General features: G+C 40.4%; 15 protein-coding genes and 1 pseudogene across 22 annotated transcripts; 10 read left to right on the top strand and 6 right to left on the bottom strand.

The window, feature by feature from the left end:
* The first annotated feature begins 13,851 nt into the window (after positions 1 to 13,851).
* stac (SH3 and cysteine rich domain) lies at positions 13,852 to 43,133 on the top strand. 2 transcript variants are annotated; one of them, XM_070842467.1, is made up of 12 exons: positions 13,852 to 14,286; positions 15,627 to 15,659; positions 17,383 to 17,716; positions 24,768 to 24,901; positions 29,579 to 29,660; positions 29,876 to 29,982; positions 30,682 to 30,763; positions 31,714 to 31,781; positions 35,499 to 35,596; positions 39,288 to 39,339; positions 40,008 to 40,145; positions 41,672 to 43,133. In XM_070842467.1, the coding sequence occupies exons 1-12, from the start codon at positions 14,173 to 14,175 to the stop codon at positions 41,768 to 41,770; spliced, it is 1,341 nt and encodes a 446-aa protein (XP_070698568.1). In that variant the 5' UTR covers positions 13,852 to 14,172; the 3' UTR covers positions 41,771 to 43,133. The 2 variants fall into 2 exon arrangements, with proteins under 2 accessions (XP_070698568.1, XP_070698570.1); XM_070842469.1 differs by lacking the exon at positions 15,627 to 15,659.
* Positions 43,134 to 47,429: 4,296 nt separating this feature from the next.
* Positions 47,430 to 48,606, top strand: LOC139211983 (antimicrobial peptide NK-lysin). Its single transcript, XM_070842419.1, has 4 exons — positions 47,430 to 47,472; positions 47,822 to 47,919; positions 48,082 to 48,174; positions 48,451 to 48,606. Exons 1-4 carry the CDS (start codon positions 47,430 to 47,432, stop codon positions 48,604 to 48,606), a joined length of 390 nt encoding a protein of 129 aa, XP_070698520.1.
* Positions 48,607 to 49,323: 717 nt separating this feature from the next.
* Positions 49,324 to 51,344, top strand: nkl.4 (NK-lysin tandem duplicate 4). The gene is given in 6 exon segments (XM_070842835.1): positions 49,324 to 49,389; positions 49,494 to 49,588; positions 50,375 to 50,452; positions 50,551 to 50,705; positions 51,122 to 51,130; positions 51,132 to 51,344. Coding segments are annotated over 6 exon segments (447 nt in total). The 5' UTR covers positions 49,324 to 49,340; the 3' UTR covers positions 51,193 to 51,344.
* A 2,399-nt stretch (positions 51,345 to 53,743) lies between these two features.
* Positions 53,744 to 65,888, bottom strand: tonsl (tonsoku-like, DNA repair protein). Its single transcript, XM_070842416.1, has 28 exons — positions 65,864 to 65,888; positions 65,638 to 65,733; positions 64,790 to 64,932; positions 64,451 to 64,634; positions 64,194 to 64,323; positions 63,894 to 64,065; positions 63,690 to 63,804; positions 63,426 to 63,577; positions 63,151 to 63,303; positions 62,758 to 62,883; positions 62,350 to 62,548; positions 62,196 to 62,254; positions 61,996 to 62,085; positions 61,694 to 61,766; positions 61,441 to 61,604; positions 60,536 to 60,659; positions 60,198 to 60,439; positions 58,871 to 59,354; positions 58,586 to 58,788; positions 57,895 to 57,995; positions 57,510 to 57,666; positions 57,345 to 57,423; positions 56,959 to 57,266; positions 56,000 to 56,174; positions 55,554 to 55,729; positions 55,394 to 55,467; positions 55,128 to 55,261; positions 53,744 to 54,421 (listed from the first exon to the last, which is right to left on the bottom strand). The coding sequence occupies exons 1-28, from the start codon at positions 65,886 to 65,888 to the stop codon at positions 54,222 to 54,224; spliced, it is 4,338 nt and encodes a 1,445-aa protein (XP_070698517.1). The 3' UTR covers positions 53,744 to 54,221.
* A 2,518-nt stretch (positions 65,889 to 68,406) lies between these two features.
* On the top strand, positions 68,407 to 81,074 carry LOC139211832 (gamma-aminobutyric acid receptor subunit rho-1). Its single transcript, XM_070842244.1, is given in 10 exon segments — positions 68,407 to 68,522; positions 73,830 to 73,880; positions 74,038 to 74,144; positions 75,064 to 75,131; positions 75,669 to 75,892; positions 76,583 to 76,665; positions 77,610 to 77,750; positions 78,235 to 78,387; positions 78,927 to 79,123; positions 80,772 to 81,074. Coding segments are annotated over 10 exon segments (1,443 nt in total).
* A 3,244-nt stretch (positions 81,075 to 84,318) lies between these two features.
* On the bottom strand, positions 84,319 to 88,469 carry LOC139212266 (peptidase M20 domain-containing protein 2-like). The gene is made up of 7 exons (XM_070842776.1): positions 88,041 to 88,469; positions 87,081 to 87,229; positions 86,853 to 86,995; positions 85,514 to 85,668; positions 85,066 to 85,192; positions 84,766 to 84,873; positions 84,319 to 84,603 (listed from the first exon to the last, which is right to left on the bottom strand). The coding sequence occupies exons 1-7, from the start codon at positions 88,431 to 88,433 to the stop codon at positions 84,464 to 84,466; spliced, it is 1,215 nt and encodes a 404-aa protein (XP_070698877.1). The 5' UTR covers positions 88,434 to 88,469; the 3' UTR covers positions 84,319 to 84,463.
* Positions 88,470 to 107,481: 19,012 nt separating this feature from the next.
* On the top strand, positions 107,482 to 109,218 carry LOC139212393 (cannabinoid receptor type 1B-like). Its single transcript, XM_070842934.1, has 2 exons — positions 107,482 to 107,589; positions 107,731 to 109,218. The coding sequence occupies exon 2, from the start codon at positions 107,800 to 107,802 to the stop codon at positions 109,216 to 109,218; it is 1,419 nt and encodes a 472-aa protein (XP_070699035.1). The 5' UTR covers positions 107,482 to 107,589; positions 107,731 to 107,799.
* A 2,059-nt stretch (positions 109,219 to 111,277) lies between these two features.
* On the top strand, positions 111,278 to 113,914 carry LOC139211692 (akirin-2-like). The gene is made up of 6 exons (XM_070842020.1): positions 111,278 to 111,562; positions 111,894 to 112,073; positions 112,281 to 112,424; positions 112,546 to 112,695; positions 113,059 to 113,130; positions 113,274 to 113,914. The coding sequence occupies exons 2-6, from the start codon at positions 111,896 to 111,898 to the stop codon at positions 113,282 to 113,284; spliced, it is 555 nt and encodes a 184-aa protein (XP_070698121.1). The 5' UTR covers positions 111,278 to 111,562; positions 111,894 to 111,895; the 3' UTR covers positions 113,285 to 113,914.
* Positions 113,915 to 114,167: 253 nt separating this feature from the next.
* orc3 (origin recognition complex, subunit 3) lies at positions 114,168 to 120,681 on the bottom strand. Of its 2 annotated transcripts, XM_070842488.1 has the most exons (20): positions 120,627 to 120,681; positions 120,439 to 120,490; positions 120,254 to 120,351; positions 119,441 to 119,579; positions 119,181 to 119,285; positions 118,497 to 118,660; positions 118,260 to 118,399; positions 117,827 to 117,986; positions 117,189 to 117,302; positions 116,965 to 117,098; positions 116,746 to 116,809; positions 116,523 to 116,639; positions 116,346 to 116,425; positions 115,917 to 116,050; positions 115,649 to 115,740; positions 115,429 to 115,526; positions 115,181 to 115,322; positions 114,872 to 114,988; positions 114,564 to 114,643; positions 114,168 to 114,364 (listed from the first exon to the last, which is right to left on the bottom strand). In XM_070842488.1, the coding sequence occupies exons 1-20, from the start codon at positions 120,669 to 120,671 to the stop codon at positions 114,259 to 114,261; spliced, it is 2,181 nt and encodes a 726-aa protein (XP_070698589.1). In that variant the 5' UTR covers positions 120,672 to 120,681; the 3' UTR covers positions 114,168 to 114,258. The 2 variants fall into 2 exon arrangements, with proteins under 2 accessions (XP_070698589.1, XP_070698588.1); XM_070842487.1 differs by having other exon boundaries at positions 116,965 to 117,302.
* Positions 120,682 to 121,710: 1,029 nt separating this feature from the next.
* znf292a (zinc finger protein 292a) lies at positions 121,711 to 134,399 on the bottom strand. Its single transcript, XM_070842590.1, has 8 exons — positions 134,250 to 134,399; positions 132,060 to 132,214; positions 130,755 to 130,833; positions 130,343 to 130,478; positions 130,003 to 130,205; positions 129,288 to 129,424; positions 128,422 to 128,563; positions 121,711 to 128,284 (listed from the first exon to the last, which is right to left on the bottom strand). The coding sequence occupies exons 1-8, from the start codon at positions 134,397 to 134,399 to the stop codon at positions 122,120 to 122,122; spliced, it is 7,167 nt and encodes a 2,388-aa protein (XP_070698691.1). The 3' UTR covers positions 121,711 to 122,119.
* A 1,362-nt stretch (positions 134,400 to 135,761) lies between these two features.
* cga (glycoprotein hormones, alpha polypeptide) lies at positions 135,762 to 137,281 on the bottom strand. 2 transcript variants are annotated; one of them, XM_070842123.1, is made up of 4 exons: positions 137,249 to 137,281; positions 137,049 to 137,160; positions 136,568 to 136,758; positions 135,762 to 135,836 (listed from the first exon to the last, which is right to left on the bottom strand). In XM_070842123.1, the coding sequence occupies exons 1-4, from the start codon at positions 137,273 to 137,275 to the stop codon at positions 135,762 to 135,764; spliced, it is 405 nt and encodes a 134-aa protein (XP_070698224.1). In that variant the 5' UTR covers positions 137,276 to 137,281. The 2 variants fall into 2 exon arrangements, with proteins under 2 accessions (XP_070698224.1, XP_070698225.1); XM_070842124.1 differs by having other exon boundaries at positions 136,574 to 136,758.
* A 4,648-nt stretch (positions 137,282 to 141,929) lies between these two features.
* Positions 141,930 to 150,340, top strand: LOC139211757 (heterogeneous nuclear ribonucleoprotein Q-like; annotated as a pseudogene).
* Positions 150,341 to 151,627: 1,287 nt separating this feature from the next.
* Positions 151,628 to 166,982, top strand: LOC139211756 (sorting nexin-14-like). 5 transcript variants are annotated; one of them, XM_070842120.1, is made up of 31 exons: positions 151,628 to 151,952; positions 152,113 to 152,295; positions 152,424 to 152,544; positions 152,826 to 152,899; positions 153,370 to 153,448; positions 153,533 to 153,576; positions 153,671 to 153,758; positions 153,842 to 153,926; positions 154,023 to 154,179; positions 154,387 to 154,462; positions 154,707 to 154,751; positions 154,882 to 154,962; positions 155,500 to 155,614; positions 155,726 to 155,881; positions 155,992 to 156,116; positions 156,841 to 156,899; positions 157,284 to 157,310; positions 158,189 to 158,335; positions 158,970 to 159,102; positions 160,194 to 160,380; positions 160,665 to 160,748; positions 161,003 to 161,103; positions 163,563 to 163,674; positions 163,840 to 163,880; positions 164,108 to 164,227; positions 165,056 to 165,179; positions 165,497 to 165,661; positions 165,845 to 165,940; positions 166,096 to 166,187; positions 166,286 to 166,342; positions 166,750 to 166,982. In XM_070842120.1, exons 2-31 carry the CDS (start codon positions 152,159 to 152,161, stop codon positions 166,786 to 166,788), a joined length of 2,967 nt encoding a protein of 988 aa, XP_070698221.1. In that variant the 5' UTR covers positions 151,628 to 151,952; positions 152,113 to 152,158; the 3' UTR covers positions 166,789 to 166,982. The 5 variants fall into 5 exon arrangements, with proteins under 5 accessions (XP_070698221.1, XP_070698219.1, XP_070698222.1 ...); XM_070842118.1 differs by having other exon boundaries at positions 166,747 to 166,982; XM_070842121.1 differs by lacking the exon at positions 158,189 to 158,335 and having other exon boundaries at positions 166,747 to 166,982.
* A 2,326-nt stretch (positions 166,983 to 169,308) lies between these two features.
* LOC139211981 (snake venom 5'-nucleotidase-like) lies at positions 169,309 to 174,043 on the bottom strand. The gene is made up of 9 exons (XM_070842415.1): positions 173,699 to 174,043; positions 173,308 to 173,530; positions 172,751 to 172,939; positions 172,291 to 172,488; positions 171,751 to 171,905; positions 171,322 to 171,430; positions 171,057 to 171,206; positions 170,380 to 170,580; positions 169,309 to 169,466 (listed from the first exon to the last, which is right to left on the bottom strand). Exons 1-9 carry the CDS (start codon positions 174,041 to 174,043, stop codon positions 169,309 to 169,311), a joined length of 1,728 nt encoding a protein of 575 aa, XP_070698516.1.
* A 12,236-nt stretch (positions 174,044 to 186,279) lies between these two features.
* On the top strand, positions 186,280 to 187,521 carry htr1b (5-hydroxytryptamine (serotonin) receptor 1B). The gene has a single exon (XM_070842500.1). The coding sequence runs from the start codon at positions 186,388 to 186,390 to the stop codon at positions 187,519 to 187,521; it is 1,134 nt and encodes a 377-aa protein (XP_070698601.1). The 5' UTR covers positions 186,280 to 186,387.
* Positions 187,522 to 203,766: 16,245 nt separating this feature from the next.
* On the top strand, positions 203,767 to 225,428 carry impg1b (interphotoreceptor matrix proteoglycan 1b). The gene is made up of 18 exons (XM_070842993.1): positions 203,767 to 203,833; positions 208,758 to 208,973; positions 210,121 to 210,287; positions 210,414 to 210,442; positions 211,585 to 211,619; positions 211,731 to 211,777; positions 211,868 to 212,017; positions 213,424 to 213,482; positions 213,732 to 213,931; positions 214,044 to 214,469; positions 216,049 to 216,677; positions 217,091 to 217,180; positions 221,944 to 222,163; positions 222,599 to 222,809; positions 223,785 to 223,970; positions 224,097 to 224,280; positions 224,756 to 224,839; positions 225,345 to 225,428. The coding sequence occupies exons 1-18, from the start codon at positions 203,767 to 203,769 to the stop codon at positions 225,426 to 225,428; spliced, it is 3,084 nt and encodes a 1,027-aa protein (XP_070699094.1).
* The last annotated feature ends 1,545 nt before the right edge of the window (positions 225,429 to 226,973 follow it).

Raw genomic sequence — 226,973 nt, 5'->3', positions numbered from 1 at the left:
GTTTCATTACAGTTCAAGATACTTAATATTGTGGTAAAGTAAATGTGCTTGGTTACATTTCACACTGATGCAAACATTCAACATATGGCCATGTAAGTATAGTCGATGTTACATATTAGATAAAGTTTATGTCGCCCCTTTTTCAGCCGTATTAAAACCTGACAGTCATAATGGGGGGCCTGTGCTCGTGCACCTAAAACGATTATTGTTAACCCACATTCTCTCCCATTTCCTGTTCTCTCCCAAGATGATGCGGCCCCTCAGTGAGTCACAGTCTATTTTCTGTGAGAGTCCTTGGCCTACTTTGTCCCTCTTCACCTCCAGCATGGACTTCCTACCTATTTTAGATACAGGGAGATGTCTGTGGAGAGCTCAATTAATAGGGCTCAGTGTCAAAATGAGGCTCCGTTAAACCTATAAATACAGGCCTTTAGTTCAAAGTGACATTGACACATTTTCATCACTACAGGAGCTGTGAGAAGGATTTCAAAGCAGGTTAATACACAATTGAATAAGTATTTTTTGGAGGTTCCCTGAAGCTGTTAAAAGGCATCTCAAAACATGGTGACTATATTGTTGTTCTGTGGAATCTCAGTAAAATGAAATGAAAACTCTTTATAGTGTTGAGGCAGCGTGATGTGCATGGGTGTGAATCTGAGTCAGACTGGATTCTTGAATCTGATGAGTTTAGACTCCACAAAATCAATCAAACTTAAATTATTAAATTAAGACTACAAGTTGTCAAGCCTTAGTATTAGAAATTATCTTACAAAAAAAACTTACATCAAATATACTTTGAATCAATCTAACAGACAAAAGATGATAATTTGATGATAATTATCACTGTTTTCAGTAAAAACATGAGACAATGAATGTTAAATGTTATAAAGCTAATTTGAAAGTAAGAAAATGTAACTTTTTTTTCATTAGAATTTAATTCAATATGCTTCATTGACATGAAAGTTTTAGTATCACAAAGTCAAAAAAATAAAAAGGCAAAATACAATTTGTCCAATAATTTTTTACAGTACACAATAATATGAGCACTGATGTGACATTAAAATTGATTAGTTGATTATATGTCCACCATATACGGCCTAGCATATATCTATATTCTCTAATTACTGTTGCTATGTTGAACATCTGTTGCCATGGTAGCATAAAGAGTAGCAGCAGCGCTAAAATGCTAAATTTAGTGAATGAAGCGTCAAGTTTCTTGTTTAGGACTCAAAACACTATTTTCAGGACTTGGACTTGACTTTGTTAGCTGTAGGTTTTGACTTTTGAGACTTGACTCATCAATATTTGAGGCTTACTTTGTGACTTTGTCCTGTCTGGAGACGTGTCTCTCCAGCAGGGCCTCTGTACTGTAGTTTGGCCAACTCCAGCCGCACCACATGGGGCAGTAGCTCCAGCCAAGTTCCCACTCTGTGATAAGTGGCAGTGGTGCAGTGAACACGCCAACAGGTGGAGTATCTGTCATATTGACTGGTCGGCGTGGCTCCTCCATCTCCCTGAGCCCCAGAGCTTTTTATCAATGTCTCCTTATGTCGCAGACAGGAGGACTGTCACTGACAACAGAAACTTCCCTCCAATGTCCGACATGGTTTCTAATGCTGCCCGGAGGCTGTACGCTTTCAAGCCCATTTGTTACTTTCATGAGCAATATGATCAAAGGGACTACGTCATGGAGGGAGAATTCTCTCGTGCCGTCTAATTTGATATTATTTGGACAGAAGCATTGTCATGGTTTTTGGTTTTGATTAATCTGTCCGACAAATGTGTTGAGCGAGGTGAATCTGAGCTGCAGCTGAGCTGAAGTGAAACCAGGGGAGCACAGGTCACTCTAGCAGCTGTCACTCTCATCACGCTGCCGTTACAGAACACATGTCACAGTGGGTTTTATTCTTTGACATATTTTCACCCCTCTAAAAAAAAAAAAACAGACAAGAAATGCTGTCATTCATGGTTCACGTATTACAACGCCGCGTTAGCTTTCCCATTTTTAAGGACGAGTTGGTGGGAAATGTTGTGAAGCAACTGTATGAAGAGTTATCTTGGAAATGCAAGTGCTTTTCCAAGACCACACTTTAGTGTCGAATAAACATCAGGTGTGGATGTATTGTATCAATGTTACACCAATTGATTACAAGAAAACAGACATTTTTCATGGCATTTCTTCATTTGTACCACATACTTCCCTCCAAATAATTAAGTTGTTTTTCTAATTGTAAAATATAAAATTCAAGTTCTGTGCATCACAGTGAGGAGGTGCTTTATTTAAAATAAATGCCAACACACCCCTAAAAGGGTCATATTTTGGTGGCAACGATGACAGTATTGAGACAATATTGATTAAAGTATTTCAGTGCTGCAAACATGTTTGCCCTTATACACCAGATTGTATTTCAACATTTAAACTACTGTTTTCTACCGCTGATTCAAAGTAGGCCACATAGTAATCTGTCTGATTATAACTCACCGGTGAATTAACACATTTTGCTCAGTTCAAGTGCATTTAATACAAGTAGTTTTAGGAAACACTTTCCTCACTGTGGTTATTAAGCTGTGCCTTTTTTGTCTAGTTTTCTCAATTGAATGGCCCTCAACTTTGGAAATACCAGAGGAAATACCAGGGACAGAGAGCACTGAGCTTCATGATGATCAAAACAGCTCCTAAACGTTGTCCTCATTATCCACATGAGAGGAAGTATACTTGAGAGCTAAAGGTCCCCTGATCACCCAAATAATCCCCGCGTCTCATCATCCGCTTCATTTGACAGAAAAAGCCACTCTATTAAACATGCCAAAAGTAGTTCATGTGTGATTTATAAGTTCAGTGTTGACTCCACACCAACGCGCAGTGCGAAAGACATTTCAGTTGTTTCAGAAATAGAAAAGATTTCCCATAATGTGTAAGAGCGTAACAGCTTTTGTGTGTGAGTGTCTCGTTCGAGTGTCATCTTCCTCGTTGTATCGTAGCAACGACCAGCTGAATGAAGCCAGGACTGAGTGGATGACAAGGGTCTGGGGGACACACAAGCGATGCATCTGCTGCTCACACCCAACCACCCACTCACCCTCCCCCAGCGTCACCCACACATCCGTCCGCGTCATTAAGACACAAAACCAACACTTATGACTCACAACAGGAACAGCTCCACAGATCCCCTGCAGCTCCAATGAAATCTCTGTGTTGTTTCTATTTTGGGGTTTTGGAGTGTTTCTGTCTCATTAGTGGGTTCGCCCTCCAAAACATGATTGTTTTGTGATGCAAAGTAAATTGCGTCCGTAAGTGGAGCTGTTGATAGCTGTTGATTTACAGTAAGTGCGGTGTTGCGCTGCCTCCCACTGTAACTCTGTGGTGAACCTGTTGCTTCTTTTTTAGTGTTGTGTTCAAGCCCAACATGTTCCCTGTTAAGCAGATTATTATTATCAGCCATGGCATGAACTCTTAAATCTTGCTTAATCTGCCTTTGATTTTGTGCTAAATTCCTCTAGAACCACTATCCCAACACTCCGCCATAAGGACATACACGGGTTTGATATTTTGAGAAACATATTTTAGGAAATACCCTTATTTGCCTTCTTGCCAAAAGACACTTTAGGCTAATCTAAGATAATGTGAGACACGCGAGTAGAAACAAAGCAGGTAAGCATATTCCCCAAAATGTCAAACTATTCCTTTACCTGTGGCCTCCAAAATGTGCAGGTAGGTAGGCAGATAAATGAGTGAATGGCGTAATGAGGAGGGATTACAGATGAGGCTTGATGGGATCTGTATAGGAACAGCACGGCACCCAGATATCTGTGGTGTGTCGGTATTCATCATTTTACACCGTTAATTGAAGCAAGTAATCATCATGGCCTTGTTCTAGCTTCTCATCGGTGACAACTGGCATCCATCAGCCACGTTTAGTAGGGAAATATCTTGAAAACATCCTCAAGAAGTGGTCAGCTTTTATTTTAGCTGGGCAGTTCAAAATAAGGTCCTTAATAGCCCCTTTAAAAGACAAAATTGTAAATCAAGGACAGGCATAGGATCCCAAGTTTATGAAGACACAGAAAAGACACCAATTTTTCTTTCCTCCGAACTCCCTTGTCCCTCAGCTCAGCTAAGAAATTGATAAGAGCCAGTTTGTGAGTCCCAGATGGTACCCCAGTATCATGGCCTCTGTGGCAGCCATTCATAAATGATGCAGCTACTGTAGAAAAAAGAATAAAAGGACAGAAGCCAAAATGCACTCCAAGTACTGTACATACATTTGTGATACATACATTATATAATAGCTGAATTAAATTATGGATATCAAAACTTCTGATTACCTGTTACATTGCAATAAAGGCAATGTGGAGCCCTCAGGGCCCCTGAGAGCCTCGGGCCTCTGGAAACACCACAGATGTCTCATTACTTGCATATTTCACTTTAAAGACTGTGGTTATGGGTATTGCATCGCTCTTGCATCTGACTGGCAGCACTGGAGCGCTCATAAATACAGTATGGAGTGTCCTCAAGTGAACGATAACCAGGCTTCAGCGTAAGCACATATAGTATGAGTCAAAGACAGAGGAGACACAGACGGCTAACTTTGTTACCACAGGAATTGGCATAGCAACCAATGAAGCCTAGCTAGCCATGTTTTATAGGGATTAACAGCACGCTTGGAACCTGTCTTTAATAAACCAGATTGCTTGGCTGAACCAGTCCATGGTATAAATAAAACATCTCACTTCAGGCCAACTGTGTGGATACAAGGCTGGTGATTCTACATTTATTGCATGTTTGATGAAGTGTGCAGCCAGAGATCAAATTCTAGTTAAACTACAACAGGCAGAATATGGCTTTTGACCCAATAATGTTCATCTACGGTAATTCCTATGTTCCTCTTGCCATGAGACCAGAAAACAAAACATGTTCTGCTCTCCTTGTCCTGTTTAAAGTGAAGCTGTGAGGCACATCATTAACATTCGAGTTGGGTTTGAGTCTCAGAGACTTTCTCTGGACACTGATGATGTTCTATATTTATTTCTGTCAACGAATACTGTGATGTGAAGGAGGACAGGAGTCCTCTGAAAATCTACTATTTGCTCCCATTTGAGAAACGTGCTGCGAACTAGAATGTCCACATGTTTTAGCAAATCATTTAGTCTTTTTTAAGAAATGAATCGAGCTGTTTTTAAAGATTTAGGTCTTCAGTAGGAACCTGTAGGCACAGACAGGGAACTAAAGTGAGAAAGTGTTGAGAGACGGACAAACACAGTGTCTGCTTAGGTCCTTTTATGGGATTTGTCAGCAGTAAAGAAAATGTCAAGTGACACAGCCTTTGAAACTGTGGTGATGTATTTTGACTGCAACGACTGGTCATGTTTCTCTGGCATCAGTTATTTGACTGATTGATTGGGTGATTGATTGAGTGATTGGTGCTTTTTAAAACTAGTTATCCAGGTAATTCAGTAAACTTGACACCTAAGGGATTTTAATTTATTTCTCAAAATATGTTATCTCAAACAATTACCAGTCATGCAACTTGTTCAAAAATAAACCTAACGAAGCTCTGTAAGTGACAGTAGGTCAACCTGCCTCGCTCTCCCTCTCAGAGAGATGTCATGCTCACAGTGAGGCAGATCAGCTGTGCTCTGTGCTGTTTTTAGACTCCGCTGCCTCATTTGCTCTGACCGGCACACACCAAGACTTAGAAATGACCAGCTGGAGACCAGTTACATGGTCATGGGGGTTCAGCAGTGCATCTCTGGGTCAAATAGAGTGATGAAATAATGATGCTCCAATCTGAACAGCAGCAGCACTCTCACTACAGTCAGTGTCCAGTGAGGAAAAGGGACAGACTGATCAACAGCTCACTCAGAGTTTCACACCTTTAACGTGTGAAATCCTGTTAAATGCTGAAGATTCATGAATCAGGAGAAACACACCGACACAGAGTTCATATTTTAATACCTTTAGAGTCATAATATCAACTTGCAATGCTCACAAAAACACGTGTGCATGCTTAGTAGAGCAGCACATATACACACTTCAGTGATGGAGATTAAAGGAATAGTGTGACATTTCCAGAAATACACGTATCCGCATTCTTTCCAGGAGTTTGATGAGGAGATCGATATCGCTCTCATAAGTCGAGGCTTGTCATCACTGTTGGGTTGCCAGGCAACCAGCAGAGTCTCCAGGAAGTGTTTTAAGCTCTGCTAACATGTTACTGTAATTAGTGAGCTTTAGAGGTGATGTGTTTTTTTTACCTTCAGACAGAGCCAGGCTAGCTGTTTCCCTGTTTCCAGTCTTTATGCTAAGCTAAGCTGCTATAAGCTAGTATAAACTATATTTAATGGACAGACATGAGAGAGATATTGATCCTCGGATCTAACTCTTACTAAGAAAGCAAATAAGTATACTTTCTAAAAGCCCTTTAAAATATGAAATCAAAGTGAAAAGCTTTTACAGTTCAGTACAAAAACACTGAAATGTCAGTGTAAATAATTGAGTGTTTCCCAGACTTGAGGCCCTCTGCGCTGCGTGTTTTAGCTGCTCCAGCACCCCTGATTCAAATGAGTGAGCCATTATCAGGCTTCTGCAGACCAGGTGACAAGGTGACCATTTGAATCAGGTGTGTTGGAGCAGGGAAACACCTAAAGCATGCAAGGCAGTGGGTCCTGGGTTTATCATATAGAAGAGGTCTCTGGCTGCAGTCAAAATTGTTGAGCCGGTAATTTGACTTGTTAACCATGATTTGTCAATGTCAATTCTTTAAACAATTTGTTCATTCAGAAAGTTACGTCTCAGAAGTGAGTCTCTCTCTCTCTCTCTCTCTCTCTCACACACACACACAGAGGCATATCATGTACTCCTACCTCTCATTACTTTGTCGTGTATCCTGCAGAGACTATTCCTAGGATGGTTCATAATAAGATGGGCTAATTAGCTGTGGTTCTAAGGGAATCCATTTGCCCATTACTGTAATGCATGCTGGGACATATATGTATCTGTGTGTGTGTAGGTGTGTGTGTTATGCCTGGGTCATTGCTAATTGCTAACATTTTCAGTTTTGCTTTGAGCTGAGGACACAGAGAATAAATTCATGTGGAACACTTTTAGATGACAGACGTTAAAGGACCATTTCAGTCGTTTAATGCATTTTTAACCTCTATGTGCCTCCATTCATTTGCAGTGAATATGATCGAATCAGTTTTTATTATCCTTCATATATTTGCCGTTTGCTCTGAAATTATTCCATTAAAGACCCCCACAGAACAATAATTATAATAATAATAATAATAATAATGATTCTATTCTCCCAAACTAGAAAGTCACCTTCCATTCAATTTTTCAAAGTGCTGTTACAAAGTCACAGTTGTAATAAATCTAGAGCAGAGCAATAATGATAAAAATGGATGGACCATTATTTATAACTACAACCATACGCCAGCCGTTTACATCTACCCTGAATGTGATAACGCTGATGACAGGGCTCAGCACTGATCAGGTCTTCTTGGCACCAGAAACTGATGCGAACATCATGTACATGAGTGGGAAACTACACTCAAGAATAGCTGGCTGACACGTTTAGTCTCCCAATCCACCAGAAAGAGGCACAATGTGACATTTGGCAAATGCATGTGTGAAAAAGCTTGAGGGGGGATTTCATAACCTCATGGTACTCGAGACACAATGAGCGGAAATGGCATCCATGGATCAGACTATGCAGCGCTTCCAAGAAACCCTTTCTAACCCACACGTCATTTTTTTTCTTTACAAACAGTTCAGCGCACAGAAATGAACCACAAAGCATAGTTTAACTTTGACAATGTCAATGACAGAAAAACAGCTTCATAGTCAGTGCATGATGATATAAAGGTTTTTGTAACCTGTTATGAGTTTCAGTTTTGGTGAATATCATGAAAGATTTTGCCAGGATAATCGTAATGAATGATTGAAGAAAATGGTGACAGATTTCATATTTAATTAAAGATCTAATAATGTTTAGGGGGCTACTGTCTTACCTTGAAAAATTGTCCAGACATTCAAGAATCATAAATCCTATTGGCTCCGGTGACTTTTCCTCTAGTGCCATAATTAGGTCAGAATGCTAATTTTTCCTATACTTTGTTTTATGATCAGATACATTCTAAAGAACATCAGCCTTAATTTGTGTTTAGGGGTAATACAGTTGCAAAACATCAGCAGGTTAGCTTTGGCATTGTGAGCATGTTAGCACACTAGCGTTAGCTTTTCGCCCAAAGGACAACTGTGTTCCAGTATAGCCTGACAAAGCTGCTGGCATGGCTGTAGGCTCTTGTTAGGAAATAGATGTAATGTTAGTAATGTTGGATTAAATATGCTGAATCTAGTTTCATTAAGTTTAAGTCAGAAACAGTTCAGACAGCCTGAGATCTTTCTAGTCTTCCAAAGGCAGAAATTATCTGCAGTGACATGTTTTTTTTTAACCCATACAACACATTTACGTGTGAAATCATTACATATGCAGTGAGGTGCTCAAACAGCATAACATCCATATACAAAAACAGCAAGTGAAGCACAGTTACTTCAGAAAATTATTCGTACAAAGACACACACGTTTAAGTGCCACATAATAAAATACACACCCTCATCAGCGACACACGTGCAAATCCAAGTGTGATCCTGACAAAGTAGTGGTTATTGCACAAAATAGACACTGTGGTTTATTTTCTATTTCCTCAGTGTGACATTTTGACACTATCACAGTACACTGAACTTCATTATTTGCTTAAACATGAAAACAAAAACACATTTCACATGAATAAATCTACAGTTACAAGAAATCTACAGACACAAGACAGCTTCTGTACGCTCTTCCACTGATGAAGACATCCAGTCACATTAAAGTCTATTTGGTGTGACGTTTCTGTGGCAATCAGACCACATATTTGAAGCAACATGTGTTACTTTAAAACAGATGTTTGATTTTATATATTTACATGCTGAATCATCATATTCCCGGAGAGAGAGAGAGAGAGGGATTGGATTTCTGAGGGGATGAGTGAAAATGACCAGAGCAGGTTATAAAAACAAAACTAAAAATTGTTTCTGGAAAGATTGACCACAAACGGAAATGTCTGCTTGGCTGGAATGTACTTTCTGATAGAATCTGCTAAACAATTCAAATGTATTTTTGTAGACTATCTCAGCTGGTAACAGGTAAACAAAAAGAAATGCCTCAAGGACAAATAGAGGAGACCATGCTGATGTCCTTATTAGTCTTATAACAGATTTTATTTAGCAGAGCTTTTACATTACTTATAAACAGGAATAATTATTGTAAGAAAGAAAGAACCAGCGACTGTGAGCCACGAAATTGCCCAACTTAGCTCTTCAAATTACCTCGAAGAAACCCTCCATTTGGAACAATTAACCCCTATTGCTCCGATCTTCTGTCCTATCCTCCTCCATCCCTCTGTCTTCCTCTCATCTTTTCACGCCCTCCTTCAACTGTGATGGTCCAGCAGCTGAGAGAGGAAATTATAATGTTCTCTCTCTGTCTCTCATTCCCTCTTTCACACTCAGCTCTCTCTTTTGGCTTCCTGGCACAACTGGTCATGCATTGGGCTTTTTCTGCTGACATGATTCACAGTAACTACACACACACACACACACACACACACACACACACACACACACACACACGGACATGCATGCACAAATGTAACATTGACTCATGCTTGGGTTGTCTGGCCCTCTGACTAACTCAGGATTGTCTTGTGTACCCTCCAGGTGGTGGCCTATAGTGTGAAAACGTACAACCGCTTTAATCTTAACACCGTATGCAGTACACTAAGAAAACTCAAAGAGGACCATGTGACAGATAAAAAAAATCCAGAGCACACCCTAGAAACTGGTTAGAACAATTTAGACCTCAGTTTAACAGGTAAGCACGACATCTCACTCTCGACCTTAGAATTAGTTGTATAGCCCCAACTAAAGGTCCGCTTATTTGCTTTTTTCAGAGCTTTCAATAAACAGCCAGTTACCTTAACAAAGACTAGGAGTGGGGTTAACCATTAGTTTGACTCTATTTGAAGGTAACAGATCCGCTCAGTGGCACTAAAGCTCACTGATACTCTTGTTTCATCTTCTTGTTGTTTAACTTGTACCTAAATTTACTTTTAAAAATGACATTTTATGGTTTTGGGTTAATCAAACAAGATGTAGAGTGTTTATCTGTGAGATTTAGAGGTGCTGGTAGGTGGATTTTGTTACCTTTGGGCAGAGCCAGGCTAGAAGTTTCCCCCTGTTTCCATTCTTTGTGCTAAGTAGTTTTCAGTATCCAAACTCCAGTTGCTTATAAAAAAGTGTAATATAGTTAGAGTAAGAGCGGTGTGAAGATGTGAGTTTTTGTATCCCAGGATCCTCCCGATGTAGCACATCCAGAGCCTGTTGACTAGGCCTAGTTCAGACGTTAAATGGGCACAAGGACAGGAGGTAGCAATAACTGTCATGAGTGATTGATCGCTCTTCGATTTTTTTTTTGTGGCTTTCTCCGTGTCTTTGGCAATGATGCAAGTGTGGATTAATAACACCTCATTCACACCCTCCTGACTAACTAAGCACAGGGTACACAACCTGTATCTTAAACTCCATCACAGATTTACTGTGGATATATATATATATATATATATATATATATATATATATATATATATATATATATATATATATACGTGTGTATTTGTGTGTATGTGTGTGTACACAATTACCCAGACCGTTATTCATTCAGCAGCACTTTCTCTGATGTATGGCTCTACACTGTCTAACACTGATGCATCCTTAGCCCCTCAACACTCGTCATTCAGATGATGCTTTTTGATGAATTGTGGAGAGCTTGTTTATCACAAGTGGCTGAGGGATGTCAAAATAACACATCTACAGTTAACTATAATCTGACGAAATGATAGGAAGCCTTATAAAACAAATGAGCTCAAATGATTACTCTTCTTATACCAGCTATTTCTGGGCTCTTTTTTTGACGGCTCTTTTTTTGACGTAGCTGAGTTTTTGGGGTGGGAATCCCTCCTGCAGAAACTGAGCTGGATATGTGGACTCACTCACTCCTTGGGACTGTGTTGGTGTTTGCATTCCAGTCAGAGTGAGGAGGCTGCAGTCTGGCGCCTGCCTCCTTCGTCCTGCGATATAACTTCAAGGACATCACATCACAGGGGAGCCTGGAGGGAGGCAGCGTGATGTATCACTACAGCGGGCATCACGCCTATCCCATCTGAGGCCGGTGAGACGCCTCATATTTCACTGCAAAGGCTATACTGTCAGAATGTTGTTTATTTCCTAAATAATGGCTTATTGATGTGTAAATATGGGATAATCTCATTGTTTTCTTGGTTGACTCTAAGTGTATCAGAGAAGTGAATTCAAAGAGACATATCTTCCTGTATATTTACTAATGAACATTTTATTGTTTGACATTTTGGGAAATAGGGCATGCCGAGTTCTTGCTAACTAGATGAAAAGACTGTTACCAGTCTGTTGCCCACGCGAGCTACCAACCAGTAACATGTTAGCCTAGTTTACATGGTGTAGTCGAAGGAAAAGGAACATGAAAGATCAAAGATTCAAAGTGTTTATTATCATGTGTACAGTGCAGAAACGGGGTTCCCTGTACAATGAAAATCTAACTTTGCCATCCACACTGAATGCCAAAGAGTAACAAAAGAAGAGGATAAAAAATAAAATATAAATATAAACTACTATTGCTATATAAACTGCTATTGCTAACATATAAATATATTTACAAAATGTGCAACTTAACATGAAGTAAAGTGAATGTGCAGATTAGAGGTAGTTGTTGACTCCTATTGGCTGTTAAGGCGCCTGATGGCGGAGGGAAAGAAGGAGTTTCTGAGTCTGGATGTCCTGCACTTCAGACTCCTGTACCTCCGGCCTGAGGGGAGAAGACAGAACAGTTTGTATTGGGGGTGGGTGGGGTCCTTGATGATGGAGGCAGCCCTCCGGTGGACTCTGCGTCTGTAGATGCTCTGCAGAGAGGGCAGGGGAGTCCTGGCGATTTTGGACGCGGTCTCCACCACTCTCTGCAGGCGTTTGCACAGTCACACGGTGATGCAGCCGGTCAAGATAGACTCAACAACGCAGCTGTAGAAGCTGGTGAGGATTTTTGACGACATGCCAAACCTCCTCAGCCTCCTCAGGAAATACAGCTGCTGCTGGGCCTTCTTCGCCAGCTGTGTGGTGTTCAGTGTCCAGGTGAGGTCCTCGTTGATGTGGACCCCCAGATATTTGAAGGTACTCACCCTCTCCACTTCCTGACCTCGGACGAGCAGTGGCTGATGAGGGCTCCTCTCCTTCCTCATGTCCACTATCATCTCCTTAGTTTTGTCCGTGTTGAGGGTGAGGTTGTTGTCCTCACACCATGTCACCAGAGTGTCCACCTCCCTCCTGTAGGTTGCTTCGTCCCACCGGTGATGCGTCCTATCACAGCGGTGTCGTCCGCAAACTTCAGGATGGTGTTGTCCTTGTGGGAGGCTACACAGTCGTGGGTGAACAGGGTGTAGAGGATGGGGCTGAGGACACACCCCTGAGGTGTGCCGATGTTGGTGATGATGCTGGCTGAAGTCCTGTTTCCTATCCTGACAGACTGAGGCCTGCCAGTCAGAAAGTCCAGGAGCCAGTCACAGAGGAGGGGGTGTAGTCCGAGTGAGAACAGTTTGTGGGTGAGCTTGTGGGGGATGACCGTGTTGAAGGCAGAGCTGTAGTCGATAAAGAGCATCCTGATGTAGGAGTCTTTATTCTCCAGGTGTGAGAGGGAGGTGTGCAGGACTGCAGCAATGACTGAAAACTGAGGAAAAGTAATAAGTTAAATCTTTCTTAAGTCACTTTTATAGATGGTTCAGCATGTAGGGAAGCACTTCTTCGCTTTTTTGTCAAAAATGATGTGCGAAGATTGGTACCACACTCATGGCCTTATGGTAAATACTGTATGAAACTACAACCAGCGGCCAGTTAGCTTAGCTTAGCACAAAGACTGGAAACCAAGGGAAACAGCTAGCCTGGCTCTGCCTGGCAAAGGCAACAAAATCTGCCAACCAGCACCTCCAAAGGTCATTAATTAACATGGTAAGATTTACCATTTGTTTAATTCGCACAAAAAAACTGAAGTGTGAGGGGCGGGGTTATGTAGAAATACTCTTGGTTGTAGCTTCCGGTAACTTCCTGGTGCCCAGGCTGGTTGCTAGGCAATTGGTCACGTAACCCTATATTAAAGGTTAAATTCTCGTTTTTACACTTTTGTGTTTGTATGGATTAAACAAAACAGCTATATATGTGTTAAATTGTGAGCTTCAGAGGTGCAGGTAGGAGATTTTGTTACTTTTGAACAGGCTAGCTGTACCTCCAGGTAAAAGAAAACAAACAAATCTAAGCTAGCTTAACTGCTGCTGCTTTAGCTTTTAGGCTACTAGTCCAAACTAGCTAAGTCATTACTAGGTTATTCTCTCTGTTAATGTCAATTAGCTCAAAGAAGTATAACTAAGTATCTTAGAAGACTTGTTCCCAGAAAATTCTATAAAATAAGCGTATTTGCCCAGCGAATGAAAAACATGTGCCCACCTTGTCCAACATCCATTTACTTAGCAGTGATTAAATTTGACCGTATGGGTGATTTTCTCTGAGTTTGACGTCTCAGATTTTTTGGCAGGACAGGCTCGTTGTGTCATATTTCTCCTATCTCCTCCTTCCCCATCCCTCCCTCCCTCCCTCCCTGGGTCTCGTACAGCTCTCCGCCCATCGGAGTATTGGCAGTGTGGGGCGCACGGCGCACAGCGTGGACTTGGAGATGTCTTGGCAGCATTACGCACGACGACACGATAAAGCTTTCTGTAGAAGGACAGGACACGGCGCAGCCGAGCTGGACTGACTTTCAACTTTTGATTTTTACAAGCACTTCTCTCGCAGCCCCCTCAAGACATTTTTCTTGTCGGTGGATGAGACTCAGATCTCTCTTTCGCAGAGGCAGCAGCAGTGAGTCTGGATGACTTTTCCTCTTCTTGTCCTCGGGTCACAGCGACTGTAGAGGAATGGAAGCGATGTAAACAGCTTGGAGAGAAAACAAACTCTGCAGAGCAACAGTTTTTTTTTAGAGATCCCAAAAAGAGAGGATGATCCCGCCGGCCAACATGATTCAGGACGAAAGTGGGGGCAAAGAGGACGAACGGGACCAGAGTGAGACACCAAAATCCCCGACGGTGAACGCCAGCCAGCAGGAAACCAAGGTAGGACTGTCCTGTTGTTATCTATTATTGTTTACCATCACCCCGGATTGACGGATTTACTGTGGGATCGCACTGAGCATCCGTCCAACTCTTATAAATAGAGCAGGGTAAACAAACTTCTCTCAACATGACAATAAAATCGACTCAGGAGGGATCAGTTTCTAAAAACCACAACATGCATTTAAACTGTCACTTTTTTCACTGACTCACACACTGATCAACCTTTTAAAACAAGCTTCAACAGCCTGATCCTCATTAGATTTAACTGGTAACACTGGATCAACTAAGAAAATATCATCAACTGTACAAATCGTACAGAAAACAGTTTAATATAACATGTTTAAAGTGCCATCAAGACTCAGTACAACAAAGCCACCCCAGTGTGTTACATTTTGATATTGTAGCATGTAAGAAACCAACCTTTGTACTACAATATATTAGATTAAACTCACTATTTAGCAGAACACACACTCTTTAAAAGGTATGACTTTAATAGAAATATAGTGTTTTCTGTCTTTCATAAGAGATTACAGTCTGTCACTATTCAATAAATACAGATTATAGTACAGTATTTGAATTAATTATTGCTAGATCAATGAGGATGGAAAGGCTATTTATAGCTCTTTATAAGACTAAAACAGCTTCATAGTGTGCTGTAGTGGTAAAAGAAGTAATATGGGGTTAATAGTGTATTAAATAACTGGCACATGGGTTTGTTCTTTCTACTTATGGCTGATGTAGGTAGGAAAGTAGGCTGTGTGATAGAGCCACAGCTGCCTCAGGCTTTTAGCCATCTATGTGGGCCACATGTTGCCCAGACTACTACAATTAGCTGTAAAATATTGGACAAGTCATCATGCCGGTGGATGGCTGCAGCAGCTCTCATGTCCTGTCCCCAAAGATCCCATACAGGATGGATGAGACTCATTCTTCCTCTATATTATTTTTTCAAATGACTATTTGTTGAGTTGAGAGAAAAAGTTCAAGCTTTTGCTTTTGGATAAATAGTTGCTGATCAGTCTTCTCTGTTGCCGCTGGGATCATGGAGATGTCTTCCTCTTCGTATAGTGTCTTTTAAGGCTTGTGCATGTGAGCTCTTACTTTGGCACATTTGGTCTCTGGGTATTTCAGGAGACTCCTGGCTGACTTCTCACATAATTTTAAAGCTTCTGCCAAACAACCACACTCACTTCCAATATCTCAGGGGATTAGCCGTAGAGCACCTCAAAAAAACAAAAAAAATGATTTAAGAAGGTGTTTAATCATTCATACCGGGATAAGTAGACTAAGTCTTCTACCATTAAGTAAAGCTGTGTTTGTGTTTTTATTCCTCCTTTAAGAATACTGTGAGGCCTGAACATCACAAGCGCAAGGTGAGCCTTTGCTATTGTGCAAACTGTAGCGTACTGCTGATTTTAGTCCATCATAACATAACAGCATACCTGCATGTAAATAAAAGTTGTCTCATGTTACAACTTTTACTGCTTTTTAAGCTAGATCACTTAGTGAGGTCAGTTCCACATAAGGTTTAATCCATCATCACCACGTTTTAGAGGGCACTCTTTGTTCCAAGGCTGCATCAGTAATTGTATTTATTTACAATGATTCTATATATAATCTTATGCAATAACTGGCTTTGTTAGTCTTGTTTTGCATTATCTGGTTCAGCCCTCATTAACCCTTCTTGCTTTATGATAGAGCACAGCTCTTATAGATTTAGTGCCATCAAACACAGCATGAGCTCCTGGATGCATGCACACATTCCTTCACCATGCTGATTTAGAGAGAGATTTTTATTTATGATGATTGTTTTTTTTAATTTTAAATATATACCAACCACCATACAAGACAGAAGTGTAGTATCCTTTACCATCACCTTGAAAATAAGTAAAACACATGCAGAATTTACAGAAAACATTGCTATCTAACTAATGTCGTTATCTAGAACCAACTGCATTAACATTATTGTTATGTTTTACCACCGTTTTCCTTTCAGGGCGTGTAAAACCCATTCAAATGAAGAGCTGGAAGAGGTTTCAGTAGAATATATGTGTGGCGTATGTTCATTTCTGTCTGTGTGTGAACGTGTGTGGGTGGTAATGGTAGAGAAAGGATCCAAATTGATTGTTTCCAGAGTGACCCCGTAGAGCTGATTGATCTTCACCATACCAAAGCTGTACTGATGAGCTCTCTAAAACAATTAGCTCAGGCATGTTAGCCAAAAATATCTACAGCTAAAATGTACATTTATTTAGCTTATTATTGTTTTAGTCTTAGATTTGATAAGAACACCTGGGCTCAGAATCAATAGACTAATAAACTGTGTCTGTGTGTGCATAGATAATATTTTTTAACAAACTTAGAAGAGGAAAGATCAACCTTGAGCACCCAGCAGAAAAACAGAAAATCCTAACAGGTGTTTACTTGTTTACAGTTGCAAACATTCAGGCCTAAAGTGTGTGCTGGGATATAATAGATCATTATGGGTCCCTTCCTACCAATCAATTACTCAAAACATAACCTATTTCTTCAATGAGAGATCTGCAGCCACACAGGAGCCAGAGACCAGAACCATAAAATCACTTTACAGTAGCTTAGAGATTCTTTATGGTGTGCTTGATCCCAGTTTTAAGTGGGTTTCACAGAGGAAGAAGTACACACTGAGAGGTTAAATGAGGAGTTGTCAGTGTGGAGTGTTATGAATAGCATTACTGTAAAAGAGGAGCCTAATGAGATTGATAGGAGCTGCAGCCAGAAACAGCAGCCCAGCGTGTGAGAAATAGTACTGATGTGATGCATCACTCTAACCAGGAAATCACATTACTTTCCAGGTAGGGAACCTCGAAGGTTTTCTACTGAGCTGTGATAAATTGCCCCTAGCAGTGGGGCAATTTTTATTGGCCAATGGGTCAGTGAGACATTTGCCTAAAGGTTTTAGAGACTTAAACTTGTAATTTATTAACCTTGTAATTCACTTGAATTATTTCATTCAGTTTCTCTCCTCTGTCAGTATCTCTTGGTTTATTCTCCCATTCAGTTTCTATCTTTTTCTTTCTCTTGTTCCATTTCTCCTCACCTCTTTTTCTCTCTGTTCAGCTGCAGAGACTCAAGCGGTCTTTGTCCTTCAAGACCAAGAGCATCCGCAGCAAGAGTGCTGACAACTTCTTCCGGACAAGCAGCGACAACAAGACGGAGCTACTTTCGGATGTGAGCAGCAGCACGGGCCACCTGTGCAACATCGGGATGGCCCCGCCGCACAATACCAACCTCCCCATCCCTCCGGTCCCTCCAGCAATCCCCTGCGCTCCTCCCCCCACATCACGTTCTCAAGCACGCAACCCGCTGCAGGTAGACTCGGCAGGACACTGCTTCATGGAGCACATCTTCAAGAAACCCACATTCTGTGACGTCTGCAACCACATGATCGTAGGTATGGTCACAGCCCCTCCTGCCTTCAGTAGTGTGATCAGACTATCAAACAAAGCACAGTGACAAGATCATAGGAGACAGCAAGGTGAAAAATCTTGCACATCATCGAAAGCAATCACAACATTTGGAATAACCTTTTCATAATGAGACCTTCATCAGCTTATCTTCAAGATAACCTGATGAAAAAGTTTCTGTCATCAGAAATGAAATTATGGAGAGTAATAAATATGCAATATACCCTTATGGTATGAAAACAGCAGGATGTAAAAGGTGACAGTCTCCTAAAGCCCCTACCTTTGTTTTCTTATGCTACATACCATGTTTTAATCTGGTGAGAATGAACACACAGCCATGTGCACCAAAAAAACAGTCGAAAACACCTGACACTGAGCGTCCAACTTGACTTGCTGACATGTAACCAAAGTTTCACCATCCTCCTTTTTTTGCACACTGACCCGGGTCCCTCCATCTGTCTGCCAGGGTGTCAGATAGCCGACAACAGCCGTGCCAGCTCCTCTACCTGTTCTTTCCTCACCAGATGTTGTGGTTTCTCTGGCCGCTCCCCTCCTGGTTAACCATCAGTACTGAAGGGCCACTAAGTCTTTCTCTCAGGGACTCTGCAGCATGATAATGACAAGGGCTGCCCGCACCATCTGTTCAACAAGCCCCTGATATCAGGTCTGATGGCAGATAAAAGACGTGGGAATACAGGCGCGCTCAAAGTCGTGTGTGTAAATGTGCACATATATACTGGAGTGAAACCAATACTATATTAGCTTGCCAACAATCTTTGCTTTTCTTAACAAGTTTACAGTAAGTGCTCTTGAGGAAATAATGTTGTTTACACTGGTGTGTTTTATGTGGTGTGGCCAGTGAGGCGCGCCCAGTGGCCGAAGCGTTGAATGGGCCTCTGGTGGTCTGTTAATAATCAAAGTGTGATGTGAGGCTTGCCTGGTCCTGTGGTAGGTGCTGAGCCCTCTGGTCCACTCATGAAAAAAGATGCTGCCCTCTTCTTCATTTGTCCTGCTTTAATGAGAACACAGTGTGGTCAGCAGAGAGACAGAGCGAGTGGGAGAGTGGACGGCGGTTTACTGTGTGTGCGTGCGTGCATGTGTGCATATGTGTGTGTATGTATCTAATAAGCTGCTAATGTGCTGTCAAAGTCTGACTCAGTGTCCCAGAGTCAAAGAGCAGCACACAGGAGAGAGAGAGAGAGAGAGAGAGAGAGAGAGAGAGAGAGCGTTTGTGAGTAGTACAAGCATACTGTGATATGACCATTCATTAGAAACTGCTACAAGTTTGTGGACATAAAATAGTGATGTAATAATTTACAGTTTTTTCAATCTCATGAAGTGTTTAATGTTTAGGTTTTCTAACTTTGTGAATCCATGAGTTGTCAAGAAACAACATTTTCCATATAACAAGACACGATACAAGTATACCACTTAAAACTAATGTAATATGGAGTCATTTGGATAAAGAAACTATATAGTGATCTTTAAATGGATTCAATGAAATATATACTTATTTAACCTCAAGGATCAATCTCATAAACAGTTAACCACTGTTTTGGTAAAAAAAAAGGTGTTTAAATCCACATGTATTTATAATCCACCTACACTTATATATAGATTAATGCAAATATGCTAATATCGCAAAAAGCAGCCTGAAAATATTAAACACCCACCTTCTTCCTAAGCGAGGATAGTTTATTATATTAAAGCCTGTAAAATTAAATGTGTCATCCATAATGAAAAAGGCTGAATTATATTATAATGTTCACTGACTCATTCATCAGGTTCATTAGATGAAGGTAGAGGAAACTATATTAGTAAATATTTAATAGAGCAATAAACACATCAACATTTTTGGTAGCATTCATTTATGTACCCCTGTATGCAAGAGAATAGGTGACACGATATGTTCAGTTGACCACCTTTAGTTCAATGTGACTGTGACTAAAAACTGTCAATATATTTTTAACTACAACATAGCTTTCAGTATTTTGTGTCATATGAAACTCAACACATATTCACCTTTTCTGTCTGCATCAAATGTCTTCACAAAAAAAGATTTTCTGTTTCAGTCATCATCATAAAAGTTAACACATCAGTTTGACTCTTATCTGACACAAGAAACAAATGATAAAAAATGTCAACCAGTCAAGAGTAACACTGAAACTTTACCTAAGAAGTGTATTCAGTTTGCATGTTTAATAACATTTTCCTGTAGTCATTCCAAGATTGCTCCTATCATGTTCCACCCATGTTTTGTTCTAATTCCTTACATGGGCTATATGTGTGCAGCCTTTGTCCGTAAGAGCAAGTGTCCTTGTTGTGTGGCTCACAGTGAATTAGTGTCACTTAGTTTAGCAGTTTCACTGCTACATAAAAATGTTCTGTTAGAGTACAGGCTGATGCTGAGATATTGATTGCAGGTCCTTGCTGCAAATGGCTTATTAAATAAATGTCTGCATGAGTGAATGGGAGGGTTATTTGTGGCTGACAGAGGGTGAAATATGATTTACAGTGCAGGCTTGAAAAATAAATATTTTAGCTTTTGGATAGTGAACTTATGTAACACAAAGAGCTTGATGGATTAAACTTTGTAGAGTAAACTTTTTCTAAAAGGACATATTGTATGAAGGATATATGCAGATGGAAAATGCAGAAACATAAGGTACTATTACAAAATATCACTGTCAGTCAGTAATCACTGATTACTGTGACTGAACCTTTAGGGGTTAGACATTAATTTACTTTCAAGATCTCTTAAGCGCCTCAAATCAAAGCATCCAAATTCCTGGATTAATTCATAAGACAAATTGATATCCATCCCAAGTGAGACAGTAATCTCACTTTATTAACATGCACTAATCTATGCTATGAAATCCCTGAGGTACACATGACAGGTTTGTTTGACCCCACAGAAAATTAAACTCAAAGTCAGAGGTCAAAGGTTCGGTAGTAGCTAAAAGGTGCTTTACAGCGTGAACACACACACACACAACCACACACACACACACACATGCTGCACAAACGTTTCTGACCCACACTCTCTTACTGTGTATGAGGTGCTTGCTGTCATACAAGATCCAACTGTCGCATATTGTGACAAACTTGCACTTCCACTCTTACTGCATTTATCCATTTTATTCGTACAAGTGACAGCTGACATTGTCTGCCATGTCTTATAAATAACTCACAAACCATGAAGTAATCCATGAAAAAGAAAGCATTATAAAATGTCAAACTGCATGGGTGCCAGCAGGGAAAATGTCAGCTGAAGAAAGTCAGTTCATCAAAAGTTTAAAGAAACTGACATTTTTGGAGATGTACTGAAGTTTTAACCTTGACTCAAAGAACAGATAGTAATTTTCAGCCAACGCCATCCACCACTTTGGTTAAGAGTGAAATATCTCAACAAATACTTGATGCATTACCATGAACTTTTGTACATAAATTCATATCCACCCTCAGGTTCAGGATCAGGAATCTTTGGTGATCCTTGTGACGTTTTATATAGTGCCATGATTATCTCAAAATTTTATTTTGCCTAAATATATGAAAATCGAATGATATTCCCGTCAGCTGGAGCTGTACCAGCTAGCGGTGTTTAGTGATAATTAGCACGTGTTAGCATTCTGAAATGCTAGCCTAAGATGGTAAATATGGTGAATGATGTACCTGCTAAACATTAGCATGTTGTTATGGTGAAATCTTAGTATGCTTATGTTAACATTTAGCCCTGTCAAGTACAGCTTCACAGAGATGGAAGCATGGCTGTAGACTTTCACTGTTTTATTTCAAAACCGCACTGCCACAGTACAGTTTAACAGATAACATAGAGATAGATGGACCTCTAAACTCCCACTTGTTTGGGGCAGAGATCTTCAGAACAGATGTCTCTGCTGGCTGCATGACAGTCCTCATTACTCCAAGCGAGTTAAATTTCTAACCAGTTGACGGTGCATCTGCACCCTATACAGTTAATTTCAGAAAACCTGTGATCACAGACAGATACGTAAAATGCAGTTAGTGTCAAGTGCAGTGTCAAGCATTGTAAGCTTTATTTCCTTAATTCTCCAGATGGAGAAATACATCAGAAGGCTGCAGGAGAACCTAATTAAAGTCTGCTAATACATACAATGCTGCTCAGGTCAGTGTTAGCTTAAGGACAAGAGGAGGCGGAGGAGTTATTGTCAGGATGAAGGTTATTTGCACAGGAAATCAAGGAGGCATGAAGCAAGAACAGTGGCTTAAAGGATCAATATGGGGCTATTGTACGGAGAGTGTGCAGCGTGAGAGAGATACTGTAGGGAGGAAGAGTGGGAAGTTGAGGGAGAAAGATTGTGTGGGAAAAAATAAGAGGCAAGTACGGAAAACTTCACAGGAGTCTTGTCCTTTACTGTAGTGTAAATGAAAAATGGGATTTAAAAGCAGTGTAGCCAAGAAAGAGCAAATGCCAGAGAGAGCAGCACTGTCACTCACTTTCCCCACAGCTGTAATGCTTTTAGGCCCTGGACTCCTCTCTGAGCTTGGAGGAAAAAGCACCTAAACACACACACACACACTAACGTCATTACCCAGGCATTACTGAAGGAAGACGACAATGTCAGATTCTTGTATCAGCCTGCTGAAACACAGTTTGTTCCTTTCTTATGGAGGGATTTCATTATTCCCCCATGTTGGAATGAGTCAGCTCAACAAGGCAATCTACAACAGCTTGACGAGGACCTCACTTGTTTCCGGCCCCTGTGCATTCAGATAGACAGACAAGAACTCGAGTCAGGTTGTCTTAAAGATGTCGTACAGAAAATATTTGCTGACCTGAACAAGAATAATGCTCCAAGTGCTCGTTAAACAACATCGTTAGTTGACCTGATTTAGAGTGACCTGAAAATTTAAGCAGGTTGTGCTCATTGCGTCTGCTGCTGCTGCTGTTGCGATGATCTGTAGCTGACCAATGAGGGCTCGGGCCAGGATCACATTTCTCTTGGTTTCCATCTCAGGTTAACTAACTCCGCCAGCTCTGAGTCAGTGAGGCTCGGCCAAGCAACACTAGAGCTTTAAATGGGGAATACAGATCCAGTTTTCCACCCATTACTGAGATTCTAATGCCTGTCACTGCTTCCCAGCACCAGATAGCCATGACACCAGTTCACATTACAGCACGTGAAAAGCAAGCAGACATTTCTTCCCTCTGTTGTTGGCTATGTAAACTACACATGAGGGGATTTGTACTGTCACACAGAATCTTGTGTATGCCGTCTTGCTCTGGGATCAGGTGTTCTGCTTCACTTCACATTCACAGTACAGGGTTACCTTTGCTCACTGAACCTCTTCACCCTGCTCATCAAACTGAATGTGCTGCATTTTTGGGGATAATCTGGACTGAAATGCCGACATGATTTCCCTGCCATCATGCCTGTTCAGAATGCATAAAAAACTACGCACAACTTGACAAGCATGAACAAACTTGACAGTGTTTCAGTGACGAAACTTGCTTGGTCAGATCATCTTATGTTCTCCCTCCTCTTCCAACACCCACTGAAGTATATCAATGAATTTTCTGTGTCCATATTTCCACATGCACACACGCAAAGTGTGGGCAAGAGCAGGGCACGTGCTCATTGATTAATCAATAAAGAGCCAGAAGAGCACTGAGACTTGGTAAGACTGTCCTCTGTTGTTAACATGGCTGTCAAAATACACACCACCACTGGCTGCAAGTGGTGCTTTTTTTCTCCACGGTACATATAACCCACAGAGATGATTTGAGGTCATTTGTCATCGCAGGAACTCCTCTCTCCTTTCAGGCTTTGTGAAGATTATGCCTACATCTCACATGCGACAGAATCCCCACTTAAAACCAAAAGAATATAAACTTATACCAGTCAGACTTAGTTAGGGCTGAACAGTTTATCGGACCATTATTGAAATCACAACATGGCAAAGTGCATTATCCAAATCGCAGGAGCTACAGTTGTTTGATAAAGGTGAAATATGTCACAACATACCATTATTAATGAAGCATTGTGGTGCTATTGAGATGCCTGGATTTACAAATCATATTCTCCAGATGTAACATTTGTTTGAACAGTTTGTTTGGTACAGTCCCCAGCAACAATCACAATGTTTATACTTTTTTAGTGAAAATGAAATGCAAAAATTGCAATATGTTTTTTTTTTTTGCAAATCATTCTGCCCAGATTTGAATGCAGAATATTTTCAGAGTTAATGTTGGTATTTGAGCTCTGACCACGTAGCTCCCTCCAAGCTTATACAGCCCCAGCAGAGGAGAGACGGGAGTGATGATAGCTCCCTTCCCGGGGAAACTTATGAAATGCTATATGAAAATTTTTTTAGCCAACCAGAATTTTTTCTGCCCTGAGCAGTAATACAGTCTGAGATGCTCCAAGGTGTAGACTGTAATATTGGGATCTTTTAAATCTTTAAAAGCTCGACTTATGATGAATAGATGAGCTTGAGCCATTTAGCTGTTTAATCAAATACAAATTTACAGAATTACATCTTACTTACCCCATAAACATACCAGTATAATCCACTAACTTACTGTACATTCATGCATAAGTACCTGTTAATGCTCTCCGCCAAAACTTTTCTCTTTACAATCTCACATCTCCACCCTAAACAAGACTATCTAACTTGTTCTTTTTTTCCTCATCTATCTCTCTGTCCATATTCATCTGTTAATCATTATGTGTATGTCGCACACACATATTAATACGTTTGAAATGATATCGCGTGGTGGAGATGACACTCACTCAATTGTAGTCAGCCTGGTTAAAGTTCCACATTTCACAACACAGGTTTCCCTCACTGCATGCTGGGAAAGATACCAGAAACTCTGGTTAGGAGTAAGTGTGTAAAGACATTGAATAAATGAATGAGATGGTGTTCAGAACAGCATTTTCCATTTCCTCTGCCTTTTTTTGTGTGTAATTTGCTGTTCACTTAGGGATGCCATTCAAGTCCAGCTTCTGACATGACAGATCTGAGAATGCTGCCTCTTTTCTGTGTGAATATCAGGTACAACAGCCAAGCATGTGGTGTTTCTGGCGGGAAACACAGCAAAGCACGGCCTCCGCTGCAAAGCCTGCAAGATGAGCCTCCACCACAAATGTGAGAATGGAGTGGGACAGCAGCGCTGCATGGGCAAACTGGTAAGATGCATGACACGGAATAATGCATGACTTTTTGCCATGATATAAACTGTACATTTGTCACTTCACTGTCAACAGTTTGGGGAATTCTGAGCTTCACAGATAAAATTACTGAAGTCATTATGATAGCAACCAAAACAGACTTATTAGAATTGGCTGTCTGACTGTTTCCCACCAGAATGTGCTTATTCAGAAATCACACTCTATGTGTGAGTGTGCTGGTACATCTGTGACCACAGTCCATCTTCGTCATCGTCCTCATCATCGTTATATCATCACTCTGTCTGTCTGTGTGTTAGATAATAGTAATGCAAACATGCTGACCCCTCCTCACTTCGGTCAAATTCTGCCTCGCTGCTGTCAGCAAGAACCATTAATTCAGGATCAATACAATCACCCTAAAGCAGCTGCATAGCCACTAATTGAAGATGTCACATGCAACAGTTTTATGACGTGTTTGGCATGACACAGTCTGACCTCTGATGTCGCTTTTTTTCAATATGTAAAGTCAAGTCATGGTAATTTCTGAAACTAGGGTGAATAAAATAATATTTGGAATAATTATCACATCATTAATTGTTCAGTTTCAGCTTTTATGTCGCTAGCAGATGCAGGAGATTTTTTCTGTATCACAAAAATTTGGCAACACTGGTTAGGGACAGTTATAGTGAATAAATAATACTCTGGCCCCAATGCGCTACATTTACCACCAGCCTGTTGCTGTTTTCATTGAACCCCAGTTTCTGTGGTTCAATGAATGCTTCAATGGTGTGGCTGAGTGATACATCGTACAAACTTAAAAGGAAGACATTCTTATTAACCCTTTCCAAACCTCACTGGAAATCCTTGGTCAGCCTTAAAATAAGCAATTACTGAAAAGCTGGAGACACATGTGACAACGCTCACTTTATTTATCTGAAATCTATGAATTGCATCTGTGACTTTTTGTTAAGCAACAAATCGAAAAGATGTGTTAATTTCAGCAATTTATTTTCCTGTGTTGTTTCATTAAAGCTGTTGTTCTGCTAATGAGCGCTAAGTGGGAGCCATATCAGAGAGAAAGCTAGAGCTGATTGGTCGATTTCTAATGTGCTTCTGTGTCGACATAAAAAACTAGGGCAAAACTGCTTAACTGGGTAGAGAAATTGATTGAATAGTTGGTGCAGTCAATAAGTCCGTGTTATTACCTCACAAGTCAGAGGTAATGACCCCGTATTGTAGTAGGCTTCATAGACTGAGTGATCATGCCTTGTTATTGTCATTGTGTTTTTCTCCCAGCTACAGACTTGAGGTCTGTCTGGCCTGTCCTCATTACTGGGTGATGATAATTGAGATCTGGGGCTGTAATGTGGTTCACAATCATCTGTGGACCTGCACTAAAATGAGACCATTTGGTTATGGAGTATGGGTGGGCTGAGTTTTTACAGGGGAGGGTCACACTAGTTAAAGCCAGTGCCAGGAAATGTTCATTGCTTTCACTTTCAAAACAGTCCAGTTAACTGGCAGTGAGGACTGAACTGGGACTTTTTAGTCATTCACACACATCCCACACTGGAGAGAGAGAGAGAGAGAGAGAGAGAGACTGTAGCACTGTTAGGTCATTATATGTGCGATTTCCTACCTTTCCAACCTCCACAATATTTGACTACACCTCCCTTGAGAAAATTTGGTTGGAAAAGTTTGGAATAAGTTGAGCTGGTGTTAATCAGCAAGAATAAAGTGAATAGACGTCATATGGAAATTATATGGTAGTAATACTACCAGTACATGCAGCATTTTTCCTTTCCTGTTGTGACATCTTTCCACCAGAGGCCTGAGGGATGAGGCATAGAAGATATGATCGGCTCTCAGGAGTGGAAAATGAGGTTGAGAGGTCAAGAATAAAAAGGGAAGTTTCCCCAGTGGAGTACAGCTCTAAATTAGACTTACTCTAAACTTGGACACTTCTGCAGCCATGCTTATTTCTCTTGGCTTGAGAACCATTCACCAAAGAAATCAAGTTACCTCATGGTCTGAATCTTTATAAACCATGAAACTAGAGTATCACCATTTCTTCATTGTGTTTCTGAGCGCACTGAAACACCGTCAATGAATTCCGAACTAATGCAACTGTGGGACACAGGCCTTTGTGGTTCAAGCCATTCAGTTACATAACATCACTTCACTGCCGATAGGGAAACTGCACTTCAAGAAGAAACTTAAATCTATGATTAACAGCAACAAACAGCTGATATTTGTGTTTTATATTTTTCACAGCCTGTAAAGGAATAGTTGGGGTTTTAGTTACTTAGCCAGAGTCAAACATGTTTTCCCTTTTTATGGTTGTGACCACATGCTACCAAAGTGTTTTGTCTTTTCCTGACACATGGATGTTTTTGGGAGAACAGTCAAATGTGATTAATAATCAGTATATGTCAGTTAACGTGTGAGGCATAGTTTAAAACTCAGCAAACGCACTCAGTCAGTAACCAGTGAGAGCTGCTGCAATGACAGGTAAAAGTAGTCTTATTGATCAGAACAGAACAGATGTTAACAGATGTTTTCTGATAAATTAAATTATTCACTTTTCATGAATGATGCTCGAACATACAACTATGGCAGCTGACAAACTACAGCTCCAGGTCACCAGGCTCATGTTCACAGCCACAGTGCCATCCAGCTTTTTCTCTCTATCTTTTTGCATTTTCTTTGTTGTTCAAAACACTTTCCACAATGCAGCCATGAGCATTATAGCTTGTGAAATCAGATGGGACTCTCACTAGAGTGTGTGATGCCGTACATAGTCACAATGTGTAGCATACACATTTACAAAGTTAACTCAGCGGTTGACAGACAAGAGCACTGAAAGCATTCACCATGTGCACACTCTCCCCCAAGACTTAAAAGCTTTGGAGGAATGTCTGTGAGATCAAACAGCCATATGACTCACTATAAGGAATTGGGAAATACAACTTTTTACCATAGAACAAAAAAGCACGACTCAGGAGGCAAGTGTAATACGGTAAACAGTCTTTACTCAGAAACGTTCAAGGATGCAAGAATCCAGGCAGGCAAACAAAGAGCAAAGGGGTTAGGCTGAGGAAGAACACAGGCTGGGTCAAAAAAACTAGATCAGTATAAAAAAAAAATAAACTCACTAATAGGCAGAAAACAGAAAGCTGGAACACTAAAGCAACCTGACAGAGGGCGTCTGTTGTTTGTGACAAGGCTCCCTTGATGAGTCTGACCCCTGAATGAAAATGTAAAAAAAAAAAAAAAAACTGAAAATACATACATATATCATTACCCAGTGGGGAGGATTTCAATTTCTGTCTTTCTTCTTGTCTTAAGAAGGATTCAAAAGTGAATGGGAAGTATTGATTGGATGGGACGCAAGTAGGTAATGGGCATATAAATGATAAATGTTTTAGGGCCCTGGGAGGTGGGAGGAGGACATGACAGGCAGATAAATTATGAACGTGACTTCAAGGCCAGTTTTTTGCAGCCAGGTGCACAACAGTAAACCACCTCAACCACAGTTTTTGCTACTCACTATGTAACAAATCAGCTATTCATTGCTTCATGTCATGCACGATTTAAAACGGTCATTCATATATTTTCATTCAATTAAAAGTGTGCTTAAAGTAAATTGAGTGGAGGTAATGTTGCGCTTCAGCCGCGGGGTAGTGCAGCATGAGTGAGGACGTATGACGTCATTTTGTAAACAGCAACCTCAGTTTGTATCTCATGAACCATCTCAGTTACTGGTCTATATACGTAGTGCTCACATAATGTATTTAATTACATTCCACCACTAATTAAACAGTGAAATACAATTTTGTTTTTCTGTTTTTGTGAATTTAAGCTTTTTTCAGTGTTTTTAGGTTTATTATGGGTCAACAGATAAAAATGTTAAAAAGCCAAATTTACAGTATTTTGCAATATTAAAGTGTAAATTCATTAGATTACAGGCTACTGAGTTTCTTTACTGTTACTGTTTATACTAGAAATCTGTAAAATCACAGATAATACTGTAATCCTATAGCAACGGATTGTGGTTTGGATTTTTACTGTACAATTTTGATACAGTGTTTGTACAGTAACATACAGCTATATCACAGTAATCTAAGTGTTATTTTACGGTGAAATCACAGTTCAATACAGTACAAACAGATTTGTGATATAATAATTATTTCATTTTAAAGTTATATATAGGAATAATCAGAATAATGCTTTAAATATTCTTTTTCATTATTCATTTTGTTTGTTTCCTTATTATTTGTTTGACAACATTCACGGTTGCATGCGTTTAAATCTTGATTTTCTTGATTCATCCTGGTTATTCGACCATGAAGATGAGAGCTGTGCACATTCACGCAGAGCACAATATTGCACATTAGACTGTTTGACTACCAGTGCATTTCCTTTATATCTCAGGTGTGTATCTGACACTGTTCAGTCTCTTCAGTCCGCAGTGTGAAATATAGTTGTTGTGATTCATCCAAACAGTGATGTCTGACATCCAGTGTGACAGAGCTTCATCTCAGCAAAGTCAGTTTGTGCTCAAAAATGTCCGACTAAACAGAGTTATGTGCCATTTTATCAGTGTCAGGGTGCCGCCTGTGGTGCAGCACATTGATTTGTCTTTAACGTCAGTCGACTCTCTCTTTTTTTCCCTGTCTGTCTTTCACTTCTCAGCCAAAAGGCTTTCGGCGGTATTACAGCTCTCCATTACTGATCCAGGAACAGTATGGCTGCATCAAAGAAGTCATGCCCATCGGTGAGCAGCTGAATTCTCCATAGTAATTTCATTTCTGTGGGATGGCATGCTCTAAATTTGACTCAGCTGTTCCACTTAAGCTGTTTCATGACATTTATTGTATGGTTATTGCACTGGTTTTATTGTCTTGTAAATCGCCACCTGGCTGTTGTGGAAGCCCAGCATTTGTTTATGATCAGCTTTATTATTATTATTATTTTTATTATTTTTCAAAGCCTGTGGCAACAAAGTGGACCCCGTGTATGAGGCCTTGAGGTTTGGCACGTCACTGGCTCAGAAGGCCAAGAGGGCCAGTGGCTCTGAGTCGCCACACAGAAACTCGGTAAGAAAATAATAATTCATTATGTTGGGAAGTGTTTGTTTTTACCCTGTTAAAAACAAAATACCTGTCACCATCTTTGTTTATATCCACAGATCAATTTTATACATAGAAAGTTGTTATACTTGTTATGTTTTGTCCCACTGCAACAGACATACTGTGGCTGATGGTCTAAATAGATACTGCCACCGCAGGGCTGTAAACACTACCAATAAAGGCATTGTGGGGCCAGGCAGTGATGAAGGGAGATGTCGGTGCAAACACTCATGTTACAGCTCTGAAGATGGACTGGGCCGATTGTACAACTATGCTTTCTGGCCTACTTTCCATCTCTGAGTGTAATACACAAGGAGAAATCTGTCTTTCATAGCTTATCACTTCTAATGTAAGCTAAACTGTATGTGCAGTCTGGATACGTGCCTCCGTATGATGACATCTGAAAGCTGTTGGGTTTGGGCCATCCTGTCCTGCCCTGTGCAGATGTTAGTGAATGGGTGTGTGTGTCAGTGGAGGCTTACAGAGACAATGTGATCTCAACAGGGGTTGTGATAATAGTTTCCAAATGCAGACTTAGAGACAGCATGTTTGCTACACCACAGTTTATCCAAAATAGCGGGATAGTCTTAGAAAGTGGATCTATCTATCTATCTGTCTATCTATCTATCTAATGTGTGCTTTATCTGCTCTATCTAATCCCCGCAGACTAGTGACTTGGATAAGGTTCCAGAGGAAGCGGTGGCTCACAGCAGTAGGCAGGAGCTGTCGAGAAATCACAGCGATGATGGTGAGTATCCGTTGCGGTACACTGTGTGCATCTGGATCAAAGCCATATAATGACACAGGGGAAAAAAACACACTGCTGAGAAGGTTGCAACATTGAATTCTCCTCCTATAAATCATCTTGTAAGGTTATTTACTGTTTTTAATTTAAATGAATGCAGTGTTTTTGCTTTGTTGCTGTGCTCAGTCTGACCAAGCTGTAGAAAAGAGGCCCGAAGAAACATTCGGACCTCTCTATTGTCATCCGCTTTGTAATTCTTGATTTAGTAGTGGGTGGGTTTTTTCAGCAGTACAATAGTCTCTGTAGTGAGGGGCAAGGCCTGACCCTTTCGATTCTGTACTATGAAGAGAGTGGTGGAGCACACTAAAGTCATCTTTAGTATTGGAAAATGGTCTTTGAAACGTGGCTACAATGCTGAACAATTTCCTTCAGAGAGCAGCACCCAACCCAACAAAAGAAAAAATTAATGCGTTAGCTTGTGCCATGTGTCAGCCATGAAACCGCTTGTTTCTTGAAAGTTCTTGGATTAAGAAAAGACAACTGTGGTCAGTGAATTACCTTCACATTTGGTACAATATGGATCATCAATACAGTATCGTCGTATTTTAAGTGACACTTTTGATTCAGTGCCACTATCAGGTCTTGGTTTCCAATTGCAGTCAAGGTAGCTATAAATGATAATGATAATCAAACTAGTTGATTGCTATGAAATTAGCTGAGCACATCCACCCCTTTTGATTTCACAGAAATTAGTCCATGAGCTCACTCATGGAACAATGTTTTGAATTTTTGTGCTTACTGGGCAAGGTTGTAAAAAAAGCAAAGATACCACTATGTTTTTTATGTGTCCAGTGTGGAATCTGATAAACATTTCTGCAATCAGGGCTTTAAACTCTATTCTTGGTCATTTAAACAATTGTTTTGTTTAATAATTTTTTATTTTGTATTTTCAGTTTTCACAGTTATTGAGAACGGGATGGAGCTTTACCACCAACCAGCAATGAAACCTGACAATATGCCGGTAAGAGACAAATACAGCTAATTGTACATAGTTTAACATAATACATATCTAATGCTGACAGGTGTGTGCGCGTGTGCACACTACAGATGCCTGTTCTTCTAACAGGCATCTTAGTAATGCCAACAGATCAGACCGCATTGAACTGAGAAGAAATATGAATGAATGAATGATCACAGTCCTCTTTGGTTCCTTTAAGAGTGCCTTCACTAGAATTAATATTTACAATGATTTTTATTGATCTTGTATTTGAAGGAAATTATGTACATTTGTTTGCCATCAAGTTAGGTTTACTGGTGACTCTAAATTGCTTGTGAGCGTGAATGGTTTTTCTGTCGCTACGTGCCAGTCCTGTGATTGACTGGCGACCAGTCCAAGGTGGAACCCATTGAACCCATTGAAACCTCACCATTCTGGGGGACAGCTGACATTGGGTGAGAGGGGGGGTACACCTTGGACTGGTCACTGGTCAATCACAGGGCCAACACATAGAGACAGACAATGAGTCATGCGCACACGCATACCTTCAGGCAATTTAGAGTCACTAATTAACCAAACCTGCATGTCTTTGGACTGTGGGAAGAATCCGGCAGATTCGAATATACCATCTTCTTGCTGTGAGGCAACAGTGCTAACCAACGCACCACCGAGCTGCTCCTTAATAATATTATTAGATGAAAACCTTGTAAGTCTAGTGATATTGATAAAGTGATAAAAGTGATATTTTTTAAGGTGCATAAAAGCAGTATTGCTTTAGATTTTTTTGTTTGTTATTCAAACAATTGTTAAACAGTTTATTTGTCCCACAAATAAAACTTTAACTTTAACAATTTATGTTAAACACAAATATCAGCAAATTTTAACATAGATATTTTTTTTCCAAAGACAATTCGCTACCACTTTTACATATAAAAAACCTTTTAGCAAAATAATAAACTGGAATAGGAAAAGGCTAAACTAAATGTACTTTTGTAGAGCAATGGCAAGCTTATACTGTCTCTTCAGCAATTTCACAACTCAGCAACTCTGGTAGTAAACATAGCAGTTTAACTTTTCTCCTCATTTGTTGTTTTTTTTTTTACTGTGATTGTTATTTCACAGCTCAGAGTCTTACAGGAACATGTACTATTGGTGCAGTCTGAGAACTGACTTTTCTCACTGACCAATGTCTGAACTCTGCGTGGTTAGTCTGAGAACTGATACCCTGCCAGTCCTTTCCGTGGCTATTAAGCATGCTGCACTTGGCCTCCCGCCTCCATCGTCACTGCTGAATTTCCCAGGACTTGATGGAAAACTTCTCTTCCTGCTGTAACAAATCATACCCGAGCTGACATGGCCAGTGGCCTGCACTGATAGAGAGAAGCCTTGACCTCACAGTAATGTTTGGATCTGCAGCTCTGAGTCTATATCTATTCCTTACAGTGTAGATGTGCTGATGGTGCAGAATTCATGCAAGCGAAAGAAAAGGACGAAACCTCGGTGAATATCTTGCCGCCCCCTGTCGAGAACTGATGAATATTTCATAGGCACATTTCAAAACTGCTCTTTTTCTTTATCTTGCCAACTTCCATGGTGGGATTGTGGGAGAGGTGCTTTCTGTATCAATGTTCTTTGAACATATTTTCTAAGTGCAGCCATCTACCCTGTTTACTTTTACAGTTTAACATGTTTATCTCCGTTGTCAACAGTGGAAAAAAACCACAGATACAGAAATGAACAAATACCCATACAAGGCAAAAAAAACACACACCTATTCTGTGGAATACTATCTAGCCTTCCAGTCATCCGTTCATTTCGGGGAAGAGACTTGAAGTACATTGTGCTGTGTTATCAGGCTGGACCGAGCACAGCGAGCTGTGGGCTGTTTGTCTGTCAGCCGACAGGTCCATTAGCTAAGGCTGGCTGATAGACAGATGGAGGCTCTGCAGGGTAATGAGCAGAGAAAATGCTAGAAACTGCTTCTTCACCAGAGACAATGCCTGCAATTTGAGATGAGAGGCTTACAGGCACAAATGGGAACACACACGATCACACACAGGATCCCCATCTGTTCGCACTTTTCAGGTTTAGTGTTAAACTACCTCAGATCAATTGACATTAAAACACTCTGGCTCGTGCTGTGATTTCATTTTGGTTTGATTTCCTGTTTGGGAAGCTTAATGTTGTTGTAGGTGGTGCTCTTTTTGTTCGTCTATTCATTTAAGGAAGCCTCAGCTGTTACAGTAATAAAAATACACAAAATTAGCTCTTAAACCTGCCCTAATCAATATTCTTATAAAACAACTGAATATGTTTATCCATAAATAGGTTTATGTTTAATATCAAAAACTCTGCTACTAAGTGGGTTTTTTTTGTTAAAGAGATGCAACTTTACTCTTTTGTTTCGCTCTTACAGTTTTTGTGTTTCCAGACACAGCAGGCAGCTGGAATTTCTGGAAGAAAGAAAACACACACAATACGTTACCTACCTAGCACTAAGCAGACAAAAAAAGCAACTAGTTAGTGAACACAGTGGAACATTATGCTGAGTTGGTGGGGAATATTAGACCTGTAGTTTCCAGGTGGCCAGAAACATGATTACGAACAGCTCCATAGCTATGTAAATAAGCAACTATTGGCTAACATGTTCATGACATGATGACATGTTGCGTTGTGTTTGACTACCAGTGAGAGGCAAAAAACATCAGTTGCAGATGCAGATTTAAAGGAACATCTTTCTTCCATTTTCTTCTTTCCATTTTCCCTTCACCTCATTGTCTCTCTCTTCAAATGCTGACTTCTTTTCCGATTACCAGTTACAAAGGAGGCTGTTATCTTCGCCCGTCCAATCTCAAATTCAGTGTTCCAGGCTCCCACAGCATCATGAGCCTCTCAAGGCCAGTGAGGAGCTCTTAGTTAGCTGTAATGGATTGCCAGGGCTTGATGTTGTTGTTTTCACCCTGGTCCACAGAGGCATTTTGCCTTGTGGCCTCGGTTAACTCAACTCATCCATCAGTCACATTGCCCGTCCACATGGGTGACGCTTGGGGACCCGCAAAAGATCAGAAACACTTTTCTTCATTACTATACAGTGCCACAAAGATGGCAAATTCTCCTGCTGTCTTGCAAAAACAGCCTTTAGTTTGTCCTAAAAAAGTCATTCTCATATCTTTTAGCGAAATTCTCCTCCAGGCATTATGCAGGAACAGGACAAGTTATCATTTGGAGGGATTTCAGGACATTACAGCAGGCAGGATTCAGTCTCAAGGTACTGGTGCTGAAATGAGCAAACGCCCACCATTTTTCTAAACAGGTGTGAGGAGCGCCAGAACGGTGGCGCATCTCCCTGCTAATTGTGCTAACACGTCTCCAACAACTTCCTCTCCACCCACAACCCTGTCTTGTTTTTCACTTCCTGAGCGTTCATGAAAGCCTGATCCTGCTTCTCCCACTCATGTTGACGGTGGATTAAAAGGAACAGATTGCAGAACAACTTAAGCAGCTCCACGGTCTATCAGTGTGCTGTAAACAAGGGCTTCTCCTGCCTATGTGAATGCCAAAAGACTATTTTAAGATATGGCTGTGAGAAAAGTGAAAACAGACAATATGGTGTTGTATTGTGTTTGTGGGTTTGTGAGCTTCATTTACTTTCACTCTTTCCTGAGACTTAAAGAAAAGCAAATTTGCGTGTTCATGTATTCATTCATTGTATTCATGTATACGTGTGTGCTTGTTATCTAGCTGGAGCCGAACGAGCTACAGAAAGACGTCCTCAAGCTCAACACTTACGTGGCTTTGCACAACTTCACTGCCCAAGAGAGCCATGACCTGGAGATGAGGTTAGTTTCCACACCAATCAAGAAATCCTACTTTACTCAGTACAGCAGCTGACTCTGCTTACAGTCATTTCTTTTGATACATTTTTGTTGTTCAAAAAGAAAAGATAAAACAAAGTAAAAAAAAAAGCAGAGACTTGCCGTACTGCAGTTCAGAGTTTTTTGTAAGCACATTTAGCACATTCTGTGTGACTTGTTAATGAGATTCATTCATTGACTCCTGTTGCTTGTCCTGTTGCCTTTTGTAGTGTTGCTGCAGTACCTGCTGATCGCAATTGCTCTAAATTTGCCTTGTGTGCTCTGCAGTACACACACTGACACCTGAGACACAAGGTACACATGTACACAAGGTGTTTAACTCACATTTGGAAGTGGAATGCGTGTCAGTGTCTGCTGGTGAAGAGCTGTCTGATCCTTGTTAATATTCATCTGCTTTTTCATGCCAGGAAATTCAGTTGTGTGTTATTTAATCACTGTATTCAGGGAACAAGCCGTACACAAGAATGGATCTTAAAAAGGAACTAATTAGCACACTCTTTTTAGGTAATGCACCTCATAGATTTATTTCTCTGGAGTGGCCTCATTATTAGTACCTGTGTGTGTCATGGTGGTCTATTAATATCAGTCTTACATCTTTTGGATTTAACACACATTTTTTGGAAAGTCTATTAAAAGTCCATTTACAGCTTCCATGAGGTGTTGAGAGTTTGCCATTGGCTAAGATCGGTTATATTATTTTTGAAGGCTAGTAAAAAATAATTATATTTTGGTTGACATGATGAGATGTATGCACTTAATTAAGAATGTGGACAGAAAACAACAGTGGGCACTTCTAGCTTTTCAGACAAACCAGTGAAAGAAAACATCCATGTCAGCCTCCTCCTGCATAGCTAGTGGGACAAATCAGGAATTTCTTACAACCATGATATTTCCAACTTGGTGAAAACAGCTACAGAAATGTCAATAAACTGTGGGCAAAATGGCTGCAAATCCACTGTCACAAGCTGTTGTTACTTCTAAACAAAATGAACATTGACACAATCGGTTCAGTTAATTTAAAAGGAACTATAAATTGTTTGTGTGTATATGGTTTTGCTTGACAAACTTCAAGTACTTGACGTTGCAAAAGAATTAACTGAGGCTGTTTATTGTGTGTGCTGTGATTAGAAGGCTAGCAGTGAAGGTAACCAGCGTTCGCACAGAGAACATATTACACTCAGTATGTAGTGTGGACTTGGGAAACAATTCATTTGGCACTTAATTGAAAACACCTGTTGTATCATCACTGGTTGGGTTGTTTCTCCATAAGCTCTTGCAAGCAGTGCAGCTGCAGTTTTCTGTCCTCTGTGGTTTTGATTTACTTTGATTTAGTCCTCAAGACAGAACCTTTACAGACCACCTATGAGTTTTAAAATTACAAAGTATCATTTATTAAAGGACACAGGTTTTGTATGTGTGTCATTAGATATTTGACAACCTACATAAATGTAATCAACAATGGAACAATAGTTTAAAGTCATCATCAATATTTTTATGATAACGTATCAATGTTATTGAGGGGTCATTCATAGTGATGAATTATCACCTGAATCTTTCAGCTCTGCAGCTGCAGCTTTCAGACGTTCAGAGTGCGTTTCAGCTCTATGTTTATCAGTCCGGTCCCCCAACTTTACTGTTTTGGTTCACTCTCACAGCTCTCATAGCATTGTTTTCAGTCACAGGAGGCAGCTGTTATAAGTGAAAAATCTCTAATAACCCACAACACACTAACTGCTCACCACCAAATGGCAGACAGACGCAGTTAGTGACGAGCTGGTGAACAATGTAGAGCATTTAGCAGCTAATGACCCAGATATTTCCCTCAGGCGTTGGTAGAGGCCAAAAACAGAGCTAAAAGCGTGAATATTGGACTTACATTTATCAGGTGGCCAGATACACTCCAAATGAATGAGAATGTTACTTTGCAGTTGCTTGATGTGTACATAAGCAACCAGATTCAAGAACCTGTTTCCACTGCATCCAAGAGGCCAAACAAAAAGTCAGTTTTTGTAGGATTAAAGCGGACACAGCTGTATATGACTAGCCTGTCTTGTTGTCCCCAATACAATCAGGCTACAGATTTTATCCCATGCCTTAACCATGATTGATTGGGCAACATCTGCAACATACTGTGAAATAAGCCCTCAGGAAAGAGATCATTCATCATGAGTAGTCCTTCAGCCTAAGTACCCATTTGCTCCTGGTTCTCAAAGAAATCCTCAGAGGATATGAAAGTGCACTTGTTCTCTCCCCTGTTCACACACACACACACACACACACACACACACACACTCACTGGTCCTTCCTCTCTCTTTGGTCGAGAAAACTTCAATCGTCAGGGCTGATTTAATATTCATTGACTTCTCCTGTATGACTCCCTGTCCACTGATACCATTATACAGCACAAACATCACCAAGCTTTGTTTCAAATTTCTTCTCTTGTGAAAGCCTACATCAATGTTTTTCTCCCAAGGGATTTGCTGCAGACAGTAATCGATACATCAAATGCTAACACGTAAAGCACAAATGGGGAGAAAATGGAATCTTTAATCAAAAGGTTCAATTTCCATTTTCATTTTAAGAGAGAAAATCAGGTTTGTGATGAGTTTCAGTTGCTGCCACATGCTCTGATTACATGATTACCTTTGACCATGTGGTGATTGTAATGATGATGAGTTATGCATTTTTACACATTCAGAAAAAACACTGTTTTGTTGTTTAATGGACAATGTTTTGTGCATCTACTTTGTTTTTGTCACCTTAGAAGACTTTGCAACAATGGGTGCTGTGCTGTTTCTCACCTACAATAAAGCGTGTTTTCTGAGACATGCTGTGAGAGTTAGAGAGAAAAGATCAGTCAGTGTTAAAACTAAACCACAAAAGGAAGAAAAACGGAAATTGCGTAAACATTGGCTCATGTGGGCTGGTCCTTTTGATTTTTATTGGTCAAATTTAGCCGACGGCTTTGAACAGATGCGAGTAATTATGGCACCTGTGGTGAAATGATTCACACTTTTCCTGGATTAAGGAGAATGATTCATAGCAAACAGGATTAAGGTGTATCCAATCTAATTTTCAACAGGAAAAAAATGCACAAACACCTTCTGCTTGTCTATACACCATATGTATATAAGAAGGCTTCTTAAAGAGATGAAGTGGAGAGGTAGAGCTCTTCTCAATGTTGACTGTGCTTACAGTAACTTAATGGTATAACTTAATGTGCTGCTTTGATAAGCCCGGCTCCTCCTGGTTACTGTTGCTATGAACAGAATGAATGCAGTTGACAGGGACAACAGTGGTAGATGTACCTCTCATAATACGCATCAACAATGGGCCAACAATTTCAAACAGGAAACAAATAAACAAAATAAAAGCAGGTTTCCAATCATCTAGCCAATGAACAATTTTAGCTTAGTTTAAGAGACATGACTGAAAAATATGTGGGAATATGTTTGTGGATGTGTGCTTTGTGGTGCTGCACAGGCTATTCCACAATGATGTATTTATTCAAATCACCACAAGCAGAGGGTGATCTGAGGCCTAAAGCCCATATATTCCACAGGGCCCCCAACTGAATTTAGCCAACCATGCAGACAAGAAGAGAAAAACCTGAACTTTTTGAATAATTTCTCTTTTGTTTTGCTTCATATTGCAGAGCAGGAGACAGACTCTTATTGGCTGACGACTCCAATGATGACTGGTGGAAGGTAGGTCCATAACCAACACATTGCACTTAAGTAGTGACATGGCTCATGTAAAACTACTTCTTTGTTCAGGCCCTTCCAAGGTGCTAAATTCAAAGAAAGCATTTGCAGTTTTGTTGTCTTCTCATCATGTAAAGTGTGTTTTCCACAAAGCGTGAAAATGCCCATATAAAACATCACTTGATAAATTACTGGAAGTCGAACTGTAAATTATAGGCGCAAGGCAACAGGCTGCCTTAGGACACAAATGCATGACAGATAAATTAGGGAGACAAAAGGGCCAAAACGTGACTGTGCGGAGGCAGCCAGCTGCTACCAGACCATGAAGAAACTCATCACGCATTTTAACACCGTTGTTCTCTACAGGCTGTAGATAAACAGAGACATCTGGCCTGTTTGGTTCTTGAACAATGGATATAAGTCAGGAGACAAACATTAGCACCTCATGTTACACTTCCATACAATGTATAGGTACTATATGGGCAGACATATACAGTGTATCTTCTGCGCCCTATACATGTAAGTTAATATGATCTAAAATAAAAGCTTATACAGGTATTATGTGTTGTAATCGTCAGAACCCCTGTTGTTTTATCGATTTTATCTAGTCATTTATGAAAACACTTGTCCCTTTCACATGTCAGCTGTTTTCTTGGTTGATTTTTCTTCAGGGGGTAATTGAAGACAGGATCGGCTTCTTCCCAGCAGCCTTTGCTCATCAGTTGCGGGCTGGGGACCAAGTGTTCAGGTGTAACAGGACGTTCATCGGCTGTAAGGAACAAGGCCAGATCACCCTGAAGGAGGGGCAGGTACTCCACTAACCTTATGATGATGAGGCCCTCCGTCAGGGGCCACGTCCAAATTGCATTCAAGCTAAATGGGTCAAGCATCAAAGACAAAATTGTTGTAATTATTCACATAGTGGCTTTAAAGGAGCTCATGCAGGAAAACTGCAACCCCTTGGTGAATAAAAGCCTTAGAAATTAGCCTATGGCCAGATAAAGCTGAAAATGACTAGCCATCAAGCTAATGACATAACGAGTTTTCTTATTTTATGATTAACTTTTTGGGGAAAAAAATGTGATTGCTGTTAAGGTTAATTGCCTGCCCTTGAAGCAGAGACAAAACAAAGACAAAACACGAAAGTATAATTTGGACCAAACATTAGCCCACACATCGTCGTCCTCATGAGTTGGGGAAGCAATGACCTTTATCGTGGACATTAAAATTGCCACATTACACCTGTGTTTAATTCATGATCACACCCGAGCCATTAGAGCACATCAGATGCACATTATCCAGCAGCTCTTTAGCCACCTTATTACCCTCCTGCAGCTCCCACATCGCCTCTTACCTCCAGCGACTCTTCCCTCGCATACTCTTGTTCACTGAAAAGCTCGACTGGACTTGGCTCTTAAGAGTTACCATTAAATTAGCATTTTGACTTAAGGGCTGTATTTAAATCAGCCCCCCGTTTTCCCACAATGCTTTCAAGGGCATGTTGGAACTCAGAGGAGACTTAAAGCAAGCAACCCCCAGCGGAGATGAAACCACCAAAAACATGATGAGCTTGTGACCTGCTGCCTTTCTTTTCCAGTCACAAAACCCAGGGGAAGATGTTGTAGAGTACTTAGAATAAGCATGCAAATATGATGTGTTCTGGTTCATAATGAGGGTCAGTGATTAGGAGTTGGAAAGAAAGACACTTTTGACTGCTTTTCTTTTCGATAAAATGCAGTATTTATTCCTCAGACAGCCCCATTACTTCTCCTTGAAGGCAAATTGAATTGTGATATTTTTCAAAATAAATCAAACTTTGACTCTATATCTCCTTTAATTCAAGTGTCCTGTGGGTCGACTGTCACTACCTGGCTTTTAGGGCCGTGACAAAGATGGAGACATGCCACTTGATTTCGGAACTATGGGCATAAATCTGCTGCAATGTCCTTTTCCTAAATTCTTCTGGAGAGGTTTTCCACAAGAATTTGGACCCTGGCTGCCGGATTTTCCCCATGAGATCATTAGTGATGTTGGGCTTTTCTCACAGTTGTTCAAGTTCATCCCAAACCATAACCAAGCTCAGCTATGTTGAAACAGAAATCTGTTGTCTAAGACATCAGTGGATACTGTAGGTTTCTGTAGAGGCTGTTCTCTTCAGTCTCTTCAAAGCCACCAGACTCCATTGACAAAAACAGTAATTTTACTACCGTTTGCTTCTACAAACAAGAGGCATGTTGACCGCCATGTATTGTAGCTAATACACTGATTATGAATAATTACCTCATACATCTCTGCTTCAAAATCTCATTTTAGTAACATTTCTCTTTTCCCTCAGATTTGTGTGAGCAGTGAGGGCGAACGCAGTGGCTTCATCAGGGTGACGAGTGGGAAGAAGAGAGGCTTTGTCCCGTGTGACGTTCTGGAAATCATCTGAGACAAACACTCGGGGGAAATGAAGAGACAGAGAGAGGGACGGTAGGATCAGGATCCTAGCATCTGGATGTCAGAGGAGAGGGAACCTACAAAATGGTGACGAGAAACCAGTGAGAGGGTTCGCCATCAGAAATAGGAGTTTGGACTCAAAGGTGATGTTGGTTTTGTCTTGTTGCAGGTCAGAGTGTTTGTCACTCACACAGAGAGCTGCTGAGACGACAGATAGTTTGATGTTTGCAGGGAGAGACAGGAGATCTCTGTTTCAGCGGATTTGATTTACTTTATAGAGCCACCATGTATTTTTCCCCTTTAGTTTTATTCTGCTACGAGCTGTTTATTTTTTCGAAAATGGAACCACCGACCAGCTGTTTAAGCCAAAGAAAAGGAAACAAACACTTACTACAATGACTGTTTTTCAAGGGTTCAGTACATACAGTGTCATTCCTCTTACGCTTTTACATTTTGTTCCAAGCTAAAGGAGCTTTTGATGCAAAGAAGTCAGCGATCAGTTTGACAACATGCCTGATGTCAGAGGGTGAGGGAAAAACAACATATAGAATAAAATGATACATTTGCTATCTTTGAAGCCTCAAAATATTTCTAATAAACATCCTATAGTAGTATCCTCTAGTATACAGTTACAGTCCTATGACAGAACTAAAAACAGTAGAGAAACAGCAAAGCACATCAGAGGAGAAGCGGGGGAGGATTTTCAGAGGAGTCTGACAGAATTAAAGATGAAGGAATTCTCAGTGGTCCCAATCCTTCTCATACTCTCCAGATTTAACGTGTCTCACTCATGGTAATCTGGGATTTTTCTTAATGATGATGTCAATACACATTTTTATCATCTATAGAACCTGAAACATTTAAAATCTGTGGTTCAATGGACACAAAACGTTAACATTTTGCATTGTTCCATGCTGCAGGAAATTACGGCTTGAACAGGCATTTTTTTCATTGATGATGAATCAATTTAATTTTCTCTCCTTTTGGTTGTATTTCACGGCTTCATTGCCATAAAGCTGAAGTGAACAAGAACAGCTACGATAAAATCGGACCATGGATGGTTGAACAGTCCGAGCTCATGTGATCTGCCCGTAAACACATGATGAGACAAAGAAACATGTAAGAAAAAGATACATTTCTAGTTAGCATGTTAACTTTAAATGTTATCGCTCTCGTGTGGTTTTCCTCTTTCTCAGCACCGACTGCCTCGTTCGGATTCTAGTTAAGTGCATTTATAGAAAGGTGTTACTTCCTAGTAGATATAGTATATCTCTTAAAGGCTGTTCTGCACTGAAACTTGGCTTTATTGAATGTCCAAGACTTCTATACTGTACATATTGTACATACAAGAATAAAGTTTCTTCTTTATCACTACAGCCCAAAGTGATTTATGCTGATTTTCTGGTATTTCACGTCTTTTTTTCTTTCTTTAGCACAGAGTTAAAAACATGTATCTAATTTTTCATCCAGCTCGTCCTGAATGTAACTCATTCTTTCATTCTTGTAATTAGTTCTCTTTCCTCTCGTGCTCATTAATTAGCGGTCGATGATAAGCTCATCATTCGCTCAAGTGGGCCCCCAAAAAATGATGCATCATGGAATTATGCATATTATGATCTGAATTAGTTGCCAGTGAAAAGAACTGGACTGTGACTCAGTTACTCAGTGCATAAAGAAACCAAAATCCATTTTCAGAGCGAGAAAGTGGTAACGACGTCGAGGGGAATAATTGTACAACAGTTCATGCCTTTAAACATTTTTATATTCATCTTCACAATAGTGAAGATTTCTTAATATTTGCAGGTCTTCAACTCCACTGCTGAAGAGGCGTTCCCTTTGATATTAAAATCCTGTATGCTGGTGCTGCCACTCTTCAAGGCATCATGAATGCGTTCAAGCTCATTCTGATGCAAGAAAGACTCACAGAGGAACACTGCATGCATCCAAAGCATAAAACATTGAGTAAAATTAGATTATCTCAAAATGGAATAGACACTTAAATGTACAAGTTGTAAAAAAAAAAACACATTTGAAATTGCAAAATAGTTGACTCCAAACAATACCAAAATGATTTAAAAAAAAGAAATAAACAGTAATATCATCCAAAATATAGCTCTATTTGAGACCCTGACCACAAGCTGAACTTTGATGGCCAAAAAGACATAAAAATGGTCAAAATAATGGAAAGTTGTTACTGGGTGTCTGTCATGTCTGAACTTCTTTGATTGTTTCTAGTGTGTATTTTAATTGTGTAAAGAAGTGATAGTTAAATAATCATGTTTGAGCGTGTACAGTTCCCTGACAGCTAAGGAAACTTCATCTGCTGATGACGACTGGGCGATGTGGTCGAGAGTTAAAAAACAAAGCAGTAAGTGGCCCTTGAGTGGAGATTGTTTTGTCACTCTGGACTGTAGCTGTATTGTGACAGTTTGACAGAGATCAAATTTAGGTTTTGACTTCACCTAAAAGTTTGTAAACTGTTGTTTCCTGGACATGTTCTCATCCACCCGCCTCACAGTTCAGTAAACCTTTGCTCATTTCCCCTCCTGTGATCTTCGTGACCATCTGACCAGACAGTCTGCACCGCCTGCAGTCCACCAGGAGGGCGACTGTGTCACTGCAGACTCAGTGGTTTCAGCAGCTCCATTAAGCAACAGCTTACATGTTTAAATGCTTGCTGGAGGCTTTCTATAGAAGTTGAGACAATCACAATGTATATTTCAGAGTCTGCCTATTTTCCTGTTTTGTGTCTGTGTAATGACACACCATCACTGCAGGACCACCCGACCTCCGATAAGTGACTTCAGCATCACCTGTTGGTTTATTAGAGTAACAGCAACATGAGGTTACTGATGAAGCAAATTACTGATTCTTTAAGTCTGAATGAAACACGAGTGACCAGCGACACCTGTGAAACTGGAAATCTATGAATAAGAACAGAATGAATTAAGTTCGTTTTCTTGTTTCAACAGCAGAATTGAAGTAGGATTTAATTCTGTGTCAGTATTTTATATGAACCATTACCATCACTTAGTTCTGCAGTTCCTCTCAGCTCTACAGAGCTTTATAGTCTTTTGGTTGTCTTGTTTGCAACTTTACTGTTTTGGTTCAGGCCTCCACTCCACACCAGCACCACACATCTATCTACACACAAATATCTACTTTTAAATTGTGATTAATCAACTGCTAACTATCAATTTAAATTAAAATGTATCACTTAATTAAGCTGTCAGTAGCCATGTTTTACCCTCTGCTGTTTCTTATTACCAATTCTACACATTAGGCACATTTCTGAAGACCTAAAATTACTTCCAAGTGATGCATCACGTAGAAAATTTGAGTGTGAAAGATTGTATGTGTGTGAGGGTTTCAGTTGGTGTGAAGCAGGAAGCGAACGGCCAACCTGTGAAAACCAATAAAAAGAAACTGAACAAACAAATTTCTAAAAAATGCCTTTGCAAAGCTGATGATGCCACAAACTGCACATGTAGTCAAAACATAGAAGGTGCAGGTCACATAAACATTTGACATTTTCACTAGGCCTGACCGGTAGTCATACAAGGGTGTGTGTGTGTGTGTGTGTGTGTGTGTGTGTGTGTGTGTGTGTAAGAGAATGAGCAGATGAAACCTTGTAAAGTGCTTTGTTAATAGTTGTTTTAGCTTTGGTGTCCCCTCCAGGCGTTACTCTTGAGATTCTTTTCTGTTCATTATCCCACCAATCAGTTAAAAGATATCTCTACCTTTGCATTCACAGACTTTACCTTCTACATAAGTCTTGAGAGAGGATTTGGAGGGACACCAGGAAATTAAAACGAAAGTAGTCGTAAGTAGTACTAGTTAAAGTACATAGTGTGGGGTAACACCCACACACATGCTCCACAATAGCTGTCCTGGTTTTGCATGATAAGTACTTCTTTAGGTAGAGGGAAGCTGACTTCATGCTTCGTCTGGGTGTTTGTAGTTAGCGTTAACACCTAAACTGTTCACTTGAATTAGCTACAATATATTGGGACTATACACTCACAGACCACTTCATTAGGGACACCTTGCTAGTACCGGGTTGGACCCCCTTTTGCCTTCAGAACTGCCTTAATTCTTCATGGCATAGATTCAACAAGGTGCTGGAAACATTCCTCACAGATTTTGGTCCATATTGACATGATGGCATCACTCAATTGCTGCAGATTTGTCGGCTGCACATCCATGATGCGAATCTCCTGTTCCACCACTTCCCAAAGGTGCTCTATTGGATTGAGATCTGGTGACTGTGGAGGCCGTTTAAGTACAGTGAACTCATTGTCATGTTCAACAAACCAGTTTGAGATGATTTGAGCTTTGTGACATGGCGCGTTATCCTGCTGGAAGTAGCCATCAGAAGATAGGTACACTGTGGTCATAAAGGGATGGACATGGTCAGCAACAATACTCAGATAGGCTGTGGCATTTAAACAACGCTCAATTGGTACTAAGGGGCCCAAAGTGTGCCAAGAAAATATCCCCCACACCATTACACCACCACCACCAGCAGTGTGAACTGTTGATACAAGGCAGGATGGATCCATGCTTTCATGTTGTTTACGCCAAATTCTGACCCTACCATCCGAATGTCGCAGCAGAAATCGAGACTCATCAGACCAGGCAACGTTTTTCCAGTCTTCTATTGTCCGATTTTGCGAATTGTAGCCGCAGTTTCCTGTTCTTAGCTGACAGGAGTGGCACCCGGTGTGGTCTTCTGCTGCTTTAGCCCATCTGCTTCAAGGTTCGATGTGTTGTGTGTTCAGAGATGCTCTTCTGCATACCTTGGTTGTAACGAGTGGTTATTTGAGTTACTGTACTTTCCTATCAGCTCAAACCAGTCTGGCCATTCTCCTCTGACCTCTGGCATCAACAAGGCATTTTCTGTTTTTTGGACCATCCTCTGTAAACCCTAGAGATGGTTGTGTGGGAAAATCCCAGTAGACCAGCAGTTTCGGAAATACTCACACCAGCCTGTCTGGCACCAACAACCATGCCACGTTCAAAGTCACTTAAATCACCTTTCTTACACATTCTGATGCTCAGGTTGAACTTCAGCAGGTCGTTTTGACCATGTCTACATGCCTAAATGCATTGAGTTGCTGCCATGTGATTGGCTGATTAGATATTTGCATTAATGAGCAGTTGAACAAGTGTAACAATAATAAAAAAACAATAAAGTTTACTAGATGTTATTACGACTTTCACACACATCCTTGTATCCTTGTTTTCTGTTTCCTTTTTATAAGAAAATTTGATTTCAGGAAAAATGTTTTTGTTGATGATGATTTGTTCTCATTTTGGGCACAGTTTTGTCCACAAGAGTGATAATATGTTTGTGTATATGAAATCAAGTGAGATCAAATCAGAGACTTAATACAAAAAAAAGAGTTTTGCTTTGAAAATGCAGGTTTACTTATTTGCATTTGTCTCTTTTAGGCGACGTATTTTAGAAATTGCAACATACTCTGCAAAACATATTAAAAGATACAGTGTTTGACGTTAACAAGCACCACTACACTTGTGGCAAGTAAGGTGCAGATGCATGCGTTTGAGAAGCAAACAGCAGAAGTTACACAGCAGCATGAAAAGCCACAGGAGGAGCAGCTGAGGACAGATCCTAACCGAGAACCACCATGAGTCCTGCCATCACCATCGCTCTTCTCCTGCTCTCCACGAGTTAGAAAACAACATTATTTATCACTTTTTTCTTATAATTCAAGCCTTTTCGCACATCATATATTTACTTGAAATCTGGTATTTGCACAAGATATTTATTTAAAATTTTTATATCGTACACTAGTTTTATGTTATATTATTCTATTATTATTCTATTTTAGATTGTACATATTTTATATTTTAATATATTGTTTCCTTTTTTACTAATGTTTTTATGCCTTAAGTGTTGGTTGTCTTGTGGTGTCTATCTGTTTTGCTGCCGTAAAAAAGCTATTTCCTGTAAAGGATTAATAAAGGAACTATTCTATTCTATTTCTAGTCTCTTTTCTGAGACATATTTTTCTTTCAGCTGTTGTTAAGTCTCTGGAGGACCAAAATAAAGAGGAGGATTTTCCACCGCAGTTAAAACATGACGTGAGGGAGAGAGCGGACCGTCATATAGAGGGGGTGAGGAACTGATGAATTTCAAGTTAAAACTTCAGCCCTCTTCTTTATTTAGTCATCCTGAGTCAACATGCTGCTATATGACTGACTCGTCGACATGTTAACATATCTTTGTTCTTACTTTGTATGAAACAAAACCTTTCTGCCTAAATGGTTTTATATCAGGTGCTGCAGGGTGGATCCCTCCCAGGTGCTTGTTGTGTCTGTAAGAATATTGTGTCCAAAATAAAGCAGAAGATGGGCAGTGATCATTCAAAGGTAAAGAATACAAAATATACTTAAACATATGTGTGATATTATTATCATTTAGTGATGCTCCCAGATCAAACTAACATCATGAACTCTCACTGAGCTTTTGTGTTCACTTTTTGCCACAATTTAATTATTTAATGACCCCCAAGTGTCCAGATTTAGCAAACATTGGACAGTATACATTGTTTTATTAACATTTATTACTATATTTTGGATGCTGAATCAGACCTACATCATCATTAAGTGCCACTTGTCAAGCCTTTCATTTGTTTTTCCTTAAAGAAAAAAATCCGCCAGCTGCTGACCAACTTCTGCAATCGACTGAAAGTCTTCAAATTGATCTGCAAGAGGACCAACTTCATAAACAAAATGATTGATGCCATAGCAAACAGTGGGTCTCCACACAGTATATGTGTTAAACTGAAACTCTGCAAGTGATGTTTCAACTGTTCCTGTGTGCACATTGTCTTGATTCTGTTTTTGCAATAAAGCTTTTGAATGTGGAAACACAGGCGAACATTCATGTCATGCCACATTAGTGTGGCTGTAGACTCGACTCTTGTTTGTCAGATGATTATTTTCAAGGTCAGGAATTGATTCTTCAAGCTCAAAATTTGTTTGAATGAAATTTGCTAGAATAAAAAAGAAGAACACAAGCTGCATGTAATTAAATATTGTATCTCAAAGACTGAAGCATCAAAAATACCTGAAGCACGTCACAATCAAATCATTTCAGGCTTTTACTCCTTTCAAATGCAAATGAGCTTTTTGAGGGCAACAAACACACACACACACACACACACACACACACAAAAGCTGCTCAGTGATATTTGGTTCAATTTGAAAATAAAGACTTTGATGTACGTGTCAAGGATAGAAAGATTAGAGTTTATTGTGCTTGCAGAGTTGTTTGTGATGAACTTGTCATGAACATGCAGTTCCTGTGCCCTGATGGGAAAGTATGACACGACAGATTAGTCGTTGGTCTGAAGAAAGCTTTTCGCGAATGTGGTCCCCACAAAACCACGTGAAAGTTTTGGTACTGCTGGTTGTGTTTTGAATTTCCATCCATGGGGGTTTGTAGGAGTGTTGCTGCGTCACCCCTGCTGTATATAAAAGGCGTGTTGTCACCAGACACACACTAACTCAGAGACCCCCGCTCGCTGTCAACAATGGAGACCTCTTCAGTCCTCCTCGTGTGCATTCTGGTGACATGCTCAGGTGTGCTGCTGGGCTCTGATGTTTCCTGTTATCTAATATTGTCTTTATCATGTCTACACGTGCACTTAAAGTGTGCTTGTGCTTTTTGTTTTGTCTCTTCACAGTCTGGACAGTCCGTGGGGGAAGCTTAGAGGTCAAGATTGACGATCAGGATCAGCTGGATCAGCTGGACGTGGAAGTCTCTGCGGAAGCCGGCAAGGTAACATGGCTGCTTTGAACACTCTGGTAGTCCAACATTCAAAATGTTCCCAGAGCAGTGGTTCTCAGCATTGGAATCAGGGTCCCCCAAGGGGTGTACATCACATTTATTTCATCCCTACACACACAGGGAACAGTGATCTTGCTCAAAGACGCTTCAGCATTTAGACACGAGAACTCAGGTGTTGATCTACTAACGTCAAGGCCGCCCGCTCTAATACCTCAGTTACTCGCCCCCCACTCCCCAAAAACCTTTCCTAAGACATCAAATCCGTCAGGCTAAATTTGGGTTTAATGCATTTCTTGGAAGTGTATATAATATATAAATAATATAAATGACACTGACAGACTGACTGGAAAAACTGAGAAAACTGGATGTTCAGGGTTTAATGTTTATCAAAATAATGCTTACACTTTACTTGAACTCCTGTTTTTCATTTCTAATTTAGAGATGCCTCACCAACTATTAAAATGTAACAACAAGTAAAAGGAAATTTTTAAGTGTAACAATTTCATGAAGGCCCATTTTATATAATTACAACTATACCGTATTGATATATTGTATTTTATTGTCAATCACCAGCTGCACAGAAGTTTAACATGAGGAGTTTTAGTGACAAATGCATTAATAAAAACTTAACATTTCCAAGGATGTGATTACAACTTCATTGTAATGTGTTATAAACTATTTATTAGATTTTTTGCTGCTTATTTAACATTTTTCTAATCACATAAAGTGTTATTTTTAGGACTTTAATATTAAAAATGTGCCATTTTTTATCTGCAGCTTCCAGGTGTTTGCTGGGCGTGCAAGTGGGCTTTAAACAAGGTGAAGAAAATCATTGGACGTAACGCCTCCGCAGAGGTAAAATGACCTGTCTACAAGACTAAGATCTCAGTGAGCAGGAAGATCAAGTTGGTGCACTGTGGAGGGAGCAGTAATGTCTATTTTTTATCTTACAGAAGGTGACAGCAAAGTTGATGTCCGTCTGCAATGAAATTGGCCTCTTAAAATCTCTGTGCCGCAAATTTGTGAAGACACACCTTGGACAATTAATCGAGGAGCTCACCACCACTGACAACGTGAGGACAATCTGTGTCAACACTAAAGCCTGCAAGTGAGTTACCAGCGTGCTGTTGTATTATTTACTTAACAACATGAACTAAAACAGTGTACGTAAGTAAATTTACTTGTTCTTTACCAAATCATTTCTATTTTGATAGATTTTAGATAGAAAACACATGATCAGTTTATTACATATGATGCACTGCTATAGATTCAACTGCCCAACATGATAATGAAGAATTCATACAGTGCACATATTAATACATCAACAATCATAATCCAATGGTGATGGAGAATTTAAATTTTGTTACCGATACTTTAGTAAAATGTTGAATGCAGGACTTTTATTATTTAATGTAGTATCTTATAATAGTATTTTTATTTAGGTATATTGTTTTTGTACTTCCTCCACCACTTACATTTTAATGATTTTATTTTTTCCCTGTTTTTCTGATGTGCTCTCTTCAGGCCAAAGGAGTTTGGACCTGCTCTTTTATCCAAGCAACGATGGGATTCATAAATTGGAAACTGATGAATAGCGCTGATGTTGTAAGCATAATATGTAGAACATAAGTCATAAGTGTTTGTGACTGACTGACTTTATACATGAAAAGCATTTGATCTCTTTCAGCTTCCTTTTTGTTGCTCTATTAACTTTGTGTTGGACTTTGTCTTGTACCTTTATTTACTCAGACAGATGACGTCAATAAATGTTTGCATTTCAAATTTTGTTGTTTTGTTGTTGTTTCTTGTCAGACTAGAAACAGTGTCCGTTTAAAATTACATCTGCAGAATCTTTCAAACTTTTTCAAAAAAAACAAATAACCTCAAAAATGCTTTGGAGAACACAATGTTTTAAAAGTCAAATAGTGACAGTATGCAAGCTACACTTCAAGTAACCAAGTGATCCCAATGACCAAAACAATATTAACAGTGTAGATAGCTAGAGAGATGCTTTATTGGTTGGCATCCAGTAGCTTAAATGACACAAACAAAAACAGTGGCACACACAAGTATATGATATTTTTTTAAAAACCCAATAAAACCCATAACATATACATAGGAGTCTGAGCAATGAAGCAGGCAGAGCAGCTGCGCCCCCACTTTGAGACTTCCATATGACAATGTATGTTAATGTATGGTAGTGTATGGTAACACACCTCCAGGCTATGTAAAGGGTATTTGACCAGGAAGGAGAGTGATGGAGTGCTGCGCCACATGACCTGGCCTCCACAGTCACCTGACCTAAACCCAACTGAGGTGGTTTGGGATGAGCTGGGCCGCAGAGTGAAGGAAAAGCAGCCAACAAGTGCTCAGCACCTCTGGGACCTACTTCAAGACTGTTGGAAAATGGTAAATGATCTGTATTTGTATAGCATATAACATCACATCCTCTTTCACCCATTCACACCATCATTCATTCAGGAGGAATCTAAGTTGGAGGAGACTTTTCTTTCAAACACATTCACACACAGAAGCTGCTTCAGGAGCAAATTCAGTGTCTTGCTCAAGGACACTTGGACATGCCGACTCGTAGGAGCTGGAGATCGAACCAGCAACCTACCGATTGATGGACGACCCACTCTACCTCTGAGCTACAGCTGTTCCAGGTGACGACCTCATGAAGTTGACTGAGAGAACGACAAGAGTGTTCAAAGCTGTCAGCAAAGCAAAAGATGGTCACTCTGAAGAATCTAAAATATAAAACATATTCTGGTTTGTTTAACACTTTTTTGTTAAAACATAATTCGATGTGTGTTTCATCATAGTTTTGATGTCTTCAGTATTAATCTATAATGTAGTAAATAATGAAAATAAAGAAAAATCATTGAATGAGAGGGTGTGTCCAAACTTTTGACTGGCACTGTATGTCCAGATGAGTTAAGTAGCTTTGCAATTTGTTGGCAAACTATGAAACTTGTGCATTACGTACACTTTGGGAGCAGCTTTATTTGTCAGTGTTGAAGGCTATGTTTTGTAGGCATTTCCTGGAATATTCAACCACAGAGTTGACAGTATGTTAGACGCCCCCTGTGTCAACAACATCACACATTAAATTCTGCTGGTTTTTGTGGTGAAGCTTCTCAGAAAAGAATAACAGTATAACAGTCAGAGCCCTGACAGGGGCTGGGAAGTGCCCACGAATACTAAACATATATCGACAAGGAATATTTCCTTTGTGAAATTATTTTCCTTTGATGTAGTTGAAACTATGACAGCATTTTCTCGTAACGTGCCTCTCAGCCTGTGCGCGTCGGTTCACCCTCACCTGTCCTCTTTGATCTTTACAATGATGTCTTGTACAAACCACAGTGTTTACATAACTGTTAGCACTGTGATGCTGAACGTGTCCATGGTCACGTTATGTGTTGTCAGAGCATGAGAAGCAGCACTGTGTCTGTGGCCTCACAGAGCTGCCGGCATGGCTCTAGTAGTATTGTTCAGATGTCACTTTAGAAGAAAATCTTTGTTCTAAACTATTTTGTCATAGATGAAAACATGGTCTTGTATATTTTTAGTACTAAGGAGTGTTATCTGAATAGCCAAAGCTTTATGTAGCTTATTCCTCTGTGCCATAGATCTCCAAAACTACTTTGCATTTATTGCCACAAACACACACACTTTGTTTGTGACATGTTTTAAAGATGTACATCTTCTAATGGTCTCTTCCAATGGCTGTGTGCCACAGACAGGCAGGGGAAAGTCTTCTGTATTGAGAGACAAACTAAGATACAGTTGCTTTTGGAGTTTTTGTGGGATATGTTGACAACATCAAAAATAAATATGCCCAGCTTTATTCTTTAATAGTTTCTTTAGACCATAAGGTTCACTGCATATTGAATGACAGGAATCCTACAGGGGTCCAGAGCTGCCAATATGAAAATGGAATTTTAATAATTTTTTTCATGATATGACAAGTTTAAATAGAAAAACTCCCTAATATTCACACAAGCATACATTTTCAATCACATTAAAGAATTTAATTCTAATGTAAGCAGCTGTATGTTAATACAAGAATTTAACCTGAGACAACAGGTAAAGTTGCATATTTGAATTTTTTGGAAGATGGAGGTGAGCACAAGTCCGCACTTTGTTATCAACGCTCATTGGCCTAATCAGATGGCAGATCACCTACACCTATCGCCATGTTCAATCTTGAAAAACAGGCGAGTTAAAACTTCTTCTGAGATGAAAAATGGGCCACTGAAACACAAAATCATCATAAGTCACTTTAATTGTAATAATAATGAATAATTCAGAGGGTTGAGGACAAAGTTGCAACATGACAAACACACAACCATAACAAATTGTCTTTATGTACTTAAGTCTTTCATAGATACACATAATTAGGGCGCAGAAAATACATGAAACATATCAGCTATTTAAACTAAGTCTGGACTTTTAGTGCAGTGTTCTCCTGTTGAGGATTTAAGTGTGCAGCCTCAGCTGTCACTGCTAACTGAACATAAAAGAACAGCACCCTCGTTATAAAAGTTGTGTGTTTGTGATTTAATAAAACACAAGTGAGCTACTTATTTCACACATCACATCTCTTATTTTTCCCTCCTCATGAGGAGGCAGCGGCCGACAGCAGGCACTTGCTGTTTCGGTCAATAAAGTGTCCATCTGACCGGCTGTCGCCCCAGATCTGCTTTAAGGCCTGCCGGTCCACTTTGTTGAGTCCCTGAGAGCAAAGACGGAGATCCTTGACCAGCTCCGACAATCCATCCAGTCCTTCACTGTCCCAGGGGCCGGACACCTGACAACCTGTGGGCCACGCAACCGGCAGGAAGACAAAGTTTGCACTGATACTCCTGCTGTTTTTTTCTTTCACAAAAAAGATTTAGTATCCAAATAGCGCCTGAGTTGATTTCAGCTCTTACATCCAATATTGTATTCGTAGGCCCCCATTAGAGGGACCCCAATCACTACTTTTTAGGGCACAGTACACTGACCGCAGCCAATATGTAATGTTAATATCCAATAATAAAAACCTAAATAAATATTACACACAGCCTCCCAAGAACAAACAGATTTAAACAAACTTAACCCAAAGAAAACTAAATGCATTAATCAGTTCAGGTCAGTTAAAATTGTACATCTGATTCAGTTGAAAAATAATTAGTCTGTAATTCTAAAATATGAAATATGAGGATTTTCTCCATTATAAGTTACTCTCCTCTTATTTCATGAAATAGAAATAAAAAAGTCATAAATCACGATATGAAAAGAATAGTAGAAAATAATAATTTTGTGTTCCACTTCAATGAACTCACAGTATTCAGATTCTTTAATATTTAACTACTCCTCTGTATCTTACGGTTGTAGTGGCAATTTATTATTTGTACATCATATTTGTGCAAAGAGGGCTCTATTACTTATGCATATTTTTCACACGTATAAATGTGCTGCCAAAGGGACGGACACACACACACACAAACACACACACACACACACACACACACACACCTACCTTGGAGGTTTAGAAGGGTCAAAGGTCGACAAGCCTCTCTGAGAGAGATCAGGATGTTGTTAAGTCCTGCTGAGGTAATGGATGGGTTTCCTGATAGGTTCAGACTCACCAGAGTTGGACATGAAGGCAGACACCTGCGAAGGGGGACCAAATAGTTTAATAGAGAAACCGATAAGTGCAGATGAAAGTAAAGGATGAAAGGTCACACCACAGAAATCTCAAATCAAAGACCTTTCACAGTGAAAGAGTGCTCTGTTAACACACACCTGGCCAATGTGGCTACACTGCTGTCCGTCAGCTCGTTGGCTGCCAGACTCAGGTGGGTCAGTGAACACTCGTCCTATGAGGAGAGATAACATTGTTTGACCAATAACTTTATATTAAACTGTTGGTGTGCAGTACAGAACATGATTTGTGTGCGTGTACCTGTGACAGCAGTTTGGTGAGGTGTTCCAGCAGCGGGTACTCAGCAGGACCCATGCGCACAGCAGACAGGTCCAGGTGTGTGAGGCATCGGAGAGGCAGAGTCCTCAACACCAGCTCAAAGCCAGTGGAGCCCAGTGCATTGTGGGATAGACACACTGATTTCAGGTGGCCTGAGGCTGAAAGATCAAAGGAGAATCACTTATTTCCTTAGTATATTTTTTCCAATTTGAAATAGATCTTGTTTTGGATTCTAATACAAAGTGCTCCACCTCCAATGTCTCCATTCCCAGCCAATTAATAAAAAACATGATACTTCTTCTTCACTTATATTTCTCTTATTTAAAACCTATCAAAGCGAACACAACCATCATATCAACTCATCAGCTCTAAACATCCGGTGGCATTTCAGCTAAGCTCAACACTGACTGTGCCTGTTAGAGAGTTACCCGTCAGAGCGCTGGCCAGCAGCAGCAGTCGATGCTGCTGAAGGAAGCGAGCAGTGAGGTCGCAGGCCTGCAGAGACAGCTTGGCTAATAGAGGGCAGCTGGACAGAAGACAGGACAAAGACTCGGACACGCTATCGCCAAGAGGGTTCATACTGAGGTCGAGCTCCTCCAGGCACTGCGAGAGGAAACAGCAAAGTGTATCAGAGAGAATTCTCTATGAAATGTGATTCATGTAAAATGGGTCATAGATGTGATGGAAAATGTGCAACTGGTGGTTGAGATGACTGTTTCAACACAAGTGTGTAACACAGGAGGTTTAGTGAATACTCAATAATCAGGGTGCAAATAAACACTTTCACTGCATGACGCTTCAACTTCGAAGTGTGACGACAATAAAAAAGCCCTTTTTTCAGCAATCAATACTAACAACTGTATGAATCACTGAAAATAAACTGTTGTCTTTGGAGCCTTAACATAATAATACAACAAATACGTCTGTCTTTTCATGTAGTGTACCATCTTCTGAATTCTATGTGCCATCACGGCAAGTAGACTGATACCAAAAGTAGACACTTAAAGTGAATTCACTGAAATAGCAACAACAAAAAAAGCCACCGTGTCTTAGCTGCGTAGGTTAAGGTTATATTGGTTATAGTTTGAGATTCTGAGATATCTTTTTCTAAGAATCCTGCATTGTATTTTTGGTGCAAGACGTTTTGGAGGCCAAATCTCTATTTGCACAGCTAAGAGTAAAAAGAGGGAGAAAATATACTTTAGGGTGAATTCACCCTTTAAAGTTACTGTGATATAAATGTATATAATCTACACTAACCATAACGTGGATGTTCAACACACTTGACAGTGATTGGATCAAATTATCTTTAAAAGCTGCAGGAAATAACAGATCACTGACGACAGCAGGTGAAATAACAACAGACTCATCCAGCTGGGCTCTTTACCGGAAACACTGGGTGGCTCTGGGCCTTTAGCGCGTTCACTGCCTTCTCCAGCCCTTCCCCTGTGATGTGACAGGCTGAAATGTCCAGCAGCCGGAGCCGAGGCATGGTGACTGTTGTGGCGACCAGCTCGGGGAGAAGGTTGTCTTGGAGACGGTTGCCAGAAATGCGTAGCTCTGTGAGGCTGGCCTGCAGTTTTAGGGCACGAAAGAGGGGGTTGAGGGAAGAGGGGGCCAAGCTGAGGCCACACAGCGACACAGAGGAGCTACCGTCCTGCACCTCACACAGCCGGGTCACGCGCTTGTTCTCGTCTGCAGGAAAACAAAGACACATCGCATCAGAACAGATTCTAAAAATGTGTTTGTGTGCATTTTCTCTCTGTTACTCACCAACTGCCAAGCTCTGACAGGCTTTCTTGTAGCGTACAGGAAGAGGAGGAAGGTCCCAAGAGCAAACTTCGGCCAGAACCTACAACACAAGACAACACACCACTACAATAATTCTGTCTTTCAGCAGTCTTAACGTGAGGCACTTTTCTTAACATCTGTCCTCACCTCTTCATTGGTGTGCAGGACAGCCAGCAGCAGGTCCTGCGGGGAGAGCAGAGCACCTTCCTTCTGCAGTGAGAGGCGAGGCAGGAGGCCACATTTCTGGTAGTAACGCTGAGCGGCCTGCTCACACAGCCACGACACGGTGCAGGAGTCTGCCTCACTGGATCACAGTGCGATGACGATGAGAGCATATGGATTGGAAAACAAAAAAAACACCAATATGGTCATTAGAGTCAAAACTGTTTTGGCAATATTAAATCCCCAAGTTGTAAGAAATGAAAAAGGGCACATCACTGGTGCTGCTGTTGTCTGCCACTGTAGACAAAAATAACATTTCCCTCATATGAAAAGGACTACTGTATACCATGAATGAATACTATATACCAACCTTTGTGGAACTGGGATGAGGAAAACGTCATCTTGAACTCTGACCCTCATTCTGATTGGTGGAGGCAGTGTTGTAGAAGCAGCCAGAATTTGACTTGGAGGCTGAAATAAAATGATAAATTAAAAAAAAAAAAAAAGGGAAATAAGTTGTGTGTGTGTTGTATGTGGGTTTGCATTTTCATGAAAAACAAGAATGTGTGGAATAAAAAAAAGACGATATCTCTGGTTGTGCTTGCAGCGAATGAAAAAAAAAAAAAAAAAAAAATACAGGTCAAAATGAAGATGAAGATCTGTAAATGCTTAAACCAAAACTGTGCAGCGTGACTCATGCAAAGCAACGACGTACAATATACAAAGTCAGTTTAAATCCAAGAGAACGCCGACGGTGTTCAAGCTGCAGCAGTGTCTTAAAATAGCACTACTTTCTTGATCATGTCCCTCTCATTTACCACCACATTCATCACTGTCTAAAGTTAATCGAGAAAGAAGACAGACTCCTGACAAATGACCTTCCACTTAAGGCCTCTAGTGATGCTGAAAGATTAATAATAGTCGAGCTGCAATCAACGTCCTGAAAAAGTCAAAAGAGATCTTTTGATCTGAATTTTGATTCTTTTGAACTTGAAATGAGTCATTTCCTAGGTACATTTTCTCTATCCAAGGCAAATAATACTATACCCAGTTTTCCTCACCTGCATGTGTATTTGTGGTGGCGGAGGCGTCTCAGGCCAGATGTCGTCATCATCTGTAACTGTGGGGCTGTGTGACCTGCTGACCTCTCGTCTGCCCAACCTGACCATCCCTGGCATCTGAGTCATTTTGACCTGGTGAGGCTTCAGAGAGCCGTTCTTTTTCTGAGGGAGACTCCTACTGGAAGAGGAAGGGACTGCCGAGCCTGACAGAGAAGAAAGCATAATTAACAGGGTAAAATAAGCAAAGACATGTGGAGTAAAACAGAATATAAGTCAAGCCATTACCTCTGCCGGACGTGTCAAAGTTTGAGTGCCTGTTTTGACCTCTTGCTGCAGAAGAGCCGGTGTCCTCGCCTCTAAACCCATTCTGTTCCACTTGAAGCCTCCTCTTCTTCTTCGGCTGAGTCTCCCCCATATCATCCTCCAACCAGTCATCAGCCAGATACTCCTCCTCAGGAACCAGAGCGGATTTGTTGTTGGACGAAACAGCAGGTGTGCCGGAGAACTGAGGCTGCGACAGACCCTGCAGGCGGCTTTTGGCGCTGCCTAAGCCTCGAATGGCACTGTGGTACTCCTCTCGTGCAAAGACAGACGGCGCAGGAGCCTCCCTGGCACTTTCTCGACCTGAGTTGGGGATGGAGTTGGCTTCCTTGTTTGGGGGAACTTCCTTTTGACCCGGGGCTGCTGGGAAACTGTTCCTAGGGCGGACGGGACGGAGTGGACTGACCGAGTAGTCTGAGTCACTGTCGTCTGAGGAGCTGCTGTTATTCTATGGAAGAAACAATATACACTACTCACAAAAAGTTAGGGATATTCGACTTTCAGGTGAAATATATGGAAAATGTAAAAAGTGAATGCTACAGTGATATTATATCATGAAAGTAGGGCATTTAAGTAGAAGCATGCAATGGTAGTTTTATTCATCTTAAACAATTTATTGAAAGAAAATCTAACAACAGTGGTAGGTATACCACAACAAAAAATTTTCAGTGTCTCAATAAATTGGGATGTGGCCAAAGGACGTCCACTCCTCTCCTTTCTGTGACTCTTCCAGTCACTCTGTATCACTGTTCCAACCTCCTGATGACACTCTGTGACCCTCTAAGCTCAGTGAACACCTCCGTCTGAGGACTCCCTGTTTGAAGCCTCCAGTGTTGAGGTGCTGCTGATCATTTGTTAGGTGTCGTCTTGGTCTCATGATGTCAGAATGTGAACAGCACGATGAGGAGGACTGTTTAAATACCAATTCTAACTGAAGCAGGAAATGTATTGGTGGATTCATGGATCAAACCTGTTGTGAATGTTGCTGTTAAGCTTCTTGTTAGAGAACAGCAACTTGTGCAAAAAGCACTGAAACACTGAACAGTTGGACATGTGCATTCAAAAGTTTAGAGAAGGTCACATTAAGTTCACCTGGAAAGTTTAGAATGCATTTTAGGTTCATCCTGAAATTTCACCTGAAAGCCGAATATCCCTAACTTTTTGCGAGTAGTGTATATGCTTGTACTTGTGAATCTAAAGAATTCCAAAGAATAATGAGTTTATATAATCTCAAATATTATGTAGTATAAAGTTTTTTAATCTAGATAAGTAAGTGTCTGCCAGACTTTACCCCATACAAGACAGCAGCCTCTGTTCCTCTGGCTCTGCGCCGCTGTGTTGAGCCGTTGCTCTGCCTCCGTTTGGGGCTGGCAGGTGCAGCCTTCACCTCTGAGTTCCTGTTGGTCCAGGGCCAGTCTTGGCTGGAGGAACAGCCCCCTCCAGAGGACAACAGCGGCTCTGAGTTCTCAGCATCAAACAGCTGGCTGTCCTGCAGGGCATCGAAAGGCTTGGCCGGGGTCGCAGCAGCAGGCACTGTGTGAGACAGAGATAAGTGGTAAAAACAGTGTTCGAAAGGATATTTAAAAGGCAAACCAAGGCTAAGCTGGTGGGACGATGAAGAGGCCCCACCTCCCCCTGCGAGCGCCTTCCTCAGCAGTCTCTCTGTGGTGACGCACTCCTGCTTGGTGTCATGGTCCAACTCTCTGCTGTACGTCCTCTGCCACTGACGCAGGGTGTCCATGGCAGTCAAACCCTGACAGACGATGGTAAAAGCATGAGATGGATGCATATTTAACCCGACCCCGAGTGATCCCGTCTGGGTGATTTCACCCTCATTATCTCAGTAATGATAATAGCCACAATTACCTGCTGTGTTGAAAAACTTGACAGCAAGTATTAGAGGGCCTCTTTATTTTGATGTATTATTTATGTTACTTGAGCACCAACAGGCATTTATATTATATATTTACTAATTATCAATTTCTGTTCTGAAAGTTTTTACTAAATTATAGTTACAGAAACCAAGAAAATAATAGGGAACATTCAAATCCATTCATATATTTATGAAAAATAAACATATAAGATAAGACAGACTTTACGTAAATGTACATGTTATGGCAACTAAGCTGAACTTAAGACAAAATAATTCTATTATATAAGAAATGTATGTCTATTTGGCTTTTGGCCACATTTTAAACTAAACTATGTCTGTTTGCTTTTCTTTTTACATGGTACATGCATATCTTTTGTCTTGCCCAGTCTCTTCTCTTTTCTTTCTTTTCTTAAATTGTTAAAGACATTTTCTTTTCAGTTTATTGCTGTTTTTCCCAAGAGGACAATGAAAAGGTCAAACATTGAAAAGACATTGCTTTTGTAATGTTGTGGTACTGGTGCTTCTGTATTTGCTGGTCTTTTTTTTTTTGCCACATATATTTGACACCGTAGCAGATACCAGTCCCTCTGTTACTGTAAATGCAGCGCGATAAATCAGCATATTGTTTGTAATTTACCAGAGGCTAAACTGCTGCACACACCTTGGAGTTGCGTAGAGTGACAGAAGCCCCTCGTTCCACTAAGAGTTTTGCGACTTTAAAATTGCCACAGGAGAGGGCATCATGCAGAGGTGTCACTCCCTCACATAAGGGACCTCCAGAGTCGTTGATGTTAGCGCCGTGGTCCAGCAGCACGGCGACAATGTCTGCAAGGGAGAAAGATACAAGACTTTTTTCATCTTCATAAAAACAGCTTTAAAACAAGGCTAAATACAGCTCACGTTAAGTCAGTTACCAGAGTGACCGTGGTTGCAGGCCTCATGAAGGGGAGTCCAGCCACAATAATCTCTGGGGTTCACTGGGTGACCCTGAAATACCAGACAAACAGAAGAGTCGTGTTTTTTGTAGTAAGTATTTAACAAGCTTAGGGAGGAAGGTTTTTGCTGAGTAAGATTATGATATTTTAGAGTTTACTGAAAAGTTTCCTCCCATCTTACTGACTTTAATTGTGCTTTGTATCATGATTTTACCTTATTTGGCCACATTTCCAATAAAAACTTTTGTTAAAAAGATAATGATTAATCTTGTTTTCCTCACCTGTTCTACCAGATACTGGACCTGCTTCAGGTTTCCATCTATACACGCTCTGTGCAGAGACGTCTCGCCCTTCTCGTTCCTCTTGTTCCACTAAAGCAGGGAAAAGATACACAGAGAGCAGCAGAGGGTAACACACTGAGGATGTGGAATACAAAGATGAGGTGACTGCTTGTGCAAACTGTGCATTTGATATGACTCACCCTTCCTGCCTTCCTCCTTCCCGACACCGTCTTGTCATAACCATCCAAATCATCATCATCTAAAAGTCATAAGACAAACATAGAATAACTGTGGTAAATATCACAATCCGTTTTGTCTGGAGATGTCAGGAAACGTCAGCAGCGCACAGCTTACCTGAGTCTGAGAGAACAACGTCACTGTCATCGACAGGTTCACTGTTGTCCATCTCCTCCTCTTCATCCTCCTCACCATCGCTCCCATCTAGGGTCCAGCCCTCTGCGTCACACAGCTCCTGCAGCCTCGCCTCAGTGTCATCAGCCTTCGATGAGCCGCATCGTCTCTGGAACGCCAGCCAGAGCCTCAACGCACGTTTCTGTGAGAGGGAAAGAGAGGCTTCATCCACGGCATCTGATTTTAGACCCTTCCCTGACATCTTAGGTCTTTGCTCAGAGTTCAAAGAGTTATTCTTTAATATATAGTATATGTGGGTTTACAGCCAAGTAAAAATGCTGATTATGTATGAAAACCTTTTTAATAAGTTTATCAGCCTTCAGTCTTCTTATCATATTCATTCATGCTCACCTTGAGTCTGGCCTGCCCAGACTTCTGAGCGCAGTGTGATGCAGTATTGTAGCTGCTGTCTATTTCCTCAAGGGCACAGCTGCTCTCCTCCTGAGCAGCTGCGATGTTCAGCCAGGTGTTACACTCCTGACACAGACACATACCAGTGACTCAATTACATGCATAAGTATGGCTGACCTATCAAGACTTAAAAGAAGAAAATAAAAGATGTTTAAAGGTATTTTTCAATATTGTAAATTAACACTACCAGAGGTCATTAGTGATTTTCCATAGACTGGATATTATATATATGATTTACCTTTATCCATAAAACCCAGGCATTACTAGGATTGTACAATGGCCTTTTATGAACAGAGTAATTTTGGGTAAAGATACGAGTAATGCATGTAATACCTCAGCAGGGCTGCCCTGTCGCAAAGCCAGCTCCTGTCTATAGTGCTCCACTGCCTTGCTGTGCTGTCTCAGGTCTGCGTAGGTCGCAGCCAGGGACACGTGGATGACAGCCAGCTCCCTGGCAGGCTTTCCCATCGCCTCAGCGCCCTTTAGCTACACAACAATGAAGATTAACATAATTCATTGTGGTGACATTCTCTTGTGTGAATAAAGGAGTTCAAATGCAGCAAGTATTGGGTGCTACAGTAAACATTCAAATATTCCTGTTTTTTTACCTGAGCTTGATATGCGTCCGGAGCTTTGCTGTAGCAGCCAACTTTACAGTAAAGGTCACCCAGCTGCTCTTGCAGCCCCACGGCCTGATGGGAGCTAAGTCTTTTGCCTTGATCCTCCCCCAACTCTTCCTCCAACTTAAAGCCTCGGTCCGCTATAAAAATCGAACAAATCACGCCATCAACTCAGCTATCTAAGAGAAAATAAATGAACTGAATGCAAATAATCAACAAGACTGAGTGGATAAAAAGAAATTGCTTTTTCACCATATTTGAAAGCTTTCTTCACTGCCTGCCTGTCCAGTGCCTGCTGGGAACCCAGTAAGAGAGCTTTCTTCAGAGATCGTCTGGCTGCTACGAAATCACCCAGAGACAGCTGCACCTGTGGATAAATGTCAAGGACACGCACAATAACAAAATTCACAGGCAGAATAACAGAAAATGCTAAAGTCAGCTGGAATGAGTTCATACCTTGCCAATGCAGTGAAAGCACTCGCTCTCACTGAACTTGTCTTTGATCTTCCTCGCACACTCCTTGGCTTGTTCAAGGCAGCGCACAGCATTAGACTTATGACCGTTACGGAAGTAAATGTTGCCCAGGTTAAAGTTTGCACGGTAGAGATCCTCCAGCAGCTGACTCTTCCTTTACAAGATAAGAATGGAGAAAGCAAAATTAACGATATGATAAAAAAGGAAAAAACTCCTGACAACTCCCCATCCTCCTAGCAGAGTTTGTACATTTAGACAAAGTACAGTTCAGCATAGTCTCACTCTGCAATAAAGACGCTTCGTCGGATATAATCGCTGCACTGTTTGGGGTCCCCCAGGTGATCACAGACCAGACCAAGATTGAGGAAGAGACGTGCCTTCATCTCACTAATCTCTCTTCCTGCCACCGTCCCTGGAGGTGAGAAAAATGAGAAATGTTACAGCAAAGGGGTAAAACAAACATTATAGGAACTACATAATTGAATACACTTAACAAATCCCTGAGGATACAAACAAGCACACAGACAAACAGTGCACACCCTCTAGACGATCATCCACAATGGCCAGGCTCTTCCTGAAGGCTTCCTCGGCTTGCTCCAAACTGTTCTTTGATTGGTCCGACTCATAACGGAAGAGATAGGTTCGACCAATGGTGGCCAACGCCCTTTGCTCCTCTGCATGATCTCTGACAGAGCGAGCCAGGTCAAGGTGATGCCGCTGGTGCTGAAGAAAGGAAAAAAGCAAAACATACAATCCCTTAAATGTTTGTTTTTTTTTTAAGATCTTTGTGGAATTTTAATGTATCGTCGCAGTAGTGATGTTAAGAGCTAGTTTGATGGCCACACGTCATTTTGAATAAAGGAGACCAATCGACTTACTTTCAAAGCAGCCTCAATGTTCCCCAACTCTGCGTAGCACTCTCCTATCTTACGATTGGCCACAGCTCGTCCGATCACATCGTTAAGCGCCTCAGAGATAGCCAACTCCTGCTGATGCTCCTTAATGGCAGCTTCATAGTTACCTGAGTTACACAAGAAGCACACAGACAAACGTGCTAAAAAAAACCCACTCAAAGTACATGTATCAGCAAATATTGACCTTTCATAATAACAGGAGAAAAAAAAAATCAAAGCTAGCAACAGTGCTGGGATTATGCAATAAAAAGAGGGAATTTATATTGAATCTAAAATTGCATTTGTATTGCAGAGTGGGAAGAATTGGGAAAGAGGATGAATGAGTAGATTAAATAAAGTGTACATTACACTTTTTACATTGCTTGAAACCATTAGATGGGTGACTGTGATTACAGATGACAGCAGACTTGCAGGGATTAGGACTGCAGGTCTGAGTAGTATTACTGAGGACATCTGGGTTGATTAAAAAGGTGGAGTACCTCCACACTGAGAGGGTTTCTGCCTCCATAAAGAGGCAGAGAAGCAGCATCAAATACACTAAAGCACCTAAACTAATGTATAGTTTGTAAAAGCACACAAGCCAAGTCTGCAAGGTGGGAGTCCTGTCAGTTTAAAACACAGCATGATGAGTAGTTCAGTGTAGTCTGGACATAATACTGTTATCTGTCCTGTTTGAAAACACATGATCTGAGACGTTATGTATATCTATGTCTTGTCCTTATCCATTCTGCATAGATTCCTGTTATTCACACATTTCTTCATTCAACAGTGACAGCCACAAGATGTAATCAGTCATCATATAAAACACTTACCACTTCTGGACAGCAGTTCTCCCAGCTGATTGCAGATGTTTCCTTCTTCGGTTAAATTGTTGCTGTTCTGCGCTTTACTCTTTGCTTTCTGCAGCTCTACAGAAAGAGATAAAATGGTCCATTAATAATCCCATAGTGGAGAAATGTGCAGTAACAGCGAATATTACATACAAATGGGGCTTGACTAACGCACTTTCAGTAGAAAAGAAAGTAAATCAATACTTACGTTTGATCTCCCGTGAAGAGCTCATTTTGACTCTGAGCGGTGCTAACAGCTAAAGCTAGCTGGCGCTAACTCAACGACAAGGAAGCGCGCTTCGCTTTAGCCTAGCCAACTGCCAACGGTCATCACTGAGCGAAAACAAACCATCTCTTTTCAGTTCCTCTCCTCTGATACACGCCGCCGATGCTCTCACTGCCGTTCGTGGATCCGATCGCTCATCAAATAGCGCTATGCGGCAAACACTCCGGTGTAAACATCCTGCTGTAAACTTCACAAAGTCGCGCCAGGACTGCGTCAACCAATGACCTCACTGCTTGAGATTGAGGCTAAATCCACTCTCAGTTTAACCTCTCAGGCACAAACCCCTCCTCGGGCTCTTGGATTAAAAGATGGTCTGTCCATCCCTGAACATCTGCTGTAACCCTACACCTAAAACACGGCACATTTGATGTGTAGACGTTTGTACAGCGGCGTACAGCCTGTGTACACAGTGTGTGCGCTTCCTGACAGACATCTTCCAGGGCGTAAAATCACTGTTCTGGAATGGCTGCCGTCCATTGGCTGACGCCGGAGCGTGACGTAGATCCATATAGGAAATAAGTGGAGGGATAAATAATCAGGAGCAGCAATTTGAACATTTGGTTTGTTTATTCGCTTAAATCTCAAACATAAAGATGCAGTGCAACACTTTGAGGGCATGCTAATGCCTTGTGACTGGAACAACACATACAGAGGTAACCATTAGGGCACTCAAAGGCAATAGTCCTGCAGTTTTTTAGGATGTGCAAATCTGTAAATGCAGACACAACGATGTCTGGATACATTTACGAAGCTTTAAGGTTTACGTCAAACAGAAAGTCTTGTTGTAGTTGAGTTTAGTCGCACCACACTTTGTCACAGACAACAGTGTTAACAGTCTGGTTAATATTACTGCCTGTTCTCGATTGAACCCAGATGTACTGGGTTTTAAACAGTTCTTCCTCAGAACCATCAAACACTCCTCCACCAAGTTTCTTAGCGTTGTTTATCTGTGATCCTGCAGACAAATAAACGGCACCAAAAACATCCGGAGGTCGATATCAACTAGTCTCATAATCTGGTTTTCCCTGCCAACTAGTGGTGACAGCATGCGGTTTTCACACCCTGTAAAGTAGTTTAATTCCTCCACTACTTTTTTTTTTTTTTTTAATAGGCCTCCACATCCAATGAAATCTATTTAGTAGTTTGTGCTGTTGTCCCCTGAAAGTAATACTAGGTGGACAGATTTAGGGATTTTAAAACCTTTTGTTTTTTTAAAGAGTTTTGTGTCAAACTTTTCTGACTGACATTTGAACATCATTGAGCTGGTTGTAGTTTGCAGGACTGTGCTGTAAAGAAGGATCCACAAATCTGAAACAATAACAATGCCTGAAACATTACTTACACCAATTTTCAGATTGACGTCCATGGAGCTAACCCAAATTCATGATTTTATAATCCAACTGTTCAGTCTGCTAAAAAAAAAAAAAGAAAAAAACGGGGCACATGCGGCCTGGATGAAGACGACGTCAGTGATGAGACGCTTTTTGATTGGCTTATTCAGATGGACGGCGCGCCTCTAGTGCGTTGCTAAATAAATAAATTAATAACCACATTATTTATCCTAGTTGTTTGAAGCAGGTTGATCAGACTGGTGTTGTGTGATGACTTTTGGGACCAAAATGCATGTACAGTTTTCAACCATCATCTGACAAAAAACCAAAACTTATTGAAGAATACTGTAAATATTAAGAAGTCAGTTGCTTTATTGGCTCAACATTCCCTATTATATATCCTCTGAATTATGTAGATTTGCAGGTCTCTTGTTGGCCTTATTTCTGCTGGATTTGCAGACACATTAACATTTTGGAGCATCCAAAAAATATATTTCTAAAAGTCCCAGAAAAAAAACACCAGCAAGTAAAGCAACTCTGCAATCATTTAAAAAAAAAAAAAAAAGCTGCATTCACTACTCAAAATTCCTGAAATCCTGCAAACACCAACAAGCAGGAAGGCAGATGTGAGTGTGAAAACATTTTTTTTTTTTGACGTGCCAGATGTGAGGCTGCAGCATCGGAGGGAGCGCGGCAGCCTTTGGCATACAGACACAGAGCTGTGGGTCTGTGTCTCTAAAGCGGTGACCTTACAAATGAGCACGCTGCATCATTGTGAGAATTGGTGTTTCTGGGCGGTGCAAAGTGGAGTAGAGCGCATCAGAGTGCAGGATATCTGAGCACAGCACAGCACAGACAGGCAGGCACATCCGCCGCTGGAGGGATCAAATCTGTACCATCTGACGCTCAAGGATTTATGGGTTTAGTCAAAATTGCTTTTCCCACTGTGGAGATTAAGCACCGTAGGATGTTTTCTACTCAGGCCGTAGAATAGCTGAGTGTAGCTGCTGCTGCTGTTTTTCTCCCTCTTATCGGTTCCGGCGCTGGAGAAGGGGATGTCTGAGGAAGGCAGAGTGCTCCAGAGCCTGAAGGGGAGTAGTTTCTGACTGACAGGAGAGGTTCGTCCTCTGGGGAATGTGAACCATGCAGGTGGACGCTGTCCTCGTGCTCTTGTGTGTTTGGCTCGCGGGTGCAGCCGGGAGGATGGCCCAGTCGAGGGGTCACAAGCTGGAGACCTACAAACAGAGCAGGTAATGTCCAAGGAGAGTGCGCACAGTGTGCACGGCTTTATTGTCTCAGTGGGATCTTTTTTGAGTGGAGTTTTTTTTTTCCCCCCACTATTAAAGCTCATTTCCCCATACGAGCGTCATTATGTTCTTATGGATGTTTTAGTGGAGGTTTACACGATGTTGTCCAGTGTTTCCTGTGTCACCTGTGTTGCTCCCTCCCCCTCTGAAAACAGACTTATTCAGACAGCAGATTGGAGAGCAGAGAGAGAGGGAGACCTAAATCCCCACATCTATTTATGTACTACTGCTGAATGCTGTGTTCTCTTGCCCCACAACTGCCGCAGGCCAGTGAATGACTTTTCCCCGCTGGCAGCGGTTGTAGTCAATGACATTTTCAGGTGATTATTTAGGCTAATTGCTGCCTGTTAATGCGTCCAATGAATTAAATGTTTTAGTCGGAAATGAACTAGATCTGGGAATCGTTAAAGTGTCCTCACTTCTAAGTGTTAATGACTGAAGTGACTTTGACATTTAGATGGTTTAGATAGAAATGACTGGGCTTGTTTAGTAGAATATTAGGTGTTTAAGGAAATGTGGCATTTACACTGTAAAACCTTTTTTTTTTTTTTTGGCTTTTTGTCTCATGTTAGAAATGGCAATAGTTCAGTTAACTTGGAGCACATTATGTTCCTCGTTATGTGCTTCAATCTGATTGTTATTATCAGAAGGAGGTATAGGATCACTTAAATGAATCTGTCAAAACGCTGACAGGTGTTCGAGAAGCCAAATGTTTACATGCACAGCAATTTTGTCAGGAGGAATAACATTTTGACAACATTATAGTCAATAGCTGTCAGCTCCATGCAGAGCTGCAAATAACATTCACACCATTTTGACAATACTCATAATCTGCAGATTATTTTCTCGATTAATTGTTTGATTTATGAGATTGTGATTTATTGAGATTATAAGATTTTCCCTTTCACTCTCACATAAGACAAAGAAGACCAGCAAATATTCACATTTAAGAAAGCTGGACTCAATTTTATCTTAAGAATGAATGAAAACATAGTCAGTTTTCAGGTCTCTGTCTAGGTTTTCAGCTGTTGCATGTTTCATCACTGCCTTTAAGTGCCCTTATGTGGATAGACTTGTAGTGGAAGAAATATGTACAAGAACAAGCAATAAGCATCGTAGTCTTTGAAATGCAAATGTGATCGTTATTTCCGTGACATTTACAGCACGCACTGAAGCATAAAAACCCTGCTGTAATGATTTTGAAAAGACGAATGTTTATGCACTTGGTAATAATTGAGAGCATTATAATTCTAATTTGTCCAAAATTAATTACGCACCTTTGGAAGGATTTTAACACGTCAAGAGCAACATCAGCTATAAGAGCAGCGAAATAACTAACTAGAGCTGCAACTAATGACTATTTTCATTGTTATCATGAATCTAATGATTATTTTCTTAATCAGATCATCATTTGGTTGAGAAAACATCCCAAAATTTAGTTGAAGTCTTCAACTAAACTCTTCCTGATTCTCTATCTATCTATCTATCTATCTAAATGTCTAAATGTCAAAAACCCAAAAGTGTTCAACTCACCATCACAAAAGACAAAGAAAAGCAACAATTCCTGACATGTGAGATGATGTAACCAGGAAATGTTTGGCATTTTACCTTGAGAAAAATACGTTAAATTATTAACCTGTTGCCAAAACAGTTGCTGATTGCTTCTCTTGATCGACTAATTAATTATTCGACTAATCTTTTCAGCTTTAGTTCAAAATCATCACCTCCAGATCTCACTGAACACATCAGCCCTGTGAGCAGAGAAACACACCAATCAAGATGTCACTCAAAAAAAAAAAAAAAATTTAAGGCAGAGCATTTGCTTTTATCTGGCAAAAAATCTTGTCTGAAAATACACACTTTGCCATAATTGACCAGCGTAGATCGAACTCTATTCCAGCATTTATATCTATAAACACGACTATCCTGTTGTACAAATATCAGCACAGAGTTAAACTATAGCTTGAGGCCATTAATTGAGAAACTGTCTGTGCATTAATCTCTGGTAAGGATGATAAGATTTTCCCGAGCAGGCAAAGTACAGCACTGTATGCCTCATAACGCTATCAGCATTGAATGATTTGCATCCACTTAATATATTCAACAAACCCTGTCAAATCATAATCCCTCTGCCTTTAGATACAGTATCAATTTTCATGCTATAACTGTTGTTATTTATAGATCAGAGGAGACGTCAAACAGCAATCCATTTTAGTGAAATAAATCCATTTGACAATACTGGTTTTCCTGTATTACATACTGTCAGAGTGCATGACAAGGTTGCAGGGGTCTTATTGAACTGGCATTTGTGTTTAACAGTGAGAGGTTAAAGCTGTCTTTTTGAATCTAAACAATCCCCCATGAAATTACAGTCATTTAAAGTGATCATCCTAACCCTAAGGTGATTAAGATGATCATTAAGTATAAGAGGAGCACAATCGTATCGTATCATCCGTGGAAAATCTTCAAAACACAGAAAGCAGTTAAAAATCCTGTCACGTCAGTTGTCTCTCTGCTGACACTCACAGTCAGGGAACACAAATAAAATGTAAATCTCCTGCTCCTCTTTTAGCAGGGGGAAAATCTCAATATACTCATGCAGAAGTCAAACTCTTCTTCTCCCTGCCTCTCATCACTCCACTCCTCCTCTCTCACGAGTGTGAAATTGCAAAAGCGGCTGGATGCTGCTGGTGTGGGTTGTGGGAGTTTTTCACTTTATTACTTAGATGGGAGCTTTTTTTTTCCCCATTTGCCGCCTTGAGGAGGAAGAGTGGAGAGGGGGATTTGTGTAGGTCCCGCACAGGAAAACATCTGAGGAGAAAACCCTGTGAGGTTCCAAGGATGATTTTGAGTGGTCGCTGGATGATTCCTGTTGTTAGAAAAAAACACCCTTCCACGCAAACACCCAAAGCATACAAACTAAGAGAAGCTAATCTAAATTTAAAGCATTCTTCAATATCATCACACATATTGCTCGTGAATCAAATGACCTGGATACAGAGTCCCCTTGCTTCCAATTTTCCCCAGTGGCCACTTGTGGAACTGCAACATTTGCAGCCCAAAAGCTGATTCTCCATGGACCACTACTGTAAAAGAAACATCTGGTAGAACTGTTGAGAGGACACCCCCAGCTATAAACATGCTTAATTATTACGCTTAGTATTATAAAGTGTCTTTTCAAAGCCTGGAAAAATCTAAATGTATCTGTATGACGTCACTGCCCTCGTATGAGCCACTCACTGGCACGACTGTGCTAGTGGCATGATGGAATGAACATTATTGTGCGAATAGGCGCCATTTTTAGTCCGGTATCCAGTTATAACACATCCACTGTACTGCTGCTGTAACTAGCTAGCTACATATTTAGTCAAAAAAGACCAGATTATGATTCGCTGACCTTTATTTTGTCATTTGATTTATTCATTATACTATAGAAATGTTAAATATCAATGAAAGCAGAACGTTAAATGTGCGGTTACCACAAAGTGTAGCTAAAAACCAAACTGAACCGTCAACTACAGCTAAAGCAAGAGAGAGAAAGCTACATTTGCTACTTTACCCCGAAATTGTTTCCTGTAGGTAAAATATATACATTTGATCAACCGAGTAAATTAATTCAGTTTGTTTTCCTGCAGCAGCTGTTCAATCCAGTCATGGAGAATAAAAACAGCTAAATGGTCCTGCTAAAAATGTCGCATAGCAGAGTAACAGTAACTGAGATCTCAGCTTATCAATTTACTTTTAAGTCACATATATAGCTGAATTAAATTGTAAATCGATTTTATATTAAATTAAAATGTGATTAATAACAAATGGTCAATGGAATGCAGAGAGAATGCCTTTTATTTGTTGATGTTGTGTTTTTTTCTCTTCTTCCATTTCCCAAAGGTCTATATATTAATGATTTCTGTTTCAAAATGGGTCTAAAATACACAAAATTAAGACATTACATCATATCCATCTGTCACAGTGTACCCAGTTAGCCTGTAAACCTTTTTTTTTTAGTTTTTTTCTGTAGTTACGTCTCTTTGCCTTTGTAAAGCAGCACACAATAATGTATATATGTCAGCAGGAATGTAGCCCATTAACCCTGAATCAGCCCCTGCTGCGATGCATGCATGCTGGTCCACGGCTGCAGAGCAGAAACGACATCAGAGCAGAGCATTGTGCAGACAGGCGGTCTGCTGTGTGCTGTAGGCAGGCAGAGGGGGGATTGGAGAGGCATTTCTGCCAAGAGGATTAGGAACCAGATGCTGGATGGATGCAGACGAGTAGCACCCATTGCCCATCAGAGCAGTGCAGCTAGCACCCAGAGAAACCCTCTTCCCACTGTCTCATTTCGCTCCTGTTGTGTTTTTTTTTTCCATTTTTGAGCAGTCACTTCATCTCTCTCCCCCTTTCTCTCTCTTCCTCTGTGGTATTTCCTTAATGCATGTCTGTGGTTGCCACAGGGATTTGGTGCTGTCTGTCACAGCATGTGACAGACTCTGATAATCCATTTTAGGGTTTTTGAAATTTCTTTTTTTTTTCTCCCTCTCTCTATCTGCTTGTGGCCTGAAAAGGCTGCCTGAAAGACAAGTATTCAGAGGCAGCTCTGTTGAAAAGTGACACCAGAGAAGAGCTGGCTTCCTCTAAATTGGATGTGATGCTGAAAATGCTCTTTTGCCCTTTGTGTTATTTGTGGATAAAACATGGGTGATGTAATCAGATGTACAATATCTCCTTAGAAAGTGAGAGGCATGAAATAACAAAGAATGGAAAAAATATTGTTCCTACTCAAAACCCAGACTGAGGAAACCATTGGGAAACCACAATGTCTTTCAAAATGAAAGCCTATTTTAATTATTCATTAATTATTTTCTCTCACTTTTTAAAATTTTTTTGCTTCTAAAATTACTAAAAGGTGAGAAAATGTAATGTTCTCAAATGTCTGTTTCCAAACCAACAGAACAGACTGTTCAGTTATTCAGTTTGCTGTAACGTAAGACAAAGAAAAGCATCACATCCTTTCATTTCGTATGCTTGAACCAGCAAATGTTTGGCTTTAATGAGTCAAAATACACATAAAACAACTGAAAATGAAAAACCTTGTAAGAGAAGCTTGATCTTGAATGTTATTTTCAATGTTGCATGTTAGAGGTAAAACAGAACAAATAAAAAAAATGCTGAGCAACTCCTCCAATTTGTGCTGCAGCCTAATGTGACAGATGTCCTCATGTATTTATTATTTATTACTGTGTTAATTATCAGGTTGCGAAGAGAGACCAGAATGGATAATGGTGGAGGTCACAAATCCGGAGGGTGAGATTAATAAACTTTTGATTAGAACATTATTAAAGTAATGAATAAAGTATAATGAAGAATATTCATTCTTTTGAAAATGAGTTTTAGATATTAGAAACAACTCACTGCACATCCCTGAAGCCTCATTCTGACCACAGCTTTCTTTGTTTTGCAGCCCAATTTACAAACGAAGTCCAGACATGACGAAATCTCCGATGACAAAATCCGAGCAACTCCTGAGAATAGACGACCATGATTTCACCATGAGGCCAGCATTTGGAGGTCAGGAAGTGTTTTATTGATACAGCTCAGACACGCTGGGTGCATGATTGCATCTTAGTGAGGAGGCTGTAGAGGCTCATCATGTCAGCGAGAGCAGCCGGATAAGATCTGTGCAGTGGTCATTGGTTTGGGCCAAACACTCCAATAAGCATTAAGCTCTTGGAGATCTTAATGACTCCATACAAGCAAGCTGTGCTGGAGTTCTAATTGCAGCTCAGTTCTTCTCATCACAAGAGCGTTATACACATCTTTTGCATGAATGCATATCATAAGGGATTTGATATCCGCTCTTAAGACTGTACGAATATGCCAAGATAAAGGCACACAGGCTTTTGTTGTTACTGGAAGCTAATAATGTTATATATATTTAGAATCTTTTAGCTGTCTTATAGCCACATTTTAAGGCAAATAAGCTCAAACACAAAAGCTGTATTAACAATAACTAAAAGAAAAAGGACTTTTATCAGAGCATGAATATCTTTAATCACACGACAATCTGCTGCTGGAAACAATCCAAGTGACCCTCACAGGGTCCTTTTCCTGCATCTCAACTGGAAAAGTGGAAAACAGAGCTGGATTTTATCCACTGCTGGATCAACTTTGATCCATTATTGTGACCTAATTGTACTTGTGTACTATTGGAGGATGATGATGCAGAGTAGAAAGGCTGAAATAGGTCAAAAGTAGAATCACAGCCAGACTGACACAGTGGCGCAAGCAATTGCTTCATATTTGTGTGATTCATTGTTCTTTTTGGGAAGGTGATTTCCAAAACAAAAAGGTTCAAACAATGGTCATGCTGACTGTTCTGCCCATAGTTGCAACCAAAATCAGACAGAGAAACACGCTCAACAAGCTGTTATGTTGATTTATGTTGAATTATGTTGTTCATTTCTGACATGAGTCTATTTTCTTTCAGGTCCCCCGATTCCTGTTGGAGTCGATGTTCAGGTTGAAAGTCTGGACACCATCTCTGAGGTGGATATGGTAAGTATGAAAAGGCTTTATGGTGTACTTTAAAAAATGATGTATCACAGGTTACAGGATAAAACACAAGTTGAGGAAATTATGTTGATTCACTCAAATACTAATATATGTAAGATTTTACGTTAAAAACGTGCGATTATAGTACGATACACATTTCAGATGTCTATGACCAAATATGGTCTAAACTTCTCAGATTGTTTCAATTTTTCACCAAAACCAAATGATTAGAGAGAGCCTGAAAAACAAATACAATTTTGTGTATCAGAACTGTTTTTTATTCTTCTTTCCTCTCTCATTAATCATCTCATGACCCCTCAGATTTATCTTTTGACCCTTTGGAGGAGACCAAACCACTGGGCCAAACAATCTATTTGTATATAAAGTAGATAAACAGGATCCATTGCAACCTGCTAGAACAGTAAAATGCTGCGTACACACTGATGCATCAGCGTTAACAACCTAATAATGTTGTGTACAATAATTTATTCAAATATATCTCAGCACACCACAACACTCTAGTTTCCTTTCTTACTATAGGACTTTACCATGACACTATACCTGCGCCACTACTGGAAGGACGAGCGGCTGTCGTTCCCCAGCACCAACAACCAGAGCATGACCTTCGACAGCCGCCTGGTGAAGAAAATTTGGGTTCCTGACATGTTCTTCGTCCACTCCAAGCGCTCTTTTATCCACGACACCACAACTGATAACGTCATGCTGAGGGTTTACCCCGACGGCAACGTCCTCTACAGTCTCAGGTAAACACGTCGGCAGGAGCCTGTTTTGTCTAGAGGGACTGACTCACACCAGGTGACCCCACGCCTGAACAAAATGCCTCTGCAGGTGGTTTATATATTTCGGACAAAGTTGTTGCTCATTCATCACTTAAAAAAAATCACAGTGACCAAAGGAAGAGTTTATTTTCCTGTAGTGTAAAAATAATGGAACAACGACATTAAAAAATTAGCAATGCCACATGAAAAGGTCACACAGCCATCATTAGAAATGCTAAAAGTCACTACTGATTGGCTTTGATGGTTTTCACAGCAGGTGATATATTTTGTAGAATAACATTTCTATATCATTTGATAATTGTAATCAGCAACGCAGACTAGAGTGGCAGTCTTTAGTTAATCAAAGGAGAGGGCCAAATTCACTGCAGGGATTTTATCTAACCTTTATTTAATCAGGCAAATCATCATATCATATTTACAAAGATGGGAAATCAGGCGAAAAAGGGGACAAGTGAGACAACACTGCAAGAAGGAAATACAACAGGAAAACACACAGCTTGACTCTAGTCCTTCTATTCTTCTATTTTCTGTTCAGTTAACAGAGCAACCCCGAAACAAACATTTGTGAATTCACCCTTCATCCTTTGCTGTTACTTGAGGAAGTTGGATTATAGTGTCCTGTTTTTCTTTGTGTCGCTGCTGTTTCCCCTGCAGAGTCACTGTCACCGCCATGTGCAACATGGACCTCAGCCGCTTCCCTCTGGACACCCAAACCTGCTCGCTGGAGATTGAGAGCTGTGAGTAGATGTGTCAAAATCTGATCTATCCTTCCAACACACAAAGCAAAATACTTGCTATCTAGTGCACAGAATTTTTAAAACAACATTTTTATTATGATTTTACACACATTTATAAATACAAATGGACAATAATAATAAATAATAATCAAACAATAAGATATATAATCATGAATTCTGCTATCAAAAGTAAAAACAACATTTCACACAGTTCATGTATTTAACAAAGAAATAAACTGGAAACACTTCAGGAAAAACCTCTCAGGAGCACACAGCAATTTCAAAATGACACCCAAGAAACTCGAATGAAGGTTTCCAATCTCTTCCAAATTCTCCTGCCCTTCCTCTTGTTGTATAAGTCAGTCTCTCCAATACATAACAATATGCCACCTCCTTCTTTCGTGTAACAAAAGTACATACATTTTTCTTATCTAGTGCCCAGATTTTGATGCTGTTCTGTCTTTAAGTTTAACGCCTCCATCTGGTCAAAGTTGCCTTTTGACTACCATTTTGGCCGATGACAAAGCATCAGAAAAAACTAAAGCTGCTTTCATATTCCTGGTTTCCATGGATTCCAACCTCTCTGACCTTTCTTCTAGCTTCATCAGTCTGTCAAACGTTTCACTTCTATACAAAATATAACATTCACTGTGCAGATTAATACCTCTTTTTCATTTCAAATGTCACATTTTCTCACCAGATATCTCATGACACCTCAGTTAAATCATGCCATGTTAAGACTCTACTCTACCGATGGGCTCTAAGTACAATCAGAGGGTGTAACAGACAGGGTTAGGGCTGTCTGTAGAATCAAGGGACTTTTGAAGTGTACCCTTGTACTGTTAAATCTTCTTTGTTGCACATTTTGTTCACATCGACTTCCAGCAATCTGTCCTGGTTTGGCTCATTACAGATGCACTCACTTGTACTTCTTCCCCCTCCAGATGCGTACACAGATGATGACCTGATGTTGTACTGGAAGAAAGGCAACGAATCCCTGAACACAGACGACAGAATATCTCTGTCCCAGTTCCTCATCCAGAAATTTCACACCACCACCAAGCTGGCTTTCTATAGCAGCACAGGTACTGAAATCCACAATCCAACCACTTCTAATACATACAGTAAACTGAACTGATTATGCAAATGGCCCAAAGGTTTGCTTCATGCGTATAATAACTACATCACAACTGAATTATAACCTGAATGAATATCGTTTTACTTTATAAGCCTTCTCCAACTAAGGGACGGAGTCTTCCTTACATTAAATCAATGCTGCTTTGAATGTCACACCCAGAAGAAAGTACAAATATTTAATCCCTACTGCAAAACGAAATGAATCAAACTACTGCCAACCACTTGTACACTGCTAGGAAGCCACTGTGAAAGCTCTGCAGCCTTCTTATAACCACATGTCACTTTTTAAGGGAACCTGAAGCGTAAAAAGGATTTTGTGTCCTATCTCTTCCTGCCACAATAGCTGGGAACCTCTGCTTCGAGTGTTTGCACAGTGCATCAGCACTTAACATGCGACGGTGTGTGTGTAATGGTGTTATTTCTTCTTGCCAGGCTGGTACAATCGTTTGTACATTCACTTCACCTTGCGGCGCCACATCTTCTTCTTCCTGCTTCAGACCTACTTTCCCGCCACGCTGATGGTCATGCTGTCCTGGGTGTCCTTCTGGATCGACCGCAGGGCCGTCCCTGCCAGGGTGCCACTTGGTAAGATAGAGGCTCTTCTTTAGGGCACAGTTTTAACATAAAAAACCTTACACTACAAAAAGAATATTTCATTTCAGAAAAGTTATTTAATGAGCTCTAGACATGTTGGAAGGTGAATTTTGTTTACCTTTGGATGAAGCTAGGCTAGCTGTTTCCCTCTGATTCCAGTTAGTATGCTAAGCTAAGCTACTAAACTAAGCTTTTTTTTTATCCTTTTCTATTTGTAAAACATTTCATGACCCCTCACATTTTCCCTGTGACCCTTTGAGATGCTCCCGACCCCACAGGTTGCTAACTGGTGGCAGAAATAGTGAATTGAGTCTGCTCTTGAAAAGATCTGGATTATTGCCCTCATATAAGGAAGCATTTGCCCTGCTGAAGTGTATAGAAAAAGTAATTTCAGTAAGTCTTGTTCTGCAGCTGACACTGACCTCTGACAACCCTCTCTGTGATTTAGCATTTGGTTTTAGCTTCCCAACCCGGTGATACAGGAAATAAAAGCTCTGGTGTGACTAAACTGCTTGTGTTTTTTACCGCAGGCATCACCACGGTGCTGACCATGTCCACCATCATCACTGGGGTCAACGCCTCCATGCCGCGGGTCTCCTACATCAAGGCAGTGGACATTTACCTCTGGGTCAGTTTTGTTTTTGTCTTCCTGTCGGTGATAGAGTACGCAGCGGTCAACTACCTCTCCACCGTACAGGAGAGAAAAGAAAGGAAACTGAGGGAGAGAGTAAGTGTTATTTCATGTGATTTTTTTCTCTGGTAGTTTGCCTGCAGTCAAAAACACAGTTAACCTATGACATGTTGATCTTTTAATCACACGGACAATTTAACTTTAACCAGTGTAATAATCTCTGCTTTTTAGCACTTAAAGCAACAACATTTTCAGAAATTAAACACATAATTAAGAACTGATGAGTGTAAATGAGAGGAACATTGCAGAGCCTAATTTTTGACCAAAAGCTCCAAAGATGAAACTGCAGTTACATGGCAATTAGTTTGATCCTGTTTTTTTTCCAACAGCAAATACAGCTTTATTCTTCTTGAGAGATGAAGTTATATTTCTGTTCTCACACAGGGTAAATAATAAATGTTTTCTCATTTTTGCAAGGAAAAATAAGGAAGCAAATGTTGCTCTGATGTTTTGCATAAATGATTAATTAAAACAGTTTGACTGCACGACAAACATCTGTTTCTTTGATGCTGTTTTCAAACCTTGCCACATAGATCTGGAGCTGTGCAGAGGACATGATATCTTGTGTAATTCTAACAGTTGTTGTTTAACCCTTTAGCACCCACCCCATGTCATGGTTTTAGTTGTATCTTCTACCATATATTGTATTTTATTTCTGACATTTTTAAAGCAAAAAAGGTGGATACTGTGCACATCCAGGGTACAGGCGCAGTAAATAAAAATAGCAACAAATAAAATCGAGAGGCTCCCAGGTTTTTGTGAATTCTATTCTCATAATAAAGACATTTTTGCTAATCCTATTAAGGCATTAATAAAGGATTGGGAGCTTACAGATTTCAGTGTATGCCTTTTCTTATCCATCAGAACAATTTTTCAGCATCATCACCAAAAGTACAAGTCTAAATAATCAATATTCACATGTTTATAGTCATGTAAATATTCATGGCACTAGCAGTCAGGTAAAGTTTTTAATAGTAATGTTATTTCACAAGTAGAACGGTCGGTGGTAAAAGGTTAAAAATAGAAAAAAAATACTTTTTATGGAGCATTTAAAAGAAGCTAAAATAGAACTACCATGAAGCTTATAAAACTTTAAAGCATTCCACTGTCTCCATTATTTTCTGCTATTGTGGATAAGGCTGTAGTTGTTGCATCCTGTAATAGCTGCAAATGAGAAAGACGTTACCATTAAAAGCAAGAAAGCAGAGAGACGCATTAATAACTCTCTCTAAGTCAACACAGGACAAGGTTGACCTGATTTTAGAAGATATTTTACACATTAAAGTCTTTCTAAACTGGTATGAACATGCATTAATAATCAATGCGCATTTTCAAAAAACAGATAAATATTTTCTAAATTAGCTCCCTGTATGCTCTCGGGGCAATGGCGAATTATTTCTGGGACTACAGCTTGTGTACTATATTGCTATTCTTCATCTGCCAAATGCTGCAGCATATGGAGCCAAATTACCCACGTACCCTGGGGAACATTTCCAGCACAAACATCCTTCTATAAATGTTTCATGCCAAAGTTATTTAAAGGCCCTGAGTGTGCGGAAAAGTGATAAACATTTAACAAACAAATATATTTATGTTCTTTAGTGTTTGATGACTGAACAGAGAGCTTCTACAATAAACAGATTTCAAAGTGTCAAAATTACTTTGTTTTCTTTCACCTCTCTAGCTGCCATGTACATGTGGCATTGGCAATCCCGACGAGATGATGATCGACCCCCAGATCACTGGCTACGGGTCTATGGATATCAACACCACAGGGAATTATGGGATGCCAGAGAACGGCGGCCGCCAGGAGCGAATGTTGGCCCAGGTAGCGCTGAATGATCCGCAGATCACAGGCCAGGTGAAGCCATCCAGAGGCTACGTGAACATTTGGATAGACACCCACGCCATAGACAAGTACTCGAGGGTTGTGTTTCCTGGAGCGTACATCCTGTTTAACATCATCTACTGGTCCATCTACTCGTAACCCGGGATGCAGAAGTAGATCGTCTGTGAGAGTCGTCCATGATGAGACTCCAGGAGCTTGGCTCATTTGTGAAAGAGCAGGAAAATAACATTGTATTTGATGCTTTTCAGACAGAGAAACTGCTCATAAGATGCATGGGGACCACTGACAGATTGGTGACCATTGCCTTCTTGACCCAGCCACTTAAAACTGGAGACTTTGAAAATGACAAACAGGACAGTCATCGTCACTGGTTTTGTCACTCCGTCGAATCCGTGTGGTTTCATGTTGTAACTGTCGTGCTGTTGATGGAAAGATGGTTGGATATGGTTGTGGCCTGAGGACTTACTGCACAGAGAGATGCACAAACATGGACCTGTGGTGTTGTGCAGTTGAATTAAGCTATATTTCAGTTCTTGATGCAGTGACTCTTTCACCACATTTTCAAAACTGCAAACGGTTGTTTCTGGCATTGCCAGCGTACTGACAGATTCCTTCTACTTTGCGTATGAGCCAGACTTGACAATCAGTGACAAACTAAAAAGCTTTTAAGGAATAGTTCGGCTTATTTGCTCTCTGGTGGAACCTTAGATGAGAGGATTTATACCACTCTCATATCTGTCTATTAAATGTAAGGCTACAGTTAGCTTACTGTAGCACAAACACTGTAAACATGGGGAAACAGCTAGCCTGGCTCTGTCCTGAGGTGAAAATCCACCTAGCAGCACCTCTAACACTCACTAATTAACATGATATATGTATATCGTAGTGTGAAAATAAACATTTGTCATTTTACAGGGGGTTCAAGTGCCAAATCATATTTTTGATGGGACCAGTAACTTCCTGCAGTCTCTGCTGGTTATAATATAATAACCATATTATATTATAGTCCGAGCTCAAAGGTCCTGATAAGCAGATCTTCGAACAAAGCCAGGCTAGCTGTTTCCCCCTGTTTCCAGTCTTTGTGCTAAGCTAACTGTCTCCTTGCTGTAACCTCATATTTATTGCACATGAGAGTGGAATCAATGTTCTCATTTAACTCGTGGTGAGAAAAGCGAAAAACCTAATTATCAGATTATTTTTATTCTTAAATTTTTTTTTTTTCTTTTCTCTGCGATGCAGTAAGCATTGCATTTGTGTGATTTGAAAAAGTTTAGTAAAAATAAGGCTAAATAATGCAGTCTATTAAAATCACAAATGTAAAAATATATGTTTAGTAAACCCCAAACTAAACCCCAAACACTGATGATGGTATTGACTTTTTTTTAAATGTCCTTATTTCTTCTTTTTTAATACAACTGAAGCTCATCTCCTCTGTTTGGTGTTGTGAGGCTTTGAGGTTCACTGTGACCTGTTAGTTGCTAGTTTTCTCGTATTTTTCATCTTAAAAGAACTTTACACTCTGTTGGGCAAAAGATATATTAAAAATATCTTTTGGTGGTTTATGGCAATTTAATGACCAAACATGCAGGTATTAAGTTAAACTCTGGAAAATGTTATATATGGGAAAATGTTTAATGTTTTGTTTTCTGAAAATGTGAAAATTATTTGAGCAGAGCTTAGGTGCTGAACAAGACAATACTGTATGTTTTAAATCTTCTCCATGTAATACATTTAGTTTGTACACATGACATGGATTGAAATGCATGGCTGAATATTGCTTTTTTCTGAATAGTGCTTCTGCAAACATCAATTAAAATCAACTAAAAACACAACAGACTGACTTCATGTTAGTTGAAGCATTTGGCAACATTTTTCTGGTGTGATCTCTAAAGTCTTGGTCCTAAATTTTTATCCTATTTTCCTGCTTTCTTATACAGTATATTTAAACAGTGCTGGAAGATTAGTTTTCATAGCTATTAGACATTAGATCATTAATAGCTGCAGGGTCCCTCTCTGGCAAAGGTCTGATTACTGATGAACATTCATACTAAATCATATAAACTGCGTATTTTGTAATACCATTAACATGTAGCGTAAAGGAATATATATGTGTCTGTGTGTGTGTATATATATATGTATATGTGTGTGTGTGCGTGCGTGTGTATATGTATATACTGTATATACACACACGCACACACATTTGGCATTCCTTCTCTCATCTTCTCCAGCTACTCTTTCACCACTTGGTATTTTTATAGCTTCTCATGCTCCTTCTACCTGACGTTGCTGTTGCTAGAGATTATTACAGCTATCACCACTGCCTTCTTCTGTTGTCAGCATGATGCCAGGTTGGTTAACCATCACCAGTTTGTCAGTCTGGATCTTAGCCTCCACCTGGGGTCCTGTCTGATGTGATAGACCCCTGCCTCTATTGATTGAGTCCTAAGTGCCTGCTCTTGTGCTGCCATGATGAGTGCTTCTGTGCCATCTTTTAACCCAGCCTTTTGCAGCTACTGGTAGGAACTCCTGATATCAGCCACTTCTTCTTCAGTGGCCTCTATCTCCTCCTTGGCCAGCTTATTATAACAGCTGACTCCCCTACGGCCTCCAAATAGATCCCATTTGCCTACGGGATCAGAACGTATTGGTAGCTGTCCTGAACATCTACAGTGCTGCTGTCTGATAGTTCGACACGTTCAGTTCTGATAACCTTACATATATGTATATATGCACTGACAGCTGCCTGACAACAAGGTAAAGCAGTGAAAAAAAATATAGCATACACTTAAACTGGTATTAATTATTGATCTTTGGTTAAAATAGGTTTCTCTGCTGACCCCGTCCATACAATACCTCCAGTACAATTGTACTCATACAATCCCACTTTAAAAAAGTAGAGTTTTCAGCTTATTATAATCGTGGCTCTGATAGCAAAGATGTTAGAGTCCAGTTGGGCGACATCATCCTACCAACAAATCAACACAATAAATACCTTTATCATGTATAATATTATTTCAAATCAAATATCTACTTCACAAAGTGAGTCTACAGCCATGGTAGGTGCACTGAGACCTAGTGATAATTTGAGCAAAATGCTAACACACCTTAGTTTAGCATGTGAGCTCGCTAGCGTTTGTTAATTGGCACCAAACTACAGATGAGGAGGATGTAAATTAGATTTTTAGAAGGTATATGGTTAGAAACCAAAGGGATCACCAATTCAACAAGGCTGGAAACAAATTCTTGAAAGTTTGCAATATGCATGATTTTAACCATCAAGTTTTCAAGGTTTGGAAAAGGCTTGAAATCAAATATACTCCTTGAAAAGTGCTTGATTTTCAACATATCAAGCACTTAATAATCATGATCAAAACATACAATCAAAGTCAACAAATGCATTCGCTATTGTGGGTATAAAAGAAGCATGTTCTTTATTTTTCACAGTTTCTATAGTAACTATTTAGATGTGATGATAATGGCTTCCAGAGTGGAAATTAAGAATTATGTATGTAAGTTATGTCTTCTAGTCATTTCTCCTGTTTCAGTTTGGCGAGGCTGAAGTCCTCTCTCACTTGCCTGAGCAGAGCAGGGCAGCACGCTACATCCACAGCTGTCATAGCCAGGGCTTTGGCTGTCCTCAGGGTGAACAACTGGGCCTTTTCGGCTCCTGGCACAGGAAAAAGAGTGGAGGAAAATAAAGCATCGGGTAAATAGAAACTTGACAGGCAAACCGAGTGACCTAGAAAGAGATGGCTGGCTGAAATCGTAACACAAATCAATTTCATTACAAGAAACACCGTTTACTCCCAACAGACACGAGCTGTCGTACCTGCTGCCTCTGTGTATTCCTCAGTGTGGTTGAATGCGTCGGTGCAGATGTAGAAGAAAGGATGGATACCAGGGACAATGAATGATACGTTGCCAAAGTCTGTAGAACCTGCCAGATAATTATAAATTCACTGTGAAAACAATTCACTGAAAAACAAAAAAGTCAATCTGTGGAAACTAGAATAAAACACAGTTCTTTGCTCCACTGTTTTTGATTTTTCTTTTAACATTTCTTCCGAACAAACCAGGGAAAGACTGACGTAACAACACCTGTTTCTTTGAAATGTTTATTTTCACCTACCAGAGAAGTTGCCAGGCTGCTCTGCAAACTGAATCCCCAAAGCTTTTCCATTAGTTTCATACAGGTTTGCCAGTGTTGCGTTAGGCAAAATGTTATAGTAGGCATGGGCTGGGTAGGTTATCTCCACCTACAAAAACACAGGAATAACCTTGTTCATTCATGCCCTGTGATGTGAGTTAAACATGCCTGAGGCAAGTGCAGAGGTAGGACAAAAGCAGCCTGAAGATGAACGGTGAATTATGTAACAGTAACAGAGCACTCAGAGTATAATTACAGAAATGTTAAAAAGGACAACGTTATATAACAGTAGAACTCCAACAATGAATTTCTTGGCTATGTCAACATACGCTGTTTGTGCCTACATCTTGGTAATCTAGAAGTCAGAGATAGAACGCGTGTCTGAGCTGGAGGGACAAATATGGAAAACAACATTTTCAGGTAAGCTTACTTGACAGCCGGTGGCAACAGCAGCCGCCCTGAAGCAAGCCTCAGCTTTGGCCTTCAGGTCACAAAGATCCTTGACCAGCGGTGTGCGCATATAAAACTCTAACTCAGTGTAGGCAGGGATGATGTTGGGCTTCACCCCCCCATGTTTGATGATGCCTGTGGTGGAGAACATGGACACAGTGGAGGATAAGCAGGGATGCATCACAACACTGAATAATCACACGATTTGTAAGGGTTTAGATGGCAAAATTGTGTTATTTCTGTTATTTCAATTTGAGACATAAAACGTCCTTTGAAATACATGAAAGTATGTTACAGATACTTGAAGAAATTGTCTGAGCCTCTGGTTGCTATCCTTGTTGAATGAGTGTGTAACTGTGTTATTTTACGATACAAAGACACCACACAGAGGCAGAAGTTCACAAAAGCTATTACATGGTTGTTTTTGAGCACGAATTTCCAACTTTGAGAGCACAAACACAGCAAGTTTGAGTGTTTTATTCACCAAACATTTCAGCTATCTTGACGTCTTTATGCTGGTCCTTTCCTCAAGAAACACTTTTTATAAAATACCACAACTTTTAGTGGATACAGAAAAAATGACAAGAGAAATATAAATGGTCATGAATCAGAGACACAATATTCCAACCGCCTTTTAAAAACATAGTAATCTAAAATCACTTCATGTTTCTGGGAGATTTTCCACCTTTATTAGAGTTAACAGAAAATGAGGATGGAGAACATTCAACAGAGGACCCCAGCCGGGCCCAAACTCTACATAAGCCTAAAAAAAATCTCAGTAAATCTATAGTTGACTTTAAGACATCCATCCCTTAATTCAGTGTCTAATTTCCAAAAAGTTCCTGAAGTCGGACGACATGATTTAAGTTTGATGGACATTTCTGAGCACTACTCATGACCGTGGACTGTACAGGAAGATGGACGATGCGTCTCCACTTCCTCCCACTGTACAAAAATGAAGCCAAAGAATACTGGAAGTGGTTGCCGCCATATTGTGCTAGTGATGTCATTTGGAGCCAGAGTTTGTGCAGTCATGATCAGAAGTCCCGCCCATATCCCAGATTTATGACCAATACTGTAGCCAGCCACCAGGGGGCCATATAGACGTTTTGGCTTCACCTTCAGGAAGCTGTCATGTAGTGTCATTCACTCAGTTGACATGAGCGTCAACTGCTCATGTCTACTATCTCATTTTATCTGAGCACATTAAGGATTTCTCATCCACGTCGGTTTAAAAGTAAATGTACTTTGAGGCGAGATTGTTTTGTATGACATGAATTTTGAATCTCAGCTAATCAGAGTTTCTGCCTGTTCCTCACCATGAAGCCTCCACTCTGGTTTGAGTTGCTGTCTGAGTGCAGAGAGGTTGTTGTAGGCCAGCACAGCAGCATCCAGGGCGTTCACCCCCTCCCAAGGGTACGCAGAAGCATGCGAGGCCTTCCCGTGGTACTTCACCGACACCCTGTGTGACATCAGCGTAGTGGCTTAGGGGTTAAGGTGTCATTAAGAGGGAGAAAGCAGATCCATATATGTGAAAAGGAACTTGCTCATCGAGTGCAATGCAGGGCAGGAATGAAGCATCTTGCTGAGCTGGATGAGCCATGAAGACGAGGTCGATATCAGCGAAGGCCCCCGCCTTGATCAGGTCAATCTTTCCTCCCAAACTCTCCTCAGCAGGAGTTCCCAGAACAGTTATCTGAAATGAAAACAGTTTCATTAAGTCATTTCACATAAGTATGAGCTCACATTGTTGTGGAAAATCAAAGGAATCAGCCGGACACCAACTTCAACAGCCTCTGGGAATTTTATTACATACAACACAGCTTCACAAAGCACTTGAGTTTCAATATCAATTCCAAAGTTCTGATCCACTTCAGGGGCTTTTATACTTTATACGCTTTATATGCTTTTTCAGAGCTTCTAACAACATTACAATCAGGTGAGATGTTGTAGATAAAACAGATTTTGTTTTTGTCTATGAACAACTATAAGCAACAACTTATAGAAAAACTATAAGCAAAACTATATCATAGTCAATTATAGTTCGTTTGAAACATATTTCAGGCTGATGTACTTGTTTTTGTACAAATTCAAAGTACCATGATGCTAAATATGTACACAGGCTATAGGCCTATCAACACAATTTCATTATTTTATTTTGATAGCTTTTCAGCAATAATTATTGGAAGTGCAAGTCTGTGCTTGTGGACTCAGAGAACTTATAATGTAGGCATCTTTTTGGGGATGCCGACAAAAGTAATATCTTCATATTGGAAAAATCTGAACCTCTTGTAGCAAAACACAACTTGTTCTCATCAGGACTTCTATGTCTAATAAAAACATTCATGCATAATAATGAAATTATTTTCTATTATTCTAAGGGCTATAAAATACCACCTGTCAGGATGTGACCTGTTGAGCTGAAGGACTCATGGAGTTACTGAAACTGGGTGTTGGGATGCTCATGTGGCACTTTACTGTGAGAGACCCTACAGGTGCCCAGTTACCTGCACTGGCACAGGTGGGTCAGTCTGGGTCTCTAGAGCAGCCTTCATCCCCACAGCGGCGGCAGCTCCCACCTCTGATATCAGGTTGTGCCCGCACGCGTGCCCGATACCCGGCAGCGCGTCGTACTCGCACAGGAAGCCCACGTTCAACTCGGCCTCCCCGCCGCCGACCGGACCCCAGCTGGCCCGGAAGGCGGTGGGTAGCTTGTAGTGACTTTGGACCGTCCACGTCTGGTCCCGAGAGAAGAAGCGAACCAGCCGGTCGTGCGCATGCGCCTCGTTTCCGGCGAGCTCGGGTCTGCTCCAAATGTCGTGACTCAAACTGTGCAGCTCCTCTTTGTGAGCGTCTATGCACCTCTGCAGGGCGTCCTTCATCTGCTGTCTGCTCGCCATGAGTCCGTCTGACTCTGTGGTCCAGTTTGAAATGAGTTTCTGTCCCCAGAAGAGCCGGACAGGAGGAGGAGCCGCCGGTCCGACGCCGGAAGTAGTTTCACTCAACATGCACTCAGCTGCCACTTCATTAGAAGCTAAAGCTAATGCAGGTTCATACAACAATTCTGATTAAAATCCCCTTTAAAAAGTTGAACAGTTCAACAGTGCTGTTATACAGTAGAAGTAGAAGTAGCCTGTTCATACCACACCACAGGAACAAGGTCAAAACTTTACTTTATAATGTAAGTATGCTCAATTTACTGAAAGTATCAGAAGTACAACTAGTTTAAATGATGCATGTGGGTTAATATTACTGATACACTAACGTGGATGTTGCCTTGATTTTGCATTTTACTGCTGTAGATGTTTAAAGTGGTGCAAATGTTAATGACTTTATCTACGGTGGGGTAGTACAATCTACAGCAATGCATCATGGTCTATAAGATCATCATGTGTTTGTATTTCACTGTGAGAACCACATACCTCTAAAATCTCAGACAAGCAGCCTGTTTTCAGTTTTCTGAGGATACCTTTTCCAAGGATACATGATTTTTGCTTCAAAGAATGGAAATGTAAAATCTTAATCTGAAAACTGACTAAACCTGTCAGACAAATATAGTGAAGTAAAAAGTGAAATATTTGCCTCTGAGATGTTGTAGAGCAGAAGTATAAAGTAGCTTAAAATGGAGCTACTCATCTTTATTTATGAATGAGTAAGTGTACTTAGTTACTATCACTCAGTGTATTTACCCCTAATTTTATTAATTTAGTGTATTTCTGGGTAATGTACAGCACCACTGTTTGTCTTTGAATCTGGAGTCTGTTGCTCTAAACTAAGGCTAAAGCTGTGTGTCAGTCACACTGTAAGAGTTTAATCACTAACTAGTGTCCCTCCCCATCAAAGAATGATCAGGGAACGCACTTACCCAGACAGCCCTGGTATAATGTTTAGTGGGTTTGACCAGTCGAACGCTGGTCATGTTGGACTGCAGCTCCTTTTACTTTTTTCAAATCTTGTGAAATGTTAAAATGTAAGAAAACAACTCCAAGGTTTCCATATTGTTCTGCTGTGTGGCTGAATTTGTGAAAACGGTTTTCACATTAAAAAAAAAAAAAAAACATGAAGTTTTTGTAACAGCACCTAATATGTGGTCTTGCTTTTGATTCCATCATGAAAGGAAACTACAGGCTATATCTTTTAATTTATCAAATATTTATCTTTTATCCTTTTAGCTTTTATCTGAGTAGAGGACACCTTCATCTGAGTCCTCCGTTAGGTGATGAATAGACTGAACATTACAAAAACATTTTTTTTATATAAAAAACCCTCCTGATGGCCCCAGTTAATATGTTTTAAGATAGAAAGTATATGAGATCAGTGCTGATATACTTTTCTTTACATCTTGTGACTCATACAGAAAATATGTCCACCTGAGCGTTTGTAGTTCTGCACTTGAAGCAGCCCTCCCTTCCTCCTCTGTAATGCAGTATTATGAAAATAAAGCTACAAATTTACTCAAAAATGAGTCTCTTTGAACCTGGATCGCCATCTGCTGGCCAGAATTACACTCAGTCTATTTTTTTTTCTCTCTTTCATCAAACTGCATCTAAATATTAAATGCTGTTTCATTTAAATCTGGAACTTTAAATAGAGATGAATCACAAACATAACGATAGACAAACCAAAACATATTTTCACATGTTATAGCCATATAGCAAAAGGACGCCTCCCCACTGTGACGAACTGTTATCAAGATAGATCACAAGCCTTCTGTCAGGCTTGTGTGATGATTGTGCTTTGAATGAGGGTAAATGGAGGCTGTCTGTTCCACACTAGAGGGACCCAGAGGGACACACTTTGTTTGGTTCTGCATTGATTCAATGTGCAGTGAAAATAAATCAGTATTCTGCTGTGTTTCATGTTTTTCCTTGAATAGTTTAGTGAGCTCGGAATGAATAGCAAAAATATGACAATTATCGAGAGGTTACTTGTGTTATTTATTTATTTATTTAGTGCCTTTAGCTACTCAGATGACTGTACACGTGCAGAAAGCAAACAATGCTTCCCCTTCAGTCTGGCCCTGCAAATCAAGGTCAATTAGCTCTGAATGAATAAAGACAAAGTTCCACAGCTGTCACACACCCAGCGACTGTGGACTGTGTGTGTGTGTGAGAGAGAGAGAGAGAGAGAGAGCAGGTGTACATCTATGTGTTTTCTGTCTGTATTTGAGTTGTAGGTTAATTGGGGGCGGTTGTCAGTCACAGGAGGAGACGAGTTGAACAGCGCTCAGCAAGCTGACACCGAGACTGCCTCCTGACATGGCCTGTCTGTCAGCTTTCTTTACGCCCCGCCGGTGATGCTGACACTCTCCATTGTGCATCAATTAAGGGACATCGGAGGGAAGCAGCCATGTGTCCCTCCTTTGTCTTATTCTGGGATTTGCCCTGTGAGCATGTGTTTATTTTCACATGGTTACACGTTTTTGGCTTCGTATATTGCTTCCAGAAATGAAGAACTTGGGGAGATGTTTTTGTGTGAATGTTGGTTCAACTGTGTTATAATTTACTGTAAAAACAGCTGCACTTCAAACAAACGTAAAAGCAATTGCATCCACTGAGTGTTGCAGCAAATAGCCTAAAACCTCTGATCTTGTCCATGAGCACACGACACGTCCATCAGTATGTAATATTTAAAGAGTAGATTTTCTAGGTGGATCCACTAGTCATCATGCATGAGTTATGATATATGCACGCAGGCGTCACAACAGCAGGACGCCCCAGAGGAAGGCTGTCATGACAGCTACAATGAATTGATGTGCTCCTGATGACAGCGTGTCTTCGAAATGAGAGATGAAACAAACAACAGATTTTGCTTGGGTGTGTGTTTGTGGCCACAGCAACAGTCATCCATCAGCATGAAAAAACAAAAAAAAATGTCAGAATTTTGAGATAAGCTTTCAGTAAAGTCAGCATGTAGAGTGGTGTCACTGTGGCTTTCCAGGTTCCTCCACCACCTCACAGGCTTGAAACTGTACCATGCTATATCACAGTTTTGACTTTCTAAGTCAACATTTTCACATATGGTCACTTTTTCCATCCTTTTTTTTTTTCCATTTTCCTGACATAAATGGGCTTCCATTAACATCAACTCTCACAGTTAATTTTCTTTCCAACAGATAAAACATGAACCCTAAGAGGTTGTTGATGAGCCTGATTTTAAACATGAGGTTCCAGCTGACTGAAGGAAACTGACAAAGTGTCAGCCGTGCATGCTCTGTCCTGTCAGCATCACTATCAAACAAAATGCTCCCTTAGAGGTGTCCCCCCCGGAAATCAAGCCAGCATTACTCGATAATGCACAGCGAGCTTCGTGGTAGGTGGAAGACATCAACCGCGGGCCTCAGAAATGTGAGTGTGCATGTGTGTGTGGGTGCATGTGCAACTTGACAGTCCTGTTTCTGTCATTAATGTCACATCAGTGCACACAGTGTGCCTCTGCGTTCTCCAAGCTGGAATACATTAACACCTCGGTTTATCAAGTCATCCTGCGTCTTCAGGGGGTGGAGTGGGGGTGGGATTACACTGTACAACATTTGTTCTTGTTTTTATGACAGAGCGTAGCTTCATCCTGCTCTCTAAATAATGTAAACCTTCCAAAAAACTACTATTTCTAACACTGTCACGACATAAACAAGTGAATTCTATTTAACTGTGGCTTTTTTGGACCCATAATCCACATTTATATAAACTACTGTCTATTCTGATGTTCTTGATCACAGATTGAAATTACTCAATTTAATTATCCCTCAACTTATTTCCAGTAAATATAAGCTTGTACATTTGTTCCCGACACCCTTGTTAGAAAAAAAAAATCCTCTGGCAGGCAGATTGTGGGGCTTTTTCTCATCTCGGATTGCAACAGACATCAAGTGATTTGGTTGTAATGGGTAAGAGAGGAACTTGATAGTCTGTACATGCAGGGAAAGCCATTATTGCAGTGCAGAAAAAAATAATATACCAGAATATAAGATTTTGGAAAAGAGATGCTGTAATGTTATCCACACAGTGAGAGAACATCACAGGAAAATGTGTCACCAAAATACAAAACCTAGATTGCTGTTTGAACAGAACAAATTTTTCCTGTCTTCAGGTTAAGTTATATATTTTCTTGTCCATCCACATAGCTGCCCTTGCTGCTTCAGAGGCAGCCCTGCCGTATCGGTGCCCTTTCATTATTTGACAGTGCTGAAAAGGCTGCTGTCTGGCCCAATAACATCAGCCTTTGTGGGCAGTGTGCTGAACAGTGGGAGTTCGAGTAGTCCCTCACAATCAGCAGGGTGTGTGCAAAGTGGAGCTGAAGTGCAGATTTGAGAATGTGATCTTACTGAGTTGTTGTGCTTGAGTTTTTTTTTTATATATAGTTACAACAAATAAACGTGAAAAAGGAGGAGACTTGTTGGAAACCCACTGTCACACAAAACAGATTTTGATTTTCCCAATGACCCACATGTGTTGCATTTTAGAGGTTGATACTCTCCTTGGTGCACTGTAAGGTTAATTTGTAGGCTTCAAAATTTACTTGTTGAGTTCCTGAGGGGGTAGAATTAATTTCAGTTTTCTGCTCCAGAGGAGGGAAGAAACACCTCCCTCTCTTCTCGTCCAAGAGTCCCCCAGCTCTGATAATTGCCACAAGCAGAAACAATAAAACATAGCCTGTGGTGATGCCTGGTGACTGAGGGGCCAAAAGTCTGCAGGGAGGAATGGAGAGAGCAAGTAGGAATCAGTGTTTCTCTTTAAAAGGCCAGAGACAACAAAAGAGCAATGTCAGTTTTTTCAACCCCCTCAGTGGGGCAGGGTGGGTGGGGTGTGGTGGGGTGTGGGAGTGGGAGCGCTGCATCAGAGGAGACCTGCCTAGTTAGATCTGGCAGTCTTTATGAAGCAAAACACAAGGGGAGTTGCTGTTGAGTAGATACATGCTGATAAAGAGGAGCCTGCACACTAGGCATTGTCTCATGAGAGAAAACAAGACTAAAAGAACAATTTGCTGTTTTTTCTCTAAAATATATGCTAATATATGCTGATGATGTCCACCATTTTAGTTTCAAGTGTTAACACACTAACATTTGCTAATTAGCACCAAAGATAAACTATAGCTGATGGCCATGGCATTATTTTTGGAGGTATTTAGATAAATAAAGGGTCCACCATAGTAATTTGGATTCGTCCTCAGGGAACCATGACAGCATGTCTGCAAAAAGATTTCATGGCAATCTATCAAATAATTGTTGAGATATTTCAGTCTTGACCAAAGAGGAAGACGGACAGACACACAGCAAGATTCAAGAGTTCATCAGAACATGTAAATAGTTCTTGTTTATTTCAAATATGAAAATTAGTGTCTTCTGTGCATTAATTCTGCACCTAAGTTTCACCTTTATATCATAGTTCACTCCCTCTCTGTATGGAGCGCTCTCACTCTTTCTGCCTGTCTTTCCATCTCTTCACATTCTCAAGCCAGCCAACATGTCAGGGAGAAAGCTTGAGTGTTAATTGGAAGCTCTCCCACGGGAACTCGTAGGCGTCTTCCTTGTCCTCTGTGTTTATCTGCTAATGTGATTGCCATGGCTCTCTCAGATTCATGGCTACTCCTGAATAATGAACATACTTAATATTCCTTTCAGACTCTTGTGACCTGTTGTGCATGAATAATAGTTAAGCATTTAAAAATCAAATCCCAGATGACACAACTGGATTTATTGTACTACAACAGAAGAAGTGGTGTTATTTTTTTTGTGATGGCAGGGTTAAGTGAAACAAGCTTTGATGCATGCTCTCTTCTGACGCTCAAAGTGTATCAATGGTTTGATTTAAAAAAAATAGCATTTAAGTAGTTCAGATTTAATGGGCTGAAGGAATGCTTCCATATTTTGGGATAGATATGAGCCATGTCACTACCCACTGGATGTTGCCTGTTCATAGATATGAGCCTGCATGTCCCTGTGGAAGTTGTGGCTATTCAGAAGGTTAATGTCTTTGCACACAGCTGATTAGATTCAGCCCCAGTAACTTAATAACAAGTAGCCAATATCATGTTTAATTTCTCACATTTATGACAAATCAATTTTCATAAAAATCGGTTCACAATTAAGCAAGTTACAGTTGATTTTGTGGTGACGTCTGCATCTCTGAATAAACATCATATTTGTTCTAAATTGTTTTAAAGACTGAATTAGGAAGGTGGTGAGTTTCCACACATTTGAAGACATTTAAAAAAGAGTAAAGAATAAAGATTTTGCTATGCTGCCTACAGGCCGTATCTCTGAAGCTGTAAAGTAAAATCTTTAAATGTATGAATTACACCGAATAGTTTAAGTGTGATTATGTGTGCTCGTGAACTTTCTCCTAATTAGATTTTGAAGAAGACACTGTCACAACAAGCTAATACTCCTCATCAAGTTAGAGATGAATGTAATTATCATTCTACAGCCTGTTGTTTATTCAAACTACATGATTCGATTTATCAGACAGAGCAATTTTAGCATGCACTCCACAACACGGGTGTTCATGTTTCAATTAACAAGAGTGTACAATATATATAACTATAAGTATTGATGAAGTGAATATAACAATCTAGACTCCTGCCTGAAGTAAAGGCACAATGCACCTAATCGTAGGTGGTCACAGAGTTTGTCAGTATTATAATGGCTTTAAATAGTTAATAATGCTGTTTTAATTGCAATAGATTACCTGTTTATAAGTGTAATAAAGCAGAATGAAATAATGATTTAAATACAAGTTACTGCAGCTGTAATTTACACAAAGAATCACTCAGCAGCCTTTTGATTACTATTCCAGCCTTAAACAGTCACACAATCATCATACAGGATGTGAAGACAGGGTTACTCACCGCTGGACACCGTTCAGCCTGATTAAAATGGGAAGCAGCAGCGTCAGATATGGAGACTATTGTGAAAAATGTTTCCTGTTTTTGGGTAATCACTAATTATCCCTCAAAAAATAACAGCTTGATAAAAAAAAAAACACACACACACACACACAGAACATGTGTCCAGCTATGACCCTCAGCTTTGTATCTATTTTTTTACCCACAGATGTTTGGTTATTTATCATCCAGATAGTTCACGATAGTGGGATAGTTTATAATTGATAATATACAAAATAATTTGAGGTTCCCAGAGGTTGACACTTGATGATTTAGACCTTTTAACTTTTCCTTTATATTGCTACAAACTAGCCAAAGTTTCCACCAAAAATATTAATACACAGAGGGCAGATTGCCATGAAATTTACTTAACACTGCATTAGCTTTCCTCTGGTGCCGCCCTTAGTGAAAACATCTACTTTGCATCTGATGCTAAGTCGCATGTGGTTATTCATAGAGCACATTCATGGTCCCAAGGAGATGAACCTTCTGATTTTTGATCCCACAGTCTCATCCTGAGCCCTACCACTTCTTTTTTCCTGTTTTTGCCTGTCAATTACCTTCATTTTTGCATGTTCAGTAGACTGTCTCACTCTTCTTGTTTGCTTTCAGCTTCAAGGTAAAACAGCTCACAAAACAAGACTGACAAACAGTACAAAACGGCGATGCTTTCAATTTCTACTTTTCATTCAGTCACTGCTTTCCACCTCCTGCCACTTACACTGTTTCCAACTCCCCTGCATTTATCTCTTTTCAGCACCACCATGGCTGTTTTTCAGGACTGATAGATAGGTGTGCTCCTTTTGGAGGTCATGCTGCTGGCATTCCTGTAGGTTTTCATTTTTCGAACACAAAGCATCACTCTCAGGGAATGAATAAAACGCCATTTTGATACAAATAGCAGCATTGTTGATGTTAGCAGAGGCAAAGTCACTCACACACACACACACCAGGGAACTTTTGAAGCTTTTTTTTGAAGATAAAATGATTCTGCCTCTGATATACTATGAAAATGAAAGACATACTTCATTCAGCCTTGACTCTGTGAACAGTGATAATGTTAGCTTTCTAAAACAGAACCAGATGGCTGTGTGGACAGTAACAACACCTCAAAGATGAGATGAAAAACAAATAATTTCTAATATGTTAGAACACACATTAAGACTTCATATGAATTCCTTTTTCTAATGATTACGGCCAGAACCTGTCGGCTTTAATAATGTAATATTAGTCTGCCTGTCCCAAGCTCCCAGAGCTCATACATCAAAGGAATAATTTAGACACTTTCTCTGATGCCACAGACCTCCTAACACTAATTCTCTCGCACATTAACACACACGTACACAGACGCACACACTTCGCAAAGCAAGATGCGAAAAAACCGAGAAAGCCTCACACTCAGTCAGTCCAAATCTGGAAATAATCAGAAAGTAAAATAGATGAAATGCTGATTTCATTGTAGGAACAGGTGTTGTTGCTTGACAGGTCATTAATCAGTCAAAACTTAACAATGATCTCCTGACTCTGGCGGTCATGACCTTAGACCTCATCCATGAACATGTATCTGAGAGAGACTGATGGGGGTTGAACCTGTGTCAACCCACAACCAGATTAAACCATTGAGCCAAAACTGAAATAACAAGTCTCCTAATATTACTCATATTCTGAAAAGGCACTAACACAAACCAGAGGAGAGAGAATCTGCACATCCACCAGGACTAGTGTGTTTTTACGTTCCTCAGTTTGAGTTTTGTGGTGAGACAATGTTGAAATCTGGTGATATTTTTTTTATTTTCTTATTGTCAACAAATACCATAAAAAGACCAACTAAACCAACAATGAATTGATCCTAGCAAGTGTTCTCTGTGTGGCCAAAGCCTGATTATCTCATTCCTCTGTGCCATAGAGCTCCATTGTTGTCCAAAAACTATTTAAAACACAAAAATGAGCCAAACATTTGCACTGGGTGACATATTCCCTCATTACGATGAACATGGGTGTAGTTTATTTTGATGGAATTCCACAAACACACTGCCCTGATGCCAAAATTACTCACTAGAGCACCAGATCTCTTAATAAATTCACAATCTATTCCCCTTTTCATAATGTTTGATAAGATTGATCTTTTTTTTTTCATGCTTTTGTCCTCCTGGTTTAATTCAAACCCAGTTTTCACCCTCCGTTCAGCTTTTGGTCTCCATGAGAAATATATCTGACTCTTTAGCTACTAAATTCTCCACTATATTCACCAGCTATTTGCTTACTTTTCTGTCTGTCCCTTGGTGCAGAGCAGTACAGTGGGTTTTTAGGACACCATCATAGTGGTAAGAGTGAACCAAAGGAGCAAAGTCGCAGGTCGGAAGTCAAAACAATGAGCTGAAAGATGCTAAAACGCTCCATAAAGCTGAGGTGAAATGCGGAGTTGTCTGATAACTCTCTGCGGGTTTGTCACTATGGTACACATAATCATTTGATCAATTGTTGGTTTAAAATATAGATCATAGCACTTATAACGTATATAAGCTACGTCCATAACCTTGTTTTTAGTTATTTTCATCTTCAGTAGGAACAAACAAGGCTTGGGGGTGAGAGCCACAGATAAGCAGGAAAGCATTGTTTGTTGTGTTTTTTTCCATGGGATGAACAAAATGCAGAATATCATCATCATTACATTTTAAATGTATAATATAAATGCTAACCACTGCACTAGATTTGTAGCTGTATTTAAAAGAAGTTCAAGCTGACATATTGGGATGAATAAATCTTATGCAAGTGAATCTTTAAATTAGTGAGACACCATGACCTTGAGCAGAGACCCTGAGTATGAAACCGCACAGTCTGATAAAATGGCAAGCAAAATAAATTGCTCTGCCACTCTCATGTACTCCTAATAAATAACAAATTCAAGCTCTGGAGAACCAAAAATGGATCCATTGATAAAAATACAATAACATATTACATAAAAATAATTTACAGATGAATTGTCTTGTGAAAATTCTCAACAAACCTATAACAACCAGTCCTTACTGATGGTTACCATGGTGGCATAAAGATGAGAAATGATCTAATAAGTAGCGCTGTACATCTTGTGCTCTGCACAACATTGAGTGAAGGTAGGAGAGGGCGTATGGACGACAGACCAACTGGCACGCGGCATCAATAAGCAAAGAAAATCTATCTTGAAGGATGGCAACAATCCTGACATGGTGATTGGCTGAAATAATAACAGAATCTGAACACGACACATTCATCCACTGCTTTTCAAATATGCTATCATCAAACTGACTGCGAATTACTTCTTTTGTGCTGTCTCACAGTCTCTGCAGAGTTAAACACACACACACACACACACACAGTGTATGACAAGTGACCTTGTGCAGTTATGGTGCAGCTGTCTCTATGGTGATGCACCTGAAACGCTAACAAAGACACAGTGCAGCTTCTGTAAATCAGAAAAGATTGATAACTGTTTGTGTCTAAACACAAAATAATAGTTTGGTGCAGGGCTTCAGTGTTATCACCTGAGGGCTGAATAAATACAAAAAGTAATGCAGGCAGAGCAGTGGAAAACGAACCAAGATCAAAATGAGATTTTGAAGCAGCCTGGAAAATTTTAATTACATACTAATGTTTGGTAAAAGTCACTGCAGACAAATTCTTAGAACTTGAGGTGAATAGTGAAAAGTTGAGTGGCTTACAGTTAAAAATGGTTTCTAAAACTCATAAGGAAGTTGCTTCTTTGCTTTGTATCATATACTCATACTGGCTCTTCTAATGTGGTGCTGTCTCGGTGAGTAATACCCACAGATGATTCAAAGTTTAGTCCACATACGTGTAAATCTCAAGCCAATCAGGCCACAAGCTGTGAAGTGATAAAAAGTGGTGGGTTTATATAGGTATAAAGTGAAGGACTCATCTCTGTTAGCCAAGTTCAGCATGATGGCTGATGGCTGGCTGCCAACAAGGCTGTTTCTGCTCTGTAGCTATCAATCTATTTTCCAGCCCAGATGGCTGTGAGTGCTGTAGGAGGGGGAGATATGAGCTCTACCTGACAAGGATTATAATCAAATCTGTCTTTATGTGCTATTATTTTTCAAAGTCAGCTTCTTTGCTGACACTTTACTGATGTACACAGATATCATATTTTAGCCATTATCAGCTCGTGTCTAAGTGTTGACCCTGCAGTAAACCAGGATGTGTGACAACAAAAAAATTGCCGTTCGATGTCACAATAACTAATCCTGCAGCCAGCAAGTACAGTGATGCATGTGTCAGCTGCAATAAACTAAGACACAACAAATCAAAGCACCCTGGTTACTCTTGAAAGATTAGGTCCCTCTACAACAACAAAATTGCAGCATGATTTATTTTAATGTTGTGTAAATCCCTGATCTTTTCCTGAAGCCTCGGCAACGGAGGTTATCTAAGCTTGCAAACATTTGTCAACAACACAAAATCTGGCATATATGGAGATGTTTTCAGTAATAAATAAATGGGACTGATGAATGCAATTTTTCTTGGGTTTGAATAGAGCAGCCCTCTCTTCTGGAAATCAACAACTTTTAAAATCAACACAAGTAAAAACAAAAAAAAAAGGAAAGAAATAACATGTTTTTCCCTCTATAGTTACCACTTAATCAGCTCCACATTACATTATTCCCATTCATTTATTACAAAAATTATTGTTTAGGAGACAAAGGATCTGTAAAATAATCAGTTTATCCAGAATTATAATCTACCCTTTACACTGTACTCAAATGGTGCGCATACAGAAGTTTATTCTGGTTGATAGATCACAAAGCTCACATAATCTTCACACTGCCTACAAAATAAAAAATCAGTGACACTGGCTTGATTTTGGAGCATCAAAAAGTTAAAATATCAACTAACAAACCAGTCTGTGAAATGTCATCTGCCATTAATGTTTATGTTTGATCTCGACCTTCAGTAAGAGGGTCTTGGCATGCAGTGACATACACTATATGTTATATTGTCATCATGACCCTCAGACGTTTTTCAGCCTCCTCTGCTCTAGTGTATTGCCCAGACGATTGTGTTTAAATGAAATATTCATGGATTATTGGATTAAAGGGTTTTCTCATAATTGAGTGTAAATAAATCTAAATTTGCCCGACACACTTCTGTGCATGAAAGTGGGGACACATTAACAGAGGGTTCAAAGGAAAATAACAAACATTGAAGGGGGAGATGAAAAACTATTATTAGCATCAGATGGGGCCTTTTTTTTCCTTTCATTAGTCAACTATGTTTTCTTCTCATAATGCTGATGAGTTCACAAACAACCTTCAACAATCAATACTAATGTCTCATGTGCAACTGATGGCAAAACACTTCCATCCATCCGACCAATTATGTCAAGCTGTATCAAATTGCTCTTTTCTGCTTACCACAAATGCATTTAGACGGATGGACAATGTGTGCAAAACTTAAATACTTTGTTTTTCCTGCAGTATGCAACCAAATGCATGTTTTTACCAGTCCATAGACATATTTTGCACCCATTGTGTGACAGACCTTTAAAGTTGCATTGAAATTCCTCTCACTGCACTGAAAGCAGTGAGAGGAATTTAAATAAATGCAATATAAGGACTTGTTAGTGCTGTTATAACTCTCTGCACAAGAAAACAAATCACAACCTAATTTTAAACAGTTTGTTCTTTAATGTCAACTCATTTGTGGTGGAGTCTCTTCATCCCGTGATAAAGCTAAAAGCTGATAAACAAAACAGCCCTGTGATGAAAGAACTCTTCCGGGATTTGAGAGCACTCTGAAATTGTTTGCTGGATGCATTTGCCGGTAATGGGCGAATAAATATGAAGACGAAGTGAGCAGAATGAGAATGAATAAATGCTTTGCTGGGTATGAAATGTTCTCAGGGAAGGTTTTTCTTCTCCAACAATCAAGAAGAACCATTTTAATGCGTTTACAGCTATCGCTAAAAACGCATCTTCATTTGTTTTTCACTACATGACAGATATATTATACTCTGAGTATGGATATCATCCAAAATATGAGTGTTAACTAGCCATTGTGCTGTACACTGCTCTGTCACATAGCTCACCTAAAAAGGAGTTTCCACTTCCTGTATTTGTAGCGATTGTGTCATTATTGCTGGATTAGTAATGTTCAGTCCTCTCTCAGAAATTAAGTGAATAAAGGAAACCTCGTGTCCATATTACCTTTCACAGTATATTTCAATAGGTGCAACACCAGCAATATACAGATTAGGCAAACAAGCAGCACCCAAACACTTAATGAAGTAAAGATTTAAAGCAGCTGTAATCAACATTTTATATTAACATTGGATTACATAACCACAGAGAATACCAACCTGACTCTGCACTTCCCTTCAGCCCCACTCATTGTTATGTTTTACTGTCTTGGTTCACTCACACCATTCTGTTTTCAGTGAAAAGAAGTTCTAAAAACCTGCTCCGCAACAAATTGCAGACATTCAAGGTTAATAACCAGCTAGAGGGGCATTTGGTAGCAAAAGAGTCGGTGGAGACCAGAGACTGTATAAAGAAGTGGACGTAGCCACTGTGACCTCACCCACTGGTTTGAGGACCTCTGTTTTGAGGAGTTTGGCTTTGTGGGAGTCGTCATTTTGGGTTCATGGTTGTCGCCATCTTTGTTTTTTGGAACCAAAAGTGACGTTCGTTCCACTGAGACAACCTCTGATTGGTTGGTCACAGCATACCCTGCTTTATTGTCTATTTTACTCTAAATGAGACCATAATCTACTAAATGATCATCATGCTGCATTGAAGAAGACTTAAAACTAGTGATTCAGACCATAAACTCATTAGGTAAGTATTTCCTGAGGTAATAAATCTAGTGCGAAGTAGATTCATTTTCTCATAGACTTCCATTCTTCTAAGTTCTTTTTGCAACCAGTAGAGTTGCCCCCTGTTGGCCATTAGAAAGAATGCAGGTTTAAAGCTCCTTCACATTGGCTTCACTTTTCAGATCCGGAGGCTACATCCACTTCTTTCATACAGTCTATGGTGGAGACTGAAGCGGGGCTTAAAGGAGAGTAAATATTGGACTTAGATTCATCAAGAATGGCCAGAAACATGACAAATGATGAAAGCTAATGTTGCTCTGTATCTGCTGGATGGGCACTAGTTTGTTAACAAGTTTGCCTTATCAACTTAAAACATAATAATATGTAGTTTTTATGGCATGTTTCTAAAGTCCCAAGTGGCCAAAAGATCGGGACAGGTTTGAATAGTGAATGAAGTAAAACGTATAAAAGGAAGGGCTAAAAATAATTTCAATTTCACAACTCCTCTTCTTCCGGACAGGAAAAGGCCATGTGATTACAGGTGACTGTTGGTGTCATGGCAGTCAGGTCCATTTGGGGCTCTAGTCAGTCTCTGCAGCTGGGCGTAGGGCAAGTGAATTATTCTCTGGCTCTGAATCAGCCGATGGCACTGCGGGGCAATCTCACATCATGCCCTCGCCGTTCTGGTTTGCAGATTGAATCTGAAGCTGCAGGGCTACAGCTGTAGGTAACATATCACCTGGGAACCATGAGGGATAACACTGAGAGAAACAGTTCAACTGAACTGTGATTTGGAGCTCTGAAATACCGCCTGAGTAATTCATCTGTGCCCGTAGCAATGATTTGCATAGTGTTTGCACAAGTGAGCATTCACTGAACCACCTGCTAAGTCTTTGTGATTACCACTGTGTTCTGCTGAGATAAAAAGGTCTTTATATGACTAAATGGTGCATGAAGGGGATTCTACCCACTGACCATTACGCTGTTAATCTGTCTGGTCTGCAGCAAGAAAATCCACCATTTCTGCAACACACATTCATGCATTAAAACTGATCAACCAGAAAGAAATATAAATAAATAAAAGATGAATAAATAAAAGAAGTGAATTAAATCATAACTAACTAGATGATAGCTAAACATTTTATTTATTTAGGCTGTTGAAAAAAATGAACCATTTGTCATTTTATACTGGTATTCTTTGGTGTTTCGATAGAGACAGTTCATCTCTTTTTCTATGCAGAAAGAAATCTAGTCACAGAAGGCATTAAGTCACAACTTTTTCCCTCCTTTCTGCTGTGCTGTTGCTCCCTGCAAGGAAGATCTGTCATGAAAATCTGATGCAGGAGAGAAACATGATGGGGAACTTCCGCACTTCTCTGTTTATTTCTCTGATGTTGCTTCCTGGTACGGAGTTGTTTGTTCAATTAAACGCCGTTGGGGAAATGGATCACCTTTGATTTGCCTGATGAAGCCACGTTGATGCATATAATTTATTGTTTGATGAAGTGAATGATAAGGGTGCAGGCGGCTGATGACAGGTGATGATGTACATGACTCTTCTGTGCATGCAATGTGTGTTGATTAAATTTAGTAAACATTATATCTGGGCTTTTTCTCATTGCTGAGCTGATTTGAACTGAGCCCCGTTTCATTCTGCCGTGGCACCTTGGCTGCAGTATGAAGTGTCTCCAGCTGGGGAGGAACAGAATATAGAAGTGGCAGATTAGGAAACTGTTAAGAGCTGTCAGTGTTAAGCCACAACCTCCTCCCCCTCTCTATTTATGCATCTTTTCCTCCTCACCCGCTCGCCCTCCCTCTCTCCCATCTTCCAACCCCTCGACACAAACACATCAGAGACAGACAGCCTGCTTTAGAGTCTCGTCTTGCAACATGCTGTGCGTGTAGCCACAATTTTCCCAGCTCCAAAATGCTTTTTTGCAAAATAAATAACTTGTCCTTCAGAATGGGCTTGTGCGTGTCCAACATCTTGAAGAAATCTGATAAAAAAATACACCTAAATTCACAGATTTTGCATGTCAGTGCTTTACTTGAAATGTGTGTATTTTGGAGGTTTTGAAGCCTGTGTGGACTGAAAGTAATGATTTCAAAATGTAGGCAGCCACTCAAACAACAATTGACTGTAAACGGAGAAGGATCAATATTAAATAAGATGCGTTATAATGCTTTTCATGAGGAATCCAGCTGGAAATCAATCACTGTACTATACTTGCAGTATTTGCCACCAAAGACAGATGGGTGTGAAACAATAGCAGCAGCCTCCCATAACTGCACGGCCCACATGGTGGAAGAGGATTTAGAAGAATGTAACTTCTATAAGTCGCTGTTATGGTCAAATTGAGGCTTTTTGTCATTGCAGACGGCTTTGTCTCTCTCGCTAATGCTTTGGTGAGAATGACACTGAAATATTGATGATGAATGATTATGATGGATGTGAATTGTGGATTACGCTGCCTCCCCCCGGCTTTGAGAAATGATGGCTGTTGTCTTCTAGCCAAAACCACAGTAAAAACCTTATTCTGATCAAAAGGAAAACACCAAAGAGCAATGAAACCAAAGCCTCTTCACATACATCTGAATTCATCAAAGACACTAATCTTTCCTAAGAAACTATCTTCATAAGATGTACATATTGGATATAATGTTCTTCCACAAATGATCAACGGCTGTTTGAATCTGCTTCAAGCGCAGCATAACAAGTGTTCAGTAATTAGTTGGATGACTCCTCAGCTTCTTCTGTTCTGCCAAAACTGGAGGCACTGGCATCGTGTGCATTGCTTTTCATTGTTTTCCCATGATGTTGCATCGCCAAATGTCATGTATTTTCCACAACAAGATACATGTAATTTGGGAGATAGCTCGGCTGGGAGTGCATAGTGGAAATAGTGGAAATAATTGCGCAGCTGTGCAGGACAGGAAAAGGACTCTAAATAGTGTGTGCATGTGGTCCCCGACTGCAGTAAATAAATAGATAAATAGTGGAGGATATTCAGAATGGACTTTTAGGAGTGCTGTGACTTTAAAAATCCACTAAAATCACACTGTACACTCAACATGAGATTACTGTAACATTCATATTCCAAAAGCAGTGATGAAAGGAGGAGGATTTACTTCACTAAATGCTACAAAATAAGGATGTAAATAAATACATTTTAATTACATATAGAAATGTCAGCAACAAAATGTACTTTCAGTATCAAAATTACTGCAAAGCGAGTGATATTATTATATAGTTCATATAACTGGATTATTATTACTGATGCATTTAACATGTATGCAGTACATTAATGTTGTCATTTGTCATGTTAGAGTTAATTTAAAAGACTTGATCTACTCTTTGTTAGTTTAATGTGTAACAATGCGTCCTGACTGAAGGACATCTTCAATCCTGATGAAGTCATCATGTCATTTATATTTAAGTGCACATGTGTGAATTGTATGTTACGTGTGAAGTAACTAATAACTGTATCTGTCACATAAATGTAATGGAGAGTAAACAAGCACAATATCCTCCTCTGAAATGTGGTGGAGTAAAAGTAATTTTATAACTTTATAAGAACTTCTGATGAACATCATTTCATGATTAATGTTTGGGGTCTCAGAGACTGAGGGAGGTGTAAAACATGGTTGAATACTATTAATGTTCAAATGCTCCAGTATCTGTGATTGATGTTGACATTGACACTTTTTACGCTACTCCTCCCAAATCCCAAATAAATGTATTTGTATTTTTTAAACTAATGTCAATTAAGAAATGAAACTAGCGTTTAATTGGCTTAAAACATGAATATGTTTTTAAACATTAACATTAATAAAACATTAAAATATGACTGTGTAGGATAACATACTGTGCATGTCTTTGACTGTGAATGACAAAATGAATATATATTTGTTCATGCATAGCCCATACAACATTTAAAACATGAAATATAAGACATATTGTGTGTATTTATTGTCTTGTGTGTATATATGAAGCATTTACATAGCTGTATATCTTCCTAATATCTTCATAATTTAGTTTTAGTGCTACATTTATTTACTTTGTTTTACTCTACTTCCTGTGTTTTTTTCTATTCTAAATGAAATATTTCACTATCTGTTTGTACATTGTGTGTAGAGTGGAGGGGGTTGCAACTAAAATTCATTGTACAATCCTGTATCGTATAATGACAATAAGGCTGAACCATGAAATATTTCCTTCTTTGGTGTAAAATCATGCTTTTTGATATTTGCCCAGTTTGTGGGAAATGAAAAGGTGACCACTTCACTACTTTCCTAGAAAATAAATAACAGTTGATTTTGTAATTTGAATGATCATTATTGTTACACTGAACAAAAAGGAGAGCCAGTGCCAATGAACACATGGATTACGGCTGGTCTTCGTACCTGCAGCAGCTGTTCAGCTCCTGCACTTGTAGGTGTGGATGATGCTCCGGGCTGCACTTCCTGCTGCGCTCAAACACCTCAGACCACGTGACCAGCAGGCGCACAAAAAGGATGCTTGTAGCCGCCCGCTCCCTCAAACACTGTCCGTGCGCCTGTCTCCACTGTCTCTGACACTGACAGTGTCTGGGGAGTCAGCAGACGATCATCCAAAACGACCGTAACTCTATTTTCTCACCGGCTTCCTGTTGTTGTTGGAGTTGCTGAAACTGTTTGTGCGGAGAGAGAAGCCATCAGCAGAGTGGTTTAATCACAGTTGAACTGTTCTTAGCGCCGTGGATCGGAGCAAGGTGTTTGTGCAGAGAAAATCAAGGTACGTTTTTCTTTTTGTTTTTATTTTTCATGATAATTTGTCCTTTAATTTCTATGTTTTTTAATTACTTCATCGTGGTTCATTTATTCTTATGGGTATTACTGATCAATATATTAGCTTTGATCCAAAATGGTATTTAAACACTACGTTATGGATTTTTCAGCTAAAATGTGTTTCATTCGCTAACAGTGTTTTTTTTTTTTTTTTAATTACAAACCAAAACTGTCTCTCCTCTTCTAAAATGTCTTATTCCAAAACCTTCATGCAAACTTAACTGTTCATAATTAATATCATCATTACAGGGTCAAAATGTAAATGGATCATGGGACAGATATGTGTAAGCTTTGTCTTGTTTCTCCCTTGATGCCTAATTAATCCTATGATTATTGAGGAAAAAAAACAGCTTAATGCTTAATGACCTCCTTTAATTAATAAGAAAGCCTAGCTGTCCTACATACTTAATGCAATGATTTCCCCCGAGGCTGCACAGGTTTGTCATCAACTGTTCAGTTTCCCACTATTGTCTGGGATGCATCTGCTCTAGAGTCAGCTGGCTAATACACAGATTCCCCCAATATCTCCCAGCAACAAATTAATATTCCACCATATTAATAATTAATAAACATTGGTGTTACTGAATGCAATCAGATTGTTTAAGAATTGAATGTAACAATATGTATTTAGTTATTGTCTTTATGGAAAAAAAATCTCCTTTTTTCCTCATAGATGTCCTTTTGCATGGGTCTAATGCTGTTACACCACACACCTCTCCACTGAGCATCTCTACAGCCACAAAGCAGCCATGAAGTTGGCTTTGAACAGGATAGCAGGCACCACAATGAGCACTTTAACGACAGGTGTCCAGTATCTTGGCTCCAACGACGCCAGCTATGACGACCACTCCATGGACTCAACTCTAATCAAGAACAGATTCCACTTTGAGAAAGCTCACTCTGCCTCCATTAGTAACTCCTTCCCCGGAAATAAGGAGGTCATTTACAGCGGCCTCCCTCCCATTTTCCCCACCAACGTATCAGACTTCCTTTTCAGTAATGGCAGCTCTGTGGATGGGGGAGCGCCGGCACAGTGTGGGGAGGACTTTGTGGATAACATGGAGTGTTTTATGATCCTCACTCCCAGTCAGCAGCTCGCTGTTGCCATCTTGGCACTAACACTGGGTACATTTACGGTGCTGGAGAACCTCATGGTGCTGTGTGTGATCCTACACTCGCAGACGCTTCGATCTCGGCCTTCCTACCACTTCATAGGCAGCCTGGCTGTAGCTGATCTGATAGGCAGTATCATTTTTGTCTACAGCTTCCTGGATTTTCATGTCCTCCACAGGAAGGACAGCCCCAATATTTTCCTCTTCAAGCTGGCCGGGGTCATCGCCTCCTTCACTGCCTCTGTGGGCAGTCTGTTTCTCACCGCCATTGACCGCTACATCTCCATCTACAGGCCCATGGCATACAAACGCATCATCACAAAGACTAAAGCGATCATTGCCTTCAGTGTAATGTGGACCATCTCCATCGTCTTCTCACTGCTGCCGCTGCTGGGGTGGAACTGCAAGCGTCTCAACTCTGTCTGCTCGGACATTTTCCCTCTAATCGACCAGAAGTACCTGATGTTCTGGATCGGGATGACAACTATCCTGGTCCTGTTCATCATCTACGCCTACATGTTCATCCTCTGGAAGTCCCACCACCATGCTGTCCGCATGCTGAGCCGCAGCTCCCAGAGGAGTGTGATTGTCTACACTGCAGAGGGAACTAAAGTGCAGACTGTGAGGCCCGAGCAGGCCCGAATGGACCTCCGTCTGGCTAAAACCCTGGTTCTGATCCTGGTGGCCCTCATCATCTGCTGGGGCCCACTTCTAGCCATCATGGTTTACGACCTGTTTGGCAAGGTGAACGACTTCATCAAGACCGTGTTTGCCTTTTGCAGCATGCTCTGCCTGCTCAACTCCACCGTGAACCCTGTGATCTACGCCATGAGGAGCAAGGACCTGCGCAGGGCCTTCCTCAACATCTGCCATATTTGCCGGGGAGCGACGCAGCCTCTGGATAACAGCGCTGAGAGTGACTGGAACAGCAGGAGTGTGAGAGGCACAGTGGGCGGGGCGGGAAAAGATGGAGCCGGCTGTGGAAAGACACGAGTCAAAGTAGCCCAGGTTACCGTCTCTGGAGTGACTGAGAGCTCTACTGCAGAGCCGGTCTAAGAGACACGCTGGTCTGCTGTGGTGCAACTGTGGAGTAAAGATATTGTAGAATAGCCCCGACCCACCCCCCCCTAGTGCACTGCTCTGTTACTGTGAAACGTGCCAAAAATTGACTTAGATACAGAACTGAAAAACGTGTTTTGTTGCTTTAAAACTGAAATCAGTAGTATTTCTATATCATTGTATCATTAGCTGTGTGGTGGAGTGTGATGAGACTCTAAAAGCTGTGCATTCTTTGACTGAAAATGCCAATTTCATCTAAGTCGTATTCAAAAGCCACATGGCTCAAGGGCATTTTCTCTGCAACTGTTACAAACGCGACACTCTGCTCTGTCTGCTCTGTGGTTTGACTGTGCAGAAAGTTACAGATTTCAGCTTTAAGGTACAAGACTGTAATGTTCCCTTTTGTTCTTTCTTTTTCTTTTTTTCGTATTACATCATAGCAATATTGTGGCAGTAAAGCAAGGTGCAACTATGTCTACCTTCATGCAAAATGTCAGAAGCACACTGCTTGTAAGTAAAATTAGCAACCCATTAGTGATTTGAAATCAGCTATAAAACATTTTGTAAGACCATGATATTGTGAAATTTTGCTTTTTAATGCTATTGTAGTTATTTATTGTATATTTTTTAAAACATGTACTTTGCAAAGCAAAATGGTGAGTCATACTTGGAAATATGAATGGCTTTTTGATCAAATCAAAACTTTAGTCTGTTGTGATTGGGGAATGTTGTATAGCTGCTTATTACACATGTGCTTATGAAACAGTTACAGCATTTTGTGAGGAGCTACACTTCTGTATTTCTGTAAAGCGTCCGTTGTGCCATTGTGTCCCATAACAGTGTGTATAAGCAAGGACAATGATTTCAATAAACATATGAAATTTGTCTATTTTTATCACAATTTTGTCAATGTACCTACATGGTATCGTTTTTTTTTTTCAATAAAACAATGAAATCTCGGCAAACCATCACATCAGCACCTGCAGCTAATTTACTAGACACGAGATGTATTTGTTTCTTTTTAAGGTTTAAAAATGTGTGTGTGTGTGTGTGTGTGTGTGTGTGTGTGTGTGTGTGTGTGTGGGAGAGAGAGAGAGAGAGAGAGAGACAAACTTTTTTGGCTTGTGACCCCCTTCACAATTTCTATTAGTTACAGACTTGGTCTTGATGTTTGTGTGAACAATCAGCGGATCAACTAGAAAGACATTTTCAAATCAGAATCAACTTTCCTCACCAAGTATGTGTAAACATACAAGGAATTCAACTCTGATGTACTTACACAGGAAGAGAGAGAACAGCTAAGAGCGAGGACTACAAGGCTGAATAAATAACGGTAACAAACAGACAAGAGTATTATGTACACAAGTATGTGGAAAAAATGTCTACATACAAGCAAATTGTTTAACTTGAGGAATCTAAGGCCTTAAGAGATGAAAATATTTCTCACAACAAAAAGCAAATGTGAGAAAAGCTGCTAAGAAATAAATTGTTTTAATCATCTCATGAAGCCTGGACTTTGTTTGAGCCACTGCTCAGAGAAGAAGACTTAATGAGTTTTTTGTGCAACACTGCCCTCCTGTGGATATTAATGAGACACCATCCATCCATTGTCCACTGATCCATTGACTGATCATGACCGTAGTTCATCGAGGTGTATAATGATGCTCTAATGTAACCAACATAAATCCGAAGCGTGAATCTCGGATGATGTAGTTCAGAATCAGGACCACATCAAACCTTTAGTTTCTCGCTTTTTTCACTACATTACCCACAGTGCACTGCGGCGCATTTCGCACGTGACGCCACGAGTCGGAGAAGACTCTTTTCTTTCTTTTTTTTTATTAATTAATTTATGTTATTGATCACTGAGTGAGTCACCGACGGACCTTAATACACCTGCCTGATGCTGGAGAATGAAGGGACGTGACTGAAAGTGGATCAAATTCATCTTTTCCGTGTACTTTCCGCTTTCTGGGTCAAACAGAGTGGATGTATATTTACCTGTCATAGTGTCTTCAAGTCATTTATGAAGTAATTTCATTCAGGTGGCTTTCTATAGTGTTAGTTATAGTTATAGTTTTGCACCGTTATTTTACGTCTGAGAAGAGTGTCGTTAGTTTTCCCCAGAAAGAGGCGGAGATGAGTCGTAAGCTGGAGTTCCCGGATGTGCCGACCTGATGTATCAAAAACAAGCAGCTAACTTGGGTTAGCCAGCTCCCCTGCCCAACAGCAGACAGTTGGCCCGCAGCCGGCGGATCGTCACTTCAACTTTTTGGGAAGCAACTTTTAGAGGAACACGAGTTGTTGGACGCAGTCACACGGACCAAATATCTCCCAAAAGGTAGGAAACAGCTTTATTCAAATGTACACCAGAGCGCACTGTTCTACCAGTGGTAGCCAGAGCTAACGTTAGCTTTGTTTTCTTTTTGATTATTGGCTAGCAAGCACCGCTAACGTTAGCTTGCTAGCAAATATTTAAAGCCTCAGCTGCGCAGTACGCTTAGCATGTAATGCTACTCCTCAGCGAAGGAAGCCGATGCTAGCAGATCAATTCACACTGCAATGAGCAACTCGCCATGGTTAGCAGTTATCTGAAATAACTGATATCATCGTTTCTTTATTGTCTTGTTTCGGTATTTTGCACCTCCTCTCCTCCTTTTATCAAACTGAAGTCATGGCGTGTGGAGCCACCCTGAAGAGGACCATGGATTTCGATCCACTGATGAGTCCCACTTCCCCTAAAAGACGAAGATGCATCCCCGTGTCTCCATCGTCCTCGTCCTCATCCCCTAGGAAGTATCTTAGCATGGAGCCCTCGCCATTTGGGGAGTCGTCGTCAACACTTAGTGCAGGTAATGTTACTAATGTTGGCCTGCTTGGTGCCCAGCCAGGGAGCTGGAGAAGCATTAGCAACATGTTGAATCACACTATAACAACCCAGGAAACAAATGTGCTTATCAGTGACAAAGTTAAGTTGTGGACACGAACGTGACAGCTCTTTTGTCTCCACTAACAGATCTTTCTTTCTTTCTTTTTTTTGCTTTCTTTTGTCACACTAGAACAAATCCTCAACAGCATTAAGCAGGAGTACAAACGCATTCAAAAGAGGAAGCATCTAGATGGAGGCTACCAACAGTCAGAGTGCTGCTATTCTCCAGAGTCCCCATCCCAGTCGTCTACTATGAATGTTTCCAGCATGCCAGGTTGGTTGAGTAACACACTGCCTACAGGGCAGACCGCTCCAGAGTCATCGTGCTGATGTACTCGAGCAATCAGAGGCACCACATGCGGCACGATCATAAGGTTTTTGTTTGATTTGTGCAGGAACGTCCTCTGGAGGTGTTTCTCCTACTAGAAAAGAACAGCCATTATTCACCCTCAGACAAGTTGGAATGATTTGTGAACGCCTGCTGAAAGAAAGGGAAGAGAAGGTGCGGGAGGAATATGAGGAGACCATGACTTCAAAACTGGCAGGTCGGTTCACGTTGAGCAAGAACACTTTGTTGCACCTCAGAACAACAAAAAACCCAAAGATATGGAGGCTATATAGATATAATACAGAGCAAGCATTCATGTTTAGAAAGCAGCTAATTTTCTCTGAGTAGCAAAATGGTTGTTGGTCAATTGATTGTCTTAGCATTTTAATAGATACATTTTATTTTATAGATGAATATAGACTGACTCATGACTACATTAAATTATGTATTCATGAGTAATCTTTGTGATCCGCACCACAGTTAAAAGGCTGTGGAAGTGACAAGATGGATGCACATTGTCCTTAAGGTTTAACATTCAGTTGTACAACAATAGTCTGATTTCCTGTCCTGTAAATTTCAGAACAATACGACACCTTTGTGAAGTTCACACATGATCAGCTAATGCGACGATTCGGGGAGCAACCTGCAAGCTGTGAGTTCATTTCACAAATTAAATTATTTCCACATTCCTGTGTCACTGGCACACTGTATGTTAGATCTTGGCCTGAGCTCCTCCTTTCTGAAGTTTAATCTGACAAGTCTGCTGTCTGTATTTTATTTCATCTCCTTCTCCAGATGTTTCCTGAGTGTGGCACAGAAATCTTTGCAAGACGGCCTTCTCTTGCGGCAAGCTATCATGCGATATCTCAAGAAAGGAAAAAAATAACTCATTGTAAGAGATTCAGTTTAGCTAGTTTAAATGAAACTTTTCTTACTGTGCCATATTTCTGTCTTTGGGCAAAGGTTTATATGAAGCTGTTGTCAGTTGTTAGCACTCTGTTGTAAGCAACTAGGTGCTTCCTCATGTAAATTAATGGACCCTATCTCTACCGGTGGCCTATGTTCCTCCTGCTGTACGTGTATCTACAGTTATCTCACTTTTGTAATGATTCCCAGCATTCCAGGCTTTGTCACTTGTTTTTTGTTTGTTACATGTAAATATGATGAAGCGGCGCAGAGTTTTACTTAAGGTTTGCTGGTCAATCTGAGAGGAAGTGGAAGAAACACAGCTGAACAGAGAATATGTTTGCAGTTTGTCCTCTGTTCATTGCATTTTAAATCAAGCATTAAGTTGGCTAATTTGATTTTTTTATTTTTTGTTCTCCCTACCAGTGTTTTATTTATTTTGACTTTTGTTTTGCTGGTATCACTTTGAAACCAATGTACTTATTGGAAAAAACAATAAATCTTTTAAGCGGTGAGAAATGTTTTGAGAAATCATCCCCTCATAAAGAGAGTTGTCAAGTCCAGACTTTTCCCTAAAGATGGTACTTGGTGAGAAATTGTGCAGATCATAATGTCAACTGAAAAGCTCATCCACCCCTCTAATCTTTGACAGCATTTTCTGAAAAAAATCCCGATTAAATTGGTTCAACCAGATTCTCATCACTGCAGATAGTAAAATATTTTTAGGAACATCCAGCACCTGATAGAGGTACAATATGGCTTATGAATATAAATAAACATGTCCATGATTATCACATTTTATTGGCAAAGTACAAAAGTAGTGAAGGGAGACAACAGCCACAGGTGTGTGTGTGGTTTCTTTCTGACTGTTCGGTCAGCATCCTCCCCAGGTGAGTCGAGCCACGTGGTCAGTCTTCTGCTTGGTGGACTTGATGAAGCCCAGAAATTCAAGCTCGGACACAGCTTGGATGAAGCGAGCACTGGAGAACAAGCTGAGGAACAACATTTCTCAATTGTGGAATGTACTTTGGGTAAAATAAACTCTCCAACAGCCTCATCTTGACTAATCGTAAGAACCAACACGGAGTTTTAATGATCTTAGTGTCTGTTGAAGTATTAAAAGGATTGAAGAGCATGACAGGAAAGAATATGTTTGCAGATAAAGTTACAGAAGGATACTGTTTCACTTCTTCCACTCTCCCGAAATTGTCAGAATCTGGATTCTTGCCCTCAGCAGCAGAAACCACGATGGCGTAGGCCTGAAAGCAAAACAAAAACAAATGCAGGTTTCACTTCATATCAGCGTGCAGTCCATTCTGGGTCAATATTTGATTTTCAGATCAATGTGACATATTGATCCTCGGGATCAATAAAGCCTCCTCTGAAGAATGAAAAACAAACTTCCAACCATCAAAGTCTGTGGGGCAAAGGTGGGAGGCGCTGTGCATGATGAGCCACATGTCAGATTATTCAGTATGTAAACTCACTTCTAGCCAGTCGTAGAGGTTAATCAGCCTGCCGCACTCCAGATGGAGTTTATATGCGATGCAGATATCAGGAGCAGCATTAGAGACGGTCCCGTCCTCCGTCTTTAGGCTGTCATTCTACAAGAAGAGACAAACAGGGAAAAGGTCTTTACACATTTTAGATTTTTCAACGCACATCTTACACCGTTTTCACTTTAAGATTCATGACAACATCACTGCATTAAAAAGTTCAGCACGACTTTTCTCATGGCTTTCAGTTCCTCATCACGTGTAAATAGTTCCACACTTGGTGTGATCAGGTTGGTGTACCTGAAGATAGTAGTAGGGATTGGTGAGTGCAGCCTGAATGGAGATGCGAGGTGTTGCGTTGAGGTGGCGTCTCACAGTGGCGGAAGAACTGAAGTAGCAAACTTCATAGAGAGTCTGAGACTCAGGGGGAGACAGGTGACTCCTGGGCGGGAGAGAGATGTTAGCAGAAGAATTTCTAGCATATACATGTACTTGTATACATCTGTTGAAGGACACTTTAAACAGAGCAAGAAGGTAATATGTCTTACTTCACTAAGCTGTCGATAAACTCGAGAGCTTCATTACGTAGAACCTCAAACGGACTCAGTTTCTTTGATCTCCGCGACTCATTCATCTCCAGCAGCGTCTAGAATACATGAGAGTAACCAAAGTGTTACAACGCGTCAGCAAGGTGGAGAAGCACTTCACAGAAATGTTGTATAGATTTTAATCTTCATAAAATATACATAAAACTATAAAAAAAAAAACCTTCTGCAGCTGGAACAGATCTGTTTTCTTTTGAAGATCTTTCACCGGAGAGGTGATACTGTCTTCCACGGGGGGAGTTTCAGCAGCTACTGCTGTTAAGCGCACAACAGAGAAGAAGTTCAAGCAGTGCTGCCACGGTCTATTCCCCCTGTAGTGATAATTATTTAAGAAGACATGCTATCCCAGGGTGAACACAAAATGTGGGAAAGTAAGAATCTATAAACAGAATAATGTCATGTGGGTGCTCCTCCTCATTTTTACTACTTACTGTCCAACTGTTTAAATTTGACGAGCAGGTCTTCCAGCTGGACCAGAGCGCTCTTCATCCTCTTTGACTTGACAGGTTGCAGAATCTCCGCACACCTCTGGAGCAACACGATCAGCTGGTCTTTAGCCAGCATCCTGGAGGGAAACACAGGAGGTTAAGAAGCATAATGCTATTTCACTGTATATAGGTGGCTACTGAATCAGCAGGAGGAGCAGCAATTCTCCAACTATCCTTGGATATGCTGCTATCTGGTGGTAAAATGTGTGAATAAAAGTGGCCCATACTTGGAAGAATAACTGTATATTACTACCAGTGTGACACGCTAAATACAACACATCAAAACTTGATTATTTTAGTGGGCACGAATCAAAGTCATTTAAATATTTCTATACTGACTTGTTGACATTTGGGTTAAATATTCTGACTTACTTCAGCAGCTTCATGGCTGAGTGGTAATCCTCATTCTCCGATACGTTCTTCTCCAGACATATTAAATGAAGCTCTCTGACCTGCAACACAAAGATCATTCAGTGTTACGCAATTTCCACTAAAACACAGTATTTTCAAAATGGTGTTTTGTACAATTAGGACGCAGTTATTTCTTGCCTGTTTTCCGAGGGGATACCGAGGTAATGATGACATCAGAACGTGGAGACACCTCAGGACGGGATAATAGTTCTTGTGGTATTTGTGAAGGTTTTTAATCAGCTTCTGACACACCTCCTAAAAAAAGAAAAAAAACAGAGAGAACGTTTGAAGCGTTAGATTCGGTCCTGGTGTGTTGATTCATTATTAGCTGCTACATGGAGAGATAAAACAAAGAATGTACCTTTAAATGAGTGTCATCCGTAAACAGATTGACTTGCTCCTGAGCTTCTTGCTTCTCTACATACCTGTGAAAAACACACAGGTTAGACTTGGTTTAAAATGAACACTTCTACATTTGAAAAGATGAACCGAACCAAACACCAAGCTACTAAAACACATTGTGTGATAAGTGCAGAGTAAGCCTTTGCACGCGTGAAAACAAAACTGCATTTGTGTGTACCTCTTGAACGACGGCAGCTGCCTGATCTGCTCCAAGTCGCGCTGACTGAGCTGCGTCACGTTAAGCAGAGCCTCCTTCTTCTTACAGCACAGCACACTGAGAGGCTGAGAGTGAAAGTGCTCCAGAAGGGCCAGCTGCACCAAGACAACGCAGAAAGTTCCTTTACCACAAATCTGAAATGCATCTACAAAGAAAGGATCAAGCACACAGAAGCCTCTCTGTACCTGAACGCCCTTGATGAAGTTTCTCACTGAGAAATCGTGATAGAGGAAGATGCTGATCAGCACCTGCATCACTTTACTGTTGAGGTTAAAGGGGAACTGATGTGTCAGGATCAACTGGAAACACAGACGAGACAAAAAATGCAATTATATCCTCCAGGGATTTAATTAAAAAGCCGACAAAATAGCCGTGTAAAGAATTTGATTGGAAAAATGTGCAAGATGTTTTTAATCTTCATTTTGTGTCTGCACATACAAACGTACACACTTCACAATAAACTTTCAAATACATTTCAACAAACACAGCAAAGTGAAGGCTAAAAGCTTCACGCAGTTCATGCTGTTGTTATGACATTATACTGTACAGGTGATCATGTTATTGTGTCACCTGTATGTACGTGAGAAGCCACAAAATATAAGCATCAATTATCAATAACCAAACTGAATTTTGCTGCTAAACACGGTTTTAAATCCTCTGATTTAATCTCAACAATGCAGAACAGCAAGATGTAGATGTTGTGCTTCATGAAGAAGGAAAGTAAAACACCTGCGCAAGTAAGGATTTATTATTTTCTTTTTAAAAAAAGGTAGCAGTAAGAAAAGCTGAGCTTATGCTCTGTACTATGCATGAGTGGAACTACCTTGTCTATGACTGTGGCCAGGTGCTGAGTACAGGACAGAGACTGGAAGAGCTCTATACACAGCAGGGAGGACACAGAGTGGGGCAGCATGTGTTGGATGGTGCTGGGTGACGTGGCAATGCCAAAGATGAACATCAAGGGAAGACGTTCAATGTACCGGCTGCGGAATAGAGAAGACGTACTTAAAGATACCGAAGAACAGTTCAACTGAATCAAAATGGTTAACTTAAGCAGACCAGCTGGCCTTGACGTGGTGATGGATGAACAGTTTCCCTGTAGACTGGAATACTTGGAATAAAACAGTAGTTTAGGTGTAGAGGAAGGTGGCTACGAAAGCAGACTTTCAGGTCTTTAGAGAGGATGGTGACAAATTTACTGTAATTCCATAAACAGGAGGCTGATGCATTAATACAATTATAAAGGAAACTGTTACCTGCAGATGAGTATGAAGTCCTGCAGAACTCTTGGGTTGAAGGCCTCCAAATCTTTGAAAATAATGACAACAGGAGGCTGCTGCGGGTCATCTCTGACAGGAGAGCTACGCTTTTTTCCAGGAGTACCAGTGTTTGATTTCTGAAATACAAAAGGGGCTTTCAGGTGATCAAACTCTTATTATGCACCTCATAGCAAATGTAAAATCATGGACACTAGCTATGCTTTGCGGCCCCACCTTTGTTTTTGCATTGTACCAATCACAGAGTGCACTGAGGGAGCAGTTCACGCTCTTGTGGAGCTGTGCACTGGTCTGCTCAGCCTCCTCTTCTTCCTCATCATCCACAGCCACAACAGTGCCAATCAACCTCTCCAGGATCCTCTTCATCAAATGCTTCAATGCTGAAATGATACAACAGACAATATAAAGCATGAATTGTAATGGCAGTACGTAACACAATAATTATTTGGAGTGTCTATTTGCACCTGGGTGTTAATGGCCAAACGGCTGATATTCGGATATTGACATCCGGTCCAAGTAGCAAAGCCTGCAGGAGACCAGGGTCAAGTCTTGTGTGAGACCAAATGTTAATAAAGCCTTTTTTATTTTTTAAACTTAGTTGACTTATTATTCTCACTTTTCTGTTTTCAGCCACAGTTTGGTTAGGTTTAGGCAACAAAACTACTTGGTTAGGTTTAGAAAAGGATCGTGGTTTGGGTTAGAATAATAGGCCAAAATAGAGAACATTAAATACAAAATAGACCCTTTCTATCATACACTCAGGTGTAAATGGTCACATTGGCTGTTCAGCCCTCAGTGTAAATACCATTGTTGGCTGTTGACACCCAGGTGTAATATTAAGCCACCACCATTAATGAAACAAAGAGACAACTTTCTTCTGTGCTCCTCAGAGCCCTTTACCTCCACACTCTTTGGCCTGCACAGAGGCCACATGAGGAGTGACAGACTGCTGGAGCAGGTCAGACAGACTCTGAAAGGTCATGTCATGGTCCGGGACATTCACACCTACAGACGATATCAAAAGGAAAAGAAAAGCAGATAAAAATGTATGACACTGAGAAACCATGACTGGTGAAAGTAAAAACATCTCCATTTTATTCTAATGCTTCCATTATATTCTAAGCTGAAAGTCAAATGTTACTGCCTCATAACCAACATACCAAGCATAAGAGCTGCTGTTGGAATCTCACTGGCCCTCATCTGTGATGCCCAGTCACTGTGCTGGCGAGTGGAAGAACATTTCCTCGTGAAATCCAGCAAGCTGTCCAAGATTTTCCTGTTGAGTTCATCCTGCAAAATCTTACAGATAGAAAAACATATTTTCTATATTTATATATATATATATATATATATATATATATATATATATATATATATATATACACACACTACTCACAAAAAGTTAGGGATATTCGACTGTCAGGTGAAATATATGGAAAATGTAAAAAGTGAATGCTACAGTGATATTATATCATGAAAGTAGGGCATTTAAGTAGAAGCATGCAATGGTAATTTTATTCATCTTAAACAATTTATTGAAAGAAAATCTAACAACAGTGGTGGGTATACCACAACAAAAAATTTTCAGTACACACATATATATATATATATATATATATATATATATACACACACACACACACACACACATATATGGCTATTGTTTACCGTCTCCTGACTAATGAGTTATTTTAAAAGGACTGTAACTAAATCTGCTCTACCAAATTAGTCTTTTTTCCAACTGAACAGTATACCATACAGTCCTCTAGAGGGTAGAGTAGGTGTACTATCTCATTGTTTTGTCACCTGGTTGTTTCTCCTGCTGTTGAGACAACACTGATTATGTATAAAAACCAACCAAATCATGGCAGCATCATACTAAACAAAGAGAGATGTGTTGGCATTGTTTTACTAACTTTTCATATCCAGTACAGCCAAACGGCCAAAGCCTGATGTTAAGTGTCTGTTCTTACCTCTGTGTTTGTTTTGATTGTATCCCAGAGATCTTGACAGAGTTTAAATCGTATTTCACTGTTCTCAGCACCTTCACAGCCGTCGGTGAAATGATCCTCTGTGGAGAAACGGCATCATTTCATGTCACTTGACAGCTCGTTCATATCAGTGAGGATATTCTCCTAAAAACACGAACAAAACTCACCCAAACTGAGCGTCTTTCTCTTCTTGGCACTTGGCTTGAAAACAAAGCAGCCCTGAAATATCAACAGCCATTAAGTTACAGACAGTGTCAGTTATCTGGAAACATAAACAAGCGTGTTAAAACTTTGTTGTGACCATGTTGTCAAGCTAGTTTCATCACGTTTAATGAAGCATCGACGTTTAAATTACCTTTGACACGGATGAAGTCGACATCTCAGCTTTAGCTAAATCCATCAGTAGTTTTATTTTTATAAGATATTCAGACGGTAATTTGCGCTGCTAGTTGTTTTAAAGGTGAGATAAGTGTTTAAAATGTTGCCTGTGCTGTTTCCTTACAAAGTCGGTGCTACTTCCCGCCAGTGTGACGTTTACGGAAGAGGTTGTGTTCATAATGTTGGCGTGTTTACAGACGTTTAAGTTTGATAAAATCTAGTTGCTGTCATAATCAACTTTAAAATACCAAATTCGACCTTAAAATTTAAAACTTAGTTCAATTACGTTACTCCTCCGTCCAGTTTTAACCTTTTTAAAACTAGAGTTTGTTTGTTTTTTAACACTGCTGTCTTGAACACAACCCTTTCAAGCATCCCTGGTTTCCCTGATGTGGCCTCCCTGCTGCAGTGTTTGGGAGTCATGTTCATAGATAATAAGCACGGTGCTAAAATAAATATACAATAGTAACAATATGATGGTATTAGCTTTAAATCTTTATATCAGTATGTTTAGTTTAATTTGTATATATTTAGATATTTTTGCTGTAACTGTCAAAGTTTGAGTAATAAAACAAAGGCTGGGACTTTCTTTTGCCTTTTTAAATCTTTACTGTCTTTATTCAGCATTGTGTATATTGTATACCGTTGTGTGTCTAAACTAAAAACTGAACTTTAACTAGACTGCTGCGGAAAGTTTAACAGAAAATGCTATTCATTTTCATGCAACTCAAGTCCATTAAATGTGTAATTAGTGCCTGAAGAAACTCAGCAGACATAGAAATTACTTTAAGTGATGTTTTGTCTGAAATCCAGCAATTGTATGATGACAAGCAGACCAATATATCATGTCAGTTTTCCATGCAAAAAGTAACTCTGTCTTTGTTTATTTGTGATTGTGTTGTGATCATGTTGCAGTACGGTGCATGAATGTAGGAAGCCTGACAAACAAATGAATCTACCGTGAACTAAACTTTGTAAAGTATCAGGGTAAAAAAAAAAAAGAATTCGACACAAAATAAATCTGCAGACAATACTTTACAAAAAGAACCAGTTACATTTTATTGAACACTTTGTGGAAGACATGTAAATATTACAGATAGGTCTACTAGTGTTGAAAAAGGATTAAATAAATACAAACAGAACTTGAAATCCCATAGGGATATATAAAAACATTGTTTTTCTTTAAAAGTCTCCATTTAGCAAAAGAAAAAAAAACATCTTCAGTACTAAGCATAAATACAAACATGTTTCTAAAATCTATGCCCTATAGATTACCTGGTTATTATAACTAACATACATACTTAAAATCATCCAAGACATTTTTTCCATAAAGTACAAAATAGGCCATTTCACCGTTAACTGTGACCATTACTGTTATCAGCTGGAAATCTGGTGCATTAACAAACAAACCATTCTGCAGCATAACTTCTCAAATCCTGAGTGAGGTCGAGTTGAAAACAAAATATCGGGCTATGATCCGCTATAAAGCCACTTTTTTATTATGACTATGGGCCTCATGTCTTGTAGCTGCTTTAGCAAAAGATCAGCACCATCTGAAAATGTTTTATCCATGACAATCTTGACATTGCTAACTGATTTGAGATTAAGGGGATTTCTGAAGTCTACAAGATTTCCACAGCCTCTAAATTCATCTGTTAATTTACTTTTCATTGAGGATCTCTGTTTGTGAGTTTGTTGTCTTTTGGACGGCAGTTCAGCACTAGATTTGTCATTTAATTTGCGTTTAGAAGAGTGGCTTGACTCTGAGGTTTCCAAGAACTTAAGGAAAGAGTCCTCAAGTCCTAAAGGCTTGAAAGACCCTGGCATAACCCCGTCGTCACGTTGTTCTTGGGCTGTGGGGGTACCGGGATTTGAGTTCTCTCTTGAACTGTTAACAGTCGATCGATTCCTAAGGGTCTGCATCCTCTCCGGACAAGCTGGTGTAGGATGTGCAGGTTTTCTGGGACGGCCTCTTTTAGTTCCCGCCTCTGTCCCAGTGGAAGCTTGAGATTCTGCACTATCGTCGTTGGACAGCTTGCCATCCTCTTGGCCTATTCTTTCCACCGGCTCATCTGTTTTCTGGTCACTGGGCTTTTCACCGTCTTCTGGCTCCGTCTCCTCAGAAGATGAGCCTGAAGCTCCCTCTGATTTGTTTGCATCTTTGAATCTGGCACGCGAGTACTTTTTGCAGAAAATGAACTGACTCCTCTGGTCTTCTATGTATCTTTCTGTGAGGCCATGAGTGGTGTAATGCTTAAATATGCTTCTTTCAGCCCGCTCCACTGCATCGCAGCCTATAATCATGCATGGGTACTGCAGGGCGGACTTCTTGGTGCACATAGCTGATGCTTCATCGTGAGATTTTAGTGTAGGCTTTCCGAAACTAGTCCAGTGTTCGATGGACTTCCCCTCTTTCTTTTTAGAGCTTTTCTTCTTCACTTTGAATTTGTTTTCTACATTCTCTTTCCCGTTGTTAACCCCCGGGAAGAGCCCTACTGATTTAGTTCTCCTTCCGTCACTTGTTTTGGGATCATAAACATAATCGTGCTTTTTTATCAGGTGCCGCAGGAGGTTTGATTTCGTAGTGTATACACGGTCACATCCCTCATACTCGCACTTGAAGGTTGTATCAACGGAGCCACTCTCAGAAATGGCGATCTCCTTGTGGAAATTCTTAATGTGCTCGATATACTTTTCCACAGAGTTGAAGGGGAGAGCGCACTCCTGCCGGTCACAGTTGAAAGTCCCTATGGTCATGCTGGCCATCATTGCGGTGGCTTTGTCACGGGTAAACTTGTGGAGTAAGAGGTAATGCTGCACTAACCTGGTGATTCCCATGAACACCCTTGAGCAGTCTTTCACTTGACACCTGACTTCATTATCTTTGCCTACGCTCTCATTGCTGTCCTGTCCATTTTCAACACCATCATCTTCAGGTTCATTCTCAGTCTCAGGTTTGCTAGGGGGCAGGGAGGCCTGATGCATTGCTCTGTAATGGAGAATCAAATTGTGCTGGATGGTGAAAGCGGCGGTGCATCCCTCATGAACACAGCGATATGGTCTGTATGGACTGTAGGCGTTGTCTGTGTCACACATTTTGAGGCTCAGCCTTTTATGGGGTTTCTCTTTCCTCTGGGATTCATCCTTCGTTGGTGTGTTTTTGGAGCTGCTGGGTTTCTCTGGGGAGGATGAAGCAGATGCAGCAGGAGGGCTAGACTTTGGCTCTTTTACTTTGCTTAGTGATGCATCTGATCGTTCTTGCTGCTCCTTTGCTTTTCCAACGGGACTGAGTTTCTCTTGTAAGCTCGATTTCTGTTTCACATCTGGACTCCTGTTTACAGTGGCCACTGTGGGTTGTTCTGGGGCTCTGTTATGAGCTGATGGTGCTACCTCACCGAGCGGCCTATCAGTCAAATAGCTTTGAGGTGATGGTAGTCGTGTAACAGTTGATGCCTCAGGCGTGAAGCCCGGTTTGACCACATCTCCTGGTGAAGTGATTTGAGGACCTTCTGGATTGTTCTCATTGTCTGTTTGAGGTGCAATTGCAATGTCAAGTGGCTCTTGTTTTATAGCAGGTAACACAACTGCAGATCGTGTCGTACTATTGCTACTGGCATCGGTGGTTGAACGGTTAGTTAACGGTTCTTTGTTAAGTCTGAATGCACGTCTGTTTCGAGCACTGATCCTTAGCTTCTGCATTTCTGCCTTTGACAATCGGTGGACTTTTTCATAGTGAATTCTCAAACCTGTCGTTCTCGTAAAAGTTTTGGGGCAAATCTGGCAAGGATATGGAGACAATTTGGATGGGGTTCTTTTTAGTTCTTCTATCATCTCATTAGTGTAATCGTGCATTTTACTCAAGTGTTTGAATAATGCCTCTTTTGTCATGAATGAGTACTCACAGTCATCCTGATCACATTTAAAAGGTTTGGGTACCTTTTCAGGGGGCTTGTCATCACTTTTAGGCAGGATTTTACTTTTTTCAAACTCAGGAGCTGCATCGCGCTGACTGACATTTTGCTCTAATGACAGAGCACTCCGCATCTTCTCTTGTGCAGCCTCAATCAAATCCAGCCTTTGAAAGGCATGTGAAATTTCCATCAAGTGATCCTCTTGATAGGGTACGTTGAGAGCTGGATTAGCCAACTCCACTGCCTTATCTTGCTGGTTTTCAGGGGAAACAGATAAGGAGTTTGAAAAGTCTGTTATATTTGTATTTTGGGGCTCCTGTTTCAACACCATGGGTGAAGTCAAAGTGGTCAGGCTACAAGATTCCTGTGAGAAATCACCATTTGGCATGCTGTATATTGTTCCATTAGTGTCAGGGACATGGGGGTCATTGAGAAAATCAAGAAAAGAAGTTGGCAGATCAGCTGTTAAGTCGATTTCATCTACAGGCCTACACTGTGAGCGTTTGGATAAGTGGCCCCCAAGAGACTTGGTGCTTGTGAACTCTCTGAAGCATCTCCTGCAGATGACCTTGCCATCCTTTATGATGGCTGGCCATTTGGTTCGCTTGCTCAACCTGCTGCGTTTTCCTTTCTGTGTGTCAGGGTCACCGCCCTTTTCATCTGTGGGGTTAGCCTCACATTCAGCAACAGAACAGTCCTCATCGTAAGGAAAATCGGTATGAGTGACACTGTGTGGACTGAGCATGCCGTCCATGGAGTTGTCCATCTGGTCATGACCAGGAGTGGATACGTTCTCCGATTTAATAACTTCATTTGTAGCTTTTAATGCAACTTGGGCCCCTGGGCTCAGACATTTCATGAGAATATCAACTGATGGGCCTTGAGTAACACAAGAGCTTTCACTCTCAACATATGGAGTGTTGTAACTTCCTTCAGGGACACTGTCAATTGTTGAGATACTGTTTCCATTATTCAACTGGCCTGTCATACTTGCACTGCTTTTTCTCACTTCTGTGCTGTCTCCACTGCCCTCTGGAGGCATTAGTCCATACTGATGCCCTCCATTATGTATTTGCCCACCATTGTCAAGCATCAGAGAACTGGACACATACTGGGACATCAAACTTGAATCTGAAGGAGCGTGCGATGTAGTGGGACCATGCATAGCTGCCATTGAATTATCTCTATCTGGTGGGAGAGACGACGTGGTTTGATAAGGGTCTGCCTGCCACTGAGGATAGTTGCGAGACTGGTACTCGTTCATGTTGTAAGTATCTGGATAGCAGTTATTCATGGGAGGCGAAGACCATGACTGGGACATGTCTGACTGAATCATTCCGCTGGAATTATTTGGGTTTCCCCAAGACGGGTACAGAGTGGGATTCACCATTGGAGTGATGGGCACAGGCTCCATTGATCCAGGATAACACTGGGCGGGTGAGGTTGAACATCCCGTTGGGTAATCCATTTGCTGCATCCCAGGTTTGTTGCATAGTATTCCTGGCTGATTTGGCGGCCTGTTCCCCATGTTCTGAGACTGATTAGGTGGCACTGGCCCACTTGGTGCCTTCTTTGCTGTAATTTTGGCCACTTTGTTGTATTTCTTTGCCAATTTCCAGTCTTCAAATATTTCAGGGTGTTGCTTCTTCACATGCCGAGACAGACTTTTGTTTGTACTGTATGCCCTTGTACAGTCATTATAAGGGCAGCAATGCAGGTTCTCCTCATTGCCAGCAGTTACAGCAGGCGTGCTGGAAGGATATCCTTGCAGCGAAGAAGGAATTTCTGTCTTGATTTGACTTGGAGAAATTATTTGTGGAATCGCTTTTGGAACTTCATTGCCTTGTACATTATTAAGCCCCTCTCCCTGTTGACTTGCCAAAGGATTTGTTGCACCGGGTACAGGATATACTAGAGGAATCTCACCTTGCCCAGCCACATTATGGTGCGTGTGAGGAGCCTCCTGTGCTGGTTTCATTTCAGCTGGTGCTGGAGTGGGGTTGTTCAGAGGAGTGTAGCATTTCTCTGGTTCTAATATTTCAGGATCTCCGGCAGAATTCAGCATGCTTTCAATCGAATGTTTCACTCTCACAGGACCTGCTTCTTTGCCAACCTCTGGAAATGTGCATGGTGATGTGTTTGCCTCTGATGCCTCCTTCACATATGCATCCGTATCAATCCTTTCAAGGCAGTTGACTGTAGGATCTGCATCATCTTTGCTCGGGGTGTTCTCGAGTGGCGGATCTACTTTTGGAGTGGCAGGAGGGTTTTCATTTGTGATTGGCAAACTGTTTACTGCATCATGTGCATTATGATTCTGTTGGTGAGACAAGAATTGAGACTGTGAGTAGAATATTTTGCCACAGTTATCTGTTTGGCAGGTGTAGGTAAGGTAATGCTGAGCCTCGTGATCATACAACAGATATGCCTCACTGAAAACTTGGCCACAGTTAGGGAACATGCACTGGGCCTTAAATTCAGGATGTGTTTTTCTATGCATGAGAAGCTCAGAATTGGAGTTAAAGTTGGCCTTGCAATCCAACTGTATGCAGATGTATGGCTTGCTGCCACAGTGCATCTGCAAATGATCATTAAGATGTCTGACATTAACAAACTGTCGTCTGCAGTACTGGCACACCACTTTCTGTTTCTGTATCTCTAAAAACCTCATGGCCTCTTCATCGTCCTTGTGAGATCTGACGTGAGCCATGAGGTTACGGAAAAACTTGAAAGCCTTGGAGCAGTTTTTGACAGGACAGAAACAGTCTTGACTTATATTAGTGTCAGATGTAGTTTGTTCTAGCTTAACAGGAGACGCCAATTGGTTGCCAATTTGAGAATCAATTTTGATGGGACTAATGCTCATCTTGGCAGCAACTTTTGAGTTTTTTGATGGACTTTTAGGGGATTGAGGTGGTTTGGTTACCTTCCTAGCAGCTTTCATTGCAGCTAGTCTCTCTTTGCAAGATTGCTTTACATGCGATGCTACATGTGGCTCTAAAACCTCCCTACTTTCAAAACTGTCAGCACAAATTGGACAAAGATACACTCCATCTTTGAAATGTTTCTGAGCATGGCGGACAATTCTGTGACCCAAGAACTCCTTGTCACACAGAACGCAATACTGCATGTAGGCTCGCCAATTTCTGAACCGAGCAGAAACAAAACCCTGCTCCCGAAGTTTTTTAGCCTCTCTGTTTTTTTCTCTTTCATCCGTGATTTCATTGAGTTCATTTGTAGTGGTTAACAGAAAATCCTCCAGGTCTCTGTATTCAGGGAGTTTGCCAAGTGCACTTTCCACCTCCTGTTCGTCTGTGTCATTGAGTGTGTCAATAGATGACACAATAGCTGCCTCCTCGCCCATCAGTGCCAAGCAGTTGCGTTTCAGTGTTTTCCAGTCCCAGAACTCTGGATCAAAAGGCCACTGTGTCTTAAAGGCCAGCAGTAACTCGCAGCGTAAAGAATTGGGCACTGGTAGACTCCCGTCCTCCTCTGGCTTTTGGTCAGGTTCGTTGTACAGTGACTCCACAGCATAGTATGAGTCAATGGTAGGCTGGAGGAGGAACTCGGTCAGCTGGCATGCACGCTTAACCTCTAGATCAGTTGGCAAGAGGCAGGAAATAGTCTTGCAGATGGTAGACTTGCTATCCTTATGGTCACTGGAGGTCATTTTCAGAGCTTGAATGCACATTTCCACACACACTGGAAGCCCCACCTCTCCAACCTATGGAAATAAAAAGGTAACATCAACGCCAAAGATTTGATTTTAAGGCTCTGGCATGCTATGAGTCATAGTTGGTGTGAGTGTTTATGTGTAATGGTTCTGCCATCTTAAATAACTTCATGGAGCATTTTTCTTACCTCGTTTTGGATTACTTTGATTAGAAACAGAATATGACAGACGCTTCTACAGAGAAGAGCCATCTCTTTGCTGTGTCCAAGAAAAGCATCAGCTGATGTCTCTAAACGCATGAGTAGCTTACTCCAGAACAGTGTGAGTTCCCTGGAAAGCATCACAAACACAGCTGTTAAAAACAACTACCCATTAATCTTTGGTCACTCATTTGGTCTATAAAACATTAGAAAACAATGAAAAATATCCTGCACAATTTCAATTCATCATCATATTTCTGGTTTTGTTTGACCCCCCCCCCCAAAAAAAAAACACACAAAATATTCAATTTACTATAAAACAAAGAAAAGCAGCACCCTCTAACACCTAAGACGTTGGAGCCATCAAATGTTTGGAATTTTGCTTGAAAAATCACTTAAATATTTAATCAGTTATCAAAATAGTTGCTAATTGTGCTCTGTTGGTTGTCCCATCATTAAACTGACTAATTGTTGCAGCTGTATTTGAAATGAAAACCATAGAAAACCACAAATCTAAAAGTGTATTTGCACAGTTATAACTAGACTGGTGATGTTGCACAGCAGTCATAGATTAAAGAGAGTAAGTCATTTATACTCTTACTCATTCAATCACAGTTGGCCTATCTTCCCTCACGTAGAGAGCTACTATGAGACATGGACCTTCAAACACACAGCGCCAGCATCTGCAGCACTGCTCAACAGTGTGGGCATATTTGTGCACATGTACACAGAGATTACTTCAGGTTGGATAAAAGTCAGTTTCATAACACATTTGTTGTGAGAGAACTGTGTCCCTATGGGTAATTTTGTAAGTGTTGTAAGAGTATTTATCTGAAACAAACAGTAACACTTACCAGGCACAATAAACATCTCCTTGGAGAAGCTGTCGTTTGAGAAAAGCTGAACATAAGCAGAGAGCTCCTTTCTCATCTCCCTCTGACTCCAAGTTGCAGATCATTTCAAGAGCATCTTTACAGTCTATCGACGCAATCTTTGAGGGAGGAACAGAGAAATAACATATCGATTTAAATCAAATTATCTCACACAATGGACAACACTGTTTGGACATTTTATTATTGAATATCAGACAAGTGCTGAGTGATTACTAGGACATCGATTGAATTTGCTTGTCATTCAGTACCTTATTTTGACACCCGAGAAGTAAATCTTATCATATATACTGTATGTACCAAGATCTAAAGCAGGAAAAACTAAAATTAGCCACTGCTTTATGCTGTGCAGCACAGGGGCAGGGCATGTGCTGGCCAGTAGTGCCGCGCATTCTGCGGTTACTGCTGGTAATGTCGAAATCAAGATATTAGTATCATAGATTGTTAGATTAAATTTCGTTTAATCAATCAGTCCAGTTTTGGAAAATAAAAGTATATTTTCAGTCCAGTAGTCTATTTGTTTTGATGATCACGTTACACTAAAAACACCAAAACTTAAAAATGGCCTCAGCTTTCCTGTTTACTGGGTGAAATGTATAAGATCACAGATCGGTTGTTTCAACAGCAGTGTTAAATGTAATGACTATGCGGAAAAGTGTGGCTGTGTGTATTTTCTTACCTCCTCCATTAGCTGCTCCTGACTTTTTGTCATACAGATGCAAAGCAAGTAGGTTTGTTTGAAGTTTCCTTTTCCTTCATATCCCGGATACTCTGAGCACAACTTTGCAAGAACAGCAGCTTTATCGACACTGTCCACTTTGATGAGGTGCTTTATTCTCATGTTCAGGAGCGTGGGACCTTCCAACTCAAGGTACTCGTGAACTAAGAAACAAGAGACAAAGACAGAGACAAAAGGTAAGAAGCTGCAGATGGGAGGCAGTTCAGACAACTATAATCCACACTGAACAATTACAATTTCACGCAACTACGTGGTACAAGTTAGCACGGTGCAAACTAACCTTGCTCAGTTTGAGGGATTTGATTGGACAGGATGCTGCTTAGTGTGGTGTTGGACCAGACGCCATCCTGCTGCGCCAGAACTGAGAGCAGACAAAGCTGTGTGCTACCACTTTCTTGCAAAAGGCTGTGTGCCAACTGCAACAGAAGACAAACAAATATGTAGCGACAAAAACTTCAGTGAGTCACACTTAGTGTTAAGAGTCTAAAAATTGTTGTAACAACGTTGTGAATTTCTGTCACCATTCAACAGTTTACAATTCTTCAAAAGCAGAACAGTGGGCAGACTCAAACATTCGGCCCATTTGTTTTTATTACTTTTTAATGATGGGCTAAACCAAATGATTTTTCATTGCTTATCACTGCAAAGATAAGCCGGAGAAAAAGTCTCCTAACAGCCCTGCGGATACTGACCTTCATGGAGGACTGAAACTCCTCCCATAAGGCACCAGGGACATGCTCGGGCAGTAGGAGCAGCAGCTCCGCACAGCTCCTGCGAATCCAACACAGTCGTTTGTTAAAGCCACATTTAGGTCAAGCACGTGCACACACTCCTCAAATTAAGGGTAACCATACTGGAGTAACTATTCACAAGGTGTGGCGCTGTAAAGTCAGTGTGACATTTTGGAAATATAATGAAGATGTTAAACAGCTAAAATGGGGCTGTAAAGCAGCAGCAGTGAGACACTTTAGTAACGAGGATCAATACAGGTGTCAGAGTAGGTGTTATTAAATAGTCATTGTTGTTTCTCGTATGTAATGAAAAACTGCTCAAAATTGCCCGATTAGTAATTGTGATCAATAACTAATTAAGTTAAATCCTTGACATTAATAACTGTTGCCTCTGATTCTCTTTATTCTGTGTGTGCACTGCACCACCACTCCGCAGCTCATCCCAAATATGTCGAAGCTCCCCAAGAGGCAACCTACATTTCCATTCTGTATTACAGCCTCAAGGACTTTGTCTCCATAACTACTTCAAGAGAACAATGTGAAAATAACTGAGTATTCCAAACTCTTCATCCTAATTTCCTTTGGGATTTGCGTGTGTTTTGTTTTATTCTTATTGTCATATATTGTGCCTCTTTCAGTTGATATCTACACAGATCAGTGTCGACCAAAGATAAAACTACACCAGTGCAACTGCAACTAATGTTAAGTCTAATGTTATGTGTACATCCAATAACTAGTAACCCATTCTTTGAACTTTACACTGACACAGAAAAGCTAAGATGTAATCAAAAAGCCTTCCCCAACATACAAGACGAGCATCTTAGTTCTGTCATTCATATGTGACACATATTACAAGTCAGGCTCACTATGAAGAATTTGTTTGAAACATAAGTCTTTTTACCAGTGACACCCATGTCAGATCTTATACACAAAGTTGGGGCTGCAACTAATAATTACTCTGCTGCTTATTTTCTCAATTGAGTGATTATTTGTTAGGTCTGTAAAATGCCTTTTTAGGTTTCCACAGCACAGATGTGGCTAACGCGTCTCCAAATGTGACTACCAACAGTCCAAAACCCAAACATATTCGATTTATAATTTATAAAAACAGAGAAAAGTAGCAAATCCAAACAATTGTTCAATTAAAAATAATAATAATAATAAATATATATATATATATATATATATATATAATTTTCTGATCAACTTCAACAACATCATCAATTAATCACATGAACATCAGTTAATTGTTTCAGCTCTACTCACAGTGCTAATTTTTCAAGTAGGAGTGGCACATTTTCACATTCGGAGGAGAGACAGGAGGCAGCCTTAGCAAAATTGAGGATGGCCACGGTGTAGACCTCCAGCAAAGGCAGTGGATCCTCATCGGTTTTCCAACGGCCAGCATGTTCCACAAGGACCTGGAAAAAATAAAAATGCAACAATTAGAATAAATCCACTGACAGGTAAAGACAGAAAAAAGTAGAGTTAAAGCAAACCGCTAATGCAGCACATCCTAATATAGAATAATAGCTGCTATGCAAAAAAACAATGTTTTTTTTAACACAGAAACAATTAGTTAGTTAATCGTATGTCCTTCATCAAGCAAAAATGCAGAACATTCTCAGTTTCTAGCTTCTACAATGAGGATTTGCTGCCTTTTTCTATTTTACATCATTGTAAATTGAACCATCACCTTGACACTGGGAAATCACTATTTTCTGTCATTTTATAGAGTGAGTATCAATTAATCTTACAAATAACTCAAAGATTAATCAATAACGAACACAGATGCTCAGCCCTGTTTTGCTTATTTGTTACCCATTTGTGTCCTTGTTATTAAATATGCACTAACGCTTTATTTAGCTCAGCACACCAAAGCAGTTGTTTAGGTGTAAATACATCAAGGCAAATCATGCTTAGTGATGTCCCCTGATCAGTAATAATGAGCCATGTAAAGTTTAGGTTTTGGTAGTAAAAGACTAAATGAATCATGACAATATCAAAATAAAAAAAAATGTTTAATGAGCACAAAATAAGATCTCATTCCTGAGTCCTTGGATGTAAACAGTAAAAGTAATTTAGGATCAGTGTAAAGAGTAAAACCATTGGTTAAGAGGTCCACTTAGATTTGAAAATACCACAGCAAACTTTTAGATGAAAAGGGGAAAAAACTGTAGTGGGTGGAATTTGTTTTTTATCAATATCTCCTGTGTTATTATATACTAATTACATAACGGACTCAAGATGTGGACATCTAAGACAACAAAGCACCAAAGTTATGTATGACTCTTGTGCCTTTTTCCCCCCCTTTTCACTCAGCTCAAGTAACAACTAACCTCCATCTCTGAAAAGTCCCTCAATTTCTTCCACAAGCAATACTCATGCAGATCCATTTCATCCTGAATGACTGCATTTATTCCTGCAGTTGTTCTCTTGTGAGATAAATCTCCATCATGACTTCACTGCACACAACTACTGCATACAGTCCGAGGCTCGTCCCCCTTTTCTCTCAAATAACTTTTAAGTTGAGTTAAAATTCCTCACTGCCGGTTAATGTGGGACACAAACAAACCATTAATCTCACACTAGTTTGGTGCAATGACAGTTATCTTTGCAGTATCAGAGGGGTATCAGGTAAATGAGGACCCCGCATTACATATACGTGGTCTGGGCAAATTAATGAGGAGGATGTGTAATGGAGTCAGTGACCACTGCCACACTTTCCCTTTTAAATCACTGTCTCAGCCAGCTGCAGGCGGATCGGTGGCTGTAACATTGACATCAGTTTCACATCTTATGCTGGAGCTGGCTATATGACTGTAACTAACATCTCCGCTGATGTGGTTGGCTGGATTAATTAGTGCACAAGGCCTGGGCTAGCACCTTGGAAAAATCATTGATCTTTCCGTGCGATAAAACAGCTCCACAAAAAGTAACCCCTTTTTTCACCGAGCGAAAACCTAAACAAGCATGGAGATGCAGCGTTACAGCGTTTCAGTGATGTTTTCTACGGGGGGGTTTAACCATATTTTTCAGTGCATATTAATGCAATCGCCCTGTAAAACCTCGCTAACGTAGCTATCCATTTTTTGCACAGCATGACCACTGCACAGGACAGGGGGACCCTGCATACCAGCTAGCAACATTCATCTGCTATTAGCTATCTGGCCTGGAAAATACGAGTAATACATGCACTCTGCGCACACACTGGTGTGACTCCTCGGCGCACGCATAGTCAGACTTTGCAAATAAGTTCATGCCACAGACAAACATCATTGGAAGGAAAGCTGAAAACAGCGGAGGAGTTTTTTCCCCATCTTGAAATGCAAGGCAGCTAGCTCGGCAGCTAGCTCCTTAGCTACATTGTTGTAGCAAACGTAGACGCGCATCCTCGGCCAGGAAGCCAGAGGGGCTGCAGGCTGCCCGGGATGAGCAGCGGGAGAGCGGGCTAACCTGGCAAAACTCCTGGCAGAAATGCAGGGAGGCTTCCAGCGGAGACTGCGGGCTCTCTTTCAAAGCTGTGGTCAAACCGTGGAACCGCTCTCGGAGCTCCTCAATAGCTTTCCGTGTGTCATATTCCTTCTCTGTCTCCCCCTCCGCCATCTTCACAACAATCACGACCGCGTACGCACAGATGTTACGCTGCCAGACTCGCACACGCACGCGCACGCAGGGGGGGGGAAGGGAGAGCACACAGTGTGCTCCTCAGACTCAAACTAGCCCTGATGTCAACAAAGCATCCGTGACCTTACAGTGACACACACACACTCACACTCTGCACGCTGACTGGATGTGAAATGTCTGAGCTAATGGACTCCTGGATTTCCCTGAACGTGCCATATCATCCAAGTACAGACACTCCAGGTCAGCCATGACCTCCAGACAGTCAGCATCAGCGGACAAACAACCTCCAACATGAGGAAAAATCTGATATATTTCCACTAAAGTTTTAATCAGCCCCCCCCAAACCCTCAAAGTAAGGCGTTCTTGTCTTTTTTGTCCCTTTGGAATTCACGCTGGAGTCAGCTCCCATAACATCCCCGACTCAGTGTGACATGGTCGGACACTTCTGCAGGACAGACACTCACTAACAGGGGTCAGAAAGACTCTTGGGGGGCTGGAGACTGGTTATTCACCTCACTTAAAAGGCAACATTTAACTTAGGTAAAAGCATCATGATCATCGATGCTGAAATGCCACTGGTTACTGCATAGTAATTACTATACCACGATGTGTACTGCATGATATGTTGACTGTTGAAGTCTTATATTACGCTGAAAATGTGGCTAAATTCACTTCCATCCTCACATCACAAACATGGAAATTTAGTTTGAACCTTGGAAATGACATTTTATTTTGTTTTGGAGTTTTTGATCATATCACACACTGTTGTCATGGAGTTGTATTACCATATTTCCCCCCCCTTTTTTTGCACTGTAATGACGTCTCCTCAATGCAGGTCTCAGTTTAAATCCTGTTACTTATTGCCATACATTTTTGCTGTGAGTTATGACTGGAGGTCTGTGAGTGTTTAATAAACATCAAAAATCAGTTTTCTCCCTAAGACAGATACTCATGTAGCTCTTCCTTATAAATTTAGCAGACACATTTTTTCAAAGCAACAAAAATAGTCATTTGTGCAACACCCAAGAAATTGTTCCCAGTTCACACACACACACACACACACACACACCACAATCCCACACATTTCAGTGCAAGAAATATTTATGAAACTGCAACATCTGGGTGCACATTTTAATTGCTTTTCAATCTACAACTAATCATATACATGTATCAATGCAAAAATTGAGCCTAAGTACACACCACAGACACAAAATTGCTACAAAAAATTATCAGGCAACATAAGACCATATATTTTAAAAGAGAGAGGAGCTTATGCATATTAAAAGAAGCACAATTTGTTGCCAGGTGGAGTGCCGAAGAATGGTCTCCAGCTTCCATCTGTCATATCTTGTGAAAATAGCAGGTGCTGCAGTGGCAGTCTGTATGGTTCCTCACCCGTATGCCAGCCACCTCTGTCTGAAATGGGAACACAAGAGGAGGAAGAAACTGGAGTTACTATTAACAAAGTCACAGCAATCTACAGCAGCAAAAATGTAGGATGAAATGATTCTTTCAGCGGTGTGAGCAGTCTGCACTTCTAAACTCGTTCTGAACAGAAACCAGAAACAAACCGCAAACTGAATTAAAACTAAAAATCTGTTCCAACAGGGTCAGAAAAATCTGTGGGGGCGGTGTGAGGGAGCCGGAGTGAAGAAAAAACAAAGTTCTGCTACACAAATCTGTATTTCTGTTTTCTGAGTATTCTCTAATCTATGTTTTTTTTTTTTGTGAAATATGGAGTAATTTGACCTATTTGGACCTGGAACAATTACTTAAATGAAAACATCTGAGAAGTTTGAAGGGAAATGTCTCTTTGGAGCATATGTGAACAGCTCATAGACTTTTAGAACATGACTTGGAGTAGTTTTCTAAGAAGGGACACAAGCCAAAAATGTGCAAGACCGCTGGTTTAATCTTTAACAATGTGTGTAAGCTTGTTTCTTAGTAACTAGTGACTAAAACTGCCAGGTAAATGTAATGAATTCAAAAATACAATATTTTCCTCAGAATTGCAGTGGCGTAGAAGTATAAAGTGTGATAAAACTGAATTATTTACATGTAAGTTAAGTACAAATACCTCTTTGTATTGAAGAAAATGTAAATGTATTCAGTCTGAAAAGTTTGTCTGGCATGTTTTTTGTCTCTACCTGTACCTCGTAGCTGTGCTTTGCGACGCAGCATGTTGCCTCCGAGGTGATGTTCTTTGGGATCGTCATTGTCTTCATGGCTTTGAGAGGTGTTGGGTACGCTCTGGAGAAGCAGCAGCCCATGCACTGGTAGACTGGACGATCCCTGGAGAAAACACTGTTCTTCCTCAGCGTGCACTCCTCACAGCCCACTGGAGAAAGATGATACACATTATACAGCCAGAATCAAAACTATTGATCCTGGGAAGCTTGTGAGACAGTGCAAGTAACATTTGAGAGCTGTGATTAAAAGCACAGTGTAAAATCTTTGTGAATGGAAATAAATAATAAGCACATGATGTTAATTTACTGAAGGAAATTCTTTGTGTACTCACATTACAAATGCAAATCATGCACAATTAAATGTGTTTAAGTGGAAAGACTTGAGAAGACAGTAGTTGAACAGTACTTAAACAGTACTTGTATTATAAACAAATCTTACTGTTTGATAAGTCAATGTTGGGGTAAGAATCAGTTACGTAAAGGAGAAAAGACAACAGAAGAAGAGACAGTCCAGCTGATTTCACAGAGCCCATCGTGGCTGCAGCAGTTACCTAATAATATGGAGACAAAAGAAAATCAAAAATCAATCAAAAATCTGTGGAACCAAAGTGGGAGTAAGTCATAGAGTAAAAGTATTACCATGTTGAGAGAAAGTTCCCCCTTCATTGTTCCTCTGTGCAGGATGGCTTTTTATTGAGGACCTCTGCATCCCTCCAGGTCGATTTATAGCCTGTGTCGCAGAGTCCGCGGTGACTTCCTGGATTAAGTGAAACCTACCAACCTTATCAGCAATCTCACTGGCTCACTGACCACTTTGCAACCTTTCTCCTAATCCTTTTAAAGCACAAAATGATAAGAACAAACAGTGGAAGGTGGAAACATGCTTCCATCATCCTTCCATCCTGACTATGGATGCTGCATTTAATCCCCAGGTTTTTGCTACTTGGTAACTGGTGGTTGTTTTTATTTGTCATGACACAGCAAAAGGAGGGCCATTAGTTTGGGTTTTTTCTTGAGCCTTTTGGTTTACAGCAGAGAGACCATTTGTAGGCTGTAAGTGGCCTAAATATGTTCTTGAACTACAAGTCAGACACTTGTGGAAACAGTTGTTGGGTTCACTTTTCTGTTGTTCCGTCTTCCAACACCACAACTTTTCAATATTCTTAATATTCATGAACATTTAAAACATCAGACTTAACATATTTTCTCTTGCCAATGACGTGGTGTGTATTTTTCAGAAGAAATGTAAAATCTAATTAAATAGACGTAAATAACATTTTCATTGAATTCCAAATAGACCTACCCTAGTTGTGAAGGTTTTGATTTTCCAGTGCACTGAATGGCTGCTCTCAGGCAAAATGTGTGAAGCAAACTATCTGAGAGCTTCCTCGAGTCAATTTCAATTGAACAGAGGAAAATCTGACATCAAATTCGATACGTCAGTGTACAGCAGAAATGATTATTCAATTTATCAATTCATCCACAGCCATTTCTAACCCTAGTATACTAACGTCGGGTGATTTTCACCCACGCGTGGGTGTTCTAGGGTTAAAAAAAAAGTGAAAAAAACATTCTGCAATTCAAACTTCTCAAATGGGAGGATTTGTTGGTTTTCTTTGTCATATATGATTCATAGCTGAATATTGTGTTTTGGACTTTTGGTCAGACAAAAGACATTTGAAGACATCACCTGGGGCTCTGGGAAATTGTTCACATTTTTATGATATTTCATATACTAAACTATTATTTAATAAAAAGAAAAAAACAATCAGTGCAATAATCGCTCATCTGTACAGTAATCATTATTTACTAATACCTGCAGTTTAATGTTTGATACTTCACATATATTACAATGAATGTATTTAATGCAAATTGGAGTCGTGTGTCAGACCACACACATATACTGAAATGCTGCCACATGCCATGTTAGTTTTAAAAATCCTGCATTTTACATAAAAAACATTAATGATCATGATAAATCTAACTAATAAAGCATAACAACCATTATTTATTCTGGGTGGACTCTTCTTACTCAAACTATGACACTTTAATATATTACTCAACCCTAACCCTTTCAAACTTGGAGGATTTGATGGATGGATGGAAAGAGTTATGAATAAATAGAGAGATATTTGATAGTTGTCAAGGATTATCCACCTGTCCATCCCCCAAACATCCGAAATGTCAAGGTTGAATATGTATTTATTTTGTATTTCATCTGTCTGTTTACTTAAGTGCCCATGTTCTGCATCCTTGGTTGTGCTGGTGATAAATCCTTGGCCTAAGACTTGTAATTCAATAAGTGCGGAAGACGAGATGTAAAATCACACAGATGTTTAAAGGCTGTCTTATATCATAGCATTTGAACAATTCTTCCCAAAATTGTAATGTTATACTGGAAACCCTGTAATATAATAATATAATGTGTGCTACTGCTTTGGCTATATGCCAAAATGTATTTTTACTTACATCAAACTAAATGTCCTGTCAATGACACACTAGCAACATTATTTAGTAGGTCTATACATGCTTTCTTAAAAACACATTTTAAGCATGAGAACATAATCTCAAAAATCACCTAATAAAAACGAATCCCTGAAGATCCTGTCATACTTATTTGTCTATGATTCTTAGGCAATATAACATCTGACTTGGCTATTTGCTGCAGCATCTAAAATAACTGCTCGAAATCATCGTGGAGTGGACTGATGAGTGAGTTTGTGTACCTGAGCTGCTTTGAGCATGTTGAAAATACTAGAGATAAGATCTTATGTGATAAGATAAGCCATAGTAGTGCTGTTGTGCATTTAAGCCCAGCAGCAGTTCATTGACAAAAAGAGGCATCCAGGAGAGATTAAAGGCACAAAGGTTTAGTTTGAGGACATGCGCTACTTCTCTCTCTGTTTGAATTCTCTTATCCACTTGCTTCACAGCCCTCTGATTTATGAAACAAAGAGTGGTGCTCAGTTTCTCATGTTTTGCAGGCAGCAAGGCCAAGATGAGAAGCACAGAGATGCAGTAAATGCTGTATAACCTGCACGGTCGTGCAAGGTGGCACACTAGTCAGACACGCTCTCAGGGGCTCCACTGTCAGCACTGTTGATGTTGCTGTATAGGAGAGAGCACAGGACGCACTGGGAAGTTAGCAGGTCTTATCTAGTCTCAGCTGGGCTCTGCACAAAGCCAAGGTCGTCTGGGTGGCATCACCATGATAACCACCAACACACCATGACATCAGGCAACAAATGAGGTAACTGGCTGAGATCTGTAGTTTTCTTGGGTTTCTTTGGTGAAGCAATACAGATGATGATTGAAAATGAGCATGAAACTTAATGATCCATCTTTTCCTTTACATTACTGTAAAATATTTCCTTTTCCTTAAAAGCAAGGCATTGTTTCGATGGCATATGACTATAACATTTTTTTAATCAAATTTTTAAATTTACATCATGCATGCAGGTACGCACCCTTATCCTCTTCACATCAGTATGAAAATGATGCATCGCAAAAAGGAATACCAAAGAATGGAAATTATTCAGTTGTTGTTTGCTCTGGGTACACAGTACACAGAGACACCCTCTCCACACGGTGGCATGAGTGATCTGTAATATCAGAACAATTATGACCGTTATCTCACTCAAGAGTCTGTGGTGGAGCCACAGAATAGTGGCTCTGCTGGTCATCAGCAGCTCTTATATTGTAATTACTGTATATCACTGGAGACAAAGCAGACATCGTCAGAGGCAGAAAAACTTGGAGCCATAATGCGTGCATATTTAGGATGGTCACACTAATGAAAGTAAAGACTTCACTTCTCAAAATCAGAACATTTTGATTAGAATATGGCAAAAGTAACTGATAGCTAAATACTTATTTCATCCCAGAGCCCTTTTGTATGTGAGAATCTTGGCAATCACCATCTCTTGAAATAAGGTTTTTCATTTTTCCTTCATGAAATGTTAGGTACTCAGTTTTCATATTCACAAGCAAAACCAGCAATAGATTTCCATTTTGCTGTTATTTCTATACAAAGAGCTGTACCTTTACAAATATAATGCTGACTTCAGAAAGTTGATCTTAATTTGACTTTTTATGGCAAAATAAAGTTTCTTTTATAGTTTTAGCAGCACAGGATCACAACTTCTGCAAAAAGTTTTAGCCAGTACCTAAAAACTCCTTTTAAGTTTGGCGCCTTCAGGTTTAAAGAGCACAAAACTCTCTGACCTGTAAGGCGTGACATGCCATCATCCTGCTCTTAATGCTCTATACCTGTGGGGGCCGTTGGAGTCTGCTAACATTTTATTATTTTAGCATTCTGCCAAACAATGAAGCCCGTGATTCACCGTAGCAATGATAAAGATAGCAGATAACCCATTCCCAAACTCATACCCTGCAATGTCCTGTCACTGCAAAGTACTTGTATGGAGTTTTATGAAGGATCAACACTGACGTCTGTCTTACTTACTACTTATATGACTACTGACATGACTTACTATCACTCACTGATAGAGGGTCATGCACTAACAGTTTTTGACATGCATTTTTTAAAAAAAAATTCAGACCCAGTTTATAATGCGTGCATGATGACAAATACATCCTCTCTTTCCTATCATTGCATTGAATCTTTTACAAAACCAGGGACAACTGTTATGCACTTTTGCATAGCATAGCTCCTGCTCTTCTGCATCTATTGTATCCAAGAAATAATCCTACTTCTTTCTATACAAATACACACGCTCTGACATATTCTTTTGTTCACGCCGAAGATCAGAAGAGTGTTAAATCTATGAGAAGAGTGACACAGTGTGGTGGAAAGTGGGACCTGCATCACACTTCCAGTCAAGCGTTCACAGTATAAAGTACAAGTGTTTGTCTGTTCACGTCCAGACCAGCAGCAGTTTTGGATTCAAATATAAGTGGACTAGCATTTTAATACAGTTTGTCTGACGATACTGACCACACTTAAATTGTTATTTTTACTGGTGGTAGCAGATTATGCGTGAATTATTAATAGGAAAATTGATTTATTGATTGATTTAATTATTATAATGCCCTGTTTTATTTGCCTGGTATTGATATTCATATTTAAACTAATCTCGTGTAAAAAAAAGCCTTTAGCTGCTCCATTAGCCCACACATGTACCCGACCCTGCATCAGATGTGCAGTATCGTAGGTAGTAGTGATGGATGCTGCTCTGATGACCTGCTGCTCTTCTCTAAAATGCATACAAGGCAAGCCCGTGCAGGGCTGTCCAAGAAACCCCATCGACGAGACAAAACTCGAGGCGTGAACGTGGCAGCCATTTTACATCATCAAGAGTGAATGACTGAAGCCGGATCAGTGCCGGGAGTTTTACACTTTTTCTGTCTTTTAAATATCACATTTCTCTTCCTAAATAATCAACACCATACACGTTGGTGATCCAGCGGCAGGTAGGGCGAATGCTACTGATTGGTCACGTGATTGTTGCTTAATTGATTGCTAAAAAGTCTGAATCGTGCGGTGCTGTTTCAAACAATGTGGAAACTGGTGGTGGTAGGGAACGAGTTCTCCAGACCGGCTTTTTGAAAATGGACTCTTCCTATATGGCGGCACGTTGACAAACCACGCATCCAGCAGGCTAAACCTCTAGCTTTCCAGGCCTCGTTGAGTCGAATTAAAATTTAGAGCCATACTTTGTTATTTGGTGAAGTCCGTACCGACAAATACGCTGTAACAATGGCCTCACTGAAATTCCGTTCGAACTAGCATGCTAGCTTAAGCTAGCCTATTTTGACAGATCATGGGATTGACATGCTCATTGTCATCGTATGCTAACAGCAGCTAGCTGGCAAAAGTCAGTTATCTTAGCAAGTATTTGCAATCCGGTGTTGCTGGTGTACCAGTTGACACGCTCCTTGCCCACTACAATGCTATCTGCAGATGCATTCATAGAAAATGCAGACTAGCGCGTCATGTTATTGTCCCGATGAAGGTCCCTAGTTGCCTTGAATGCTGTAACATTAGCTGTGCAGCCTAGCCCACTGGCTAGCTAGCCTCAACGTGTGCGAGTTAGTCCCTCCCCGCTAAAGCTAACGTTATCATTAACATCAGAAAAAAATACTTATTCCCAAATATTTGTTAATGTATGGATTGAAAAATTAAGGTTGGCTTGCTCGAGTGGTTCACACTTACTTTTAACGCTGCAGAAATGTTTTTACTCAGAAAGCACGTGCTTACCAATATGAAATTGATTAGCAGACGCTACATGGCATCTTCCAGCTAATATTAGCTAAGTTAATGTTAGGCCAAAACAGGGTTCCCGTGCGCGTTTTGCTGAGTCCAGCGTTGCCAGATTCAGCACCGAACAGAAAGCAGAAGAAGTTAATGCTTTAATATCTGTCGATGCAAACTTATGGGAAGTAATGTTTGGGCTGGTCATTAACGTAATAATTGGATGGTTTACCTTAGGGTCATAATATGTGTTGCCAAAGTGTCAAGAAACAAAATGCTAAAGGGTGCACACTTGCTCATTGGTCAGCCACCGGAAATGGGGGCTCTCACTCTGATGGAACACGTGTATCAGCTATCTAGCCTGTGCTGAAGTCAGCAGTGAGAAGGTAAGCTAACATGTAATTTAGAGACCAGAGCAGACCAGGCTTCTACACCAGCAGCGACCAACAGGGCTGTGATACAGGCGTTAGCAAGTGAGCTTGGCTCCATTTGTACAAACTTCTCAACCCAGGACAAACCAGAGTGGAAAATACTGCCACATGGACACAAACCCAGTAGTTTGACCGTTTTTTTTTTTTTGTTTTTTTTACAAGATGTCACTCTATTGATCTCTTTGGGGAATTTGGTATGTCCATTGTCTGTCTTGCACCGCAATGTTCAAACATCTCTCAACTGCCTGTGTACAGGTGTCTGGGCTTCTACCTCATGCAAGCTGAAAGCTGCAAGTGTTAAGTTGGGATAGTGAAAAGTCCTCAGACTGTAAAAGCCCTCATAACAATGATAGCTTGTTTTGCACATGGCAACACCCCTTGTTTATTGATAATTTTTTTGTTTTATAATATACAAATCAATCTGTCAAAGATCAAAAATGGTCAAACCACTTGTGTTTTTTTAACAATGATTTTTCTGTCACGTCTGAGACTTTGCACTCTCCTGAACACATCCCAAGTATTGCCCTTGACCCAGGATTAATTTGGCTCATTGCATTTACACAGATTTCTGGAGACATGGCCACAGAACATATTAATGGAAATGGTCCAGAAGAACCAATGGACACCTCTGCTGCAGTTACCCATTCTGAGCACTTCCAGACTTTATTAGAAGCTGGTTTACCACAGAAAGTTGCTGAAAAACTAGATGAAATTTACATAGCAGGTAAGGCACAATGAATATACTTGCATATTCAAATATGCAATTTTCTATGTTTATCGATTTCTTGCATGTATTGTCATTTTATCACCTTTTTGAATGGGGGAATTGGTATCCTGAAGCAACTTTTTGTGGTTTCCTACCAAAATGGGTACTGCAGTGCTACAAAATATTAAATTACACATTGCCACTAAGCTACCAGTGTGAAAATGTGTAAATGATTGCAGCATTTGCATTCCCAACATGGTTGCATGATCACTGGTGTCAGGGCGAATGAATAGTCCTTTCCCTGGGAGTGTCTTTGTGAGCCTGTCCAGTCTTTTCATTCATTTCTATGAAGTTTCTCTGCGCCCCATAAAGAAATAGCAGAGGGATGAATAGGTCTAAGTATGATGTCAGCTACAGTTTAAGTATCTGTTGCTTTCGTCAGATCTTTAAAGGTTTGGAGGGGGTTAGCTGCAGTGACAAAGTTTTGGGGGTCATTTTAGGACTTGTTTGGTTGGTGAGATCTAGAAAAGTACTGGTCTGGCCTTTTCTGCCAGATGGGACCGAGACAGAAACAATGGCAGCAGCTGTCTGGTGTGTGGCTGCCTGGGACAGGTGATGGCCCCGCCATAGAGAATGTAGAACCAGCTCATTAGAAACTCCCAGCCACAGTATAGAGGGGCACTGGCATATCGAGTTGCACTGTCACATCTGTTGTGATTAGTTCTGCACAAACGTGCTGGTTGGAGAGTAAAGTGCAGCTTGACAACTGAATACAGCTCCATTAGATTAGGCTGCTCCCGCCCCTCACTCCTCCCTGTAGTAATTATTTATCCATTTCACAATTTAGGAGATTTGTTATACAAAATGACTTGCATGGATATGCTTCTTTGACACTTTCAGTTGTACTTCTTTTACATCTATGTTTTGTAATAATTTTGTTAGTCGCTCATCATTTCTCTCTCTGTGTTGGCCCCCCTCCCCCTCCTCCAGGTTTGGTGTCACACAGTGACTTAGATGACCGAGCGATTGAGGCTCTGAAAGAATTCAACGAAGAAGGTGCTCTGCAAGTCCTTTTGCAATTTAAGGACAGTGACCTCTCACATGTTCAGGTATGCACGTGGCATTGTTGGTGTATTGTTTCAGTAATTTGGTTCTTTATCTGATGCCTTTCTTTCTTTCTTACTTTCTTCTATGCAGTGTGACATTATGTAGCTGAGTTTTGCAATAGTTTTTAGCTGTCACTGGCCTTACCTATGAGACAGACTCTCACTGAATTGTATGCTTAGTTGTCTTTTTATTTTTCTTTCAGAACAAAAGTGCCTTCCTTTGTGGCGTGATGAAGACGTACAGACAGAGAGAGAAACAAGGGACCAAAGTGTCAGACACCAATAAAGGACCAGATGAAGCCAAAATCAAAGTGAGAACTAATTCTATGTTTAAAAATTAAGTTGTATTTGAGTTAATGATTAGGATAATAATTTCTATAACCAGGGAAATGTTTGTATATGAAAGACATTTGCATAAGACATTTTGTGTTGCATGTGCTTTCCCATAAGGTTACAGTGAAACTTATTTATAAGACTTTGATTCATGTGGCCCATGGCTGTTTCTTTGTTTTCTGATGATCAGGCTTTGCTGGAGAGGACTGGCTACACACTTGATGTGACAACAGGCCAGCGGAAGTATGGAGGTCCCCCACCAGAGTCCGCCCACTCAGGGGCACAGCCCACCATCGGTACAGAGGTATAAAACTTTATCACTTTTAATTTGTTCCCATCATGAAGCACTTTTATTTACTTCCTAGTAAATAAAAGTGTTAAGTTTTTGGGCCAAGTGCATTCAGGTTTCGTGTGGCATCCAAATGATGAAACTTTATTATCCACTGTAGTAACCATGGTTACACTGATAGTTTACCGCTAAGAGCTGACTGGATGCCCTTCTTTAACCTAAATGCAATCTATCCCTTACCTTGCATGTCAAATTAAAGAGTTGCTCTCATGTGCCATATCTTAATTTCCTGGCAGATATTTGTAGGCAAAATCCCCAGAGACCTTTTTGAGGATGAGCTGGTTCCACTGTTTGAGAAAGCTGGCCCCATCTGGGACTTGCGTCTGATGATGGATCCTCTTAGTGGCCTGAACAGAGGCTACGCCTTTGTCACTTTCTGCACTAAAGAAGCTGCACAGCAAGCTGTCAAATTGGTACGTATACTCTACTGCGAGTACGAGCAAAAAGACGGGGCCTGATGAAATCTTTAGTGAAGATAAAGTTAGTGTGGAATACAGTATTTTAGGACTATATTAAACATGTAGACGTTTTGGAAAGATGTCTGCTAATAGTGGATAAGAGTGTGAAAAAGTAATGATGACTAGTTGCCATAGGCTCCATTATGTAGATCCCCCCCCCCTCTTACTTACACTATCCTCCATCCTTCCACAGTGCAACAACAATGAAATTCGACCAGGTAAACACATCGGTGTGTGCATCTCTGTGGCCAATAATAGACTGTTTGTTGGCTCCATTCCCAAGAGTAAAACAAAAGATCAGATTGTTGAAGAATTTGCAAAAGTCACAGGTGAGCCAGTACAATCATTTGATCTATAATTCAATGTCATAATTATGCAACAGCTTCATTCATTTTTTTTAGCTGTTTGGCAAACTTTGCAAGATTCGCTCTGTGTTAAAGATTCATTCACTGACCCTTTGGCTGGAAATCTTAGACTATAAAGATGTACTTTTAAGCATTTCCTGTTCGTGTCCAAATGATGACCTCATTACCATGCTGGAGTGACTTGCGTTACTGTGATGGTTTACCGCTAAGATCTGACTGGACACTAAAACACTTCTTTACACCTGAAATGTTTTGTATTCAAGGATCGGTATCTTTCGTGAGTGTCAGGGAACTTAAAAATGTAAAATCTTATTTTCTCTGTAAAGAGATTCATGAAAGGAAACCATTTCGATAGTTTATTGTTGCTTATAAATTGCAGGGTTTTTTTTTTTTGTATTTTCTTAAATTGTTTTGTGGCTGTCTGTAAGGACAGATTTGATGTCACTAGTTTGCTAGTAGGCCATTGATATAGCAGGGATTTCTGTTAATAAATCCAGTTAACCATCTGCTGCCTTTTCTCCACCTCTCCCCCCATTTCTTGTCTCTACAGAGGGTCTAAATGATGTCATATTGTACCACCAGCCAGATGACAAGAAGAAAAATCGAGGCTTTTGCTTCCTGGAGTATGAAGACCACAAGACAGCAGCTCAGGCCCGCCGCCGGCTGATGAGCGGCAAAGTGAAGGTGTGGGGAAATGTTGTCACTGTGGAATGGGCCGATCCCATCGAGGACCCAGACCCAGAGGTCATGGCCAAGGTAAGACACAGGGCCAGAGGTCCTCAGCAGCGTGTTGTGAAGTGTATGTGTTTCTTTATGACGGTCTCCTGCAGTTGTATTTGTTCCCTGTATCTGCAAAAAGCCTCCCCTGAACTGTTGTGTTTACATTACCAGGTCAAAGTGCTGTTTGTGAGGAACTTAGCAAGCACTGTTACGGAGGAGATACTTGAAAAGGCCTTTAGTCAATTTGGCAAGCTGGAGCGGGTGAAAAAATTGAAAGACTATGCCTTCATCCACTTTGAGGAAAGAGATGGTGCTGTGAAGGTATGAATGGAAAAATCCGTTTTCACAAGACAGACATGAGACATTCATCATGAGCTTAAACATAATGCTATCTTGATCTGTGTCACAGGCGTTGGCTGATCTCAATGGCAAAGACCTGGAGGGAGAGCATATTGAAATTGTCTTTGCCAAGCCTCCTGACCAGAAAAGGAAAGAGCGCAAAGCCCAGAGACAAGCCGCAAAAACACAAATGTAAGAGAGAACAGTGCAACTCAAACCTGTGATCTCTTACCCATGCAGTTATCAAATCAAACTGTCGATATAATGCACGATACCATGTTTACATTGAATCTGTGTGTCCTCTTTCAGGTATGATGAATACTATTATTACGGGCCTCCCCACATGCCACCACCCACGAGAGGCCGAGGCCGCGGTGGGCGGGGAGGTTATTCTTACCCTCCTGACTATTATGGCTATGAAGACTATTACGATTACTATGGATACGACTACCACAACTACCGGGGTGGCTATGATGACCCATACTATGGCTACGATGACTTCCAGGGGTCTGGGAGAGGACGAGGAGCGAGGGGAGGAGTGCGTGGCGGTGCCAGTCAAACCAGGGGCCGCGGTTCCATCACACCGAGGGGCCGAGTGGGCTTCTCCCAGCGAGGAGGCCCTGGAACAAGCAGAGGTACGTTTTTCAGTGCAATGTTGTTAGTTTCAAAGTGGATAAAATAAAATTTATCACGCTGAAACTTGCAGCTAAAAAGATTGGGCTACGTGGTTCAGTTTATTTTGAGAATCGGAATGACATGGATGCAAGTAGGGGAATTAAAATCGCCTTGCAGTGCAGTTATTGATTGTGCTGAAATTATGTAAATAATAATTATAAGGCTGGACTTAGAAAAAAAGTAAAGTTACACCTGCTTATTGGCCTCATACCTAATCCCTGACGGGTGTCATCTTTCAGAGTCTGCTCATTTTCCAACAGACAAAGGTCATTCACAACATACTATATTTTTAAAGAGGCCAGTTGAGTCCCAGCCTAGTGGCAAAATACTCCTGACTCTAAATTGTGTGGAATTTCATTAATCGGTCAGTATGCTGATTAATGGAGTGTGTGCAACATGGCTTTCAGGATTATTTTTTTCCACTACCCTGTACTAATTTTATCTTTCCTCTCATTGGTCCAGCAGGGAAACGGGGACGAGGGCGGTCCTGACCTGTCACAGTGGATACTGACTTGATGTGTGGGGTTACACCATAAGCTGCAAACGGATGTTAAAAGAAAAAAAAAAAAAAGAGCACGACAAAAAGGTCCAATGATATTCCAGCCTTACAGAAGAAGCATCTCCCCTAACGCCCCCCCCCCCCTGCCCCCCGCCCCTGTTTTTTATTTTCATTTTATCTTCAATTTTTCCTGAAACTGCCACCTTAAAAAGATGACCGGAGGATTCTAAATACTCGCCACAGCCTCTTTGCCCCGAACCCTTGTACCCAGCCCTGATGTACAGGGCTCCATGTATTGCCCTTACAATCTACCCCTTCCCTGTCCCTGAACATGCCATTTTTTTAAATAATTATTGAAGAATTTGCACTTTTTAAGTTTTTAGGTTTGAAGTGGCTCAAAGGAGCTTGATGCTATTGTATATTTTTGTGCTAATCGCAATTTTTATTGTCGGAATATCCATGTTTAATCTTAATCGTTTGATCTGGATGTTTGACAGAGAACATTTGCAGGTTTTTAGGGTGTACCCACCTGGCATGGATAAGTCAGGCATTCCAGGAAAGTGGTTCTTTTCAGAACTTGTCTTTAAAGGGTTGGTTGACTACCTCAGTACAGAGGACTAAACTACCCGGCCTGTACTGTAAATAGGGAAACTATATTGATGAAAGCAGGGCTTGTTTTCATACAAAATATGCACAAGAGCTGCAGTGCAAAAACAATGTACTTAATGTAATATAGTCATTTTAGCTGCAGCTCTGACACTGCAAACAGTCAAACTGGGCATGCAAAACAATCTCATATGATGAGTCTGAACAAGCCCTGCTTTTATCCTATTTTGAACTGAATTAGCTGCCTTGCTTCTTCAGAGTATGTAGTTACTGGTTGTATAGTTTTTCGGATAAAATGTTACTTTTGTAAAGGCTTCAACATCACAGGCATCCAACTGCCTTTGATTTAAAAAAAAAAAAAAAAAAAAAAATGAAAAACAAAAATAAAGCCCTGCAGTGTCCCTTTTTGTGCCACTGTATTATTCCAGTGGGTTTGTTTTTATATTGACACAACACATTTTCAAACGTCAGAATAATGTAAAACAACCTAATCCAGTTCATCATATAAGATCATGTTAACATTGAATGATCCCTTCCCAGCTCCCAAGACAGCGACTATGTAGAAGATCTTTCGAGTTAATCTTGATGGATGACTGAAATGCCATATTGCCCAGCCAGTGAGCATGTGTGCCTAACGTTAGCTGCCATGATTTGGTGAGGGATCATGAAAACATAGTGGTAGAAGGGATACTGCAGTGAATGATTTCTATTTCCGGGTATAGCAAAGGAAACTGCTCTTCAATCCCAGTTTTCTATACAGTTAACTCCCTCAATAAATCATAACAACCACCTTTTGAAAAAAAGATGCTAGCAGTTTTAAAATATTGTTGGTGGCCAACAACGTTTTTTGCATTCCTGCAAATAAATTGTTTTATACTGTAAAATGGAGGTGAGTGTAACTTATTTTTGTAATAAAGTTTTTGATTTCTATTTGTGTCTTACTCTTTGGATAAGATCATTTTGAGATGCAGAATGGCTGGTGTTAGATTCAGTTTGACAACAGGTTGGGACATTTTCTTGCTCATGATGTGCAGAAATGTGTCGTTCTCGCTGGTTAAAATTATGCTTTTTAACCACTTTTTCTGAAGTGCCAGTCAACACCAGCAAAAGAAGTGTGTGTGTGGAAGAAATTGATATTTTTGAAAATGACTAAGTCCTACAAAAGAACACCTGAGAAATTTAGACATGGAAAGGAATAATTTGTATGTGGACATTGTCAAGTTTAAACTAAATGAACAGACTAGTATGTGTTCATATTAAATTACCCTTTATAGTCATGTGCAGACATTACTAGTCAGTGCAGATTGGTACAGTTCCGCTTTAAGTGTCCCGTGAAGCCATACAGATGAGCCATCATGCAAAATATAGCGGCTCTAAGTAATGCAATTCATTACATACAGTAATGTATGTTGGTACCCCAGTTTTTACTCCAATAAACAATGAGTGGAGTTGATTCACATGGCAACTCAAAATAATAGTTTGGCCCTTCAACTGTTGTATTATTCTCTTAATAAGTCAAAGTAGAGACCAAGTTGGCCTGTTTCATTTTACTGCTTATTATCGAGGTGACAGTTAGTACAATAATCTACCTTTTACTCCATGGTTTTGATGTTTGCCTTAATCTTAGCAGGTCTCCAGGCGCATCTAAGTCTTAGCTGACATGTCTACAGCGTGTTGCCATAACTAACTGTATGGATAATAAACAAAGTAGGGTTATAATTAGATGAAAATAAGTTTCTCGTTCGTGAAATCGTCTTTTCTAACACCGTAAACTCAGTAACCTTAGTGTAACCTTAGTAACAGGCCTACAGTCCGAAGGTAACCATAGAAACAGCATTGATGTGGCCACTACAGCAGAACTGATTAATTGGCGGTTAACCCGAGGGTTTCTACATTAATTAGCCAACAAAATGTAGCTTTAGCTTATTTTCAGAGCCTGCGTGTAATTTTCTTGAGTAAACTATCCGGGTAAGTTATCAACCACACAGTCATATTAACGCTAATGCACTTCGAGTCCGTTTTTTTTTTTTTTTTTTAACGAAAATAATAAAAACAGTCATGGCGGAGTAACGGAACGCCACTCCCACCTCGGTGCGGTCTGCTAAATGGGGACACCTTGCCGTGTATCGTAGCTTATATTATCTGGGGAGTGTGTACGTAGTGTGTATATGCTTATTAAATCACAGTAGCCAGTAAGGTTGTGTGTCTCAGGCTGCTGCTGCTGCTGTGAGCGGAGCGGAGGTGACATCACGCGTCTTCGGCGCTGACAGCCAGGCAGCGGCCGTTCAATGGACACAAATGTCAGCCAGAGCAGCCATTAGCCAAACACTGCCAGAGTTTTAGCACACTGGCCTATACAATCATGATGCGGTGTCATTACCGCTAATCCTGCTGTGGTTCACAGCTGTGTGCGGTACCTCTCCTCTCCTACGCTGATCCTACAAACAGGTCAGCCTGCGCATTTATTCTGCAAATTCATAATGGTGTCGCTGCAGCGAGACTACAGCGAGAAATGGCTCATATCATCCACCGTACATTTACAGTAAGTGGATGCATGAAAACAACACAACCTGCTCGGGAAATAAGCAAAAGTGGCCGCACTGAATTACGTGATTTTGAGTTGACGCTGTTATGGGTCGCTGCTACACGCCCTTATTTATTTTGGGACAGTCGCTCCATGGTGTCTTCTTTATTTTTTACAGTAATATGCAATAGGCTACACGTGAACAGGCTCTCGAAGCAGCAAAGATGGGATGCATCCGGGCTTGTCTGCAGAAAATAAGACGCAGGATGAAGTTAGACCGGTTTAGAGAGCTGGGACGACAGTATCCAGTCTTCTGCTTTCTGCTGCTGGTCCTGCTGCTGTCCACAGTGCTTCTGAACAGGTGAGTACACAGTAGTCATTACTCCATTAATGCAACTTCATATATGACACCCCTGATACCCTCACCTTATATGCTAAACTGTTTTTTTTTTTACTCAGTTAGTTGCAATGTGTTTCTTCTTCTGGCAGATACATTCACATTATAATGGTGTTCTGGTCCTTCCTGGCTGGAGTCGTCACTTTCTACTGCTCTCTGGGGCCCGAGTCGCTGCTTCCCAACATCCTAGTCTCCATCAAACCAAAGACCAAGGTAGGTCAGAAAGAAAGAACTACAGAATAGAGTTGTCTGATACTGACAAAACTAAATGTTATAGCATTTGTGACTCTTTTGATTATGACAATCTGACAAAATTTTCGGTGTGTCTTTTGATGCTTTGATCAAAGTCAGAAGTGACAGATAAATCAAACATGCGTTGGGATATAAAACATTCAATTGATTGCGCACAAAATTCCCAATGATTGAAGAGCGTTTGCAGCTGCAGTGAATGATGGGAAAGACCATTGATAAAAGCTGTTAACCTTATTTTTCAGTCATACCAACAGGAGCTGTTCCCACTGGGCCACAGCTGTGCCGTTTGTGGAAAAATCAAATGCAAAAGGCACAGGTGAGATATCCATATTTGGTGGCGTGGTATTTGAGGAAGTGGCTGTTTTGGGACCTTATCATTTGTGTCAACTGTAGTTATGCTGACAAGGTAGACTCTTCATCCCCTCAGACACAAGAGGGCTAACTATAGACCTGAATATTTCCCATGATCACGTATATTATCATGCTGCTGCAAATCCTGGGTTTATTTATCTTATGAAAAGACATAAATCAAACAAAGCGATTCATTTGTAAATAAATAGTAAGCTAAACTGGAAAAGAGTCCCCTGGATGAATTGAAGAGGGACACTTCTGTATAATTCTGCCTTAATCTAACCTCATGTAGTTTGTCAACATGGAGTCAACGTGTTCAATAATAGACCGTGGTCAAGTTATGGAAAGTGTTACACTGCCCTCTAGTGTTCACAAAGGATTCCTTTCTCTGTGTACAATAGTGTGATTTCTCTGCCTTTTTGAATTTATTGATAGACCAACTTTATTACTGGAAAACTATCAGCCATGGCTTGACCTGAAAGTTCCCTCCAAAGTAGACACTTCCCTTTCCGAGGTAATACATGCATGAATCAAACAAATTATTATTAAATGAATTGACCTAGTTATTTACAGTCCAATTTTGTTTTATTCTTTAAAGATTCTGGAGCTGGTCCTGGAAAATTTTGTCTATCCTTGGTACAGGTAAGCCATTTTATGTAATTTTTTGAATGTCATGCTACAAAGTGAAGTGACTATGAATGTGTTTGAGATGTGACTGTTCAGTGTGTCTTTTCAGAGACATCACAGATGATGAGGCGTTTGTTGACGAGTTGAGAGAGACTTTGCGCTTCTTTGCAGCTGTGTTGGTCCGCCGAACCCAGAAGGTGACAATTTAGAGCGTATGGACTTAAGATTTTTGGATGCTGATTGACTGAACATGAAGTATTTTTAATTTCTTCTCACTCAGGTGGACGTCGCATCCCTCATCACACAAAAACTTCTTAAAGTTTCCATGAAGCACATTGAAATAATTAGCAAAGCAAGACAGAAAGGTATTGCTCACAAGCATCATCCGCTGAGTCTTTTCTTTGTGTTAATGGTCAAAAGGAAACAACAAACCGCTTTGCTCTCACTGCTCTCCTCTGCAGTAAAGAACGCAGAGTTTCTTCAACAAGCTGCCCTGGAGGAATACGGTCCTGACCTCCATGTAGCTCTTCGCAGTCGTAGAGACGAGCTCCTCTACCTCAGGAAACTGACTGAGATGCTCTTCCCCTACATCCTGCCCCCCAAAGCTACCGACTGCAGGTAAGTCAGTGCTGTGACAAAGACAGCCATGTAGTGCCTCCATATATTCGTCAAAGAGAGTCACAAAACATCATCATCATCAGCGTACTTTATTATCCCCAAAGCAGAGAGACTGACAGCATTGACACCATACGAAAGTAGATACGGATCATTCTTTCCTTTTTCATTTTCTTATTTGCTGCTGCGTTATCTCTTCGCTCCTCTCAGATCTCTTACTCTCCTGATAAGAGAAGTCTTGGCTGGTTCTGTCTTCCTTCCTTCAATGGACTACTTGGCTGATCCTGTGAGTGTAGACACATTAAGGGCCAATTTTCTGAATCCCAAACTGTTCTCACTAGTAATCCTTTGCTGATACAGTTTGTCACTCTGAGACTATAAATTATACAATTTGTATTCAGTAAGCATGTTAATAAATGTTATTTACCACGAGCATGCAAATCGAACACAAAGATTATCAGAGCATCGGAAATACTTCTGACGTTCTATGTGAGTTTTGTGAGCTCACTGACTGCTGTTTCTAATTTCAGGACACAGTGAATCATTTACTTTTGATATTCATCGACAACTCCCCTGTAAGTATATGTTGAAGTGCGTGCAGGCAGTTCTATTCGCATTCTGTGTGTTTAAACGTTGCTGCAGAGTGCATGCAATTTATAGGTGGATAAAAGCAATATGTTTTCTATCTGCTTTTGCTCCATGCAGCCTGAAGAAGCCACAGAGCCCACTTCAGTGTTGGTTCCTTTCCTGCAAAAGTACTCGGATATTCGAAACAAAAAGCCCTCTGTGAGTGTTTTCTCTGATCTGCAGGAACATTTCCAACAAGCAAACAGATACTATACCAGATATTATTGTGTGTGATGATATTGTACTATATATTGTACACTGCAAAGTACTGCTAAGTCTAAATCTCTTGATCTCTTAAAACACACTCATATGTTTTAGCCCTCCTGTGATACGTGACGTTATCTCCCTCATCGTATATATTATCATTTTAAATTTAATTGTTATGTTTTGTTACTGTATTTTATGTGTCATTATTTATGCTATGTATTGTTATATTGATGGTGCTTGTTCATGGTGAACACTTTCATTCCTCGCTGTTGGTTTTACCTTGTAAAGCACTTTGTAAATCTTCCTTGCTTTGGAAAGGTGCTTTATGAATAAAGGTTATTAATATTATTATTGATGTAGCAGCTCTCACCAAGCTTAACAAGAAGGTGGGAGAACCCGTCTTCAAACTGTTTCAAGAGCACTGGCTTTGTTAACTGTGATTTCTCTTCTGTTGTTCTGTTCCTCCCCACATGTGGTCTGTCTTATCAGGTGCTGAAGCTGGAGCTGAAGGAAATCAGAGAACAACAAGACCTTCTCTTCCGTTTCATGAACTTCCTGAAGCAAGAAGGGGCTGTCCATGTGCTCCAGTTCTGCCTCGCAGTCGGTAAGTGTGTCCAGAACCTCCTCTCCTGCCTCAGAGAAACACAATCAGTCTGTAATCACAGTGATGTCTCACACAGTGAGACTGAGGTGTCTGACTCTTTTAACTTCTCAGAAGAATTCAACGATAAGATACTGTGCCCAGAGCTGTCTGACTCAGAGAAGATGATGCTTCATGAGGAGGTGAAGAAGATCTATGAGACCTACTGCTTGGACGAGAGCGTTGACAAGATCCGCTTCGACCCCTTTATAGTGGAAGAGATACGCAACAGTATGTGACATTTATCTTTCCAGAATCTGTGGCATTATAATTTCTGAAGGAAGGACACATGATTACCTATTGGACCTTACCATGCACATGTTTCTTGTTTAATTTGTCAGTTGCAGAGGGCCCGTATGCAGAGGTGGTGAAACTACAGACCATGAGGTGTTTGTTTGAAGCCTATGAGCACGTCCTGTCCCTGCTGGAGAACGTTTTCACCCCCATGTTTTGTCACAGCGATGAGGTTAGCGTTCACACCAAGAAATAAGTCACTCAGATTTCTGTCACCCAGCTTGACAACACATGCCTGAGGCAATTAAGACAATTTATGAATCAATTCTTTCATATCTGTATTGCGTCTGCCATCCTCTTATTTCTAAATACCGTCCTCTCAGAATACGGTGGTTTTAGCACAGACTGAATGCTAATCATCTACAATTTAAATTTTGTCAGAAGTAAATAGCTATATCTGCCAAATGCTGGAATTAGAGTTGGTTTGGATTTCATTGACTCTCTTGCGTTACCCTCTTCCGATCCCTCAGCCACCAACCGCTATCGGCCGTGTCATCAATACCAGACCTGCAACTGGCCAATGAGCCGGCACTGGCGTTATGCCAAGCTGCCAAGCCGAATTTCACCCCTCAGAGGCTGTTTCATTGAATACAGCTGGGTGGACCAGTGCTCAGCCATTGTCCACAGCAGGCCACTGCCCTGCATGAATATTGTGTCTGGAAAATAATGATATTATTTGATACATATCGCTACTCCTCTTTCTGCTCCAAAATAAACAGTAGATAAATAAACAGCAGAGTCACAGTTGTTCTCAAGGCATAAAGAGGTCACTCGATACAAACAGTATTGTGTTTTTTTTAATGTTCCTCATTTATTGTCCCAGACTTTGCATGTTCTGTGCTTGACTGACCTGAAATTTACATACCTTTATTTGCTCTTCCCATGTCATTCTGCAGTACTTCCGCCAGCTTCTGAGAGGGGCTGAGTCCCCTGCCAGGAATTCCAGGATGAGCAGGTACTTTTCACCCAACAAAATAAACTTGACCCATATACAACCCACATTCCTTTCCTTTATTTCACTGATATTTTTTTATTTATTCAGCTTTTTGTAATATTCGCAACTCTCTGTATTCCAGTAGCCACTGCAGTATGAAGGCAGAATATACCATGTGCCAGCTACCTCAAATAAAAGCCTTAACTCACTTTGAGTTTTGTCTAAATACAGCTAAAAGAAGCTGCAAATTAGCAAAAAGAGATATTTACTTTGCAGTATAATGAAACTTAAATTGGAAGTGAAGTGACCTGAGCCCAGGGATCGCCTGTAATGTTTCTTTCACGGGATGTGGTGCGTATGTGGCCACAGGCTCCTGCCACTAACTCCTTGTGCATATTGTTCCAGAAATAGCCTCAGTCTGGATGACATTCGGTGAGTATAAGGCATCAGTGTGCTGAGCAAACCAGTGGCTGGCTGAGCAGTGCTGCTGCACGCAAGATACAAACGACACTTCATTCTTGCCTGACTGGTCTACTGAGGAACATGTGCTGCCTTTTTAACAAATTCAGTGTGCTCCGGACCCCTTGCAATCAGGGCTTCAGTTCAATGAGCACTAGTTGATAATATGATAATGATACATAGTTTTGATGCTAATCCAATTTCTTCCCTTAATATGTGTTTTATTTGGTGCCTGTGCTGTAAATGCAAATGAGAGACGATTGAGGAAAGAAACCTTAATCAGCTAATCTCGTTAATCATAGCATGAGTCATCGTTAATCATATGTTAATCAAGCTACTTAAGAATTATGCTGCTGAACACATGCGACATAAAATTAGCATAGGCTTTATTTTTAATGATTTTCTCGTTAAATTTAACAAACCTAAGTTTGATTGCTTCTAAAATTTCACTATCAAACATCAGGGGAACTTCAGGAGGGAAGTGGGTGGTTTTTACGCTTTAGTTTTTTCTCCTGGTTAAGAGAGCAACCTTGTTATGAAGGCAGTTTTCAAAACAGCATGAATTATGCAACTCAAAGATGAGACAGCAGATAATGACTCTTACGAGCACTCCATTTGTAAAGACTGACCAACTACGAGCCTCAACTCCCTCCATGTCTGCGATTCAGTAACCCCCCCCCCCCTCCACTCTGCCCGTCTGTCCGTCTGTTACTTCATCTATGTATTGCCACCACCGTGCTGTGTCTGTATGTCCACTCTGATTCTGTAACCACCACACTGCCTGCCCCGGTATGATCCACGGTCCTCTCCCTCCTCTTGCCCGTGGGGACGTGACCCTGTTCTGCTTATAGTTCCTGGGACTGGAGCCCCGAGTCCCCATCCTCACTGTTCACCGCCTCTGGCAGCTCTTCACCTGCATCTTTTAACTCCCTCCATGCCCAGTCCACGTTCACAACTTTCCCATACGGCTCGCTATCCCACCGCCACTCATCACCCAAGTAAGTCAGGGTCCATCCATGTGTCAGAGGTTGATCATTGTGATGTCATCCTGTCCACTTTCCCCTACGTGACCCCAGTCCCAGCCAGACGCCTGCGTGGTGGGACAGATGCATGAGGTCCAGTTTTTATTTGTCATGTGTCCTTCCTCCAACCTTATTGTGTTGTTCAGGCTGAAGACTGCCCTCCAGTTTTTGACAATGCAGTGACTTTTCTGTGTTCAGTTTTTCGTGTACTATATGGAGCGCCTGTGATGTTGTGTGCCTGTTCTGCTTGACTGATAATTGATCATACGGCTTTTTGCGGTAATTGTAATTTGTGATCTCCTTCAAACTGTCCATGAAATCACTGCTGTGTGCTGTGTGTGCTTTTGGCCTTGTTGCCTTTCAACACCAGCCTAGGCATTTCATTGTAAGATGGCTGTGAAGTGACATTTTGGCTTTTGGTTTGGCTACCTCAGCTTTTTATCCCCATTGTACAGTCACAATATCGATGCAATACGCTGCTCCTTGCTTCCCCTCTTGTCTTCTACGGTTCTTTCCCCTGTCACTTCTCTCAAGCTGCATGCGCTTTGCTTAAGCAATGCGCAATTCCTCCATCACACATTGTCTAACAATGCCCCTGTTTGGCCTGCAGGAACACGTCAAAGAGGGGTGAGTCCTTTGGGATCAGCCGCATTGGCAGTAAGATCAAAGGAGTGTTCAAGAGCACAACCATGGAGGGAGCCATGCTGCCATCCTATGGCCTGGTGGAGGGAGAAGATGATATGGTAAGGCTGATTTAAGAATATTCCAAACACTCATTTTTTAATGATTTAAAAGGATTATTACAATGTCAACAGGATGATACACTAAAATATTTATGTGTTCCTCATTCTTACAGATGTCTCTGGTTCATGCTGCATGTAAATTTTAAAGCAGTGCTTAAGAAATGATAATTACAAAAACTGTCATCCTATTTTTAGTCTTAACAAATTAAGCCACTGCAAAAACCTCAAACTTCAAACTAAAGCACTCCTCAACACTGTCACTGTAGTTACCACTTGGGGGTGTTGGTGAGTAAATAAAGGAAAGACATACTACTCATTAAATCAGCCACCTATTAGATAACTGTGTAGTTTTCTATTTTGATGATACCACAGATTATAATCTTGAATCACTTCTGTCTGATTTCCCAATATATTCACATTGATTCATTAAAGTTTTGCCTAATTTGACAAAACTGCACACTATTCAGACATTATCAAATCCATGAAGTATATCCACTTGTCCGGTGCTCCATAAAAGCTTTATCAGTTATGTTCATATTAATTGCTGCAATATAGCATCTAATTGAAAATTAATTTAAAAATTGATTCATGTTCATTTTAGCAATGCTTGTCTGCAAAACAGTAGTTTTTAAGCTCGGTTGACAGAGGTTGTGTGGGATTTAAGGGGGAAGTATGTACCTATGGAAACACACATGAAAAGCACTTATAAATCTAACTTAACATTTGTGCTCATGAAGTGTCTAACTGTTTGGGATTACTCTACAAATATTGTGTACTGGGAAGTCAAGTCAGTAAAACGCGACATTGTAGCTGGATGTTTGGAAATATTTCTTTAATTGCTCTTCCTGTACTTAGTGTAGGGGGATGTGCTGTGTTTACTTTTGCCCTTCCGTTGTTGTGACTGTTATTCAACACAAAATAAACACAACTTCAGCATATAGAACAAAAGAAATCCAAGAATGAAAAGACGCGGTCTTAAGACCGAACACCGTTTCTTGCACCGTAAAAGTAACAGTTTCGACCATGACTTATGTCTTCTGAAAACATGCGCTCTACTTGACCTTAACCTCTCTCACTTCCTTCCATTCAAGGTGGAGGAGGCCATGATGGTGCTGGAGGATGACTCCCCCATGGAGGCAGCTTCCACTCCCAGCACTCCCCGAAACCTCTCAGCCTGGAACATCACCATCCCATACATTGATTTCTATGACGATGATGTGAAGAGGGAAAGGATCCCCGTGTTCTGCATCGATGTAGAGCGCAACGACCGGAAGGCTGGTGAGGCTCCGCAGACCCGTCCCTCTGTCTCACTTACAGTCAGCTGAGAGGTCGCTCCTCTTGGATGGTGATTTATACAAATATAAGGTGGTTGATATGAGTGTTGTGTGTGCAGCTTACTGACATCACATAACATGAATATGGAGACTGAGGTCCAAGCAGTTACCTCTCACTGCCTGCTGGAGCTGTAACATGCATAGTTCCCTCAGACGGCAGTGATGCTAACTGAGACATGAAACTGATTAATCTTACTGTGTGTTTTTCATGTTTGTGTTTGTCTGCAGTTGGACATGAGACTGAGCACTGGTCTGTGTACAGAAGATATCTGGAGTTCTACGTCCTTGAATCAAAGCTCACTGAATTTCATGGTAAGGTTTCTGTATATTGTTGCTCTGGGGTGCATAAAATGCTTCTGCGCTGTTATTTCTTTAGGAAGGAATTACCCCTCCAAAATGGTCTCACAGATTCCAGAGGATTCACAGAACATCACTCCCAAGCGAAGCTTAATTTTAGGAGTCAAGTATGTTTAATGGCCCTGTTGCATGATTCAGGGAGTAAAAGGAGGCTTGTTCTTTGAAATTTTTTTAGCGTTCCTTTCTGTGAAATCTCACACCCTCTGTAGGCTCATTTCCAGATGCACAGTTGCCCTCAAAGAGAATCATCGGCCCCAAGAATTACGAGTTCCTCACATCAAAGCGGGAGGAGTTCCAGGAGTACCTTCAGGTAGACATCTGACAAGAAAAGGATACTGTAATGCAGCACATCAATGCTCATATTGACATTTTTCCCATCTGCCATCTACTGTTTTAAATCAGCTCAAACCTTGCAAGGCCTGAGATAGAGATACCGAGATAGAGTGAACCAATTGGGACCTATCTACATCATCAACTATGAAAAAAAAAAGAATGATAATGTCCACCTCTGTGAAATAATGCTTAATTTCAGATAAATGCTTATTGAGACTCATCATTTACAGAGGTTTTATGTTATTTAGAGTTACTGGTTAGAATGTTTGCTAACAATAGCCTTCATAATAATGTTAAATATCATGTTACCACTCAGAGACTCATCATTCACAGGAGTTTATGCCATAGAGAGAGAAAGAGATCCAGAGAGAGAAAGAGAGAGCTGAGAGCTTTGGCTTTGGGCACTACTGGAGCTAGAGCCAACAGCTCGAATTGATACGGCTCGGAACCAAGGTCCTCCACCACACTAATGTCCTCTTCAGGGGAAAAGACCTCCACGTCAAAAGAGCCCTCTGTGGCATGGGTGCTGTGTGATTCTGTGCCACTCTACATTTCTCTCTGGCCAGGGAATAATATCACCAAGCAACTCCTGCCTCACACAGCCACATCCCCATGCCCTCTCAGCCCCTTACCCACTTTTTATTTGAGCATTTTTCAAAATTATGCAGTAGATGGAGTAAGGCTCAGAATTGGGGAATGAATTAACACTACTTGAATTTACAAAAAATGTTTGATGTTTAATTTTCAACGTTGTCTCCCGACGTACTGTGGCCAATATTTAAAATGTATTCAATACAAATTTGTAAAATGCAATATAAACAGTGAACTCTGATTCTTCATTTATGCAGCCAAAAGTTAAGTCACAATTAAAATTAAAATGCAATTTTGTAACAGATTGAAAATGAAAATTACATTTGACGTTTAATTTTTATATTTTTTTGACTCAGTTTTAACCTGCTGTAGCCTACAGTGGTTAATATGCATATGCAATAAGCGAAACAGAGCCCCCAGTCAATAGCATTAACATTTATATGACACCACACTATCTGTTAGACCTCTCATCATATCCCAGTCCTCACATCATATAAGTAGAGCAGGATGGCTACAAAGTATCCGTTAATGTCTCCAAAATCCATTAAGTGTAAAGTAGCACCTCAAACCACGTATTTTGGTAAGTGTGATATTTTGCCATTACTTGGTTGAAGGTTAAGTGCGTCTTCACTTGAGTCACGCCTAGAGCCGACACCCACGCACTCGCACACACAAACACACTCGCACTGCTGCAGATGCATCTTTCCACTGACTGCATCTTGCAGCACCATGTCCAGTTCACGACATGTGATCCTTTTGGTGAGATTTGTGAGAAACCACACAGTAAGTCATGGACAGGTTAAATCACTTTTCTAAATGAAGAAGAAATGATCTCTGTGTCTGTCTCCTTTCGCTGTTGTGAGGGCAGCTGCGAAAACACATTTCCGCTTGTTTTTAGCAGTGCAGTCAGGGCCCTCTAATGAGATTTGAGGCTTGGCTGTCAAACATTTCTGCTGAAAAATGACCGTCACCACTGCAGATTGTCCTCTGAGATTTATTTCTTGAAACATCATTCATTAATTCGTGGAAATGTTTTTAGCAGCTTACTGGAGTGTCCTTCAAGCCAACGCCAATGAATCACTCTGCTCAGAAGTGCATCACCACAAGATGATAACTGACAAAACAACAGGCTGTTAAGTGCAGCCTCTCTACTTTACATGCTAATGTTAGGCAGTAATGTTAACCACCTTTAGCATGCTAACATTTGTACAGCAGAGGCTGATGGGAATGCCATCAGTTGTCCAAAGCATTGGACAATTTCAAATTTTGACTTCATAGTAGACCAAAGTGGATTCCCAAAGTTATTACAATTCATCCTGAGGGGGACATACATTTCTGTAGAAAATTTAAATCCAGTAGTTGTTGAGACTGACCGACACTACCATTTTAGGGAGGCTAAAAAGCAGTCAAACAATTCACTGTGATAGATTATTCATCTCAAAGAAAGTTTCTAGTTTTCTCCGTATGATGATTTTTTTTAACATACTGAAATTAATGGGCAGAAAAGGCTTCTTTTATGGCTGAAAATGTATGGAAAAAACTATGATATTTATTGTATTGAATATACAGTAATATAAACTCAGTTGATAAGCTATAAAACATAAAAAAAAACACAGGTATGGATGTAAAAAACTGTGTCTGTGTCTTCACAAATGAGTTGCACATCTGTGATTGAATGTGTCCGCATCAAAACCTCAGTAATCGACTGTATCTGCTTTTACTTAGCTTCACTTTGAACGTTGTCATTTAAAAGCCACACCTCTGATTCAAAGGCCTCTGAATAATGTTCCACCTCAGAACAACACAACTCATAACAGAGTTTGTTTATATGTGTTCTCTTTGCAGAAACTTCTGCAGCACCCGGAGCTGAGCAACAGCCAGCTCCTTGCCGACTTCCTGTCTCCTCATAGTATGGAGTCTCAGTTCCTGGACAAGATGTTACCTGACGTGAACCTGGGTACAGTATGAGTGTGACAAAGGCTATAATGGATTATGTTTGAACAGCACAGCGTGTCAAACACTCTGCAGAAATGTTTGCTCAGCCCGACCTCGGGTGGCAGTGAAAAGATACTTGTGTTTTAGACGAAATACATCACTGAGACAAACTGTTTATGTTTCACAGGGAAAATCATTAAGTCTGTTCCCAGCAAACTGATAAAAGAGGTAAGGAATTCACTCCGTGTGTGTGTGTGTGTGTGTGTGGTCTAGGACTCCAATCTCATCTTTCTACAATACAAATGTTTCCCATCACATCACTGCAAATTTCGGTAGTCAAATGTCTTACACTTTGAAGAGTCCATTCAACATTTCTATATGACAAATACACATGTAAGAGAAATATAACTGTCGTTGTAACTTACACAAATAGCACCTTGTGCTTTCTCCGTCAGAAAGGACAGCATCTGGAGCCTTTCATCCAGTCCTTCTTCAACTCCTGTGAGTCTCCCAAACCCAAACCCAGCCGTCCTGAGCTCACTATCCTGAGCCCCACCTCGGAAAATGATAAAAAGGTTGGGGATTCAAATCTTTTTCACACACTCTCTCTCTCTGTCTCTCTTTTTCTGCAAGCCTAGGCTTCAGGAATGTTATTCCTCAAGTACTAATAGAGTCCCTCCTGATGATGAAATGCAGTTCAATAGTTGTTTACTCTGAAGGATTGCCAGTTAGCACTTTCTGTTCAAAAACAATAAAATTGACTTTTAAAGTTAAATGTTTTCGAGATTTCAGAGTAGGGTCGTGGTTTGCGTGATTGTAGGAACTGTCTACACTATTATCTTGTTTGTGTTGTGATAAGGTCAGTTGTTTTGAAATGTATTCCATCTGTGTTTTAAAGCCAACTTCACAGTCCGTGGGTAATTTAGTTTTCTTTCCACTTGAGCTTAATGCTCGTGCTACTCTTAATTACTTAGACTATATGGGAAATAATCATGTCAACGCATACAGTTTTTGCAACAATCTGGTTCAATAGTTCATACGATTTTTATCTGCTCTGACATTCATTAAAATTTGTATCCAAGTTGCCAGAGACTGATTTGGTGGGATCACACGTCTTGACCTGTTCAGACACAATGTATCCTATTTTAGGCTGATTAGATCTAAATGTCCACTGAAGTAAAGGGAAAAGTGTATTATTTCCTGAAATGTAGGGATGAACACAATTAATTGTCATATAGTTTAAAATGAAGAAAGAACATTGTTTACATAAGATAAGATATTCATATATTCATATATTCAGATCAGAAAAGCTTGTTGAACCAGAACAGAATAGTAGAACAGAGGTCTTATGGTCCTAAGTGGTCTTATAGTCTTATAATTGGATGTGAATCCCTCTCTCTTAGCTCTTCAATGACCTCTTCAAAAACAACGCCAACCGATCAGAGATGACTGAGAAGAGACACAATCAGAATTACTTCATGGAAATGATCACTGTGGACGGGTTGTATGACTACTTAATGTATGTGGGTGAGTGAGCTCTACTGGAGTTAGTTCTTCACAACTGTTCGTTCATCACATTCAGCTAACCTAATTGTGAGAGTACGTGAGAGTTTTTCATATATGGTGAAGTTCTTTAGACTACTACAAGAAATAAAAAAGGAAATAAAATGCTACCTAAAAGGTAGAAAAAGAAGACAGTAACAAGGAATGGCTGCAGAGCTGTACCAGAAGTAGGGCTTTGTGAACCCTCGTGAATCTCCACCATGACCTGAAGTAGAGCTCATTATTTACTCACACCCTCTCGCTCTCTCCATCTTTCTCTCCTCCTTCTTCATGGCTGTCAGGCCGAGTCGTCTTCCACATCCCCGACTGGCTGCACCACCTGCTAATGGGCGGCAGGATCCTGTTCAAGAACACTCTTGAAGCCTACACAGATTACTACCTTCAGTACAAACTGAACCAGGTGGTCCAGGAGCACCGGCTAGTGTCACTCATCACCCTGCTCAGAGGTACAGTGCTGTGCAGGGCAGAGATATTAACATGAAGGCCATAGTAAAGAGAGTGGTGATGATGTAGTCATCTAATTCTTGAGGGGGAAAAAGAAAAAGGGTATTTCCTGAAATGTTGAAGTATTCCTTTAAACATGCTGCTATAATACGGTGAAATGATGTGCATAATATTTGACCTTCTAGACACAGTTTTCTGTGAGAGCAGTCTGCCCCGCTCGGCTCAAGACAAGCAGAGGAGGGCGAAGAAGACGTTTGAGGAGATGATGGCGTACATTCCAGGTATTCATTCACTCCATCTACCTAGTGTTGTGTAACTTGTAATGTAGACCATCCTTGCTGTTAACATTTCCACATACAAGACAAAAGTATGTGAAAATACGTGGTCAGTTTTAATGTGTCGGTCAGGAAATTATTCATAATCCATCAATCTTTAGAGTTTCTGGGGAAATGTATCGGAGAAGAGGCCAGGTATGAAGGAATACGTCTCCTCTTCGATGGACTGCAACAGCCCGTTCTCAACAAGCAGGTACACAAGAACACACACACACACACACACACACACACACAAACACAGCGCGTAAAACGCCTCAATCTCATCTTCTCCCTGCATTTTGCCTTCCTCAGCTGACATATGTGCTGTTGGACATCGCCATTCAAGAACTTTTCCCTGAGCTGAACAAGGTGAGCAGATGCTTGCCTTGGTTTCTTAAGAAACATTGAGTCTGAACATCTGCTCATCCATCATCTATACCAGCTTATCCTTAGCTGTATCTAAATAATAACAATAACAATAATGATTAATTGTGTTTTAAAATTTTTATCACATCTATGTGGAATCTGAGTGAAACGTGAAGACTGTATGATGATGTCTGACCAATGAGAGATCACTAAAATAAATGCAGAGATACCATATCATCTCATGAATCTTTAAACAACTCTGTTTTCTTAAGGATAATACGATAGTAATAATGCTGATAAGTATGCCCTCCATTTGAGTGATTTGAACTCTACACTGATTGATTTGTATGTATTTAAACCCATTTGAAAACAACATGGTGACATACATGATGTTTTTGTTTTCTCAGCAGGTACAGAAGGAAACCTCTGTGATGGCTCCATGGATGTAAAATCAACAGTTTGATCGGCGTTATGAAGCGTTAAACTGCTACCGCAGAGACTTAACTGAAACTAACACGTAGTCACATGTACAGCATCTTATCTGAATATTTGCCACAGCAAGAAGAGGAAAGAAGAGTCTTCACCTTCTGTACGTGTCATTTACTTTGTATAATAAATTCTATAAATAAGTGATATAACAGTATTCATTTATTTAATTACTCTCAAATATAAAAGCGTGCATCTGTTTGACAGCTGCAGTTGATTGCAGCTGTGGTAAAACTTTAAATTACTCTTCCCTGTCACATTTTTGAGTGACAGGGGAGGGGGCGGGGAAAGGAGCAGTCGTATCTACATCATCTGCCTTTGTGACCACCTTAACCTGGAAACTAAGTCACATAGATTGTTAATGGTGCGTGTCGTCTGTCAGTGAGTACTGCTAACCCTAAAAATGCCCATTACCCTAAGCCTTGACCCCTAACCCATAACCAACAGCTCAAGAGAGGTTCGTAAATCTGGAATTATCATCTAGACGAAACCAAGGAAACAAAAAAAGATAAAGATAGAAAAGAGTAATGACGTCATCAGTGCCAGTTCTATTGAAGTCTATAGGAGAAGCACGTAGAAACACACTAAAACCCCACATATCTACATGGTATGCCCTTTGATGAAGACCAAATGAAAGCGCAGAGAACAGAACACTGACAGATCTTTCCAAACGTGCAAATTTATTTTTCTACTGTTTGGCCTGCAAATAGTATCCGAACGTGATTATAGCCATACTTTACAGGACTCGTGCCAAGACAAACTTTCAATTGTGGCACCAATGTACGTTCACATGCTACACAATGACGTAATGACCCTTCCTGTTTTTGTTCCCAAGAAACCAACAGCAGATAAATAAATGCGCACATTTGTGTTCTGTTCTCTGAAGGGTATTTTTTTTATTTTCCTACAGGACTCCTCCACAACTGAAACATATTACTGAGGGGCTTTTTTTTGGTATTATTCAAACAGTCAGTACACATCATCGAATCCATAATTAAAATGAATAAGTTGTCTGTTTTGTCAACTAAGATTTAATGACCCATGGAAAGAATCAGTACAATGTAACAATGTCGAAGTTCACGCCTCATTTTGACGAAGTGTTGTCATGATGCCATTTATTTTTCAATATGTAAAAAAAAAAAACAGAGAAAGTGCTCTCTATTTCCATTTTATTCTAACAAGCTTATACGTGTACTTTATGAAGATAACTTTGGAGCAAACAAAAGCAGCAAGCAGATGCAATAACAAAAACAGAAGAAGTACAGTGTTCAACAGATTTTGAACAGTTAAAAAGAAGTATTTGATTCTTGCTCTGCAGGTTTTTACTCTGCACAGATGAATGTGCCAACTAATGCATGCAGGGAGAAGCTTAAAAAGATAATGGCCATGAGGACATGCTGAAACAGCTATAATTCTTTATAAAAATTAGGTTTAACATGCAGACACAGCGCTCTTTTCTTTATCTGAATAAACTGGTGTTAAACTAGACGAGTTTATGGTGGAGGATGGTCGACAGAGCTGCAAGAGATGAAAGGATACAAGTAGGCACATTCAGCTGCATAAATGCGTTGAAGCTTTGGCTTGTTTCCGTTCATTTTTCTACTCAGTGAGTGAAGGCAGGAATATAGCAGACAGACACTTTCCCTCTGTTAATCATCTCACCAGGGAGCAGTCTTCGGACTCTTTCACACCATATCATGAAGCACTGACGTGACCTTCATGACTTCGTCAGTTCCTTCAGATTCACAAGAATCATTGGTTAAGAAAACCCCTGGTCCAACGTTCAATCTTGACTCCGCTAAATAACAGAGAAGAACTTGGTCAGCCTCAGCCGTCCTCGCCGGGATGTATGTTTATCTCGACAACATGAATCTGAGGCCAGAGAAGCCTTCAGTACAGAGAGCACACATGGGTGCACTCTCCAGACGTCAAGTATCAATACAATGTCTCAGCTTTATATGATACCTAAAGTCTTATATCATCACACCATGAAAGAGGGGGCTTGGCAACGTGTCTGTAAGTGGGGACATCTCCAAGGTATCCAGCTTATCTTTTTTTATGAGCGGACACCCAGAGCCTCCTCACACAAAGCAAGTCAAGTGTGAAGGACGCTGAGACCCTGCAGGTTACTTCACCATGACACTGCACAAAATGATGCATTTCTTTCTAACAGATCGACTTACATGCATGTTTAAGTCAACAATGTTAGTAATATCCAATATATATTCATTGCTTTCATATTTAAGTTAGTCAGATCTTATTATACAAAACCTGTGTTGTCCGCAGTTCTTAAAATTAGTTAAAGATTGTTTATAAATTGAGGATATTGAGGCTGATACTGAGACTGAACCTACAGTCCTGTCGTCCATTAGCTACCACTGAAGGCAGTGAGATAGGAAGGCAGTTAACCAAGTCCCAGAGGAGTTTCCAAGCAGTCAAACACCCTTCAGTTCATCACAGTTTCTTAGAGAGTACAGAGCCAATCAGAGGGACAGGGACAGACATAACCCCAGCAGCAGCAAACCGAGGCTGTGGGCTGTGAGGACAGCTGAGCTCCTGAACGTGATCCGACCTTCCACTGCAGGGTACACGCGCTTCATGTCCGAGATGTATTTGGAAAAAACAGAAATGTCCATATCACCTGCAAGAGGTGGGGAAGTGACAACTCGGTTAGTATTTTGTTGATATTGTATGATATTTTCCCGATACAATCATAACTCCTCGCTGCCTATTCTTAAACCCACCTGGTTTCAGTCACTGCAGGATCTGTGAGCGTTAGAAACAGCTGCAGAGCTGTATTACAAAAAATGCATCTGCCTCTGACAAATCATTCCCACCAGAGCGAGTTTAAATAACTTTATCCCAGGAGTCTTAAAAGTGGAATAACAATACATGGTATTTAAAATAAGTGGAGAGGGACTCTCAGTGCCTCGCTTATAGAACAGCTGCACTCATAATGTCCATGTTGAGACTTTTCTGGAGCAAAGTGGTGCACTGATGTTTTGAGCTTGGCACTCATCACGAGACAACATTCGGCCTTTAATCATTTTTCGGGCTGTGCAGCTGCCCCTCTGCCCCTCTGCCCCTCTGTTTTTTAAAATGGACTTTTCCACTGTTTTTGGATTGACATTTGAATGTTACATGAGATCCCAATTTTGCAATCTGAACCAGAGAATCAGCTCATTGCAGTTGAGATGTGTAAAATGAGAGGCTGAGGAGGGGCCGATCCTACTGAAGTCTGTCTTCCCATATGTTCTTAAGCTGTTTCACCAGCAACTGGACGAAAAAATTCCTTCTCCAACAGGAAGGAAAAAGGAAGGGGGTGCCTTTTTGATAGTCTTCCAACTCTTGGCGATGATTTTTATCAGAAGCATTGGTCAGTAATTGCCATCTCCTTGCTTAGCTGATGGTCATTTTATCTTTTAAACATAGAGCAGTGAAACTCTTCTTCCTGGCTGTCTTTATACATCAAACTAAACAAATAAGAACATTTAATTTCAAATAAATACTCATCTCATCTCACACAATTTCGCTAAAATGCCTCTGCGGACCACCTGTGTAATGCTTCAGTAACTCCTCCTTGATCATGGTGTAGCCATCACCTCCGACCACCATGTATGATGGCATGATAACAGTGTACGTCTTGTCCAGGTCTAACGGCTCGTACTTGGGCACACGGCACTTGGTGCAGAGCATGGACACAGACACTGCACGATGGTTCACTGGCTTGGAGAGGTCATACTCTATGTGGATGCCTAGGGAAGAAAAAAAGAGGAAACGTTATGTAAGGGATAATGTACAGCGAGCCGGTCATAATTGAAAAACGAACCCCGACTGGGTGATGCAGAACACCAACGCATAATTAATTCACTTTTAAATGAATAATGCATATAATGCATAATGAGTAGTTGATTACATTTTTCAAGTAGCTTACCAAACACTGTTTATGAGTGAGACTGCTGGCAGGGACATTTTCTTACATCTGGACAGAGCCAAGCTAACTGCTACCTCTTGTTTCCAGTCTCTTTGCTAAGCTAAGCTAACTGGCTGTGGGAAGTACTTTCATATTTACCAGACACACACAAGTGGTATTAATATTCTCATTGAACTCCCAGCAAAAGGGCGTATTTACCAACATTTTGAATTATTCCTTAAATACAAATCATTTAATATTATTCTTGGAGACACTGGATGAAACAATACAGTAGCGGAGCTACAGAGGAAAAGAGACCTGAGACTTGAAGAAATTCTCCAGACATGTTTCCATATCTGTGAATGGAGTGTTCAAATGCTTTTTTCACTGTTGACCCCTTTATCTGGACCAAGTCAAACGTTCCTCCAAATGGTAAGACGGTGAGGATCTCCTCCATAGTAATGGACCCTGAAAATAAGGACAAATATCATTACATTATATAAAGAGACTACAACTGCAGTCAGTGCAAAGTGGACATTATAACGGAGCATTCAGTAATTCTTTACAAAAACCATTGCAGTACCATTATTGTAGCGCTCGTCTATAGCTGTCCGTATGGCCCCACTGTTCAGCATACATATACCCACATGATTCCACTGCATCTCACTTGGATCCTTGATGTTGTGATAAATCTGTTAACGCAAAAGGAAAAAACTAAAGTAATACAGTAGCCAAACTCTTCTCCTTGATTTGCTCTCCTGTGGCTGTGGATATATCTAAATGCGGAATACCTAAGGAGATGGTACTAATGGCAACCCCTGACATACTGCCGCAGCCATTTCACCTCCACAAAAATGGTAAACATGCACGGAGAGGATCCGAGGTTACAACCAACGTGATGTTGGGGTTCATGTGTGGCCGTGGTTATTAACCCGAATAACAGAGTGAGGGAGGAACTACGGCTCTCTGAACGTACTGTAAATGTATGAATGGACTGGTCGTCAATCATTACCATAGCATCGCAGATCAGGTTTCCAAGATTACACTCCCGAAATCGACACTCTTCAAACGTCCCATTGAGGTAGACTAGGGTTTGTCCGACATACTGTGAGGAGTACTTAGCCAAGTCTTTCTTCCACTTCTCAATGTCAGCGAGGATTCCTGCGTCTGAGAGTTACAAAACGAGTAGAGCTTGTATAAAGAGGTTTATGAAAACATGAGATAAGTTTATGGTATTTTGAGGGAACCCTTGAGAAAATAAATTATGTTGACTTTTTAGTTTGCTGCTATAATTCTAACAAATAGAGCAGCAATAACCTGTTACAAAACATAGTCTAGAGTCGTTTGGATATTATTAAGGTTAATGTTTTGCTGAGTAAACATGAGTTATGACCAAAATTATTCCAAGATGTAAACTAATTATTTATTTAGTTGAACATCACTTAATGTCTCATCAAGTCTTTTTAACATGATAAAATCTAATTTGGTTCAGCTTAATTGTTCAACCTTTCAACTGGGCATGTGGCTATGTGTAATTCCTGACATTGTCTACCTTGAGGTATGCTGCTGTCCATGAGGATGGGGTTCCCAACAGCTTTTATCACATTCCCAGCCTCGTCAAAGATAACTTTCAAATATCCAAGGTACTTCCCAAAGGCAAAGGCCTGGACCACAGGCACGTTTCTCCCATCGTTGGACTTTACCATAAAAGGGTATGGACCTGCAGGCACTTCAGTGGACGGGCGGTTTCCTGCAGAGAAAGACAGTGAGACGTTTACAGTGCGCTGTTTCCCACTTCCTGTTGAAGGTGAAACTGTGCTTTTGCTCTCACAGTTCACAACTCATTTATGTCTGAGGTCTGAGCGTAGTGTGAATGCCAAAAAACACAGACTTCTGCAGCTGAATTCAACAATAAGCAAACAACTCCAGTGAAAACATACAAGACACGCCGGTCTTTAATGAACATCAGCCATCAGAACAGACCTGAATGGAATAAAATAGGATAAAAATACCCGTATAGAGGAATGTGTTGGTGTGTCCCCCAATAACGACGTCAACCCCTCTCACGCGCTTGGCGATGTCTTGATCCACGGCAAAGCCTGAGTGACCCAGGGCGATGATCTTATTATAGCCCAAGGTTTGCAGCCTGTCAACCTGAACCTGAAGCACCTTCACCTCATCCAGAAACTTTAGGTGTTGACCTAAAACACAGGGAAAAAATGGGAACTGTAAGGCTTATTTTACATGGTCAAACATTTCTGATGTTTAACGCTCTTATACTGGAGAATGAAACTTATTACTCTGGGCTGCTTATTACTCATTAGGTGTATATAAAACAATAAGATTGCTGTGACTGAGATGTAAATGAAACTTTTGTGGTGCATTAGAGAACAGAAAAAAAGAATAGACACATGTACAGTATAAACAACACTGGAAATGTGTCTTAAATTCAAGTTTCATTCAATCTTTATTGAAGCTTTAGCTCACTGTACACATGAACCTCTGCATGCAAGTGTGCCAAAAAGGCCATTAACAGCTTCACCAATCAAACAGCACATTGTGCTTTTACCTGGCATGGATAAGAAGGGGGTCTCTGCAGTGGTGTAGCCGACCACAGCCACTTTCTCTGAGCCCACATTTATGATTGTGTAGGGCTGGTAGTAGCCACTGAGTTTTGCGGCCAGAGTCTGGTCAGCTTTTATGTTAGCACTCACGATAGAGCAATTTATATTCTGTAGGAAGGGCTGGATGAGACCCTCCACTCCATTGTCAAACTCGTGGTTTCCTAAAGCCTTGAATAAAAAAAGAGGATGGATTTAATAGGCTGATGCACTCCAGTGACTTCATCTAATCAAAAACTAACTCTATAATTCAAATATTTGAGCAATTTCTCTAAAAAAAATTTTGTAATATTCAAATGTTGGTCGCACATTAAAAACACATATTCAAAGAGTTTTTACCATTGCATCATAACCAAGTTTGTTCATGAAGTGTGCAGCTTCGGCGCCTTTATAGTAGTTGAACCAGACACTTCCCTGAAACTGGTCTCCAGCATCCAGAAGCAGCACGTTCTTCTCCTTTTCCCGGATCTCCGACACTTTAGTGAACCTCCTGGCGACCCCGGCGAAGCACGGACCCCTGGCTGGACACTTCCCCGAGTCCACGCTGGTCTCCTCGATGCGTGCATGGTTATCGTTGGTGTGAAGCAGCGTCAGCTCAAAAGCTGACACTGTGCCCGAGGAGATGAAAAGCAGAGAGAGGCAGAGCGAGGTCAAGAGAGCGCGCCGAGACGTCCAGACGCTCATTGTGCCGCTGTGCGTAAAAACGCACTCAGTGAACCACTATGTAAAGCACATGAAAGAGGCGTGGGCTTGTCCTCTGAAGCAGGGTGTGTTAAAGCACAGAGCAATGTATGGTAGATCTCACCAAAGTTTACTACTTAACAAAGATTTGAATATTAATATTGTGACACCCCCTCCCGATCCTCCTCCTCTTCCTCCCCTTGCATGTGTCTCACTCTGCTCCTTGTTGCAACTTGCAGTCTCTGGGAGCTGGTGGAGCTGGGAGGGGCTGAGTCACCTGGCCAATAGGGCTGGGCTCCCAGAAGGTATAACGTGCCTGCCTGCATAGATGTTAGGTCTCTCTCAGCTAGGCCTGCATCTGCCACCCCAGCCATCGCCTTGGTTTGTTCATCATTCAACATCCACCACGCACGTTCACACATCCATACACTGCAGACACTACTGAGTTTAAGCTTTACACATTTTACATATTTATGATTATTTTTGGTTTATTTCAGTTAAATAAAATATTTGCTGATGGCTATTGTTGCGTGTTGCCTCCCTTCTTGTTGTCTGCCCCGAGCCAGGCAGTAACAATATGAAAAACATGAATTGTTTATTGATCATTTCAAAATTGTATCTAAATTTCATTGTGAGCAAAAAGAAAAGCTTAATACCAGCCAAATAACATATTCCACCCAAATATTTCTTCATAAAAACATTTATTAGGGACTGGGATTAATAATTAGTTTGAACCCTCCCATTGACTTCGAAACTGTATCTTAATTCAACCCTGCTTCAAGCCTTTATGTGAATGTAACAATATATTTGACACTCTCACTTCATACATTTAACATTATTTGACACATCTAAAAGGCAGGTACATAATTTTTACGGTTTTCTTTTATTCTGTAGGTTCACATTAGTGTTCCATTTGTTGTTAGTAGTCTGAAAATTAAAATTTTGGTTCAACTGTGTATGTTTTAGTGTCAAAAAGCCTTTCTACAACTCTGCCATGACTTGGCATAAGTTTCTACATGATGATGCTGCAAGATATAAACCTTGCTCACCAAGCGAGTGTTATCGATATTCCAAATGACATGTTTAGCAATTGTGTTATTGTGCTTCCCTTCCATCTCCCTACCAGTTACTCTTTGTTCTTTCCTCTCCCACAACTTCTTTTTATTTTTAACTTTGTCATTATCGTTCCTTAGCCCTCCGCTGGGGGCACACGGGTGGCACTGTGAAGTGTCGTGATTCTCTTTACACATTCACAGATACCTCAGGTGGGCAGTAGCCTGACTGTTCACAACAGAAGTGGAATTTGTCCGTGCTGTACCCTCTGTTTGTTTCCCTGCTTAAGTGTGAGAGCGAGAATGACGAGCAGATATGTAAACACAAGCAGACAGATGAACAGATAAACCGCTTTTCTTGAGAACTGCCAGGCTATTCTTCACCTTGTCATTGCACTTTGCTGTGTTTTCGCCTCCTGTCTGACCTCCTGTCAGTGAACTGCTTGCTGTATGTGGGGGTGAAGGAGCAGAAGGCATTAACTGTGTCTATGCAGTGGTTGAGTGGGCATTTCCATTGAAAAACCCAGAAACGGATGCGGGTGGAGTCGTCCTTTAACTTTACAATAGGTCTGTTATGACTGCTGCTAAAAATACTGAAATACATGATTCACTCTCATCTACTTTGTCTTAAAGCTGACACAATGGTCCTATTGGCACCTTCCTACTAATACCTTTCCTTCTTAATGCCTCCTCTCTGATTTATAGAGCAATTGTTTATCATCATTCATTAAGCAATTCATTACAACTTTTAAGTAATTTGTAGAAGAAACCTTATCAGAAATTAGTTAGATACCAATGATAAGTCAAAATTATGACTCTCTTAGTCAACCTTATGAGACCGTTTTGGCTTAGTGCATCTGATTTGTTTTCTTGCCATATCACAAACGCTCCTGTCATTTCAGATCCTGCTGCTCCCTTCTGCCATGTAATCACTTAATTCCCAGATGAGAAATCTGTTTCCTGGACTCACATACAGTCTCACTGATGCTTACAGTATGTATTATGGTGCTGTGCTCTCCCCTTATTTTGTACTGAGTGGAGATATATGCCTTTTCCTACATGTTGTCTGTCCTATATGATACACAGTGATAAAGAATTTTGTGTTTTATCCGTTTTGATCCTTGCTTGCATGACTTGGGTGCGATCCTGCCAGTTATCCAAAACATCCTGCTTTCTTGAAACTTGAAAACTCAAAGTAGAATTATCTTAGCTTTAATTTAAGGTTTCATTTGTATTTTTATACACTTGCAAAAGATACCTTGAAAAGGAATGGGTAAATTGGACATGAGAGTCACTGCAAATCACACTTTGTAGGTCATCTACTGTGTTCTGTAGATTATCTGTCCAGGGACTTCAGATGGAAAGTAGCTCATAGATAAATCAGCATCTCTGCTCGTTGCTTGAAATGAAAGTTTGAAACGCAGCCCCTTACAAATACATTTAATTAAAAAATAACATTGACTAAGTCAATCAAAACTTCCTATTTGAGTTAGTATTTGATAATTCTAATTCAGTGGCTCATAATTTAGACTTTTAACTTGAGTATGTAAAATATATTTTAGTTTTTTCATCTCTCGATTTACCCTTAAGGATAAGCGAGAGAAAATGGATGGATAGATGGATGGATGGATGGATGTCTTTTCATCTATGAATTTGAATTTCTTCCTCAGATATACTTCGATTATGTGAAAGACATCTCCTTGCAAGAGAAAAGGTTATTTTAAAAGTAGTTTCCACAAAATTATAATAATAAGTCACATACAGTATTCACTCCAGCAATAGAGATTCCTCTTTTTCCTGAGTGAGTGAACTGGCACTCTACAATCAGGAGTGAAATGGGCAGCAGTGATCTGACTGATTAGTCTGTTGAGTATTGCGCTCCTCACCCAGCAGCACCCCTTAGTGGAAAGAAAAGGACATCAAAGTTTATCAAAGGTCTTTCATATTGAAAGAGAAGCATTATGACGCATAAATCACATCCTATAAAAGCTATATAACCCAATAGTATAGAGCACTTATGTGAACACTGAGAAGTCACATTAAGAAACCAGAAAACTGAAGACACCTGAAGTATAGAAACACTTTAGCATGATCAGAAGTGGCGTGCATTATTGGTTATTATCATTGGGAATTATTGTGGAAGGGTTTGTGCTTTAGTTCTTCACCAAATCTCACTGGCTTTTGCAGGCGCTCTCAAGTCAGCACCCTCCACTGTTCAGGGCTGCAGGTCAGGAGTATCAGCTGTCACCAGGTGCACCAGTGTTGACACTGTACAGTTGCAGAGACTCAGCTCTTGGTAAAGGTGCCCTGTGGAATTTTCATAATGAACACAGCTGGGTTTAAGTTCATGTATTCATTACATACGGATAAAGCCACTGCATCGTGCTCCTGAGATGTAACAAACATAAATGAGTTGAAAAGCTGAATACCCAACTTCAACTTTATTAACTTTATTGTTATAGAGAGATTTCTGTATTTCTATTTTTTCAGTTGGAAAAAGGTGTCACATGCTTCTATGCACCACTCAGAACTCGACAACATTTGATTCAAAGTCTAAAGGGCAGCTGGAGGGTTGATTTGATTTGATCACAATCTGATCAAAACACAGTCCTGAGATTAGCAGAGTTTTTAAACTCTTAATAAATAATGTAAAGGGTTCTTTTTTGGTGTTGCTTATTTACTCATACATATTTAATGTTTCATGGAAATATGTCAGATTTGAAACCACATTTTCAGTGGCTTGGTTTTGAAATCTCCAAATTTTTTGAAAACAGGTTTTTACCCTTTTCCATATGATTGTTATGGCAGTTATACACAGCACGTCAGCATGTGGAAAAATAGAAGCACCTATGTACAGTTTTTGATCGGCACCTTAATTCTGACAGTGATACAGATGATAGTGTTCAAACGTTTCAGCAGAGCCAGTTCTCTTTGAGGAAGCTGGACTCATTTGGCCTTAGTCCTCACATCATGTTAACTTTATACTCCATAGTGCCATTAGTGGTCAAAACTCTACAAAGTATCTTTAAAAGCAAATAAATATTGTGGAGAGAAAAGTACATTTCCCTCCGAAATACTACTGTCATCATTATCTTTATCTCAAGACGCTTTCCATAAAGAGCAGGTCTAGACCAAACTCTTTAATTAAGAGAGAGACACAACAATTCAAGACTTCAAAATTAAGGATTCAAGAATCCCCACATGAGCAGCATCAGATCTCATATTAGGGAACAGTGGCAGGAAAAACTGCCCTTTAAAGGAGAAGAAACCTCAAACAGAACCAGGCTCAGAGGTGGGCAGCTTTCTGTCGGGGTCTGTGTTGGGTGGAGGTAATAATAAATGTATTTATAAAGAACCTTTCATTCAATCATTTGCAGCCCAAAGTGCAGACAACAGGAATAAAGAAACACATAGACACAGACCATGACAGTGCTTAAGAGAAACAAAATAAATAACTAAATAAAACTACCTAAAAGCTTAATTGACACTTAAAATTTTCTTCAAATGTAGCATCTCTGATCTGCTGTGGAGGAATTAAAATTATTTCTACAAATCAGAGGTAGTGAGTGCAGTGATTTAAAAGCAGGTGTAATGTGGGATCTTTTTTTGGTTTGAGTCAGAACTCATGCAGCTGCATTTTGCACCAGTTGCTACATATTTATGGTCTTTTTAGGGATCCCACAAGTTTAAATTAGCTTGCATAACATGTACCTCAAAATTGTACTTCAGTTGTAAAGCAGGTGTATTTAGTTACTTTCCACCACTAAGTAGAGGTCAACAGCACACTGAATCTCAACTATGCTGAACGCAGTATGGCTTGTGCCACCATCAGGAGGCCAGCAGCTCACTAAGTGGGCAGCCTTGACGTGCAACAGCTTGCAGTGTTTGATGTAAAACAGTCCACAAAACTGCTAAAGGCTCCAGTTTGACACAGGAGTTGACACAGTTAGACAGATGGCGTACTGGTGAAGCTAAAGCATAAACACCCTCGCACACACACAGTGATATTGAGTTTCTGCAGACTTTAAGGAACAGTGATTCCTCCTGCCCTCTGCTTTCCCCTGTTTAGAGCTCCTTTGGGGGAATAAAAGGACTTTGTTATATGGACGCTCATTCTGGTAACATAATCTTGGGTAAAATTCTGCTAGACTTGGTAGGAACGAGTCTTCATGGGCAGTGAGGTGAGAAACATTTAAACCTGCGCATCGTTCTTGAAAAGAAGCAGCAGCTGCAACTGTGACCTTCTGACATTTACATTACATACATAACACTATAATGTTCTCCAGGATTATTGTCAGATATTGCTGACAGAGTGATACATTTCTGGATGGTTGTTTCAAATTTCCATCCATCTCGTTTAATAACCTCTCCTTCTCACACTCCATGAGCCATCACCCACACCAGCACTGATGTGTGCTATTAACACTTGTCTGCCCACTGAAGATTAGGCTGGTCGCCCTCTGTGTCTTTCCTCACGCAAACCTCACACATACGATATCCAAGCAAACACACACACACAACATCAGACAGCTTTTACCTCCAGGAGGCAGTAAATCAGATCTTACACGCTTACATAATCAAGTCCTCTTCTTCTCCTCATATCTCAGAGCAGAATGTCAATTACAATGTTTGCAATCTATACCACTGGGTACCCTACTTTGATTGTTTAAAAAGAGGCCATCTGTGATACTGTAGTTGCATGCTGTGAATATTTAGAGAGAGAATGAATGCATTATGTAACAAAGCCTCAGTGACTGACACAATGGTATCACTGCAGCATCATTGCATAGGCTTAATAAATCAATTCTATGCTTGGTTTTTCCTCCTCAAAGTGTGGACCAGTTCCAGCTCTCAAAAGTGCTGATAAATCTCATAAATGCCTGCAGTCAGTTCCCCATCTGACCGTTCAGTCTCTAAATGGACTCTTCCACTCAGGCCAAAATGAGTCTGACCACACTAACACGGGCCTGTAATCTATAAGCAGTCATCATCACCACTCAGCTCATTTCCTGTCACATGTTTTCCTCCATGGATTAAAATTATGCCCTATACAATGCATTTAGTATACACCTCCTCCCTTCTCCTTCCTGTAGCTGTGTGCTGAAATGCTCTATAAGCGATTGGCCTTTTCCTTGAGTGACCCACGCAACATTCACAGCGAGGGGCTCCAAAAATGGGGCACGAGCAGGCTTCCACTGACAATATGGCAACTCTGGCAAATGTAAGATGGGCCAGCCCACCTAGTGTGCTGCAAGGAAAAGATTTGTGTGAGTGATGTGTGGGGAGGTGGGGGGTTTTATTAGACTTGCCCATTTGATGTTGGAACAGCCCATTTGATTGCGGGTTACACTGTCCCAGATAGGTTACCTATACTGTGATGCAGGCGCAGACAGTGCTACCGTCACCTCCTCCGCCTAGCCTATATGTTAGAAAAAGCCTGATAGTATGTTGGGCAAAAAATGACCCTAGGCACGAAATTCTTGAAAAAGTGGCACAGTCCCCTACATGGTGGCATCAGCTCCTTTATATGATCATGAGCTATAAACTAAAAATCCTCCAGTTGCAAATAGAAGCCCGTATCTCTCCCAATACATTTTTAGCTGGGGGCCTCTAGAGCTGCTTGGCGGAGCAGAAGGCACCATATGCCACCAGACCGGGCTGGGGTTGCAGTGGGATGGGTTCTGCAACTCAACATGTGTCCTATATTTGATTCTGTCATTGTACTTCAATGTAGCCTTCAGATTATAAAGAGTGGTGGAGGACATGTTCAGATCCTGTACTGAAATAACAGTATGATAAATAATAATAACTTGTCATAGTGATCACATCTCTGTCTGCGTCAAATTGATCACTACAGGCACATGATTTTTATGAACATTTAGTAATTTCACACAGAGGAAGTGGTTGAATCCCAAATTCAATAATATTTGAAGATATGAAAAAATATTTGAAGATATCGAAAAGCTAAAAGTACAGAAAGTGACTTGATGACTGATTCAGAACCATCTTCAATAAAAATCACTCACTGTTTATCTAAACTGGAGGATCTTTTTACGCTTGCATGCAATTGCAGTTCCTCTTGAGTAAAGTGGAGAGGACAGCTGTAGCCAGTGTCCCCATGCATTCTCCAGTAAACTACTCTTACCTTCCATCATTTATACTACTATGAAGAACCACCAGTTTCTCATTGCATTGCTGCATTATGTAGTTAGTCACTTATCTTGGTGGTTGTGTTTATCCTAATATTTTACACACACAACACTACTATCCAGAAGCACTCCACTTAAATACTTAAAGAAACATTCCATGAAAAAAGATGACCAAAACACTAATGTAGCCTCAAACCACTAACTTCAAGCAGAGATGAGAAGCAGGCTACGGTCTGGTGACCTCCGCACATCCAGCCTCAACCATGACACCACTTGAGACAATGAATCAGTCTTTGTCAGTGAAGTGAATACTAATGTGTATAAATGTGCAGCTTTCAGGTGCAGATCAGCTCTTATGATGGCAAACATGAATCTAATTCTGTATAACAAATAAATGCAGACTTCCTGCAGCTACACAGCTGCATGCACGAGATACTTTTAGGATCCTGATACCAAACATGGCTGACCTAACTGCTCAGCTTGGTCATTTCTCCCACGTCTCATCCCATAAACAGTTGGATAAGAGGGAGTTTTGGATAGCTGGAGAGGGATAGGGTTGAATCTCATAACAACAAGGGATCTGCCCTGATTTGGTTTTGCCCTATTTGGTTTCAGTCTCTACAGCTGTCAGTTATCACGGATAGAAATAGATGACCACAATAACTAAAAGGTCGTCCCCAAAAAAAATGTGTTAAAAGTGCTCTTGATGAACTTCAGTCAGAGAAAGTGTAACTAAGTGTAAATAAGTGTCTGAAGTATTTATGAGTTTCTTGCTTATGTAACTTGACCTTAGTGATTTGCTACTGTCCCTTTAAAGCTGTACTGAACTTTTGTTATGAGCAAAGGGTCAAATAATGATGTTTAATGTGAAACATAACACAGAAATGTATCACCCGACTCTTTTTTTATACGATTATTCTGGCAGACTTGGAGGCAACTGTTTGCTAACCATAACAACAAGAATGTGATAACGAGTCAGTGTTATGTTCATAGCTTGGTTCACTGTGCTTTCCTGAAACACAACGTGCTTCACAAATCTCAGACATGTTGCACTGTGGATCTACTACGGCTGACGTTCCACGCCAGCTGTTAAGTTACTCATAACATTCTCTATGAACAAAAGATTTCACTGCAAGATTTTATTGTGAAACAAAAAGACATTTTCACTACACTATCTGGGGAGCTTTTTGGGTTCCCATTTATTTTAATAACCACGTAACATTTCTTAAATAGTAACGAAAAAGGTTTTTTTTAAAAAAATCCACATCCCGTGCTTGTATGTGGTATAATGTATCGACTTAAAGGCTTGCTGGATACCTTATTACCTGACTAAAAATAGGACTTTAAGGGCCAGTGTGAGATTGGATGTCACTACTCTGCTGTGCTGCAATGTGTTTAGAGATGAGGGGAGATAACAGAAACAGAGTCACAGAGATTGCCCCGTGCTGCTGCTGCTGCTGCTGCTACTGAACTGGGTCACTCACACTGGATCCTTTTCACAGAGAAAACTACAACTAGGAAATAAAACAAAGTCGTACATTAGGATAACATAAATGGATTTTTAAAAAAAGTGTTGTCATGTAATTTAGAACATTCTTCCAACTCCTTTCAGCTTGCACCTTTCCCTGCATAACTCAAAGTCTGCGCTTGTGTTAAATCTCGTGTGTTTCTGCATGTTTGCGAGTGAAAGAGTGGGTGTGAAAACAGAAAAGAGCATGTGTTTTTCTGTAAACGGTGGTAATAGTGGCTGTGTAGTGCCCAAAGCTTGTGCATTAGTAGCTCCAGACACTCATGCTCAGTCAAGGGATGCAATCATGAGCTCACAGGAGGGTCTGTTTCAGTGACCCCAGCCTGACGATACTCTCTGCTGAGCTCGGATACAGAAGAATAACTGTCAGCCACCGCCTGCAGGGGAACTGAAGTGTAAAACAAAAGTCATAGAAATCACTGAGGAAATAGAATGACTTTACCAACATGTATGTCGACTTCACGGGGAACTAAACAATTTGGGATGTCCAACAGGAGCAAAACATACAGCGTAACCAAATTCAACAACAAGGTTAATGACAGCTACACCAACAGATGCAGTCTCCCCAGAAAGAATTCATTAACACCAAAAGCAATTATCCGGGATAAAGCACATTGTTAATGTAATATTCTGAGGTGTCAAAGGTATTTATGCATGTTTTATGGATTATTTTAGTGTTTGAGTCAATAAAAGAGACATTATCACACCCTGTAAATTCACTCTACCCACTTAAGTACCAGCGACCTGACAACTCAATCTTTTACCTTTATGGACAACTGCAGTTCTACGTTAAAGATTATATGCAAAAAAGAGTTTCAGAAATTGAAATTCACCTTAATACACTGACATGGGCTCTCGCCAAACACAATCATCTGTATTCAGTCAAAAAACCTTTGATACCGTTATTCTCAGAGGAACCACAACCACACTCACCCTCTGTAGAATCACTTTACCAGGTAGTTTGTGTCTTTGGGAGACTCTTTTTCCCGCTATAGATTATTTGCTGAAACTCCAGTGAGTTCAGATGAATGCATTGTTCATTTTCCCCTCAGTGAAAAACCTTCACGCTACATTAAACTCTAAATGACGTTCAACTGTTTGACACAAATGCTCTTACTGGCTTTTCAATCGGCTTGTCAGCTTGCATTATGTTGTTAGTCAGTCTATCCTAATATTTTACACATACAACACTGCTACCCAGAAGCACTCCACCTAAATATTCAAAGACACATTCCTCAAAAAAAGATGACCAAAACACTAATGTAGCCTCAAGCCGCTAACTTCAAGCAGAGATGAGGAGCAGGCTACGGTCTTGTGACCTCCACACATTAATCGGCTTCTTCATAACCATCACAAAGGTCGATTTAAGTGATGACCAGCAAGCAGGGCTGGAGCTACCATTAAGGTCACAGCACACAAGACCAAACTCATGATCTCCTCCAGCCGTTCTAGTCTAGTGGTCTGTCTGACCACGCGCTTTGACACAACATTCACCCATTCACACACCATTCTTACTGTGATGCAGCTGCTGCTCTAGGAAGTCTCCATAAATAATTAACAAAACAGATTTGCTCGTTGGAACCAGAAAGCAACCAAAACAATAAAAGATTAAAGTTTTCCGCTGCAAAGATTTCATCATTACAAAAGAGAGAAAACATGTACCTTTTTTCAACATATACCATATATTTACATATTTGAGTGTATGCAGGAGGCGTTACATTCAAAATGCAGGTGAGGGATAAAAGTAATTAGTTCTTCTTATAAACCGTAAAATACCAAACTGTCGAATTCGACACAAAGCTGATAAAATATTATCAATATTATCACTTTACAGCATAAGCAAGATGGGGTTTTACAACTGAGAGGTGATTTCTAAAATATCGCCTCAAAACTGTACATTTTAGCTGCAAACGCAACCAGCAGGCCAACAAGTGTGATTCTGGAGAATATTAAGCACAGTTTAAGTGGCAAGTCAAGTTATATTAAAAGTTTCTGATGAGGAAATGCATAAAAGTAGATTGGGAGATATTGTTACAGCCGCTTTAATTGAGAAAATAATATATACCAGCACATTCATTACTCAGAGTCATTTCAGTGCCTCAGTTTGGGAAAATGTTCGGGTGTGTGTGTTTGACCAGACCGAAAATTAATTTCACAAATTTCTCCAATAGATGATTAGCCTGTTGCAGCCCGGAGGAAGGCAGCGAGTGAACGTGTGAACTGACATCATGCTCTGAACGAGTGAAAGGTTCACAGCCTCGTGTGCAACTGGCACTGACCCAATGTCAATATCAATGACAGCTGTTTTCACACATTGGAAGTGCCAGAAATGGCAGGGTTCAATGTGAACTCTTCTGCTATGATGTGAACGTGTGACGTATAGTGGTACCACTTCTCCAAGACATCCACTGCAGAGGCTTTGTTGTCCGTGTTTATCTCGTCTGTCTAGTCCAACCTGTAGACCCCTCAGATGGATGAGTCCTTTTTTGACTTTCTCAAAAACTTTTATCATGTCCTGTGATCTGTCACACTGACTTCAATTTATTATTCATTTAAAACTGAAGCAGCCGTGTGAGCTTCAATACAAATATGGCAGCACTATCCTCCTATTTATATGTTTTATTTATTGTACGCAGAACATAAACACTTATTAGATGGTTTATAACACATTATTATGTAGTTGTAAGCAAATATAAGTGGCAGATCCCTATTTATTAAGGCCTTTTTAACGTTTATAACTACAGATTTATAAGAAAGGTGGAAAGGTGGGAGGCTTCATCAATGACTTGACTGTTAGTGACTCAACAACCAGAGAGATTTTTCACAATCTGGCACCCAAACGTTGTTCTTCCTGTTGGTTTGTAATGGGTCTGTAAACCTCATTGGTCTCATTAGTACAGCCATTAGTCTCAGCCTCTAAACCCTTATACATGATGAGTTATTAGAAAGTTATAGAAGTGACAGTAGCAGATTTTACATTCTGTGGTATTAAAAAAATGTATTTTTTCCCATTTCAAATCATAGCACACATCTTTAAGGTGCATAACATGTGACAATTGAGAAACACTGGGCACTATGACCCAGCAGATAGCCTACTCTTCATCGAGAGAGAGAAAAAAACAGGGCTGTGATCAGTGGTGCTTGTTTGATGTCAGAGTCTGTATAAAACCGAGACTTTGGGTTGGCTCACCATTCAACCACAGGGGGCCTGAGGAGACACTGCTCTGGAGAACTTCTGCCCTACATGCGGATTATTTGTGACATCTTCCCAGATGTTGAGGCATCAGGACGCACCGCTCAACATTTACACACTAACCTTTTCTTTCTTATATGTTGTGTACAACATTTAAGAAGTTCTTTTTTTCTTTTATGGCTACAAAAGGGAAAAGTTTGAATAGCGAGGAATGGATATTTGCTTCCACAATCTGGCACCTGCACATAAAGGCCTGATGTAACGAATGTAAAGAAAATGACAAAGGAAAGGAGTTGTTTTTATATTCCAGACTGATAATGCTGTTTGTCTGACCAGATGGCACTGATAAGGCGACGTCCAGCACCTTAAATGTTAGACATCTCAGAAGGTGAAAAAAGAAATATGACTAAAAGTGACTAAAAGTTATGGAGCACTCCAGTCAACTCGAGCTAACTCAGCCGGTGAACACCACAAACGACAGTTTTGTCATGGATCCATCCCCTGTGGATGTGAGCGCAGAGAGTCTCGCCTATCAAATCAGTCTGGCGGTGATTCTCTCCGTTATCACGCTCGCCACCACTTTATCCAACGCGTTCGTCATCGCAACAATATCCCAGTCGAAGAAACTGCAAACTCCTGCGAACTTTCTGATCGCCTCTCTGGCTGTCACCGACCTGCTGGTGTCCATTCTGGTGATGCCCATTTGCGTCCTGTACACCGTCATCCACACTTGGACGCTGGGGCAAATCGTGTGCGACATCTGGCTCTCCTCGGACATAACGTGTTGCACGGCGTCTATTCTCCACTTGTGCGTAATCGCTTTGGATAGGTACTGGGCCATCACGGACGCGGTGGAGTACTCCAAAAAGCGCACGCCGGCGCGCGCGGCGGGGATGGTGGCCACAGCCTGGGTCATCGCCATCTCCATCTCCCTGCCGCCTCTCTTCTGGAGGCAGGTGAAGGCAGAGGAGCTGACCAGCTGCAGCGTCAACACGGATCATATTTTCTACACCATCTACTCCACCTTTGGTGCTTTCTACATCCCCACCTTGCTGCTTATTGTCCTCTACGGACGGATATACGTCGAGGCTCGGAAACGGATCCTGAAGCAGTCTCCCAAAAAGGTGGGGAAGAGGCTCACATCGGCGCACCTGGTCACCAACTCCCCTGGATCCGTGGCGTCCACAACCTCTCTGCAGTGCGGGAGACACGACACTCCGTCCAGCGACACCGGGTCTTCAACGAGCGAGAATCAGGTGAAAGTGACGGTGTCGGACGCGCTTTTGGAGAAAAAGCGCATTTCAGCAGCGAGGGAGAGAAAAGCGACCAAGACTTTGGGGATAATCCTCGGCGCTTATATCGTTTGCTGGCTGCCGTTTTTCATCTACACATTGCTGGTGGCCACATGTGACACATGTTTTAACCCCGAGTTATTCGACTTTTTCACCTGGTTGGGATATCTGAACTCCCTCATCAACCCAATCATATACACTATGTCAAATGAGGACTTCAAGAAAGCTTTCCATAAACTTGTGCGCTTCAGATGCTGCAGGTCGTGAACGAATGCTCCTTCAGTCAAGTTCTAAAAAAAAATATATGAGAATAGAGAGTAGTGAGAATGCTATAAATATTATATTTTCATGCAACTAAAAGAAAAACCACCAATCTTCAGTCATTTGTTTCGAGATTCAAAAAAGCCAATTTTATGGAACAGATAAAGACAATCTGGAGTGAAAATGTTCCTCATAATTGCCTCTTATTTATAGTTCATATCACTGCTGGGGGAAATTATATATATATAAAAAAATATATAAAAGCTAGTTCTCATTAAAAAAATGAAAAAATAAACAAAATGTGAAGATGGACCTTTTTGGTGGAGCGACCTTGTGGAGAAAACCAACTTTACGCACCACACAAAACCTCTTAAACTTGACAAATATGGCCCTCTTGGTGGCTGGGTGTTGGATGATTTTCAGGAGAAATTCAGGGATGGGTTATTAGTATTCAGTATGGATTCCTCCTTGGATGGTGCAGTATATAAAAGCAATGCACAGTGCAGTGTGTTATTCCCATGCGAGGACTGACCCATTAATGTGAAGAAGCAGCAGAGATCATTAACAGGATGAGTCAAAAATATATGAAAAAAATGCTTATCCAGTTTCTTTTGCATTGAGTGTACAAATATGGTAGTTTTATTTTTGAAACTCAGAGACCAACAATGTGTCTCTGTAGTCTGATAAATGACGACAGTGATATATATTTTTATTATGGCCATGGACTGCTCGCTGCTGCCCTGTATGATTTTTTATTTAGAAAGGCACACCCTGAAAAAACAGAAACGATTCATATCTGTGCCAAACAAAGAAACTGTAGCTGATATTTACCCAGCAGAGCTGAAAGCTGATCATAAGTTCAATTTTGCTGAACAAACACCACCTTGTTTTACTGTGCGTGGGACTGTTTGCTGCTACATTAAATCTGTATCTACAGTATGTTATGTTCATGTGTGACATGGTTTGCCAACTTATGGCCATAGGTACTCACTTGAATAGTACAGTCTGGCCTGCAGAGCTATAAAAGTAATGCTGAGGATTTGTCAGCATTATGAGAAATTAAGGCATGTTTGTTCTAGGAATTTATCTGTTGACATTCAGAGATGATGTGCAATAAAGGCTTTAAAGTATCTGTTTGGTAAATTTGTTCTATGAGCGAGAGTTTTAATGTAGTTCAATCAAGACTGTAGTCAAAACGTCTTTAAAATCAGCAGAACATCTTTTTTCTTTCATTTTTGTTGGCATGTTGAAAGCAGTACACATATTCTGACACAAAACTTTCAGTTGAAAAGGGTTTCCTTGAAATATAGGGAAAGATTACAGTGGTTGGGCTCTAACAACCTCTTTGGGCACTCAGACGTGGCACAGCATCAAACAATCCAGATCCGTTCATATGAATGTGCGTCATCTCACATCGGTTCCTTTTGGCGTTTCTCTCTAATGACAGTATGTGACTCTGCTGTAGCTCAGATTCTCTCTGAGGTTTGAACTATCTTCCTGCCCTTTCCATCTCTCTGCCGCCTTGCTGCAGGCTGAGGAGGGCATGATCTGCGTAGTCGACGGCTGTCGCAGTTCAATAAGTCATGAGAGGGACAGCGGGCGATGCTCTTCTAATGTACTTCACACACACTGAAAGGGCCACTTGTATTGTCAGCACACACGCAAACACACACACGTACACCCCCTTTGGCTTTCCATACATGAATTTTCATATGGCTCGTCATGCATGAAAGATGAGTGCACCTGAGCAGGCGGACACTCAAAGTGTTTCCAAGATTTTCTGTGGGAGTTACATTATGTTGAAAGACTGAAAAATGTGCATCTTATGATATATAAACATAAATCTGTGCTCAGGAAAATTGGACATAAACAAGGAAACAGAAAGTCCTGGCTCAAAATCCTCGTGGACCATCCCATAAAAGTATATAAACAAGCTCCTAGGAAATAACAATAAAGTTTGATGTTCAATGGTTTAACGGTTTGTGTTTAATAAAAAGCCTAGAAAAAGGTTTATTATTGAAAAAGTCTTTTAGATCCATTACGCCTTTTTTTCACTCTCCAAAATGAAACAATATAAACATTCAAAACAAAACACTTCAAATTATGCTCACCTGAGGGTCACAGAATCAACAGGGTCTCTGAACAAGACTGGAGCCTGATTCACTGCTGTGGTTGACTTTCACAAGAAGTCAATCACTTTTCTATTCAAAGAAAGAAACAAACAAAAAACAGCAAACAAAGGAAAAGGCAAGGCTGCCTGCACACTGACATTTTCAAGCTCCCAAAATATTGATGCAATGTTTTGGTCTACAAGGTCTTCGTCAGGCCAACACCAACCTGAACATAAAACAGACTCAAAATATTAAATGTCCTGAAGGACGGATTTTTTTTCTTGCAAGATAATATTTCTTAATGGGCACAATGTAGAGATTATACATTTTTGTGTTTTATAAAAACTATGGTAACATTTTACCTTTGGATGTCCACAGGAGTAGTTACAGTTGCTGACAAATAATAAACACTAACATCTGCCTACAACCACATTATAGTGTGCTATAAACCATCTATTAAAAGTTTGTATCTTATTATATGTAATCGAATACACATTGCAAAAAAAGGTAAAAATTAAAAAAAAAACTTCTATGCTATATGTCCTGCCTGGTCTACAGAAGCTAATTTAGCCTCAAGGGGCTAGCATCAAGCAGGGTTGAGCAGTGGGCTACAGAGGCCTCTTTTTAACTTCACACTTGTAGCCTTCAGCCCCAACCGACACCGACTCAAGTGACATCACTTGAGGCAGTTTAGCAGACTTAAACTCTCCCAGAAGCTACAAAAGGCTTCATACAACGTTTTTCTCCACATATGCAATAGGACTCCACAGGACCTCTAAAAAGACTTATGTGTCACCATTCACCTTTACATTTTTGGGAGCTTGAATATCTAATTCCGTGTCATTACACATCAAGGAGAGCAAGAGGGCTCGTAGTGTAGATGACACACAGTTCCTCTTAATGTATGTAGAGGATGAATAATGGACCAGATACATATTTCATGTAGAGAGATTATTAATGTTTAACAAACATAGTTTATGATTTTGTGTATCCTAAGAAGTGTGGCTCATGTAGGTAGCACTGCTGTCCCTCCAGCTGCAGAACACCACACATCATCCTTTTGTTGACATGGGATGATTGCATCGTGCAAACAAATACATTAATTATACAACCACTTTTTTCTCTATTAGCTGAATGTACTGCATTACTGATTTGCCACAGGGCTGCTGTTGAGTGAAGGACATTGCTGTTGTAACAGCTAGTGAGGCTGAACACATGGATAATGAACCTATAAAATATTCCTGAACGTAGTTTGGGTTAACAGCTTTATTGTTTCACCCTCTCTGGTTGAAAAGGGTTCGCAGCATTCATCACCTGAAAAATGGAGGCACAAGGGCCCATCTGCTATTAATAAATTACCTTACCAACGCAATAACAATTGACCTTGACAGGAAGGAAAACGAGTCAGCAAGTCATCTATTAGGCAACAATGGAAGGTAAGGAGATTGAGGGTGAATAACAATTAGTGGCAAGTTCTGATACTAGTTTTCAGCGATCCTCATTCAGACGCGAATAATTACCATTCTGTAAGACACCCTGTTATGTGTCAAATGTCTTTAAAGTTTGTGGGTATGTATCGGTATAGGCCAGTAATGGTTTACTTTTAAAAATATACCATTTTGTGGCGTATACATATAGCTTTGCATATTACATGTGTTTCCCAATTGTTGACTGCTGAATAGGTATTGTTAGTTCTCTGCTGTATGGTAAAAACCTGTTCAGCTGCATTGTTGACATGTTAATTGCACATAACAGCCTATACATTGTGGAAATCTATCATATGGAAATAATGGTAATCAATACCTATTGCCAGAATCATAAATCAGAGCCATAAATCGTACTTTCATCAATACCTGGTGATAACAAGATGGGATGCAGCTGAAATTGGACAGTGGTAAAACAATCCTTTGCCTTATTTATGCCCACAAACACTAAACACACCTCAGCTCATGTGTTTACGAAGGTTTCACGCTATACGTTATTGTGAATGTGTTAAACCACAGCCTTCACTCATGCGTGTTCTTTCCGTGCTTCACAGCGGATCCCGAGAGCAATTTCTCTGCCTTTCAATGAAGTGGGTTAGTTTAAAGGCTAACGGCACTTTGCATTAGCTTCTCCTTCTGCTCACCTATACAATATAACATGTAATCATGTGTTTCTCTGCTATTCTGATTCATGAAATGCACCATTTGCAGTTCAAATTAGAAGGCGCACCGTTTTTGGCTGCCTGTAAAATCATAATAATTGAATAAGATAATCTCAGCCTACTGCTGACCCATTGGACTGGATTTGTTTACATGTGTGGGACCATCACGAGTGGAGCTTGGTGAATCTATCACACTTAACATCCACTCTGGCACTGACAAGCAATATATCAACAAATTAGGTAGTATATGTAGTGGTGGTGGAGGACATGTGCATACTGCTGAGGTTTCAGTTGTTATATTATCCATTCACATATATGAAATGTATGTATGTATGTGCACCCCTGGTAATAGTCTCTCACTTACCCCTGAGAGAAAGAAGCATGTTCCCTGTTTACCTGTGTATTGGTCAAAACCTCATAACTCAGATTATGGTGTCCTTTCTGTGTCTTGAATCAACAGATTAAATGGTCCTCTGGGGGCTGAGATAATTGGATCAGATCAGATTAGATCTGTTAAACACCATTAAAAACGTGCTGGCTAATTGGCTTTCTTACAGTATTTCCTTTGGCCAAATGCAATATTTTTACCTGGCAGAGATGAAGTGTTGTTTTAATTTTGTGTATTCACTCTGTTTCAGATAGTTAGATTGATATGGTGGAGAATGATTCACCTAGTTTAGCATAAAGACTAAACAGGAGAAAACAATTAGCCTGACCCTCTTCAAATCTCAAAATCACACCTTCCAATACCTTTAAAGGCAGAGTCTGCAGTGTTGGAGAAACTAGCAAGAGTAGCTAGATTTTGGACGCACTTTCCTTTGCGGCCATGCACAGTGGTTGCACTTGCAGCGTGCATGCAGCTACGTAGATGAGTGGGTAGACAAGCAGGTTGGCGGTCCATCATTTCATTCAGTCCAAGTCAAATGACTGGATGAGTTTACAGTCGCCACAGACAGCAAACTTTTTTTCTTTGTCAAACTATTTCATGTGTTGCTTTTATGAGAATTACCACCAGTACCATGGAAATGCCTCTGAAAAATTGCAGACCCTATCTTTAGAGCTTACTTCTTAGTTAGTTCTAGCTCAGTATTTAATGGGCACATATGAGAGGGCACATATGGATAAAAGTATTTTCCAACATGTCAAATGATTCCTTCAAAGAAAAAATTTTACAATTTGTTAACCTGCCCTTTATCCTTTAATTGTCTCCATCTGACTGTGGATCCTGCTAACTTTGCCCTCACTAGTGCTGTTGAACTGATCCAAATATAAGACTAACCATCATATTTTTACATAAATCATTTCAGACATTTTTCTCTGAGTGTGATCAGTAATTCGGTAGAGATTAGCCCTGTTTTGGGATGTGGCTACTGTGGCTAACTGCACAGGGATCAGCTTCTGGGGCAACTTAACTAACTGGCTGGAAGTCACTGCCAAACACAGGTTGAACCCAGTTTTAATGATGCTGTAATTTTCCTTTAAAGGACAAATACATTTCTTAAAGTAACAGAACATCCCAAAATGATGTGTAAATTATGTCTGAAATTGTGTCTGCACATCACCCGTTTACTGCACTGAGACGTTCAAGGCATACAAAGTTAAAAGTCAGAGAGGAAACTGAACTCCTGTTTAATAGGAAGCTGGTAGAAATTGGGCGTCTTGTTCCTGGCTGACATTTGTGCTGAACTTAAGATGCCCCCGCTCAGAGGTCAAGCGCACTAAACTTTTTTCAGTCCTTGTTAAAAGGCGGAGTGCTGAGACTGCTACAACAGAGAGGATGGCAGTTCAAGAGTACAGGTCATCTTATTTCTCTGTATATCTCCTTCCTCTTCTCCAGCACTAAGTCTCAAATATATCTGCATCAGGTGATACATTAGTTTGGTATGAAAGGACTGTTTTCATATGATCAATGTTGCATTAAAATCCTGATTATAAATGCTTACAGTCACACAGAAGTCATTTTTGTATTTGAATATTGGGCTGCACCAGTGGACTAGTCTGTCAGAGGTGCTGTTCCTGCAATAATAAAGCAATATATTGGTGAATTAAAACATCACACATAGATGGATTTCTGTTTCATCAAGAGCCTTGATGAATATGAATGAGGGTTTTCCCTCACCTCAGGGATAATTTACATATTGTCTATTAACCTTTTCACATTAAGCACGAGAAGGTGTATTGAGATTTGAATTTGACTAGCATGTTTGTAATTTCCCATTTTCACAAGCAATAACAACAGAAAATGTCACCGAAGCTATTAGCATGAAATTTGCCTGACACAACCTAATTCAGCCTTTTTTTCCCTCGTCTACAAACCCCCGAGCTTCTTGTCACCCTAATAAGCAACTATATCCTCAAACAGACCCCCCCCCTCCCTCCTACTACCCCACCCTTACGTTTAAAACAAGCCGCTCATGCCACACACAAGTTTGGTGTTTAAGTTCAGGATCATTTACCTTGAATATGCTGAATTCGGACAACATTTCTCCACTAACTCTGGCAGAAATCAACTTTATTGCAGTAACATATTCAGCCATAATTCATTCAAGACCAAAATCTGACTGGTTGACATTTATTTTGGCAGATTTTTTTAATGCCATAGAATCTAAGTTAACTAGAGACAGCCATAGCTAGCTAAAGCTAACTATTCATTTGTTCTGTAAACGGTTTCTTAATAGTGATATCTATCAGTTTGAGTGAACTAACATTATGGGTTTTTTTTTAAAGTTTTTTAGTTAGCAGCTAAATCTAACTAAAGAGAATAAAAACAGCTAAACTAGTTCTGGTAAAAACACGATTAGCCTGACTTAGACAGCCATCTCAGCCTCTGACTCTAGAGGAATTCATTTTTAACTTGGCTTACTTTTTAAGTGGAAATCATTTAATTAAAAGTAAAAAATGGTAGATGGAAAGCTGAAAGAGTGTGTTTTAGTGTTCATATTGTTTTCCCTGTTATTCTCCTTGAAGTTTTTCCAGAGATCAATGTCAGAATTTTCTGTTGTTAAATAATGAGCCCAAAAAGACATAAAATGAAGGATTACATCCTATCCATCTACAGCTTACATAATCAGCCTGAAAGAATCAAACTCCTTTTACTTTGTTTGAACATGGAGATAGCTCTAACTCATTCACTGAATTAATTGTTTGTACTTCTTTCTCTCCCTCATTTCTGCCTATTATCTCCACCACAACTCCATCTGTCCCAAACCCATGGTCGAGAGAGTGTGCAATAAGGTCAAAATGACAAATAAAAGCTTGAGGGTGTCAAATTAGCCAAATGTAATATTTCACAACTTTATGACATTACTGTACATGCAGCTGTTGAAGGAAGATGTCATTTTGACAGTTTTCTGACTGATATAGTCAATTTCATTAGCCCTGAATCAAATCAAATTGAGCTATTTTCCTGCATGTATTCCATAAAGCAGAACTGGCTCTTGGGAAATCATTTAATGAAGCATGAATCATATACGTCAGTGTGAGATCATATGGAAAACACTGCATCTATTCAGGCAAAAGCCGTATGGACTCACAGCCCCATTAAATCTGGAGTTCAACCATCAGTGACAATGGCTGAAACAGAGACTCCACAAGCCACGATCACCTCACACTGAAGCACCACCACCTCCACGTTTTCAATAGATAGAAATGGTGATTTCAGGTGGTGGATCAAATGCTGTCTGGCTGCTTATCCAGGTCAACTTCCTCTCATTCCCGAGCTCCAGAAGTTCATCCTTACCAGATTCCAAACCATCAGTTTAGAGGTGCAGGTGATTACAGCGAGACAACCTCACCCTGCAGAGAAAACTCATTTCAGCCCAATTTACCTGCAGGGGTGATGTCCTGGAGGGTCGGAGGTGCCAATCCTGGTGCTCTACTACAACATATTTTCTGACTATGACTGAAAAGTAGGTGACTCATTTATTGTTACTAAAGAAAGGAGGAACATATAGGCGAACAGTGGCGGGCCGTTCATTTTACTTCTGGGCCTTCAGTGGCATCCTACCTGAATCAAACCACCTCTTAATACCATCATTATGACGCCACGGCTATAGAAACCATCAATATTATACAGAAAGGCAGTATAGCAGGACGTTGCATCGCAGACAGGTATCTCATGCTGGAGAATGAATGTCATCACTAACGCAAGAAACCCAATTAAAAGAATTCAACAAGTCTCCTTTCACTGCAGCCACAGCTGCTCCATATACATCAAACACTCTAACCACCGACTCGGCTCCAAACACAGAGTCGTTCAGTTGCCAACACCAGGCATTCCCAGCAATACAATTTGCTCCTCTGAGCCTGTAAGCCAAAGGTATCGCTCGTAGTTGCTGACCTGAAATTGGCGGACAAACCCTTTTCCCAGCTGGGACAGGCTTGCTAGCATTTCCTCAAAATGTCCAGCTTTTCTTGGAAAGTCCGCCTTGAAAATGGATTTCTAAGTAGATCTGCGACCAAATTAACATCTTCTCCTCCGTCAGCCATTGTGGGTTAAAAAAAAACTGCTATTAATACTTACGATTATGATAAACTTTTAGCTTGTGCAGGTTGCTACAGATAAGAATCGCTAGCTTTGGCTAAGCTCTCTGACCAGCCAATCAGAGGACGTGAAAATACTAACGTCATCGTAGGCAAATGAAAAATGACCTAAAATAGAGTAGAAGCAGTGCTACTCCTTCTGACTGAATGGTTCAGATCATTAACCTCAAGCCTGCCAGGTCAGTGTTGTTACATGGATAGACTAGTAAAAGCAATAGCTTTGACAACCAAAAATGCGCATGACCAAAATCCAAAGGTCAAATTATTCTCAAGCTAATTTTAAAAAGGTCTCTTGTTATCACAAAGCTCGAGGCTCTTTGTGGATTATCAGTATTCTGTGATGTGGTGTAAATGTTCAGGCACCCTTATTGTTGTATCCTGACAGGTAAGTGTGTTTTCTTTCGTGTCCGAAAACATCTATAAACGAGGACTACCGTGTTTCCCGTTTCACCATTCAGAATCCAAACACAGCGAGAAAGCTGCGTGTCTTTAGACAAAGCGAGAGCTCTCTACTCTAAGTAAAGCCACGCTGATTAAAAATGTCTGATCCACTTAATCTCAAAGTAAACACGAAGACACACAAGCAGGCCAATGCACACACGAACAAGACAGCACACAACCTTCGTGGAATTCTTAGATCAGGTGCATGCTTCTACATTGTGGGCATAAAAACATGTCACATCAGTAAAAAAAACCACAACAGCACCGCAGTAGTACATGTATCGGCCCGTGGTTGATGCAGTTTTGACAGATTTATATTCTGCTATGGGTTTACTCATGGTTTCTGTACTGACTCTGTCACACTGCTGAGGGCTGGAAGCAGGTGTGGATTAATATGCTGGGACAGAAATGCATCCCTGTTGGGCTGTCAGTTGACATGACCTCCTTCTCTGCTTCTCACTCTTTTTCCCCCTGCCATGCAGCACTGCTTCTCCAGGTTCATCCCCTTGTTTTTTCATCTCCTCTCCTCCCTCCATGTCTGCCTCCCACTCTGCCTCCTCCCCATCATCTTGCCTTACTCTCTTCATTCCCTCTTGTGTCCTCCCTCCTCCGTTCCCCATTTCTCCTTCAATTTCTTTATGTCATCTGCCTCCTCACCCCGTCCTCTATCACTGTCTTTTCCTGCTGCTTTACTCCCTTCCTACCAGATATAATGAAGCCTGCCCATGGGGAACATGATAAACAGGCTCCATTTTACTGGATACGAGGAGTCACGGTTCCATCTTCCTTCTACCAGCAAGGGAACACAGCCTTTTAACACCTCCTCAGCTCAGACAGCTGGAGGAAACCCTCCTGGGCACCAACACTGGCACCTCTTTCGGAGAACAAAGACAGGAGCGATTAATCTCTAAACTTCCATCTGTCAACTATAGAGTGCTTTGGACATAATTCCTCACAAAGCCATGAGCCTTTTTAAGCTGTCAGTGCATGTGACATCTTAATAGGTCATTCAAAAGTGATCTTAAAGCTCCCTCGATCTGATATTTCATGCATATGCATATTATGAAGATGACTCAATCATTTCCTCTTCAGCGGCCTCTGATGTACGATGTACGTTCAATGTCGTCATTGTCTTCTCAGCAGCATTTAACAGCTACTGATATTTTCTACCTGTAAGGTTGAAGCGTCTCCCTACATGATTTGTCCGTGTACAACATTATCATACGAGTGCTTTTCTTGAGTGGTTGTAGCTTCGGTCCTCCCTGATAGTTTAAGAGGGCTTTGTCAGGCTGATACCATCATTTGATAAGAGATGTGACTTTGAGCCCTGTCAGTGAGTTTAGGGTCAACATGGCATATGTTATGTAAGATGAAGACTGGATTTTGGTGAAATCCAGTCTTCACTGAGATAAATCCAAACTGACTTGGAAACTAAAATTACTTAGTTTAAGGGTTTTCTCTGAGTTTTTTTTTCCTGCTCCCTGTATTTTGTTGCTTTTATGGAGTGAATAAGTATACCTCTCTGTGGACAACTAAAAAATCAGAATCATGTATATTATTACGAGTCCTTTATTCAGTGCAAACTATTTGTGAGGCTACAACATTTGTACATGCTGTGATTTTCCTTATGTACCTTTTGTACATGCACAGCCTAGATATATTAATCTGTGTATATGCTTAATATGAAAGGTATTTTTGCTTCTATTTGACTGATGGCAACAGGTGCTGTGTGTCAGGTGTGTTTTTAGATTGGATTATGGATATTTCAGATGGTGACTTGGGGGTATTTATCAGAAATCTGAGGAAGAGCATTGTACTTGAAATGGAGCTTTTTGGTTTGGGGATCTATTTACTTCATCTCAGTTTGTTTTTTAACACCTCAGTGAAATAAACAGAAACTAGTGGCTGCCACGTGCATCACTGCACACCACATTTCCATAAGCAATCTACTGTATAGTGAAAGGAAAATACTGACACGCATTGCTCCAGGTCTCTAACATCTTCATCCGTTCAGCATGTACTTTCAGATTTTCACTTCACATTCAGCAGCTGAATATTTCTCAATTCATTTATTCACCAGAAATAATTGATTTCCACATTTTCATAAAATATGTCCTATTTCAAGTGTTTAGGAAAGAGGCGAAAGTAGCTTGAGAAATAAGAGGTTTACTTCTGAATGAGTTATTTGTGTATCTGCAGAGCCTGAACATACACACATTTTCCTCCCCACTGACTTCAGACTGTATTTTTACCTTCTGCCAGGACAGTTCGACATGCTGCCCTCTGTTGGTTGTCTATGCAAACTGTGACACACTGGTGCACAACATCATGAATGGGAGGCAATTAATCCCTCTGTGATACACTTTAATACTGGATATCAGTGGAATACCACTAACTTGACAAGCTTATGGTTACAGCAGTAATATATTAGCATGATATACACTGTTGCCCATAAAGTTGGAATAAAATGTTTTTTACCTCTTCTCATGAAATGATATCACAGTGAAACTTTAACCACAATTAACCTTTGCAAACTGTGTATTCAGGCTTTAACAAAATTGGGGGTTTTGAACAATTATTCCAACTTTATGGGCAACAGTGTATATTAGCCGGGCTGTAGCCAGGATTTTAAAAGGAGTGAGGTCATGAATCCTAGTCCCCCCATGTATGCACCCCCACCTCCTTAATTATTCTGATGCTTCATGTTTTATTTGTTCAGTTCAGCAAATCAGATTTATTCCCTAATATAAAGGTCAAAACTCTGTTTCAAACCCTTCTCTGAACTGACAGACATAAAATTCTGGTTTAGAGAGCGAGTTCTTGATGAGCACGATGTTGAACCTCAGTACTTTTTGTGTACTGTCTGAATCAGCCTGTTAAATGTATTTAACTGTAAAGTCTAAACTCCCCCCAGGTCACTGAACTCACTAAATTACACAGAGGCCATGACCTCAGCTTCATTAATGGTAACTACAGCCCTGAGTATGAGGATCTAAATACAAGACTAATACCTGCATGTGAAGTTTTCCTGAACAAGGCATTGAATTCCTGCAATCCACTGCCTCTGCTAGACCCTGACCCCCCTGCAGGACAGGGAAAGACGGTGACCAACCTCAAAAAGCTGCAGCGTGTTGACTGTACTGAAAACTGATGAACTCTCTAGGTCATGCATGTCTGTAAAAACTCACACATTGTATTAAAGTTGGAGAAGTGACAAATGGTGAAATTATGGCAGGATGGTCAACATCAACATCCTCCACCATCACACTTTACCTTTCTCTGTGCCTTTGGGTCTGAAGCTGCAGGGGTCATTGGGAAAGGATAGGCTAGAAGTAAATGTGTGGGAATATTTTCAGTGGTTGGTTCATCATCTTTGGCTACCTGCAGACCTCTCAACTGCTGAACTGTGCGCTTCGGTTTACCTGCGGACTGTAGTTAATGTTTTCAGCCCACAGTTTCATTCATCACTTCTTTTGCGATACTGTTCAAATCCATTCAGTCATTAATCAATCAATTCATTCATTTAGCTCTCTTCATTCATTCAAATGTGTTTGTTATCACATGCATCCAGTCATATGTATGCTCCTTAGTTCATAGCCGTGTAGGGAGTATTCCAATTCAATTTATTAACCTCAAATGAGACGAAATTGATAGTTAATAATTAATTAACAATTAAATCAATAATATGTAGTGCCCCTGAGGTTAAATCCTGTGTTTCTATAGATGTTGATTGTTTCTGATGTGTCATTTCCTTGCTTCCTCTTAATGCGCTTGCCATGATTTAAAGAACATTAAACCATATATACTACAAAATATTATTTAAATTTTCAATTTTTAATCCCTTGAATGCTGAAACAAGAATATCTCAGTCTGCCAGAGCACATGCTACATCCTGATGAATACATTCAGCCAGGACTGACCTTCAGCATTCACATGGCCGCACAGAAGTTAATACGTGTCTGCATGAGTTTTAATGGGTTCAGTAATGTCACAAGTTCAGTGGCACTAATCTCAAGTCTACTACACTTATGAACAGATCTTCATCACAGATTATGGTAGACTAAGAACATCCTCACGTATGAACTCTAGCACCAGGTCACAGAGTGGATGTTGGCACAAACACATGACATCTCACTGGCAGTGGCACTTTCCCTGCTGCAGGTCTAGTAGAGTAGATCACAGTGATAATCAGCCCAGAGTGGATTTTCCCAAAGAGGAATGTTACGACAAACATGACTAATATTAGCCTGTAGCCCTGAGGCACTCGTCCTCGTCAGCTCTCCCAGGGATGGTTAAAAGTTGGTAAATGCATATCAGAGATTTTTATGTTATATTGAATTCTTTTACACTTTTATTGTGCTTCGCTGCTCTACAAAAGCAAAAGGCGGCTATTACAGAATCAGTAAATTAAGAAAAATGGTTAAAAGTTTTCTGGCTGGCCAGCAAACAGCGTAACAAATAGAAAAGATAATGGCTGTATTTTATGCCTGCTTAGGCTGTTTAAAGGCCCAAAATATGCAGATATTGCACTCTGCTATTGGAGAATCCCCAGGACAAAATCACTAGCATCAAATTGGACACAAATGTGCTGGATTAAAACAATGACAGCGTAATAGCAGTAACGCATCATGCACGTATACAGCGCATAGCTACAGTATAGACGATGGAGGTGCCTTTTGTTGTGCCAGACCCTGCCAGCCAGAGACACCCTGGCTCTATCCCTAATGAAATAACCCCTTCTGACAAATGGCAAGTACCACTTTCCCTCTGTTGCATAATTTAAACTGACCTCTGTAATTAGACAATGATTCAAGTCATCAGCCAGTGAGAGAAGGTCAAGCTTGTCTGAATAAAATCTTAGTTGAGACTGACAAGGATTTGTTAACTTGGGAAAAATATCAAAGTGACTCAGGAATATACAGCTAAAAACACAATATTAACCAGCAAGGTTCAGTATATCATATTAGGCTGCTTTTAAGCATAAGCTATGCTAGAATTACTGTCATGTTATTTAAGTCTTAAACTTGTTAATAATGCTGGGCAGAATGTCAAATGTATTCTTAATCTTCACACTGAAATGAAAATCTTTGACTTAAGTTTGACCCTGACTCTAATCCTGCAGGTTGTGGGTCAGGGTCACATACACAGTCACAATATCGACTCTCTTGATAAATGTATAGTTCTATGTACATTTTCAGTTTGATTTACCTTCGGATGTCAAGTCTTGTATGTAAAAAGATCAACATGAAAAAAGTAGTCCTCGCATCTGTCTGTATGGGTGTACTGAAGCCCTTTTTCAATAATGTTCTCAACCCCACTCACCCAAAACTCATCCCTTCAGTAATCAACACAGAATTACAAGAAAAGTAATTGACTAGGAGATATAACCATATAATCTTGAATTCAGGGCATGCATGAACTGTATGACTTTAAATATAAGTGGCAGGGGAGAAATAAATTTTAATAATGAAATAAGCCTCTGAAAAAAGGTCAGCAGGAGCTCGTAGGAAAAAGAAAGGAAGCTGCTCTGTGCGAACAAGGAGCAAAAGCTAACCTGCAGGTACACAAAAAAATCCACAAAAAAGCTTGGCACTCTCCCTCAAAGAGCACTGAGCAGCTTCCCTCGTGGTGATCAACAAAATAGCTCCCTACGACTGTTTCAAATTGTGTCACTTAATGGAGCTGCAATCATTAGTTCAAAGTTCAGATTACTGCGTAAACTGCCTGGATGGATTATGTTGCTCTCGAAGAGGCTTATTTACCGCAGGAAATTGTTAACAACCAACAACGGCGGCTAATCCTCTTCGCAGAAAGAGGCGAGGGTGGAGACTAACAACATGGTGCCTTCCCACCCTGATAACACCGTAACAGGGGAGGCCACACATCCCTCCACTGTTTCTACTCACTTCTATCAATGCAACCGTCACCTTCAGCACCCAAACAAGAAGAGACAAGAGAAGACATGTAGAGTGACGGAGACTATCCCGTGTCAAAACACTTTTGGATGGCATGAAAGAAGAAGAGGCTTTTTCACAGTGAATATGGAATAAGTGAGCATCAGGAAGTGGAGTTCATTTGTCCTCCATTTTATAGGGTACAGAGGAGGAGGATCAAACAGGTGGATCTCCAACAGCCAAAACACAGGAGAAAGGAAGAGTCAGGGTTAGATGTAGACACTGTACAGTACAGTATGAAGAGAGGCCTGAACTCGGCTGTGCAGCTACAGAAAGAATGAGGCACATTGTTTGAGTGGTAGCTGGGTGTGCAGCACAGAACAAAACTGCAACCCTGACCTCACTTGGCACCCAAAATTAATGGCCCGAGAGGCGGGGATTTACTGTGGGCACCCAGGAAGGAGGAATCTAAACTGAGAGAGAAAACAGTACGAGTCAGGCGGTCTTACTATGACATGCAAAGAAGGACACACAAAAGGGTCAGCGTGCTGGTGATCTGCTTGGGTTATGGAGTAGTTATCTGGTTTAGGCTGGTTGGCAGACCCCCAAGTATGTTCAGCAGACAGATGAGGGTCCAGAAGGTGGCTAACAGGATGAGGCCGGGTGGCCACGTGGCCCTGAAGGGATTACAAGCAGCAAGAAGAAGGTAAAGAGATTAGACTCAAAGCGGAGCCTGCTTTTTTAACCTCGTCACTGTTGTCACACTGACAGCGCAGAAAGAAACTTCTGAGCCAAAATTCCATCGGTTGTCCTGCTCTCCTTCCTCTACCTCTCCTCCCTCGCTCCCTCTGCTCATCCATCCATGCAGCCACCTCTTACAGGGACCCAACAGCATCCAGGAGATAACTTCTGCTGAAGAACTGAGCTAGAGCACAGGCAGGAGTGGAGTGGGCTACCTCCTAACACGTTAAAGACCTTGGCAGCACCGATGATGAGCCTTTTACACACTTTGCTAATGGACTCAAGATAAAGGAATTCTGGATTTTATCGCTGTTTGCAGAACAGTCTCTCTACAAATGACAACTTTGGGCTTGAAAACCACATAAATTACCCCATCATGCTTTTGAAGTCAGGAATATTCTTCACTTTGTGTCTGTTTACCCTCCAAGCAAGTCGAATCAAAGGTAAGAATCCTGCAGGGAGTCTGAGATTCCTGTTAACATATTTGGGACACAATTCTGTCAATTAAGCACTAGGCCAGCAATCTTGTTTACATGCCTCTTTAACACACCTGCCTTAAAAAGACACCTTCCTGCAGGTTTTCTAGGTTCTTTTGCACTAAAGGAGACTTAAAGATGTGGTGATCCACTTCAAGGGCAACAGGGTTTTCCAGTTAGAAGTGTGTGTGTGTGTGAGCTCTGCAAACCACAAAATGTTAGCTCATCCTCAAATTTTCATTTAAAAAATTTTTAAAAGTCAAGCAGTCAAAGAGCCATTTGGTCATGAATATTTACCTGAATATTCACACACCTTCTCATTCGGTGGTTTTTCTTTATTCTTGTTATTTGCTGCATATTTGCAACAAAAAAGTGTTAAATAAACCAGAATATGTTTTATATTTTAGATGCTTCTAAGTAGCCACCTTTTGCGTTACTGACAGCTTTGCACACTCTTGGCGTTCTCTCAGTCAGTTTCATGAGGTCGTCCCCTGGAATGGCTTTCAATTAATGTGTGTCTTGTCAAGAGTTAATTTGTGGAATTTCTTGCCTTCTTAATGTGTTTAAGAGCGTCAGTTGTGTTGTGCAGAGGAGGGGTTGGTACACAGGTCTATACAGTGAATATCCCTATTAGACTGTTCTAATCCATGTTATGGCAAGAACCACTCAACTAAAGGAAGGAGAAACGTCAGTCCATCATTACTTTTACGATATGCAGGTCAGTCAATGTGTATGTGCCCCAGGAAAGGAAGACTAAGTTTTACTTCTGCTGCAGAGGATAAGTTCATTAGTTACCAGCATTAGAAACTGCAAATTAACAGCACCTCAGATTAGAGCCCACAGAAATGCTTCATAGAGTTCAAGTAGCAGACATCAGCTGTTCAGAAGAGACAGCGTGAATCTGGCTTTCATGCTCAAATTGCTGCAAAAAACGCAGCTACTGAGGAGGAGAAACAAGAAGAAGAGAGCTGCTTGAACCAAGAAACACAAGGAATGAACATTAGACCAGTGGAAATCTGCACGTTGGTATGATGAGTCCAAATCTGAGATTTTTAGTTCCACTCGCCATGTGTTGCTCTACACAGTGATGGTGGGGGGGCTTTCCTGGTGACACCGTTGATGGTTTATTCAAAAAAAGGCATACCTAACCAGCATGGCTACCACAGCATTCAGCAGCAACATGCCATCCCATCTGGTTTAGGCTTAGTGGGACCATCATTTGTTTTTCAGCAGGACAATGAGTCCAAACACACCTCAGAGTGCTGTGTCAGATGACCTGGCCTCCACTATCACCAGATCTAAACCCAACTGAGATGGTTTGGGATGAGTTGGACTGCAGAGTGAAGGAAAAGCAGCCAACAAGTGCTCAGCGCCTCTGGGAACTCCTTCAAGACCGTTGGATGCTGCGTTGAGAGAACGCCAAGAGTGTGCAAAGCTGTCAGCAAAACAAAAGGTGGCTGCTTTGAAGCATCTAAAATATAAAACATATACATACATACATAAACGTATATGCTGGTTCTGTGTTGTTTAGTCTGATTTTTGTTTACTACATTATTCCACGTGTTCCGTCGTAGTTTTGATGTCTTATTAAATGTTAATCTACAATGTGGAAAATAATGAAAACAAAGAAAAACCATTGAATGAGAAGCTATGTCCAAAGACTGGTACTGTAAATAGCTGTGGAATGAGAAAGATAGCATCATTTCACCAGTGATAACATTTGTGTCCGCACTGGTTGTCTTGTTCAGTGTGATGTGCCCCGGTGAGCTCATTATCCTGAAGCAAACAAAAGCCATTCTGTTCCCAGTGGCGCAGGATGCTAATCTTTTCTGGCTTGTAGTTCTGTTGTGAGGCCTTTTTATGACTGCACTAGGCATTAAGGCCCACTCAAACACTCCCTCCTCTTGCCTAGGCCCTCGTGCCCCTGCATGTGCAAGTCAGGCTTCAAGATTACAGATTCCCAAATATCCAGTCAAATGATCTCTTGGTGTGACTATTGATGAAATCACATTTTATTTGGCTAAATTTCAGGCCAACTTTTTCTTCTTTTTTCTGCCCCACAGACGCTAAACTGTGGGATATTTGCCCATTAAAAAACAGGCGGCACTATCAATGCCCACACATTCTTTGCATGTTCTTGATCTCAGGCCAACTTAGTATTTGTAGGAAACAACATTGTTCATCACAGAGGTTATTATCAATGTGTAATAACACAGTCATTAACACTTAATTTTCTTGCCCTGCCATTTATTTCAAGCAAAACCTGTGTGTTGACCCTTTTTTTCTGCTTAACTTTTATTTTAAATCCAATTCTCATTCCTACATAGTGACTAGTAACACAGCAGGCATGTATGTTCATACGTCAGCTAAGCTGTGATGACTTATACAGTAAGAGGTGCAAGGCAACAACCACCACAAACAAAAACATGTTTGCCAGCATCAACAAAACATAACATAAAGCCTCAGCTTTACGTAGGTTCATATAAGAATGTAACATTGTGACAATACACGTCAGCCCAATGTAAAGCAACTCACAATGGCATCATGACAATACAATATGTGAAAGCTACTGGAACACAGTTCAGTGACACATCACATGTCTAACAAAACAAATAAGCCAACAAACAAACTCCAATGAAGCTCTGATAAACTATAGCAGTTGTTAAAGTTCTGTCATAATCCATAACCTGATTATTGTTGTTGTTTTTAATATTTTCATTATTATGGCCATAACCAGTGATAACTTTCATTACTGGTAAATCTCTCAATTAATTTATGTTTGATTACGGGTAGCAGTGCAAGAAGCCCATCATAAGATGAAAATGAAAAAACAAAACAAAAAACAATGACATAAATTAGAGAAAAGCAAAAAAACCTCTCAAATTCATCAATCGATTAAATAACTAAGCTTATTATTACTATGATTTTATCATCACTAGGTAGTGTAATCAGAATTATCAGAATAACAATGTTTTTTTTATACATCCAAATACACTGTGAGCTTGCACAATACTGTACGTATTAGTTAATTAGGCAGGGCTCATATGTTGCTTTGCATTACATGATGATGATGATGATGATATTGTATGATTTCTGATTTCCCTTGCTTGTTTGTCGTCACCAAAATGCAGCGTCTCCAGCTAGAAACTCAGCCAATGAAACAGTGATTATGTTATTTACACTCACTTGCTCCTTTTATTCTTCTGTAACCTTCATTCTGTTTCCTAGTTCAGGAAAGGCACAGTTTGTTATTTGGGTCCAATGACCTCGGGTCCGTGTTTTGGGGCTCATAAATCCTGGCTTATTGTCTTAAAAACTCCTCTGAGGTTTGCCACCTGGCATCACAATGAGTGCCTTTCTTCTAAAACAGCCTTATTCAATAGGGTGACTGTGTTGACTGGCACATGGCTTTTGTAATGGTGTCGAATTACCTTCCTGTAAAGCCTCACCAGGGTGACTGAGCGTGTTTTTTTCACTAATGTGATCAGAAAATTAGGGCACTTCGCCTCATGTGTGCGCTGCATTCTCAGTGATACAATTTATGGAAAAAAGCCTGTTTGTGTTATTGCTCTGCTCATTGTTTTTGTTTACCACTAAAACCAGCTGGGTGTCCACCAATACCTCACTATAATCCCTTCAAAGATCGCTGTGCATGCACATCTATTTTCAGCTGTAATTGACACGTGCATTTCTGCACATTCACACCTGGACGCTGCCCAGTATGAACTCATTCTTGCACTGTTGGCCACAGGTCACCCAAGGTTCCTCAGAGAGAAGAGAGTGTTACTCATTCGCTATATCTCTACATATCTGTGCACTTTCCCAGCATTCAAAATGATATCCTTCCAGTCACAAGCTACTTCAAAGGACCTAAGCGTTTCTGGCCCCAGACTTTTTTATCCTCCAGTGAATTTAAAAGCTCAAATAACGAATGGCATCTTATAGAAATACATCACAAATGAAAACGATTTGTTTCTGCTAAACTGTCCCATATTAGACCCTCCGGGATCCTCCATGTACAGTATAATAAACTTGTCACTGCAAAGCCAGATGCTATTTATAAGCAGTGGCAACACAAACAGCAGTTAAATCATAGTAAGACACTGGACAGATGCCATTATCATATTAAACACTATACTTAGTGGCAGTCTATGTTTACTGCCTGATTCCTGGATACACACTTGCAGACCAGCGAAGTTGGACATTTAAAAGGTTCTCCAGTGATTTAGTGTTGCACTTCCACAAATTTAGGTGACGATCAATGAGAGAACAACGATGCTAACATGGGTAACGCCCCAATAGCACGATCATACACTTCCCATAATGCAGCTCGATAGCATCTTTCATGCCTGGCTAACGCCCATGTCTTTCAAACTCCACAAACTAGAGTTTATAAGAAAAACTTTGTTAAAACACTGATGACATAAGTATGATATCATGCTCCTTGTGACAATTTAACTGATCTTTGTGTGTAAAATTGGTGGAGTGCCCCTTTGAAATGACATTTTGCTTTGGTTATGATAATATAAACTGTTGCCAGCAAATAGTATTTGTAATTGTTGTTTTGCTTTCATCCATACAGGCAACATGTTTTACAATAACGGCTACTTCATCAAAAATAAATACAGTCCACCCGTATGTTAGATAAACAGGATCATAGATTTTTGTAATTTGGTAATTTGGCTTTGTATTGTCATACATCAGTTGTTTACTGTAACAATCACTAAAACACTTTGTGAGAAATCTCACATGATCGTCAACAAAATTTCAGCAAATCATGATGTGCTCACATTTGTTTGGTCAAATTTCATGTGTTAAATCCTGTCAAAATTATTAAGCCTTGTTACTGCGTTTCTCCCTGAACTTACAACTTCACTGACCGCTCTTGCAGACCTTCATGACCACGGTTTTTCTGGACTCAGGGATGTGAAGTACCGACACTTTCTAGAAGCCTCCAGACCGATCAGACACACCACAAGTTTTAGAGCAGAGCAAAGAGAACATCGGACGAAGAGGTCAGCGATCTTCACCACAGGGGTCAAAGTGTGTCCCCAGGAGACGATGAAAGCTGTCATCGGCAGCCATCGGTCATATTACAAACTCAGAGGTAAAAGGAGAAGCTCACTGGTAGACATCTTTATGGGATCTTGCACTGTGGGTGAACTTCTGGAGCTTTTTTGCATGATTGAGACTGAACATCTCACGGTGAAATGAATGAGCCTTTCTTTAAACATTGACTGATTCAAATGAGAATGAAGTGCTTGATCAAACACAGAGACAGAGAGAGTGTGTGCTTTGATATTTTTTACAGTTGCAAATTAAACAGATTTTTACAGATCCTGTCAATGAATGCACATACACATACATGTAACTTAATAGACATGTTAGTATGTTATCTGTGTTAATTGTTCAGAGAGAGTTACATGATGCCACTGAATGACGCACTGAAGCTGTTTTATCGACTTTAGGGATACACACAGTGGGGCGTTTATAATATAATGAAGTTATATGCAAATATCCTTTGTCCAGGGGAAATGGATTGTGGGTAATTTAAGAGGCAAAGATTGCCACCTTGGCTGTTACAATAGCCTGGTAATACAAATTGTGTCCTCGACAGCTGCTGTGGCGCATGATTTTAAAATGAGGCAGATTAATTTGGTGTATTGGAGGTAATCGCATCGCTCCAGAAATGAGTTTGTCTGAGAATGAATTTCCCACAGGCATCAAGATATTGGACAATGTGGTGCTTGTTTTGCCCACAGAGGCAGACAGAACACACTGTTACTCATTTCTTAATATTCACGAAAATGTCACGGACATGAGACGACTTTAATACACAGTTTGACATTTACTGAAACTACCTTTTTTGCGCCGTCCCAGTGTGTAATACATTTAGTGATTTATTGTAGCATTTATTGTAGCATTGTGGCACATGTATGGAAAACTGCACCGACATGTTTGTCTGAGGGGAATGAAAAGCTGATCTTATAGATACATCACTAAATCACTGCAAACTCCTCACATGTCAGGATTGATGCCAACAATCCTCATCGCCAGTTATTTGAGTCCTTCCTGCTGAAATTTCCATCCTGTCTGCCATAATTGCAAATCTATGAAATATCTAGTAGCTAATATATGATTCGAGAGACTACATGGTGTTTCATATTCATACTATTTTATGAGTTTGATCTTCTAATAATTTCTGAGAAATGTCAAAATACAAACAGTTACAGAAATAAGTGGTATCTCCTCAGTTTGTCAGGAAGCGATTTGGGAGGCGTTTCGGATCTTTTTGGACAGAGTCCCGAACTCAGAGGAGTACAGTGCCTGGGTTTACACCTGCCAGCATGAAAACCTCTGCTTGGATGAGCTGGCCCAGAACTTCAGCAGCTCCCAGGAGCATCTGGACTTGGTGGCCAGAGTGAGTCCAGCACCAACACGACCGAAATACTTTGACTAACAAGTCCACTTTTATGGTGATATGTTCATACTGCGTGGCTGTTTTCTCATCAGTCCTAACTGTGATTGTTGTCTGTCTTATTTCCAGAGAGTGGCTGAGCAAAGTGAAATTGAAGGGTATGTGCAAACTTCCATCTTAAATTTTCGATTAAATGTGAGTGTTACGCCCCTGAAAACAGGGAGAAATGATCACAGTGTGAACATCTACTCAAATCAACAATCACATATGCAATTTACAGGTAACATAACTACATAGAAGGATGAATATACTGCATTATATACCTTTTGTAGTCTGTAACCTTATGAGACATAACTTTCTGCTCATCATTACGTAGTTTTAACTTGCCAAACTCTTGCAAAACAGTTACAAAATTATTAAATATGATGCACAAATGAAAATGAGTGAAGTACATTCGACATTTGAGTGTCTTATGGGTACAAATGAATTTACAAGATGGCGGACACACGAGGTGCACTTCGCTAATGAGCGCGGCTCCGCTCACACACACACACACACACGCACGCACGCACGCACGCACGCACACACACACACACACACACACACACACACACACACACACACACACACACACACACACACACACACACACACACACACAAGCATTCCCAGCAAACTTCTCTCCAACTTGCTCAAAACATAACAAAAACTCTCTTGAACACTTACCGGCACAAAACACCGTCTGCATACCTGAAAACGGGGAAGTCGTTATTTCCTGAATGGGGAAAACTCCGCGATTTCCCAAAGGTAAGTGGGTGGAGACAAAAGCAATCGATCTCAGACTCGCAGGTGTCAAGGCTTCTTTGCAGATCACTGATAATACTACTGCAGCTCAATTTTTAACAACAAATCATGAGCAACAAAAATAATAAATTAGTGATCTTTCAAGTTTTAGCACTTTTTAAGCACAATGAGTGTTTTTGCCTTTTTAATCAAATTTTATACCCATGAATGATCCCTCTTAGCTGTATGATCTTTTACCCTTGCTGCAGATTTACTCTTGAACTTTTAACATACCATTTGTATCATCATTTTCCTTCAACCTGTCACGTGCATGCAGTCATTTCTTTTCAAAAACACTTTTAAACCAACCATAGGAACTTTTGTCCGTTTTTAACAGTGCAAAGTGGTAAATAATTGTTAGAGTTTTCATTGAGAGCATCAGAGGAACTATTTACACATCTGCTCAAAATATATTCAAACCAGCAAAACCTTTGCCATCATGTTCTTTTATTTCCAGATTTGTCACTGGAGCCCCAGAGCCAGGCATGGACTGTGAGTTGGACTAATATATCAAACTGTTCAATGATCAATGAACTCAACAGCTGTCAATACATTTTCATAATTACATCATAAATTAAGTGGTGAGTTGCTGTTTCATCTCAGGCAACTGGACACCCCCACTGATTTTGGCACCAACTGAGGCCGACGTGGTGAGTTAACCCACAACGTTTTGAGTATTCATCACATAGTCAAGTGGCAATGCTCTATTAACATTCAGAACTTGGCTTTTTGTTTGCCAGATTGAAGAAGACCCTAACATGATAAAAGAGAACAATGAGGAGTACATCGTTGAGTTCACCGTCACCATCGTGGACCCGACATACAGCAAGCTGCTCACTGACCCAGCGGCTCCACAGCACAGTGACATCACACGAGAGATCACAGACAAGGTGAGGCCAACAGCAAATGTGTCCTTTGAACTGTCTGCTTTACCTTCCCACAATCACAGGAAGCCTCTCGATACCAGAATTTTAAAAGCTTTTAAAAAAAATCTTACTCAGAGTATTGAAACCCTGAAATTCTGTGGTTGAAGCATGATGGCCAGCTTCTGTGGCACTGGAGTGAAGTGTAAAACTCACCCTGATCGATTTAACAGCTTTAAGTTCGCAACCAAGAGACTGTAGGGGAAGGGCAAGACTCCTAAATGACCACAAGCCTGAAATAGTAAGATCTAATCATATAGATTAACTCTGACTAAGAAGGCAGTGACTGAGACTTATATTGGTGTAAAACCGTTAGTAATCCATTTCTCTTTTTACAGAACTGAATGTTGACAGTGAAGCCATTATGGACAGAAGTGTAAAAGCAAGAGTAAATGCATGTGCATACAGCTGGCATGGCCACAAACAATTCTTACTATTTCTTTTTAGCTGTTGTCAATTTGCCAGGCGCTAATTATTCCCGTCATTTCAGAGCCTGCTTCCCCAGCTCCTGCCCGGCAGTAGTCTTCAGTGTTTCCAACTTTAGCTATCACCTGACTCCTACACCCAAATGCACACTTGTTCCCAATCCCCTAATCAGCTCCCTGGCATATATACAGGCCACTTGTCTTTGCCTTCTCTCTGCTCCCCACCAGTTTGACTGTTGTTTTAATGGTCAGCCTTCTTCGTCCTTGTTTTTGCCTGCTTATTATGACCATATATTCTTGATTTATACTAATTTTTCCTGTTAATCAGATTAGCCACCTATTTACAAACCTATTTTGAATTTCTAATTTAGTAATTAATATAGGCAGTCTTCTTTAAGTCATGCATTTAGGTCCATCTGCAACATTCACGATTATTTTCATTATTAACTAATCTGCTATTTATTTTCTCATTTCATCGCTAAGAAATTTTATCTACAAAATGTTAGAAAATAGTGAAAAATACCCATTACAATTTTCGACTGTCCATGGTGATGTCTTAAAATGTCTTGTTTGTCCAAACAACTGTCCAAAGCTGAAAGATATCTACTTCGTGTATGACAAAGAAAAGTGTAAAATTCTAATATTTCTCACACAAACACTGCAACCAGGAAATGTTTCCCATTTTTGCTTAAAATAGAAATGTTTTTATTGGCCACTCTGTTATTGTCCAATGAAAATGTAGCTTCAAGATGTCAACTTTTTCTGAAAGAAGAAAAGCAACCCTGTAGTGAGGTTTGTGAAAATGCTAGATAATGTTAGATAATCCAGTGGGTTTTTAGGGAGTTTAAAAAGCCTAAAATGTAGGAAAACCCCTTAAAGGAGCAGTGATATTTGAGGTATAAAATCACAAAAAAATTAATTCTGATGCTCTTGTTTTTCTCTCTACAGATGCTTCATGCGTTCAAAAAAGTTCCAGGATTCAAAGAGATTCGTGTTCTGGGATATCGGTGGGTTGAATTAAGTTTTTGTTAAAAGCTTGGCACTATAATTTTAGTAGTAATGATTGATTTTAAAAATAAAGTAAATAAGATGCTCAACATAAATTTCTTATATTTTTCCTCTTGACTGAATTTTATTTAAGCTTTTTATTACTTACTTACTATAACATCCCCAAAAATGTCCCCTTAGCAGAAATCCATCACCAGTGAGGTCTGTCTCGTATGAGGGTTTCTGACATGGCTTGTTGTGTTGTTTAGCTCTGAGGATGTGTCCGTGCGTTACGCTGTGGTCTTTAATGGAGAGACGGAGCTCAGTGACGAACCTGAGGGTCTCGAGGAGGCTGACATGGGGACAGACGAGGATGTAAATGCTCCTAAACTGAAGAACATCATCGTAAAGGCCTTAGAACAGGAACCATCACTTCCTGTGGACATACAGACTCTCAGCTTTGAGGCTGGTACGCATAATATCATGGTCACAGTTGACTGAACTGACCAAAAATAGGGTTTTAAAGCTAATATAATATTATAATAATTAATAGTATAAATGTTTTAACTCTTCCTTTTCAGTAACCACAGTTTATCCAGTTGCGGAGCTTGGCATGGACCCCGTTGAGAACATTGTGTCAGAGGACGACACTACACAGGCGCCCACAGAGGAAAACACTCCCACCCAAAGTTTCCTCCCCACTGTGGCAGTGGTAGAAACCTATTTGGAAGCTTTTACAGTCAAGCCACAAACACACACCTTTGTGCCTTTCATCCCAAACATCCTCCCAGAAGCCACTTCTGCTGGCACTGAGGAGACTCCTTCAGTGGCAGCAGTAGAGGAGGAATCCACAGAAAGTACGGCTGAGGAGTCCGGTGACATTAAAACACCAGACACAAAAGAGGAAACTATTACAGAGCAGGAGGAGGAGGAGGAGAAAGAGGTGGAGGCCATACCACCAACTGTGGACGTAGGTGAGGCTGAATCTGGCGAACAGATCACAGACGGTAAGACTCCTTCAGGTTAAATCTTGTTTTTAAAGCAGGATGTTGAAGTTCAGTCAGGACAGAAAAGTTTAAGAAGTCAAATCTTTATTGATTAACCAAACAATAGACTGCAGTGTGGACTCAATTTAGAGCTATTGACAGCAAACAAGAACTTTAGGATCATTGCTGTTATGGTCTAGAGCTGCAAGGTGACCTACAGCTGATCGGGGAGAAAGAAAAGTACATAGAAGATAGAAGATAGAAAAGAGCCAGAAAGTAATGTAGTGAAAGTGGAAGTGGAGTAAAATAAGACTTCAATTAATCTTACCGACTGAACTTAAACTGTGCTGCATTTTATTATACACAACCATTTAACACTTAAACTATTCTAATGATCCACACTTACTGGGTTGTGAAAAAGTATCTTCTTGCTGTTACACACTGTGTGACATTAGCCACATTTTTATTATTTAATGTTAACTTTAACTGGGTAATAAATGTTTGTCAACCTATTTTTACACCATTGGGAGTTTAACACAGCCCCCACAGGCTGTCTAGTGACATATTAAAGTCACTCAATGGTGGGTATCTGCACTGGATTGTTCAAAAGAACAGTGACCTATTTTTTTTTTTTTTCTTCTACCCACACATCTGCACAGAACAATCGCCTCTCACAGGAAATGGAAATGGCAGTACAATTAGACTTGGTGGTTCGGTTTTACGCTTGGAGATGCTCCCTGCTGAGGCCATACATCATATTAAAACCCATTAACAAACAGCGGCCTGCCGGTGGTTGAGTCATTACAAATTCACGCTGTGCAGCCAAACTTTATTCAGACCTGCAGAACTTAATTTCTGGAGTTTCCAAAGATATCGAATGTGTCAGGCTTGTCAAGCTGAATTTGGGGGAAATATGGACAAAATGGTGCACAAGACATCTGCACTATTTACATTTTTTAAATATTTTAAAATCTTTCCATTAAAAACATGGAATCTTGGGTTTTAATATTTCGCCCGCTGTAAAAATCAATGGGTTAAGGGTTGATGAAGAGTTGTAACAATCTGACAGTAAGACATTGGATTATTATAAGGACCTTAAAGGAAAATGGAGTCTGGTGGCTTTGAACTGAGCGATTTAACAGCTGTTTCTGTTCTTTATTTAATATCGTCAGACACACACACAAACAATCTGAGCCTGTCAGTGGCAGAATCAAACACTTTTAGTGGACGTACTTTGATCTAGCATGATTGCCATTGTGGCTCATTTGCTGCCTGCTCTTCTTCTTTTCCTTCCAGTCTTTATGCTACGCCAGGCTAATTTCTTCCTGACTCTAACACTACATGTCATAAACATAACAGTGGTATTAATCTTCTTATCTAAATTTGGGAGAGATGATAAACTATCACTTCAAGGGGAATCAAAATGTGTGTTAAGGGGTTAAAATGGCTACATGGTGACAGCATAACTTGTTCTGCCTAAATTACAATCATACCTGTAAATGACAAAACTATACCTGTATTTCTTTAATGTATAAAATGACTCCTTCTGGCTATAAAGCCTCTTTTCTGATATGCTTTATTTTACAAGATCCTGAACCAGAGGATGGGGTCATTGATGAGCATCCAGAGTACAAAAATGAGGACCTTCCCATGGCAACTCCAGCCTCTGAACCAGAAAAAGAAATCACTGATAGACCTGCTGAGGTTAACCTTGACCTGCCAAAGTCTACAGATGCCACAGTTATTGTCACAGACACCTCAGTCTCCACACCATCGTCTCCCGAGGATGCCGTCCAAGGCATTGAACCAGAAATGGATGTGGAACCTTTGCCATCCCTTACAGAGAGCGGCGAAACCCCTGAGGACAGAGATGAGTCTAGCGGAGGCCACAGTGGGGCGACCCCGGTCTCAACAGTCCTGCCCCCTGGCGACTCAAGCATTCAAGAGGACCTGGGGTCAATCCAGAGTGGTACGGAGGCTGAGGTCAATGAACTACTGGAGGAGGAGAGCGGTAGTGGATTCCCCTCAGAGTCTGACGAGCGCCCGTATGAATCCACAGCTGCACCGGCCATGAGACAAGCCAGCACACCTCTGATGGCCACAGTGGATAAGAGCAAAGAGTTAGTGGTTTTCTTTAGCTTGAGGGTCACTAACATGATGTTTTCTGATGATCTGTTCAACAAGAGCTCCCCAGAGTATAAATCACTGGAGAATACCTTTCTTGAGCTGGTAGGTACACAAGCTTTTGTCCTGGATATCATGATTTTGCATGCTTCATTCTCATATTTGCTTTTGTAGCCCAAGCTAAGATGTGTGACGAAAGTTAATTTGTGCAATATATGTTGTTAAACTTTCATTTTAGATGATATTTAAAAGTAACAACATTTTAGAGTAGCCCCAAGGTTATGCTTAGTGAGGATGTACATAACAATTAGCCTCACAACTACTGTTTTTAATCCTAAAATTAACAGCAAATCATGATAAATAATAATTTTTTTTCTTTTTATAAAAGTGTAACAAGGCTTTAAACAATCGCCAAATTCTTGATCAAATCTGCAAAATGCTAATGCTTTAATTTCAGAGGAGCCATTGTTTTGACAGTACAAATAAAAAAGCCAGTCAAATTATTCTGTTTCACTCAGACACAGCACTCTGGGTCCAGAGACTCGCCAAACCCTGGAGCTTCCAGTAAATCTGGGCCTAGGAGACAGACGACTTTAGCCTCCATACCGGTATCTTTTTTTTTTCCATATTGGAACTACATCTCCAATGCCTCAGAGAGAGCATGACCTTTCCTATTTCTTAACTAACCTTTCCGAAATGCAGTATCTAACAATATGAGAGCACCTAACATTTCTGAAATACTCCGCTTTAGTTTTCAGCTTTGCTTTTGTCCTTCATTACACATTAGACCTTACTGCTGCAGCTGTTCATGTCTATTAGTTTTATCTGTGGTTCTGGTTTGAATATTGCTTGTTCTTTTTGCGTGTTCTTGTTCTTGCCTTAATTTTTTAAATCATTCCAAGATTTGGGCTTTTTCAGGGGCTGTTTGTATTCTGTTCGACTCTTTCAGCATATAATTTTGTAAAATTTGTGTCTGCAAGAGATTTTGTCGATAGTTCTGGGCTATGAAATCAAAAAAATAGGCTTCTGCTAAAAGGACAACATGCAAAATGGCCTAAATGAACAGTTCAGCATTTTGGGAAATATGCTTATTGGTTTTGTTGTGTAGAGTTAAGTTTGGAGAGAGAGCGAAGTAAATATTTGCTTTTTGTCATTTGCACAAATTTGACCGCTTGTCCATTTGTGCAGTTTGGATTTATCAGCCACAAACAGCTCGTGTACAAACTGTACAGATGCTAGCTATATAATTTACACTTTGATTTGTGTTTGGATTAAACAAATGAGAAAACATTTAGAGGCACAGGTAGAGTGATCTAGTGGCCTGTGGGCAGAGTCAGGTGAGATGTTTCCTGTATGCTAAGCTAAGCTAACTGGATGTAGCCTCATATGAGGTGGAGAGAGGTATCAATCCTTTCAGTTAACTCTTGACAAGAAAACAAGTAAGTGTTTCCCAAAATGCCAACGTAATCCTCTACATGACAAAATTATCTGTTGTCATATTTTTGCACAGATAAGGCCTCTGGTGTGATTTACTAGAGAGATTCTGCTTGTTGAAGTTGCTTTGTATCATAATGTAGCATTTACTTATTATCTATCTATTGTTCCATCTATTGTGGGACTTTAAGTTTGTGTTTATGGCTACAATGGAGGTTTATTTTGGCTGGTTAGTTTCTCAACAAACATCCAGAACGTTTGTACATTTCTTGCTCATATGTGTGTTACAGAATGTTTGAAGCCTTAAACAGAAATTTGCAGAGTGAATGAATGCATAAATAAATGAATGTGGAGCAGAATAATGTGATAATAGGCTTAGCAAACCTTATAGGAAAGTCCTGCAGCTTATCAAAGTGGTATTGCTTTGTACACGGTAGAACACAAACTAGCCCAAAGTAGTCTGAATCATGAGACCTGGGTCTGCCTTAGTCATTGTAGGACTCAGAGGTTTGTGACTTGTGGTAAGAAGCTTTAAGTAATGCTGGTCACTTCCAGCACCACACACGCTGTACTATTAATGGTTCCAATCTGCTTAGTGCGACATCAGTCAGGTTTGTGTGGACATCTGTATGCATGTTGCAGTAGCTTTACTATGTTAGTTATCTGGTGATCTAGACATACATATGTGTATTTCCTACAACAGGCAACAAGACAATGAAATAAAATGCTGGAGAATTTTGTTTTTGAGCATTTGTGTGTAAATGCACATACTCAATAATCAATGCTGGAATGTCTCTGTTCACTCCATTTGTTATGGATAATAGGCTACATCGCTCTTCCTCTCTAAATGATAGTTGTGTAAATAATGGAGAACTGCGTCTCTCTAAACCTGCACCTATTAGCATGCATCAAAGCAAAGAGCATCACTTGACATCCCCGTTTAGTTTCAAGGCTTACCCCGAGGTTGACGGAGGAGACGTATTTTTAGAGTTGCTCAGAGGTGGCCTGTGCTCCGTGTTACATAAAGGCCTCGGCCTCAAACAGAGGAGGTGCATCGATACAAATTGGATTGTGCATTTGCTGCAATGCCAGGGAGAAGAGGGAATGTAAGCTACTGGGACACACAGGCTTAGTGTTCTGATAGTGTGGTGATCCCTCTGGGTTAAGATAAATAGTTAATAATGTCTTACATTTTGATAACTTACCAACTTCTCATTTTCTTTTTCTTCATTTTGTATGAATCTGATCTGGTCTTTGATGGCAGATATAAAAATAATCAATGTCTGCTCTGGATCAGAGAATGCAATTTGAAGCAATAGGGATACAAAGACACAGATACATATTACAGACAGAAATCCAAAGCAATAATGAAAATAACACTCCATCTCCAATCTTTAATGGTTGCTCAAACCGTGGTTTCTGCAGTTCTCCTCATTAATCGAGTTATTTAACTTCCTGGCAAAACTAATCTTTGAACTGGTAAGTATTTGCCATATACTCTCTATTGTCGCTATTCCAATAGGAATAGTCAGCATATCTTCCTTTAAATGGGCTATTTAGGTAGAGAAGGGATGCTTTGAATCAAATATCTCATACTGGTCCAAGCTGAAAAATAGCAGACATATCAAATAACTTTCATTCCGCAGCCCATTTAAATGGACATAATGTAATGTCGTGCTGGATATTGGAGCCCATTTGTGATACTGTACATCCACTGTCATATATGTATACATATATAACCCATTAGTCTACAGTGGCTTGCCTTTGTCGCACTCCTCCATTACTCCTGTACCTACTGGTTTGTAATGCAACCAATAAAATTGGACATGGAGGTTGGAATTGCTTTATTTTTATTAAATGATAAAGACATTTTTCTGGCAGCGTAATATTCCTTTGGTTTTTTACATTTTCTTGACATCAGAGAAGGGTTGTTTCATCAGCTTTTCCAAAACAAGAACCAGTAGATACATGTGTAACCTCAGAGAAGCAAAGAATTTCTGGTTTTGTTTGTGTCATGCTGTTTAGATTTCTTTACGAAGGCCTAGTGCATATAGGTGAGATAGAATTCAACAGTAGCCCACCTCTGTTGCAACCTTAGAACACAATGCAGACGTCACTTAGATTTGTTGTGAAAGAATTTGGTTCTGACCTTGTGTGGAGGGCAATACAGCCACAGATTGGTATCTAATCTACAGTGTACATGCAAGTCTTGACATTCTACATTAAGACAAATGGATACCCAAACAGTAAGCTGTGTGTCCACTTGTTCTGCACGTTGTTGCCCATTTGTTGGAGGTGTTGTGCCCTCTCGTCCTCCCCTCCTTTCTCAGAGACTATTAGCTATAGGGAACTAGCCCCTATAAACTGCCTGCTGGTGATAAGTGGAGTAACCGGATCAGAGCAGAGCTCCTGAAGGTCCCTTATCTCCCGCTCGACAGCCAGGCCAGCTAAAGCATCGTAATCTCTCCCTCTCACACTGCTGCTGTTTGATGCTGGCTTCGTCTATAGTGAACGAGAAATGTCTGGTAGGAGAGCGTTCAGATCGATGAACATCGATGCAGGTCCATTACTTGAGCTGGTTGACTTCCTTCGTGCTTAAATATCACCACTGTCATCAGTCCAAGCCCATAGTCTTAATAGATTGGTTTCTCCGTTATCTGAGCCGGAAGTCTGAGTCTGTGGGAATATTTCCAAATGAACCAGTGTGGAAAGTTGTTTGATACGAGTTAAAATGTGGCTGCACAGATTTGGCTCTACTGCACAGATGTTTTTTTTAAACCAGGTATTGATGATGCTGTGCTGCCTTACAAAGGCAAAGAGAATCTGCAGGCCCAGTTAAGTTTGGAGCTGAACTTTATAACAGATACACATGTTATACAACCTTAGTGTTACACATTTTCAGTCTGATTATTAATCTTTGGCTTTAATTCATCAGATCATGTTGATTCCACCAGAGGCTGCAGAGATGGCAGTTAGTGCCTCTCTGCTAAGCTTGGCTAGTTAGCATTTAGCAGGATTAGTTCACGAAGTGTTACTGGTTTATTTTTGCACTGTTTCTGCCTAAATTAACTTTAGTAGTTTGGTTTGTATTTCTTTTTCCCCCAAAACTTCCACATCTCAATGGAATAGTAATAATAATATGTGATCAGATGTCATAAAAGCAAAGACTCTGGTTTGTACATGAATTTGAACTACTTCTACTATATGTAGTTAATGTGTTTTGGCTTCGGAGGGCAGTGCACAGTAGATGGGATGATGCAGGTATCCTTGACACTCAGTATAGCGTGCAAATGTTACTCTTAGGCACTTAAGACAAATGCTCTCACCAAACAGCACATATTGCGTTCTTATTTTGGACTTGACTCAGCTTTGATACCATGCAAGTATCTTTTCTGTTCATCAAGTGTTCTCAGGCTCTTCAGTGACTAGAATTAGCATGTTCTGTGTTCCTATACTAATGCGTTTAAACCTAACCCTAATTTTGTCGTGGATCTAATTACACAGTCAGCGCAGTAATGGCAGGATTTAATGCTTCCATTAAAAATGTAATTATGAACTATTCATAGCATTCACACTGAAAAATGTGACCTGAATAATTCAAAATCAGCCGTGCTATGACAACCTCAGTCCTGTCATTGTGGAAGTAAAACCACAGGTAAATGTGGTCTCTGCTACCTTGTTCTTCCTCAAAGGAGGAGACGCAGATCTTCACGGACACTTGACACATCATTTCATTAATCTAAATATCCAAGTGGAAATCAATCCTGCTTGAGTGTTGCTTTCCAAGACCACTATACTCCATGTTCCTCCTGCACACTGACCACTAAAAAAAACTATTTTAGCACATCTTCAGAAAAATGGAAAGAGAATAGCTGAATGAACTGATTACATTTAAATTCTTCACAAATTAATTTGCTTTCCTCTCCCTCTCCCACAGCTTCTGCCATATCTACAGTCCAATTTGACTGGATTTAAGCAGCTGGAAATTCTCAACTTTAGGAACGGCAGTGTTGTGGTAAACAGCAGGATGAAACTGGACAAACCGGTACCTTATAACGTCACTGAGGCTGTTCACTGTGTGCTAGAGGACTTCTGCAATGCAGCGTCTAAACGGCTTGACATTGAGATTGACAGTCGCTCCTTGGAAGTAGAACCAGGTGAATGTCCTTGCTTGTACAGTGTAATCGCTGGCTTCGAACAACAGTAAAATTGCACTATATTTACAAGATGCACACCAAAAAAAAATCTGTTTTTGCTCATTCATGCTACAAGGTCAGAGTGCCTGTCCACCACACACATCTTCACTCTGCTGAAGGCGCAGAATAAATCCGATGCATCTTTTTGCTTGGCAGAGTTCACAACTGTATGTGATCTCATTAAACGCACCGTATTGAAAGCAGGCGCCTTCATTCACATCAATCAAACTGCCCTTTAATTTCCCCTCTGAATCTGCAGACAGTGTGAGACAGGTGGACACTGCATTAATGTTAATGAGCTATCACCTCCCTGGTCTGTATTTCTTCTACACCTCTTTCTGCCCGTCTGCTTCTGCTTTCCCCTCCTCTCTCCTCTCTCCTCTCTGTTGGTTTCAGCTGACCAAGCAGATCCCTGCAAGTTCCTGTCCTGCAATGAGTTCTCACGCTGCGTGGTGAACAGTTGGACCAATGAGGCCAAGTGTCTGTGTGATCCGGGTTACACCGCCGTGGACGGCCTGCCGTGTCAGAGCACCTGCATTGTGCAACCAGACTACTGCCTGAATGGAGGCTTGTGTGAAATCATCCCAGGACATGGAGCTACATGCAGGTACACAACAAGCGCAGGAGTGAAAGAAAACAAGAACGGGACCTCAGCTTGTTTAAAGGTTGTTTTTTATCAGATGTATTTACTCTGCAGTACTGCTCAAAAGTATACCATAAGCCTTTACAAATTCCTTTTGTCTGGCAGTCATTACCTGCACTTTTTCGATGGTGCATTCATGCAAATTAAAGATTTGAAAGGTGACTGCTGAAAAACACTGCATTCAAGATAAACTTTAAGCCAATACTCAATTAATTACTGTTAACTATGGAATCTCACATGCATCTGGTTTTCTCATAGACTGTTTACAGCAAGTGAAGAATAGAAGGCGTAGCCACCGTGACGTCACCCGTTGGTTTGTGGCCATTCTGTAGCCTCAAGTTTGGCATTTTGAACGTTGCCATCCTGGTTTTTCAGAGCCAGAAGCAATGCTTGATTTTTATGTCCCACCCATATTCCATGAAAACCGCCTTTGACTGGATAGGGTTTGGGATGACCTGCCTCTGGTTAGTCATAAAGTAACCCCGCCCTAACGCATGTCCTGCATTATCGCCTGTTTTACACTAAATGGGACCACAGTTTACAAAATAAACATCATGCTGTGTTGAAGAAGACTTGAAACTAGAATTTGAGATCACAAAGTAAATCAAGTGAGAAGTAGGCTCATGTTCTCATTGACTCCCGTTCATTCAAACTTCTGTCTGGAGCCAGTGGATCGCCCCCTGCTGCCCATTAGAAAGAATACAGGTTTCTGGTTTTTCTTGGATTAGCCGTTAAGGATTAAATAGTGAGACCAGCTAACTAGTATGTATGTAAAATAGTTTTATTTAAATTAGAAAGCTCTGAATTGTGAAAAAAAATATAATATATATTTCTTGGCAGTTCTTCTGTGCCTGGCAATCGTAATGTATACATTTTCTTAGAAGTTTAAAGTGTGCTTCTCTCTAGCTTACAGGGTATATTTGTTCTCATCTCTTTCAGATGCTCTGTAGGTAAATACTGGCACTACCACGGAGAACGCTGCAACGAGCTGGTGTCAGTGCCGGTAGATCCTTCGCTAATTGTAACCTGCCTCGTGGGAAGTCTCTGCCTCGTTTGCGCCGTCATTGGCATTTTGATTTTCATCAATAAGAAATGTATAAAGACCAGAAAGGCTGTGACTCTGGTGTAAGTACGAGCCCGGTTGTTGTTTGGATTTTTTAAACAACTTTTGTTACAGGGTGTCTGTGATGTGTGATGCTTTGTATTGTAAGAATTTTTTGTATTCACCACCTCATCTCCTTTACGTTGTAGGCACACCATTGCTCCCTATGCCTTTGAGAATACTTTGAGGCTGAACCCAGTATTTGAGAATGATGATGGTGTCTTAACTCAAGTGTCCACATTGCCATGTCCTTCAAGTTCTGCTTCTTCCCAATCCCAACAGTCTGAACAGGAACATTTTGCCTCAATTGAAAATATACATCTGAGTATTGAGGTACACTGTGCTGCACAGCACAAACGACTAAAATACTAACATCAAAGCTTCAACTGCAGTAATATTAACTAATTTACAACACTTGGCAAATGATCTTTTTTTCCTTGCGGCAAAGTTTGAGTTGTTCTTGATCTTCCATACGTTTCATCTTTCTTTTGTATTTAGAACTTTATATATACTATCAAAGTTGACGAACTGTCTGATGCATATTTTAGTAAAACCTAAACAAGGTTCATACACGATCCACAGCTTTGAAGAGGCTTTGTGTATAGTTTTAACATTGAACTCTGCTGCAGTAGTAGATCTGATCTCCTGTAGTACTGTAGATCTTTCTCACTGGCAGATCCTTGAATTGGTGAATCGCCTGCTTTTATTCACATTGCATCTCCGTTTGTGGTTGAAGTGCCTCTGATTCTATAATATATTAATGAATCACGCTGCAAAAACTGAGCCTGTCTACTCCCTGTCTCCACAGATCCCCAGACAACTCTACACAACAAGATCAGAAAAGTTAGTCTCAGAAATGGTGGACTTCCATCACTGTATACCACACAATGAGGTGAGGAGCAAAGCGTAAAATAGGATCGATTTTGTGGATTTGACACATGTATAGAGCTTTCAAGTGCTAGAATCAAACTTATTCAGAAGTACCTTCTCTACTGTATTGTCTACTGTAAGAGTTGCTGATATTCAGTCACATAACCTTTACATTACGTATTTTGCAGCTCTATGATGTGTGCAAAGGTAAACCACCTGGGCATGCAGCCCTTGCTGATTTATTACTTACAAACCAAATCACTGATGACTTTTGCATGTTTAAAGAAATAGCTTTAACATTATCTACAAATAATGGGGAAAATGATCAAATATTAACCTTGACATGATTTCCTTGCAGTTGATCAATGCTTCTGCAATGAAAAATAGTCCCTTTCTTAGGTTAAAGTACATATTTGATTGATTTATATGCTGCGACTATCTTGTAGTTACAAGGGTATTCTGTCTTTTGTTGTAAAAATTGCACCCGAAATGAGCTATTTTTCATTCTCCCCTTTGTCTCTCTCTAGATGTGGCGACGACCAAATGAATGCAGAACATGCTGTGTTTTAAGGGCATCAGATAACGAACGTTTTGAAGTAACCGTTGTTTGATGGTACCTTGTTCGTCTGAGGAGCAGTGACAGTGCAAAACACTGGGTAGCAAAGACTGAAGGTGCTGTTTAACTGTATATGGGATGCACAGTACAGTAGTCCAGTCAAATGGTGTTAAGTGTTGAGATTAATTGTTCATAGTGATGAAAGTGTCTTGTTAGACAGAGAGCTATGGATATTAAGGTGGACTTAGGTTGTCTTAAAGTGGAACCTAATATTTATTTTATATATTGAATGGTAGGAACATTTCCTGTATATCCTTGGCAAAGGTTGTTCTTTCCTCACAATGAGGTATTTATTTACAAACTGATACACATGGTGGTATCTTAACTTTAGACTGTATAATGTTGCTTCTTTTAATGCTGTTCTCATCCGTTGTTGTGTCCCAAAAAAAGAATGAATGTATAAGCTGTTGGGTCATGACATACTGTTTATCGAAATATTGGCTGCAGAGCTGCACTTCCATCAGTCTGTTCAATCCAAAACGACTCCTCTCACTAATCATGTGTCTTTTGAGATTTGGACATTTTTTTTACACCTTTTGCATTTGAATGCAAAGAATAAAATGTTTTTTTGCATTAACAAATGTGACCTTTCTTTTGTTTTTTTTTACTTCTTGTCAGGCCTGTTTAGTTATGACAAATCAAAAAAGATTTATTGTGGAGTTAAAGGCTGATGTCGACCATCTTTGTGAGATGAAAGTACAAAAAATGCAGTGAAATCAAGGACACATCTACTCATCTAATTACTGTTTATTAGTGTTGGTTACTGACTGTCACTTTAAACTCACTGGTGTAGCTAAAAAAAATTTAAAAAATGGGACATTAAGTACAGAACATGCTTGCAGTCAAAACAACGTCTGCTTACAGTTTATTAGTGTTTTTATAATTATCTGTTGCTGTTTGTTGGTGCTAATTTACCTCAAAGCAGGCAAGTCTCTACAAAACAGAACCTTCAGTCTGTTTTAATCCAGTTGATCTCTTAATGGGGGCGCGCCTCAGCTCACTGACGACATCAGCAGTACATTAGCCTTTGCTGTTTAATTAATCTACAATCTAATCTTGTTAGCTACTGGTACCATTAGGATGTCAGATCCATTTACAGAGCACTGCCAACTATCTTACCAAGTTTGTGAATGAATTTGTTCTCACTTGTCAATTTTGTATTGTAACTTAGCAAGAAAAACGAATCAAGAACATGGGGGCATACGTTTATTTTCTACAGTATTTCAGTGTGAAGGCGAACATACAACCAGACCAAAGAGGGAACATGTGAAGAGAAGAGAATCATTAGTTACAGTCGGCTACTGTAAATTTCAGTGTGTCATAAGTGTGAGTCTAAATAAAGGTATTGCCTGATTGTCCAACGAGATGACTGAAAAGTTCCTGACCTAATAAGTAATCAGCTTAACAAAATATTACATGAACAAACACGCACACACACACAAATTACAGTATTGTCTGTAAAACAACCCCAAACCCACAAAACTGCAAACATGAAAACAAACTTCTACGTTTCCCTCTTGCATAACAAATGAACATTACA

This window comes from Pempheris klunzingeri, chromosome 13 (genome assembly GCF_042242105.1).
Source record: "Pempheris klunzingeri isolate RE-2024b chromosome 13, fPemKlu1.hap1, whole genome shotgun sequence".
In the NCBI taxonomy this organism is placed as follows: domain Eukaryota; kingdom Metazoa; phylum Chordata; class Actinopteri; order Acropomatiformes; family Pempheridae; genus Pempheris; species Pempheris klunzingeri.
This window is presented reverse-complemented; position numbering and strand designations above follow the sequence as displayed.

Bases quoted from the DNA above. Each gene is read 5' to 3' on its own strand.
- stac (XM_070842467.1), top strand. From the start codon at position 14,173: ATGATCCCGCCGGCCAACATGATTCAGGACGAAAGTGGGGGCAAAGAG. The intron at 17,717-24,767 runs GTATGGTCACAG...TGTGAATATCAG, and splicing joins CTGCAACCACATGATCGTAG to GTACAACAGCCAAGCATGTG. The intron at 29,983-30,681 runs GTAAGAAAATAA...TAATCCCCGCAG, and splicing joins AGTCGCCACACAGAAACTCG to ACTAGTGACTTGGATAAGGT.
- LOC139211983 (XM_070842419.1), top strand. From the start codon at position 47,430: ATGAGTCCTGCCATCACCATCGCTCTTCTCCTGCTCTCCACGA. The intron at 47,920-48,081 runs GTGAGGAACTGA...GTTTTATATCAG, and splicing joins CGGACCGTCATATAGAGGGG to GTGCTGCAGGGTGGATCCCT. The intron at 48,175-48,450 runs GTAAAGAATACA...TTTTCCTTAAAG, and splicing joins TGGGCAGTGATCATTCAAAG to AAAAAAATCCGCCAGCTGCT.
- tonsl (XM_070842416.1), bottom strand. From the start codon at position 65,888: ATGAGCTCTTCACGGGAGATCAAAC. The intron at 64,066-64,193 runs GTGAGACTATGC...TATCTTGTAAAG, and splicing joins CGAAGCGTCTTTATTGCAGA to GAAGAGTCAGCTGCTGGAGG. The intron at 63,304-63,425 runs GTAAAAAAACAG...ATTGTTGTGTAG, and splicing joins CGGACGCATATCAAGCTCAG to CTAAAGGGCGCTGAGGCGAT.
- LOC139212266 (XM_070842776.1), bottom strand. From the start codon at position 88,433: ATGGCGAGCAGACAGCAGATGAAGGACGCCCTGCAGAGGTGCATAGAC. The intron at 86,996-87,080 runs GCAAGTTCCTTT...GATGTCACACAG, and splicing joins CCCTGCATTGCACTCGATGA to GGTGTCGGTGAAGTACCACG. The intron at 84,874-85,065 runs GTAGGTGAAAAT...ATTATCTGGCAG, and splicing joins GCAGCCTGGCAACTTCTCTG to GTTCTACAGACTTTGGCAAC.
- LOC139212393 (XM_070842934.1), top strand. From the start codon at position 107,800: ATGAAGTTGGCTTTGAACAGGATAGCAGGCACCACAATGAGCACTTTA.
- LOC139211692 (XM_070842020.1), top strand. From the start codon at position 111,896: ATGGCGTGTGGAGCCACCCTGAAGAGGACCATGGATTTCGATCCACTG. The intron at 112,074-112,280 runs GTAATGTTACTA...TTGTCACACTAG, and splicing joins GTCGTCAACACTTAGTGCAG to AACAAATCCTCAACAGCATT. The intron at 112,425-112,545 runs GTTGGTTGAGTA...TGATTTGTGCAG, and splicing joins GAATGTTTCCAGCATGCCAG to GAACGTCCTCTGGAGGTGTT.
- orc3 (XM_070842487.1), bottom strand. From the start codon at position 120,671: ATGGATTTAGCTAAAGCTGAGATGTCGACTTCATCCGTGTCAAAG. The intron at 118,661-119,180 runs GTAAAGGGCTCT...GTATCATTTCAG, and splicing joins GCAGGCCAAAGAGTGTGGAG to CATTGAAGCATTTGATGAAG. The intron at 115,741-115,916 runs GTAAGTAGTAAA...TGCGCTTAACAG, and splicing joins CAAATTTAAACAGTTGGACA to CAGTAGCTGCTGAAACTCCC.
- znf292a (XM_070842590.1), bottom strand. From the start codon at position 134,399: ATGGCGGAGGGGGAGACAGAGAAGGAATATGACACACGGAAAGCTATT. The intron at 130,479-130,754 runs GTCAGTATCCGC...CTTCTGTTGCAG, and splicing joins AGTTTCAGTCCTCCATGAAG to TTGGCACACAGCCTTTTGCA. The intron at 130,206-130,342 runs GTTAGTTTGCAC...CTTGTTTCTTAG, and splicing joins AATCCCTCAAACTGAGCAAG to TTCACGAGTACCTTGAGTTG.
- cga (XM_070842123.1), bottom strand. From the start codon at position 137,275: ATGAAGGGGGAACTTTCTCTCAACATG. The intron at 137,161-137,248 runs GTAATACTTTTA...CCATATTATTAG, and splicing joins GGGAACTTTCTCTCAACATG to GTAACTGCTGCAGCCACGAT. The intron at 136,759-137,048 runs GTAAGATTTGTT...ATCTTTCTCCAG, and splicing joins CAACATTGACTTATCAAACA to TGGGCTGTGAGGAGTGCACG.
- LOC139211756 (XM_070842118.1), top strand. From the start codon at position 152,159: ATGGGATGCATCCGGGCTTGTCTGCAGAAAATAAGACGCAGGATGAAG. The intron at 156,900-157,283 runs GTACTTTTCACC...ATATTGTTCCAG, and splicing joins AGGAATTCCAGGATGAGCAG to AAATAGCCTCAGTCTGGATG. The intron at 161,104-163,562 runs GTAGACATCTGA...TTCTCTTTGCAG, and splicing joins AGTTCCAGGAGTACCTTCAG to AAACTTCTGCAGCACCCGGA.
- LOC139211981 (XM_070842415.1), bottom strand. From the start codon at position 174,043: ATGAGCGTCTGGACGTCTCGGCGCGCTCTCTTGACCTCGCTCTGCCTC. The intron at 171,906-172,290 runs GTAGACAATGTC...TGTAACTCTCAG, and splicing joins GGACAGCAGCATACCTCAAG to ACGCAGGAATCCTCGCTGAC. The intron at 170,581-171,056 runs GTCTCTTTTCCT...TTTCTTCCCTAG, and splicing joins AGAATTTCTTCAAGTCTCAG to GCATCCACATAGAGTATGAC.
- htr1b (XM_070842500.1), top strand. From the start codon at position 186,388: ATGGAGCACTCCAGTCAACTCGAGCTAACTCAGCCGGTGAACACCACA.
- impg1b (XM_070842993.1), top strand. From the start codon at position 203,767: ATGCTTTTGAAGTCAGGAATATTCTTCACTTTGTGTCTGTTTACCCTC. The intron at 224,281-224,755 runs GTACACTGTGCT...CTGTCTCCACAG, and splicing joins ATATACATCTGAGTATTGAG to ATCCCCAGACAACTCTACAC. The intron at 224,840-225,344 runs GTGAGGAGCAAA...GTCTCTCTCTAG, and splicing joins ACTGTATACCACACAATGAG to ATGTGGCGACGACCAAATGA.